Source organism: Notamacropus eugenii, chromosome 7 (assembly GCF_028372415.1).
Source record: "Notamacropus eugenii isolate mMacEug1 chromosome 7, mMacEug1.pri_v2, whole genome shotgun sequence".
NCBI lineage: Eukaryota > Metazoa > Chordata > Mammalia > Diprotodontia > Macropodidae > Notamacropus > Notamacropus eugenii.
Genome location: NC_092878.1, coordinates 1,308,443 through 1,596,800, shown reverse-complemented (window position 1 = coordinate 1,596,800; position 288,358 = coordinate 1,308,443). Strand labels below are relative to the sequence as shown.

The following is a 288,358-nucleotide window of genomic DNA, read 5'->3' as shown; positions in this document are numbered from 1 at the left end:
AAACACATTTTAATTTTCCCCCCAAATAACTTAAAAGTGCAACGTCTCTGTCTAACTACAAGGTTTTGAACACAAACTAATGTCTATCTTAATTCGAATCTGATGAGCAAACATTAGCATACTAGCTACCCTTTTTTTAAAAAATAAAAAGGAAATCACAGATCACAGGTGGGTAGTAGATATGTCTCGCTCAGAAAATGAGCTCTGAGAATGAGAGAAAAACAACCTCATGCAAAAAAAAAATAACACCCTGTGGCAGAATGATTGGATCTCATTACCAGCTGGCAGGCTCTACTGCTTAGCAGGAGCCCTCTGTGAAAATGTGGTGCACAGAAATAAGGCAGAGTTCCCAGGTCAGTTCAGTCCAAGAAATGACAACCACAAATTATTCAGGATTAACTAACACTTATGTTTATTATAATAATTATCAAAGAATATCATCACAGAATAATGATGATGGTGCCTTTATAGACCATTTGGCTTTTTCCAAGAAACCACTAGACATGTAAATCAGATTTGCTTCCTAGATGGATGAAATGTCATTGCGCAGCATTCAGTCAATTTGAGCAACTTGTCTCCTCTACGCCTAGCCCTGTGCTAGTGCTGAGATGAGGAGGACAAAAGAAGTAGAAGATGTGTCCTTGCCCTTGAAAACACTGCAACAAAGACTAGTTAGGAAATCTGGCCAAAAATGAAATAACAGAACTTGTGGCGGGGTCGGGGGGAGGTGAATACTCTTCCTAGAGTTCTAGATTGACATCAACCCTTTGGTTTCCTGGTGATAAGAAAGGAATAGGAAAACCATTGAGCATTCAAGGAATTATGGAATTAGGAATTCTTTCCTATAGAAACTTTCCATCTCAGGGAAGAGAGAGAAACTGTAGAGAACAAGGAAATGTTTGGAGCTGGATAGAAAGATGACAGAACTTTAAAGAACCATAGAATATTGAAGCTAGAAGGGACTTTAGAAATCATCTGGTCCAGTGGTATCCAACTAGACTACATGTAAGGATTTCTATGGGCCACAAATTGATTTACTTTTAAAATGTAATGTTATCTATGTTTTATTGTATTTTATTATTCATGTTATGCTACTTAATAGTCTATTAAAAATGATTTTATTTTAAACAAATTATTTATTTTAATCATAGCTAATATAATTATATTGCCACATTTCCTATCAAAATTATTTAAATTCTTTTTCTGTTATTGAAATAATAATTTTTTTATTTATTGAATAACATATTTATATTTCTTTGTCATCCACTTATTAATTACTTTTTAATCTGGTACAAGGGCATGCAGCCCAATATTTGACATCTCTTCATCTAATCCAAATCCCCTCATTTTCCACATGAGGAAATGAAGGCCCAGAGAGGTGAAGTCACTTGTCTAGGGTCACCCAGCAAATTAGTGAAAAAGCTTTTATAATCATATGTCCCAACATCAAACCTATCTCAAAGTTGAAAAATTATTCTTTAATTAAAGTGACCAAATCTTATCAATTACCAGCTTCAGGGAGGGAAGTTTTTAGAAACTTTAGAAATGTCCACAGAAATGTTAACCCAGGCTGAGTCCCTGTCCTTGTCCTACTACAAACAAAATCCCAGAGAACCAAACTGTTCAAAAAGAAGAGGAAAAAGCATTTGTGACCAAACTTTCAGACTCCTGAGGACATGAAACTTCTGTCAGAGTCCCACTTCCAGCTGGAAAATGTGGTCTTCCTCTCTGACATACCATATTTTCCTGTGAAATGAAGATAATTTCCCAATCTCAAGAAATTATGCACATCATAATTTAGGATCAGCATAGGACAATGTAAAGAACAGTCACTTGGAGTCCCCAGAACGGGGGTTAAATCCCATCTCTGGCACAGATGTTGGCCAAATCACTTCATATTGTCTCTGTTTCCTTACAGATGAGGGGGTTGGACCCCAATTCAGAAACTATATAAACAAAAGTTTAAAAAATTTTTTATACAGTTAAAATCAGATTTAAGTAATTAGGGAACTATTCATTGTTCATGAGTAGGTCGGGTCTATATAATAAAAATGACAATTTTACCTAATCACAGTTTTACCTAAACTAATTTATATATTCAATCCTGTCAAAATTAAATTTTAAAAATTTTACTGAATTAGAAAAATAATAAGAAAACTCACTTGGAAGAATAAAAGTCAAGAATATCAAAGGAAATAATGAAAAAAATGAAAAGGAAAGAGATTTCACAGAACCAGATCTTAAACTAGATTAGAAGGCAGTAATTATCAAAACTATCCAATGTCCTTTCCAGCTCTAAATACATGATCCTATGCATTAGGAAATATTCCTTTAATAATCACAGTTCTGCCTGGGAGGTATGGTTAACTGAGTAGCCCATAGACTACAAGAGCAAAAGTCCATAGTTCTCTGACTGATTCTCCAAGTCAGAGACCCTTCTTTCATAATGTTAGCTGGCTTGAGTCTCAATTGTTTCTGATAAAGTGGCCCAGACCTTTCTGTCTTCAGCTTATGTTGAACCTTGCCCCAATTTGTCTGGTCTAACTTCAACAGCTGACTTGTGTCTGCTGCTTTACCCCAGCTCTATCCCCCATTGACTTCAGCAGTCATCTTCTTTTATTTTAATAAATTTATTTATATCCAGTTTTCAACATTCACTTTCACAAAATTTAGAATTTCAAATTTTCTCCTCATCTCTCCCCTACATCCACCCCAGGACAGTGTGTATTCTGATTGCTCTTTCCTCTGATCTTCCCTCCCTTCTATCACCACCCTCCCTCTTATCCCCTTCCCTTCTATTTTTCTGTAGGTTAAGATACATTTCTATACCCTATTGCCTATATATCTTATTTCCTAGTTGCATGTAAAAACAACCTCTAACATTCATTTAAACATAAAACTTTGAGTTCCATATTCTTTCCCTTCCTCCCTCCCCACACACTCTCATTGAGAAGGCTAGAAATTCAATATAGGTTATGCACGTGTGGTCATGCAAAAGACCTCTATAACAGTCATGTTGTGAAAGACTAACTATATTTCCTTCTATCCTGTCCTGCCCTTATTCAGTTCTCTACTTTGACCTGTCCTTCTGCAAAAGTGTTTGCTTCTGATTACCCCCTCCCCAATCTGCCACCCCTCCACTGTCCCCCCTCTCCTACCCCCACCCCCAACCTCCAGTAGGGTAAGATAAATCAACAGTCATCTGCTCCACATCACCACCATGGCCTATATGGAGGGCCCTGAATATCCTCAGGATTGGCAGCTCAGTTTTCCAACCTAATTCTCAATATTAGGTACATCTTTATCATTATCTATACCCTCTTTTTAGAGGTATTAATTTCTGGAGCGATTTCTGCAGTGATAGGTACCTCTAATCTCTAGGACCTGAAATTTCTTCAACTCATCTCAGGGTTGTGTCCAGAAATGGGAGCCTAGTGATGGGGTGATGCCCTTTAAGAGTCCTCTACTATTTCCTCTGGAAATGGAGGGGGGCCTCCTTGATCAAACTTCATTGTTTCTAATGTTTCTAATTGTTTCTAAGAGGGAATTCCCTCTTCTCTATAACTTGATTCCTCTAATCATATAATTGTGGATTTAAAGCTACCAGTCTTAAAGATTATCTATTTCAATCTACTCATTTTACAGTTGAGGAAACAGAAACAAACAGAAGTTAAGTGACTGGTACAAGGACATGCATCTAGTAAATGTCTGAGGCTGGATTTGAATTCAGATCTTCCTGACTTCAGGCCACTGCCCACTGTACCATCTATCTGTTAAATGGTTAAGATGGAATTTGAACCCAAATTCTCTGCCTCCAAATCTAGTAAATTTTCCATTATAACTTACCATCTGATCTGACCTCAGTCATCTTGCCTGTGTAACTGGAGGCACTAGAATGCTCAAACAATCCCATGATGTGAGACATGATCTTAACACATTGATTTATATGGAACAAGAGGTTAAATTGACCTAATAAAATCATCAAACTGTATTGTCACCAACAGGATGCAGTAAAGTAGAAAGCTGTGTTACAGATATTAGGGGCAATGTCCCGTTCTTAACTAGGTACCTGTCCAAGAACTTTTTTCTTTTTTAATTTGCAACTAACAAAAGGGGAAGGATATGCCAAAGTTCAGAGAGGGGAGAGGTGGAGGAGGTTGAAGTCACATCCCTTGGTGCTAATACAGTTCAGGGGATTTCCCAGAAGAAATAAAACTGTTGAAGTCAGAACTCTATCTCTCTGGCCAAGGAAAGTTGAGAGGGTACTAAATCCTGAAGGCTGTTGAAAGTTCAAGAATGCTTTTAGAAAATTTTAAAGCATGTAAGTCTGGCTGAGGAAAGCCAGATTTTGGAGAATCTTGAAAACTAGACCTACGTAATGAATGCAGTAGATAACAGGAAGTCTTTGTAGGGTTTTTATTTATAGGATTACAAGTTTAGAGCAAGAATGGCCCTTAGAGAATTTTTGACCAACCCTGTGATTTCACAAATAAATAAACTGAAGCCCAAAGAGTGAAGTCACAGACTCTCCAAGTGAAAGGAGACTTCAGAGGTCATTTAACCTGGCTTCAGCCAGGACAATGAAATAATAAACCTCTCTGGGACTCAGTTTCCTCAATTGTAAGATAAGGGAATTGAACTCAATTACTTCTAAAGTTCCTTTTAGCTCTTCCTAATGTTTTAATTATTTAGCATTTCTCTGGGTACCTTGACTCCCTCTAAAATTTTAGAGCATCATCCGCTCGTCTAACCCCTGCTTATTTGAGATTGATCTACAAGGGTGCTCTGAACAAGAACAGTAACTGATATTTATTTAATGTTTTAAATTACATATATCATTTAATCATTTGATTGACAATTTATCCATATTCCAATGCTAGGCTGAGTCTTGGGACAGCTAGTTGGCTCAATGGATAGAGTCAGGAAGACTCAGCATCATGAGTTCAAATCCAACCTCAGACACTCACTAACTCAGTGACCCTAGGTGAGTCACTTAACCTTGGTTGCCTCAGTTTCCTCATCTGTAAAATGAGCTAGAGAAGGAAATGAGAAACCACTCCAGTATCTTTGCCAAGAAAACCCCAAATGGGGTCTGGAAAAGTCAGACACAACTGAAAAACGACAGAACAAGGTTCAGTCTTAACCCATCAAGAAACCTCTTGCTCTAAATTTTGTGTTCTGTATCTATAAGAACAGATTAAAGAATGAACTAAAAGGAGGACACACGGGGAACAGAAAGCTCAGTTTGGAAGCAGATTTAGTAATTCATGCATTATTAAATGAGGGAAAGCAGCCAGAAATAAAGAGTGTAAGTACCAAGAATCTACAATCAGATTCACACAAGACCTGACAGCTATCACTTTAAAGGAGAGGAGAACTTCACCTCAGACAATTTCAGAAAAATTAAGTATTTCCCCACTTCCAGAGGAAGGAAATGGAATTGTCCTAAAGCCCAGAGAATTATAGGACTATCCCAAGTAAGCTAAAAAATAAAATAACAACATAGGTAGAAATATCCTCCATGAATGCAGATCACAGACAACTCATGAGTAAGGCACTGAGATATTAAATGAACTGCCCAGGGTCACACAACCAGCATGTGTCAGAGGCAAGACTGGAAGCGAGGCCTTCCTAACTCTAAAATCACCTCTCTCTCCACGGACTTTCTCCCCAAACACTCATGCTAATAGAACTACAAAGAGTGGGCAGAAAAGAAAAAAAGCCAAAGCTCTAGCACTTGCACCAGACAAACAAATCTTGCTGCTTTCTTTTCCCTCAAAAACATGGTCACTACAGTAGCCACAAGTCATAGGGCCAAACAATGCAGGGCATTCATTGGTGACCATTATATCAAACTTGCAGACTTCACTTTCTCTAAGTAGCGTGGAGGCAAAATGACTGAGCCACAGTAGGAAATTTTACTGGGAAATGAAGACTGGACTTTGTTGTACTTCGGACATTCCATTCTTCTAGCTCTGTGACAAATAAAATTTTCCCAAGAAATGAGAGTGGACATTTTGCTTGAGGAAAGATTTTTCTTGCATTCCATCATCCACACAAAAATAGGAATAAACAAAATCATTGCCATGCTTTGAGGGTTGTGCTTTTTATGTTACCACTCTCTAAGCAGCAATTTCTTCATCCACATAATAAGGATAGTAATAGCTAGCATTTACCCTGTAGTATTGTGAGAATCATATACATATACATATATGTAAGGACTTTACAAATCTGAAATCAATACATAAATGATGGTTTTGATGGTTTTTATATAATTATTATACAGTATGTAGCTGTACAAAACATTATATATATGTATATAATCATGTAATAATAACACTTGTCTCCTTCTCCCACCTTAGACTTTTTCCAGAAAAAGATTAAGAGGCCAGAGGTAGGCGAAATCAGATGAAAGAATGAACTGGAAGGAGGAGACACAGTGAACAGAAAGCTCTGTTCGGAAGCAGATTTAGTAATTCAGGCGTTATTACATGAGGTGGCAAAGATGGCAAAATCCTTTCACTCTTATGAAACCTTTAAAATGCGAGTCCCCAGTATGGTATGTACACACACGCACACACACACACATTTTAAAAAGCTGTATTGTTTTTTATTTTAATATAATAGTCATTTGGAGTATACCTCCAACTCAGTCTCTTTGACCACTTGTAACAAAGCAAAAAAGATTCAGTAAAACCACCTGAGACAGTGACCCCATCTGACAGTGCAGCCCACATTCCACACCCATAGTCCCCCACCTCTCCATCAAAAGGAGACACTTTTTACTCACTCTCCTCAAGGTTGCTCAGTATGCTCAGGGTTGTTGTCTGGGATTTTTAAAAATCTTCTCAGGGTTTTTTCCATCTTTACTCTGTATCTGTTAATCTAAGTCTTCCTGCCTGTAATGATATATACTGAAACATATCGATAAAAAATAGTCTTTAATCCTAGACATCTTGGCTTCTTAGCTATTCAAAAAATTTTGGATTAAGAAAATAATTAACTTTTAATAGCTGAATTCAAGCATGATGCTTTGTAGTTACATATTCAAACTTTTTAAGAAGCAAAAGGCAAAAGATGAAAGCACATAGTCAGAAATCAGGCACTGAGGAGGAAAAGGTCTTTGTGAGGCCAGTGAATATCTTGCACATAATATAATGAAGTAACCACCAGCGAATTTTCCCCAGCTCTGTCATATCTAGGTCTTATAAAATCTTCCTCCTTACACATATGGCCATAAGGGCCTTTGCCAAACAAGTGAGCCCCTGGGTAGGTGGAACTTGGTGATTTCGAAGGTCCCTCCCAGCTCGAACATTTCATGAGTCCATTCTCAATTGTCCAGCTATACTGTATATGGGGCAGCTAGGTGGAACGGTGGACAGAAGTTAGACCTAGAGTCAGGAAGACCTAAATTCAAATCTAGCTTCAGCACTTACTAGTTGTGTGACCCTGGGCAAGGCATTTAACCTCTCTCAGCCTCAGTTGCCTCCTCTGTAAAAATCAAACTAATACCTCACAGGGTTGTTGCGAGGATCAGTAAGATAACATGTATAAAGAGCTTTGTAAACCTTGAAACTCTATAGAAATGCTAGGTATTATTTTAGTATGACCCTTTTGTAACTCTAGTGTCAATGGATAAGAGTAATCCATTACCAAGTTGTAAGAGCTTCAAGGCAAACACAAATTGAGTGACTCTGGGCTTGTTGTCCAAAGACTAAGCTGAGCTAGGTCCCACAGAATGATACCATGATGGATGAAAGGGGATGGATTTTCTCTAGTACAACAATCACCTACTAAGTTATAGAGGGGCTCCACTTATGCTGCCTAAGAGACTGCAATTATTTGAAGCACCAAAATAACTACGGTTTAAGGATGAATTATATTTTAGTTCAGTATAAATTATCTGAATGCAATTTGCCAAATTCTCCAAGTAATGGTCTTCTTGACACTGGAGGTAGTCATAGGCTAATTAATCAGTTTTAGAACTAGTGGGGGACTTAGCGATCATTAAGCCAAACCCCTTAATTTTAGAGATAAGGAAACTGAGGCTCGGAAAGGTTAAGTGACTTGCCCAGGGTTACTCAGCCAGCCAGTGTTCAAGTCATGATTTAAAAGTATGATGTCCAGATTCTTTTCTGGTCATGGCTTTCAAGTAAACTAATGATATGATCTGTTTGCTAGTTCAATTATTTTTTTATATTAGATACCTTACATTCTCTTCTGTTTTTTAGTCCTTTGCATTTGTTTTAATATTTCTTGTCTCATAGAGTCATTAGCTTCAATTTGGTTCATTCCAATTTTGTTGTTTGGGTAAGGTTTTGTACCTCTTACACTAATCTGTTCGTTCTGTTTCCAAGTCTTTCTTTCCTCTAGCATTCTTATTTCATTTACAAAATCATTTTTTAAAACTCTCTTCAAAGCTCCTGCTTAAATTCTCTCAGGAAACCTGTATTTTTCTTTGAGATTCTGTAGATGTTTTGAAGCCACTCATTCTCTTTCAGGGGTATTGTGTCTTGGGTATCACTACCGTCTTAATTCCTCTTTATGGTAAGAGCCTTATTTTACTCATTCTCGTAGCCTTACTTCCTGAATTAAGCACTACTGAGATGTCTGGACCTTGCTTGTTTTGTATTTTCTTGGTCCTGTCTACTTGTCTAACTGTTCCTCCTTAGTCTCCTTACCTGGATCTTTGTTAAGGAAAAGTGGGTGTTCCCCAGGGCTCTGTGCTGGACCCTCTTCTCCTCCTCCTTTATACTATGTCACTTGGCGATCTCATTAGCCCCTGTGGTTTTAATTGTCATCTCTATGCTGATGATTCTCATATCTACCTACCCAGCCCCTAACTTCCAGACTCTTATCTCCATTTGTTTATTAGACATCTCAGGCTAGATGTCACATAGACTCTTAAACTCACTGTTTCCAAAACTGGACTTATTATCTTCCCCCTAATATTATCCCCACTTTCAAAATTCCCTGTTATTGTCAAGGATACCACCATCCTCTTAGTCACCCAGGCTCACAACTTGTGTGTCATGCTCAATGCCTCCCTCTTTCACTTCCTATATCCAGTCTGTTGCTAAGTCCTGTCAGTTTTGCCTTCACAATGGTTTTCTCATATATCCCCTTCTCTTGTCCAACACCACCACCACCTTAGTATGGGCTCTTATCATCTTCGACCTAAACCACTGAATAGACCACTGATTAGTCTCCCACTTCAAGTCTTCCCCTACTCCAATCCATCCTCCACTCAGCTGTCAAACCAGTCTTCCTAGAGCCCAAAGAAAGGCAGAGGGAAAAAAAGACTAAAAACTTATTTCTTGAGATAACTGAGTTTATCCTTGTCTGGCAAAGAAGCATGTAGAAAACTTGTAAAAAGAGACTGGAATCCTAAAAGCAGTGAATGGTAGAGCTGTGTTTCTAGAATTTAGAAGTCATTAGTCGTAGTGATGCCTAAAGGGAGATCTGGACGATGATCTTTCTCACAGCTGAATCTATTGGAAATCAATAGTGTTTTGGTATTACTAATGATTACCCTATTCATAAGTAGTATACTATAGTCAGTAACCTGGATGCTTATGTAAACCTAGGAGATTAAGAGTTTTGATATATAGATAGTTATCTCTAGATATCTACAGATATATATATATATATATATATATATATATATATATATATATATATATATATATAGAGAGAGAGAGAGAGAGAGAGAGAGAGAGAGAGAGAGAGAGAGGAACAAAAACAGGAGAAAAAACCCTCATTTAATTAATTAAATAATATTGAACAAACTAGGGTGGAGGCTCAAAGATAATTGATTAATGAGAAGTGTTGTCATTTTAATAATTAAGAAGAAAATATGAAAACATACCTTTTGATTGTCTTAGAACCCAGAAAGAAAAAAATGAATAAGTAAAATGCGTTAGTCCCCATGATTTTGATAGGGCCCAAGGAAGCAGGCAGGCCAGGATTTGCTGGTTCCTGTTAATGCTCACTTCTAAGCTTTCTCTTTTTAAAAACAGATTTTTAGGGATGCATTTTATTTTTATGGGGCCTTTCTATTCCTAGAGAGCTATCTCTGAAAACAAATAATTTTTAAAAAAGAAGAGAAAAATCAGCAAAAGTGATGAACAAAAAGAATTATGACATTATACGACTTTATATTATATTATGACAAATATGACATTATACTTCCATGAACTATGATTTCTGCAAAGTGGGCCAACGGACCACTCGTGTCTCTTCTTTGGGGCCAAACTTAGTCTTTAGGATTTTGCAACATTCAGTTTCCAGTGTTTTATGGGTATTGCTTGCTCTGTGAACACTGCTGGAGTTACTGTATAGAGTGTTCTCCTGACTGCTCACTCCACCTTGCATCCGTTCATATACATTTTCCCATGCTTCTCTGTGTTCATTATTTGTCATTTCTTGCAGAACAGTGATATTCCATCAATAATAATAGTTAACATTGTATAGCATTTATTCCATGACAGGATCCACACTAAGCACTTTATAATTATTATCACAATCGATCTTGACAACAAGTAGTATCATTATCTCCTTTTTACAGATGAGGAAACAGGCTCAAGTGACTTGTCTAAGGTCACACATGTAGTAGGAGTCTAGGGCCAGATTTGAACTCAGGTTTTCTTGACTTAGGCCTAACATTCTATCTATTGTGCCACTTAACTGACCATCACATTCATCTACCATAATTCATTTAACCAATTTCCAGCCGATGGGTACCTATCTTATTTTCTGTACTTTTCTAACACAAAAAGTGCCATATAAACATTTTGGCTATCTGGAGTCTTTCTTTTTGTTCATGGCCTCCTTGAGGGCTGGTGGAGCAATGGAAGTAGCTCTTCTCTGGTTGGTGCTTGCCCTTGACAATGACTCACCATTTCCTCTAAATGTTTTGGGTTTCCTTGATCTTGGGGGCAGTGAGGAAGCATACTGGATAGAGTTCTGGGTCTGAAGTCAGTTCCTGAGTTCAAATCCAGCCTCAGACACTTACTAGCTGTGTGACCCTGGACAAGTCACTTAACTTTGCATGCCTCAGTTTCCCTATCTGTAAAATGAACTGCAGAAGGAAATGGCAAACTATTCCAGTATTTTTGCTAAGAAAACCCCAAATGGCCGTGTGACTCTGGATAAAAAACTACTAAACGACAACAAATTTCCTGACTTCAGGCCCTGTACTCTATCCACAGCACCACTTACCTACTTACCTTGTTTACAGACGTGTTTTTGCAAGCCCTATTGTATTTAACCTTGTAGTAACTGCATTATCCTTGCTCTTTCCTGTTGCCAAAAATCTGACCCACTATAAGATCATTTCTCATCCCTTCCTCTTTCTTCCCAGTTTGCCTGAACATCACATCTATTCGACTTTTCCCACCTTTTTTTTTATTCTAGTTTGTTCTGTTTTCTAAGACCTCCTCAGGAGATACTTAAGCTTCTTTTTTGGTAAAAACCATTAAAAGTTTGCTCAAAGGAGACCCATCTTGGTTGCAAATTCAGTGTCATTTATTACCTACATGTGACAATATATTTCCTGTTGAAATGGATTCTGATTTTTTTTAGTCTATGTCTGTTATATAGGTTCAATCAAAATATTCTGGGGAAACTGAGTCAATTAGAAATCTAATAGAAATCAAATTCTTTCAAGTCAAACTTTGCTAGCCTTGCCATACGTTATACTCCTAATACTTGGTACTGCTATATGTCATTATAATTTGTTGGAGGAGGAGGCTTTCCCAAACAGAGGTTGGGTTTTTCTTTAGGGTGGACAGGAACTTTTTGGTGATTCTTTACACTATATGACTAATGTATCATTTGTTCTTAGGACTTCCTGGGGCCATAGGACATCAAGGGGAGAAAGGAGAAAGGGGAGACCCTGGTGAATTAGGCTTGCCTGGAAATGATGGTCCCCCAGGAGAGAAAGGTGAAAGAGGAGAGAAAGGAGACAAAGGTGACCCATCCAATGATGTGCTTCCTACAGGTAAGGGTACAACCACTTTGGCTCATGTGATTAGGATCCCTTCTGTTCAGCTAAGAGGCATGGTAGCTAAAGAGCTGGCCTCCACCCTGCGCAGAGAAGGCAAGGTCTGCAAGTTTGCTGCAATGGTCACTAGTCAACTGTTCAATGACCAGCACTTGGCCTGATGACCTGTAGTTATTGTGGACAGTGAGGGTTTTTTTTGTTTGTTTTGCCAAGTGGGCACCAAGGTCATCCTCTGCATCCCAGGCTGTTGCCAGCCATCCTGATCTTTGCTAGTCACCGGATTTTGATGACTCTGGAAGACAGAGTGAGGCTGAAGACTTTATACAGCTCTGCCTCACTTAGATTCCATTCATAAGCAAATCAAGACATTATCCACAATGCTATTGGCCTTCTCCAAAATGAAGGATGAACAATTTCTTTTGCTCAGTTTATGTGCTACAACTTTGACTTGGTCATGCCCACTCAGTGCAGAAGGTTTTACTGGCCTGAGAGTTTGGAGAGCAGAGCAGTCTGTCACAGAAAGTTGGGGAAACTTTGGTTTAAGGCCTGCCTCTGATACATGCTGGCCATGTGACCCTGGACAAGTTACCTAACCTCTCAGAGTCCTTGGAAACCCTTTAAAACTATAAATGGTGGGGAAGGTTCCAGCCTGCATTGACAGAGGGAGCTTCCTTATCCCTCAGGTCCCTGTATTAATAAAATCACAGGTTCAGTCACTGTCTTCTATGTTTGAATAGCTGGAGCTTTAGCATTATAACCCACATAAGTATCCTCCAAATCAGTCTGTGAAGTAGGTAGTGGGAGTGCTCCATTGCCATTTCACAGATGAAGAGGCTGAGATCCATGGAAGTGAAGTGAATTGTCCAAGGTCACGCAGATACTAAGGTGTAGAGCTAGAATTGGAATCCAATTGAGTTGAGTGCTTTTTTTTCCTTTACAGTAATATCTCAATAAATGCAAATGCAGTGTGAGCAGGAAAAGCTTCCCTAAATATAAGATCATGTCATTTAATCAGCATTTTGTCAGTTCAGCAAGCATTTATTTATTAAGGGCCTACTATGTGCCAGACATTAGGCTAAGTATAGGGTATACAAAGGTTAAAAACCATCTTTGCTCTCAAAGATCTCATAATCTAATGGAGAAGTCAATGTGTAAACAGCTATGAGACAGGGTAACTGGAGGAAATCTCAGAGGGAAGCAACTGGCACCAAGGGTGATCAGGAAAGGCTTTTTGCAGAAGGAGGGATTTTATTTGAAATTTGAAGGAAGCCAGGGAAACCAGGAGGGCAGCTACGTTGTGTAGTGGTTAAAGCATGGGACCTGGAATCAGGAAGACTCATCTTCCTGAGTTCAAATCTGGCCTCAGACACTTACTAGCTGTGTGAACCTGGGCAAGTTACTTCACCCCATTTGCCTCAGTTTCCTCATCTGTAAAATGAGCTGGAGAAGGAAATGGAAGCTCCTCCAGTGTCTTTGCCAAGAAAACTCTGAATGGGATCATGAAAATCTGGACATGATTGAAACAATTGAACCCAAGAAAAAGTTGGTTGGATACTATTATCCTCATTTTGTAGATGAGAAAACTAGTTGTCTGGATTTCCTGCCTGGTTTGGAGGCACAGATTAGAGGAGATGGGATAGACACAGATAGAGGGAGAGAAAAAAATGATAGCTGATAGTGAAGAAGGAGACATCTGTATAAAAAAGCATAGTCATGTAGACCATCTTGTGTGGGAGTGCAAAGCCCTATAATGTCTCAAGTAACTTGAATTCTAGTACAGTACAATGCTTGGTGCTAATAATGGTAGCCCTGAGTCATCACAGAAAGGTTACATGATGTGCAATATACTGTTTTGGAAGGCAGGAAAGTATGCAACACATTCTAGAAAGACTGCTATCTAAAATACCTTAAAAAGTAAGGCTTGGGAGAACAAAGTATTCCTTTGAAAAGGATGAAGCAATACATAAAAATGGAATTTTGGAGAGGCAGTGTGGTACAGTGGTAGAGTAGTAGGTTTGAAGGGAGGGGACCTATTTTCAAATCCTGGTCCTACAACTTCCTACCTGGGTGGCCTTAGGAAAATCACTTAACCTTTGGCTGCTTCACTTTCCTCATATAGAAAAAGGGACTGGACTAGTTTGCCTCTCTGGTCTCTTACAGCTCTATATCTATCTGATCCTATCTTGGCTGTGCTGTTTGCTTGCCATGTGACTTTGGGCAGGAGGGAGGGAAGGAAGGAAAGAATGAGGGAAAGAAGGAAAGGAGGAAGGAAGAAAGGAAGGGAGGAAGGAAGGAAGAAAGGAAGGGAGGAAGGAAGGGAGGAAGGGAGGAAGGAAGGAAGAAAGAAAAAAAGCATTTATATATCAGCCATTATATTCCAGACACTGTGCTAAGCACTTTACAAATATTACCTAAGATTCTCTATGATTTTCACAATAATCCTGAGAGGTAGAGGCCACTATTATACCCATTTTACAGACTAGAAAACTGAGGCACAGAACAGTTAAGTGACTCGTCCAAGCTTACTCAGCTAGTCAGTGAAAGAGCCAAGATACACCTTCAGCCCTTCCGACCTCAAGGCCGGCGCTCTTTTCCACTGTACACCTTTGCCCCTTAAAAAGAGATTTCAATAATTAGATTCCTAATAGAAATCCTTTAGAACGTACCTCCCCACTCCACAAAGAACTTCCTGGAGGCCCAGCGCCCAGCGGGCAGGTACTGGTTTAGCCTTTAATGGAATATCTATTTAGGATTAAATAGATTGATCCTTTACCTAAATCCTTCATCAGTGTCTCATCATGACAAGGATGTAACTCAGAGTGTTTAAAAATGTATGGAAAAGAGAGGCTGGCAGGGTCTCCCTTAGGAGGCAGAATGGAGGATGAAACTTGGAATTGAGAAGCCCTGGGTTCTGACCCCACCTCAGACTCTTAGTAACTGTGTGGCCCTGAGTAAGTCATTCAGGCTTTCTGGGGCTCAGTTTCCTCACTTTATAGCAAAGGGTCAAAATCATTAACATCTCAGGTTCCTTCCCAGGCTATATCTATGATCCATGGAGAAAAAGCTTCCCAACATCCTTCTACTGCATGGAATTAAAGCTCCATCCATGGCAATACTGTCTCTCACTCTCTTTCTTTCTCTGTTTCTCTCTAGGTGCCAAAGGTGACCCAGGTCCCCCAGGCCTCCCTGGCCCTCCTGGACCTCCTGGCCCTCAAGGTCCGCCTGGCCCACCTGGAAGTAGAAAGGCCAAAGCCCAGCGCCAGTCACATATGTTTAATGGCCAATGCACAGGTCACTATAGCCCCTGGCCTCAGCTTGCCCTTCTCTGTTTCTTGGGATTTCAGTACTGTGTAATTAAATACGCATTATTAACCCCATTTTGCAGATGAGAAAACTGAGGGACACAAGCCTTGCCCAGGCTTGTCCAGATTGCTAATGAAAGACCCAAGATACAAACCCAGGTCTTCTCACTGAAGTCAGTTCTCTTTCTACAGCCCCACACTGCTCCTTGATGGCCAATAGCAGTAGCTGGAGGGCTAAAAGCTGACTCCCCCCTCCACATTACTCCCCCAAATCCTACTTAATGCCCAGTAGGTATTCCTTCAGCTTACCCTCAGGCTTTGTAGGTAAATTCAGAAAAAGTCAAACTGAAAAGATTTTTGTCCAAAGGTCTCCCCCATAAATAAAGACGTTTTATCTGAGACTGAGGCAGGAACAGTCACGGACAAATCACAGTTCAGTTCAAATTTATACCTAAGCCCTCTTCTTTCTGTTTCCTACGGTCTTTCTTTCTTTGCCCAAATGCCAGTCAAACTGAGGCCAGTTAAAGACTTCAGTTTGAAAAGGCCAAGGTCCTCCATTGCACCCTGGGCCATCTCCAGTCCTGATCTATGTCTGGCCACTGGACCCAGATGGTTCTGGAGGAGAAAATGAGACTGCTTGATGACTTTGCACAGCCACCCCTCACTTAAACCCAATTCAGTTACATGTGAGGAATCACCTCCCTGGTGCTACGGTCTTCTTGAAGAAGGAAGCACAAACAACACCACCCTTCTTTGCCCAAATACACCTCTCCTGTCCCCCCCACCCCAACCCATCCAAATCTCTCCATTTATGGATCTTTCAGAAACGCTGTGCTTTCAAAAGAAGGAAAAGACCTGACAATAGGACTGGGTGAATCTATTATCTCTCATCTGCATACGCTATTGTTAACAAAGATATTAGTGCTGGCGACATAAATCCATATTTAGAGATGAAAGACTGTTCATATCGAGGGACTGTTCAAACTCAGATCGAGGCCAATTTGAAAAGCAAGGTTTTTTTAAATTGATTAGGAAGAAAGAGGCTACTTTGATTTAAAAAAAAACTCTTAAGGAAGATAAGGAGATTTTCTACAGCATGAGATGGTGTAGAAATATGTGCCTCAACCCTACTTCCCACAGGCTAGGGACCATCTTAGATAAAGCTGGGAAGATGAAAGCTTATTAGCGTGTGTGAACTGAAAATTCTCTGGGATGCCTAAAAAAGGACTTTTTAGGTCAACCTACTGAAAGAATAATGATCCTAGAAACATAGAATCCTATGCTTGGATCCCAGACAGACCCATAGAATGTCTGCTCTCTTCCTTTGCCTCCACATTCCCACTGATTTCAGAATCTCCCTATGGAGTTATCTTCCATTTGACCCAGTGTGCAGTTCTGGTACTCAGGGAGCTGCGCCTCACTCGTCGTTCTGGAAGACACATTAAGGCAACACTCAGCTGTTGTTGAATGTGTGTTTTAAAAGACTCCCTTCCTCAGTGCAGCTGGATCACAACGTTCATCACCAGTTAGGAATGATTTTCTCTCACTGCATAACTGCACCTTTTCTGGTATTCAGCACCATCCTGTCCATTAACATTATCCCCTTTTGTCAAGGCTTCTTTCAGAGAATGAACCGAAGCAATCAACTCTGGGAGAATGAGGGACTTTGCCAAAGCATTCGTGGAGTTTTAATTTGCCAAACGCATCACTAGCCAGTGACGGTTGATTCTTGGAGAAGCTCTTTATGCCTCTTAGCTTATTGACAAAGAAGCAGGGCCAGTTGTGTCGACCCAAGTATTGTGGGGGGAAACTGCTTTCAGTGAGTCGCTATTATCTCCCCTTCATCTTCAAGATAAATGCACTCTATTCTCCTCACCAAGTCTCCTTCATTTGAATTTCTCTCTTCCTCTCTCTGTCTCTCTCTGTCTCTCTCTGTCTCTCTCTATCTCTCTCTGTCTCTCTCCCTCTTTCTTTCTCTCTGTCTCTCTCTCTCTGTCTATGTCTGTCTCTCTCCTTCCCTCCCTCTTTCTTTCTGTCTGCCTCTGTCTGTCTGTCTTTGTTTCTCTGTCTCTCTTTGTCTCTCTGTCTATCTGTCTGTCTCTGTCTCTCTTTGTCTCTCTCTGTCTCCATCTCTCTCTGTCTGTCTCTCTGTCTCTCTCTCTCCTCCTCCTCCTCCTCTTCCTCCTCTTCTCTCCCCCTCTCTCCCCACATTCCTATTCCCTCCAACTTCAGAATGGAGATTGGTGATGGTTCAGATTCTTCACTGTGACAGAAAAGGATCTAATCTGCCCCCTTGCCTTATGCCCAAGGCTAAGGTCAAAGCTACTGAGGGTAGCCCCAGTGGCAGTGATAGGAGGCTCTAGATAAAGGCTGACAAGAACATGGTAACCACGGGATAGTCACAACAAAGCCCCCAGGGAGCCATCTTCAAGGAGAGAAGTACTTCACAAAGAATTTTGTCCCTGGAAGGGACCTTAGATACCATTTAGCCCAACCCCCACTTTATGTGGATAAGAAAATGGCTTAATTTTGCTATGAATTACCTCTTGGCATCTTCGGCTCATGGTTCTTATTGGTAAAAGGAGCCTTAGAGATCATCTGAATCTCTTACTTTACAAATGAGGAAATTGAGGCCTAGAAAGGTTAAGTCACAAGCCTGGGATCTCACAGGTAGTAAGTGACAGAGCAGAGACTTGAACCCCGGTTCAACTCTTTCAAACGCTACACAATTTTGCCTTCCTAGTTTTCAGTGGTTTTGATATGGAACTTCTCAAAATATTGGGAGGTACTCCAGAGTGAACAGAAATATTAATTGATGAAACCTAGAGCCTGAGACCACTTTCTTTGGCTGGGATTCTCCAGCATATCAGCCGCTCGGCCTGAGCAGTAGGTTCCTCACCTGTTCCACATCACTCCTGTGTCCCAGACCTATCCATTCGTCACTTAGAGGATGGTCAGAGGCACAATTATTTGGGGAGATGGCATCCCTCTTTCCACCATGACTCAAGTACCAAGAAAGCTTTATTAAGTCCTCTGAGGACTTCACTCCCATGTTTTCTGGCATTGGTGAGTTATGTAGACAGTGAGGAGAAAAGTGCTTCAATGTAGAGCGTGTAAAGGGGAGTAATGTGAAAGAAAGCTAGAAAGGTAGGTAGTCAAATTATGTAGTGGGTTAAATGACAGGAATTTATGTTGAGTGCTAGGGTTGACAGGGAGCCACTCAAGGCATTTGAGCAGGAGGGCAAAATCCTATGCATTTCCACACTGGGGCACACAGTCAGTACAGAAGCAAGAGGTCAGAGGTGTCATGTGTGAGGAACAGCAGGGCCAAGGCATGTATGTATTGAAAATTCTCTGGGATGCCTGAAAAGGGCCAGTGTGCCTAGATTGTAGGGCATGTAGAAGCAAGTAAAAGTTAAGGAAATTGAAAAGGAAGAAAGGGGCTGGGCTGGGAAGAGCTCTAAAGGCTAAATAGGGGATTTGATATATCACAAAGATCATTGCGCATAGGTCTAGCTAATTCCCTTGTCCTCCCCAGCCTGAGTCATTCCAAATAAACATTTGATTGGGAAAAGAGAGCCTACAATAGGGAAATAGCATGAAAAGGTTGGAAACAGAGCCTCTTTCTTGTTAGGAAATGAAAAGCATTGAAGCCCAGCTTCAGAGATGGATTTGCACACTTTGAGCTAATTCATCTGTTTCTAGGATAAGACCTAGAACCTGGGGAAGGAGGAGGAAGGGATAGGGGAGAGGAAGAAATGGAGGGAGGGGAAAGCTCAGGTTTGAAGGTGGGGTTTAACCCTTTTATGTAGCATAGGTGCTAAAAGGTATTAGGATCTCATTTTATTCCACTCCGAAGGAAGGCTGTCTTTCTCTCCCTCTCCCTCTCCTCCCAATCTTTCTCTCTCTCTCCCTCTCTCTCTGTCTCTCTCTTTCTCTGTCTCTCTCTGTCTCTCTCTCCTTCTGTCTCTGTCTCTCTCTGTGTCTCTCTCTGTCTCTCTTTCTCTCTCTGTCTCTCTCTGTCTCTATCTCTCTCTCTTTCTCTCCCCGTCTCTCTCTGTCTCTCTTTGTCTCTCTCTGTCTCTCTTTCTCTGTGTCTCTGTCTCTCTCTGTCTCTCTCTCTCTCTCTATCTCTCTCTGTCTCTCTCTGTCTCTGTCTCTGTCTCTCTCTCTCTCTATTTCTCTCTCTGTCTCTCTCTTTCTCTCTCTGTCTCTCTCTCTTTCTCTCTGTCATCATCGTCATCATCATCATCATCATCTACCTACCTACCTACTTACCTCCTATTTCCTCTGTCTCTCTGACTGTCTCTTTCTGTCTATCTTTCTCCTTCTAGCTGCCTCTGTCTCTGTCTTTTTCTGATTATTTTAAACCTTGGTGATCAGGGATACTCCGCTTCCCCAGTAACACACCAAGCAGTGTTAGACAATAGAAACTTGACTGGCTCATTGGATGACCCCAGTGCTCAGGATGCTGGGCAAGTCTAACTAATCGGGGGCTTAGAAGAACACCACCTTCCTTCCATTCAGCAATGATTTATGGAACAGCTACTGTGGGTGAGGCACTCTGCAAAGTGCTGGGGATGCAAAAATAAGTGCAACTCAAGCTTTGCCTTCAAGAAGTCTCCAGTCTGATAGAAAGGGGAAGAAAGACAAGACCATCGCTATGATAGTAGGAAGAGTGAGAGAAATGGGAGGAAAAGTGCTACCGGAAATTTTCAGAGCAAGCTCAGTAAGCATATAAATTGAATTGAAGGTGAGATGACTTTCCCTTGGTTCTAAGGAGGAAACTAAAGAGAAGGCTTCATGAAGGGGGTGACATCCTTTTGCGATCACACATCAAGACCTTTCCCCTTGTTTAGCTAAAATTAAGAGAGCTCATGCTCCAATAAAATTAGTATTATAAGATATTAAAGTTCAAAAGACATTAGGCACCATCCAACCCAACCTCCTCCTTTTATGGACGAGGAAGCCAAAACCCAGAGCAGTGACATGATTTTTCCAGAGTCCCAGTGGGAGTGAATGTCAGAGACAGGCTCAGAACCTTCAGTCTTCTAACTGCAATATGGAGCTTTTCCCTGGGAGTCTGAATCTTAGAGAATATAGAACTGAATCTCATTGGCTCATTGCCCAGATTCATATCCCACCATTGAAATCAAGCCCATGTAATGCAGCCCAACAGCTTCATTCCCCCAAGGACCAATGTGCTGTGGTTAGCCTATAATGAAGGTGCTAATCTGATTCCCCAAAGACTATATTATAACAGAAACCTACTACATTAGCTGGATTTGTTTTGTTTTGTTTAACTCTTTAGGTGACACGTGTGCAGTACCAAATGATGACACACTGGCAGGAAAACCAGATGAGAAAGCCAGTGAACACCATTCTCCACAAACTGGTAACAGATTCTGTGTGCCCTGTTCTGAAATTCAGAAAGATAATGACTCAAGTTCACAGATGATGGTGACAGGTGACCCTCTTGCTTTTTTGGCAGAATGCATCATTGCCTCTATTGGAAGCCCAACCCAGGTGATGAAATTTAAGAACACATTTGGAACGTGGATGAAAGAATCAATGAATAAGAGTGATGAACGAATTTGGGTGACTGAACATTTCTCAGGTATCTATGGCTGCTAGATGGATAAACATCTGTCTTCCACCTATACTGTTAAACTACTTTCTATGTCTGTTTAAAACTCTGACTGAGTTTTATTGAACAGTTACTTAATTAAGAGAGGGAATTGGTTTTTAAAACCATAACTGACTAGAAAAGAAGGTCGACTTTGACTTGCAATGGCTATCTTAAAGGGTTGCTGTGAGGAAAGCATTCTGTAAACCTTAAAGCACTATATGGACAGGAGTTTTTATTATATTTCTCCATGGAGGTGTTATGGAAGGACTTGGAAAAGAATCTCACAGCTGGAGAAAGCATAGATTAGTAGCAATCTTCAGTGGTGAAGGGAGACTTTACTCCAATGAGATAACAGATATATTTCAATCAATAAACTGATCAATTAATAAGCATTTATTGAGCACCTATGATGTGCCCTAGTATACTGTGCTGTTAGATTATAAGTTATTTGAGGACATGGATTATCTTTTGTCTCTTTTTGTATCCCTAGAACTTAGTACAATGCCTGACACATTGTAGATGCTTAATAAATGTTTATTGATTGGTTGATTGATTGTGCTATCCACTAAGGATAAAAATTAAGAAGCAATCCTTGCCTTTAAGGAACTACATTCTCTTGGGGGAGTTAAGTATATATGGAGTTAGGCTCTGAACTTATTCTCCCAACCCTCATGTGTACTAGTAGGTCAAATCCTTGGGAACAAAGTTGATAATATCTCCTCATCAAGGTTCTAGGGGTACACTCGAGAGGCAGTGGGGTTCTTCCAATGCTATCAGCGCAAGTCCCCATCTGATATATTCCCCCACTATCATTACCGGTGATTAGTGCTCTAATGTCATTTAACCCTCATCTCCTTGGTATCACTGATAACCAAAGACATCAACTAATATTGACAAAAGCATATTTACTAACAAGATAGAAGAAGTATAAACACACCCTTCCAAACCAAGGGAGGGTCCCCTTTCCCTCCTCAATCTCTGAGGAGAGTAGACTCAAATTTAAAGTAACCACTACAAATATTCTTCCCATCATCAAGTTCATTTCCAGGTACAATAGATGAGTGACTCCCTTGTTTGGGGAACATGGCATCTTGGCTACCAGGTTTCTCTACCTCTGGGTTAGGTTAAATGGGTCACCCATCAGGGCTTGCTCCTCAGTGGGCTTGTTGGTAAACTCTGCCGGTTCTTCCAACATTGGAAGTCCACAAGATCATTCTGTGTCTGAAAATCCTTCACCTAAGATCAAGAAAGAAAAACACAACACAGAAAGAGAAGAGAGTTAAGTATTTGTATAGAACCTACTATGTTCCAAGGACTATGCTAAGTGATTTTTTCAAATGCCATCTCATTTTATCCTCACAACAGCCCTGCTAGGTAGGTAATATTATTCCCCCCCGCCCCCCCGCTGCCATTTTACAGTCAAGAAAACTGTGATAAACAGCAGTTAAGTGGCTTGTCTAGGGTCACTAGTAAATTTCTGAGACCAGATTTGAACTCAGATCTTCCTGACTTCAGACCCAGCAGTCTATCCACTGGTCCACCAGCTACTTCATAGAAGAAACAGAAGAGTTGTGCATGTATGGCCCATGTAGCAGTTCAGATGTAGAGATAAGGGCTGTAGGCTTATGGTGTTTCTCCATTTGATTGCCACCAGGACAGAGAGAATTCCTTCACTGGAGCCTTTTGTGTGAATATTCAGTTCTGCTGCCACAACCAATTAAAAATGCTTGTTATTACCATTCAGTAAACAGACAGGAAAGTCACAGAATACCTACAAATGTTCTGAAGTCGAGGCAGGGCCTTCACTCATGTGCTATCACAAATTTCTGGAAGCAGGCACTCCAAGCAGCTACATGGGTTCACACCAGGCAGCACAGATCGCACAAGCTCAAAAGACTGGACTGCTATTGATCAGCCCACCATTATATGTGTTCATATAAGCATATAGAAAATAATTATAAATATAAGATAGCTACAAAGTAGTTAGGGAAAGAAGGCATTAGGAATTGGGGGAATCGGGAAAACCTTTATATGACAGGTAGCACTTGAATTTTGTCTTGGAGGGAGTGATGCAATGGGGCAGAAGTGAGGAGGGAGTGCATTCCAGGCATGGGAAACATGCAATACAGAGACACAGATGGGAACTGTGCTCTGTAGGAGAAACATAGAGAAGGCCAGTTTGACTGGACCATAGAGTATGGGAAAAGGAACAATGTATAATGAGGTTAGAAAGATAGGTTGGGGATAGATTCTGAAAGGCTTTAAAATGGGGGAAACTCATGTTTTATCCTAGGGACAATACAGACACTTTGGAGTTTGTTAGGAAAATAACAAAGTCACATCTATGCTTAAGAAAAATCATTTTGGGAGCCATGGGAAGGCTGAACTGGAGTATGGAGAGACTTGAGGCAGGAAGACCAATTAGGAAGTCATTGCAGCAGTTTAGGTGAAAGGTTATGAGGGCTTAGATGAAGGTGGTGGCTATGAAGTGGATAGAAGGGGTCAGATGCAAAGAAACTGTAGTGGTAGAAACAGCAAGAGTTATTCATTAATTGGTTATGTGGAGCAAAGAAGTTTGAGGGGTCAAGGAGTATGCATTTAAGGGATTAGAAGAATGGTGGAAGAATTAAAGAAGTTTGGTATATATTGGATCTTGTTTTGGATATGCTGAGATGGAGATGTCTTTGGAACACCTAGTCTGAGATGTCCTGTAAGCAGCTGGTGATACTAGGCTGGAGCTCAAGAGAGACCAGGGCTGCAAGTGTAGTTCTGTGAGCCATCTAAATATCAAACCAAGCCTATATATATTTTCTCCCCCAAGTAAACTGTAAATCTCTAAGTGTATGCCTTTGTCTTCTTTATCTTAGTCTTTTTTGTAGCACACCCCCTCCCACTGACAAGACCTTGAATTGTGCTCTGCACAAAGTAAGAACTCAAAAATATTGTTGATTGATTGATTGAATGAATGAATGAAAGTCCTATTGGTTCTTCTTTGGTAAGGTCTTTCTAACTTGTCCCTTCCTTTTCATTTCCACTGTTAACATCCCAGTTGGGACCCATAGACTGAGAACTTAAAGAGTCTTCAGTAATACCAAACCTTCATTTTTACTTATAAGGATCTGAATCTCAAAGATCCCAAAGATGTAAAGAGATTAGTCTTTCATTACACGGACTGTTAAGTAGCAGAGTCAAGATTCAGACTAAGGTCCTTTGGTTCCAAGCTCAGGGTTCTTTCCTTGGCATTACACTATGTCTCCATGTCTTATGCAATATTTTCCTAACTGATCTTCCTATTTTTACATTTACTCATTTCAGTTCATACCACAGGCTGTTGCCAGATTAATCTTCTTAAAATGCTCCTTAATCATATCACTTTGGTACCCCAAAATCTCTAATAATTTTGTCCCAAGGATAAAGTAAAAATTCCTTAGCCCTGACTCCAAGGACCTCCATAATCTGACCCCCAAATCTGCTTTCAAACTTATTTGTGACTTCTTTAAAGGTACTCCCTGCCTCAGTCAGACTTCTCTACTCATTGTTCCCTGAATGAACCTATAACTGTGATTTTTCCTCAACTTTGCTCATACTCTTTAACTTGATCAGAATCCTTCCCCCGTCTCTCCATGTGATTTCCACCTATTCTTCAAAGATGAGCTTACTCCTGCTTACTTAATTCCCTGAGCATTTCAACTCACAATCATCCTTTTCTAAACCACCACCACCAAGGGCAAGCCTGTCACTTTTATCACTTATGTATCAGGAATGCTACTAGCAGCTGCTATGGGGGTGTAAGACCAGCAACACCAGCACATAGGAGGGCTGCTAACATAGGTTCTTGATGTGCTTTTCTAAAGGAAAGACAGTTTCAAAGGGGTTAGTAATCTTAATTTAATTAAACAATGAGAAAGATATATAAGTAGAGAGAACTGAGCAACCAAGAAAGAATCCAATAGACAGGGCTCCAACTATCTAAACAAGGTAAAGGTATATGTATCACCAGGTCAGGGAGCATCAGCATCTGGGTTCACAAAGCCATACGAGGTCTTACCAATGGCTACCCAGAGGTTTGTCTGGCCAGATCACAAAGAAACACTCTTCCCATGAGTGAGCCCCAAAGTAAAACACCAGCTTCCCAGTACATATAATTTTCAACTAATAGGCTTAGAGCCAGAAGGTATCACACAACCCACATGACTCAGTGCCTATGTAACTCAGCATAGAATGTATCATAGCTGTGAACTGGGCTGGAGTTCAAAGCGGCAAGGCATCTGTGATTGAAATACCTGTGTACCTTTAGACCTGGGAACACAGTCCATGTTCCAAGGGGAAAAAATAAAGGAACACTTATAGTCACATAGGCCTATTAACGGACAGAGAAGATCTTATATTCCCTTAACCTTTCAACTTATCACACACTTGTACTGTTAGTTGCTTCTCTCCCTATGTAGATAGTGAGCCCCTTGAGATTAGGGACTATGTATCATCGTATAGTTCTTAGTTTCCCTCATAGTACAGTACCTAGTCTAGCACAGTGTTCTGAACAAAATAGGTGTTCAGCAAAGCTCGATTGATTGATTGATTGATTTGAGCCAGTGCTTCCCAATCTCAGGTGCATCTTCAATATGAAGATGACCTGCAGTGAAATGGGTTCATCAAATTTTATACTCTTAGATGAGCTTCTATGTGTGTATAGCCACAAGCAGGGTTCCGGTTTCTGTGTGTCTTTGTCATTAGCAGAAATTGGAAGGGATGAAAGATCCCTGGAAGAGAATAAATGGATGGGATCAGATGAGGTATGAAGGCTTGAGGTTCTTTTGCCAGTCAAATAGACATTTTTGGTAATAATATTCTTTTCTCAATTACATCAGGTAAACTTTCAGGAATGCTAGTGGGTTAAAAAAAAGTTACCTGATAGACTGACTTAAAATAAGTCATAGGTACACTCATTCATTGTTAGTGAAATTATAAATTTTTACAATAATTTTGGAAAGAAATCTGACAGCATACAATAAAAGTTATAAAAATAATCATGTTCTTTGTCCAACAATGGAATTATGGGGGATATACCCTAAAAGAGAATAGAAAAAGAGTTACCTGTTAAAGATTTTCATGGTTAAATAAATTGTGGCATATTAATGTAATAGAATACAATAAAGCTATTAAGAATGACAAGAATGAGAAATATAAATCAATCTAGGAAGAATTTTATGAAAAAATGAAAAAAGAGAACACATGTTGTGGGTGACCCTTTTTGCTGTTGCCACTGAGATCTATTATTTCATCAGTGCAAGGAATTTCTGGTGAGAAAAATTTTCCACTAGCAATGGAGGTCAGTAACTCTTCTACAACTTGTAGTCTTAGAGAGGTGCCTGAGCAGCTAAGTGGCTTACCTAGCGTCACAAAGTCAGTAAATATCAGGGATGGGGCTCAAACTCACATTCTTCTGACTGTGGAGAGAACCATCTGCCCACTGTGCCACTTAAGAAGGAAAATGAGTAAGAGTAAATAATGAATCCTGATGGGATCAAATGAGAGAAAGCCCTTCAAAAACTTTACAATCCTAGCTAATGTAAGTTCCCAGCTAACAGGAACTTACACAGAGTGACCAAAAAGTTTTTGTTGTCTTTCAAACACTGAAATGTAAAATTACGAAACAAGTTGTTGGAAGTTTCATATTCAGTTTTTAATAAAATATTTAATCTTCAAAAAAAAGAATTCAGCAAATCTCACAGCTCCAGGGTGGGAAGGGACCTCATAGGCCGTTGATTGGTCAATCCATTCAAGATTTCAACTCCTTTGATCACAAATTAGACCTGGAAGAGAGTTTAGAGATCCCCTACTGCAATCCGCTCATGTAACAGAAATATGAAACTGAGGTATGTAGTGGCTTTAGATGCCTCTAGAGGTAGTAAATGAGAGAGCTGAGATTTGAACCCAGGCTCCCTCTGCTGTACCACTCTGACTCTGTCCAGAGGAAATGACCTAAGCTTTCTACATCTAAACAAATGCAATGGTTTTCATGATTTTCTAGATGACATAGTGCATAGACCACTGGGTTTGAAGTCAAATTTGACCTCGAATATTTATTAGCTGTGTGGCTCTGGGCAAGTCACTTAACCTCTATTTGCCTCGATTTCCCCATCTATAAAATGGGCATTATAATAGTACTTGGCTCTTAGGGTTGTCGTGAGAATGAGATGAGATTGTAATTGTACAGCAATTAGCTGGAATACAGTAAGTACTACAAAAGTATTCATTATTGTCCCTCTCTGATTTTCTTTATTAATCTCAGTCTTCTAATTGAACCACCCATGTGTTCAGTTGCAGGGAACGTGGATAAATACCTTGGCTTCCTTTTCTGTGCATTCTCTCTTCACAGGCTTCAATGTGAAAGAATTTAAGGATCAAGTCTCCCTTCTGAACAGCAGTTCCAGACTAATCAACCTCAAGCACCTTTTCTATGGCTGTGGGCATGCTGTCTATAACAACCACCTCTACTATAACAAAGGAGGCTCCGATATCATTCTGAGGTAAGTGCCATTTAATCATCAGATGATGAAATCTGAGAGATGCCCTGGCAGGTCATCCAGCCCGGTGGTGCTCGGTACTTTTCATTATTTTTGTAATTCCATGATCCCCTTTTAATAGCAACAATTTAATACACCACTCATCATATTCCTTATGGGTTTTTATTGCTTAAGGCACCATTAAAGAATGTTTAGCACCAACTCCTTTGAACATTGTCTAGAACTTCCAAAGCGTTAGCAGACCACCAAATGGAAATCACTGATTCAGGCTATTCTCCTCCTCTTAAAGATAAAGAAATTGTGCCCAAGAGAAGTGTCAGAATGCTAACAGCTGACACTCATTTAGCTCTTTAAGACTTTATTTATTTGTTCTTATCTTTGACCTCTGAGGCAAGCACTGCAAGTATTATTAACCCCATTTTATTGATAAAAAAAATCTGAGTTCCATAAAGGTTAAGTGACTTGCCCAGGGTCACACAGATACTAGGGGTGAGAAGTAGTGTTTGAAACCACACCTTCCAGACCCCACATCCAGTACATTAGCCCCTTATACGCAAGGGTGAAGGAGCCTGTAATAACTTTGTTACCCTTGAGGGTTGGATTTATTGCTTTGTTGATTGTCCAGACTTAGGAAAGTGATGAAGGCAATTTAATAATGCTGATTAAATTTAGAAGTGGGTCATGTGTACATGGTTGGGGAAGTCGATTGTTAAACATTTACTAGCACCCCCCTTATCTACCAATTGCCTCTCAGTGACTTGCCTATAGTCCCATGACAACTGAGAGAGAGAGCCAGGACCGGGATCCAAGTCTCTTATGTCCCAATCTTGTCCTCTTTCCACTAACATGCTCTGTGCTCATGAGAGTTCACAATACTTTGAAGGTGCCATATCCTCAGCAGGTGCTTTGGTGCTGCAGCTTTGAATGGCTGCTTAGAGGGCTGATATCCCTAGATGGAGTATCCAAACAGGAGAGCAACAATCCCAATGAGAAGCTAGCCTTTGAGAGAGGAAGCTTTTCCTGGTGTTAGGAAGACACGGCTCCTTTTCAATTTTGCTTTTTTGGAATTCCTAACATCCCTTGACGTCACTGGAGATCAAAAGGTACAGACCCCACAGTCTGAGCTGGAAGATCGGTCTCTCCTTGACCTGACACTCACTCAGTCACTCTGGCTTAAAGGTTAACTGAGGGGAAGTAAAGTGAAATCAATAAGGAAAGATAGGTAGGAGCCACATTGTATTTAAATGCCAGACAGTCATTCAGTCAATTATTATAGAGGCAATTAAAACTGCTTAATTAAGAGAGTTAGGGATGGGGGCAGGGGTGGGCTTGTGGCTATAGATATGGAATGTTGCATGAACTTTCAGATGAAGTCACTATATTATAAATTTTACCTAACTGCTTTATTTTGTGACAGGAGTGAGAGCAATCTGTAAATGTTTGTAGTATAAAAACAAAGCAATCGATAAAATTGAAAAAAAAAAGTACAATAAAAAACTGCTTAATCAGGGAATAACATGGTAACACCTGTGTTTTAGGAATATCACTTTGTTGTCTATCCTTTAATATCTATGTGAATAATATCTGTATTGGAAAGGAGAGTCTTGAGGCAGAGACACCAAGTAAGAGGTTCTTGCAATGGTGCAGGTGAGAGCTGATGAGGATCTGAAGTCAGATGGTGGCACTGTGAATGGAGAGAAAAGGATGGTTTTGATAGATATTTTGGATGTAGAATCCATAAGACTTGAGAGTGAAGAATTGATGATGATCCAAAGTGGTAAATCCAGGTGGCCGAACAGATATGGGAATGTTAGGAAGAGGGCTGGGTTTGAGAGGAAAGACAGTAAGTTCTGTTACGGACAAGTTGAGTTTGAGGGGTATTTGGAGCCTCTGGGTGGAGATGTCCAGTAGGAAGTTGGTGATGTAGGACTTGAGCTCGGGAGAAAAACAAGGACTGAATATGTAGCTTTGGAAGTCATTGCCATTGGGATGATACTTGAACCCATGGGAATTGATGAGATTATCAAGAGAGTAATGCTTCTAGAATAGTGCCTTGTGCATAGGGAGGAGGATGATCCAGCAAAAGATACCAAGGTATGGTCAGAAAGGAGGGAGGACTATCGGAAGTGGAGCATCACCAACATCCAAGAAGTCATTAGTTCCTAGAAGGAAGGGATAGTCAACATGGTCAATGATGCAGAGAAGTCAAGAAGGATGAGGACTGGATAAAGACCGGAAAGAAGTAGAGGCAGGATATAAAGGACTTCTTTCTAGGAAGTTGGCTATAAAAGGGAGGAGGGGTATCAGACAATGCTTCATCCAATGACCATTGAGGTAAAATAAAAAGCACAGATCATGGAATTTGGGAAAGTAGATAAACTGAGAGGCTGGAGTGTTCACATCAATGTGTATAGTGAATTTCCCTAGTATGAGAGAAGGAGTTTGGAGATGGGGAAGAAGACATGAGTCAGGTACTGAACTCGAGAAAAGAAGGGAGAACGATGTGGAGGAAAGTAGGTATAGCAACTCGGACCCAGGCAAAGTGATGTAAATGAATGGAGTGAACCGAGAAGGAGGAATGTTGGTCTGGGACCGGTCATGAGGAGCAAGGAGTATGCCTCCTCCTCCGGGGCAAGTTGGGGACATGAGGGAAGATGCATCCAAGACTGAAGAGAGCAGAGGTGCCCTGACTTTCTGGGTCCTTTGTGCCACTAGAACCCACTGCTGTAATTGGGTGGAAGCCAGGCCATATCTCTGCCTGACCCCAAACCCTGGATTTCACTAGAAATTCAAGAAAGGATCCCAGGGCAGAAACGGAGCTCTCAAGCAACCATTAGTGCTTCAACTCAAAATCAAACCGGACCAGGGCTCAAAGAACTCTTGTCCTGACTTTTCAGGAGCAAAGGCAGCCTACTGTTTGCCTGTGCAGCTGAGAGACAGACAGACAGAAATAGAGACAGGGAGAGACAGAGAGTGATGGAAAAAGACAGAGACGTAGATAGAAAGAGAGAGAAGAGAGACAATGACCAAGATAGAGACAGTGATGAAAATGACAGACACTTGCGTACTGGTTGTATGCACTCTCCCATCTGAGTATGACAACCACCAAGCCAGACAGCTAGGATGGGAATTATTGATTATCACTGTTTTCAGGGATGAGGAAACTGAGACTCAGATGAGTTCAAGAAGCTGCCTGTTGTGACACAGTCAGTATCAGAGGAAGATTCAAACCTGACCAAGGTCAGATCCCTAATGCTTCCTAAAAGGTGAATCCCTCATGTCCCCCTGGAACACAGGCAGCTACATTAGAAATGCATCCTTGTGCTCAGCACATGGTAGTGAATAAATGGAGATTCCTCCTTACACACACACATACACACACACACACACACACACACACCTCCCTCTTTTGGAGACAGCCTCTTTGGAATCATCAAGTCATAGGAATATAGAGATGGAAGGGGCTTCAGAGAGCATCTAGTATGTTGTTGGCTGTGTTCGTCCTTCATTTTCAAAGAACACCATGACATCAGAGAAATGATGAAAAGACTTGCACTTGACTTTATTTTGAGTGAGGGAGGCTGTATAAGGTCAGCAACATCACTTTCTCCTCCTGAGCCATCTGGGTCCACTGACCAGATATTCATCAGGATAACTGGAAATGGCCCAGGATGCAATGGGAGACTTTGGCCTTTCTAGGCTGGCCTTTTCAGGTACTCACTTAGAAGGAGGTAGGTGGCATCTAGTACATAGCTTTTTTGTGTTATAGATAAGGAAACTGAGCCCCAGAGAAGAAACTGGTCAAAAGGGATGGGGCTACTATTCCAATGGAACTTCTCTTCTTTCCCTGTTCTCTCTCTCTCTCTCTCCCTCTCTTTCTTTCTTTCTCTCCAAATATGGACCTGCAGCCTTTCCTGACTCATTCAGTGCTATTATTCCAACAAGGGCTGCTGCATACGGGACTGAAGGAGAGCTGGAAGGGTGGAAGAGAGTTCCATTGCAGACAATTATCTCTGGAGGAGACTAGTCCATTCAAGAAGCCATGGGAGTAATTCTACTACATACGTAGTAATTAGCTGAGCCAGAATTCAAACCTAGGCCCTTTATAAAGGCCATAAAAAGTGTGAGAAAAAAAGAAAAAGAAATCATGGGTGTGTGTGTGTGTGTGTGTGTGTATGTGTGCTTTGTTTTCTTTTTGTTTCTGTCTCTCTGTCTCTGTCTCTCTGTCTCTGTTCTCTCTGTCTGTCTGTCTCTGTTCTCTCTCTCTCTCTCTCTCTCTCTCTCTCTCTCTCTCTCTCTCTCTCTCTCTCTCTCTCTCTCTCTCGATGTAGAAAGGACTTCAGAAGTAGAAGAGGTCACCTTGGGCTGGGTCAAAGAAAGCTTCACAAAGGCATCCCTTTCATCTGCCGCCTTCTCACTACTATCTTTCAAGGATTCATTCTCAGCTTAAAAACAGTTCTTTTCCAAATCCATGGAAAGGCAGTCTGGTGCATGGGAATGAGCCCTAGCTTGGAGTCAGAGACATAGTTTCTTATCCCATCTGTTCCTAGTGCTTCCTAGAGGTATGACCACACACGAATCGTAACATCATTGAATTAGAGCTGAAAGGATCCTCGGAGGCTCTCTAGCCCAATGCCCTCATTTTCTAGAAAAAGAACTGAACTCCAAAGAGGTGAAATGACTTTCCCAAGGCCTATGTAGCTGAAAATGTCTGATGCACGATTTGAACCCAAGACTTTCTGTCTCTAAGTCTAGTACCAAATCCATCACACAGGAGATGTCAAACTCTCTGCCTTGATCCTCCTACAAAATTCCTGAATGCAGCCACATCAGATAAAAATGTGGTTTGGAAATATTTAACAAAAAATAATACAACATAGGTAATGTTAACTGGTGGCTTTCTGAGTCACGACACAGCTTTCAAGGTCCCTCATGTTCAGGTCAGTGGCCTCCTGGCACCACTCTTACTACAACACCTTGTTATCTTGCTTCTGAACATGAAGCCTCTTTGAACCTCAGCTTCCTCATCTGTGAAATGGGGATACCAATGTCTGCACCGTCTACATGACAGGGTTGTTACGAGGGACAGGGCTTTGTAATTCATAAAGCCCTGGACAATTTTCTCAAATTTATACACAGTGATTCCTGAGTTTCTTTTGCTGCTCAATGGCTCCCTCTGGTGTTCATTTTATGATTACAGTCCATCTATCCAGCTAGCTAATAAGCTGGGACTATAACTCACCTTCATCAAAGGGTGGCTCAGACAGCTCTTAGATCCTCAAAAAGGGAAGGGAATAAGCATTCATACAGCACCTCCTGTGTGCTAGGCCTGGTGCTAAGAGCTTTATAAACATCGTCTCTTTTGACCCTCACAACAATGCAGAGAGGTGGGTGCTATAATATTATCCCCATTTTGTGGCTGAGGAAACTGAGGCAAATTAAGTGAACTGCCCAGGGTGACACATCCTACTACGTATCTGAGGCTCAGTTTGGAAGGAAGCTTTCCTGACTCTAGGCCCAGCACGTGATCCACCATACTGCCAGTTACCTCTTTTCTTATTAAATGGCTCTTAGTGTCTTACATTATAATGATTTGTCAAAGAGGCAGCATGGCATGGTTGATACAGAATGCCCTTTGGAGTCATGAAGACTTGAGTTCAACTCCCATCTATGACGGACTGAGGGGCTGTGGGAACCTTAGGCAAGTCACTTAATTTCTAAGTCCTACTAGATTATACATGGCACAACAGATGCTGATCTGTGTTGGTAGAGGGAGTTCCCTTCACCAGTGCGATCAGAGGTCTGGATTATTTTTTTAAGATCTGGTGGTGTTGCTCAATTGTGTTCAACTCTCCATGAGTCTATGCACCATGCTGTGTATGGGATTTTCTTGATGAGAATACTGGAGTAGCTTACCATCTCTTTCTCCAGTGGATTAAGGCAAACAGAGGTAAAATGACTTACCTAGGGTCATACAGTCAGTAAGGGTCTGAGTCTGGATTCAAACTTAGGTTTTTCTAACTCCAAGCCCAGGGCTCTATCCATTGAACCACTGAGATGCCTTTTTTTCAGGATAGAGTAAGAGTGGTAGAAAAAGCACTGGATTGAGTCTAGCTGTGTTTCTGCTGCTAATTTGATGTTAAAGTCACTTGGTTCCTTCGAGATTACATCCTTATGTTCATATCAATATTTTCATATAAATAGTCAGAATATTAATAATCTTTACGCTTATATGGAGTAAGAGTTCTCTGGACAGAGAAGGACCAGGGTATATTTTAACAAGACCTGGATTTCAGAGAATTGGGTTTGAGCCCTGTCTCTGCCCCAATTCACTATATCTCTTGTTTTCCTTGTTTTCCTCATCTGTAAAAGGAGAGATTTGGGTCAGATGATCCCTATGGTCCCTTTCCGATCTAGACTGATGATCTTTAACCATGCTCTTCCCCTGCCAATCTCCTGACCAGTGTCTCAGGCGCCATACCTGGAGGAAGAAAAACCAAACTGAAAAAAGGCCTAATGTCATCCCTGGGCTTTCAGACAACAGGAAGGGCAGAGAGCTAGATACATGATCTCCATGAGTGTTCTTCTCTGGGTGTACCTTATCTTCCACCATTCAGGGATTGTGTCTCATAAATCATGTGTCACCATCTGTCAAGTTTTGATCTTTTACTATAATGCATCGGATTTGTAATATTATGAAATAATGGAGCATTCTAGTGTTCAAAATATGTGCATTTACAAAAAAAAGTAATTTTTAAAGTACCCATCATTGTATTCCCACACATGTTTAAATACTGCATTATACCCTATGTGACTGAGTACCTTGCCAAGCCCAAATCATAGTACAGCTTTCAACCAATTATCATATCACAGAACTTAATAAAAATTGTGTTCCTGGATCCTAATTGAAGTCAATGGATAGAGCCCTGGATCTGCAGTCAGAAAGATTCATCTTCCTAAGTTCAAATCTGGATTCAGACATTTTTTAGCTAATCACTTTACCCTGTTTGCCTCAGTTTCCTCATCTGTAAAATAAGATGAAGAAGGAAATGGCAAACTACTCCAGTATCTCTGCCAAGAAAACCCCAAATGGGGTCACAAAGAGTTGGACACAGTTGAAATGACTAACAACAGACAGCTAGTAAGTGTCTTAGTTTAGATACGAACTCAGGTCTTCTAGCATTTATATGGTACTTCAATATTAACAAAAAAAATTTACTTCACAAATAATATCCCACTTGATCCTGGCAACAACCCTGGAAGGTAAGTGCTATTATGACCCCCATTTTATTTTATTTTATTTTTTAAATTAATTAATTAATTAATTGTTAGTTTTCAACATTCATTTCCACAAGATTTTGAGTCCTAAATTTTCTTCCCATCTCTCCCCTCACCCCACCACAAGACACCATGTATTCTGATTACCCCTTCCCACAATCTGTTCACACCCCTCCCTTCCCTTATCTCCATCTTCTCTCTTTTCTTGTAGGGCAAGATAGATTTCTATACCCCATTACCTGTATTTCTTATTTCCCAGTCGTATGCAAAAGCAACTCTCAACATTCGTTCCTCAAACTTTGAGTTCCAACTTCTCTCCCTTCCTCCCTCCCCACCCATCCCCACTGAGAAGGCAAGTAATTCAATATAGGCTATATATGTGTAGTTTTGCAGAAGACTTCCTTAATAGTCACATTGTGTAAGACTAACTATATTTTCCTCCATCCTGTCCTGCCCCCCATTTATTCTATTCTCTCTAGACCTTGTCCCTCCCCACAAGAGATTACTTCTAATTACTCCCTTCTCCCATTTGCTCCCCCTTCTATCATCCCCCTTACCCCACTTGTGTCCTTCTCCCCTACTTTCCTGTAGTGTAAGATAGATTTTTATACCCAATAGAATGAGCATGTTATTCCCTCCTTAAGCTAAATGCGAAGAGAGCAAGCTTCACTTTCCCCCCTCCTCTCCTACCTTTTCTCCTCCATTGAAAAACTTTTTCTTGCCTATTTCATGAGAGATGATCTGCCCCATTCCATTTCCCCCTTTCTCCTCCCAATATATTCCTCTCTTACCCTATAATTTTATTTTTTTTAGATATCATCCCTTTCTATTCAACTCACCCTGGGCCCTCTGTCTATATATATCCCTCCAACTACCCCTAGTACTGAGAAAAGTTTCAAGAATTACAAATATTATCTTTCCATGTATGAATGTAAACAGTTCAACTTTAGAAAGTCCCTGATGTCCCTTAGAAAGTCCTCTTTCCTGTTTACCTTTTCATGCTTCTCTTGATTCTTGTGTTTGAAAGTCAAATTTTCTATTCAGCTCTGGTCTTTTCATCAAGAATGCTTGAAAGTCCTCTATATCATTGAATAACCACTTTTTCCCCTGAAATATTATACTCCATTTTGCTGGTTAGGTGATTCTTGGTTTTAATTCCTTTGACTTCTGGAATATTATATTCTAAGCCCTTCGATCCTTTAATGTGGAACTGCTAGCTCTTGTGTTATCCTGATTCTATTTTTACAATACTCAAATTGTTTCTTTCTAGCTGTTTGCAATATTTTCTCCTTGACCTGGAAACTCTGGAATTTGGCTACAATATTCCTAGGAGTTTCTCTTTTTGGATCTCTTTCAGGAGGTGATCTGTGGATTCTTTCAATATTTATTTTGCCCCCTGATTCTAGAATATCAGGGCAGTTTTCCTTGATAATTTCATGAAAGATGATGTCTAGGCTCTTTTTTTGATCATGTCTTTCAGGTAGTCCAAAAATTTTTTAATTGCCTCTTCTGGATCTATTTTCCAGGTCAGTTGTTTTTCCAATGAGATATTTCACAGCATCTTCCATTTTTCCATTCTTTTGGTTTTGTTTGGTAATTTCTTCATTTCTCATAAAGTCGTTAGCTTATATCTGCTCCATTCTAATTTTTAAAAAACTATTTTTTTCAGTGAACTTTTGAACCTTCTTTTCCATTTGCTAATTCTGGCTTTTTAAAGCATTCTTTTCCTCATTGGCTTTTTGGACCTCTTTTGCCAATTGAGTTAGCCTATTTTTAAAGGTGCTATTTTCTTCAGCATTTTTTTGGGTCTCCTTTAGCAAGATATTGACTTGCTTTTCATGATTTTCTTGCATCTCTCTCATTTCTCTTCCCAATTGTTCCTCCACCTGTCCTACTTGATTTTCAAAATCCTTTTTGAGCTCTTCCATGGTCTGAGCCCATTGAATATTTATTTTGCATGTTTGGGATACAGAAGCCTTGACTTTTATGTCTTTCCCTGATGGTAAGCATTGTTCTTCCTCATCCAAAAGGATGGAAAAAAATACTTGTTCACCAAGAAAGTAACCTTCTATATAGTCTTATTTTTTTCCCCTTTTTTGGGCATTTCCCCAGCCAGTTACTTGACTTTTGAGTCCTTTGTCAAGTGGAGGGTATACTTTAGGAACCTATAAGTTCTCAGTTCCTTCAAGGTGGCTCAATCAAGGGAGAGGAGTCTATTGCTCTCCTGGCCTGTGCTCTGGTCTGGAAGCAACCACAAGCTTTTCTGCCCAGGATCTGCAAGTAGAATTCTCTCTCTAGAGCCTCCCCCAGCTCCACCAGGCCAGCTCTCTTCCTCTGCCCAGGACCACCACTGAGATCCAGATTGGCTCCTTGATTCTCCCAGAGTCTTTAGGCCATTGCTACCTCAATGGCTGCTGCCACCTTGGGGCCAGGGCTTAGACTGGACCCACAGCACCTCCTCTCACCCAGGTGAAAGAGCATTTTCATTGACCTCTGAAGCTGTCTTTGGTGTTTGTGGGTTGAGAAATCTGGAAACTGCAGCTGCTGTCCATAATTCCATGCCCTGAAGCCTGCTCCAGTCCTGTCCGTGCTGCACATGTGGCCACGGCTGGGTTGTGCTCCAATCTGAGTCCAGTGTGATAGACCTTTTCTGTGGGCCTTCCAGGCTACCTTAGGCTGAAAATCTCTTTAACTCTGCCATTTTGTGGCTTCTGCTGCTCTAGAATTTCTTTAGAGTCATTTTTACAAGTATTTTATCAGTTGTGGGGGTAGAGTTAGAGCAGGTCCATCCTTCTACTCTGCCCCCATGACTCCCATCTTAAAGATGAGGAAACTGAAGCAAACAGAGGTTAACTAACTTGTCTAGGGTCACATAGTTACTAAGTGCTTGAGGCTGGATTGAAACTCAGTTCTTCCTGATTGTAGGCTCACTGCTTCACATGTATGCAATAGTGGCCATGTCACAGACCACATGTGAGTATGGGTTGGTACCGTGGTCACTTCTGGTGATAGGACCAATAAAGAAGATTGTGTCTACATAGAAAATAAAAAAAAAGAAATACTGAACCTGTGCCCTTGCCAAATAGGGCCTTCCTTCAAGGAGTTTACATTCTATTTAGCAAATGAATGAGATATGTTATGGATTCTGGATAAAGGCCATGTTGGAACCAGAGTGACTGGGTCAGAACTGTGCTTCAGAATCACTATTATCAGCCAGTCCTTCATGTAGCTCTGTCAGGATGATGGAAATATAATACACTTGAGTTTCACTGGGGGTTCTCCCTCTCTGCATGAAAATACCGACATTTCTTTAAAAAAATTTTTTCAGATATGAATTTGCAATGGAAACATATGAAACACTGAAGATTGAAAATGCCTTGCATGATGGTCGAAATTATCTCTTTGTAAACTCAAAGACATACTTCAATTTAGCAGTGGATGAAAAGGGCCTTTGGATTATCTATGCTTCAAGTTTGGATGAGTCCAGTATCTTTGTGGCCCAACTAGAAGAAAGTACCTTCTCAGCCATCCGGCACATCAACACCACGTACCCCAGATCCAAAGCAGGCAATGCCTTTGTGGCCTGTGGTGTCCTCTACGTCACCGACACCAAAGACATAAAGATAACCTTTGCTTTTGATTTGTTAAAGGGGAAACAGATCAATGTCAGTTTTGACCTAAGAACTTCACAGTCTACTCTTGCCATGTTAGCTTACAATTGGAGAGACCAGCATCTATACACATGGGAAGATGGCGACTTAATGCTATATCCTGTTCAATTTTTGTCAGCCATGGGAAACAAGTGATGGTTCTTTCAGAATGTCCCAGGATCTCTTTACCCCCTACCCCAATCTAAAATGTGTCACATAAGGTGAATAGAAAAGAATCCAGTGATCTAAACATATAAGTGTATATATATATACACACACATACACACACACACAAACATATATGTATGTGTATGATAAAAATCCAACAATATATATATAAATATGTAGTAAGAGTTGGATAATTACTTGTTGATTGTTTGACTTCCCAAATAATTATAGTTTATATAGAGAGAGATCTCTACACTCCTTACATATTAGCTACAATGCTTTGTTGATTGGGAAATCAATCAATCAACAAGCAATTATTAAACTCTTACTATGTGCCAAGTACTATAAACTTTTGGGTTACAAGGTCAGAAGTGGAATAGTGCCTGCCCTCAAGGAGATCATCTTCTATTTAGCAAATAAACCAATCTCCTTTAAAATTTGATTCCTTAGTGATGAAACATTGGACTAAGTCAAAAGACCAAGATGATAGTCCCAGGTCTGGCTCTTAACTATCTCTGTGATGTTGGAGAGATTATGTCGCTATTGTGACCCTCAGTTTCCTCATCTTATCCCCTGAGGGGTTTCTGTGTAGGGTCCTTTCCAGCTCTAACAGTCTATGAGTTTCAGCTCCCTGGATGGAGGTGATATTGATAACTTGGTTGTTATCTCCAGCTTTTCCATGAATTTGCCAAATTGCAAGTGAAATAATTGAAATTGATTAAAATTTTACATGAATTAATGAAACTGATTGTTTGAGTAATGAATTCTCAAGTGCCTGGTTACCTTTGGAAGTTGACTGAATTCTCTGAGGCGGCTACAGTCCACCTTGGAGCTGATTGAGCATTCTATGAGGAATTTGTGCAGGTGGCAGAGAAACGGAATCAGCTCTACTTTTCTGTCATGCTTAATTTACTCACCTCCATGAATATCAGAAACCCAGAAGGAATTATATTTGCTCCTTGCTCAACAGTCAATTCAGCAGGCAGATGTTTCTAGATTTCTACTGATTTAGGTATTCTGCAGGTTTGTGGTAGCAAATGATTATGACTGAAGCCTTGGGTCATTCAGTTCTGTGGCCATATCGACAGACCTCTCCTCAGAGTTTCTAAAATGGGACCATAGGGAAGTGAAATCTGGTCCGGTGGACTCATGGAAACACTTTTGTATGCATCAGAGGAAAGGTATTCTGTATTATGATTAAGCCTGATTCTCTGACATTAATCAGCCTAGGATTTCCTAACCCTAAGGAGGGGAGCCTTTGAAGGTTTTGTGGTATAATTTTTTTGGTGTTTTTTTGGGGGAGGGTGTTTGGAGGAAGATAGGGGAGTGGACAGGATGGATAAAAAGGGTTTGCCTTCTCTTACAACAAGAGCAGCCTGTGGAGGTGGTTTTCTCCCTTTAGTGCTGTGCCCTACAGAGATGAGAAAAAATAATTAGACTAAAGAGAATTGCCATTATCTCTACCTTCTGCTACTCAGATAGACATTCTCTAGATTTGCACTATCACATACCCAAAAAGAAGGAAAAAGGTGACTTTGAATCAACATAATTTCTTTATATTTCTTGGCATAGAGACATCTAAACCTCATTTGTTCCAGACCTCAAGCTCTGAATAACAGGAATACTCTACCCTTTAGGTGACTTAAAGCTAACTATTCATGTTCCTTTGCCCAGACCCAAAACCTAAGCAACCAGCGGATTCTCTGAAAAAGCTGATCAGATTAGTTGTGAGAGATACTATGTCAGTAGAACATTCAGTTGGATTGGCTAATTTTATTTTCACCTTACAATCAGTTGGATTAATGTCACGTTGACACAGCTCAAAGTCATTCTTTCCAGCAGCACACTGTGTAACCTTGAACAATGCTGTCCTGTGTCTAAGATCACTGTATCTAGTATTTGAATTTTCATATCATGTAATTTTTCTCATTTCCAATTAGTATTGGTGTTATTTTAAAATATTTTAAGAGATTCCTTGCTGTTGAAATTCTTACGTGGAGATGTGAATCCTGTATGTTAATGAGCAGTTATTTCTGTTTTAAAACAGATGACATATAAATCAAAGGAATGAGTTCAATGAACACAAATTCATTTCTTAAAAAAAAAAAGGCACTAGATTCTATTTCTTAAACATAAAAGGATCTTCCAGTCCAACAAACACTTAGCTTATTAAGTACTTATTCTATGACTGACGGTGGAGATGAATGACCAAACATAAACTCCACTCTCATTCTCAGGGGGGTTGTGTTCTATTGGGACAATAAAATACATATGCAAATAATATTGTTACGTGATAATTTGAGATAAAGGGAAAAAACACGATGAGGTTTCCAGATGATGCTTCCAACATGTGAATTGAGTCTTGAAAGTAATAGGGTTCTAAGAAACAGATTGAGAAAGGAGCTCACCATAAACATGAGGAGGCAGAAAATGTTCAGGAAACAGCAAATAGGCCAGTGCTGTCCCCTTAGCTGTGGAAAGAGTATCTGCATTCCTTTCTGTACAGTTCATCATTTGAGACTAGAGTTTTGTTGACTCAGTTTACTAATGATACCTTTTCTCCCTATGACAAAATAATAGGAGGTCAATTGAGTCTGACCATGGCTGAAAAGTAAGAGTTGATCACTTTATAATCTGATTGACTAAGAAAGCTTATGTTTTCACACATTGGAGGGGAGGGGAAGTAATTATGTTCTTATTTTCCTACATTGGCTATAAAATTCTTAGGTTTCCTATTAAGGAAAAATAAAAAAACAAGCAGTCTAATTTTGAAAATTCAAGGAAGAACTTTAATATAGTTTCAAATGATTTCCATCATTCCAACTTTTTCTGTGGACTTCTTTGGTGGCCCAGTGATGTCTATGATCCTTTAAAATAGTATTTTTAAATTAATTAAAAAATACCTAATATTACAAAAGAAACCGGTTATATCGAAATGCAATTATTATAATATTTTTTTAAAACAAGTTCACCAGCACACACTCCTTAAAAACTCTTGGCTTAGAGATCTGATTAACTTTAAGACACATCTGCAATTTATAAGTTTTTTGGAACAGCAGAGTCAAGCCAAAGAATTTCACAATATTGGATTAATCTAAAGCAGAGTGTCACATTTAAAAATAAATAAAATACTCCCTCAACACCTAAAAATTATATGAAGTTCAGTCTTCAAAAGTCATTTCTGTTTATCCATGAAAAGCCTCCTACTCAAGAAAGGTGACTCTGCTATCTACTTATCCACTGAGTACCAGGTGGTTGTAGCTACAAAGGGTTTCTGGGCCCAAACAGCTCATGGAGAAGGTTATATATATATATATACCACCACCACCTGCAGTCTTCTGACCTTCATAAAAAGTGTCTGGGGAAGAGGGCAATCCAGACTAAGGCTGCAAGTGAGACATACTGATCCTTTAAGAGTTAGTTGGCATTTTACTATCATTTTCTGGGTTAACTTCACTAAGTCCATTTTAGTCATATCTCCATGATGACAGAATATTCAAGTGAGAAGTGATGGATGGCATTCTCACTTCTCAGTCAGATGCCTCGTTCCTATGCATCATGCAAAGCCGTAGGCTTCCATCTATGATCAAGGATTATGCATAACAAGAGGAGTAATGGTGAATGCATTGTCTTGGCTGTATTTCATGTAAACATTAACCAAATTATTTAATAAGATTTTGATGGATGGGCACAGTCTTATTTTAAGATAACTGTTGTTTTTACCTTCTCACCTTTTAGCACATAACTTTCAGAAAAAAAGAAACTCATTTCCTACCACGGTGTTTTGGGTGTAGTTTAAGTTCATTGTTCTTCATAAGATCCTAGATTTAGAGCTGAAAATGACCTTTGAGACTCTCCAGTCTATCCCCTCATTTTACAGATGAAGTGAGGTGTCTGAGGCACAGAGAAGTGAATACTTGCCAGGTTCACACAACTGAGAATTGCCTGAGGTGGGATTTGACTCCCCATCCTTTCCACTACACCACAGTGGTTCTAAGTCTGTAAGAACTGTCATCCTTTCCAACAGTGAGAAAGCTGTGTTAAATAAAGTGTGTTTCCTATGGCCCCAAAGGAGAAAAACACAAACACTGGAAGACTGTATCTACCCAGTATAAAATGAAGGGGAAAGCTGGCAATCAATCAGTGTAGACAGCCACCCTTTTTACTCAATCAGTATAGACAGCCACCAGACTACTCTATCTGACCAATTGTTACCTAATTGATCAATTCTATTGGGATGATAAAATCAAAGACTTAGACTTGGAAGAGACCCTTAGAGGTCACATAGTCCAATTATTTCATTTTACATTGGCTTACCCAAGGTAACATAGATAATAAGAAGCAGAGAGTTAATTGGATCATGGAAACAACTGGTCTCCTCACTACAAAAACAAAACAAATTGTCTCCACCTTCCAAGGCATTTAAAGGGGAAGTGAGGATGAAGAAACAAATGAAGAAAATGGTCCCATAGAGGCATGATATGATCTACTACATGTCTCCCCACCATCCCACCTGACAAACTCCTTATTAAACCACAGACATGCCCTGATAATGTCATTTGTATTTATAATATTTTTAAATATCATATAGAAAGTGGCAGAGAAAGCAAATGGAGAGAATGAATAATCCTTTGGTTAAGTCTGACCATGCCCATATTACTCATCCCAGTGTTGATTTTAAGAATATTCAACATCACTACAGTGAAAAAACAATCTGGTACGACCCTCCTCCAGGATCAGCACATTTAATAACAGGTGGGTGAAATCCAACAGCGACAGCATTGGTTTCCAAAGCCAGTTTGCCTAGTCTCCTTGATGTAGTAACCTTCTTGTCTTTGAATTGTGGCCACATCCTAATGTTTCTTCCTTAGTCTATGAACTCTGAATCACGGAACTGAAAAAAAAAGCCTAGTCCAGTGTAATTTTACCTTTGAGTCTAAGTCAAGTGACTAGAACTCAGGTCTCCTAACTTCGAGCTCCCTTCAATTGTAACACCCTACTTCTCATAAGTCTCCCCTTTTAGCACCAACCTCCTCCATCTGGGTGCAACCTCATAAATGGGAACTCTTGAGAAGACAGCAAAAAGGAAATTCTGGCAAAATGAGGAAGCCTTCTTCCAAGTCATTAGTGGTAATTAGCAAGCAGGGAGATTTAGGAGACAAATCCTGAACTCTAAAACTCCCTTCTTACCTATAGCAGCGTATGTTAGGCAGTTTGCAATCCTGCTTCTTATCCATTTGGCATAAATTCAGTTCAATCAATAAAAGGTCTTAAAAAGTGCCCATATGAACTGAAAATATACCGTTTAAAAATCTGTGGCCTCATCAACAAAATGAGCTCACCAAAGTTAGCAATACTAAGAGAAATGAATTGATTATATAGGTGCCCCCTTCGTTATTTTTAAAGCATTTGACAAGGCTCATCCTATTGTGGCAAAAACCTTTACAAAAAATTATTCTGTAGAATTGTTTTCATTTCTCTGTGGATTTCCTAAAAACAATGCTTTGTCAATCCAGTTACAGTAAATTGTAGAGATCAAATAGTCTTGTATATTAAGCTCTGATAAACTCATCTATTTGATCTTAAACAACTTCTGATCATGTCTTCCCCATATTTTTATTCCCTACAAACTTAGCATAGTGTACCACCCATGGCTGGAAATACATATTTACCGAATCAATATTTAACAGTATGTAAGAAACTGATAGTGCTCATCTTGAGGGGCCCAGCAAGAAGCAATCGTTATCTCTTAAGTCCTCTTAATCCTTCCTACACAAACATCCCAATCACCTAGAGTTGTGTTGGTAAATGTTTAACAACCAGCTTTCCAGGGGGGGAAAGTGCTCACAATACACTTTTTAGTTTAGTCTGCATTTTTAACATTTGATGTTAAAATGCTGATCTGGAGTCAGAAAGCTTCATTTGGCCTCGGACACTTAGGGTTAGGGTTAGGGTATGACCCTAGACAAGTCACTTAACCCTGCTTGCCTCAATTTCCTCATCTGTAAAATAAGCTAAAGAAGGAAATGGCAAACCACTCCAGTATCTTTGCCAAGAAAACCCCAAATAGACTCAAAAAGGCAGGATATGACTGAACAACAACCATTACTTTCTTAAGTCTATATAATCAATAACAATCAAGATCAGTTTGTCATTTCCCAGGTATATACACTGAATATACTATATACACTGAGTTACACGTATTATTACACTGAAGCTTCCAACACAACCCTGAAACTACCTAAATAAAACAACCCTTTAACACCCCACTAAAACACACCATGTCCTTCATTAGATTGGAAGCTCCTTGAGAGTAGGAAGTTTTGCTTCCTTTCTTTGTATCTCTCCTGAGCTAAGTAGAGTCCATGGCAGTGAAGGTGTTCAATGAATGTTTCTCAATTGATTGACAATCAAAAAAGATTCAAGATAGAAGAGGAAAGGGATGGGGATGGTATAAACGTCCCTTCTTCTCTACTACATTCAGAACACTTCTTACTGACCTGGTAGAATCAGCTCTTCAAGGATGCTCCATCTCTTAGATGAGACTGAAAATTTGACTATTAACAATGTACTCACTGAAAAATTTTAGTGGTATCTTTTGTCTCTATATGCATTCATTCATTTCTGACTATAATCCCTCCCTCACTCTTACAACAAATAATAAAAAATATTCTGCAAAACTAAGTCATCAAGAATCTCACAGTAAATGCCATGGTCCGCCTCTCAAGTCTCTCACCTCTCCCAGGAGAAGGAGGTATATTTTCTCATGTCTCCTCAGGGGCCAGGATTAATCATTATAATTACGTTGTACTCAGTTTCACTTTTCTCCATCCATTTCATTTTTGCAGTCAGTGTGTATGTATAGTTTCCCTGGTTGCTGAATTCATTCCCCATCAATTTATATGACTTTGAATTCTTCCTAACCAGTTTTTCCCTAATCATCCTTTAGGTATTGGAATTTGGTCATTCTGCAGTCATCTACCTTTTTTCCAGTTCTGTCACCACAAAAAGTGTCATTATCAATACCTGGATCTGTTATTTCATTTGTATAAGGAACTCCCAAATAAGGAAATGCCTTTTTCTACAACTCATAGTGGTGAGTTGCCTGGAGCACTGAAGGAATGAGTGAGGGCTGCTAACCATGTTTTGCTGACTGAGGCCAAATCTCTACTGACTATGCCATGTTGCCTTTCTGCTTTGCTGTCTTTGACTTCCTTGGAGTATGTACCCAGTAAGAAAATGTCTGTCAAAGGGCAGGGACATTTTAGCTACTTAACCTCAAAATGATTTCCAGAATTGAACCAATCCCATAATCCCTTCAACATTTACTCCTTATTTTTTTGATTATCATGTCTAAACATCAGAGTTTTTGGTTTGCATTTCTCCCATGACTGAAGATTTGAAACAATTTCTTATGTGGTTCATAGTGTTACAATATTTTTTGAGAACTATTGGCTTATTCTATTGGGAAATGACTCTTGGTGTCATATATTTGTTAGTTCCCTACATATGTTAGATATTAGATTCTCATCAGAGATAAAGTATCCCCTTGGTATTTAATAAAATTTTAACCTAACAGTTTAGAACTCCTTCATGGTTTGATTCTCCCCAAATTCCTGGATGTGTCCTGGGGAGATCTTTTTCTACATTCAATTCTATTTCAAATTGGCAAGGACAAGATGCACTCCACAGTTTGGCTTTGATAGCTTAAGTGGACTACTAATCCCTTCAATCACCATTAAAGGTCTATATTTACTCAAATTTTAATGATATCCTGTAGTTCTAAAGTTGTTTTTCCTTAATGATTAAAAAACTTGGGCTGAGCAGGCAGATTCAGGGTGTTATCTTAGAAGTACCTTGTCTTCTTAATATCCTTGGACCTGAGAGTTAACTAGAGGATCATGAGCCAGATAAGAAAGGATCTCCTGAGGAAGCTTTAAGCTAGATAAATCCGGACCCCAAATTCAAAGGGCTCACCTTAAAGGGTCACAAGATGGGCCAAAGAGAAATCAGAGTAAACCTGTTCGGGTTGTGAGGCAGAGGTTCTCATTGAAATCTTGAGTGTTATCTTGTTTCCCATGACACAGCTGTTCTTGAGGTTGACTACAGTTCAACTGAAGCAAAATAAATAAGCACCTCAATTCATGGTATAGCATAGACTACCAGCTCTAGGGTCAAAAGCACTGGATTCAAATCCAACCTCTGACGCTTACAGCCTATGTGATCTTGGGTGAATCATAGCCTCACTTTCCTCCTCTGTAAAATAAAGAGAACGGAGGTCTTCTATGGGTGGAACCAAGATGGTGGAGCAAAGAAGCGCTCATGTGAGCTCTGCTAATGTTCCCCTCCAAACAATGTTAAAATAACACCTCAAATTAAATTCTAGAATGGCAAAACCAACACAAGATCAGAGTGAGACATTCTTCTAAGACAACAAAGGCAGTTGGAAAGAGGGATCTGTGACACAGGGGCAGGGGCAAAGGAGGTTGGCTCAGAACTCATGTGGATCCTAACTTTTGGAACAAAAATTCATTATTTTACAAAAACTGCTGGGAAAACTGAAAAACAGCATGGCAGAAACTGGTTATAGACCAGCCTCTCACACCATATACCAAGTTAAGTTCAAAATGGGTACATGATCTACACACAAAGGATGATACCATAAGCAAATTACAAGAGCATGAAATAGTTTATCTATATATAAGTAAGAATTTAGGATTAAAGAAAATATAGAGAGCATTACAAAATGTAAAATAAATTGATCATATAAAATTAAAAAGTGCAATGCAACAAAAATTAAAAGGAAAAGCAGAAAACTGGGGGGAATTTTTGCAACACGTATCTCTGATAAAAGTCTCACTTTTCAAATAGAGAACTGAGTCAAATTTATAAAGATGCAAATCATCCCCCAATTGATAAATGGTCAATGGATATGAACAGGCAGTTTCTGACCAAAAAATCAAAGCTATCTATAGGCATATGAAGAAGTGCTCTAAATCAATTTGGATTAGAGAAATATAAACTAAAACAATTCTGAGATACCACCTCACACCTATCAGATTGGCTAACATGACAGAAAAGGAAAATGACAAATGCCGGAGGGAATGTGGAAAAAGCGGAACACCATGGCACTGTGGATGATGTCCAACCATTTAGAACTATACCCAAAAGGCTATAATAATGTGCATACCCTTTTGACCCAACAACAGCACTTAAAGATTAGTATCCTAAAGAGGCAAAAAAATGGAAAAGGACCTATTTATACAAAAATATTTGTAGCAGTTCTTTTTTGTGGTGGCTAAGAAATGAAAATTGAGGGGATACCTAACAAACAATTAGGGAATGGCTGAAAAAATTGTGGTACATGACCGTAATGGAATACTATTGCGCTATAAGAAATGACAAGCAGGATGCTTTCAAGAAAATCAGGAAAGTCATATGTGAACTGATACAAAATGAGCAGAACCAGAACAATGTACACAGCAATGCAATACCGTAAGGGTGATCAAAACTGTGAAAGACTTAGGTACACTGATAAAGACAATGATCCAAAACAATTCCAAGGGACTCATGATGGAAAAATGCTTTCTACCTCCAGAGAGAGTACCGAAAAACTCTGCAAGCAGAATAAAGCAGATTTTTTTTTTACCATTTTCTTTGTAATATGGCTAATATGGAAATATGTTTCACATGACTTCACATGTACAATGTGAAACGATGGTTTTATAAATCAACAGAAGCCCACAGAGATGCTTCCGTACAATTCAGTGGTACCTGTTGCTCACTTGAGTTTGACACAACTGATGTAGAACACTCCTAGGTTCAGGTAGAAGGCAGTAAAAACTGAACAAAAGGGAACGGGGAAATTGACCAGCTTTTTTCATGATTTCCTTGATCTTCTCTCCCGTGGTTTCATTCCTTTGTTAGAGTTGGTAGAAATTCCCCAGTTACTATGGACCCATATTCAAATATTAAAAACTCATTCCATAGCCACATTTAAAAAATCTGCTTGATAATTCAGACTTTGAATTTCCCTTTTTGAAATTTGAAATTCCCTTCTATTTCTATAAACTAAGTTGGTGATAATTCTTTCTTCTAAAAATGTTAAGAATGAAAAATGATGGGAATTTTGAAAATAAAGTGTGCTATTAAAGTTACAAATGCCTTCTCCCTTGAAATTGTCAAAGGCCTATTTGCAACAAGAAGATTCCCAGTCTCCCCTTTTTTTCCAAGTTCTATTGGGTCCAAATTTCACCAACGTTCAGAGTAAAGGATTAAAAAGAGATAGGGCTGGCCACCTCCAAGATCAGTTTCTTTTAAATCCAAGAAGTAGGTTTCAGTGACTATTTTTGGGTCAAAGGTCCATGGTCACTGGGAGACAAAGCAATCTCATTTTCTTACAAATGTTCGAAACTGTTCTCCCCCCTCCCCACCCCCAATGTCAGGCACCTAAAACAGTAACCACACAGCAGATTTCTCACTTGTTTAAGTCTAGTAGCAGTAGATACTAAAGGAAACTAATGAGCTCAGCCTTCATTCATTCGAAGCTCAAGAAAAACGAAAAGTTGTCCCAGTTTTTAAAGTGGTTGCAGCCAAAAGGTGGTAAAACGGGTCTGCTTGAATTTAATAAACTTACCAAGGTGAAACTTGAACAAACAACATTTAATTTTCTTTTACATATGTATTTCACAGTTGGTACTTCACATCGCTTTCAAAGAAAGATGCTGCTATGCCATTATATTTTACTATTACTGAGCAAGCATTGACATTCTCATTAACATAATAAGACAATTTTTTGGTTAACATTTAAATACATAAGACACCAGTTCCAATATCTCAAGAACATTTTTTGGTCATACCCAAGAAATTACATCAAAATATGACAACATTTGCAAATATATTACAAGCAAATAATATTTAACTCTGCATAGTTTACACAATATGTGGTGGCAATAAATAATATCACCAGTCTCATCAACTATTTGTTAACTGGCCACAAAAAAGCCCAACATTCATTTAAAGTGGGGCATTGGACGCTCCATTGGTGTGATTTTAATATAGCTTTAAAAATGGTGTCTTCTTTTTCTTGGATACAAGAAAAAAGTACTAAACTGGCCTAAGAAACAAGTCTTGGTTCACTTACAAATATTCCATGTTCACATGTTACATTCCTAATGTGAAGGCAAGTATTTAAATAGAAAATCTAGCAGTCAAAAAAATGTGAATGTACTAGGAAGAAAACATGGCATTGAAGTTTGAGTTCATGTGCAGGTTACAGTACTAACCCAGCAGAAACACTAACTGGAAAACAATTTCAGCAGAAAAGAACAGATGGGTCTCTCTGCAGTACATGGGTCTACTCAGTTCCAAACTTCAATGTTTTTCGGTTTTTGTGTGGTGACCTGGAACTTCTAACGCCTTCATTAACAAGGTCCTACCCTTCATGAAGACAAATAAGAAAACTGCAGGCATGCTTCAATCAGTGGCAAGAAACTGGAAGAGAAACCTGAACCAGCATCAGCGTTTTGGAATTTCATTTGATCACAGCGCTTCTCACCACGGTGGCCTGTGACTATCTACTGCTTTCTGAATCAGGTTGCTAAATGCCATAAAGAATGCTAACCCTTCACTACACTAGGTATAATTTTTCAATACATTAAGTCGTTACAATACAGGGCATGCACAGTCACCACACCTGCCTATAGAGACAGGCAGGCAATGCTCAAAATAAGTCAGCTGCTTTAATCAAATCTGATGTGAACAAAGATTTGCAATAGTTTATACTGTTTTCAATTTGTCAAAAACAGCTCAGAAAGCACAACTAGTTCTCTTACTGGATACTACTGCAGCTTTCTAAAAATTGAAAGGTATATATAAAAATAATGCCCAAAATCCTTAAGTTTACAGAATGTCAAAAATGCTATTGGGGACATTAAAAGCACTGGGTAAAACCCTCATCTTCAGTGTGCCATCTGCTCCACAGGAGAAGAGTCGCCTGCCCGGAACTATTTCAATCTTCATGACTCCAGCCCCAATATTTCTGAATATGGATTGTTTGGCATGTTCATTTTTAAATGAATGAATTAAGCCATGGCCTGTCAATCTCCACACCTATTTGAAAAGAAAGAGGGCATCATAAAGTTAGCTGAAGAAACTTTTAGTTATTGAGAACTTAATTTAAGAAATGCAAAACTAGAGACTGTTAATGTTCCAATCAAGGTTCCCTTCCCCACTTTCCCAACTTCTCCAATTACACTTTCCCATCCCCACACAGGGCAGCCTCTCTAACACTGACATGCCTCTTTCCCAAACAGCTTTCCTTAGCAACATCAAAAGTCTCAGTCACTATCTCAGGAAGTTTAAGCTCTTTCATTCACATTTAAAATTACACAGAAATTACCAGGTTTTTTTGATTCAGAGATCAGCCCACTTGATTTATTCTTAGATATTTTCTCTCCTCTGACAATGTAAGATACAGATAAGCAAAAGAAAACATTTCAGACAGAAGAAAGAACCTAATAAATCAATCAATGCATATTTATTATAAGCCTACAATGTGCCAGGTGCTATGTATGAGGACAGGAAGATGAATGGAAAGTGTGGAGACTAATTTGACTAAAACCCACCAAATTGCTACTGTTCACTCGTCACTGATCTCCCACTCTCTACGCTAAGGCGACAGTGGTAGGGAAAGGAGAAGTCTGACTAAGTCGCTCTTATGCATCCACTCTGGAGGCCAAGGCAAAGTCAGCAGCATCCACTACTTGGGAGAAGCAGCATCCACTACTTGCCTAGTTCCCTCTGCCCTTAATGGTGAATGCCACAGCCTCAGGCAAGGACAAAAAAACAAATTTCCTAACAATTCTTCTTTACCCAGAGCAACTGATACATGTTTATTTCTTTGTTTGGGGGGAAGAGTGAGGGGTGTGTATTTGAAAGAGACCTTCTGACTATTGTCTGCCTCTCAGATGACAACACAGGCTCATCGACAGTCAGGAGCAATTAAAGCAGCACCTAGAAATATACTACTAAGGATAACACTCTATGTGTTTATAAATGATTATAAATCCTGAACAATTATGTAGAATTCTTAAATATTAGTCCAGTGAATTGGCGTTGGCATAGATGATGGGTCCCACCAAGACGAATTAAAATCAGAGGATCATGTGGTCAGTAGATTCCACTTTCCAGATTCTTGTTCTGGAACTTCTCTTGCCCTCGAACTCTCTGGAACCATAGCTCTACTCAGTGACAAGACTCCTTTACTGAGACATGACATGGGGAAAGAAAATGAGGGGCTGCATATAATAGGTTAGGGCATCCCAAGAGTCAAGGAGGCCAAAGAGAAAGTCTAGAGGTCAGCTAAGGCAGGGATAAGGAATCCAGAGGAAACTGAAGAACAAATGGTCAGGGACTCAGGACAGAGATGGGGCATGAAGGGTATAACAAGCCAAAGGCACAAGCAGCAAAATCTGAGTATGCTCTAAAGTAAAGGCTTTGTGAGTGAAGAGCTCCTTACATATAGCTCCTGCTCAGAACCAAAACTGGTCTCCAAGCATCAGCAGGCCCAGCTGGAATGAGTGAGTCTCATGGTGTCAAGCAACTCTTGACCCTGAGTTTCTCTCCCCCAACCTCTACTAAAAGAGTCTTTTAGGAAAATCTGTCCACAAATACATGGAATGTTGTACTAACTCACAAATTGGTTTGGAAATTACAAACACATTTAACAGATGAAATCAAATAAACATTCAAGTATCTTTTTAAAATGACTAACTGTGGAAAACAGTTAAGAGGCAAACTTGTCAACATCACCACAAATAATCTAAAGGAAACTAATTTTGCAACTTAAACATTTTAAACATATGGCCACAAATTAGTGCTTTCTGTAGCAAGTCACTATATTTTGAAAGCATTAAGTTTTCCCCAAGACTACGTACAGCATTACAAAATCCAGTGATTTGTGTTTTCTAAATTATTAATAATAGTTCAAAATTATATATCACTTTAAGGTTTACAAAACACTTTCCAAGCATTAGCTCCTTTGATTTTTACAATGAACTTGAACCATATGGAATTACCTTTATGTTCCCCTCTGCTGATCCTGTAGTAAAATATTCCTCACAGGGGTCCAGAGCCATAGCCTTAATAGCTGAGTCATGGGCCTGGAATGTATGAATCATCTGCCTCTGCCTGATGTCAAATATACACACCCATCCTTTCCTGCCTCCAGAGATTAAAAGTTGCTGCTTAGGTGCGTACTGCAGCACTGTGGCACCGTGATCATGGCAGGTGAAGCCTGAGGAAGAGCGGGAACAAACATTTCAGACACTAAACATTTCTACTGTGGTAAATCTGATGAAGCCTAATATCTATTATTCACATTTCATAGTAGCCACTGAATCTTTTTCTTTTCCAATTCAAAAGGATATCTTTTTTTTAAATGAAATTTTATTCTTTTAAATAAGAAAAATTAAAAAAAAATAGGATGTTGTGAAATGTTATGAAAAGCAAAAGATATTTTAAACCCAAAAGTACAAACTGAAGGCCTTCTCAATTCTGAACTACTGCCTCAGATATGCCCACTGTCAATTTCAAAACAACCAGTTGCAAACAATGGATCCTGACCTTTTTCAGAAATAGTAGCAGATCTATAATGAATTAATACCTGGCAAAGAAAAAACAAGTGAAAGTACGCATATCTGAACTCCTTGGTGTCCCCCAAAAAAGCAAGGGAGAAACTGTAAGGACCAATTAAGATACAAGCAAGTCATCCATCCCACCTTGGGAGAGAAGGAGAAAAGGCCATCTTTCATTATAAATGAAATTACAAGATGTAAGTTGCAACAAAAGAAAGGTCCTCCTTGGAGGGTCAAATAATGGAGCTGGAAGAGTTGGCTTCGACCTCTTATCCAAAGGCAACCAGAAACCTAAGTGCATGGAACACTTGGCCTTCTTTCCTTGCTCATTGTGTGCGTCCTTCGTTGCCGTAGAAGATCATGACATCAGAGAAATGACTTGCACTCGACTTTGTTTTGAATGAGGGAGGCCTGTGCAGGTCACTGGCCTCACTTCTCCTCCACAGCCATCTGAATCCAGTGACCAGATATTCATCTGGATCACTGCAGATGACCCAGGATGCACTGGGAGACCGTGGGCCTTTTAGGCCAAGGTCTTTGGAGGCACTCACTTATGGTAAGGCAATGCCCATTCATTGAATAGGCCTGTGGGAAACAGAAACAGCTGTTTCCCTCGTTCATAAGGAGCATAAGCAAAAAGACCATTGGAAAGATGACTGAACCTGACACACAAACACCTGCAAATCAATGGAAAGGTAAATACATGAAAACAACAAAAATGTTGGAAAATATGGTTCAGAATTAAGAAACAAACATGAAAGGTTGAACGTTTATAAGACTACACCAAAGCCTCACACTTCTTTTATCCTATTCATGAATACTTTTTACCAATAGGAGAGTTGAAAGATGCTAGAAATGGAAAAGGCAATATCACCAAAATTAAATATAACTTAATAAGGAGGAAATGACAAGTTGTTGATGTGTGAATAACTTCTGAATCAGACAGCTGTGGTATCAAAAGCATCAATTTAATAAAGCAAAGATCAAAATTAACATTAAATTAGAAAATAAACATGAGATTATAGGGATGAGATTACCACAGATATTCACTGTTGTTTTTTTTAATTAGATGCAACTTCTAGCAGTAAGTTTATGACAAAATATAAAGTTACAAATTTTTTTAAAATTATAAAATAGCGGCAAACTACATGTATTATCTGTTGAAGCCATTGAGTGAAATGTTGGCTCACACCACTCCCCATATAATAACCATTCCATTAACTAAAAAATATCTAATAGTGATAAACAATTCAACTTATCTGGCACTAAGTATTTAAAAAAAAAACTTTTTTCACAACAATACTGTGGCACAGTATAAGCACTATTATCTTTTTTCTCTTGAGGCCCTGCTCATGCTTGGATCTCTACCTTTGACACAGGATTTTAAATCAGGTCTCCAGACTCCACTACTCTTTCTACTACTCCAGACTAATTCCCAACTCTAAAAAAGGTCCACTTTTCCATAGTTTTTGATAAGCACAAAAGTACATTATCTCATTTTATCTGATTTTCTGTGGCAATACCTACGTACCACAACAAGGCAGTCATTTTAATAAGTCCCTACTAGGTTCACATTTTCAGTCATGCAGTGGAAACATTTTACCTTCAACAAATGAAAACACTTTCCAACTTGATTTCCTAATCAAAATTCAAATGAAGAAAGTGGTTTTCAGTGTATCATTAAAGTTCAAGTCTTAACTCACTTACCATGAATGAGATTGTTTGCAGGGGATATCAGCGTATCCCAGAGGCATACATTTCTTGTAAAAACAAACAAAGAAAAACATAAGCATCGTCATGGGTAAACACTGTCTTAAAAAGTATCCTTTTGTTTGCAGAAGTTTCCAAAGAAACATCTGAATTACTGAATTGCATTGACATCTATATATGCAAAGTAATATGATGATAACTGTAGTAGTAACAGAAGGAAACAAAATCTGAAAAACTTTGACAGGTCATTTTTTTCTCACATGGGAAAAATCTCTGTGGTGAGACATTTCCCAAGAGGCAAAGATATGGTGGCTGTAAGACAAGTCTTTCTTTTTTGTTGCTGATAATTACTCTAGTGGAGGGAAAGCCCTTCACTGAAGGAGACTATCAACTCCTCTACAACCTTTAGTCTCAGAAAGCTGTCCATGGTACAGAAAGGTAGGCAACTTGCCCACTTTCATACAGCCTATATGCATCAGAGGTAAGACTTGAGCCCAAGACTCCAAGACCAACCCTCCAAGAGCTTACACCATACTGCCACTAAGACACAGACTGCTTTTTCATAAACTCTACTTACTTCCTATTGCGTTTGTGGGATGGGGGGGAGATGGGGAAGGAGGATGTGGGATGGCTGACTAACATACCTGCTGTCATTTGACTGTCCAGATGTGGCAACTAGACTTGAAGAGGTAATAAATGCAAAGTCACTTGTGGTTTTACTGTGGCACTGCCAACTCTGCAGGAAACAAGTGGGATCTGTCTTAGCTATACATCTAAAATATCACAAATATCCAAATTCTTTAAAACAGAATCGTATACATTTCTACTGATGACACATCAAGCACAATGGCTACAATATCTTTTTGTGAAGTCACTATTACACAAAGGAGGAAGTGGCATAAAGATATCTCGCAGTGTTTGAGAAATGTGCAATAATCCAGGATGTGCTAGGGGATTATTCCAGTCCAGCGTCACACAATACAGGAACAGGGACCAGGTCATTCTTTCTTTCTGCATGCTCGCTTTAAGTTACAGATGTTTTAAACAGGATGCAAAGCATTAATTAATCCCATGGTTAGTCTGGTTTGGCCGTTTATTATTATTCTGGTAAGACTTGGGGTAGGGGGAATGCCAGTTGTTTATGATTTAAGCTATCACAGGTTTCTTCATTCCTGCAGACTAATCAAGACCTCCTCTATGCACCTGGTAACTGCCCTATCTAGTCCTCAAGGATGGACATGTCCTAGTCAGCCATTCTTATGACTGCTTATGGCTGGGAGGACTTAAATGCCTTAAGGAATCCTTCAATCTTAGCGTTGATAAGGAACCTTACAAGTCACTTAGAGACCATCTCCTACTCAATATCTGTAATATACTTGACATATGATTAAACAGCCTTTGAATACTTATCCTGACAGAGAATCCAGTACCTTACAAAGCAACCTGTTCCATTTTTTGATAATTTTAACTAATGGAATTCACTCATTCAACAAACATTTGTCTTTACAGAACCATTTGTACGAGGCACTGACATAAGGCATAGTTTAGAACTTCATGAGGTGTACCAATCTAGGAAGAAGATAAGACATAAAGGGAAATTAAAATAAGGCATTACAAGAATTTTTAAAGAAAAGAGGAATGTGAAGAAGTTCAACGGGGAAGGAAATGGCATCAGGGTAAGTTTCATGAAATAAACAGCATTTGATTTGAATGAGAGAGACACAAACAGAGATAGGAGGGAAGGAAAGGGAAAGGAAGAGAAGAAAGAGAAAGAGAGAGAGAAAGAGGGAGAATTTCAAATTTAATTTGAAAACTAATAGAGGTTAAAGATTTCTTTAATGGAAAAGTGACATGAGTAGATCTATGTGTTTAAAAACAAATTAATCTCAAAGTAGTATGAAGGATGAATTAGAAAGGAGACAGTGAAGGTGGACAGACCTATTAGAAACTATTACTGTAGTGCCATGACAGTAGCAGTGAGAGGCTGTAATGGGTAATGAGGACAGAATGGAGGGGGAATGAGACATGTTACAGAGATTGGATCAATAAGCATCTAACTGGGTATGAAATATGAAAGACGGAAAGGATCAAATAACTCCAGGGTTTCAAAAATGGGACACAGGGTAAATGGTGATATCACAGAGAAAAGCAATCCAGTCAGAAAACTAAAGAAAGAAACTGGGAATTTATCACCTGCAAAAGATGATATTTAAAGGCACGGGAATAACCAATGGCAAGAAAGAGAATGTATCTATATAAAAGAGGGCCAAAAGCAGACCTCTGGGGGAACATCTACATTAATAATGGGTCAGTAAAGAAAAAAGACAGCAAAGATAACATTTGAGGAGTCGGAAGAAGAACCTGGAAAAGGTAGTGTCTCTAAAACCCAGGAAAAAGCATATCTGGTCAAAGAGGGTAACCCACAGCGTCAGAAGCTGCAGAAAGCTGAAAAGGAGGACAACTAAATGTGGGATGTTGCAGTTAGAGATGAGGGTCATTACTGACCTCTGAGAGAACAGACTGAATGGGGCAGGAGTGAAAACACTAGAGTAGAAGCTGAAGAATGAGTAGGGAAGAAGAAGAAACATTAAGTTTAGACAATTTTTAAAATTTTAAGAGGTCAGGGGACACTGTCAAATGCAGTAGAAATCCAGACGACTGAAAGGTTCTTGGATTTGAAAAGGTCTCTGATGAGTCTGGACAAAACCATTTCCATATTACAATAGGGACAAAAGCCAGATAGACCGCAGAAGGTTATAAAAGGAAATGGAATGCTGAGATAATATGGACAGAACAACGGGCACAGGCTAGCAAATCTGGCGGTAAGAGAGGCAAAAAAATCATTAGAAATATTTAACTAGGGGCTAGATGACACTAGTCAGACTATTGGTAAAGGGGACTATTGCTTAGGTACTGATCAAACTATAAGACTTTGGCAATTCCTTTCAAGCTCCGAGATTCTAGGATACCTATCTATATGTACTCTTAACATGGAAAACTCAAATCCCTAGACAACTACATGATCAAAAGTAGGAAACCAAAACTTTCTAATACAGATAAAGCCTGAACAAAAGTTTATCAAAGCAGAACACAGAATCATGGAATGTTAGAACTAGAGGGGACCTCAGTTATTAATCTGGTCCAACAACAGCTTTCCTTTTAATGTACACTACAACTTTCAAAGGCAAATTTAAGCAAAGATCTAGCCTTTTAAGGTTAACAAGTACTTTCTTCCCAGTAACTCTGTGGGGCAGAATCCTAATATGATCTTAGTAAGGCTCAAAGAGCTAAGGAATATGTGAGACAGAATCAAGGACAAGACAGAAGAGCACAGAAGGATGCCGCTGACTTAATTTAATCATACTAGTCACCTATCAAGCTTTGAAAAAGAGATCCACAGATGTGATCAGCAACTGTATCCAGGACAATGTTTCCAAGTAACATTTGTAGGCAGCTCCATGGCTCCCGAATTAGGTTATTCTCTTACTACAAGTGCTTAAGAAACAAAATGTCCTGAGGATATGCCATGGGGATATTTCACTCTACTTACCAGATAAGGTTTGGGATTGGATGCAGTTTGATTTACTTGCCAAATACTTAGAAAGCCCTCTCCATCTGCAACACCACACTGCAAGAAGGATAAAACAGTAAAAGATCCACGTTCTCCAATCCTTTATTCCACTGAATGAAATATGTACGGGGAAAGTTAAGACATACATATTCAACTTTAATAACATTTTCCTTCATAATTCCATTTTGCTGTCATCTATCCTCCCAAATATCTAAGTATATAATAAGGCTCTATCATTCCTAATTGCTGTCCCTCACCCATTAAAGTTGTCCCTCCATTCTGGGGCAACTGAAACTTTAGACTAAGATCTCTTTCAAAAATCTGACCCTACCTCAGAGTAGATACAGTAACACCACCCACCACATTGCCCAGGAGCAGAGATGTTTTTTAAATAAAAAGTATTTTAATTCTTCTTAATTGGTTATCTAATTAAAAAACCCTATCAGTCACCATGGATTTACACACAGTTCTACTGAAACAGCACATGTGGAATGTGAGCTCCCTGGAGGCAATCATTACTTCATTTTTGCCACTGTACCCAAAAGGAAGGCCCTTACTCAATGCTGGTCAGTTGCCATCTCAAGGGCCACAGCATTCCTTTTCAAATCTGATCCTTACTTAGTGCCACCTGGGTGCAATTTTTAGGAAGATTTAGACACTGATCACCAAGAACTGACCTTGTTCCCTTGTGCATTAAAATACATTCTAGTAACTCTTGCGTTGCCTGCTTGGCGGAAGCACACCAGCTGCTGGGGTCGAGACCATTCAAACATACGTACGCTGCCATCCTGAGCTCCCGTCAGATCTGAAACACAGAGAAGGAAATCACTCATGTTGAGACAAAGGGTATTTCCACAGCTCCTAGTCATAGGGTGCGTTACAGTTTACAGTTCCCCCAGGTCCACAGGCCCAGCCCCACTTATAGATAGGGCAATGAGAACTCACAAACGTCTCTGTAAGACTCACTCCAGGAACTGCAGCTACTAAGTGGCAAAGCAAGGTCCCACGAGCCCATACCTTTTGACTTGGCTCTAGGACTTGTGAGTGCACCAAAGATCTTCCATTCTGTCTTTGTCAAGGTGAAGAAGATAGTTTTACTTGTATTGACTAGATGATAAATAAGAGACTTACAGTATTGGTGGACAGGATGTGACGTCATTCTCTTGACGTTATGAAGATTTCTTTTCATAAGCTTTAAAGAGAACGTATTAAAGAAATAAATTTGACTCATGCTCCTCATGAAAAGATTAGCACAAGCTTCTGGACAAATTTTAATCTTGGGAGATGAGCTTCCTCACAATTTACAGAGAACATAAAGATCATACGTGTAAAAAAGTGTTGGCTAGCATGTGATTTAACCCACACAATTTAAAGACATGGTTTTCATGTGACTCAAAAGCCACTCCCTCCAGGCTGCAGGCTTGGCCTGAATAATGAAGAAAGCCCTGAGGTCACGGGACAGATCTACATCAGACCCACAGCCCCCTGCCTACCTTGTTCACTTTCAAAACTTCTCCTTTCACCCTAATTGCTACCTGGACTAAATGAAGAGGAAGAAAAGGCTCCTGAATCATGGAATTTCAAGACTTAGATGGGACCTCAGAAGCCATCTTGTTCAGCTTCCTACTCAGCACAGGCACCTCCACTACAACATTTTGCCCGTACCTGAACACTTCCGGTGACAGGGATCTTATCTTACTAGCTTAAAAGCAAACCATTTCATTTCAGGACAAATGTTTAAGAATTGTTCCTTTGTAGTGAATGAAAATATGCCTCCTAATCACAAGGTGGAAGGCTGGCAGCTACAAAGAAGGAGCTGTCTTTTCCACAAGTCCTTCAAATATTTGAAGACAGTGATCAGGGTCCTAAAAAATTTTTTTCCTTTACAGAGCTGGTCTTCTTTCTTCCAGGATAAATATACACCAAGTAACAGGTTTAGAAACTTGTCCAGTAAATCAAATAACCACTGATCAAATACCTCTCAATTTGAGATTATGGAACTTCATAATTGGCATACTGTCAACTATGTAGAGTTTCAGGGTTTTGTTTTGTTTTTTTAAATAAAGAAAAGCCATAAATTGTACAAATCTTCACTCATACGAAGTCTTCATATTGTGAGTTATTATTTTCCTTTATGATAGACTGCTCAAGTACAGTCTCCTTACAGTCAATATTAGTAAGTTTTGCTAAGGATAAACAACATATGGTAATATTCTTTAATATTATATATAATACTTTTAGTTTCATTAATGACTTTCTGGTTATAAAAAAGAGATTAATGATAGATTTAGTGAGCATGTTTTACCGCAGCTAAATTCACGTGTGTCAAGATAATGTTTTCACATGATGTTTTTGAATGCAGAATCATTAAAGGACATTAAAGGCTATGTGTCATAAATGGCTTTTGAGGAACCCTACATGAGAACTTTGCAAATGATGTGAGGTCTCTTTGAACTGACTTAGCACCATTAAGCTAATTAAATATCAGGGTGGCAGGGTTACATTGTATGGTCACACAAATGACAAAAACATGGTAATCTGAAAAGGCTATCAGCCATAAGAAAAGTGTTAGCCCCGTTAAGCAATAAGAAAGGGTTAGCTAATCATAGTAGGAGAAGTGTGAAAAAAGGGGGGAAGGGGAGAGGAGAAGAGAGGGAGGATCATTTGACATGATTCTGACAGGGCTGGCTGAGTCAAAAGTATAAATGATCATCTACATGGTACTGATTCTACAGAACCCTATATACACCTGATTACAAACTCCTACCATTAACATGAATGACACAGGCAGATTATCTTCTCACAGGCTCTGGAAGCAAGGTACTCTTTAAAATATTATAAAAGTAAAGCAGCTGAATACTTTCTAATTGCAAAAGATAATTATGGGGAACACACTGCTGATAGAATGATGCACCTAAGGGTCTGTTCCTTCTTAGTGAAAAAGATAAGAAGTGAGAAGGAAGAAGCAGGGCCTTTCAAGCTACAAAAAGGCAAAACTAAGGACTTAGCAAAATCAGACTAAGAGAAACAGTGACTATAAGAAATAAATATACTAATGGTTGTGTTTAATTATGTTTTGGTAGTTTTATTTTTTAAAGGGAGTAGAAAATTATGCTATCTATCTGTTGATTCAACATGCCTATGCCTAAAATCTGGTTGTTCGAACCCCAAGGAAATAACGAAGGCACAGTGCTTAGGAAATACATTAATAACCTTATGAGGACATTAATAACCTTTAATCTTAGGAAAAACATTAATAACCTTTTGAGGACTGAACTTATAAATTAAATTATAATGGACAATTACAATTCAGAAACACTTTGAAAGTAGGTGTTGATTCACTTTTGTTTTAATACTGACTGTGCCTGGCACATAGCAGCTACTTAATAAGTGGTTTGTGATCGATTATTCCTCACAGAGCGGCAGAGAGAAATCAGAGGTTGTGAAAAAGGACACTTAAATTGCCACTGAGGGTTGGGAAATGTTATAAACAGAGTAGTGATATAACCCATTTAGAAGCAAACAGTCTTCTAAGGCCAGAATGGTCAGTATGAAGGCTGTCCATTGGAAGGAAGTCTTCTGGCTGGGAGAGAGAGATGGTAACAAAACAAACTAGGTAATAACATCCCCTCCCAAAAGAACCTAGAAGGCAAAGGAGTCACTTTGTCTCTACCCCATTGCCCTTTATTATAAAATTCCTCCTTTTTTTCTAACTTTCCCATCCTACCCCATTTCAAGAGGAATTACCGTTCACAACCTAAGGTATTATCTAAAAGGGCTACATCTCAAAGCTGGGCCAAGCTGTGCTTGTGCTAAAATTACACTGGAAGAAATTAATTGAATCAAGTGGTCATCTAAAAAGACTTCGACAAACTCTACACACAAAAGGGCTTTGGATCCAAAGAACAAATCTTCTTCACATGAAATTAATGGAAAATTATTTCCAGCAATTATAAACATTCCTATATCATAATGGTGATACAGCACAAATTACAAATTTTAATAACTTTTTTTTTAATTTGTGGTGTCAAAACATTATAGATTGATTTAAGCTTATTTGTCAAGAGGAAGCCCATGGCCTTAAATAACTATTAATTTATTTCATAATTAACAGATTTCTATAGAATTTCATAGTTTTCTCGGCATTTTCATATATACTAATCTCACTTGATTCTCATTACAAACTGGCGATGTGCTACAGATAGGGAAGATTAGCCTCCCCTGACAGACAAGAGCCAAGGAAGGTTAAGTGATTCACATGAGATTTCATAGCTAGTTAATGGCATAACCAGAACTCAAATTTGGGGGTTGGGGTTTGGGTTTTTTTTTTTTTAATCCCCAGGTTTGACACTTGCCATTATAGGAGACTTACTTTTTACTACATCACATTAAAAAAGATGCTTGTATTTCAAGTGGACATTTGATATGGAAACTATTATCAGATCTCAAGTGAAAAATAGAGTTCATTTTTACAAGTTTAATCTTAAGTCTCATAAAATGTTAAAAAAATAAAATAAAAAGCATGGCTTTGCAACTAGCCACCAGACTGTTGTGGACATTCTGCTTTGACTAGCTCAGTGATAAACTGCAGGGGGTTCATTCTAAGATCTGCAAGGCAAAAAAAAAAAAAAAAAAAAAAAAAGGACCACAAGAAATCCTTGGTGGACAGCAACGAGTACAGCCAAAGAGCTGGTCCTGCCCTTCACTGACAAAGATCTCTCTCTGAGAGCACAGGATGGTAAAAGTAAAGACAATAAATTCAAGCAAAGTAAAAAAAGTCTGTTCATTTTAAAATGCTGAATTACCCACAAAATCTCCCAGGTAGACTCAGATAAAATTCCATGGGTGTTAATCATTTCTACTTTATTTTATTTTTCAGCATTCTTAACCGGAGCATTATGGGGCTCCTAGAGACTCTACACTTAGGATCCAATCTACCACTTGTCAATCCTCCACCATTCGTCTCTTTCCTGGGCAGCTATGTGCTCTCCCCACACCTGATTACCACCTAGAGCAGGGTCTAAAGTATTTCTGCTAATCAAGTTGTCCCTCCTTCAACACTACCACAATTACAACCTAAAGATTCTTTAGAATAAAATGGGAGAATAGGGGAAAATTCCCCTTGTCCAATGAAGCAATTACATTTCACATTTCTAATTAGTAACACTAAACACTAAATTTTCTCGAGCACTAATAGTAAACATCAGTTTCTTAAGCTGACACTTCTACTAGTAAGCACAATTTTCACCCACTAAACCAACTGCAGATTATTTTTAAAGGAAAACTATGTTCAGAAACAGCACCCATAGTAAACATATACATACCACACCAGCTCCAGTGCTTGTTTGCCCACTGCCTAACCATGGCAAAGAGGAAGATGGATGCACCTGACTCACTGTAAAGGATGCTGTTGGGGCCTGAGAAAGAGTTGTAGTAGAACCACGGTAATCAATGTCATCAGAACTGTGGGGGGAGGGAGAAAGAAAGAGAGAGAGGCGCATTATTACTCTGAAGTCCCATTTCCCAATTACAAAGCTACTTAAATCAAATATAGCACCACCCATTGGGAAAAAAATAAATTCTACTGGGAAAAATCTGAGATTTATAGATCCCTCACTAATAGTTTGGAGACACTCATGTGGGTCATGTTTATGTAGCCAGGAGTTAGATATATGCTCAATACACTCAGGGCTGTCCCATCTGCTTATATAAACAATTAAAACATGGGTAGGATTTTTCTTGGCATGAATCAGCTAGAAAAACCATTAAGATAAAAGCAAGTTTGAGTCAGCATGTAAGTTTCCTCATGAATACTCAAATGGTTCATGCTTTATGGAACATGTAAATAAAAAATACTTTACTAATGTGCTCTAAAAAAGTTGCTGAATGAATTTCTGTAAATATAGTTTTCCCATTACAAAGTAGTAGATAAGGGGAAATTCCCCATGGGGAAAAATCTCCAAAGATTGGGTTGAAAATTTTTTTAAAACAAGAATTAAGTTTGTTTTCATGTCTGTGGCATGCTGGGTGTTACCGTATTACAAGCATTTTCTACAGAATTTAAAACCATTTTCTTAACAGTAAGATCTCCTTTTCATATGCCAGAGATTATAAGATAATATTGCTTTTTCCTTAAGTTCCATGGATTTTTCCCCCATGTTTGGAAATTCTCTTGATGCCATACTTGAAACTCTCAGAACTTTGCTATCCTCTGTTAGATATCAAGTCCCTCCCACTCAATTCTCTGATTTTTTTGTTAGTAGCTGATAGAGCCAAGCTACAAATATCACATTTGTGTCAGTAGGTGCTGTCAACTATGTGACAAACCCCATATTCATGGTCCCAGATTTAAATAAAGGCTTGAGGTTAATATAAAATTGGTCATAGTATTAATTAAGTATATAAGTTTGAAATTCGGTAAAATAGCTCTTTGACAGAAGAGGCATCTGCACTATGAAAAAAATACATAATGTTACATATTTAAAAAGGATGGAATGTACATAGTTTACATATTTGTACATATACATAACACATATAGCCAAACTGATAACAAATATAATGAAAGAAGAAATCTATATTAAGGATGACAAGCCATACATATTTCCTCAAGCTTATCGAGCCATAAGACTAAGTGAACCTGAATTCTGCCTGATAATCTCACAAGATGAGATAAAAAGATCTAGATCAAGAACAGAAACCAAAGCTTAAAGGAAAATAAGGAAAACAAAATCACGAAACTTTGGCACTCTAACATCTTAGAAATCATGAAATCCAACTTTCATTTTACAGATGGAGAGTGTGGGGCTCAGAGAAGTGAAAATACTTCTGGAAATGCATTAACTTCCCAAGGGAGTTATTTAAGAGGCTAATTCAAATAATTTCTATACAGATTATTTTATTAATATTATGGAACTAAAAATAGGGCTCAGAATAGTTCCTTTTTTTTAAATACTAAAACTTAAATACTGTTTTGTGGATTAAAGCCATGCCCACAAAAGTTATCTGTGTTTCTTAGGATATTTTGTTGCTTTACTTGGCCAACTAGTATAGAAACTCAGTGTTTCATCAATGATCACTCATTTTAAAAAATCTAGCGCCTACTACTGGTAAAGCACTGAGAAACACTATGGCACTCTGTAATCAAAGACACTTTCTGCACTTGAGGTATTTCAAATCAAGTAAGGGTTATGTCCAAAAATGTATATAAATTACCATGATATAAAAATAAATTCAATCAATCTACTAACTTTGACCAACAAAATTAGGAATATTCTGTTGATATCTTAAAATAAGATGAAAATAGCAAACTGAAAAATCACTCAGGGTCCTGCAGAAGAGATAAGGAAAGTCTCATGGCAGAGAGAATGGGGGATGGACTACTAAGACAGATTTGTATTCACTGTCAAACAAAATTTCTCCATTTGCACAAAAATAAACATGCAAAAGAGTTTGTTGAATTGGATTCTTTTCTTTCCCATTCACCTATCTATTCTCTAGCTTTACAGATTTCCTCAAAAGGTAAATTCAAAGAATTGATTAATTATACAAACTGTGTATACAGGTAGTATCCTACACTCCTCAAAACCAACTAAGAAGATGCTCTAGGCCTAGATACCTTTATTAGGGTAAGAACATCTCTTTGACTGATTTATAGAATCAAAAATATAAACTAGACATGAATATAAGGCCCATAAATCTCTACCACATAAATCAAAGGTGCCGACTAGGTAGAACTGAATGAAAATAAACGTCACACAGGAAATATGCTGTGGCTAGTTGGTTGGAAAGACTCCATCATGTCCTGGGGGCCTTGGATAAAACAGCAACCCAGTTCAGAATCCAACATTATGCTAGAAGTTCCAGCCCAGCTTTAGTGTAAGGTAAGGGTAAGAACCTTTCTCCTCCCTAACCCCTGACTGGTGAATGACCTTGTGAACTTTTAAAGATCAAAAAATGTGGATTTCCTTTTTGAATTGGTAGTGGAAACTCCAAAACATCAGTAGCTGGTGAAAAGGTTTCAATCAAAACGGATAAACTCACTGGGCATCCTGAGGAAAAAACAGCTTCAAGACTCTCCAAAGACACTAAATCATCAGAGCCCAGCAGAGAACTATACAGAGCAAAATGGAAATTCATGAGAATTCCACAAAGGGAGAAGATGACTTCCAATAACTTCGAGATTGCAAGATACCTCTTGGCCACATGTGCTATCTGAGCTCACTGTCCGTTGCCCTTTGTATGTACTTGTGAGCAAGTATATCCCAGAATTCTGTGGAGACAGTTTTATGACAAATGTTCTTACTATAACAAACTAGTAAACACCCCTTTCCAAAATCTAATTAAATCTGTCTGGTTAATAATCAATTGGGGGGCTCATAAATGATAACACTATAAACACCTCAATTCCTCAGAGAGGTCAGCTGCTCTCTGGGGACCGAACCTATCACTGGAGGTTGGGAAAATGAGTTCTACAATGAACAAATATTTGAATAAAATCAGTTGTTTTACTGAAAAGGCAGGGAGCTAGGAAATAAGACACTGAGACTCTTCTACGATTGGAGATGATAATTTACTTACTTAAGGATGAAGTTCCAAGATGGCTGATAGGAAAATGAGAACAAAGTTTGGCCTATGATGCAAACAATGACTTTGATGAAGGTATAAGGTAGCTGATTCACCCGCTAAAATAAGTAAGCCAATCAACATTTCCCCTACTGTATAAACAGACAAACGCAGCTATACTTTTCAAGATGACACAAATCTTTTTCATAATTATTTAGTGTGTTTTCTGACTTTAAATAAACAGCACAAGAAAAACAAACCTTTTTGATTCTCTGTCATACTCTTCTCCAATCCATATATATGACTGACAAGCCAACAAAGAAGTAACATCAAGTTCTTGTACATCATGAGTTGATGCCAGGACAATTTCATTATTGTTTGCCTATAGAGCAGAAATAATTCTGAGTAAAAAACCTGAATGACATATATATTGTAATGTTTAAATTTTAAATGAAGTATATTTTTCTTACCTTATTAACTGCAAATGCCATAATCATGTCAGATTCTTTGTGGATGATTTTTGCTTTCCCCCCTGGGTAGCCAAGATCCGCTTCAACCTACAAAACGTGTGCCACCAAGCTTTAATTGCAGGTGTGTGAAAAAATATGCACATACTAACAAGGAGAAACATAAATACATGCAAGAAAAGGTCAAATGGCCTTAAGATTAATCTTGGAAAATTTGTTTAATTTTCCCAGTGCCTTAAAAGCACCCAAATTGCAAAGGCTTCTCTTTGTGATTACAGGTGATGATGCTCAGGTGACTGCCACAAAAGACCTCAAACATATCTTTTGTTGCTGGTAGTCTATTACAATAATAGATCCCTTCAGTCTATTCCAAGAGTGTGCACAACAACTTCATGTGGGAAGCGGGGAACCTCAAGGAACCCCATGTGAGAAAAGGGGCATGAGCAATAAAGAAAGAAGCTATGGCAAAGAGAAACCCTTGGAAAGTGAGGAGAGGTAAAGAAGGAGAAGAAGAGGAAAAGGATAAAAGAATCAGGGCTGAAAAACGTTAATAGGAAAGGAAATAAAAGAGAGGTGTTACAGAAAAAAAAGACAATGGGAGGTGAAAAGGGATCAAGGAGGGGGAAAAGAATAAAACTCTGTTTGGGAGCAGACTGAAAACCAAAGGTGATGTTAACAAGGAAAAGAGAAAGGAGGAGAGAAGATACAGAATCGAGGCACTTGAATGTAACTGATTCATTAGACTTGAGTAAGAATTATAAAGTAAAAAATAAAGTATGTGACTAAGTTGAGAGGGAGGGAGCAATAACCACCGTGCTTCTGATTAGTCTGCCCAAGTTTTGTGGGTCTCTGTTAGTATTTCAGAATAAAGGATAGTAACGGAGGAGTTCTGAACAGACACTACCTTGCTTAGGCAATCTTCCACTACGAAGTTTTGTTTGACATGTTCTTCAAAATCTTCTACAGACTACACAACATCACACCGTCACAAACACAAAACACATGCATGAAATAAATTTTTAAAAAGAATGAAAACATTACAAAGGAAATGACCACCCCATCACTAAAAGAAAAATAGTTATAAATTCTTCTTTTAGAAAAACAAAAATAAAAAGGAAAGCTTAACTTGAAATGTGATGTCAACACAAAATGTAGTGAGGGTGGCAAAATAAGAAATCTAAGAACACAACACAAACCAGTTCAAAGACAGTTTCTTTTAAAAGTCCCTGTACTCTTATTTTCTGTTTTCTTGCATCATTTATATTTATGATTGGAACTACAATTTTTGAAAAGAAAACTTCTCAGACCAGGTCAGGGTAGAAATAGTACAATACAAATAAGTTTTACACCTATAAGTTTCACTTCCTTCATGAAGTTAAGTGCTCAACATTTTGATAATTTGAAATAGATTTGTATTTTAAACATCCCTAAAACCTTTTCTTGTAAATGGAATTCAATGGTGAAATTTCTGTGCAGCCAAGTTAAAGTAAACATATTCTTTGACTTTGCTATAATAATTCTACTCTTTAAACTAATTAAATTAAAATTAAATCATAGGGACTTTAGTTTTGACAGTTGCTGTGAGTCTCAGATGTCTATGTGTTTCAGTAATTAGCTAAAGTAATTATTAGTAATTAGCCTAAAGATTTTTTTAATTTAACTACAATGAAAATTTAAAATGTAGTAAATAAGAGAAGTAAAAGAAAAACTGGCTATAAAATATCATATAAAAGTATTTCTTTTATCCAATTACCTCACTCTGTTTTCTTTTCTTAGTAAATATATATCTAATAAATGTCTCCTGAAGGATTTCTTGTTTAACAAGGAAGTGCCAGAGTCGTTTAGCTGGAAATGCAGAGGAATCTCTTGATCTAGAAAAAAAAACAAAAACCAAAAACCAAAAGTATAGTTATTTTAGTTGAAAGAACACACTGTCCATTCAGCAGTAACTTGCTACATCTGGAGAATTCTGAGGATGATGGCGGAATGGTCCTACTCAATTATTATAGGTTGGTAGTTAGACACATTCATAGACTTTTATTAGTAAATAATAATAACTTGTCATTTGGAAGATCCAGCCCCAGATCAGGGCCAGTAACTCATGACCGTGAGGTGAGGAAATGAATGGATCCCTAAATATTTTCTTTGACACTGAGACAGTTAAGATGGCCAGTCACATCACATAGTGCAAAGTGAGGAGCAAAAAGTCCTTTAAGAGCTGATATGGGCTTCTGCTTCAGAAATGGCAGCCTCCCTGATCTTCTGCTGGCTCTTAGCCTCCTGGTGCTCCAGAGCCACAGGCCCCAGATGGTGTTGTGGGTGGCCACCAAGGTATTGGGAAGTTCTGGATATTTGAACAACCAAGTCTTCCAGCTACAGCATCAGCAGCAGAGGAAACTGTCATTACATGAATACTTGAGCATGGAATTGTTGCAAAAAGCTGGCATCCCTGTTCTTAAGGGACAAGTGGCAAAATCACCAGATGAAGTTCATGCAGTTGTCAAAAAATTAGGTTCTAATGACATCATGATAAAGGTACAAGTTTTAGCTGGTGGTAGAGGAAAAGGAACATATGAGAGTGGCCTCAAAGGTGGAGCGAAGACAGTTTTTTCTCCAGAAAAAGCAAAAGCTGTTTGTGCCCAGATGATTGGAAAGAAGCTATTTATCAAGCAAACAGGAGAAAAGCAGAGGATAAGCAGTAACAATGGTCTGTAAGCACAGATATCCCAGGAGACAATACAACTTTGCAATAACAATGGAAAGGACTTTTTAAGGTCCTGTGTTGATTGGAAGCTCTCAAGGTGGTGTCAACATTGAGGACGTTGCAGCAGAGAATCTTGAAGCAGTATGGAAGGAAGCTACGGATTATTACAGAAGGCATCAAAAAGGAACAAGCCACCAGGCTTGTGCGTAATATGGGATTTCCTTCAAGTCTTGCGGATTCAGTAGCATAGAACAAGATCAAGTTGTATGAACTATTTTTGAAATATGATCCAACCATGGTAGAAATAAATGCAATGGTAGAGGATGCAGATGGAGGTGTGCTGTGTACGGATGTAAAGATCAATTTTGATTCTAACTCATATTATTGTCAAAAGAAGACCTTTGACCTTCAAGACTGGACTCAGGAAGATGAGAGAGAAGGCAAATATCAACCATATAGGCTTAGTTAGAAACATAGGTTGTTTAGTAAATGGTGCTGGTTTGGCTATGGCCACAATGGATATAAAAAAACTTCATGGAGGGACTCCAGCCAATTTTCTTGATACTGGAGGTGGTGCTACAGTTGACCAAGTGACACAAGCATTTAAACTTATAACTTCAGATAAAAAGGTACTGGATATTCTAGTTACTGTTTTTGGAGGAATCACGCAGTGTGATGTTATTGCACAAGGTATGGTCATAGCAGTAAGGGATTTGGAAATTAAAGTACCTATTGTGGAATGGTTGTAAGGTACATGAGCTGATGATGCCAAGGCATTTACAGCAGATAGTGGACTTAAAATTCTAGTTTGCAATGACTTGGATGAAGCTACTAAAGTGGTGGTCGAGCTTTCAGAAATAGTCACCTTAGCCAAACAAGCTCAGGAGGATGTGAAGTTTCAGTTGCCCATCTGATTCGGGACTGCTATGACTTACTGAAGGAGTTCATCGTTCTATATTCTTTGAAATGCTGTGTTCCATGTTTTTTTTTCCTTTTGTGTAGCTGCAGGCTTGAATTACCTTCTTGAGCACACAAACTTTAAAATATCTACCTTACTTTTACCATCCAGAATGGTCAGTTCATGTGAAGAAAGTGCAACGCAGCAATCTGGTTTCTTTTGTTGCAGCCTCCTTCAGCTTCTGCTACAAAATGGCACTTGCAATATGCCTGCCTGTTATCATCAGATACAAAGCTTTTTATTCCTACGAATGCAATCTGAAGATAAACTTTTATTTCTTCTAGTCTTAGTGATAGGTCCAAAAAGTAGTCTCATTAATGGAAAAATGTATTGAAACAATGTTTTATAACAGAGTTGTTTATCTTCAATACCTGTCAAAAGACTTACCAATCATTATTTATAAACAGAGCTTTCAAACACTCCCCAGAGTACTCCTTATGTATTTCAGTGAAGTGACTGATTATGTGGACATTATATTTTAATCACTACAAAATACTGGAGCACTGAAAATCTCATGATTTTGTGGTGCTATTAATAAGTACTATGTAGTTTTGTATATAAACAAATAAAGTATATTTACTGAGGGCTTAGCAAACAACAGAATGCTGATTTAAGTTAATAAAAGTCTCCCAAACTGAAAAAAGAAAAAAAAGAGCTGATATGGCTTGCAGTCTGCTTCAAAAAGGCAGCCAAAATCATCTGGCAAGGTGAAAAGCAAATTTTGATGAGGTCAGGAAATACAGCCCTCTAAGAGAGGGTGAGGAAGCATCAAGGCCGGACACTCAAGGCAAGGAGAGGGGTGGGGAGAAGGTAAGGCATCAAAGGTAGCTTTAGGGCACAGAAAGGAAAGAATTGCTTCTCTCAAGGAGAAGGGGATGCAGGATAGCTTTTTCTGAATCACCGTTCAATGAGCAGATGAAGTGACCCAAAAGGACCATACTAAGGGATTATATAAGGGAAGCTGTTGCCGAGGGTCAGAAGCCCAGGTGCCATAATGAGAGCTGGGGAAGTAGACTTAAAAAGGCTGTAAATTCTGGCCAGTGAAATCCTTAATCATGGTACGAGAACTCAGTTAATATTAAACTCAAACTGAGAATTTTAGATGAAAAAAGGCAAATAAATTCAGAGCAGGAGGGTAACTGGGATTAAAACTATAAGAACATTGGTAAACTTTTCATCTCAAATGCCTCCTGGCAAAATCGCCTTTAAATACTTAAAAGTCCATACTATTCCAGAAGCAGGGGTACAGAAGAGGGAGGAAACATTTTGTCTTCTCCTACCGGGTAGGAAATCTCAATAAACAAGAAGAAGTATAAACTGGAAACCAGAAGGGAATATCCTACAAGTCTGATCAGAGAACTGATCAATATCAGAGCTGCGCTTGCCTCTGGCACTCTGAAACTCCCTAAATTACAGAGAAATAGATTTAGAGGATATAGCACCAGATTCAGGAAAGTGTAATAGGGTTCCCCCCACACATATCTTTCCCTCCCTCACCCCCCCCCCCCCCCACTTAAAGAAAAATTATCTTGGAAACCGTGTCCTTTCAACAGAATACCTGTTGTAATTCAAGTGCATAATTAAATTATGCTACAGTGATTACGTTGTAGGTCAACAGATGTCATGCTCTTCTGTTTCCTTATAATTCCACTTTGCTTTGTTGGCTAGAATATAATTCAAATGAAAGAAATCTGGACACAAGCTAATTAGTTTTGTTCTTTTTAAGGTATCGGCTGCCCTCTGAACCCCAGCCAACGGTCTGGACTGTTACATACTGGGTCCACACAATGACGGGGTGTAGACTGACCAGCACAAAATATATTAACCACTACTGAAAAGATGATTCCAAATGACTGTACTAACAATAGGTTTGCAACAAGTCTACATATATAAGGAGAATATTCCTTCAAAAACAATTCTCTACGAGCTTTCTTACTTGAATGGAGTATTTTCAGGGTCTAACATTGCTTTATTGCGGAGGGCAGCTGGTCCTGCTCCTACTGAAGTGTCGCTAGGACAGGTATTGATGTAGTTTGGAGGTGGCCCCTCAAACTGGTCCATTTTCTCCTGCAGGATCTGTTCCCAGTTTTCTAAATTTTTTATCACAGCAATGCCCAGTGGGGAAGTTACAGGAAGATCTAAAAAGTGACCAAAAAAAAATCAATATTATTTTAGCATCAATGAAAATTATAACAATGTCTATCACCAAATATATTTATAAAACCATAATTTAGCTAATCTGCTAAAGCTAATGTGAAACAAAAACAAGGAAAAAATCTCTATCAGGTTGACTATTCAAGAAACTATAACCATTACATTGCTATTAATACTATTTTGTGGGTTAGGATCACGAATGGGCCTGGGATTTCTTTGGTCAAGAAACTCCTAGGTGAGGAAGTCCCCTTTATTGATGCAGGTTGGAGCCTTCTCTGCAACGTATAGTCACAGAGAATTGACTAGAGCACTGAGAAATTAAGGAACTTGCTCAGGGTCACATGACCACTATATGCTAAGAGAAACTTGAACCTAAGTTCTTTTTGGCTTCTATACACAATGCTACACTGTGTGTTGATATTACTACTAATTTTCTTCTTCAAAATAACCACGAATAATGTTCTTTTTCAGTAAATAACCTACACTTCTATCATAATAAAAAGATTTTAGTACCACTTTTTCCAAGAGTTGGAAGTACTTTTTTGTTTTCTCATTTTCCTCTTAATATCCTTAGCTACAGAGATCTTTCTATAAGTTACCTCAGACTAACCCAGGGTCAACTCAGTGAATTCTGAAAGCACCAGATACAGAACCCAGGTCTCCAAGACTCCTAGTTTGGTATTCTACATAGAGGGGTTTACTAACAAAAAAAAAAAAAAAAAATGGAAGCACCAGATGAAGCTAAATATATCACAAACTGCTTCATAAAATAAGCTATTTTCATTGCCTTCAGCAATTAGAATGTGTACTGATATATAAATTTTGATCAACAGTTAATTCTTATTTATAGGTGTCTATGCATCAATTATTCTTATTGGTTACAGTTCCCTGTCACTTACCCAGTTTTCCTTGACATACATTTGCTGATTTTAGGCTATGGACCTAATTTCCTAGGAGATAGCTTCCTGTTGCCTAGGCCCATGCACAAGATCCAAGAATATTGGATTATTAGTGTCAGGGGTGCTCTCCAATGGCTTGGACACATGACTTATGTGCAGGTTAAAATAAAAACTTTCCAAATTATAGCCACAGATATGATAATGCACTTCTATACTCATTAACTGAAAACAGTAACACATAATATAAAAAGTGCATAATTTTAGAAGGCATTCATTTTATTTTGAAGTGTGCTTTTATTTATAGACAGTTCCCACTTTACATAACTGGACTGTTCTGCAGACTTCTACATAAAGGAATTTTTACATACTGCACATTTGCCCAAGGATGTGGGGGAAGGGAAAGAGCAGGGGGGCTGTGTGCCCCTGGAGAGAGATAGACACCATATGGTTCAAGGACACATGAGGGCCAGGGATAGAGAAGCAACAGCAGGAGGAGGACCACGCAGGAGCTAGGACCAGCCATCTGTGGGCCTGGCAGGAAGTAAGAGGAAGAACACACAGAAGGCAGACTGTGAGAAATGGACATGGACACAGAGAGAGAGAAGATTCAGCATGTAGGAGCCAGGGACAGACAGGTGGTTTCCAAGTGCTGATGGATGGAAGATAGACACACAGGGGCCAGACACATGGTGGGAGTGGGGGGTGGGCAGAACAGAGCAAAGGTCTCCTCTCTTTTGCTACCAGAGGTCTCAAACCAAGCCCCAGTCTGGCAGTGGCAGTCTCTCCGTGGATCCGTTCTACTGCTTTTACTAGCTGGGGTTTTTTTAAGGTGTTTTTTTTTTTGGGGGGGGGGGGGGGAGTAGCCACAGAGCTCTGAATCAAGAGACAGAAAGAAAGAGAGAGAGAGAGACAGCAAACCACTGATTAAGGTCAGTTTACTTATGGTATATGAAAATGTTATTAATATTAGTAATTATTAGTTATTATTAGTAGTAATAGCATTCTTAAAATTTACCATTAGTAAGGTAGTGTGAAAGAAAGGTTGGGGCTGAGTTGTGTATGATGAGGTGATTCTAAAAAACAAAATTTGGTAGGAAAAGATAAAAGGGAGGAATTATCTCATAAAATAGGGTGTGAAAAGAAGAACTAATACAAAGGAAGCAGGTAGGGGCGGAGAGCTGGTAACATTGGAACCTTACTCTCATTTGGGTTGAAGAGGAAACAAAGGATACATACGGGAAGAGGTCTAGACGTCTTCTGAACTTCTAAAGAAGTGAGAAAACGGGGGACACGATGGAGGGGAGACTTTAAAAAAGAGGGTATAGATTAAGGTTAGGAGGGTAGGGTGAATAAGGGAAGGGATTTTGGAGCAGTGGGTAAAATAAGGAATACTCCATGAATTAAAAAAAATTTAGGTTAACATAGATGTTTTTTGGAAAGCAGATTCCTTTCAGAATTCTTTATGTAGAGTCAAATTTGTGTAATGCAATTTTACATAAAGCAAGAGCTGTCTACATATTTGAATGTGCTTGTCTAATAATATATGGATTCACAATATTTCAGATAAAATTATGAAACCCACACTGGGGATTCCAGAATAAACAATGACACTATCCAACTTCCCCTAGAGTGCCTTTGCACACGTCCAGTGAAAAGTTACTTTTGCTAAGAAAGGAAAATAGATAACTAAAGTTTAAAAATAAGCAGTGGTTCATTCAATCTTAAATCCAAAACTTTTTTCTTTAAATCAAAAAAATTTTAAGAACTTTGAAGAGGCCAATAATTCCTGAAAAATAATTAAGGTAAGTGACTCAAATACAAACTCACAACTCACCTGAGAATTCCAGACCAGCAATAGGAAAGAAATTTCGGACATTGTAAAGTGCGAGTTTAACCATTGCCAAATGTATAAGGGCCCAGCTGTATAAAGAGAATGATCTTCATTAACTCAAAAATAAAAGTTAGTTCTTGCTGCGTGCTTCTGCTGCTTGGTTTCCCCTTTAAGGAAATTACAAAGCAAAGTTCCTAAACAGACTGTTACAATCACACCCAAACTCTCTCCATGCTCCCAGGTCAAATTCCAGTTTCAAATATTGTTCAAAAATTGTTTCAAGTATTTCATATATTCAAATAGTTTGTGTACACTGTGTCAGTCCAGCATTCCCTCCAGAGATTTACTTTAATGGGGTTCAGGGAATGCACAGTCCCTTGAAAACATAAGGAAAGGGAGGAAAATGTGATATTGTTCATATAAAATGTGATTAATAATGCTTTCTTTAAAGTCTTTTACTTTTTATTGACTTATACCTATCAATCATTCACAACATGGTATGAATTAATCAAACTAACTTCTGAACAGCAAAACTCACTCTCCTTCCTTCCACTCCAGAGGAAAAGAAATTAATCTCAGCTCCTCCCATCTCCTTCAACACTTGGCTTCCCCATCCATCCTCGCTGTCTCTCTTTTTCATTACCAAACTTTTTTACAAAGTTGCCTAACTTTCATCATCTACTTTCTCTTCAATTTCTAGCAGTCTCATTTCCATCCACGTTTCTAATCTCTCGGCTATCATTCTCTGCTCCTCATTCTCCCCAATAATTGCCAGATCTTGCTATTTTTGCCTCCACATCTATCACGGACTTATCACTTAATGATGTCCTATCTTCTCTCACCTAGATTACTTCAACAGCTTCCTAACTGGTCTCCCTATCTATCTCAAGTTTCTCCCCAACTTCAATCTGTTTTCCCCATAGCTGACAAAGTAATTTTCTTTGAATGTAAGTGTGACCAGCCCTCCCAAGCCTCCACCCCTGCCCCCCCCAACTCTAACTCAAGAAGCACTCTATTACCCATAGGCGAAATAGAAAGTCTCTCTAACTAGCTTTTAAAGCTCCTTACCTACGTTTTCAGAATCACATGTGTCTCGCTCCCCTCTCCTACTCTACTCTCCAGCCAAACTGGCCTTTGTGTGTGCTGTCGCTCACTCCTGGCATGCACTTGCTCATCACCTGCACCTTCAAGAATTCCTCTGTCTTCCTTCAAGATGAAACTCAAGCACCACCTTTATGTGAAGCTTTTCCTGACTGTCAACTGCTGCTGCTCTCCCAGCCTACCTTATTTATAAATAGCTTATTCTATTTGTACATGCACGCACGCACACACATACACTATTCCCCCACTAGAATGAAAGATTCTTACAAACAGACAATGCTTTGTTCCTTATATTTGTATCAATTACTTTCATATACTCTCACTGGTTCATACATTTCCCAAATGATGGGAACTACCTTAGTTTTCTTTGCCACTACAAAAAGAACTAATATGATTTTGTACATATGGATCCCTTTGATCTCTCTGGGATGTCAGCCTAATAACCATACTATTTCTCTATGCCTGGAATCTACCCATCCTTCCACCCCCCCACCTCCCACCACTCACCTGTAGAATACCTGTTCAATTCACACATCACATTCATTATGAATCCTTTCTTAATTCTTTCTAATGGCAAGGACTTATTGGCTTCAGGACTCCCAATATACTGTGTTTCCTCTTCTTTAATTCATTTGTCATGTTATTTTGTGTTACAGCTACCTGTCTATATCACATATTCCCAACAGCAGACTGCAAGCTCTGTAAGTGCAAGCAACACACCTGCTCTAAGCTCTATCTCCCTCAGCTGCAGAGGGATCAAGATCTAGATCTGTAGACTGCATTCTTCGCTCACCTGTAGGAGTTTGGATCTCTGTGCTCCTGGATTTGTGTGTCAGAAAAAAAAGCATCATCGTCCTCTTCATCACTATGAATACTTTCGTCTGAATCATATATAAGGCCACTATCAGATAAAGGTAGAAATGGCTGCAATGAAAAGTAAAATTATTTTTTAAATACAAAAGGAGCCCACTTTCTAATTCAGAAGTGACATTTAAATAAAACCAATCTCAGACTGAAAACTCAAAATGGAGTTTACTGCCATTTGGGTTCTTGATACTAATAAGACTCTCATTAATAATGGACTGAAAATATAAGAATCCTCAACGACCAAAATGTCATCCTGACTGTAGTCAATAGGGAAAATAATTAGAAACTTAGAGGTCAGAATACAATAGGAACAGGAATGGAGCAGACACTTATGGCAGAAAATTCCCAACAAATCCCTAAAAGTATTTTTTTAATTCCTGGTTTACGATTCTTTTTGGAGGGAGCGGGGCAGGGGGGATAAGGAGGCATTCAAAGTTAAGTGATTTGCCCAGTCATACAGCTATTAAGTGTCTGGAGTCACATTTGAGCTCAGGTCCTCCTGACTTCAGGGCCTGTACTCTCTTCACTGGAACACCTTGCTGCCCAGAATCCCTGTTTATTATTCTACAAAACTTTAAAAGACAAGTCTCCAGGAGGAGATGACACAACCTCCCTCAAATAAAGTATTTCAGTATCAGATAAATGAGGCAGACAATCAATGCCCTGAAATTATCAAAGTAAACCCAAAATACAAACTAGAATACAAAGAGAGATTAAGCCTAAACATTTGGATTAAAAAGCTGTCTTTTTGCAGCACTGAGATAAAAAAAAAAAAGCTTCAGGAGTCACTTAAGTATTCTTAGCAAAGGGCTTAAAAAACTAAGTGGGACTTTTAAATAGAATGCAGTCCGATGCCTTCATCTAGCAGGTAAGGAGAAGGCCCAAGGTCACAAAAGTGGTTAGCACAGAAGTCAGGTCTTCCAACTCCCAGGAGGCCACTGCTACTCTACCGCTGCTGCAGCCAGTCAATACATTTGATTCAACAAACATTTATTAAACGTTTAATATGCACAATGCTAGACAGTAGAGAAACAAAAAAGCAGAAACAGGGTTTGTGCCTTCGGAGAGTTTACAATCTAGTTGAGGAAGACAGAGATAAACAACCATAATATAAATTGGTAGATGCTCAGTATCAGATAAGCAGAACAGATAGTAAGTAAAATAGAGGAAGAGTTTATGTGCAGTTTAATAGAGAAGAGGACACCTTAACTGAATTTTAAAGGAAAGACAGAATTCCGAGAAGTGGTCAGAAAAGAGAAGAGGGCACAACAGTGTGAGCATATGTCTGGCATGTTCAGGAGACACCAGCCTGAGCTAGAAAGAACAGATGTCCTAATACCTGACTGAATACAGAGACGACAGAAGTGGAAAGGAATCAAAGACGGCTCTTTACAAGAACAATATACACAGTGGTGACAGTCAAGTAAGTGAAAGAATCAACGCACAGATTATACATCAAGCATAACTACCGCTTCTCAAGAAAGAAATAAGGACTATGAGGGAAGATACATTCCACATACATTTTACAGTCAGGAACTTTATCAATTGTTTTCATTTAACTGTTTTTCTATGTTATAAGGGAATGGGGGGAGGGAAGGGAGCAGGGGTTCAAGTCCAGGGCTGGGATAAGATCCAGAAACAAATGTGATCTAAAAGAAAGGGCATTCAGAATAAAGCATGCAGAGGTGATAAATATGGAGAGAAAGAAAGAGGGACAAAGACAGAATAGAGGAGGGAGGAAGGTAAGCTACAGACATGCAGTTTGGCATTAAAATCCAAGGAATTTGTTAAATACGTGGATATTTATATTTCCAGTGTCAGATTTGCCTGGGTATGTAGTAGTATAAGAAGCTTTCATTAAATACTTAAATGCATTAAAATAACCCATACTTTCAATCATATCCAAGACTGCACTGCAAGTACTTAAGTATCTTACCTTAGGGGATATAACACCCCAGAGCAGTTGAACACATTCTGACTTTTAAAATGTAGGAATATAAATTTTTGTTACTTGGCTGAAATAATATTTTAAGAGTGAAAATTTGTATTCTTCCTATACCTTACCTTTGCAACAAAATAATCCCACATACTAAGTTCTGGAGGGATGAACTTTTCTCTGTAAGATGGTCTTTCTGCAGGCACCGGTGGTGGTGTTGCATCTTTCACAGGCCTTCCAGGTACAAGCATTCTCATGTTAAAACGTCTTCGATGTTTATCTATTTCTTCAGAAGGAACAGGAGGTGCTGATTGGGAAGGAAGCAGAGATCACTGTCTACTGTTTGTTTAAACAGTTCGTAATTCTCTTCACCTTACGGTCAAAAAATTGTAGTTTGGCCGAAATTAATTAGAATAGCATTTGATGGAGACTTGCAATTTTCCCAGTGAAATACCAACCTGTCAGCGGCCATTACAAGGGCTTCTTGCCCCAACACTGCCTGCACTTTTGCAGTGGAAAGAAGCTGAATTAAGAAATACTTAGATATGCAAATACTGCTGTCAGTCCTACAAGTATCACAAAGAAACATGATGCCTGTCTATTAGAGTTTGCACAGTCCGGCTGAGGAGATAAGATGTCAGTATAAATACTAAATTCAAAAGCAATGTAAATTGAATAAATGAATGGTGCCATTTTTGTGCCTCTTCTCCAATTTCCATGTTTCAAATGTTACTGACCGTGGCTTAGGAATCACACGTACCAGTTCTTTAATAACCCAAGGATGCGACTTCTCTGGCTCAGGCAATTTAAATGTATGCAGAACAATCAGATGCTCTCCTGCCAAATATCCTTACTTATCTCTGGTACTGTCCACTAGTCACTTGGTTTCTATCCCTCTTAGGGTAGTTAATGGTCAGTGTGGGTTTAGAACTCCCAAAGAAATAAAACGGACTTGGAAATATAGTGGTTCTAAGTAGTAGGTAGGGATTGCTTAGTACAAGAAGCATCATCAATGAGGTACTGTGACACAAATACGGCATTCTGTACGGGGGAGTGACCACAATGCTCCATCACACAGTGACTCAATTTTAGAAAAAAAAGGAACACTAACAAAACATGAACATTAAAGAAACAAGCATGGTGGATGCTGCTTAAAAACTTGGATGTGGGTTTAAATTTTTGATATACTCTCAGGAACCTGTTATAATTCTACCAGTAAAACATTCCTTTTCTCTTGAACATTATACTTGAACCTATCTGCTTCCTTCTTTGCATCAAACACGTGCACATTTTCCCAACCTCAGAACAGACTACAAATAACAGACATTTCAGAAAATTGTATTACTCATGATTGTAAGGGATCAGTTGTTCATCCTGGTACTAAAGATAGTCAATGTAAACTAAATATCTAGGATTTTCATAAGACAATCATTTTCTAAGTTCCTAAAAATAGGAAACCGAAACTCTTTTCCTCTAAAACTCAAATTATGTACGTTCATATGCAAATGCTAATGACATCAAAGTTAACTCACCTGAAATATTTTCTGATTGTCTTCGAGGCTTCACTACAAGTTTCACTCCACCTCCAAACACAGCAGCCCACATCCGATTGTTTAATGGGTGGGCTGCCAGTCTAAATAATTCATTGAAAGAGTTTGTGGCAAGGGCATGTATCAATAAACTTAAGTAGACAGCAACAACAGCTTCACACAACAAGATGTTCAGTTTTGGTTGGTCCTCATCTCGAGCAGAGCTTAACAGATTGATAAGGGAGCTCACACCTGTAACATTGTAGAACAATCAGTTTACTGTATGGAAAGAAAAAAATCTACAAACGATCTCCTGGGTATATGCATCTATAACAGACAATGTATATACTTTTCTTGAAAAACTGTGCCATATATATTGGTATCATTTCTTGCTTAATGGCTGAAACTGTCACTCTAAAAAGCAGAGATTGTGTTATAAAAGTATTTAGGTTCTAGGCCAAAAACACCCTCCCACACTTTCATTAAGATTTAATTCATTAAGATTCATTAATTCATGTAGAACCCACATAAGATTGCATGCCATCTCAGGGAGGGAAGGGGGAGGGAGAGGGAGAAAATCTAAGACTTGTGGAAGTGATTGTAGAAAACTGAAAACAAATAAGTTATTAATAAAAAAAGGAAAAAAGATTCATTAATTCAGCATCTAGAATATGGATTCTTAATCTTTTTTTGTTGTCATGGACTCTTTTGGCAATTCCTTCTCAGAATGTTTTAATTTTTAATTTTTTTAATTAAATTCTTTTATTTCCAATGTTCCACAATCACTTCCATATACTTTAGATTATTTTCCTCTCCTTTCCCGCTCCCTCCCTGAGACGGCATACAATTTTATATAGGTTCTACACAGACATTCCTATTGAATATATTTTCACCTTAGTCAATGTTTTTAAATGCATAAAATACACAGGATTATAAAGAGTTATCAAAATATTTAAAAAGCTAAGTTCATAGACTATAGGTAAAGAATTCCTGATAGAGTTACACAGGAAGTGGTGGCAAAATTAATTTTTATCTACTATATTTTCTTCACCAATCAACACTTAGAGTAAATTCTTAGCGTGAAACTGCTTCAAGTGATTTAGAGCATTTCTCCACAAGCCTGCTGAATGCTTGGATTTCTTACCCTGAATGCTGACTCTTCATAGAAAATTTAGCTATTGTGGAACGGCTCTTATTCTTACACATCTGAATTAGTTCCTAACCTATCCTGGCTAGAAGACCTTTATCAGAAAAACTTCGGATACAGATTTTTTCCCAGTTACCTGCTTCTAACTTTTATTACATTAGATTTGTTTAGGCAAAAGCTTTTGAATTTTAAATTGGTCTATTTTTCTCTTATCTTCTCTATCACTGGTTTAGTCCGGTCTTCCCTTATCTATGGATCCGAAAGGTATTTTCTTCCTTGGTCCTCTCATTTGTTTATAATATGACCTTTTCTATCTAGGTTATGTATGTATTTGGGGCTTATCTCGGTGCATGATGTAAAGTACTGGCCCAAACCTAATTTCGGTCAGATGGCTGTCCAATTTAAAAGTAGTTTTTGTCAGATGTTGAGCACTTCCCTCAGCAACTGGGGACAAAAAAAAAGAAGCTGCCTATAAGAAGACACTGATGTAGAAAAGAAACATTTGTCTGACAAAAAGCTATGAATTATATTTAGGATTTTCTTTCCTTTCAAGGTCTCAAATTTGGAGCTTCAGTACTTTTGGTCTGGGAGAAAAGATGTAGGCTGATAATAGTATCAGAGAGAGAAGAAAAGGAGAAAGCTGGTAAAAATATATATATATATATATATCTAGACCAGGAATATTAGATTTCCCATTCCTGGACTCTATCCTAGGGAGAAAAAAGCATATTCCTTAGATAAGTTTCAGCTGTTAGTTCATAGGATCACAGATTGCAAACTGGAAAGGACCTCAGAAGGCATCCAGTCGGCTCAGAGCAGTTAAAGGACTTGCTCGAAGCCACACAGACAGTGAATGGCAGAGATGAGATGCAAACTCAGACCCAGTGACTCCAGGGAAGATCAGCACTCCTCCTTCTACACAAGACTGTCTCTCTAGATCCTTTTGCTTTCAAAGGAGACACAAAATGGATATAATTTAGGTCATTTTTTTTCCTTTTATTTTCTTCTTTAATAGGGTTAAGTGTGAAATAAAAGAAATTCTTTCTCTCTTCCCCCTTGACTCTCATACTTTTTGCACCCCAACAATTCTGAGAAAATGTGAAGGGTTTTTTTTCCCTCCATGTTACTCTTCCTGATGCATTATTTTGGTTGTAAGCAACAGTAGAACCCTGAAGACTTAGTAGTTGAAATGTATTAATTACCCTGTTTGCGAAAATAAAAATACAAGATATAAACAGTAGTTACCTGCTCTGAGTAGGAACTAAGTAAGTTTATTTTGGGTTCAGACTTGTGAAGAATTCCCACTATAGAAACTCCCTCAGCTGATAGAGATTGACCACTTATCTCTGTAACTTGTAATCTTAAGGAGCTATGACAGTGTAAGAGACTTGTCCAGGATCTCAACAGCGGAATTTCAAACTAGGTCTTCTTGGTTCTAAGATTAACCTTCCTGTCTGCGCTCAGACTTGTTTCACCAATAACTGTGTTGACGAGGATAGCTGAGCTCCATTACCCAGAAAGTTCTGGAGTTAAGTAAACGAATTCTATTCATAGCTAACTTCCTACAAAGACGCAGATGAAACCGCTTCATGCTTCCAGTCAGAGAAAACAGAGAATTAAGGTTTTAGTACTTTTCGTGAATGAAAACAGAATTGAACTAGGGAAAATGAATAAAAATTCAAATATTCAGAAAATAATTTTCATTTTTCCAAAGGTCAAGATTCATAACTTCCTCATGCTGTGGAGATCCCCAAACCAGAGGCAAAAAGGAACAGTTGGCCTCAAAACAGATCCTACAGGATGGTAAGACAATAACACCTGAAGGAAAATAAGAAGTGAAAACTAGAGATAGTCTCAGCTAGAAGGAAGCCCCTCAGGGCAACTGCAGAAGTCGATCTTACCCATAAAAAAAAAAAAATGACACTGGGAATGACATTCTCAGAGCCCTTTTCCAGAAGGGTTACCTTATGTACTAAGAACTGAATCGGAATCATGGCTGGGCACACTAAGATTTGGGTTCTTGTCCTTTGTCTAGATAAAGATTTTTCAGACCACTTCTTCTACCCTATGGAGCACTTAGAAAAGTTTCCACTTCGGTATGGAGAAACAATAGGGCTCAAGAGGGAAAAGCTAAAAGGTTCACAGGATAAACCCTAGTTGGGAAGGATCCTCAAAGCAAGAACAGGGAACTTCAGTAATTAAAAGTCCTCACCAAGAATTCAGTTACATGAATGGATATGAGGGAGAGGAAAAGCCAAAGAGTCTGAATAGCTGGGTGTCAGTCACTGAGATCAGAACTCCAATACTTAGTCTGAAATACTGTTTAGCCAAAGGGAGATGAGATCTAGCTTTAATGCCCTACGTAACACTTTGAGTAGGTGGCACTTTAGAGTCTTGAACCCAGGGCTGGGAGGAAAGGAATATAACATTTGATTTTGGAGGCACATTTATGAGCACTGAAAGAAAGACATAGTTTTGGAAAAACTGGCTAAATTCAGTGAGAGGGTTGGATTACATGACCCTTCCAGCTCTATATCCTCTAATCAAAGAAAATAACCCATTGTGCCAATATATCAAAGAGGATTGCATTTGTCTGAGGGGCCTGGGTACTCTCCAGTTAGAAAGAACTTAATAGGGTAAATGCAGAATCCTACAATTAGGTTTAAAAAAAAAGTAACTGAACAAGTACAGGGTAGGGCAAACAAAATTAGATAATTCATACTGAAAAAGACTCATGAATGACATAGCAGACAAAAAAGTTAATTCAATTTTAGGCTGTATTAATAGAAGCAGAGTATCCGGAAGAAGAGAAGCACTGTATTTTCCCACTGTGCCCTGGTAAGAACAAATTTCTAACACCACATGCAACTCAGTTCTAAGTGCCACATTTAAAGAACACTGATAAGTTGTAAAGTTGTTAAAAGAGTTTTCAACGCAGGGAGAGGTAGAGAACAAGGATGCTGAGGGGACTCAGAACCATGCCATAAAAAAATGTGTTTAGGTTGGAGAAGACTAGAGGGGAAAATGGTAACTGTCTTCAATTATTTAAAAGTTATGTATAAGAGGGATAACTTGTTCTTCTTGGTCCTAGAGGGCAAAACTAGAAGAACAAAAGATGCAAGGATGCTGATTTTGGTTCAATATGATAAAAAAAAATACTAACAGCCAGACCTGTCCAAAAGTAGACAGGGGTGATTCAGGATGCAGAGAATTACCCATCAGTAAATATCCTCAAATAAAAAGGCTAGACAGTTTGTTAAAAGGTCAAAAATATTTACGTTTTCTTTTGAATTTTCATAAAACCCACCTACCAATCCCATATGGAACTCTTTCCTGAAATGTAAATGCAGAAAACCTGAGGATAAATAGCAACCCATATATAAATGGACATATCACCTTTTTTTGTGCTTTTTTTTCTATGCAGGTCACAATAGTATAACTTGCAACTTCAGAGTTCTAATTCTCTGTATTTGGTGTCACTGAAAATCACTCTCTTATTTTTTTAAAAAGAAATTGTCACATTACAGGCAAAAAGACAAAACCAAACCCAACAACCTACTCCATGAATTCCTCTCACCTGGCCACTGAGCAGGAGATGAATTTGGTGTCGCATGCTCATCAATACTTTCTGTTCTTAGTCTTCGACGATCACTTAAAAGAAGCCCTTGGTAAGCCATGCCAGTAAACTGATTTGCCTCAGTTTGGCTACTAAAAATAAATGAATCATTCTTAGTGGGAATCTGAGAACACTCCTGAAATGAAATTCATTACTAATGTCTAATTATTTGTATTTTTCAAAACTAAGGCACAGAGGATGTAAAGCTATACTGTTATTATGGGAGGTCATCTTAAGACTTTAAAATTCTGTACACTGCTTGTTCTTAACAAAGAAAATAAGGGTGGTAAGCAAATCACTGTCCCATTCTGTTACATTTCTAAGCCAATAATCTGTTTTGGCAGTGATATAGGGCAGTAAGTTTATCTTTAAGGTGAAAATGGAGAGGACCTTCACAGAGCTGTGTTTTAAAAATACTTAATCCTCAGATAAAATGTTTCCGAATAATTTCTTCTCTGTGGCAGCTATATTTTAGTGCTAGAAGTAAGAAATCATCAGTAACGTAATTCAGCAGGAGTCAATCCAAACCTTCTAAAAACTGAACTCTATCAGTTGACTTGTTAATGGGCATCCTTTTGGCCAGTGGAGGAAATCAGTCAATATGCTTTTATACGTTAAGATGTTCCAGAGCCATATGAATCAACATTCTTTTTTGCATTTTCAAATGTTTATTTAATCTTGCTCTGAAATGGCCTAATTAAATTACTATTAATGTATAGCCCATTCTGAATTAGCAATTCTTCACATATTACTTAACAACAACAACAAAAAAAACCCCCAACAAAAAGCCCTTAAGTAAAACTGCTATATTGAGGAGTAAATTCTATAAATGTAAATTTCTTATATTTTATCTAATGTATTGAGATTTTCAAAAATTATTGCTTCTAGAACTCAGTTATTCATACTTTAAATTGGGGAGTTACAACCTCAGGGCCAAATGCAGCCCACTGTGTTTTTATACAGTCTCACAAGCAAAGAATGGTTTTTTATATTTTTTGAATGATAATTTTTTAAAATGTAAAAATCATTCTTAGCTCTGGATGGCACAAAAACAGAAGGTCTGGATTTGGTCCAAGGGCTCCTGTAGTTTGTCAGCCTCTGTCTTAAATCATGCACAGAATCTCAAAGTTGGGAGAAATCAAAGAGGCTAAATGTCCCAACCCATACCTAATTATGAATCATCTCACAATATCCTCCAGGCTTCACTCAAAGAGTTCCAGCAATGAGGGACTCATTTATGAATATTTCTAAATGAAATCTGGGTCATTTAGTCATGTGATTTAATTTCTCTAAAATTATTATATCCCAACCATCAGAATTCAAAGTATACAAGTTAAAACGAACACCATTTGGCACTGAAAAAATGAAATTTTTAAATCATTTCTTCTCATTGATATGTCCAAAGGCATACAAATTATGATTGTGTCCCATGAAAATAAATTGTATTCTTTAAGACAAATTTAAAGAATATCATTTTCCCATTTTTTCAAAAGGATCTTCCATTTAAAATCAGAACATGAGATAAGAAGCTCTGATAAAATAAAATGAGAAAGTCTGATAATTTTCCATGTGAGTGAAATCCAATCTACTCTATTTATTTATAAGTTTCTTTCTAGATGCCAAAAACTGATTGATTAATGTGGAACTCAATTTCAGTCATGCCATTTTGTCATCCTTTACACCATATGCTCTTGGCACTTTTTCAATAAAAGGGACTGGCTCTGAAAGGAATCTTTTTTGGTTACTTGGTTGTTTTTTTTAAAGCTACCTATTTAAAATGTCAATTTAAAAAATAAAAGCATACGAAACACTTCCAGATTATTAATCATATTTAGAGAATAAATATTGTATCAAATATCTACACCAGTTTCTAATGGGAGAAATCTAAAGTAAAATAAATGAGGATACAAAACCATGAAAGGATGCCTCTCCCCTAATTCTCTACCCTTATTAAAAATACACATAAGGACACAGAACCTTATTAAAAACAACGACAGTAACATAATGGTGGAACAATTTCAATCAGTTTGCTTTTTGTGTGTCTGAACGAATGCTATTTGTTTAGGGTTTTTTACCTGTAGCTATGACTGTCACATAACGCTTGGTAAATAGATGCAGAAAGTGAAGCTGCTAGTGAATGAAGTGTGTGCACCTAAAACCAAAACAGTCAAAATTACGTTTCGTACTAACATTTTTATACAACGGTATAATACTCAGAGATCAGAAATTAACCGGATTCCAAATGTCATAAATATGGTTTGGTCAGTAACACAGGTATGAATTTAAGTAAGATAACCAGCCTCCCCAAAACTTTGGACTGATTTAATCAATCTATGTTGATACTACTGGGCATTTCTCACTAATGCTAAAGATCAGCTGAAGTACTAACAAATAACTTTCACCAGATTCTAAAGGCAACAAAGTAAAAGTGAATATTAACCTGGAAATAAATGATTGGTTTAGCAAAGGCTTGCCCCTGAAGTTTAGCAAAGGCTTGCCCCTGAAGATGCCCCAAGCTGAAAATTACAGTAATAACACCAACGAAAATGGAAAAAAAAAAAAACCTTCACTTTTAGATCAGGAGGATTAAATCCATTTGGCAAATTATATTTATATCAAACTGTATTCAAATGGTACTCATGGTCCAAAGGAGATTTTAAAGCATTTCCAAAAGTAGAACAATCTATTCCAATGAAAACAGCCTATCCTAATGTTTTAAGGGTATAAAGTTTCAAAGCCACCAGAATCAGTACACCAATTTTAAACCTCTTACTCAACTGAATCAGTTTCCCTAGAATTACAGAACATTAGTGCTTTAGAGATCCTCAGAAGTCTAATTCCATGATATTTTTTGAAAGTTACATTCAAATTGTTAAGAACCAAGAATGTTTGCTATATTTTCATATATCACGTCAAACTTTCTTCTTTTCCATATTTACCTAACCAGTACAATTATAATCAAGTAGTCTATGCTACCTAGGATTAGAATATCATTAGACTCACTAGATTTCATTAGATTTCACTGGTATAGGTAACTCTCTGGGGAGGAAGCTCTCTCTACCAATTAGAGGTCTGCGTCTTCTCTACAATTTGTATTCTTAAAAAGATGATTAGAGTATTGAGAGGTTGAGGACCTTCATCAAGATAACACAGCGAGGATATGTCAAAGGCATGACCTGAACCCAGGTTCTCCTGGCTCCCAGGCCAGGTCTCTATCTACTATTTCATAGTTCATCTAACTATACTAAATCTTAATGTCAATTAATTCATTTTATAACTTTTCCGTATACACTCATAGCTAGATGAGGGGTCCGCAATATATAAATTGTAATCAATGACAGATCATTTTTATCTTACTCCTATTCCCTAGGGTCTCCCTTGCTGACCACCATTTTCAGCTTATGCATGTGGCATGAAGTCTTCCATCAGAGGCACTCCCCTTCCCTCCACCATCTTCACTACAGTTTGTAGATAAACATTCTCCTCCCAGGAACTTTATCAGCAGATGCATATAGGGGATCCCCGCATATGAAAAGAGAACTCAGTACTCTAAGTAAAGAATGGTATAGGGGAATCCTGGTACCCAGCCCCCTGTTCATTCTTGACATTATTCAATTGTTTAATTCCTCAAAGTGAGAAATCAAGGTTATGTTTTGGTGGTGCTATGGGCAACTGACTCCCTTCTTCCTTAGCTACTGTACATGACATCCAGGACCAGAAGGTAACTGCAGATAAATACCCAAGGAAGTTTCCTCCTTTCCCAGACACCAGAAAGGCTTGTCATTTTCGATATACTGATCATCAGTCACTCATTAACTTTTATTTGCCTGGGAGGTGTAAAGAAGCAACCACACTTGCTTACTGAATTAGCGCATCACTTCAAAGAACAGTCCAGGTCAAATATATACAATGAAGGAAGAAGAAACTGGCTAATAAGTGACAAAGGAGACTGCCACATTTGTTAGTACTAGCCAACTGTTTTCTCTGTCTTAAAAGAGAGAATACTATTTTTCCAGAAATATTCAGAGGCAAACAGAACCCTTCATCCTAAAATTTAAGTTTAACAGACAAGCAATCTTGAAGCAACAGAGTAAAGAAGTAGTGAAAGCTACAAATGACAGATCAGACAAAAATCCCTACTGGCTATTTCCTCTAACATTAGCTGGAAATACATACACACACACACTGTCTCTCTCTCTCTCTCTCTCTCTCTCTCTCTCTCTCTCTCTCTCTCTCTCTCACACACACACATACACACACACACACACACACACACACACACACACACACACTCTCTCTCTCTCTCTCTCTCTCCACAGGGTGTCCCAAAAGTTGTAGTAGTTTTAAGGTATTGAATATTAAGTTACTTTTATTTAAATTAAATTAATTGAATTTTAATTATTATAAATTAAATTTCATCATTAATTTAGATCATTAAATTATTTTTTAAGATACTAAAAGTTTAAACCACACTAAGGCTTTCGGAATACCCTGTATAATACACATACATGTAATATATATGTATATTTGCATAACTTATCAGATCAAATGATAATAAACTTTACATTACCTTCACATCTTCCACATCGGGATGTGGTGGCACTTTCATCTGAACAATGGTATAAAGGATATCATGGATATGATTATTTAGATATAATACAGGATTAGCTATAACTGTTTTTGTTGAAGCAATACTTGCTGAAAGCAGAGGTAGTGTTGTAGGTAATGGTAGTGGAGACTGGAGCTGCTTCACTGTAGTTTCCTATTATAGTTTTTTAAAAAAAGTAATAATTAAAATTGAAGAAAACCAACAAAAGTATCTGCTACCTGACAAAAAAATTCTAGTGATGGTTGAGATTTAATTATAATCAAGTTTTAAACTGATTGGTTAAAATACTAATACTTTTGGCATGAGTGTCTTGACTTCTTAATACTATAAAACAGATTTGTTTCTAGCCTAGACAAGTACTAAAATTTTCAAACTGAGAAATTGGAAATTTAAGAAATGGTCATACCTGTTGTGATTCTTGAAGCAAAAATTTGAGTTCCATTCTTACTGAGGCTAGGCCACCACCCTGTGCCCCATGAAGGCTGCAGTAGCTAAGAAATACTCTTAAAAGATCTTGGTTTTTCTGTAGCCACAACTTGCGCCTCTCAGCGTGTTCTCGTTTGGCTTGCAATCTTCGTCTTTCTAACTGGTGGCGCTCGTATGAGCCAACTTCTGGCTTGTCTATCACTTCTTCAAAATCAAGGACATCACCATCTATTTTAGAGTACGTTTTGCTGGAGTATTCTTTACCACTCGATTCGTGATTACATATTTCATGCATGGCAGCAATTTCTTTTTCCAGCCAGTTGTAGAGCTGAAATCTGAGTTTTCCTCCATCTACTTCGTAGCCTGTAGCCAATGTCCTAAGTTCAGTCATGAGGATTTTTAAACATGCTCTGAATTTTAGCTGTTCAGCAATCACATCAACTTCAGAGTCACCTTCTGGAGAATCCTCTTCCTGGGGGGTAAGTACCATATTGGAGTCTGAACCTTTCTGAGGTTGTTTTCCATCTCTCTTTTCCAAATCTGAACTTTTCATTACTAAACCAGCATTATCTTCCTCTTCTAAAGCGCTATCTTGGTCGTCACCCCAATCAAGAGTGAGTGGCTCCTCATCAAGCTTTAATGTTGTTTGACCCCAGTTGAACTCAGATGACTGCACATCGGCTGAACTGAAGGGAACGCTTTCACTACTTTCACTCCATGCTTTGGATTCAGAAGCCCCAAGGAGGTCTTTGTTTACAGAAAAGCTTGACTTTTTAGTTACTTTTGGAATTTTGGAAAGCACCTCAAGAGCTAACACAGGACATCCAACTTTAAAGTGAGCATTTGCAGTGGTAAAGAACAGTTTTCTCTCTATAAGGTTAATATTACCAACAAAACCTTTCTCACTCTTGAGACCTAAAGTTGCTAAAGTCCCTTCAGGCGAGCCAAAGTTTCTTCGCAGAAGTAAAGGGTGAGTCCGGAGGTAGTTGTAGAAACTAAATACTGCAGGATTGCAAGATTTAACAATAACTATGGAAATAAAAAAATATATATATATATCATTTTCCTATTCAATAGCTGCATATCATGTACAATACTGTTTAAAAGTATAGAGCATTGTATCCATTTGTGCTTATCTAAATTAACAGAATATGCCTGATATTCTTCCAATATAAAGACATATCAAAATGAACAGAAAGCTTTTCCAACTAATAAAAGGATACAGCATACTACAGAATGTGTATGTTAGGCTGCTAATTGCTCTTCCTTGCAACAGTTTTTAAAACTTAAATTACCTACTCTATAAGAGATTTATGACAGCACTGCTGACATTTTCAAGGCCATTCTATCAAGTTAACACATAACTCATTCAGGGTCAGTCACTCCCACAAACATTTTTATTTTTGTCAGTGAACAGCTGTATGATCAAAGAGAATTTAGATAATATAGAACCTAAGCTTTATTTACATCCAAGAAATGAGTAACAATATTTGTCTTATCTGACTTTAAAGAATTATTGTAAAAATACAATACTTCACATATATATATATGAGAAGATGTTTTACTTGGAATATTTTAGAAGTCAGACTACACATTAACTTCCATAGTGGTTTTGCATAAATTTAGCACAAGAATGGCTATCTGGAATTCAGATAGCATGACAAACAGGTTTAGTCCAATAAGATACTGACGTCCTCAGTCAGGACAGTAAGAAGATTCATCACTCAAGCCACTTGTATATTTAGCTTACATTCTGCAAACTGCCATGCAATTATGGAATTCTCAAAACTATATTAGGGCCCCAGTTTGGTGTAGGAATTCCCAAAATGGTGTAGGAATTCTATTCAGCTATGTCAGTTTTCCAAGGAGAATGGGCTAAAGAAAATGTAGGAAACTATCATGGGTCCTGGAAAGTGATATTACTCCCATATGCAGCAGATTCTAACTGACTCTAGGCTGTCTGACTAAACAATGATCTGTATCCTGTGCTCCCCCCGCCCCCTCCAAAACCCAGATCCACCAGGAAAATGCTAATCCTAATTTCTAAGAGATCTCTATCTCATATTTTAGAGATTTCCCAGGGCTACCTCAAATCCTAAGAACCTCAAGAGCCATTTATAGATAGGATTTGGAACACAAGATGGAGAATACAGCAAGGTCAATAAACCTGAGGAATATCTTTTTCGTGGAAATGAAGAGCTACTACAAGTTAGCTTCCCCTACCTCTCTCCCTTTATCATGAACGCCATGCTCTTCCCTCTATCACTTAGAGTTCATGGACCCTACGGCGCTCTGCCTGTGTATACAAAGATCTAAGTGTTGGAACCAGGCTATACAACTGACATTTTCACTAAGATATCAATGGATCTTACTTAAACCTTTATAAATTAAACTACTCATTATTACAGGACACCTTTCTGTACTAAATTCTAAAGGGAAGAATATCCTAAGGATCTAAGATGTAAGAAATTGATTGTAGAAGAGGTAGATAAAGCTAATTCTCAAGAGTTAAGAAGTAGGGAACTAAGGAAAGTTAAGGGAATTATATGCCCTAGTCTCATTCACAATGTAATGTAAATGGAATATATAATTGGTTTACTGAAATTTCTTGTAATTTTCTCTCTTTTTTCCTTTAAAACCTCTACTTTCCTGTATTGTTGGCAACAAATATTTGTAAGTGTTTTCCTTTTGGGGGTGTAAGAGTCCACAGGTGTGGAAAATACTTATAACAACAAATATTTTTCATGTACTAATTAGTTTTGTTGGGTTTAAATTGTTTTTCTTTATTTAAAAAATTCTTTGTTACAAGAGATAGTTAGTGAGAGAAGGACAAGGGGAAATTTAGGCAACATAAAAACAAAAGAAATCTATTTTTTAAAATGTCACTAGTGAGTTAACCAATCCTCTAAGACATTCTCTCTTGTACATCTACTAGCACTATTGGTTGCTTTACACGACCTCTTTAAGAAATTGCCACTTAGAAGTTTTTTTAAAAGTTAACCAAAAAATTTAGTTTAAAAATTAAAAAAAACAAAAGAAATACTGTATTGATCTTCTAATCCATTTTCATTTTTAAGACAAATATTTTGAAAATAAATTATTTTTAAAGTGAGATCTTTCTTTGTCTTTACTAACTAAAGCTACAAAAAGAACATGTAGAATTTTCACTGTTTTATTATTAGGAAAAGCAATGATTTCAGTAAAAACTTTAAAATTCCAAAGTAATTCAATTAACAATTTTTTAAGGTTCCTTATCTTATATACATTCATGTACCTGCATTTTAAAGGCAATATGCAACCACAGTATTTTAAGAGATAAAAGAAACTTCAAGGATCATGTTAAGTGCAACCCCTTCAATTGACAAGGTGAGAAAACTGAGACCAAGAGAGATGAAGAAATTTTCTCAACAACACAGAGATAAGAACCTAAGTCTCCTGACTCCTGGGTCAGGGTTCTTTCTATTGCCACCATGTTTACCTAAGACTTCGTCCAATTTCTCAATATCTGGTGGTGCAACAAATATTTTTAATTTATCTACCTTTAACATCTGCCAAATATTGCAGCAATATTGTTCATAAAAGCTGTCCACAGCTTTTTATATAAGATATATTAAAATTATATTTATATAAAACATTTTTATATAAAAAAAAAACTCATTTACTTTAGAAATGATAGCAAAGAAGATTTGCTTTGCAAAATGCAGCTAAAAAAAATGGTCCCTACAGCATCATAGGGAGCCAGAGAGGGATGGGGGCCATATGTCAAAATTTCTCTAAGATGGAAAATAAGTTTGGGCATAATTTACTTTTTAGTCTTAAAATTTATGTGTAATTTTAAAATACAATATATTTTTAAAAACTTCTCACCTTGATTCTCATCTTCTTCCTTTGGTGTTTGCTCCAAGAGTGTATCCAAAGCCCTTGTGTAGTCTTTCATTACCCAATAAGCAAGACTACGCAGGAAGGGATCGGGATGTAATCTACGACAATTGAATCCTGAGCTATCTTTCTGACAACCTAAAATCTTCTCATACAGAATGGATATGTAGGTGGATGAAGTCTCAAATTCAGATTCATACAAACGAGCAATTATCATGGCTAGCTGAATGTCTTCCATTTTTTCAAGACACACCTGTAAATAATAATTTTTAAAATTCCTAAACATTGGTTTTTAAAGAATTTATATATCTTACTTATATAGAGAATGCAAACTTTCTGATGGCAGGGACTATTTTTGGATTTTCTTCACTTTACCAAAACTTTGCCCAGTGTTTGACACACAGTAAGCATGACACACAGTAAACAATAAATTCTTCATTGATTGATATTAAAACGATCAAAAAGCAAATTGGAATAGTTACATAACTGATTAGAGCAAAACAGCGGACACTGTTATCTGGCAGTCTACAAATTTAACAAGTCTGAGTCAAAGAAGAGAAAGTTTATTTTTAAAAACCCAGGCTAATGCAAATTAACAATATAAATTAATGTAACTTTAATTTAAAAACGTTTCTAAATTTCCAAGGAGTTCCCAACATAATCATTATCATTAACTATTAAAAATATATTAACACAAACAAAAAAAGGAGAGATCCCTTACCAAGCAACTAACAAAAATATCCTGCTCCCAAAGAGAGCTTCCTGTCTAAAATTCTTTTATCTTTTCTTTTTTTTTTTGTGACAAACTTTGCTCACTTCAGTATCTACAGGACAAGTGGACCTCACCAACGTGAGAGTTTTAGCATTTGTGAATTTGGTGTTCTCTGGAATATGAAATTTTAAGAACCCCTCCCCTATTTAGAAACAGACCAATAATTAAGTGACTGTGTACTACTCAAACTATTACAAGATGAACCAGGAAACCAATAATATCATGTCATTACTTGGCCTATATTTATTTACAAATAATAAGCTGGAAAGAAACTCAGAAGTCCCATACCCCAACACTGACTTGCCAATAGTCTACAAAGGTATGAAGGGGCAAAGTCAGAAGGTGAGCCCAGGGCCTCAGATTCTAAATCCAGAACTCTTCCCCCTCAACAACACTGCCTCAGGCTTATGTTCTCTAATTCATCTTTCAAAATATATCATTCATACCTCTATGGCATCTTTCAAAGAACCAGCCAACAGGAAAAAGGCCGCAGACTGTTCAAAACGTTGTTTTCCTAATAAGGAAAAGGCATTTTTCAAAGCAGCCTTACGCCACCTATCTTCACTAAAATTGTGGCTGAAAAATGCAGTCATTTTTTCATCATGTTGTGACCTACAAACCAAAAGAGAGTTTAAACCAAACTTATGTATATCGTTTCATTCATACAACACTGCTTTAAGACAACAACACAATTTGGGGAGGAAAAACGGGGAAACAAATCTCTACAAGTAAATAACTACTTCAGTAAGAAGTATCTATCCTCAGGCTTTTTAGATTTCTTGCTTCCTGAATTCTTCTGACCCAGAAAACTAATATTTTACACTCTTCTAGCACTTGTTACCTTTCAGAGCATTTGTACAAGACTATCTCATTATCTTTGCACAAAACAGGCAAAAACTCAATCCAAAGATGAGAAAACTGAGACACAACCAAGTGAAATGATCGTTCAAGTTCACATAGCTAGGTAACTGACAAAATTAAATCCCAAACTTCCAACTCTCACACTCAAAGAAATCTTCTTTTCATAGGTCACGTTACCGTAACTTACCTAAATAGACCCCACACCACTGCTTTCTTCTTCATAGCAAGGTAAAATAATGCAGCATCCAAGGCATCATTGTTCCTCTGAAAAGATGCTTTAGCAACCTAATGAGTAAATAAAATAAAAATATTCAATTCTGAGAAAATTTAAGCTTGCAGAATAGTCAGACACAGGGAAAGAAAGGGTACAATTTTTCATTGAAGTTCCAAATGGCTAGCCTTTGTAGTGCGTTATAAAATATTGGTGCCCATTTTTGTAATTCATGCAACTGCACATTAACTTTTTTATATGAATAGCGGCTTACATGTAAGGGGCACCCAAATGCTTCTAGAATGAATAAATTTTACAGATATAGGTTGCAGACTTATTGTATTAAAATTTTAATTTACTTTGAAAAAAGCAACTACCATGAAATAAAGGAAAATATTTCTAATTATTTGTTTAAAACACGTCTTGCTCTTCTCTAGCACATTTCAGTCATGAATTACATTTTATAACACCCATTGAAGTCTCATTGAACAAGTAACCTCAAACAACTAAGTATGCCTCCATCACATTTTGCAGGACTTATAAATTCAATCTGGAGGTACTGCATGAGTCCAAGATACTGCAAATACACAATTCCCCATGATATTCCAGGATTTTGCTTCTAATAATACTATGTAACTAAATTACACAATATTCAAGTCAACTCAAAATACTGAATAAAAGTCATTAGTGATTCCCCATTTTTTTTAAGATAACTTATTACATACACAAAAATACTGGAATGATTTGCAAATTATTTGGAAATGAGTAAAGACTTTATTAATAACCTATGGGAGAACACAGAAAAGAACAGCATAGAAAGGAAAGATGGTTTGCAATCTGTATCTCTGGCAGGCATTCCCACATCTATTGGATCACAGACCCCACAGTAGCATGAAAATAAATGCCTTGTTTAATATAACACATATATGTTCCTGAAACATTTTTGTAAATTTATTAATTTAAATGCACAAGAAAACTTATTTTAAAGATCTTCCTTTGAAGTGAAAAACTGTAATACAAATAACTGCTACCTAGTTTATACATTGCAGGTTTATAGTTTCAGACAGGTTTTCTTAAAGGGAGACATGCCTGTCTTTATTAAAAAAAAAACAAAAAACTGTGCTGATCGACATATAAAAGATGTTCCAAATGTCTTAGTGAAGTTTAAACTTTAACAGCTACATACACTCTTTCTCTCGCTCTCTCCCTCCCTCCCTTCTTCCCCTCCCCCCCCCAAAAGTAAGTAGCACAGACATGAATAATGGAATCAAGTCAGAAAAGTCTTTGTTCAAAAAAAAAGTCAAGTACTTCTCTTGTAACATTCGTTTCACAACCTCTAACAGCTTGGCGATAAAGTTCTGGACCTCCCCAAGACGTTAAAATTCTCAGTGATATCAATGGAATTTGCATTTCTCTCAGAAATGTGGATTTTCACTCCAAAACAGGCAATGTATTCAGTGCTACATTTATTTACTCCTTAACGCAAACAAATTACCTTTTCAATGCACCTTCGGAGTGTGTTAATATTCCTGACCCACCAACCTATCCCCATAGCTCTTAATTCAGACCACTGAGGGTCTCCTCGCTGAATAGCAGGAATCATATTAATTAGTTCTTCCTCAGCCTCAGAATGAAATGCCCAGGCAAAGTGACATGTGGACACACCTGAAGAGGCATCAGACAACATATATTCAAAATTACCATAGGTCAAAACCACCATAAAATAAGTATTTTATTACTTTAGGGTTCCTCTTCATTTATTCAATCATTTCAAAACTAGTTCAAAGGGGAAGGGAAAACAGTAGGTTCAAAGTATAAACTCTCTTAATATAAAAGTCAAGGAGTAAAGAATCTGGTGGAAAAACACCTAGCTTTTCCAAATCCAGAAGAAATCTGTTGGGTCTTCAAAAGCACACACACTAATCACTTGGAAGAGAAAATATTTGAATAAGGAGATTAAGAGCTATAATAAACACATAGAAAACTTGGCAACGGTAAAAAACTAAACTAAGTTAAAAAGTCACTTACTATGCACATATGACCTGGAATTATTCTAACAATGTCACCTGGGCAAGTACTATTACACTATGCTGTCCTATACAAATACTGAGCACTCAACTACTCCCATCTTCAGCCCCTTCTAAACATGCAGCATTTATCACTGGTAGAATAAGGGTCTGGAAGGGAAACAGAGACAAAGGATACATCAATCTCATCGTAATTCAATGCTGACAGCCTTTAATTTAACAAATCATCAATAATGAGCAAGAGTGTTACAGGTTCAATAATTTACCATCCCTGTTTTGCTTTCATTTTCACATTTGTTTAATTATATATTTGAATACTTTCAATTTTAGAAAGGAAAATAAAATGTATTATAATCAAAAGTCAGAAGTAAACCCCTAATTCTGGTTCGAAGTTATGAATCTAAGTCTTCCGGTAGTGCTTGAGCTGGGAAAGTTTTAGCTCTGGAAGGCTGAGGCTACTGTTTAAAGGCTTTAGCTGGGAAAGTTTTAGCTCTGGAAGGCTGAGGCTACTGTTTAAAGGCTTTAGCTGGAAAAAACAGAATAGGGCCTAATAGTTATTCACACAGAAAGGATAATTAAAAGAAAGAGCTTAGGAGCAAAGCAAAATCAGGACCAGTCTGACAATCATCCACGAAAATTCATTCTAGAGGCAAAGAAAGGGTCTATGACAACTAAGAGCAATCTTTCCAATCTGACAGTCATTAATAAGATTCATTTACAAAACTGTTCTCCAATATGGCAGAATTCACATGCAGTTAAAAATATTCCGACCAACTATCATTTCATGTTTTCATTTAAAAAGTTTTAAAATGATCTTATGGTTGGCATTACAAATAACAGTAACTTTTACATTTTAAAATATTTTATTCGTATTTTCCATGCTAAATAGTGAGACACAGTTCGTTGAATGAAAATATTCATTCAATATAGATTGTTTTTTCTTGAAACTGGGTGGTACTGGATGCACCAGAACAGTGACACAATGGACTCTGCTTTGATATTACCAGCTTAGAAAAAGACAGAAAGGACCCAGTTTTGTAGTGTTTTTTTTAAAACTTAGAAGACAATGCATACAACATGTTAGATTTTTTTCAGTATTTTGGTTAGTTTCGCTGATCTTTTTTTTTTCCTTTTCTTGTTCTTCATTATAAAGGCCAGATCTCTGGTTGGACAGAGTGAAGGATCCACTGGAAAATTTAGATAATATAAAAACAAGAGATGATCGATAAAATGTAGTCTTTAAAAAGATTAATTCATCAATTTTTATACTCCTTAAAACTCTGGCTTAATTTGATTTAAACAATTCTCTATACCTTTATTTATGCACAGGAAATTACAAATAGCCTTCATTATAGCAATATTCCAATATATAAAGTATTCTGATATTTTAAAAATTATAAATTTAAGGAGCAAAATTAATCGATATTATTTTAAGTTCTCCTTAGTCAAATATTAAATTTCTAAACTTCTCGTTTTTAAGTTGGAAGAGATTACTTAAATCCAGGTCTCTGGGCTCAAAATCTAACATTTGATTCCATTACAAAAAAGGCTCCTCCTCAAATAAAATCATCACATATGAGTACTGATAAAGTAATGCTGAAAACTGCCCACTTACGTTAAATACTCATTTTGTGACATGAGAATGCAGTTAACTGCTTATTACTAAGACACCACACGAACCACGAAAAGGAATACAGCTCATATGATCTGAGGATGGAATGATGGTGAAATCTGAAAATGAAGGATTTTGCCATACTTCAAGCCCTCTGATGAGATACTAGCTAAGTTATTTAATCTCTTTAAGTATAGGACTAGGTACTACCAAGCTCCAGGTCTATTAATAGCCCCTAAGACTTTAAGGTCAACAAGAGGTATGCACAGACAACTGCACAACTATAACTATCTTTACATGAATATTAAAATGACTTCAACACTAACCATTACACAAAAGTTAAAATATTTCCAGTCACAAAGGAATACCTTGATGAAGTAGTTGTACTCGATATAAAGGAGGTAATGATGTCAAAAGGCATGTGTGTAACCTCATTGCCAATAAATATCTCAATCCACATTCATCTAATGTATCTCTTCCTATAGGAGAGGAGAAAAATATATTTGCAGAAATGAGCCCAAATTATTGTAAATGTTAATAAATATAAAAATTATCATCCATCATTAATTTTAAATGGGATAACTGATAACAAAACTTTTGAAAACATCATTTGGCAAACACTTGAGAATATATTCCCCAAAATTCTTCATACTCTCTGATAAAACTAGATAAGAAAAATGAAAAAATTATGTCTTTCAACTCCAGACAATTAAGGCATATAGTAAGTGAAAATAAAGGATGCAATCTTTAAAATCCATGATGATAACAAATAAACTATAATATTTCTGTTACTACTAATGTTTTCTCCAAGAAGTTTTTAGATGAGCTTGAAATGATACAGTTCAAGTTGATGATTTTCCTCATCTGTCATATCTTCTTTAGTAACATAAACACCTAAGCTGCTTACATCAGTTAACAACATGGGGCCACTGAAGTCAAGATTTGAGATTTGAACACAGGAAAATTAGCTTTACACAGAGAAATATTCTTCATCATGGTCAAAGAATTAACAAAAAGTAAACCCATAAATGGCATACCACTAGTCACAGGAGCAAGTAGGCAAGAAGTATGGTTGCCAGAACATACTCATCAGCTAGAAAGACAAAGCTCAGGCATGTTTTAGGGATGATGCCAACAGCTTTTGTTTTTCTTGAAAACAAAACAAAACAAAACTGAAAATAAGAGGAAAATATATCACTGTTATGTGAAAATGGTGAGACTGATATTTGATCAGTCTTCTTTACAATACAGGATGCTCCAAAAGTCTTATTCTATTTTTAAGCTATTAAAGCTTAACTATTTTAAAGGTATTAAAACTTTAAAATGCATTAGGACTTTTGGGACACCCTGTACACTATTTGTGGGCTGGCTATTTGACCAATACATAATTCTGTATCAAAACTTAAAACACTTAAAGATTTCAGTATGCCTAATTTCTTTAGGAATAATAAAAAGGAAAAAAACTGTATGTAGCAAAAAAAAGCATAACACAGTTTGGGTGAGTTTTATTCCATTAAACATTTCTTTGCACTGAATTAATGAAAAAAAAAATAGTGTCCTAGGATACCCTATAACATGAAAAAGAGAAGGCAATAGAAAACTAAATGACAGTATTCATTTATATTCTGAAAAGCTTAGTATGGATGGCACAGGTAAATTGTTTACCTTTATATCCATATTTTAAACAAGAAGCAACAAAGTTTATTATGGAATGAAAAGATTAAGTGTAATGAAGAACTTTCTAAATTATGAGGCACTGAAACTTCCAATTTACAGTGGAAAAATCAATTTCTCTTGTCATTTCGAGAATCATATTAAGCTTAGGCATACCTAGAAGCAAAGTGAATAACTTAACTGATCTCACAAGGTTCTTTTTTTCAGCTTTATGAATCTATGATAAAATTCAAAATTGGGCTATTATTGTAGAAATAACATTTATACAAAAAGAACCAGAACAGGTAAATGAAGGGGAAAGTACAGTTTGTCCTTGAAGAACTATGAATCACAAACTGTTTTAAGTTTGTCAAAGTATTCCTTCAAACAATTCTTTTTTTCTCTTATGTAACTTCTTTTTTAATTCAATTTCTTGTCAATGATCAGAATCGTTTTAGAGGATAATCACTGAACCAAAACTACTCAGTCTTAATATAAAAACAACCTATAATATACATGAAAACCAGATTTCTAAAGCACATTCTGATTAAAGGCTCAGAATATAGTAGAACACAGAAAAGAGACACCTAAGCTATGACCCCCGATGCCTTTCTTCCCCTTTCAGATATAGCACATTCCAGAAGACTAAATATTTAGTAACGAAGCCTGAGATTTTTGGTTTCTTTCTGGGGGAACCAGAGTAGTTGAACTCCTGCACTAAAGTAGATTAATATTTACCATACTAATATATAGTCTTATAGTGGCCTGGGTCACTTGTCCAGGATCATAAAGTCACTATGTTAGAGTTAAAGCTTCCTTAACCCAGAGGGGAACTCTTGATAACTACACCATGCTGCCTCTTCTACTAATGAAATGCTAAGTTTATATATACAGTAATTCAATGATGATGTTGGAATTCTACAGTTGGAATGTACAACTCAGTATTTAATTTACATTTCATAATTATGTATTTCTAATAGGTAAGACTTTATATTTAACAGAAACACTAACCTGAGTGACTCTTGTCCCTATGTTCATCAAGTTCAGTGCTAGTGGTAGCCACGGTATCAGCCAACGCTACAAGGAACATCTGCTCCAAACGGGTAAGGCCTGGAAGACTTGAATGCATCAGATGGCTTGAAAGTACACTGGCATGTTCTTGACCAAAGTAAGCTGGCCCATACTGAGAAAGATTAATTACTTTGGATTTGCTTTCTCTCTTTTCTGGCTCTAAGTCAATAAAATCATCTGTTGTTATGGCCTGGATCTGGAATAGGTCTGAATACTGGTCTTCTTTTGTGCTCTTGGTAGAATCTTCATAGTCCTGCGATATTTTAGTACTTTCTTCAGAAATTCTGTAAGATATATCTTGATCTGCCGCAAGCAGTGCATACAATGGCAGTGGAGGGATGGAATCAATCTCAGTATAATCTCGAGTACCATCTTTACCTATTGTGACTGTATCCTTGGCAGTACTGCCGCTTACACTAATGGTTCGAGAAAGATGTCTCTTAGCTCCTTCTCCAGTCTCAGCATCCCTAACTATTGCAACCTCTCCTGCGATACATTTAACTAAATGAGAGAGGATGGCTTTAGCCCTACGAACTTTCCCTAAATCCATCAATTCCAATAACTGGGTTGGATGATACTGTGGAAGAGTTGGGGAAAGTACATGAGCAGCTTCAAATAAGCCACCATCTTGAACTACAGTGGGTGTGCCAAACACATCATCCGTAATAGCTGTTCCTTCAATTATACTTTTCCTCATCCCCATGCTAGATTTAAAAGATGCAGGAGGTTCCACTGTAGACTCTTCAGCAGTAGGAGTATCAGTTTCATTGTCACCAAATCTGATAGCATGTTTCCACTGTGCATAAACATGCATTTCACAGTCCATTCCCACCACCAGTATACCATCTCTTACCCAAGAGAGAGAAACTGGTAGTGAAGGCGTACCATCAACAGAAGACACTAAGTCTATTGATCTCAGAAGAACCCACCTTGACTTTATTCCTTGTTTGATACTACCACCTAATGGCAAAGTAATAACAGCTATGCCATCTTTGCTATTTGTCTGCTCCGTCACAATTCCAGAAAGTCGCCCATACATGAAAATGTTAGCACCAACTCCCACTGTGAGTATATGAGAGCCATCTTCTTTTGATACCCAGTCCAAATGTACTAAATGCTTGATGTTAGGCATAAGATATCGATCTTTACTCAAAATGGCTTCTGATTTACTATATACAAAGAGATTACTATCAACACTAACCCTTGAATCAAGGACACTACCAACCTTAATTAAATCATCAAGATGAACTGTTTGCTCTAAAACCCATTCTGATCCTCCAGTGGATTCACATTCAAATATACACACATGCATAGAGAATTCTTTAGAAACAAAGCCATTGTGCTGAATAGGCTGTTTGTAGGCCACTGCAAGCCGACCTGTATAAGAACAACTAACAGCAACTGGTCTTCCTACGATGCTCACTGTACTGCTGCTGTCTTCTCCTTCATCATTCATCAAAGGCCATTTACTCCAATGATAGGTTTCTTTCCCATTACTTCTACCATGCTGTTCTCCTTCTACATGACATTTCCAGAATCGTACTCGGTTATCAGAACAAGTTGTAACCACTAAATAAGGTGCAAGGCAGACAGGGTAAATTGAAGAGGAACTCAGATGGCCTAAAAGGGAAATCAAAGTTATAATATTAATACCATAAAGTAGTACACAAAGTTAATTCTGATTTGTGTGGGAAAGACTAAAGTCACTACAAGTATCTTTTGGACAACAGCTTCACACTGCCCTCTCCTGGTGTCCCATAATCTTTTTTTAACACCAAATGCAAGCAAGTGAATTGTCTGCTTATAGAAAACGGAAATGTTATTTATCTTCAAAAATGGGAATTTTCAGAATCATTTTAGTCTATTTTTAGATAGTAAATAAAAAGTAAAGCTGGCATTCTACTTCTAGATTATAAAAGCAATGAGGCAAAAATAACTGTCAAACTTAATTATTCTCAGCAATACAGTGATCTAAGACAATTCCAAAGGACTCATGAGAGTCCTCATCTCCAGAGAAAGAACTGATGGAGTCTGAATGCAAATTGAAGAATGCATGATATTTTTCACTTCATGTATTTGTGGTTTTTTGATCAGTGTTTTTTTTTATAATATGACTATTACGGAAATGTTTCCCATCATTGTACATGTATAACCTACATCAAATTGCTTTCTATTTCAGGAATGGGGATGGGAGGAAGGGAAAGAATTTGGAATTCATAATTATAAAAAAAAATGTAAAACATTGTTTTTACATGCAATTAGAAAAACAATTATTTAAAAAACAGAATCAAATTATTCCCTTTCCCAAATATGTCCTTAATATGAATTGCTTTACCCCAGACCTGTAGTCAGATCTACTCTAGACAACTTCAGTCAAAGAGACTTGAAGTAAGATCACAGAAAATAAAATCATTTAGAACTGGAAGGCACTCTTTATAGTAACCTAGTCTAACCTCTCTTTTTGAAGATAAGGAAATTAAGATCCAAAATGGTCAAATAACTTAGCCAAGGTCATAGAGGTTATGACAGGGGCAGGATTTGAACCCAGGTCCTTTGACTTCAAAGTCAGTTCTCTCCACTGTGCTATGCTGGCTACTCTTGCTCCTACGCCATCCTAAAATTTATACCAATTTGTATTCATCTACTAAACTATCTTCAGATACACAGGTCTACTCCCATACATTCAAACTACCTTTTTTCCCATTCCAAAACTCCCTTTAACATTTAGGAATAGCTTTCTTTCTATCGATAGATAACCTATTTGAATCGATCTAAAAATATTCATTATCTCCTTGTTCTTGTCCGTTTTTGAAGACCATGACATCAGAGAAATGATGACATGACTTGCACTTGACTTTGTTGTGAGGGAGGGCTGTGCAAGGTTACCAACCTCACTTTCTCCTCCTGAGCCATATGGGCCCAGTGATTAGATATTCACCAGGATGACTGGCGATGGCCCAGGATGCAATGGCCTTCTTAGGTTGGCCTTTTCAGGTACTCACTTAGAGGGAGGTAATGCCCACTGAGTGAATAGGCTCTAAATCACTATCAATTAGAGATAATCAGATTATCTAACATGACAGAAAAGGAATATGATAAGTGCTGCAGATAATGAGGGAAAAATAAGAATAATTATGCTGTTGGTGGAGCTATAAACTGGTTCAACCATTCTGGAGAGCAATTTAAAACTATGTCCAAAGGCCTATAAAATGGTGACTATCCTTTAACTGAGAAATACTACTACTAGATCTGTATCTCAAAGAGATTGAAGACAAAAGAAACCATACGTACAAAAATATTTATAGCATCCCTTTCTGAGGGAGGAAAGAATTGGAAATTGAGGGAATGCTTATCAACTGGGGAAAGCTGAAAAACTGTAGCATACAATTGTGATGGAAGACTACTGTGCTGTGGGAAATGGTGAGGGGAGGAGCTTCAGAAAAACATGGCAAGACTATATAAAATGAGACAAAGTAAAGTGAAAAGAACTAGAACATCATTGTGCACAGTAATAGCAACGTTGTAATAAAGATCAACTGTTAAACACTTGGCTACTCTGATCATTACAATGATGCAAGACAATTCCAAAGGACTCATGATGAAAAAATGCTATACAACTCCAAAGAAAGAAATGAAGAACTTTGAGGGCAAACAAGTATAATTTTCTTCATTTAAAAATTTTTTTTTGCAATATGGCTAATATGTAAATATATTTTACATGATGTCACATGGATCATATTGTTTTAGTTCTCTCAGTGGGTGATGGAGTGGGTGGGTGGGAAGGAAATAATTTGGAATTCAAAATTTAAAAAGAATGTCTAAAATAAATGAAAAATTTTTGAAGAGAAAGAAGAGTAAAAAATAAATTAGATGTACCATGCAGGGAGATTAGAGCAAAAAAACACAGACTAAGAATGACAATAGCCTGAGAGATCAAGAGAGTACAGGAGGGAGACACATTGTGGCAAGGAAAAATGAGAAGGATCCTATCATGAATTTATTAACTATAAATTCAGCATTAAGCTAGAACAGATTAATAAGGGGCAATTTATCTAATCAAACTTTTTCATATATTGCATATTTCTAAGTTCAAAGTCTTAACTCTGGCAAAATAGCAGACATGAGACAAATTTGGTGTTCACACTTTTTAATCAAAAAATATCCTGTATTATCATGGTCATCCTAACATAAAAAACTAAAATAAGGTAAGAGGCTCTCACCTTAATCAACTGATTTCAGTTAAGCTAATACAATTTATTTTAGAGAATTATTTTTAAGAGGTAGAAAATATTATCTGGCAGGAGAAAAATACTTCTTTCAGTAGACCATGAGATTTTGTAACAGTAAAACATGTCATGTATTAAGAAACACAAAATAATTCCATCACAATCACCAAAAATCACTACCAAGCGTATCAGGTAACAAAAGCTAAGATACCTGCTGAAGGTGTTGCTCTAATTACTTCAACTCCATCTGGGAGGTCAAGTGGTTGACTATAGACAAGACTAGAACTCAGAATCAGTTTGCTAGCAGTCTGAAGATTAGCAATGGATGAAGAATGTGGCATAGAACTTATACTAGGAGAAGTTTCTGGAGAAGAATCTATGTTCTTTTGCCCGGGCACTGTAAGTAGACTCTCTGATGAAGAAATTTCAGTTTTAGCTTTGAGGGATTAAAAAAAAAAAATACACATTTTAATTAGATTCACCAAACACATGAGGCACAGAAACACTTACTACTCTACCCCCTTTAAAGTATTTTGGAAATATTGAAAACTTTCAACTATTCCAAGGCTCATGATACAATCTCTGGATTTCCACTTTGATTCAATAATCTGATACTCACCTCTTAGTCACTTCCCTTTTGCCTTTCTTTTCTGCTTCATTTTTTTAAAGCAGCAGCATGGCATGGAGTCAGGGGCACTGAATTGGATGTCAGAGGATCAGGACATCAAATCCCAGTAATGCTACTTCCTACAAAAGTATGGCAAGCTGGAAAGTTCTTCAGCTCTCTGGACCTCCTCCTTATTAGCTAGGCCAGTTTCTTCTTTTAAAAAATGATGGTGTTGGGCTAAGTAACCTTTTAAGTTTACTTCCAAATCTAAAGAGTCACACCCTCATAGGGATGGTGTCAGGATACAACAACAAAACTACAAAGTGTCAAAACAGGGAAATATCTTAAAAGTTTAAGTCCTCATTCTGTAGACCATAAAACTGAAACACAGAGAGGTTAAAAATAATACTGGTAAAAGGAGGAGTAAAGGCTGAGCTTTCTCCAAAACCCCTCCAAATACCTTTAAATAATGATTCTAAACAAATTCTAGGGCAACAGAACCCACAAAAAGATGGAGTGAAATAATATTCTAGCCAAGACAACTTAGAAGGTTGGTAGGAAAGGTCTGTTGCACCAGGGTGAGAAAAAAGTACAGTCCAGTGCAAGCCATACCAAGTCACACCAGTTCTAGCAAACCAGGAGCAAGCTTCAGGGTAACTAAATCAGGGGCAGCACTGGCCCTTTCAAGACCTCTCAGCCCACAGATAGTCAGGGGATCAGTGGACCAGACAGAGACTTACAAGGGTCTCTTTGCTGACACCAGGGACAGGACTCTACTGTATTGTTTACACTTGGCTCTGGGTCACAGTCCAGACTCTAGGTCCCATTGGAAGGAGGAATGTGAGCACAGAAGAACTTTGGGCCAGCTACAAAGGAGCAGGTACCCTGGTCATGGTTCCAGGCTGAAAAGAGTGTTTGTGGTTGCTCACAAACCAGTGCATAATACAGGACAGTAGGAAACACACTTCTCCCTAGATCATAACACCTTAAAATAGCCAAAAACTTACAGGTCCCCAGAATTACTTCTGAAAACTCTAAGGAAATTCTGGAGCAGCAAAAGCCACAGAACAACGGAGCAGACAAGATTTCTGTTCCAGAGAGCCCTGAAAACCTGACGCAAAAGGTCCATCACACCGGACCTGGAGGAGAGCCCAGCCCTGTCTTGGCCGCACTGGACCAAGAGGAGCAGATCCGAGCAGGCTTCAGGGACAGAATCTCCAGCAGCCAAGCAGGTCCCTCCATCCGCAGGTGACAAGGGTCGGTGAGAGAGTCTTTTTGGGTGGCTGAGAGGGGAGTGGGGTGTCCCTGTGGCTTGGGCCCCCTCGGGAGGCAGCTGCGGGGGTGGCAGCAGACAGGGGCTCCCAGAGCAGGCAGGAGCTCGGATCCATTGTTGAAGGTCTCTGCATAAACCCCCTGAGGGAACTGAGCCCCATGAGGCAGCCCTGCCCCCACCTGACCACTAGAACTTAATCTCACACTAAATAGCAGCCCCACCCCCACCCAAAACCCTGAGGCTGGGAAGCAGCATTTGAATCTCAGACCCCAAACACTGGCTGGGTGGATCTGGAGGCAAGGTGGGGGTGGAAAGAAAACTCATAAGTCAAGTCACTGGCTGGGAAAATGCCCAGAAAAGGGGAAAAAAATAAGACCATAGAAGGCTACTTTCTTGGTGAACAGATATCTCCTCCCATCCTTTCAGATGAGGAAGAACAACGCTTACCATCAGGGAAAGACACAGAAGTCAAGGCTTCTGTATCCCACAAATCCAAAATAAATATACCATGGGCTCAGGCCATGGAAGAGCTCAAAAAGGATTTTGAAAATCAAGTTAGAGAGGTGGAGGAAAAACTGGGAAGAGAAATGAGAGAGATGAAAGAAAAGCATGAAAAGCAGGTCCACACCTTGCTAAAGAAGACCCAAAAAAATGCTGAAGAAAATAACACCTTGAAAAATAGGCTAACTCAATTGGCAAAAGAGGTTCAAAAAGCCAATGAGGAGAAGAATGCTTTCAAAAGCAGAATTAGCCAAATGGAAAAGGAGGTTCAAAAGATCACTGAAGAAAATAGTTCTTTCAAAATTAGAATGGAACAGATGGAAGCTAATGACTTTGTGAGAAACCAAGAAATCACAAAACAAAACCAAAAGAATGAAAAAATGGAAGATAATGTGAAATATCTCATTGGAAAAACAACTGACCTGGAAAATAGATCCAGGAAAGACAATTTAAAAATTATAGGACTACCTGAAAGCCATGAACAAAAAAAGAGCCTAGACATCATCTTTCATGAAATTATCAAGGAAAACTGCCCTGAGATTCTAGAACCAGAGGGCAAAATAAGTATTCAAGGAATCCACCAATCACTTCCTGAAAGAGATCCAAAAAGAGAAACACCTAGGAACACTGTGGCCAAATTCCAGAGTTCCCTGGTCAAGGAGAAAATATTGCAAGCAGCTAGAAAGAAACAATTCAAGTATTGTGGAAATCCAATCAGGATAACACAAGATCTAGCAGCTTCTACACTAAGGGATCGAAGGGCGTGGAATAGGATATTCCAGAAGTCAAAGGAACTAGGACTAAAACCAAGATTCACCTACAGAGCAAAACTAAGTATAATACTTCAGGGAAAAAATGGTCTTTCAATGAAATTGGGGACTTTTAAGCATTCTTGATGAAAAGACCAGAGCTGAAAAGAAAATTTGACTTTCAAACACAAGAATGAAGAGAAGCATGAAAAGGTAAACAGTAAAGAGAAGTCATAAGGGACTTTACTAAAGTTGAACTGTTTACATTCCTACATGGAAAGACAATATTTGTAACTCTTGAAACTTTTGAGTATCTCGGTAGCTGGTGGGATTACATACATACATGCACACACACATGCACACACACAGAGACAGAGAGCACAGAGTGAATGAAATATGATGGGATCATATCTTAAAAAAATGAAATTAAGTGGTGAGAGAGAAATATATTGGGAGGAGAAAGGGAGAAATGGAATGGGGCAAATTATCTCTCACAAAAGAGGCAAGCAAAAGACTTTTTAGTGGAGGGAAAAAGAAGGGAGGTGAGAGAAAAACACGAAGTTTACTCTCATCACATTCCACTAAAGGAAGGAACAAAATGCACACTCATTTTGGTGTGAAAGCCTATCTTACAATACAGGAAAGTGGGGGAGAAGGGGATAAGCAGAGTGGGGGGATCATGGAAGGGAGAGCAATGGGAGGAGGGAGCAATTTGAAGTCAACATTTGGGGAGGGACAGGATCAAAAGAGAGAAAAGAAGCAATGGGGGGCAGGATAGGATGGAGGGAAATATAGTTAGTCTTACACAACACGACTATTATGGAAGTCACTGGCAAAACTACACAGATATGGCCTATATTGAATTGCTTGCCTTCCAAAGGGAATGGGTGGGGAGGGAGGGATGAAGAGAAGTTGGAACTCAAAGTTTTAGGAACAACTGTCAAGTACTGTTCTTGCTACTAGGAAATAAGAAACACAGGTAAAGGGGTATAGAAAGTTATCTGGCCCTACAGGACAAAAGAGAAGATGGGGACAAGGGAAGGGAGGGATGATAGAAGAGAGGGCAGATTGGTGATAGGGGCAATTAGAATGCTCAGTGTTTTGGGGTGGGGGGAGGGGACAAATGGGGAGAAAATTTGTAACCCAAAATTTTGTGAAAATGAATGTTAAAAGTTAAATAAATTAATAAAAAAAAAAAGAAAAAGAAAAGAAAATCAAGTAAGAGAGGTGGAGGAAAAACTGGGAAGAGAAATGAGAACGATGCAAGAAAGTCATGAAAAGTGAGTCAAGAGCTTGCTAAAAGTGACCCAAAAAAATGCTAAAGAAAATAACACCTTGAAAAATAGGCTAACTTAATTGGGAAAAGAGGTTCAAAAAGCCAATGAGGAGAAGAATGCTTTCAAAAGCAGAATTAGCCAAATGGAAAAGGAAGTTCAAAAGCTCACTGAAGAAAACAGTTCTTTAAAAATTAGAATGGAGCAGATGGAAGCTAATGACTTTATGAGAAACCAAGAAATTATAAAACAAAACCAAAAGAATGAAAAAATAGAAGATAATGTGAAATATCTCACTGGAAAAACAACTGACCTGGAAAACAGAACCAGGAGAGACAATTTAAAAATTATGGGACTACTTGAAAGCCATGATCAAAAAAAGAGCCTAGACATCTTCTTTCATGAAATTATCAAGGAAAACTGCCCCGATATTCTAGAACCAGAGGGCAGAATTAATACTGACAGAATCCACCAATCACCTCCTGAAAGAGATGCAAAAAGAAAAACTCCTAGGAATATTGTAGCCAAATTCCAGAGTTCCCAGGTCAAGGAGAAAATATTGCAAGCAGCAAGAAATAATTCAAGTATTATGGAAAAACAATCAGGATAACACTAGATCTAGCAGCTTCTACATTAAGGGATCAAAGGGCTTGGAATATGACATTCCAGAAGTCAAAGGAACTACAATTAAAACCAAGAAAACTGAGTATAATACTTCAGGGGAAAAAATGGTTCATTCAATGAAACAGAGGATTTTCAAGCATTCTTGATGAAAAGACCAGAACTAAATAGAAAATCTGATTTTCAAACACAAGAATCAAGAGAAGCATGAAAAAGTAAACAGGAAAGAGAAATCATAAGGGACTTACTAAAGTTGAACTGTTTACATTCCTACATGGAAGGATAGTATTTGAAACTCTTGAGACTTTTCTTAGTATTTGGGTAGTTGGAGGGATTATACACACATACACACATACACACATACACACACACATACAGACAGAGAGCACAGGGTGAGTTGAATAGGAAGGGATGAAATCTAAAAAAATAAAGTTAAGGGGTGAAAAGAGGAATATATTGGGAGGAGAAAGGGAGAAATGGAATGTGGCAAATTATCTCTCATAAAAGAGGCAAGAAAAAGCTTTTTCAATGGAGGGGAAAAAGGGGAAGTTGAGAAGGAAAAAGTGAAGCTTACTCTCATCACATTTAACTTAAGAGGGAATAACATGCACATTCAATTTGGTATGAAAATCTATCTTACACTATAGGAAAGTAGGGGAGAAGAGGATAAGTGGGGTGGGGATGGTGACAGAAGGGAGGGCAAATGGGAGGAGGGAGTAAGTAGAAGTGAATATTTTGGGGAGGGACAAGGTCAAAAGAGAGAACAGAATAAATGGGGGGCAGGACAAGATGGAGGGAAATATAGTTAGTTTTTCACAACATGACTATTATGGAAATCTTTTGCAAAACTACACATATATAGCCTATTCTGAATTATTTGCCTTCTCAGTGGGGATGAGTGGGGAGGGAGGGAGAGAAGTTGGAACTCAAAGTTTGAGGAATGAATGTTGAGAATTGCTTTTGCATGCAATTGGGAAATAAGAAACACAGGTAATGGGGTATAGAAATCTATCTTGCCCTACAAGAAAAGAGAGAAGATGGAGATAAGGGAAGGGAGGGGTGTGATAGAAGAGAGGGCAGATTGGGGGAATGGGTAATCAGAATGCAAAGCGTTTTGGGGTGGGGGGGGAGGAGAGAGATGGGGAGAAAATTTGGAACTCAAAATTTTGTGGAAAAGAATGTTGAAAACTAAAAATAAATAAATAAGCAAAAAAATCAAATAAGAGGGGTAGAGGAAAAATTAGGAAAAGAAATGAGTGTAATGTAAGAAAATCATGAAAAAGAGCCAATAGCTTAGTAAAGGAGGTACAAAAAATATGAAGCAAATAACACCTTAAAAAACAGAATAAGCCAAATGTTAAAAGAGGCACATAATTCCAATGAAGAGAATGCCTTGAAAAGCAGAACTGGCCAAATGGAAAATGATACACAAAAATTCACTGAAGAGAACTCCTTAAAAAGTAGAACTGGACAAATAGAAAAGGAGTTACAAAAGCTCACTGAAGAAAATAATTCCTTTGGTTAGAATTGGGCAAGTGGAAGCTAATGACTTTGAGACATCAAGAAACAATGGAACAAAATCAAAAGAATGAAAAAAATGGAAGAGAGTGTGAAATATTTCATTAGAAAAACAGTGAGTTGGAAAACAGATCCAGGAGACATCATTTAGGAATTACCGGACTACCTGAAAGTAATGATCAATAAAAAGGGCCTAGACATTATCTTTCAAGAAATTATCAAGGGAAAGTGCCCTGATGTTTTAGAACTAGAAGGTAAAATATATAATATCTCCTGAAAGAGATCCCAAAATGAAAGCTTTCAGGAATATTAGAGCCAAGTTCCAGACCTCCAGACTAAAGAGAAAATATTGCAGGTAGTCAAAAAGAAATGATTCAAATATTGTGGAGCCACTGTCAGGATAACACATGATTTAGCAGCTTCTACATTAAAGGATCAGAGGGTTTGGAATATGTTATTCCAGAGGGCAAAGGAGCTAAAATTACAACCAAAAATCACCTACCCAGCAAAGCTGAGCATAATCCTTCAGGAGGGAAAACAGACATTCAATTAAATAGAGGACTTTCAAGCATTCCTGATGAAAAGACCAGAGCTGAATAGAAAATCTGACTTTCAAATATAAGCAGCAAAAATTAAGCAAAAAAGAAAAAAGAAAACAGGAAAGAGAAATTGTAAGAGATGTGTTTATATTCCTACATGGAAAAATGGTATTAGGAGTTATAAAACTCCTAAGAACTTTCTCATTATTGGGAGAGTTAGGAGTATACATAGACAGAAAGCAGAGGTGTAAGTTAAATGATAATATTATTATCTAAAAAATAAAATTAAGGAATGAGAAAGAAGAATGCTCTTGGAGAAGGGAAAAGAGAGAGATAGAATGGGATAAATCATCTGGCATAAAACAGGTCTGAAAGAGATTTGGTGGTGGAGGGGAAAATGGGGGAAGCAAGGAGGGGAGGACATGAAACCTTACTTGCATCAGAATCGGCTCAAAGAAAGGATAAATCATTCCCTCAAAGGAAGGAATAAAATATTCAGTTGGGTACAGAAATCTTTCTTACCATGCAGGAAAGTAGGAAAGGAAGGGGATAAGAGAAGAGGGTGGGGAGAGATCTGATAGAAGGGAGGGCTATTTGGGGAAGGTAAAAGTTAGAAGCAAAATACTTTTGAGAATGGACAGGGTAAACTGAGAGAACAGGAAAAACAGGAACAACAGGATGGAGGGAAATATGTAGTTGGTAATCATTACTGTGAAAAAAAATTTACAGTGAGTTTTTCTGAAAAAGATTTCATTTCTCAAACATAGAAAACAAGAGTCAAATTTATAGAAATAAGAACCATTCATTCCTCAAGTGATAAATGGTAGAAGGATATGAATAGGCACTTTCCAGACAATGTAATCAAAGCTATCTGTAGTCTTAAAATATAAATATATATAAATATAAATAAATAATGCTCTAAATCACTATTGATGAAGAAAGCAAATTAAAATGACTTTGAGCTACTACCTCACACCTGTCAAATTGGTTAATAAGACAAAAGAAAAATGACAATTGTGGGGGGATGTGGGAAAATTAAAATAGTACTGTAGTATTCATGAAGTTGTATACTGATTCAACCATTCTGGAGAGCAATTTGGAACTATGCCCAAAGGGCGATAAAACCACGTATACCCTTTGACCAAGCAATACCATTACTAGGTTTGTATCCTAAAGAGATAAAAAAATAAAAAGGAAAAGGACCTATGGATACAAAAATATTTATAGCAGCCCTTTTGGTGGTGGCAAAAAATTAGAAATTGAGGGGATGTCCATCAATTGGGGAATGGCTGAATAAAGAGCTATGTATGATTGTGTGATGGAATACTATTATGCTTTAAGAAGTGATGAGCAGGATGCTCTCAGAAAAAGATGGGAAGACATACAAAGTGATGCAAAGTGACATGAACAGAACCAGGAGAACACTGTACACAGTAACAGCAATATTGTATGACAATCTACTATGAATAACTCAGCTCTTCTCAGCAATACAATGATTCCCCAAGACAATTTTGTTGGACTTATGATGAAAGGTGCTGTCCATCTCCAGAGAAAAAAATGGTAGAGTCTGAATGCAAATCAAAGATACTTTTTCTTTATTTTTCTTGGGGGTGCTTTTGTCTGTGTTTTCTTTCACAGAATGACTTACATGGAAATACATTTACCATGACTACACATGTATTACCTATACCAAATTTCTTGCCTTCTCAATGGGGATAGGGAGGTAGAGAATTTGGAACTCAAAATTTGAAAAAATGTTAAAATTCTTTTTACATAAGATTGTGAAAATTAAAATATTAAATAAGAAAAAATGATACTGATAGAAAGGCACTCTGAAAAAGAAAAATCGGTTCCACAGCTCTAAGGGATAGCTATTGTTGCTGTGTTAAAGAAGGTGAAATTAATGCCTTGGTAAATTACACGTGTGCAACGTCAAAGTCAGTGTCAGAGCCAGAAGGAAAACCCCGGTCTCCTAATTTCATGATATGGAATGTGAACAAGACTTCCTTGAAATGTATGAGACTTGGTGAGAGGCCCAGCTGGACCGTGAGCTACATTTATAACCTGAAACACATCACTTAAGCATTCCATGACTCTGTTTCTTTATATAATAAAAAGGTTGGAATACATGATCTTTACAGTCTATTCCTAGGTGACACATCCTGCAGTTCAATAATTTAACCAAGAAATTTCAGATGATTCTCAGGATATGAATTTCATATAATATAGAATTTGCTAACATTGATCTTACAAAACAAATAAATAAAATAATAAAATAAATAAATGAATAAGGCCAGAGATAAATAAATAAAGCCAGAAAACTTTTGCATTTTCAAATAAAAAGCTCATTTTCAAACCTTAAACTTCACAGAAATATGAGATGACATTATTCCAGCTTCTTTGTGGAAGCCTGTCTTTGTGTTACAAAAATTAAGAATTACTATTCTAACAACGTCCCTTGAAATCACTAACTAGATAACAATTTCCATCTCTAGATGACTTTCTACACTTCAACACCACCTCAACCGAAATCTTATCCTGGAAACTCCCTCAAAGTCCGGGGCCTGCTCATTCTGGAACATCCATCAACCATTATGTCTTTGTCATAGTGAACTATCTGTCCATCACACTCATACTTCTTTCCCATTAGTGAATTCATCTAGGAGGTTCCAGTCTTATAGCAATGGTTCTGAATTTCCAGATTTCAATACCATGCTCCACACAGGTCCACCTCCATATGTCCTGTCTCCAAACCCAAACGCCCTCCCTAACCTTTGCAGCTCTTTTTAGCATTGCCTCCTTTCTATTAGAATGTTAAGCCCCATGAGGGAAAAAATGTCTTTCTTTTGACTTGTATTGGTATCCCTAGCACTTAGCACAGTATCTGGTACATACTAAGTGCTTAACAAACATTTGGTGCCTTGCATTGCTTTGTCTTTCCCAGAGAAATCAGGACCAGATCTTCCCATAAATGTTCCTACTACTGTTTCTTTTAGGATAAATATCAGAAAAAAACACAAATGAGACCTCTGTATTCTTAACCTTTCCTATCTATCTCACAGTTACTTTTAAAAAAGCGAGTTAAAAATTGCTTGAATATGAGAGTTTCCTGTTTAGGATGGGGACCACTTACCAGAATCTCTCACCAAACAAAATCTGCTTATAAAATAATGTTTCTGAGCTAAAATAAAGAGTATAGATTTTTTTCTACATACCTTATAAAGGTAGCTTGAGGCGTTTTTAGATGTTGGTGGCAATCTAAAGGAGTAAATCCCCAGCAGGCTCTCAAAACAGAGGAAGCCAGAACCAATGAAGTGCTTTCTGACAGAGGTTTCAGGAAACTTGTTATTGTGACAAGTTGGTTCCCCTGGACCTCCTAACACTGCCATCATGATTGGGCTCCTCTAAGAGCACAAAAGGCAGAAAATAGTGTGGCCTTCGGCAGTATTCATCACTTAACTACGACTCACTCTCTCTAACCACCATCATCCTTTTTCTCCTTCTAGATCTTTGTACCACCAAGCCTACACAGATGGCATGATCTGTTAAATCCTACAATGCCACAGGACTCTTCACTATAGCTATCATAACTGCAGTTATAAATGCTATGGCCATTTTTTAGGTGCCAAAGTAGAAATTTCAAGTGAATCCAGTAATCTAGGTAATTCTAACTTCACAGATACCAACATTCAAGTCATTGGTCTAAGAGAGACAGCCAAATGACCATCCTTTTATTAATAACCTGCTAGCCTTATTAATAAAATGATTAAATTAACCCAAAATTATGTCTCTCAAAATTTTTTAATCATCCCAATTTCTTGCACATATTGTCTCACTGAAATGGAAGACATGCTTCCTCCTGGCAAAGCAGTTTTGTATACTTGGAGGCATCCCAGAGGCTCTAGATAACTGACCTGGAAATGTGGAAAGAGCCATGAACTAATGTAAAAAGATGACATGATGACATCAATAAATTTGGATGGGAAAAAGACCATTTATTTAGTTTCATTCTTTGAAGGCTTGCAATGCATTATTTTAGTCACTGGAGATTCTAAAGTATTTAAAGCGACATATGGAAGTGAAAAAGCAAAGTTGGCACAACAAGAGATTATGCTGTCATTCCAAGATGTTGGGATTTCATCAGTTAATAACCATACAAAACAAGAAGTAGCCGATATTGACATTACAAGCTCAGAGGTAGTTTGGGAGACAAAACCAAAGAAAGCAAAATGGAGATCACTGAGAGGAAAGAAAACTGAAAAATTAGAGAATTTGAAGAATACTTTGAGATCTCACCTTTAGAAGATGAGATTATAAAGTTGGAACCTAATGTTTTGGTTTGTTCAACACCTAATGGTAGTAACATGAAAATTCTACAATCATGTATAACTATATTTTACTGCCAGCAGTAAAATAAGAATACAGTACATCTGCACATCAGACATCTTTCAGAGTCCAAATTTATAGGATACAAGTAAACGTTCCTGAAGAACACCAGCCTCTCCCCTTTCCCTGCCAAAATATCAGGCACAAAGAAATAGGACTAACCAGAAATACTGCCCAGTATTAATTTTATTTTATATTAGGGGATAGGAATACCATGGATAATCCTCAACCTTTTTATGATTCATCTTAATCTCATAAACAAATTATACCAAGATTTCTTAAATATAATAAAACCAATTCTTTGATTAAAAAAAGCTTCAAGGAGTTAATACAGTGGACTCCTTGAAAGCTGGGATCATATCTTCTTTATCTTCATATCTTCTCTAAAGACTAACCAGGTACCTTGCACAATAGGTGCTTTAATATTTCATGAGGATTTCTTTCCTACTGAGGTGCTACACAGGATCATTTATCATAAAGAAAGAGTGAGGAGAAACCTTACACACCTGTGGAGGTTGCATGACTTGCCCAAGGTCACTCGGAGAGTTATGGGGCAGAAGCAAGATTTGAACTCAGATACTTGACTCCAAATCTAGTGCTCTTTTTACTGTGCCACACTGCATCAGTAATCCTGAATCACCTAACAAGAATCTCCATCTCCCTTCTTTCTGTGAAGTCAATATCACTCAAAAGCCCAAAATCCAATGCTGGGAATTCAGGCAGAATTAGAAGATTTGCATTGTCTCACAAAGAAAAAATCAAGGAGGCAGGCTTCTCTTAGCTACAAGGCAGGAGGCAGAGAGGAAGGAAGGCAGGCCACAAAAGGTGACTTGTTTTTTAAATCTAGCATCTGAGAAAGAATGTCACTAATTCCATTCATGATCATGTTGCTCTTAAAAACTGAGACATGAAATAATATGCACCCATAAAGGAAACCTACAAAATATGTTATCTGATTTAAAATGCCAAATATGGTCAAAACTGAATTCTGAATATTAATGATGATGAATGTCTCCCCACTTTACTCAGCACCCAAATTATAAGCATAACTGTATCACTCCCTTATTCAAAAAACTCCAGTGGTTCCCTATTACCTCCAGAATCAGATAAAAAATCCTTCATTCTGGCTCTGAAAGCTCTTCATAACCGGACCCCTTCCTATCTTTTCAGTATTTTGATACCCGACCCCTCTCCAATGACATGGGCTTCCTTGTTATTCTTGGACAAGATAGTCTGTGTCCTAACTGTGCATTTTCACTGGCTATCCCCATGCCCAGAATTCCCTCTTTTCTTGTCAATGATTCCTTGAATATATATGTAATATATATCATATGCATATGACACAGTTTGTGCACAGCTGTTTGCTATATGATATATGTAATGTATATCATATGCACATGACACATTTTGTGCATAGTTGTTTGCATGCTGCGTCACTCACTCAATTGTTAGGTCCATGGGGGCAGACACTGCTTTTGTCTTAACTGAAATCCAGAATCTAACACGGTGCCTGGTCCATAGTTGGTGCCTGATAATTGCTTATTGACTTGATTTGATAGCATGTATTATTTCACAATAATCCTGTAAGACATGTACTCCAGGTCCCATTGCATTCACTTAACAGATAAAGAACCGAAGGTGCAGGGTGACTGGCTGACTCTCCCAAGACTTCCAAGCTAGTAAGTACCAGACGTAGGATACGAAGCCTCTTCTTCCTGACTGTAGTCTTGTCACCATTACATTATTTCTGCCCCTTTTTAAGTAATATCAAAAATAATGCTGAAATATTAATAGTTTAAAGTTGAACTTAATTCTTGAATGAATCAATTAACCAAACACTTATTAAGCACCTACTATGTACCAGGCACTGTTTTAGGTCCTGAGGATAAAAAGACAAAAATGAAACAGCTGATTGACTTAATCAAGTTGACTGTGATAGCTACATAATTCTTAATTTGTCTCCCAAAGAAAAGTGTATTCAGAAGAAAATGTATGTGCCAATTTCTATGAGCTCTAAATTATAGACTTGAATTATTAATGCTTTAATCCTGGTGTCCTGTAGATAATCACTGTTAATTTTTGTTAATATTTGTAGACATACCTATTTTATCTATAGAAATTATTACAGTTATACTAGATTTGTTATAAAAAAGTTTAGACAACTTTGCTATTCACTTAGTGATTCCACTGACGATGCATTAATAACCTCAAAAAGCATAGTATTAATTCTACTAAATTTTCATTAAAATTATTATAAGTACATGGAATGAGGTCCTTTTAGGCATAGTCTAATTTCTTTCATCAATGGATTCAGTCTCTTATTTTCATATTTAAAAGTGTGATACAAACAATTTGCAATTTACACTTCTTAAGATCTCTTAATGCAGGAATTCTTAACACTTTTTTAAGTCCTGAACCCCCTTGGCAGGCTGGTGAGGTCTACGAACTCCTCAAAATGACATTTTTAATGGATAAAATAAAATACATAGGACTACAAAAGAAACTAATTGTAATAAAATATAATTATAAGGATATTTAAAAAACAAAACAAAACAGCTCATGGACACCAGGTAAAGAATTTCTGCTTAAAGAATAATCTGACAAAGTACACTCACAACATAAATTCACTCCATCTATAGAATTATAGCTACTTACCTAAACACGCTTGTACAGACTTAAGATGAAGATGCCACATGTGAAGAATCGAATAATTATTACTGTCTTTTTCAATAACTACAAGAAAGAACTTTTCTGAAAAAGGTGGAGGACGATATCCTAAGAGTAAAATACAGAGATGCTTCATTAATATGTTTTCAAAACTTAAAAAACAAACACCAGTGACATTATACACCAGAGGACAATGAATGGCCTTTTAGAAACAAACTGATATAATCTCATGAAAGAACATTATCTGTGGACATAACTATTTATTTTGCTAAATCTCAAAAAACTAAAGTTTTTTCAAAAAGAATGACTGCCACACAGGAGGGTGAATAAAAAAACCTCCTTGGTTGTCAGACTCTTGCCCAAGTGCGTTTGGTGTGAGGTCAAACTATCACTCAAATCAATTATGTGCGAGGTACTGCGCTGGGTACCAAAGATACAAAGATGGAAAATGATACAGTCTCTGCAAGCAAAAAAATACAATAGATACAGAAATTAATATAATTAATAAAACATGGGATGTGGCAGGAACAAAAGGAAACCTGGTCAAAAAACTCTAGAAAATGTGAAGAGGTAGAAACCAGAGAAGGTTTTATGGAGGAGATGATTCTGGAGATGAGCCTCCAAAACAATGGATTTCAACAGGAAACGATAGGAAGGAGTATGTTTGAGGATTTCAACGCCATATGAAGGAGTGTACATGCTAGACTGTGAGAATGAAGAGAACCAGGAGACAGCAAGGCAAGATTGAGGAATCGCTAGCAATCAATTCCTCCTATAATGGAAAAATGTAGAAAGGGGAGTAATGTGAAACAAGCCTAGAAAAGTAGGATCGTACATTTAGAGCAGGAAAGGATCTCGGAGGCCATCAAGTCCAATCCTTTCAGTAAGGAAATGAAGGCAGAGAAAGATAAAAGTGTAGGAGGCATGATTTGAAACCCAGTTCCTTCCTGACTCCAAGGTCCTGCTTTCTATCCATTACTCTATGTTACCTCCCATAAGGATGAAGCCTGTAGAAGGCCTTAAACACCAAGCTGAATTTGTATTTTAACTAAAATGCAACAGTGGCCACTAAAAGCTTCTGAGAACAAAAAAAATCAGACCTGTATATTAGGAGAGATTATTCTGGCAGACAGATAAAGGATGAACTAGAATGGAGAGAAGCTAGAGAGAGGGTAACATATAGGCTTTTAGAATAATTCAATGAGTGGAGAAAAGGCAACAAATGTGAAAAACTTTTGGAATGTAAACTGAAAGGACCTCCACAAAATGTCTTCTAAGATAAGTGTTGTGTAAACCTTAAAGTATAAACCATGAAAGTAAGATGTTATTTGGGGCAAGGACAATACTGCTTGTCATCTTTGTACACAAATACTTCACATATACCAGAATAGGCACTAAATAAATATTGGTTGCATTAAACTAAACAGGCCCAAAGCAAAAACTTAAAAACTTAGGAAGGAGACAAGAACTTGGAACTTTTGTCTCTTAGGTAATAATCTCTCCACTATTCCATGCTTTATTACTTTTAATTTTACTTTAAAAAAACATAATTTTCCTTGATACAGAGGCAGTACTGATACAAATCTGCTTACTGGCCAAAACTGAAGTCATTTTAACTAAATTGTTTAGTTGTATATGTCACAAATTATTTCAGGGATTTCTAGCATATTATAAAAGCCATTCATAGAAACTGAACTTTTTTTCAATTTAATCCAGACTAAGTTTAAAGGTACCTTGAGATGGTTGGAAAAATATCTCTTTTTCCTTCTGCTCCATGTCCAACTTAAGTGGCTTATAGCCTAAAATGAAATCTTCTTGAAAAACATGAAGTAACTGTGTATTTGAGCCACACTACAAACACCAAAAAAAGAAAAGTTAATATTTTTGTACTTCAGAACTACCTATCCTCCTCTGTAAACACACTTGCTCACTCTTGCTCTCTCTCAACATAAAAAGACAAGATTGCTACCGACTAGAAAAAAAATAGACACTGGATATCAAATCATCTCTTATATTTAAAGGAAAACAATTCCATATATATTTAAAAATTTAACAAATTTCTCGTCAGGGAAAAAAAAAGGCTCTATCCCAGAAGCTGAGACTAAATGAGAGTTTAAAGATTTCTAAGACAGAAGGCAGGTGGCTCATTGTCTCCCTTAGAAGTAAAGACATATTTTCAGATACCCCTCACTGACTGAACATATTGAATGCAGTCAGTAGAAATTTAAGAATCACTGATGAAGGTCTATAGTGGTCCTGACATTCAAATATCTGTTGCATTTCCCACTGTGCTAAATTAGCACACTGCTTTTGCCCAGGGATAGCTAATAAATTGCTCAGTTCTAGATTTCAATTTTCTCCATGAAAAAGGGAGGAAATTTTACCTCCTGACTTGCTGATTTGCTAAGCAGCAAAAGTAAGATGGTAATGAACTTGGTTTCCTAGAGTCTCTAGCAGGACTAAGGAAATATTGATTCCCTTTTCATTAAGTAGACACTGAGGCCAAAGACAGGCCAGCTTGTGCCTGGCCTAAAGGGAAAACCGTTCTGTATAGCTGCTTCTGCACCTCCCCTGAGTTGTAACAATGAATGTAGTAATGGCTTTTTTGATGTTTCTGAAGATTAGTCATTTGAAATTGGTTGCCTCCAGTCCCTGTTAGTTCTAGCTCATGATTTCTACTGTCCTGACTTGGGATCTGGGTTCCCTTCCTCCTGTTACAGAAAAATGGCCGTATCTGTCTAAGGCACCTTAAACAAATGATGAGGCATAGCAGAGCCTGGTTGAAGGGTACCCTAAGGAAACCAAGATCCTATTGGGTTTGTTTTGGGTTTTTTTGCACAAAATGTTCTCAACTCCTTTGTCAAATAAGTATTTCCAATTTGGGAAATCATTTTGTAGGTCTTAGTTTAGAATTCAATTTCTAGTTCTGCTATTTACTACCTTTGTGACTCTGGGTAAGTCACTTAATCTCTGGGCCTCAGTTTCCTTATCTCTAAAATGAAGGGTATGCATCAGGTCCCTTGCAGCACTTACTTTCTAGGGATCACCTAGACAAAGTCAAACATGGCACCTAGTATCTCTGGGCATCTCTGTATTTCTAACTTCAAGTACAAAGCATTTCTCATGATTTACAGCAAGATATCTATTATTTCTTGAGCTATGTTTAGGAGGGTCTTTTGAGTCATTTAGTTTCTCAAGGACAGAAAAGAGGCCTGCACACTCTCTGCCACTGACTGACATACATGCATATTCAGTTATCTTCGGGTGTCTTGGTGAAGAGAGCCTGGTACGTCTAACCACAGAAATCTAATTGCTTGAAGACTAAGTCTTAAAACTTAGGTATATAATAGCCCTGACAGATCCAAACATCTGTGTTGCATTTTCCACTGTGCTAAATTAGTACACTGCTTTTGTCCGGGGATAGTTAATAAATTGTTCAGTTCTAGATTTCAATTTTCTCCATGAAGAAGGGATGAACTTTTACCTCCTAACTTGCTGACCTGCTAAGCAGCAAAAGTGAGATGGTAAAGAATTTGCTTTTTTTCTTTGTTCTTCTTCATCCTAAAAGCTTTCGAAGTCTCATCCTACCCACTGCTCTGCTCTCAGGCTGGTTATAGAAAGGAAAGGATGCACCTACCTTGGGTACAATCTATATAATACACCAAAGATCAGTTTGCCAAGTGAACAGTAAACCTGATTCAGTAGATCTTTTAAGACTGAGGACACAAAAGTCATCTTGTAGAGTGAAGGAACCTGGATCCAACTAATGTCTGTCAAGGATCATCTACAATGTGTCAAGGAAGAAAATGACAATTCGCTGCATCTTAAGTAACAATCTGAAAAATTCCTTTGTGTTCCAGATTCTCTTGAGTTATTAATCCCAAAATGAGAGATTGCTATTCTCCAATGGAAAGATGTGGGAGTATTTCCTGGGGCAACTGAGATAGTGGCCTAAGTTAACTAAGGATATTGAAATATCTCTAAATCTTGAGGGGTTGCATAAGGTGAAAAAGAATAAAGGTGAAGGTTCTTTCAGCACCAAGCATATCGATATTTCCCTAACCTACTTAGGTTCCCCAAAATTCATAGAAAGGGCATAAGACAGGTGAAGCCTGAGACTTCTGAGGTGGCAAGATCTATTCTCATGAGGCTGCTCTCTTCTAGGACATGTGCTGGCAGGAATCTTGATGAAGTCTTCCGTTTTTTAGAAACATTCTCATATATAACCCCCCAAAAGGGGAGTAGGAGGTGGGAGCATAAGGAAATTTTCAAACTCCCATGGAGTTCTTGCTAGCTCTCCTTTTCAGCAAGGAATTCCTTATAAAAATCATAAGGGCCAATAAAAGCACTGTAAAGGAGTCCTGCTTGAAGGACAAAAATCTGTTCCTTCCCCCATGATGAGCCCAGAGCCTTATGGCAGTGAATCTCTTTCCTCAGTAACATCACAAGCCAGATGTGGGATAGAAGGACCAAACAGCAACTAAATTTTCCTTGGTGTCAGGACCATTAGGCCTTAACCCAATTATTCCTTTATCACTTGACAAGCATTATTAGCATCTATTATGTAATGAAAGTTTTGATAAAGTCTACAAAGCACATTATTTGCATTATCTCTTTTCACCCTCAAGAGCAACAGCTCTGGTTGACTCCCTGAGGAATCTGACTGATCAAGCTTCTAAGTTCCTCAGAACCTCAGCTTCTTTACCTATAAAACAAAAGAATTTACTGTCCAACTCCAGGTTTACAAACACTGCAAAGGATTACAAGGCATTATCTCTATTTTACAGTTGCAAAACTTGAGGCTCAAAAAGGTAAGAGTCTTGCCCAAGGTCAGATAGCTAGTAAATGTCAGAGGCAGAATTTGAACTCAGCTATTCCTGAATAGGTAGCCCCTGGGACTGAGCTTTCAGATGATTTTAGTCTTTAGGAATCCTATATTTGCATACTGATTAGGAAAATGCACTTGTCCACACATAATTCTGTAGGTCTGCTTTGATCTTTTATCACGTTCCAAGTTTCACAACTCTGCTTTTGTTTTTTATGCCTTCCTGTTTTGATAGGTCAGAGCTCTGTCTTTAAGGCTGATCAATAGTCATGTGATTAATACTAAAGAACTTATTTTCAAATTAATCCCTATCCTACCTGCATTTGTAGACATTTCTTCCTAAAAACCTTTCAAGTGATTTAAGTCAAAACACTGTAAGCCAGGGTTTCTTCCCACTAAAGTGAGAACATTCCTCAAATTAGTTTCCTTTCCATAGAAAAAGACTACACAGTCCAAACCTAAATGGAGTCTCAACACAGAAGGACTTGAGTCACAGCTATTCTGTTCCCAGAAGCCAAATTCCTTTACAATAGGAACAGTCTCACAGCCCCAACCTAAAAAAAGAATAATCCCTGAGCCAGTCACAGATTATACTCTGTTGCTAATCAGGATCTGACAGGACTTGGGATAAAAGAAGATTGTTGTGAAGGCAAAATTCAATAGCAGTTATAGAAGCAATTTTTAAGTATATTTCTACCATCATTTCATTAGCATTTATTTACTTGGTTAGTTATTGCATCGAGCTCAATAATGCATCCAGGTCGAGCAGTAGACTGTTGGCTCACAATGTTAAACACTTCTCCAATAAGTTTCTGAAAAGAGATGACATTGAAAAAGCTTGTCATTATACTGTTATACCACTGATAATCCAATTACCTTACACACAATAGGCATTTACTATCTCTTCATTGAATAATAATGGTTATTGTGCAAGGAAGTCACTACCTATTAGTAATAGTAATAAAATTTGCAACATTCTTGTTAATAGAACCAACAAATATTTTCCTTTTCCATAATAATAAGTTAATAAAACAGCAGCAAGCAATACCTTTTACATATTAGATATAGAACAAAAGGTATCTTTTCCATAAATGAATTACCCAGCCATTAACTTTTGTGCCACACAATGTTTCACTCATATCAGCCAGAAGAATTCGTGAAGTGCTTACTATGTGCTGAACACTATGCTAAGCCCTAGGAATACAAAGAAAAATAAAAAGCTAACCATCTGCTCTGGAGGAGCTCCTAGTCTAAAGGAGGAGAGACAGCATATAAGCAAGGCATACGGTAGGATAAATCACACATGAGAGGGAAGGCACCGAGATCAAGGAGGATTAGAACAGTTTCTTGCAGGTGAGTCTTTGTGAAATGAATCTCATTCTCTTCTTGCTGAGGTATACACCTGGCCTTCCCAATTAGATTCTGAGTGACTCCAGGGCAAGAACTAGGGCTTCTATTTCTTCTTCATTGCCCTCTGTACCAAGTACAGCAGACTAAGAACAAAATGGCAGCAAATGAATGTTTGCTGAAACTAACTGAACAATACGTGGGAAGCAGCACTACTAAAAGTCTAGATGTCCTTCTTTCAAATTCAAAAGCCATGCAAGGGGCTAGACAGGATGCCACAGGCAACGGGCAATGGTAGGACCCCATAGGGAATGGGCAATGGGAGGACCCCACAGGCAGTGGGAGATGGCAGAGGCTGGTGATACACAGGAGCAAGGGCTCATCACGAAGGCCTGAAGAATCTGATTGGAATCATGAGACTTGGGTTCATGGGTCGGGTTCATTTTAAGACACTTGTGATCTGTACAACCCTGGGGATGTTACTTTACCAGACACGTTCTCTATGAAATAGGAATAACAATAACACTGCGCTGTCTCTCAAAAATGAATTATTAATAAAATAGCATGATCATAGTTTGGGCAATAGGTAAATCTTTAGCAAAATAAATCAAGCCTACAAGTGATCTGAGTAATTTATGAGACATAAATCATGGTACTTTGGAGAAAAAAACCAGTTTCCTCTATCCTCCTTTATTTAAAATATTCATGGTATTTGTTTAAGACTGCTACATCTATTCTGTATAAGCTTCTGGAAAGAAGGAACAGTGACATTTTGTCTTGTTTTTCTTTCCCTCACTGAATGGCATGGGACGTTGTGTATGTCAGTTTCTGAATAAATGTTTGTGGAATCAATGCTCAATAAATGTTACGTATGAATATTATTTCTATAAATGTCCCTTGGTGCCTCTGAATGGACATTGTGAGAAATAATGAACCGTGACATACATATGTTCATGAAATACAAAGCACATAAAGGTTATTCACTCAAATACAGACTAAACAAAGGAAGGATTTTAGAGATATAATTAGGGAATCTACATACCACCTCTCCTCATGCCCCTCTCCACCAAAAATAATGAAAACTTACTGAGGATTCTGGGTCTGAAAGTTCATCGAGCAACTTTCTTGCATCTACTACAGCTTGATATAACCTCAATTTTTTTCCATCAGAAGCAACAAAGCAAGCGCTAGCAGAATTGCAGTATGTACCTAAAAAGAAGAATTGTGGGGGGGAAAGATATTTGCAATATCAAATGGTTTCTTTTTAACTCCTGGGATAAGTACTACTGCATAACTCTCTTAAAATAATTATATCACACTGCATATTAATATTAGGACAAACATAAGAAATTCTAAAACAATAAAAAGAATAATAAGTGTAAAATAATTCATGAGAAACTGATAACATTTTTAAAAACTGAATGAAATATTGACAAATAGCTAAAAATGTATGCATTTTTTAAGTTTTCCTACCACTTAAACTTGGGATAGTGTCCTTTTAACACTTATCAATATATAAAAACTATTTTATTAACTACTAAAAGGGCTTTTATTAAAAACATTAACAAATATAATTGTCATAAAAATTCATATTTTAAACAAAAACAGTTACTGTAAAATAATCACCCCAAAACAAATATTTTAAGATAGCACCTACCTAGACAATAGCTGGGAATAAGAGTTGGAAGCCAAGCTACATTAGAAAAGGCGGAAGTGTGGAGTGAATTGATTCGTGCCAATTCAGATACTCCCCCAGTATATGACAAAGGTCCTATTGGGTCCACACGCCACAGAATTAGCTCACTGTAGATTGCATTTGGGTCATGAAATGTACGAGTGGCTGCATTTCTAAGGGGTTCTTTAGATGAGCTTTTAATATGCTTTACAAGATCTGTGACTCTACTTGATTTCGTGTCTGACTCCCAAAGACTATCTGATTCAGGGGTCAGTACAGCATTATGATGAGAAGATGTTAATAATAATGGCAAAACGGAATGACAAGCCAGATCATTGAGGTGAAACCGGTGACCACAATATCTGAATTTGTGAGATACAGTTAGCACAGTGGTAAAAGCAGATTTATCAGCAAAAGTAACAGCCCACTGATTTAAAGATCCATCAACATGTTTGGAGACCATCATGACTACAGGAGCTGCAATGTTCCCATTCATGCTATCAAGTCTGGAGCTTGGTTGGGATCCAAGAACATCATCAGTACTCTTCTCCTGATGCCACAGGGTGTTAGTCACATCTTTAGCAGCATACATCATAATATTCTTGCTGAGAGAACTGGCATCCCCGGAGGGAAATGCAACAGGGATCCGAGAAGAAAATGAAACCTAAAAAACACAATTATACCAACTTATAAAATGGTTTATAAAAGCAATTACAAGGTTGCTATAAACCAAAAGACCATGTCAGGCAATAGTAAATGAAAGAGTCGGCACTGAAACCCATAGCTTCAGATAACTATACATAAATGCACAAAATAAGGGTAAGAGAGTGAACGAGAGAGCCTAATGAAATAAATCATAAGGAACAATATCAAAATGGAGAGCCAGAAATAAAAATACATGGATTCCAATATTTATTTTAAAAAATATACTGTTTGACAAAGATTCGAAGAGACAGATTTCATAGATCCTGGGAAGATTCATCACACTCAAAAAGGAATGGAACATAATTTGTTTATGGGAAGGGCTCAGGATAGAGTAACTCTGAAGGCACACACCCTACACAGGTTGACAGGAAGATGAGAGAATGATGTCAATAATGTGAACTATTCAACTCTTATTTTGACCCTGTTTCCTATTTTAAGGGGGATGAGCTTTTGACTATGAAGAAAATAACAAAAAAAATAGTGATCGCAGGAGTAGAAATCCAAGATAACATTGAGCTGCCCTCAAAAAGTCCAAGTCACCAGGGCCAGATGAACTACATCTCAGAGAACTCTGACAGATGTGACTGTTCAAGCACTGGCAGCAAATGTGTATCAAGAATAGACAAGAAAAATGCCCTAATATTAACAGAAGGGAAATGTCAGTAGGGCATGCCTAGTCCAATTTTTGGCACATAGTAGGCACTTAATCAATGTTTGCTGACTGACTGACTTTCATTAGTTAGCAATATTCTAGAACACATTATTAAAGGAATAATTGGTGAGCTCTTAGAAAAGACAGTAAAGAACACTAAAATCCATCCCGATTTAACCCAAAACAGATGATGTCACACTAACCTCATTCCCTTTTTTGACAGAGTAACTGAACTGGTAGATATGGAAAACACTACAGAATAGTATAGTTAGATCTAAGCCAAGAATGTGACAAAGTGCCTCATGATACCTTGCAAGCAAGATGGAAGTCCATGGGCTGGATGATAGCACCATTATGGACTTAGAATTGGCTGAAAAATGGACTCAAAAGAGAAATGGATAGCATCAACTTGGAAAGAGGACTCTAGCAGAGTACCCTAGGAAATGATCCAAGGGTCACAATTCAAAAATGCTATCCTCGATCCCAGGAATGAAAATGGGATGTTGGTCACATGAGACAAAGAGAGGAAAGACAGCTTCACACACAAATGAGAGAGAAAGAATAGCCAACGATTCTGACAAGCTAGAACAATGTGACAGGGGAAAAAGAATAAGACTAAATTTAAATAAACATAATAAACTCCATTTTAGTTTAAAAGATTAATTAACTCCACGAGGTCTGCAGGTAGAATGTGATCAGTCAACACTTCCTATGGAAAAAGACCTGAAGGTTTTAGTAGACTATTAGATTAACCACAGTCAACAGTGTAACATGGCAGCTGATAAATTTAATACCATCCTAAGTATGCTGAAGAGAGCCACAGTACCCAGAACAAAGGACTTAATAGCTGCCCCATACTCTGTCCTAGTTAGACTACATGAGGCATACTATGTTCTTGACTGGGTATACTTTTAACAAGATATAAATAAGCTGGTACACATGCAGAAAAAGGTGACCAGCACAATAAAAGAATGGGAAAATATGCTGCATAAAGATCCATCAAAGAAAATGGAAATATTCTGCCTAAGGAGAAGATATAAGGGTGAGGATAAAAAAGCAAGGTTAAAGTATATGAAGGAATTAAAACTGGTTCTGCTTGGCACCAAAAGCAATGGATGCAATGTAAAGAAGTTTCTAAGAAGCAGAATGAAAACTTAATGGAAAAATAAACTGTAAAAAAATGAAGGGAGAAGCTTTCAGAATTGGTAGGTTTTCCTTTAGTAGTTGTTTTCAAGCTGAAGCAGGATAACTTCTGTTGAAAATACATAAGAGTCTTAGTGCATCTGAGGGTGAACTAGGATAGCCTCTGAGGTCCCTTGTAAAGCTGAAATTCAGTGTTAAGACAGTAAAAATACTTTATTTTTTCATGAGTCTTCCAAAATTGGTCTTTTACAATGTTCCCTTGATAAATCAATTGTTGATTACTCAGAAATTATCAGCATCTCTAGCTACAGCTCGGCAGGAGCTAGAAGGGAAAGAAGCTTGAGGTTTATACCTTCCAAAAACACATGGAACCAGGAAAAAAACAAGTTCTAATCTTGTTAGGAGAAGAAGGGAAATATCTACCAAAGATGGGTGTCAGATGGACAGTTCTCTGGTTTTTCAAGAGTGAGGTTTTCAGAGTAGTTTATTTTACTTAAAGAGTTGAGAATCACAACCAGACAAATATATTCAAAGTTATTTACACAAAAGTATGCCAAAGTAAAAAAAAAAAAAAAAAAAAAAAAAAAAAAAAAAAAAAAGGAAAGAAAGAAAGAAGTGATCAAGGCTTATAGTTTTGTTTTATGTGAGCCAATATTTACCTTTAAGTAGTCTGGAAAATTAAGACCTAATGATATAGTTTTATGCGGTTTGTAAACCTGTTAATGGCTACAAATGAAATATTTTGTTAGTTTTGAAAAACAGCTCATATACATATTTTAGGGGTTTCTTGTTTTTAAAAGAAATACAATATTTGCTTCTTTGGGAAAATATACCTGAACTTGTCTAAATATTCCTGGGTTGTATTCATCCAAATACTTTACATGCCACACCAGGAAAGTGCCATCAATGGGGTGAATTGTAAAAAGCATATCTGGATTCCTGTTCCATTCAGTAAGTAGCATTTCAATCTTCCGATCTAATAAGACCGTAGGAAGTGGCATTGGCATACTGGCTCGGGCGTAAGTTCTAGGACTCCCCTCTCGGTCTCCATCTTCATGTTCCGATGATCCTGTACCAGTTTCAGATTCTCTATCCAAGGATAATTCTGAAGACAAAGAAATAAAAAGGCACACAGTGTAACTCTGATGCCAACAAACAATGAGGAAATATTACACTAAAAGGAAAAGTTCACTCTCTTGAATATCCCTCATCTTGGTTATAATCTGGAAATAAGAAATGGTAATAACATTCTCCATACTTTCAGCATGTAAATGAGCTATTTCCCACCTAACACTAAATATTTCACCCAAGATATCATCAACAGTAATAGTTTCACAAGACAATACATAACTTTCTAAGTCATTAAAATAATTTAATGAGGTATTAAAATTCACTGTAAGTTCCAAGTGCGTATTTTGTTCACTTAGTACTTTCATGCAATATAGACTAGCAATCTTAGTACTACCAAAAAAAATGAGGACACCAACCATGATCTAGCTTCATATGCAAACCCCTCTCTCTCTCGTCTTGTAGCTCCTCCTCATCTCTATCTCCATAATCATTTTCATGTTCTACTTGCAGGTCAGAAAGCTTTCTTAACTGTTGCATAAATATTTCAGTAGAGGATGTAAAGTGGAATTCCTTGTTGTTTAGCCAATGAACCACAAACCCCCCGCTTCCTTCATCGAAGTTAAATGCTGTTCCAGCTAGAACTGATGGGATATCTGTGGAAATAAATGTGAGACTTAAATATACATTTTATTCTTTTTAATATAAATACCCTATATCTAAAGGAGAAAGAACTGTCAATTATACAGATAAGTGAGTAAATAATTACTATGACTAGGTTATTGTTTAAACTGGCAATATAGGGCTTCACTTAATATAATGGTGAATATAATTTTGAAAACTAATCATTTAAGTCATAGTAAATTTCAAAGAAAATGTAAACTTCCAAACATGGCTGAATTTTCTCCTTTGGGTTAACTGGAAAGGATTATCTGAAATGGTTCACATATTAAATGCATTTTAAAGTTAATTTTAGTTAATCTCAGGTTGCATGCTAAATATTAGCAAAAAAAAAAATATCACTAACCAAATACCATTAAAACATCCATTTACATACAGCAAATATACATCCATGTCCTGACCCACAGGTCATGCTAACACTGCTTTGATAATAAGAATAAAACAATAAACCAACTGGCCTTCACAGATAAAATTCTCAATAGGTTCAGAATAACATGAGTCCCATTTTCCAGACTTCTAACAAAATTTTCACAACACTAGGCACAAAGACAAATACTTTTCTTGATGAAACTGAACATCTAAATAAATCTATCCTGAAAAATTAGGAGCATGATAATAAAATAAAATCAATAAAACCAAATATATTTGCAAGTGATTTTCTACTGAGCAGTTAAGCTGTTTAGTAAAAATGTTATCCTTTTGGTCACAAAGTATGTGGAGAAGAGAGTGGGGGAGATGACTCCAGACTCATCAGGTAGCTAAGTTAGACCACTTAGTGAAGCAAGATAGATTCAGGGGTTAAAAAGATCTGAGTTCAAGTCCTGCTTTTTATCAAGTCCTGATGTTTAATAGCAAGTAAGTCACTTAACTACTAACATCCTCAGTTTCCTTACTGGTAAAATGGGAATGGTAATTGCACCTACCTCACAATGTTATATCAATCAAAATGAGAAAATACACAAAAACAGTTTTGCAAACTATATAAATATTTGCTATTACCTCTTTATCCATAACAACAAGCTACCATATGTCTGTGTTTGCATACATATGTGTGCAATATTAAATATTCTTAATAAATTCTGACATTCCTTCCAAAATGTTATGTTGCTGATTTGAGGTAAGGGACTTGTTGAATTATAGATGGATGGATAGATGGATGGATGGATGGATGGATGGATGGATGGATGGATGGATGGATGGATGTAAGGGACTAGTAATGAATCATGGAATACTGCTGAGAACAAAAGCCTAGCAGCTAGGATGAAGGATCTTTCAGGAGCCCTGTCCACAATCCTGAAGCTATAGGACTTTTGACAACGCCATTCTTTAAGAAGCCCTCTCTTTGCCAAACTGGCCTTTCATTCAGTGAGGGCATAAGGTTAAAAGTCCCTTCTTTCTAATAAGATTTCTCTAGTCTTCAGCTAACACCCAACGGAAGTTTCTAGATCACTATAATTATGTCTGAGATTGGGATGTCCACCACAGTCACTACAAGCGTTTATGCTGCCCCTTCCCCCATAAAAAACCAAATATCTGAGTAGAAGGGAGTCTGCTCTACCCTCATTTTTTAAAGTGAAATATCAAAAGGGATGGGGCAAGGGAGAGAGGACAGAAACCTTCCTAGAGTAGTAGAAGAGAAATAAAGAGATACTACCAACTAAATAAAATAAATTTGAAAACAAATACTACCACTGGAAACACTAACACTCTTGGCACCACAGTACTAGATTAGAAATGGTAACAATAAAGAAAAGAAAGCAAGAAAAATGAAAAGTAGGGGAAGTGTTAGGGGAGAAAGTTGTATTAGTCAAGCAGTGTGCCAGGGGAAAGCAGAAGCGCCAAAAGCCACAGCATTCTAAGGACTTACCTGAGCTTCCAAAGAGACCAGACCATCCTCATTTAAGAAACAAAACCTTAAGATAATATGCATCAATCTTAATTAGGAAGTATTTCAAGAAGCAACACAAAAACATAAGCAGAAAAATGAAATGTGCCATATCCTAAACAGTATTGTTTCTGGAAAAAGCTATTGTATGCCAGTGTATAGAAAAGACATGACACCACTTTTTACCTGTGACAGGGTTGATACTGGCTGCAATATGAAAGTGACACAGTGCATTAGCGTGATGGGAAATATGTCTTTGAACTTCATGGATTCCCATCTGGTCAGGCATTAATTCAGTGTGAGTTACAAGAACAGAAGATCTTCTTTGACCTTTCCTTAAATTTTTCAAATGATGAATGGTCTGAAACAGTTTTTAAAAAAAAGTAATCTGTTAAGTAATTCTGGAAAGTCAGATACACAGATTTTTGCAATTCTCTCAGTTTTTCGCAGCAAACCTTGGGACCACACCAACTGGGCTTTGACAGATAAGACTCTCAATAAGTTCAGAACAACACAGGCCTCATTTTCCAGGCTTCTATAAAATCTACATGTTAGGCACAAGACAAATGATAACTGAACTTCTTCTCAAATCTCTTTTGTGTAAAGATTAAGAGCACCACGATTTGCAGTATGTGGGATCCCTTGGGTGGTGGTGCAGTGGATAGAGCACCAGTGCAGGAGCCAAGAGAATCTGAGTTCAAATCTCAGGTCTTCCTGACTCCAGGCTATTCTATCTACTGCACTGTATGGCTCCAACAAAGATATTCCAAAGGAATGGAATGAATGATGACAACAGATGGCTAAAACATGTAGGAAAGGCCCAATAGTGTGTTGACACAAGCTCTAGGAAGATTTTAAAAACTTAGTTCCATGACAGTAGAGGAAAGCCATTTCATCAAAATAGCTGATGTCTCTACCATACCACATATAAAACCTTACCAATACAAAGGTTACTACTGTACCTCCAGAGACAAGGAGTCTGTGGAAGCTGCTCAGAAATTCCAACTGAGTATTATCCCAAGAGACCATCAGTTTGGATTAGGAAGGACTTTTGGTGCTACATGAGAGGTCAATAGTTCTTCAATACTGCATTGGAAATATCCCTGTTCAAATGATATGATTTTTCAAACTCATAAAATAAATTCTAGGAAAAAGTCAAGTTAACTCATTATTTTCAATATTAGAAGCTTAAATATGAGCTAGTGAGCTAATTAAATGAAACAAATATAAAGAGGAAAAGTTTCTGACTTACATGGCATGAAATGACTTTCAGAATGAATTTTACTGGGGTCTAAATTATAACCTTTATCCCTAAAAATCCTAAGGAAAAACAGATCGAATTACTCATTCATTTTTCAATACAACATAAACAAGTACCTTCCTAGAAAAGAGTATGAACCCACAGAATCGCAATGGTTCAACAGACCTTGAGTGAGATATGCCCATCCTTTATTTATGCTCCAAACTAGAAAGAGAACCCAGAAAGGAGGCTCCAATTTGAAAAATCTTCATAAAAATGAAGTAGTTAACAGGAAGACAAATGCAGAAAATTAGACATACTAAGTAGATTATTTATTGACCACAATACAACAAAAAATGTATTCAAGGACCTTTGAAAAAAGAATTACTTCATTGGAGACTAAATAATGTAATTTTAAATTGGTGGATCAAAGAACAAATTATAGAAACAAAGAATTTCATCAAAGAAAATGACAATAATGACACTATATGCAAAAAATAAGGGATGCAGTTAAATTTAAATCACAAAACAAAGAGAAAGAGCAAATCAATACAACTGGACATGCAACTAGGAAAATTTAAAAAGCAACAAATCAACCCCCAACAAAATGAAAATTCTGAAAATCGAATTAGCTATTTTTTAAAACAAAAGCTACATATGTATATGTGTGTATATATATAAATAACTCTAGGAATTATTTTTTGGTAGAAAAGAAACTAACAAAATAGCTACTTTTTTTAAAAAGACAAAAAATCAAACTTTTCATATTAAATATGAAAAAGGGAAAATTATTTTGTGTAATCATATATTAACAAAATTAAAAACTTAGATGAAATGGATGAACACTTAAAAACTATAAAATACCCTGATTTACAGAAGAAATTGGATAGTTAAATTATCTGATATAAGGAAGAGATTAAGTGGGCCTTAATTTAACCCCTAAGGAGGACAGAAGAGGGGGAAAAGGGGAAGAAGAGAGAGAGGGGAAGCAGAGGAAGAGAAGGAGGAGAAAGCTGATCAGTGTAACAGATTAGGCAACCAGCGCACAGAAGAAAAAGAAAATAGTGTTCAATACATCTAAAGATCCCAGTAAAAGGCTTACCACTTGGCAAGAACTACTGGGAAAACTGGAAAGCAGTCTGGCAAAATTAGGCATAGATCAGTCCCACACCATAAAGAAAGATAAATTCCAAATGGGTATGTGACTTGGACATAAAAGATGATGTCATAAGGAAATTGCAGAAGCAATGAAGAATTACCTATTACATCCACGGATAAAGGACATGTTCGTAACCAAACAATAAACAGAGAAGATCACAGAACCAAGCAGAAAAGAACTTTTGTACAACAAAAGCCATTCCCCAAGAAATAAATGTCCAAAGGATGTGAAAAGGCAGTTTTCAAAGTGAGAAACTCAAGTTGTCAATAGTCATATGAAAAAAATATTCCAATTTACTAATAATTAATGAAAGGCAAATTGAAAATAACTCTGAGGTTTTAGCTCCCTCCCACCAGGCAAAGATGACAAAAAGGCAAATGTGGCAGTTGTCAGAGGAGCGCAGGGAAAACAGATACCCTATTGGTCTGGTCATTCGCGATCTGCTGAAATATTTACCTATGTCCCTTAAGACACACAGAAGCCACAATGCATATGCTTGAGACACCTGAAAATCTAATGAACCAGAGAGCCTAGAACATAACTAATTTGCCCTCATTTAAAACTTCATCTGATAACATTTTTTATCACATTTCCTAAGCAATAAGTCATTCAAACTCAATTTTTCCTTGAATACAAACACAATAGGACGCTCATCGTGTCAATGAAACTGGGCCTCTCCTATCCTCCCCTTAAAAAACCACAACCATTTATCAGTTTATAACACTAACCTTAACTACCCAGTCAAAGGACAATTTCCTCTCAGCTGATAATTAGGCACTCAAGTTGGTTATTACCTTAATCTACCTAATCATATACAGTCAATCCTCAACTTCTGCTGGGGTAACCCTCCTAGAAAACAGCAGTAGGAAAGTAAAAATCATGAATGATACATTGAACTTATGGGAAATAGGGAGTTATGGTTCCCTCAACCACCAAAAACTTCAATCTTTCACTAAAGAAAGCTGAAAACACAGTTTTCTGCACATAATCATTTATAACAAAACATTCATTCTGATAACATGCACTTTTCCTAACTATGAAATAGCTTATAAAGGAGGGGCACAGTTATGTCAGAAGAACCCCAAGGTAAAAAATGGGGAGATAGGGCAACACTTGCCATCTCTCATCTCCCTTTCTGCCACTAAACTGTTCCTGGAAGAAAAAATCTCATGTGAGGGGTGAGTGCCTAGCTCAGTCTGACTTTCACAGACTATCAGCTGCACGAGCAGTGGGGGAAACAAAAGGGTGAGAGTAACTCCTAACTTTATTTACACACAAAACTCCATTTTGTGAATTCCCTCATTGAACACTAGAGAGGGGCTCCAGCACTTTCAGGAGAGGATTCACAAACACTTTTACAAATACTTTCCTCCTTTTTTTGGAAATAAACATGCACATCACCTCTTTTTCTCTATTGCTCATACCCAAGAATGTACGTGGTTGCCAATGTGAAAGTAAAAATGAGGTTACTGATAAAATTACATTTGAAGTCACAAATGCTAAAAGCAAGAATGTCGAGGATTGAGTATATAACCACCCATAACTATAAACACCCTCTTTATCTCACAGGAGGGGCTAGACCAGGAAGTTCTTACCTTTCCCATAGTGAAGAATTAAACTATGTTAAGCCCAACAATAGTACAATTCCAGGTTTATTATTAGTAACTATCTGATTTTTGGAATCAGATATACATTTTAAAGCCTTGAAGGAGTTTCCAACTACATTCACCAACAACTAAAATAGTATCCTAGAATCTGACAGGACAGAAAGAAAAAAACGCCTTACCTAACCTTCCTCTCTCTGCCTTTAATATCTATTCATAAGAGATCTAACTTTCAAAAATTTAATTTCCTCATGCCCAAAGCTGCAAATCGTTTTTTCTCATCCAGCCACCTGGCAAAGCAGTTTTGATATTTTATCTAGTAACAATGACCTCCGTAACTACTGAGCAGAGCCAACACAAGGCAGGTTTGAAAATGGCATCTGCTGGGTATGACTGTCTACCAAGGACTCTGACCCTTCACTGTAAAACATGTAACTTGGTTCATTACAGATGCCAGGGAAAGCAGAATGTCCTAGAATTCCAAACAGGTGCAATCATAAAGAAGAGTATCAGAAAATGTCTTTCGTTGCTCTGCGGCTTCCCTTGTGACTAGATTAGAGGAAAATGGGAGATGGAATCAAGGAAAGGAACCATCTCCCCTAAAAGTTAGGAAGCTATTATAATAGTCCAGGAAAAAGGGGATAGAGGTTATAAAATAATAATAATTTGCATGAAGAAAAGGTGACATGACAGAGATGTAGGTGGGAAAACAACAGTACTTCACAAGCAAAGTAACAAAGCAGATAAAGGGAAAATATTTCTGAAAAGTTATACACCTTGGAATGCTGAACGTATCTGAACCCAGCAGCTTCCTCCTCAATAAAACACTTGGGCAGGTCTCTCATCTAATGTCCCGGATGAAGAGCAAGGACGGATCAGTCGATTATTCCTCTGCTGATCATAAACAAGAGCCTGCCACAGCTCGACAATAAACAATCTACAACTTTTTGTAGTGTGTACCAATTATACTCCCTTAACCATAAAGCTCACCTTTGTTCTCCAAATGATGGTAAATTACTATGAATCATATAACCAATAATTTTGCCCATTACCTCTCACTTTTTTTCTCTACTGCCCATACCCAAGAATATATGAGGTTGCCAATGTAAAACTAAAAATGAGGTTACTAATAAAATAATGGAATACCAGAATCTCAGGAGATTCAGAATTGTAAGTGACCCACAATCAACTGATAAACATTTAAGTGCCTACTACACTCCAGGCACCATGCTAAGGGCTGGAGATACTAAGACAAAAACAAAAGTTTTTGTCATGGGGGAGAGGGGAGAAAAATACAATAAAAAACATATACAAAATAGATACAAGGTGACCTGAGGGGAGAGGCCATGAGGAAAGACTTCACAGAAAAGGCAGTGCTTGAGCTGTTTAGGACTAAACAGTAACAAATTGGAAGGTGTCAGTCTCCCTTTCCATTTACAAATAAACCACCGGAGCAGCTGATGGATGATGTGGTTTTTAATATATCTTAATTAGAAGTAAATAATATGAGGTTCTATCTCACACCCATCAAGTTGAAAAAGGTGACAAAAAATGAAAATGGCAATTGGTGGAGGGTCTATAAGGACAGAGACACTAATGAAGTGCTGAGGGAACTGTGAATTGGTCCAACCATTCTGACAAGAAAACTGGAACTCCTCCCAGCTAGGCAGTACAGTAGAGGGAGCACCACGCCTAGAATGAGAAGAAGCAAGGTCCAATCCAACCTCAGGTACTGGCTAGCTGACACTCATGGGCCACAGTTTGCTCATCTGCAAAATGGAGATAACAAGCCATCCTGGGTTGTAGTGAGGACAAAAATGAGGTAACATCTGTAAAGTGTTCTATATCTTAAAGACCTATGTAAATGCAAACGACTATCATTATTATTACCCCTAAGTCACTGAATTGTGCATACCATTTTACCCAGTAATATCAATACCAGTCACATACTTCAAGGAGGTCAAAGAAGGAAAGGACTCAACTGTACAATAACATTTATATCAGTATTTTTTATAGCAGCAAAGAGAATAATAAGAAATAGGGGAATAACTAACCAAACTGTGGTAAATGAATGTAATAAATAACAAATAAGATTGACAGAAACCCAGGCAGATTAATATGAAGTGATGCAAAAGTGAACCAAAGCAGGAGAACAACCACACGATGATCACAAAAATGTACGCGCAAACAACTTAGAAACATCTCAAAACTGACACATCCAGTGACTAATCATGACATAAGAAGCCTGATAAATGAAGCAGTCCTGCTACCCCTTTGGTTGAACAGCCATGGACTACAGTCGCAGAATAAAGCCAATATTTTCAAACATGAAAAATGTGGTGAATTTGGGTTGTTTTTTTTACTATAGTTATTTGCTAAAAGAAAGGTTTCTATGGGAGGAAGGGGTCTAAGAGATAGTGAAAGAGATGCCAAGAAAGACACATATAAAAACTATCAAACATAAGCTTACAACTTCACAGACAATCTTCTTCTGTTCTCCATGTATACTGAAATGTTCAAGTTTACTGTTTAAGTTAATAAAAAAGAAAACCTGAAAAAACTAGAAAAAAACAAGAAACAACTCAACTGTTGGCAGTTTATTATAAACTATATTAAAACTATTTGTTAAATCTTTTTTCCACCAATTAAATTAAAAATCTAAATAGCCCATCCAACAAGTATAATTCATTTAACTCTCTGAGGATGCACTTTGCAGATCATTTATCTTGGCAAGTCCAATCAGCTTCCAACAGCCTTGTTCAAAATTAGATGATCAAGAAGATCCAAACTGAGGTTCTTTTGTCACTAAAACATGTGTCTTTGAAATTTTTCAGGATAAAACAGTCTTGTGATATACCATGGTACAAAACTCCTGTGTCATAAACAAGCGTTTGTCCAAACGCTCACATGAAAAATTTCTTTTTGAGAAAAATTCTGGTTCAAACTTTAACTTATCAACTTTCCTGTAGAAGTGGGCTGGTCTTTCATCTGAATGAAAAGACAAACCAGGTTCTTAAATTTTCCCAATAAAATATCAACTTTAGCTCCCCCACATCTGGTATTTAAAATACATGGGCACTTTCTTAATCAATACGCAGGAAGAATAATACAACATCAGGCTCCAGAGAATGAAATCACAAATGAAGATAGAGGCGAAATGGCCCTACAGGGCCTGTCAACTTCTCTAAATGTGTCTCATTGAGCCTCTCCTTTTAAGAGGCAGCTCATGTACTATCGTCTTCTAGTCAGTGAGTCTGGAGCAAGGATTTATTAAACACCTCCTATGTGCCAGGTACTGTGCACATGATACACTGGGGTCACTCACAAGTCTAGAGGGGAAGACAACATGTAAATAACTTGTACAAATGAGATAAATTAGAGATAAACAGGGGAAAGGTACCAGCATTAAAAGAGATTGGGAGAGATTTTTGCAGAAGGTGAGACATCAGCTGAGACTTGAAGGGAAATTAGGAGACAGGGATGAGGAGGAAAAGAGCTCCAGTCATGGGAGACAGCAAGTGAAAATCCCAAGACTTAGGAGATAGAGTATCTTGTTTGAGGAACTGCAGAGACCAGTGTCACTTAATCACAAGGCTCCCACCTCCACACAAAGAGTAAGAAGACTGGACCACTAAGAAAGGGGAAGATTATAGATTAGGAGAAACTATCTTTTACCTCTCTTTGAATTCCTTAGTACAGTGCCAGGCACACATTAGGCACTTAATAAATGCTTACTGACTAAGTAGCTTTAAAAGTCAAACAGATTTTTATCTTCGGCATCTAATATGTAATAGGCACTTAATAAATACTTATTGACTGATTCATCAAGTACAAATACCAGAAAGTATTATACTTGGACCACATAGCCTCAGGACCACAAAAACATTTTCTATCTTCAGTTTTTATGGAAGGTCAGGTAAGAAAACATCCATCTGAACAATGTTTTGGTGCGTAATGAAGATATCCATTGAAATATCCAGTGAATCCCCTATTCTAATGCAACAAGCTTTTATTCCACTCCTACATGCAAGTTCACTGAGGATCCAGAAGCAAATTCTCAAAGTCTCTTCCTTCTAACTTTCAAAGAAGGGAGTTGGGTAAGACACCTAAGCCAATACATGTATATCTAAGCTAATTTGCAGACAAAAAAGTATTAAAAAAGAGGAGGAAGAATCAGGAAAAAATTCCCATAGAGACCACGTTTAAGGTGCATCTTCTAACAGGCAGAGGAGAAGAATGAGAGCATTCCAGGCATGGGGAACACCTGACGCTAAGTTAAAAGGCAGTGAGGTCAGTTTTGTGCGCACCAGAAGGGGAAAAAATGTTGACCCTTGAGCCAGACTGTGAAGGGCATTGTTCATTTGCATTTTATCCTAAAGGTAATAGGAAGCCACCAAAGGTTTCTGAGCAGGTAAATAACAAGGCCAGACTTGGATATCAGGAAGATTATTTTGATGCTCTTGTAGAGGATGGATTGGAAAGGGAAGAATGTTGGAATCCAATACGGCTGCTGAAATCGCTGGATGGAAAAGTCAAGGAGGGCCAGAAGTAGCATGCCAACCATACAAGTGGGGAAAAAGGGTCAGGTCAGCGATATATTTCAGAGGCAGCAACTCAGTGGATATAAGAAGAAAGGGGGAAGGGAAGAGTTGATAATAATTCTAAAGTTACAAAGCTAGAAGTATTATGGTACCCTCAACAAAAATAAAGAAGATGGAAGAAAAAGTAGGTAAAAAGAAACATAATAAAAATAAATTTCCAGACAAACTTTGAGCCTGTAAAAAAGCAAAAACAAAAAATAAGCAATGAACACTATAATACAAATGCCTCTGGGAAATTCAGAGCTAAATTCCGTATTCAATCACAGTAATGAACTTATGTCAGGCACATGGCAAAATCTCTTTCTCTCTCTTTGTTCCTTTCAGATGGTTTTGTACTATTTTTATTACCATTATTTTATACTGTATTAAGTAAACCACTTCAAATTAATTTTTTTTTTATTTAGGCAGTGGTAAAAATCCTCAAAAAATAATTTCCCTTGACACCTGTGAAATGAAGACAACAGGTACTCAATAAATATTACTGGCTTACAATTAAATAGAACAGAAACATTATAATTATTAGTTATAAAATTTAAAAATATTAAAATTATTCTGTTGTTAGCTCTGTCCTTTACCATTAATGCAAAATTCATTTTTGTATCATTTTAGACTATGTTGCCCTATTTTCTTTTTTAAGGATAAATAATTAATATGAGTAACCTTACAGAAAAGAAAAAGCTCCCAGCAATATCGCTACTAGGACTGTATCCCCAAGAGATCATAAAAATGGGAAAGGGTCCCACATGTACAAAAATATTTATAGCAGCACTCTTTGTAGTTGCCAAAAACTGGAAATCAAGGGGATGCCCATCAATTGGGGAATGGCTGAATAAATTATGGTATATGAATGTAATGGAGTACTATTGTGCCATAAGAAATGATGAACAAGAAGACTTCAGAGAGGCCTGGAAGGACTTATGTGATCTAATGCTGAGTGAAAGGAGCAGAACCAGGAGAACTTTGTGCACAGCAACGGCCACAATGTGCAAGAGTTTTTTCTGGTAGACTTGGAATTTCATAATAACACAAGAACTTATTAAAAAAAAAAAAATCCCAATGGTGGTTTTCTAAGGCAAAATGCCTTCCACACTCAGAGTAAGAAATATGGAAGTCATTCGCAGAATGTAGCAGATCATGTTTGTGTGTGTGTGTGTTTTTGTGTATCATGTTTTGATTTGTTATATGATTTCTTCCATTTATTTTAGTTTCACTACATAGCATGACTATAGTGAAAATGTACTCAATAGGAAAGTATATATAGAACCTATGCAGAATTGTATGCGGTCATGGGGAAGGAGGGGGAGGGAGGGGGGTATTGGGGGGTAGGGGTGGGGGGGGATAAAATCTTAATTTTATGGCAGTGATTGTAAAACATTAAAAAATAATAATAATAAAAAGAAAAGAAAAGAAAAGAAAAAAAGAAAAGAAAACACTAAGTTTTCTATTTTATCTTTATAATTAGTAGAATACACAAATGAACTTTAACAACCTCTCTTCACATACATATACAATCATCCAACTCCATTAACCCTATAGTTGAAAAACAAATACAATCTACTTCAAAAGTTAATTTTAAGCCCATATAGCCAAGGAATCATAAAGGTAAACAAAGCCTAAATAATTCAGATATAACATATGGTCATTTCTTAAAAAAAAAAAAAAAAGCAAATACCAAACATTTGTGTTAAATAAGAAAATAAAATAATCCAAAACAGACAGATGGATCTTGAGAATTTCAGTTCCTTGACAATAGGAATTATTTTATTCTTTTTACTTGCATCTCTAGAATCAAGCACAGTACCTGGTACATAGTAGCCAATTAATAAATACTTATTGAATGATTTCTAATCACCACTGCAAAATACTATTAGAAGGTCTATTTCCCAAAGAGATCATGGAACGGGAAAAGGACGTATACATACAAAAATATTTATAGCAGCTTTTTGGCGATGGCAAAGAATTGGAAATTTAGGGAATGCCCATCCATCGAGGAACGGCTAAACAAGTTGTGGTTTCCCAAAGTAACGGAATGCTGTTGTGCTGTAAGAAAATATAATAAGCAGGCAGACTTCAGAAAAACCTGGAAAGACTTACATAAACTGACGCTGAGCGAAGTGAGCAGAACCAGGGAAACATTGTACACAGTAACAGCAACATTGTAACAATCATCAGCTAGGAGAGACTCAGCTCTTCTCAGCAATACAATTCAATACAATCCAAGACAATTCCAAAACGCATCCAGAGAAAGAACCACGGAGTCTGAATGCAGATCAGAGCACACATTTTCACTTTTGGGGGTTTTTTTCATGGTTTTTTTTTCCTTTTGTTCTGTTTCTTCTTTCACAACATGAGTAATGTGGGAATATGTTTAACATGATTGCACATGTATAACCTGTATCAGATTGCTTGCCCTCTTGGGAGATGGGAAGAGAGAGAGAAAAAAAAATTGGAACTCAAAATCTTATAAAAAAGGAATGCTGAAAATTATCTTTACCTGTAATTGGAAAAAATAAAATACTACTTGCAAAAATAAAATAAAATACTGCTAGGAATTATCTGAAGGTTTTTCTAGTCTGAGGATTCAGGTGAAAACTGACCTATTTCAATTCTGCTTTATGATGTCAGTGAAAAACAGTTATAACCAAAAAAATACTTCAAAATAAACACATTCACATATATTTACTTTCTGGAAAGAAGGCAAACTAAACAAGGTAAAGGTAGGGTAGATTTCTACCAAGTTTTCAAATGTCTCTCTTCACAGCAATTCTTGGCTATCCATGAAGAAAAATGAGGCAGAAGACATGTAAAAAGCATTAAATAGTGCTAGAGCTAAACAACGAAATTTTACAGTTTGGATATATACAAAACACACACTCCCTCTCCCACCTCTTTGCCCTGAGCTGGTCTCTCTGTTCTTTCTTTATCTGGTACCTAAAATGGATGATGCAATTAATCTCCAGTGAATGTGTAAACGATTTACAGGTGTTTATTAACAATTAGCTTAACAATTCCAATGAAGTGCCAAGGACCTCCAATAAATGTATAACAGAATCTTATTAGTCATATCTGCTTTCAAATATGAGTAATGACATTTAAAAATATATGCCATCCAAAAAGTAATGTCTAAAAATTGAGCAATAGTACTTATAAGCATGACAAAACAAGGTAAGTAAGTAGTATCATATAAAGGCAGAATAATATATCTTAAGAACACTTTAATTTCTTTCAAATAAAAGTAATGAATTTTAAAATTTGCTTTCTTTACAGGACAATTGAATCTATGCATTTACTTTTGTCATCAGCAGAAAAACAGCTAACATTCTGTTAATATGTGAATTCCTAACACTTCACCACATCTAAAGTTCAGTAATGGCAGATGTAATAAAGTTGGCCCACAGGCCAACTTAAAGTAATATCAATCGTCAAAGCCAGATTAAGCTAGGTTTAACATATTTTTAATGCAGGATGTTCTATATTAATAGCTAATTCTTTGATAATTGTTACAAGTTAACTGTCAAACTAGAACACCTAATTAATCTCAACATCCCATTCCCCAATCCTAGTGGATAACAGAGTACAATGAGCTATAATTAAATTAAACTAAACCATAATGAAACCTTATTGCTCAATCACCAACACAGCAGCTCTGTTCTCATGCATTTGTCATAAGTTAGAAAACATAGCTGATTTATAAAAAAAATAGTAAACCATGGAAATGTTAAAAGTAGTCCTCAAAAGTGGACTAAACATGTTAATGTCTCCTTTAGGATGAAAAACTAAAATACAAAGTTTCAGTTCCCAAATCCTTGAAACAATAAGAAAGGAATTTTATTTTCATAAATCATACTATTTTTAAAATGACCCGAATTTCAGAAACACATTTACATCTTATTCTTAAAAACAATTTATAACTATGAGCGTTTTAAATCTAAGAGACAAAGTCATAGAATTTAAATTGTGATTAAAAACAAAGATCTGTGATTTTGCTGGTGTGAGTATTCCCTCTACCAACAAAAACAGCAACCACTCTATGATTTATCAAATGATCTTTGAAGAATGCAGTGTCAAAAAGTTCATCACTCTCTAGTCAATGGCTACGGTCTCTCCAAACTTAGCAGGGCTGTTCCTCAGATGAAAGAAATACAGCCGATCAGTAGAAAGTAGAAGCCTTTCCAAATGGTAGGACCTTCCAGGCTTAGGCTTTCCTGGTACAGCCTCCAAGACCTAAAGACCACCTCCATGATACAAGACATCAGAGCAGTGTTATATAATTATATTTTCCCCACAATGATTCAGCGAGATAGATGTCTATATATACACCCATTTTATAGATGAAGAAACTAACGTTCGGAGAGTTATATGACTTATCCCACGCACAAAGCAAACAAACAATGGAAGTGTACTACATATTTAATCTATGTTTCAGAGTGATGTGTGAGTCCTTGTATTGCTAATAAGCACTCTTTAGTCAACAAGTCAAGAATATGCAAAAGAAGGGGATGTGCTCTTAGAGGAAAGAAAAAGATTCAAGTCCATGACTGCTTTAATTTTATACATACCAGGTCCTGTATACACCGTTGTTAGTGAGCTTCTGGTCAGATCATTATATCCCTATTAAACAGTGTACACACACACAACGTTAAGTATTGAGGTCAACATAAACATCACAGTACCTCAAGAGCATGTTGGATTCTGTCTTTCTGTCTTCCAGAATGAGAAAGATTGCTGCCAATGCTGGAAGTGCTCGTCTCACAAATCTGTTCACCCAGAAGACAGTCTTCTGGTAATAAGGTCTCTGCCCACAGACGGCAGATGCCATCCTGGCATGAGGTTAATAATACATTACAAACAGAACCCCTGAAGACAAAGAGAAATAGACCAGGATTACCATATACAGAGATTGTGTGTGTGTGTGTGTGTGTGTGTGTGTGTGTGTGTGTGTCCTAACTCTCCTCAGTTTAGTCATTGTTAGTTAAATACCTAATGTGCTACCCTTCACTTACAAATGCAATAACACTACCAGAAAAGAGGTTTTTTTCAGCCATGGTGATGAATTTACACTGATTCATTCAGGTTCTTTCACCCCCATTCTCTCTTGTGAAGATAATAACACATACCTCTATAAAGACAGGAGGACAAGTTTGGGGATACAAACAGAGTTAAGTTAACTGGCCATTTAAGAAAGAATAATCCAGGTAGGAAGGTCCTCTTGTCACAGTCAATTTCAACTTCTGACTATCCCAAGATAATCCAAGACAAGGCTTTCAACCTTTGTCATTCCACTGAAACTGTTCTCTGAAAAATTAAAAATGATCCCATAGCTGCCAAATCCAATGGCCTTTTTCTTCATTCTCCTTGACTTCCCTGCAGCCTCTGACACTGCTAATTGCTGTCTCCTTGATACCCTCTTCTCTCCAGGTTTATTCTAGGGTCTTTCTAGGATCACTCTTTCCTAGTTCTCCTCCTACCTCTCTGGTGACACCTTTGCTGGAACCTCCTTCAGATCATGTTAACTTACTAGGTATCCCTCAGGGTTCTGTCCTGAGGCCTCTTCTCTTCTCTCTCCATACTTCACTTATTGATTTCATCATTTCCTATGGACTGCATTACAACTCTGTGTTGATGATTGTTAAGCCTCCCTTTTCTGTCTCAAACTCTCTGCTGACCTCCATCTTACAATTTCAATTAACTCCCAGACATCTGGAACTGGATGTCCAGTAGACACCTTAAACTCAACATGTCCAAAATGGAACTCATTATCTTTCCTCCTAAGCCTTCCCCTACTTCCTCCCTTCCTTATTACTGCCGAGGTTTGTAAGTGAGAAATCATCTTAGATTCCTCACTCTCTCTCACCAAATTCAAGATGTTGCCAAGGTCTATTGACTTCACCTTTGCAAGATCCCTCACACCTTCTCTCCTCCAACATTGCCACCACTGTACTGTAGAGCCTCATTACCTCACACCTGGATGATAACAATAGTATGAAGGTGGGTGTTTCTCTACCCTAATCTGTCCTCCATTTATCCATTAAAGTAATTTTCCTAAAGCACATGGCACCTTCCACAACAAACTCCAATTGCTTCCTATTGCCTCCAGGAGCAAATACCAAATGGTCTGTGTGCCATTCAAAGTGCTTCATAACCTAGCCCATTCCAACCTTTCCAGTCTTCTTACACCTGACCTACATACTTCAATCTAGCAGCACTAGCTCCCTGCCTCTGTCTCTTGGCTCTGACTATCCCTCAAGCCTGGAACAATCTCCCCTCCTCTACTCTGAGTACTGGCCTCTTCAGCTTCCTTTAAATCCCAATTACAATCCCACCTTCTACAGGAAGCATTCCCTAGCCTCTCTTAATTCCAGTACCTTCCCCCAGTTAATTAGCTCCTATTTAGCCTATACATATAGCTTGCTTTGTACATATTTGTTTGCATGTGGTAAGTTCCTCGAGGGTGGAGACTGTATTTTACCTCTTTTTGTATTTCTGGTGCTTAGCTCAGTGACTGACATATTGTATGTACTTAACAAATATTGATTGACTGATTTCACCCATCAACCCCAAACCCAGATTCAACCTAGACATTAGAAAATATCTAGTGCCACCACCTAACCATAAATCAAGAAAGTCAAGTAAGATAGTCCCTAGAGCACAACTATGGACATCAAATAAAACTAGGAGGTTCTCCTGTTCTGGGAAATGGCAAATGAAAGTGCTTTTTTCATGCTGCCCTAACACTCCTCTAAGTCATTTCACTACTTTATGAAAAGAAAATATTTTCCCACTCCAAAAAGTTTTTGAATAAAACCTGACACAATTTACAAAAAAAATAATTAGCAAATATACTTTCAATTCAGAAACATGCTGTTAATTTCATATTCGAAAACCAATGAAAAATAAGTAGAAAATCAAGTCTCCTGACATCTGGTTTTTCGGTTTTTTTTTTTCACCATACCCTTTTTGTTTGGATTCTCAAAATGGAGCCCTCCTCTTCTCTGCCTAATTTTCTGTGCTGCTAATTAATTTTCATTCACATAATTTATGCCCTTTTTCTTATCATTTGCACTAATTTCTCAAGAATGGTTGGTGAAAAGGTTCCCAGATAAACTTTTAAGGCATATGTTAGCTGCTCCTTAAAAATCCTTATGGTATTCTTAAGCAAGTTTAACTAATACCTTTAAAAATATCAGACCAGCAGAATAATCTCTTCTTTTGAAAAGATCCTATAACTTATCTAGGATAAGAAAGTACATGATGAATACTTTTCCCTATTCCTCTGTATTTATTCAATGCTTTATTACTGTTGCTAGCCTTATATATCACACTCACTTCTCATAATTTGTGCTTTCCTGTTATTTAAAACTTTACCCTTCAAGGTCCTAGAGAAAAGAGAAGTCACCATTTCTTTTACATTCAAAAGTAAACAGTCTTCTAACCTGGGCATGAATTTGCTAGTGTTACGCCATGAAAAACCTGTCACAGCTCGAGGATGTGCCAAATAAACAAAGGAAAAGTTAGTAAATGTCTGTCTTTTTTTCAATTCTTGATGTTCTTGAGGTATAATAGACTTCCAACCAGTCATAGGATACCAAACTTTCAAAAGACAATCATCCTGCAGAAAAAGACAAACCAATATAAAATTTAACATTTTTATTGTTGATCAGTCATTTCAGTCATGTCTTATTCTTTGTAACCCTATTGGGAGTTCCTGGCAAAGATACCAGAATGGTCTGCCATATCTTTCTCCAAAATGTGCATATGCACAAATCAGAAATCTGCTAGTAAAGCAGAATACTTAAAAATTAACTGAATAAGACTATGTGATCTACATAGTATAAACAAACAGATCTAAGAAGACTCTAAAAGGTTGGAAGAACCCTACAAGCAAATACGGGGCTTGAAGAATTCTCAGAGGAAGAGCCCATATGTTGCAACACTGAGGTTGCAAAACACTATTAGATTACTCTGAACTCCTTCTAACCCATTACTCTCTGTTAAAAAAAAAATTATACATAACTATTTGCTAAGATTAATGTTTTGCCACTTCTAGTTTTTCAAGGAATGAGGAGGGAAAAAGTTATCTAAGCGAAGAATAAATTTAAGAAAACGATAAACATACAAGTTTAAGACAGACAACTGAAGAGACAAACGTATATGTTTAAGCTTAGGGAAACAGATAAGATATGCAAATATGAAAGACCAAGATTTAGGGTGAAGACAAATGTTGAACTAGGGTATGTCTCATGGGGCAAAAAAAAAATACAGACACACACACACACATAAAATTTAAAAATCTTCTCCCAAGACTCCCTTGTTTCAAGGACCAAAATAAATCTGAAACGCAAAGAAAATAATCCTAAAATACCAAGTTAAAAAAACCAGTCCTTAAAAGCAAATCTAATCAAAGTACTTAATGAACTGTGGTTTTTAAAGTCATGAAAGAAGAAGCTATGAGTTTGAGTCATGTGTAATTTTAGTGAAGGATATTTTATCATCTGAAACACAGGCAGAAAATACCTCTTGGCTACAGATCACAATAGTACCATCTGCTGTAATCAGACCATCTTGGTTCCTCTAACATAAGCAGAGCAGAGGCAGACTGTGCAAGAAACCAGTCCAACACTCCAGAGTTGATTTTCAGTTCTTTCTTAACCAACAAGATCTTAATTAATTCAAGATCTTCAGTCCCACAATATGCTTGCTCAACTCTCAAAGTATCTCTATTCATCCTCAAACTGCTAAGGGATCCCCACTATTGATAATAATGGAGCAAGAATAGCTCTCTGAAGCCCCAAGAAATTAATTCAGAAGCAGTATATTCAATAAAAAATCATTTACTGCACAACTGTATATGCCCACACAGCACTACAGTAAGAGATTACAGTCCCTGAATTCAACAAGAATATAATGTACGTGCAGTCAGTAAGATTTATAGAAATAAAACAATAAAAAGACACAATTCTCCCACCTCACCAAGGGACAGATTTGACTTTAAGTTTTTAAAGGCCATCCTAATGCAAGTTCTTTAAGGATCAACCAAGCTGTACATACTTTGAATGTGGTCCCAATAGATTCTATCTATCATGGAAGGGATCATCAATCAGTTAGTCAATAAACATTTATTAAGCCTATTACATGCCACTTCAAAGCATAAAGATCGTAAATCACTTAACCATGGCCATCCATGAAGGAAATGAAATTTACAAATAGTTTTCAGTCTCCTGTGACCCCTTTCACCCTATTATATATCCATACTCTGGTAAGCTAACAGAAAATAAGGAAAGAGGGTACTCAGAATCATAGATTTGTTTAATCCTACAGGAGTAGGCAAATAACATCATAATGAAATTCTTAGTATAACAACGCCAGAAGACAACAATCAGTTGTAGAAAAATAGGCAGAGGAACAGAAGAACAGTTTATATTGTCTAAGGAGACACAGAGAGGAAAAGTACTTAATAGAACTGACAATCTTGTGTCCAAAGGGAAAAAAAATATATCAATAGGGCACTGGGTCACATTCTTGAAGTTTCTGAAAAGCATACACAAAAAGATCACATCACTGTGAAAATTATAGCAATTCTTCAGCTTTCCTACTTCTACAAAGATGGCAGAGTAAAAAGTCAAAAGGGATCCTTGATTCTAGCATCCCTTTCAAACTCAGCATCAGAACAAGTTGCATATAATAAAGATCCAGTTTCATAGATAATCAGAAATATTCATGTTTGTTGATGCAACTATCAAATTTACAAGGTTTTTTTGGTGGTGGTGGTTCTGTTACCCAGGGCACTGATTTGTAAATGATTGTAAATGATTTACAAGACTTGAATTCAGATATCTATCTCCATGGCCAGCAGCTACTTAGAAATTCATTGTATATATTATATATTATAATTATATGCAATATGTCCTCTTATCAGTAAGGTCCATGAGATTGTCTTAACCAAATTTTCATATTTATCCTCAATGTCTAAGTGGATACTTGTGCATAGCAGGTGATTAATAAAAGTGTTTCTTCAATGAAAAAATAGAAAAGAAAAAATAAATCACAATTAGTTTTCAAAAGAAAACTGGGTTTAGAAAAAAAATGCTCAAAAAAAAGAATTTTAACAAGATTTTTTAAAATTATAGATTTTAAAAAACTAAGTAAAAACACCAAAAGAAAAACTGATTCAAAAATACCAAGACCTCAAAGTGAAACTAAAATTTACTCACCAATATTATGACTAATAAACACATTGGAGGAATTATGGGAGAAATAAAATTAGGAAAGTTTCAAGAGATGAAATAAAGAAGGAACTAAATACAAAAGAAGAAATATCTGAACAAAAATGAAAATAAAACATCATGATTTATCCACAAAAAAATACAACCAAAACAGAAAACTTAGCTGAAAAAAATAATTTCCGTGAAGGACAAAAAGGCAGAAAAAATTGGAAGAAGCAAAATATATCCAGGAATTACAAACCAGAAAAAAAGCTCTAGTATCTATGCTAATGAAGAAGACAGACTTGAAGAACAAAGTGAGATGAGAAATTTTTAAACTGGGCAACCAGACAGAACTGTCAAGAAAAGAATGTAATCTAATACCAGGAAATGATAAGAAAATTTTTCAGAAACATTGAAAAAGAGGGACAGATTACAAACTGACACTATTCATGACACCAAAATACAGGTAAGCCTCAGATTCAACACTGCCAGTCACTTTATCTTCCAGATTTAACACTATAATGACAAGGAAATAACATTAGTCAACAACAATTTTTAAAACTCAAATTACACAAAGTTTTCTACAACAAAGCAGAAATGAGAGCAGTAGTTAGTATTATACTAGTAGTAGTTAGTATTATACCAAAAATATTACATTATTTATCATCTCAAAAGATGAAAACCAACAAAATTAAATATTCTTTTACAAGAACACATTTTGATGAGTGCTTTGTAATATAGTTTGTAATAGTAAAGTGGTTCTCCTAGGCCCTCTCCCTTTCTACTTTTTAAAATTATTTCCTTTTAAATCCTTCACTTTGTGTTCCTGTGCATAAATTTAGGTATTATTTTTCTAGCTCTGTAAAGTAACCCTTTCGCAATTTGACTGATAAAACATTGAATAATTTAAGCAGTATTGTCATTTTTATTACATTGGCTCAGCCTATCCATGAGTAACTAATATTTCTCCAATTATTTAGGACTATTCTTTTATTTCTATAAAGAATCTTTTGCAGTTGTATTCTTACAAATCTTATGTGGTCCCATTGAGTAGGCTCCCAGGGACTTTATACATTCTGTAGTTATTTCGAATGGAATTTCTGTTTCTGTCTCTTCCTGTCAGAGTTTTGGGTGTGTGTGTGTGTGTGTGTGTGTGTGTGTGTGTGTGTGTGTGTGTGTGTGTGTGTGTGTGTGTGTGTGTCTATGTGTGTGTGTGTGTCTGTGTGTGTGTGTGTGTCTGTGTGTGTCTGTGTCTGTGTGTCTGTGTGTGTGTGTGTCTCTGTGTGTGTGTGTCTGTGTGTGTGTGTCTCTGTGTGTGTGTGTCTCTGTGTGTGTGTGTGTCTGTGTGTGTGTGTGTGTGTGTGTGTGTGTGTGAATATAGAGAAATGCTGATGATTTCTGTAGAGTTATTTTATGCCCTACAACTTTGCTGAAGTTACTGTTTCAATCATATTTTACTTTAGGGTTGTCTTAAATAAACTATCACCTTATCTGAAAAGAAGTGTTAATTTTGTTTTCCCTTTACATAAACCTACTCCTTCAATTGTTAAGAAAAGCTTATGGCCATCACTAGCATTTCTAATAAGTAAAAGTGGTGACAATGGATAGCCTTCCTTTTCCCTGATCTTACTGGCAAGTACTCTAGTACCCACTGCATATAATGCAGGCTCTTGGTTTCAGAAGCTACTACTTATTATATTAAGGCAAGAACCTTTTATTCCTATGCTTTTTAGCATTCTTACTAGAAATGGGTATTGTATTTTAACAAAAGCTTTTTTTGTATGTATATTGATGTAATTTTTACTTTCTTACTATTAATTTAGTGTACTATGATCAGTTTTTCTTATATCAAACCAACCTTACATCTTAGTATTAAGCCAACCTGGTCAGAGTGTATCATCTTTCTGTTAAACTGCTATAGTCTCTTTGCTAATTTGTTTAAAACTGTTACATCAGTGCTTATTCCACACACTGATTTAGTTTTCTTTCTCTGTTTTGACTTTCCTTGGTTTACGTATCAAGACCACATTTCTATGACAGAAGAAATGTAGTAGGACACCATTTTTTCCATTTGTGTAAACAGTTAATAAAAAACTGAAATTATAAAATACTTTTAAAGAAGTATTTGGACCTCTTATCACTTTCCCTAAAGCTCTATATGTAATTAGGTACCAAAATATAATATTTCAGTTGATACAGAAAATCAATTTTTGGACTCATATACCCACACTGAGGATTTAGCTCACTTGGGGTTCTATGTAAAGTTCCCAGCACAAATGGTATAAATTACTGGATATGGAAACAGATTTCTAGTAATACACTAATAAGGCATTCCTAGAGAAACACTCCAGACGTAGTTCTTAGTGATCATACCATATTAGCATTCTTTTCCCTGCCACCTTCATCTTCATCTACTTGCAGCTCCTTCAGTCATTACTGCTGTGAAGATCTGTTAAGTCAATATTTATTAAACTTCAACTATGTTGTTTGAGAATCAGGGTGGATAGACTAAACAAACAGGTTAATCTTAGATTCTCAGTTTTATTTCCATTTAAACAAATCAGAATTTTGTACTTATCCAAATTTCTAATCAATGTATGTGATGTGGATACAGCATACAGTACCCTAGGGGTTAAAGAGAATATTAAAAGCTGCTTTTCTAGTACTTTGTGAGGCCCGGGGGGGGCCTCATTCTGTAGCACATCCTAAAGTCCTTTTGTCCTTATCCTGAAATACTGTAAAACTTCTCCATATCTTGTACCATAAAATTCTTCTGTCTTCTTTATCTTCTTCTGTCTCCCTTATCCTGGACCTCCTTGTCTTGAGCTACCATAAAACCGCACCCTCACCTGGAACATCCAGAGGCTTTATGACTTTCTGTCAGAATTTTGATATATAAGCCTAGCTCCCCCAAATACCAATTGCCTCAATTAGCTTTATTGCTTAAAAGTCCATGTGCTTTCACATCCATACAAGTTCCTGGTGGCCAAAGAGAATGTCTAAGTGAATTCTTTCACACCTGGAATATGACCTCAATATATGGACATGGCTAAAAGAGAAAAATAGTCTATATACCAGCTCTTCCTAGCCATTTTTTTTACTGATTTTTCAAAATGACCAACCGCTAAAAGTAAAAATCACTTAAAAGAATAAAGTCAGGCACACTATACCCTAAAATCCAAGTATCATTATTGGGGGAGGAGGGGTAAAGACAACAGTAAAGGATGACCACGGACAAGGAAAAGCAAAGCACTTAGAATTCTTACACATGCTTTTGTCTGTCAATTAGGAAATTCTTACAGTTTTAACATTTTCATGTTTCCTTTAGTTTTGTTTTTATCTTACCTTTCCAGCTGTAGCAAAATATTCACCATCAGGGGACCATTCCATCAAATGTACAGACACTGAAGTCCTAAGAAATGAAGATAAAGTATTTTTACATACACATATGATCCAAAACAGTGTTTTACAGTTGCATAGTATTTCATTTTTCACTTCTCTTAAAGTGATTTTTTTATAAAAATATTTCTTAAAATAAAGCAATAATGAAAATTTAACTCTACCTATCAAGAAGCAAACATCATGCTTACATAGAAAAGCTCCACTCAGATCTCACAACCACTGAAACCTATCAAGAACTGACCTAATAATCTCTCCCTAACCTGGTCCCATTCTTGACTTTCTCATTACTGTCAATAGCCCTGAAACCATCCCAACACCTCATGATTAAAACTAGACTCACATAACCCCATCTATTAATAAAAACTATAGAGAGGCCTCCCACTGCCCAGCTAAGTACTAGGGATACTGATATCATTAGCTATAAAGAACAATCAAGTACAGCATAGATTGAAAGATTATATTATATATGGTTTCTTCTTCCAGAAATGGTACACTGTGAATTAACATGTCTAAATGAAATGCAGCACAGAATTACAAAAGTCACATTAAGGAGAACATCTCTATTAAGAAACATCAATAAACTCATGAATCCACTGTTAAATCCCAGAATCTCAGTAGAAACCTTGGTTATTTAGTCCAATCACACAGGAAGCAGAATTGGTAACTTACCTGCATTGCCAGATGCACTTCCAATCATTTAAAACAGGAGGAATTTTATTTTCTTTGACCTGATCAATTTCCTCTTCTTCTTCTAGAATGTCACTCTCTGGAGGAGCCCATAACTGTACCAAATCAGTTGCTGTTAGCAATCTGTTACCTTAAAATTGAAAAGTTATTTAATGAATATACAATGTGATTACATGCTGACATACCTTCCTTTTAGGAAAAAAAAAAAAAGGAGAGTACACTAGGAAAAAAAGACACTATTCTGGAAGTCATTTTGTTACTCCAACCAAGAAAAATACATTTTGATTATAATTAACACTAGGAAATTAGTTGAGGCGGTATTATCTGTGGCAGGAAGTTTTTTTCAGAAGATTTACCCTTCCAATCCAAGTTTGTAAAAATGTTGTTACCAGGGAGGAATCCAGTAGGTGAAAGAAATTAGGAGTATATTTTATTTCCCTGAGACTCACCAAAGTTTGGTCAAAAAAAAAAAAATCATGGAGAGTCAGATATCCAACTATATATATATATGTCTTGAGAACATAATAAAGTATAAACACAAAACAACGGGACTGATTTTATGTGTGGCTTATAAAACCAGCCAAGCCAGCTTCCTAGTCAGAGCTTATGGGCTTGAATAAGAAGTCATTTACTTAATGTTTTATTGCTTACAAAACACACTATGTTCTCACTTGATCTTCACAACAGCCTCTATAATCCCAACATTACAGATAGGACATAAAGCTCAAGGAAAAACTAAGTGATTTACCCAGGGTCACTCAATCAGCAAGTAGTAAAAGACAGAATTCAAAAGCTGGTCTTTTGCCTCACCTCCAAGTTCAGGGATCCTTTCAGCAGACAAAATCTGCCTCTAAGACCCCCTCACTGTTCTCCAGTTACTAAAGCCTTAGTAACGATAGGAGTTTCAAATATTTCTAAACTAAAGATGCTGATTTCCTGAAATAGGAAACGTGAAAACCAAAGAGGGGAATTTTCTTCCCATTCTGTAAAATGTTTTTAATTCTGTCTCACAGAGAATACATTAACAATAATATATGGTAGAAGTCAGCTGGAGAAATACTTATCTAATATTTTTCATTCTTTTCTGGAACATATATTTCATAATGACTAGTACCCATTACAATTATATAGAGAAATGCATACAGTATTAGAAAGCATAAATATTTGTTTACTGTCCCCCAGAAAAAAAACTAGATTCTGTTGACAATATTCATTATCTACATTACTGACTATTAATTTCAACCAAATAACCAAACATTTAAAGCAATGTGTGACTACAAATTGATATTTCCTCATTTCTAATTACCTTGGGGATCCCATGCTAAGTTGTAAGTCACAGAACTCAGAAAAAACTGTCCCGTTTTAAGCCACTGACACTTGACTTGCTAGAATACAAAAGGAAAAAAAATCATTTAAATCCTAAAAACCAAGAAAATAGAATAACTATTTAGCTGCATTAGCACATTTTTCCCCCTTGAAAACAAGGTAAAAGAAAACTAGACCAGAAATCAATGTCATTTTATAAGGTTTCCTAATTCTCTTTCAATTCCATAAATAGAAACGCTTAATGTTTACATCTCACTATTATTCTGCAAAAACAAATTTAAAATATTATGTGAAAGGTAGATTGCTTAGCTTTTAAATACCATTGTGAACTTTCAATAGCTTCCCTTGGTATATGTTTGCTACAATGGAAATGAACACAAGTCTCTAGGTCTAACACCTAAACTGAAATTGAACTTGAAGTCACAAGAGTAATAACAAACACTTACACTAAAATATGTTTACTTGAATAAGTTGTTGGTTTGGTCTTTGACATTTTCATTTTCAAAGACAGAGGTGGGGAACAATAACGGAAGAAGGGAAGAATTACCACACACCTTCAGTCTTTCCAAAAATAAGTTATTTTAATGCCTTTTTTAAAATATTGTCACCATTTCCAGATATAACACTCTACCCTGAAAGTGAATGCTCCCTGATAATACAGAACAAATGTGTGCCACATCATGTCCACATCTTTCAAGGAGTCTGCTCCCACTCTTAACCTTCATTCCTATATCTCATTAATTTTCATAGGTTCACTTGTAGCTCCCCAAAATTAACTTCCAAATCTACATATCCAGCCCCATTTTTCTACTGAATTCCTACACAACATCTCCATTTAACTGCTAGATATCTTAACTGCATGACCTACTCGTAGCTCAACTCCAAACCTAGACAGCAAAGGAAGGGAAAATGAATGAAATTGTTCAAGATGACACAAAATAGAGAAAAATTAGGAATATAACAGTACTATATTTCACGCCAAGGATCTGTGACTTTATTCGTGGGGACAGTCCCTGCACTGATACATAGCACCACTCATCTAGATCATGGGCAGTTGATCTACACTTGGAACACTTCACTACTTCACAAGGTATCCTATTCTATTTTGGGACAATTCTAATTATTACTTTATACTGAGTCAAAATCTGCCTCCCACTGACCCTCCTTTTGCCCCTACTGATCCTCATTCTGCCCTCCAGAGCTACAAAAAAGACTCATCCCCTTTCCAAATGATGGTACTAGAAGAGAGTCATCATTATTTCTATATACAGTATTAAAACTTCTTTCACTTCTAAAACTAAAAACCCCATAATTTGGCTGTTTATAAGACCATCAGTTATCAAGAATTAAGCAACTTCTCCAGGAAGTTGACTGAAGTTCAGATACTATAAAACCAAGGACTTACGCTGCATTAATTACTTACACAATTTCTTTTGTGAGAATTGATACCCAAGGGTTCAAAAATGCAAACCGCATTTCCATACGAAGCTCCAATCTGAAAAAAGAATAAATTAATATTTAATTTTTAAAGCAATAAAATTATCTTCTAGATGGACATATAAACTAACTGTACATAATCACAAAACTACATGAATGTCCAAAAAACTAACTATTGAACCATTTCTTACAACACCCCAAAATCCCTTCTGTAACAGGAAGAACAAAGCCAGATTTTCCATTCTGAATTTACAACTGCCTTATTCAACAAGAATATTATTCTGGCCTTCAAGAAATATTTCCATTTTCCAAATCCTAATACAGTAATATCTTTATTACTTACAACTGTATTTATAACACACTGCTTTGTTAGAAACCATTACAACATAGGCATAATTGTGGGCCTTCTAGGACATTACATAAATCATCAACTGTTCACTAAAAATAAGGTATGCCACAAGTGCACCGAAAATAGAAAAATTTTTATCTGGAAGTCTTTGAATAAACAGAGAGGAGGGAAACAAAGGAAGGAAAGGGACTAGGTTGAGGTAAAAGCCTGCGGCAGATGAAGAAGAGCTAAGTTCCTCTATAACCAGCAGCTCCCAGACTGACTGCTTTTGGTTTATTCTCAGAGGAAAGAGGTAGCTAGGAGTCAGGTATACCTTCAGGGCCAGTTGGAAAGACTCAAAAAGTAATTTCAGCTCCCCTTAAAAAAAAACAAAAAAACCCACCATCTCTTGCTTACTGAATAATGAAAATATTTTAGTGTAGAAAAAAGGTTTCTCTTCATTGAAGCATAAATTCAGAGCTGGGAAGAGGCATTTAGAAGGACATCAAGTCTAGCCCCCTGTTTTACAGATGAGGAAACAAAGGCTTAAAGATGAGTGACTTGTCCAGGACTCATAAACTAGTAAGGGTCTGAGTTAAGATTTTTTCCACAGGGGAATTTAAAATGTAAAGGATATTTAAGTAACACCTTAATGTGGATGAATTTCAAAGTACAAATAGTCAATTAACAAAGGTAGAAGACTTACACAGGAGGAATCTGAATAACCATTTATTTTTTCAGTGGAAAAATATGAGTAGCTGCCATTTAGAGTGAAATGGAAAAAAGGAGACAAACTGCTCAAATTTCAGGAGTTTTCCTGGGTTTTTTGTTTTTGTTTTGTTGTGGGTTTTCTGAGGGAGCAAGGAGGGTATATGTTAGTATATTTTAATAAAGGTGACTATGTATTTAAAAAACTGTATTCCCAAGTTATCTGTCAATATTGGTTTAGACACACAGCTTTAGAAACACGGCCTATTAATAATCTACTGAAACTTCTTTGTTGAATGTCATACAATGAACTCGTTTTTCTAAGAGTCTCTAAGGCAACCTTACTTACAGGCAAAAGTAGAACACTGCAAAATGAATGAGAGAAATCTGAAACCCTCCATACTTCCCTGCAACAGGCTGATAAAATATATAAAGATCGAGACAGGCCAAAAGAACAAGAGTTATCAAAGAAAGCTGAATGATAATTAGTCATATGCTAAAATATTAGGTCTGTTTTCAATTCTGCAGATTTTGAATTATGCATACATAATTTCTCATTGGGCATTTCCAATTTTTAAGAGGTTGCTTAGTCACAATTATTTCGAGAAGACTCAAAATTTAACAAAATCTGAAGTAATTATGGAACAATAAGCAGTTTCTTAGAAACTGAATGTCCAAACATTTACTGAAGGTAAAAAACCTATTTCAATGATCCAGAAGGGCCATCTAATTGTAATTTTATCAAAATCACTAAAATGTAATTTCATCTATCCCTGATTTTTTTTCCATTAAATCAACGTTTAATATGTGCTGAATTTATAAAAATCAAATTTGGGTCCAAGATGCAAATGAGGATATGAATCCATTGCAGAACAGTCCCTTCTGGTATAGATACAATGTTACAAAATATTCTTCATGAATTATAAAGTGATTTTTAAAATGTGTTAGCAATTCTTCAGAGGTTTAGAAACTGAAGTTTGGTCCAGGGTTCCCTGAATCTGCCCGGCGTTGATGCTGCAGTTCTTTGAAGGGCAGGGGAGAAGTCTGAAAGGGGGAAGAGAAATGGAAGGGCAGGGCAAAAATCAGGATACATTTTAGATTTGAAAGGGGCTATAAAAATGATATAGGAAAAAAGATGGGATGATTTCAAGTTCCATCCAGCAGAAAAGTGCCAGAAGCCCTCTGAATTTCTTTCTAAATCACCATATGAACAGTGGCTTAGCAGCATTTAGCAGTTTATCTCCACTCACAGAATAAAGGGTTAGTTCTTTCTCTGTTCCAGCAAAGTGTTCAACAGCAGATTATCTTTTACAGTTTGCTGAGGTTATCTGCAGTTTTGGTTGTTTTTTTAAACAAAGTTACTAAATTCCTTACTCTTCCATGCTGGTTAGAGCACTCCACACAGCTGACTTGGATGTTTCCATGTTTAGCACCAGGGATGATCTGCACACATTCAAAGTCATTGGCCAAAATAACAATATCACAGCCCGATCCATATGCCTAGAAAGAAACATTCTGGATTATATAATCCATACACTTTACATACTGGCATAATACTTTAAAGAATTTCTTCCAAAAGACTTAGTTCAATGCATATTTTATTACATATAAAACACAGTGATACTGTCAATTACAAAATGAGAATTTTAAAAGTTACATAACAAAACAAACATCTGCAAAAGCATTTAGGATCCGCAGTCTTCCTAACGCACAGACATGGCGACAAATATATTGAATGTGACACAGAATTAAACTCCTGGGGAAAGTCCCTTTCCAATACAGTTATAAAGAACAAACCACAGAAATGGGCTTGAGCATCTCTAAGGTCCCTTCCAGCTCTAAGATTCTGAGTTTGCTCCTTCCTGTTTCCACATTTCTCAGCACCCCCTCTTCCTCTTTCACAACTGTATGAATCTGTATGGTAAGAACACTCACAAAAACATTTCTTTCAAAGGTTACCCACTACCTCTGACGTAATCCTCTGAACAAGTCTCTTTTTTAAAAAATGCTTGAACTCGAAACTCACAAATATCATTTAAAGTACATGAATTTGAAAATAACGTGGGGAATCTTTCAAGAGGGCCTACATTCTTCAGGACCTGAGCCGTGACAAAACAGAGATCTCTTGCCCAATAACTACCATTCCTGGAAAATACCCAAGATATGCCCACAAGTAGCAGCTAACAACAAAATAAAGCCTGGGCATCCATACAAGTAGTGTCACCACAACAGAATTGTTACAAACTTGATATTTTTGCAATCTTGCAATTGATATTCCACAACTTCAAACCAAATAGAGGAGAAATGAACCACAGCATCATAGAATCACAACTGGAAAGTACCTGAAAGGCCATGGGGTCTGGGCCAGGATGGTTAAGTAATTTCCCCTGGGTTACACTACTCACAGGTGTCTGAGGTACAGTTTGAACTAAGATCTTCCTGACTCTATGTCTAGTATCCTTTCCACTATATCACGTTGCCTGTGTGTACAGGCATTTATAAAAGACTACCTTATGACTGGATACCAATAGTAGGTAAATTAATGCACAAAAAAATTAATGTAGAAAAGTCCCCATAAATTGGGGAATAGATGAACAAACTGTGGTATATGAACATAATGGAATATGATTGAACCATGAGAAATAACAAATGGAAATGGATTCAAAGAAACCTGGAAAGACTTGTCTGAACTAATGCACAGTGCAGTGAGCACAAGCAGGATAATAATTTATACAATGAATATAAAACATTGTAAAGGAAATAATTTTCAAAGAACTCCAATCAATACAACGACCAATCACCTCTCCAGGAGACTACGAAGAGACAGAGAGATAACAGGCCTTATGCACAGAAATGAGACATGCAATTTTCAGATATGTCCTATATGTGGATTTGTTTTACTTGACTACACCTGTTAAAATGGAGGCTGAGTTGTGGGAGAAAAGAAAGACCCCCAAAAAAGTAGCAATGAAATATTTTTTAAATGTACAGAAGAGAAGAAAGCTGAAAAGGACAAAAATATTGGCAAGATGATGTTAAATTTAATAAGTATTTATACTCACAACAACCCCAGGAGATAGGTGCTTTATTATCCCCATTTAACTGATGAGGAAACTGAAGCAGAGAAAGGAAAGTGACCCAGCCAGGGGCATACATCCAGGAAAGATATGAATTCAATCTTCCTGACTCCAAGTTCACTGTCTTACCCACTGTGCCATTTAGCTGCCTATTCCATGTTCATGTGTGTCCATGTTTATCAAGATGATTTGTCAAAAAAGAAACCAAAACATTTCACCGATTTAGAACTGGAAGAAAATTTGTAGAACATCTACCCAGACAACTTCATTTTACAGATGAGGAGTCTGAAGCAGGAATTATGGTATGTGAAAGATCAGTCCAGGACCTCTGATTCAAAATGCTCTGCTCTTTCCACTTTATCATGGTAGCTCTTAATCCAAATTCATTTTTTTCTCCCAGTACTTGCATCACTGCTACAAACCAAGGAAGCAAAATTGGAAAAAGAAATGGTTAAAGAGTGCTATTAGAACATCACCATATTTATAGAGCACCACCTGTGCTCAAGCACTGCTAAGCATTTTACAAATATTATCTCATTTGATAAGATGGTAATCTTCCCTAGGAAGTCACATTGATATAACCATCCCTAGTATCTTAGGGCCTAAGTTAATAAGTCAAGAGAAGTCTACCATTTGACCTAATTTAAAGGCCAGATAAAGCCAAAAGATTTTGTCCCCATTTTCTAGATTTCTAAATCAATCATCAAGCATTGGGCAGACACTGTGCTAAGTGCTGAAGTGACAAAGAAAAGCAAAAACTATCCCTGCCCTCAAGGAACTTACATAGGAAAGGCAACATCAGAATGTATAAGATAAAGTGACCTTGCATAGCATGGGGGGATAGGAGGGAGTGAGACAGAAAGACCAGGAAAAAAAAGACTCCTGGAAGAAGGGGTGGGTACTTGAGCTAAGTCTCAAGAGAAGTCAGGATTTCTAAGACTCAAAAGATTGGAAGAGAGAGCAGCCAGTCCAAAGGCACTGAAATAGAAAATGGAATGGTATCTGAAAAAAGCAGTAGATCATAGAGTAAAGGGGAGGGGGAGAGAAGAGGAGGAAGCAGAATGTAATTAGACTGAAGGGGTAGAAAAGGTCCAGGTTATAAAAAGCTTTAAATGCCAAACAGAGGATTTCATATTTGATCCCCAAGGTAACAGGGAACTGCTCAAGTTTATTAAGCACGGAACTCTATAACTGAGTGGAGGATGGATTGGAATGGGGAAAGATGTAAGACTTGAGACAGGGAGAACAATTAGAAGGCTACTTCAATAATACAAATGAGATGTGAAGAAGATAAGAGGTATGTATGGCTGTGTGAGTGGAGAGAAAAAGATACTGTAGAGAAATATTGGTGCTGTTACTGTTCAGTCATGTCCCGTGGAGGGTTTTCTTAGCAAAGATACAGGAGTGACTTGCCATTTCCTTCTCCAATTATATTAAAATACAAACAAACCAGCAATTAGATATGTGAGGTGACTCTATAGAGAGAAATCAAGGATGACACTGAGATTGTGAAACTGGGAGACCAAGAAGATGCCTTCAATAACAGGAAATTTTGGAAGGGGGAGGGCTTAATTGGGAAAGATAATAAGTTTTGGATATGTTGAGTCTGAGATTCCTACAGTCCAAAATGCCAACAAGCAGTTGGTGATGTAGAAATGGAGCTAAGGATAGAGACCAGGACTGGATATATAAATCTGGGAATCATCTACATAGAGGTAATAATTAGAACAGAGCTGATAAGATCACCAGCTGAGAGTTTAGAGAGAAAATACAAGGGCACCCAAAAGAGATCTTTGGGGGCAGTCATAAGTAGAGAGAGTGACTGATATAGATGAAAAACAAACAAAAGAAACTGAAAAGAAGCAATCACAAGTATGAGAACCAAAAGAAAAGTCATGAAAACCCAGGGCAGAAAGAACATCCAGGAGCAGACAGCAGCATGGTCCAGCAGAAATAGCCCTGCCTCTGGAGTCAGAAGACGTCTATTTGGCTTTCAAAGCCCTTCATAACCTAGTTCCCTCCAACCTTTCCATTCTTTTTATATCATACTATCCAAAACCTACTCTTGAATGAAGTTACCTGCTAGCTTCCCCACAAACAAAACACTCTACATCTTGGCTCTGGTTGGTCCCATCCCTGAATGCTCTCCCTCTTCCACTCCAACTATTGCCCACTCTGGCTGCCTCCTATAAAAAGCCTTTGCCTCTTAATTCCAGTGCCTTCCTCTGTGTCCTGTGTACAGCAGATTTTTTTTTTTACATGCTCCCTCCTCAATTAGATTGTAAACTCCTTGAGGGCAGGAACTGTCTTTTGCCTTTTTTTATCCCTAGTACTTAGTATAGTGCTTTGCTCATAGAAGGCACTTAATAAATGGTTTCTGAATTTAACTGAATCCATAAAATGAAAAGATTGCACTAGATGACCTCTGTATTCCCTTCCAGCTCTGAGTCTATAATCCAGATCTAGGTTTATAACCCTATAAAGAAAGTCAAAAGCATCAAAGGCTGCAAATGATTGAGAAAAAGCCATCAAATCTGGCAATTAAGAGACCACTGGAAACTTTGGCAATTTCATTCAAACAATGAGGTCAGAAGTCAGACTACAGAAGGTTTAGAAGAGAATGAATGAGAGAGAGGAAAGAAGAATTGGTTGCAGAAGACTTTTTCAAGGAGTTTATATGAAAAGAGGAAAGAAGATACAGGAAAATAGCAGGCAGACATGGTAGGATCTAATGAAAAGTTTTTTGTTTTTTGTTTTTAAGAATAAGGGAGATTTGGCTGTGATTACAGGCAACAGTGGAGGAGATACTGAAAGTAGATACTGAAAGTCTGAAGATTCAAGAAAATAACAGCGCTTAGTAGCAGTGTGGAGATAAATACAGTCCTTTCCCTCATGGAACTTACAATTTAACAGTAAGACATAACATACAAATAATTATAATACAAAACAGAAGATATGTACATGGGAGAAATTCAGAGTTCTTTGAGAGAGCAGATGAAAAATGGTTTCTGAGGGAGTCAGAAAAGGTTTCACGGAAACAATGGCATTTGATAAGGTATCAAAAGATGGGCAAAACTTCATTACACACAAGTAATATGGGAAGGTAGGAAGAAAGAGGCAGACTCCTGTCTTTCCCAAGGAATCCTGGGGATAATATATCCTATATTATCCCTAGGTCAGCATATATACCTGCCTCAGTTGCTTCTGATTGCTAACTCCTGATATGTCAAGTGAAAAAGAAGGAAGTCATCTTTAACCTGAACGATAAATTAACTTAATATTAGGGAAAGGAAAAGAACCACTGTTGGGGGTCATTAGCAGTGACCACAAGAGCTAAACACAATTATCTGAAGGGACAGAATCCATTTATGATGTCCATTCTTTCATGCTTATTAGGTCTCATCTTACTAACATGCTTCTTGTATAGACCCGTTAATATCTTCCATCTCCAAGCTTCACTGGATTCCTTCAATCACACAGAAAAAAATTTCCCCTTTCTCCAAGAAGCCTTTCCAGATTCCCATTAAATGACAGTAACTTCTCCAATTTATCCTGTACATACCTTGTTTGATTGTAGTTTATATTCTGTATCCCTCATTACAACGTGAGTCTTTTAACAAGAACAGAGACTATTTTTTGTCTTTGTTTGTATCCCTAGCACTTCACAGTGCCTAGCTCATAACAGGGCTGAATAAATACTTGCTGACTTGACTGTCAAAAAATTGTGTTTTTTATTCCTTCATCTTCTTTCCTCTCTACTCCAAAACTCCCTCTTGCGGTAATCCTCATTTAAGAGAGCAAATCTTATTAGATTAGGCAGAAATCTGCTGCTGTAAAGAAAACTAGGTTGTAGAAAAACATCCAGGAAAACAATTTGGAATTATGCCAGAAAAATAACTACACTGTTCATACTCTTTGAGTCAAATATGAGGTCAAAGGGAAATACACACACACACACACACACACACACACACACACACACCCTACATACTAACACTTTTTTGTAACAGCAAAACAATAATAACAATAATTCAATGGGTGGTCATAAACTGAGGAATTGCTAAATGGATCATCAAATATAAATGGAATATTACTGTGGAGTATAAATCCAGAGAAACTGGGGAAGCCTTTACTTTGATGTCAAGTGAAGTGAACAGAAGAGAGAACACAAAATGACTTCAATAATGCAAAAGAAAACAACAGTAAAAACAGCAATACTCAAATCACACAGGAACTGGCCATCAACCATCAAACAGTGATGATGAGCTACTTGTAGGAAATGAGGGATAAACTGTCAATCAGTTGGTCTGCTTTGATTAACTGGAACTTCTCTGCTCCACAGTACTCTGCTAGGAATGAAGCAGACCATGTTCTCTTGTGTTGTGTTATGTTTTGTTTTGTTTTTCTCATGGTTTCTCCCATTCATTTTAATTCTTCTATGCAATTCTTCTATTTCACTAAGGTGAAAATGTATTTAATAAGAATGTATGTATAGAACCTATATAGGATCACACGTATTCTAGGGGACAGAGCGGGGAGGGAAGGGGGAAGAAAGGAAGGGGAGGGAATCTAAGATATATGCAAATGATTGTAGAAAACTGAAAACAAATTAATTTTAAAAAAAAGAAAAAAAAAGACCTAGAGAAAGTCCTTAGGAATGTTAGGTAGATTTCTTCTGGAGGAGTTATGAAGGAGAATGGGCAAAAAAACTGCATAGGACAAGATGTGGAGGGGATATAATACCTACTGCCACAAGACATATCTCCATTGATGGGGTCATGGATCCATAAATATATAAAACTATAAAAAAAAAAAAAAAAAGAAACAAAAAAACCCAAGTATTCTGCCAGGAGAGGGTTATTGTTAGGAAAAGAGAACTATGGTGGGGAGGTAGGGGGGAAGCACCAACAAAACAGGACCCACTACACTGGAGATGTTATTTTTACTATGCACATATGTAGGCACTGCTCACAAAGCAAGACGCTGACAGAGAAAAAGAAGAAAAACTCTGGGAGAATTGAAGCATTAGGCAGAATGTTATCCTAACGAAAGAATAGAGAGGGGATAGAGAAAGGGAAGGAATCTAGTGGATCTATCAAGTTAAGGGTACCAAAAATTACAACTAAGAAAGAGGAAAAAGTGACAGAAAATTTATTAATAAGCACTTCATAAATACTAGAAAATAAGACAGTCTCTACCAACAGTCAGAAATAGCATAGAGGCCTGGGCCCTGTAAAGATAAGGAGAAAATTCAGCTATCTGGGATAGGGGAGCCAGGGCTGGAGTCCAAAGTTCTGGAGAGAAGGGCATGAGTATAATAGCTGAAAATCAGATGACATGGATAAGTAGTAGCTGAGAAATACAAAGGTGACCTAGCACCAAAACGAAAATCTTTAATCAGTGGGCTGAGACACACTTGATTTCTGCACTTTATTAGGAGACCAACAACTAAACAAAAAACTAGACCCAAACTAAAAAGTGTGGACCCTGGCTAAACATTGGAGAAGAGTAAGCGGTAAATATATCTTCTCTCTGTCTTTGGAGAAAGCATGCAATATAAAAATCTCTACTGTGAAAGAAAACAAAAAATTTAAGTTGGATGTATAATAATCGTAAGTATGGATACCATACAAATTATCCTTACAAATTTTGAGAGTTCAAAGAGTAAAGAAGTTATAAGAAACCAAAATAGAAATCTGTTTTACTGACACAATACAGAATATTGATACAGTGTTATCAGGGTTCTTTAAAGTCCCATAAAACAATGTATTCACATTCAGTAATCACTTCAACTAAACCTTCCAACTTACAAGCTTTACCCCCTAACAGCTGTTCTTACTAACAGTTACTCTATAGCTCTAGGCCCCATTAGAAATTTCTAAGTGTTAAATTTCCTGGTGCCAGGCACTGAATCCTACTCTCCTTTATTTCCCTCACCTGGCATTCTACATAATAGGTATTCAATAAATATTTACAGAACAAACGGAGAACAAGCTAAGTTCCTACTTCCACAATCAAACTGCACACACAAACAGTAATTACAACTAAGGCAAACAATTCAGTTCAACAAATATCAGATGCTACCTCTTCTCTCCCTGGAAGCTCTCCCTAATCTCCTCACAGTTGGCAGTGCTCTTGCCTCCTCAGAGAACCTTACCTTTAAGGCTCCTAGAGAATAAGGTTTTCTTAGCTACCAATCACAGCGCTGTGTATATAGGTATTTAAGAAGCAAATGAAAAGGTATTCGTTAAACTCTAAACACACCAAATACAAAGATGAAAATACAAAAGCAGGGCATTCCCTGCTCTCAAAATTCTAACGAGGAGACAACATAGAGAAGAGGATTCAATTGAAAGAAGGACAGAAAGGTCCAGTGGTCTTCAAAGGCATTAGCAAGGCATTTGGATGGCTGAGAGACTGGAGCTCCTTGAGAAGAGGCACTATTTTCAATATTTTATTTTATTTTATTAAGCACAGCTTGTGCTTATTAATAAAGTGTCACTCATTTATTTAAATACCTAACTGCAAGGCACTGTGGTAGGTGCTAGGAAGTCCCCTAGACTCAAGGAGTTTATAACCTACTAAAAGGATACAAAGTGTAGAAAAGTAAACCAACATGTGGCTGTTTGAAAAAGAGAGGGCCCTGAGGAAAAGAGGGCACAACTGTAGCTAGAAGTACCTCTGGGAATCTAAGAAGCAGAGATAAAAAAGAAATGGGTAGGCAAGGGAACATTCGAGCTGATGTACAGTAATGAGATGGCCTATCAAATATAGGAAACAATAACACAGTGTGGCTGGAATGGAGAATGCATGAATAGTGGGCTCAAGCTAGATGATGGAGGCTGAGGAATTGGTGTGTGACCCTAGAGGCACAGGGAGCCACGGATGACTTTGGAGCAATGAGGTGACAAAATCAGACCTGTCTGTACCTTAGGAAGAGAGTTTTAGCAACCACTCATTTGAGGGATTAGAGAGGGAACCCAGTAAGAAAGCACTAACCCAGGTGAGAGGTAGTGAGAGCAGTTCTCTGGCATCCATGCCTGTCCCTTACTTCACAAAGTCTAGAATGAAAGTGGAAATAAGAGGATGAAAAGTGATGCTGAGAAAGGATCCTCCACAAGACCTGACAAATGACCGGAAATGGGGGATAAAAGTGAGTAAAGAATCAAGGATGACTCGAGAATCTTCAAACTTGGGAAAATGGAAGTAGGTTCCCTCAACAAAAAGTGGGAAGTTTATAGGAGGGGAGGCTTTAATTGCAAGAAAATGAATATGATGAATTCAGTTTTAGACATGTTGAATTTAAGATGCCAACATGACATTCTGGTGGAAATGTCTAACAGGCAGTTAGCATAGAGAACTGGAGCTCAGGACGGAAATTAGAACTACACTTAAAAACACAGTAATCCTTAGAGAGCAGATCATCATGAGAGATTGTAGTGAAAGCAGGCAAGAAGGTTCAGCCTTCCACTTGGAATTCCACAACTGGGGCAAAATATGGATGACAATGCAACAAAGGAAATTAAAAATAAGGCGTACAGGTAGGAAAATCAGCAAAGTGTCATGGAAGCCACAATAGCATCCAAGAGAGAAAGGAGAAAAATAAAACCTGAGATAAGGTTACTTAATTTATCAGTTAAGAGATCAGAGCAATTTGGAACTATATCCAGCCATTAAACTGCTCATATTCTGACCCTGCCGTGTCTCTGACATACGGTCACTCCCAACTCTCCAGATTTTTCCATCATTTCTCAGTAGCCTTCTCAGCCTGAAAGACACCCTTGCCCCTGTGGCCTTCTCATTCTGGAATTTGTTCTACCCTAGTGGCCTCCTCCTCCTATTATTAAGTTTATCTTGGAACCTTCATTCTGAAGAAGTACCTTGGCCAACCATGCTCACTCCTTCACTTGTCTCCCAGCTACAGTCATGATTGTCTGGAATCTCCACCATATCCTCTCAGTACCATATCTCTCTCTCTCTCTCTCTCTCTCTCTGTCACACACACACACACACACACACACACACACACACACACACACACACACACGCACACACGCACACACACACACTTTCTGCCTTCCTTTATTTTTAGAATTTAAGCTCCTTGATGGAGGGGGTCTATCTTTCTTTTTCCTTGTATTTGAATTCTCTGCACTTAGCAGTATCTGGGACGTGCTAAGTACTTAATAACAGAAGGAAGTTTAAAGCAGATAAGAAGGGAAGTTTTGTTACCACTACTTTCATAATGCCCAAAAAGTGCCTCCAGAATGTACCCTCTACAGTGAGCTTTCGACAGAATATAGATAAGAGCAGGCATAGATAAGCTATAATTCACAACATCAGAGTGAACTTTCAAATCATATAACCATGAATATTTTTAACTAAACGTAAGTTCAAAGTTTTATATACAATTCTTTTTTATGCTGATCTACTCATGTTCGCTGATATTTTAAAATTCATAATAAAAAATTTTAAAGATCACCAGTAACCTCTATGACACTGGCTTTTCACAGTGGTTCAGATGAAAGCCACGGTGCAGGAAATTAATAAGTAAATGGGAAGGCAATGTTAGCAAGGAGCGTAAACTACTCTTTTAAGTAGTTTATCAATGAAGGGGAAAGAAGAAGGGCTGCCATTTTCTCAAAAACTACAGTAAAGGAAGAGATGTGAAGACGTAAACGGGTTTTGAGATCAAAGTTTTTAAATGGAGAAGCTGGAACTCATGGCAGTAAGGACATCTGATCAGATGGAGTGCAGGGATGAGGTGGCCCAAGAGAGGTGGGTAGCAAAATGGCTAGAGTGCTGGCCCAGAGTCAGGAAGAACTAAGCTCAAATGTGACCTTGGATAAACTAGCTGTGTTATCTTGGGCAAGTTATTTGGCCACTGTCTGACTCAGTTTCCCAAACTGTAAAATAACAGCACCTACCTCATATGATTGTAAGGATCAAATGAGATATTTGTAAAGTACCTAGAAGAGCTTGCAGCACACTGGAGGTGCTTAATAAACATTTGCACTTTCCCCAATGCTTCCCTTTAGAAATGTTTCAAAAATGTAATTTTATTATATTAATCTTTCCAATAGTTGCAGCCTAAAAAAGCATGACGCTCCTAACGCTTTGACATCAGGAAAAATTTCAGAATATCAAGTTCACAACTCAACACTGTTCCAGGTGCTGAAGACACAAAGTACAAAACCAGGCAGTAAATGCTCTCAAAAACTTCTATTCTATGTGTAAAAATTTTTTTAAATAAAAACTTCACTAAATTCATAGATATCTTTGAATGGGAAGGCTGTAATCACAAAAACAATGTTATTATTCTACATCAGTTTGGGAATTTTAATATGTAAATAAATACACTGATCCTTGCTGGAGTACACTTCTGAATAACCATTAATACTTCTACCCAGTCTTCTCTATTTGCAATGAATATTTAAATCTTGACAACATTATAATTACTTTTCCCATCCTTATCCTGAAAATATTAGTTTTCTGATTTTTAAGACTTTTTAAATCTTAAGGTGCCAAAGATGGAAATACACCACACAGAACAATCTTCCGTGTCTTTTCTTACAGCTACACAAAAGGATGAGTTACATCATCCTTTTCCTTCATTTAAAGGAATTTGATGCAGAGTCAAATTCTAAAGATCACTCAAATCTGTGGTTTCCAAAGTTACTGCTAAAGAAAATCATGAAGCTACTGGAATTCAAAGGGAAAAAAAGTTCACTTGATAAAAAGCCCAGTAAAAATGATGTTAACTAAGAACCTTAAAGAAAGGCCTTGTTCCATTCAATGAGGCTCAATACAGCCTACTAAATCAAACTGAGTTAAACTCTAAATTCCACTCCTAGAAGAAAAGTCTGACTGCTCTAAATTTGTTCTCCCAGATCTTCTTACACCACCAAAGCACTCATGAGCTAGAATTTAAGGAAGAAAAAGAAAAGCCAAGTCCATTCTACCAACAGTCTCCAACTTTTTCAAGTATTAGGTTCCCTTTTTAAAGTTTAAAAAAATTCACATTCGCCCCCATTAGGGTAATATGTATGCCATAAGTTTCCACTAACTAAGAAAACATATAATGACAAAACTAACTAGGGATTTAGTTAGAATCTCTTCTAACCTCCAGACTGCATGTCCAACTACCTATGAGACATCTCAAAATGGTTATCTCAGACATCTCAAATGCAGAATGCCCAAAACTAAACTCATCTTTCCCCTTCAACTCCACTCCTTGTGAACTTCCCTAGTACTATTGAGGGGACTGCAATTCTCCCGGTCCTCAGGCTCATAAAGGTTCCCTTCCATACATTTTTACTTACTTTCTGTTACCCTAATGTTTCTCTTTCCTCATTCCCATTTAGGCAATGGGGTACCATGTAACTGATTTACAGCTTTCTTAAGTTCTAGACGTTATACAGGAACAGGTACAAACAGCATGTTTATTTAAAAACTCCACTAATATTATGTTCAAGAAAGGATATCATTCTTAATACTTCAACAAACTGTGAGCTCACTGCTGTAGTTTCTCCTGTTACAGAAAATGGTGCAAATCACAACCCAATTGTACTTTCCCATTCTATGCAATTACTGTCCATGTCCTCCTAGAAATCAAGAGATCTGGAACCTAGAGACCATCTAGTCCAAGACCCTCATTTTACCAAAAAAGAAAATGAGATTCAGGAAGCTAAATGATTTGCCCAAAATCATATAGGTAGCTAGGGGCACAAAACAAGGAAATGAATGCAGGTCCCCAGCACTATGCTTCCTCCCTTCATAAAGAATCTTTTTCTAAATCTCTGACCTTTCCACGGGTACCAGAACAGCTCTCTGGCCATCCCTCTCACTACATAATCAACCTACTGCCCTCTCTTGTTTCAATGGTACATTTTCTAGATGTTGTTTAATGGCACTTCATGAGTGTTTGTCTTTGATAATATTCTACAATCCATATAACTTCACAAAAATTCTGCTGCCATCTTACTGTGCCATGGAGGTAAGGCTCTGGGTTCCTGAAAACTAGGCCAGTAGAACACAAGAATCTCTGGCAAGTTTTACCAAACTAGAAATGCACTGAGCTGGTTCCCAGCAAGTGACAGCTGCCCAAAGACTAACCAAAATATAAAGCCATTCATCACCAGTAGAGTGGTCACTTAGTGATAAATTCTTTAACATGATAGCCCATTTTATTCTCAGTACTTAAGAAATGACCCTATTTTTACAGTATCTGTCTATACCATATGTACCCCCTTTCCTGCCCATCCCTGTTGGTGATCTACCAACATCCAGGTCACCATCCCACCTATTTTAATAACATTAGAACCTGGTTCATTATCTTCCTCTACAGTCCATTCCCAAACATGATCTTTAGGGACTTCAAATATTCATACCACAAATCCTTCTAATAACCCAGCCTCTCACTCTAATTCCTCAACTCCAACTTCTTATCATTCTCTCCTTTACCCAACCTCAATATACACTAACACAGTCTCACGAGACCTCATTTCTCAGAATTGTACACCACTGAACTTAGACCATAAGCTCAAACAATCAAATACCTAAATACCTACAACTTGGCTGGACACTGTGCCAAGTAGTGGGGTTACAAAGACAAAAATGGAACAGTGTATATAAGGGAGTTTACATTCATTTTATTAGAGAAACCCAGATCCTTCCATCTATCCCTACTTTCTCACTCATGCTAAAACTACTCTTTGCCTTTACTATGAGTTCAAATTCCTTGGTTCATTGCCTATTTTCCCATTCCATCTTACCCATTCTCCTGTCATTTGCCTCCCTATCAGAAAGTCTTGACTCCATAGGACAGCTACTTAAATCTATCATTAGCTAATAATACCCTCAAAACATCCCTGCCCTCCTGCCCTTCTGCCACTGAAGACCTGCAATTCCTCACACCTGGGTAACTACCATCAAATTTCTCAACTACTGCTCCAGGGTTGCTGAGTATCAATGGGAAAAGCCACTAAGCCATATTGACTTTATCCACTACATATATAATGAGCTTGGCTCTGACTGGTTGCTTAACAATTCCTCTAGTCAATCTTTTTTCAACTCTCAAGTCCCCAGAGTACTCCAAATGTTTCCTTCTCTCTTCTCTACCCCTCCCTGAACTCATTTTACCAACCCCCCATTTTCATTGATTCAAATAAGTGCCCAATACTATGAGAGTATTAGAGGCAAAGATAAAAACAAAGACAGAACACTGGCTTCACATTTCACAAAAAACACTCAGACCACTAAGACAGTTGAAAGTCTCAGACCTCCTCCTCCATCATGGATACTTTTTGGCCATTATTTTCCTTTGGGTCGAGAAAAGGTACACAATCCATGTTGTGATTCCTCCCTCGAATTTGTCTTTGATTCTAGTTCTCTCCCATATCCCCTAAAACTGAGCTCTGGGTAGTCATCTAATCTGATCCCTCCTCTACTGCTCTGCCCTCTCTTCCTACAAACACACATAGATCCATCACACTGGAGACACCTCACCTCAGCCCGTGATTAGTTAGTTCCTCCCCAAGACCACTATTTCAAGAAATACCCAGGCCATCCATGCTCACTTCTCTCCTGGCTTGCCTCTTGACTCTCAGGCCTTCCAGTTCCCTTTCATGTGTACTCACCACTCATCAGAAGATTAAGCTCCTTGAGAAGAGGGAGGTTTTTTTTCTTTGTATTTCTATTTCTAGCACTTAGCACGGTGTTGGTCACATAAGCACTTACTATAATGACTTATCTATCTATATTTATATCAGGTCTCCTATTTCTTAAAAAAGGCAAGAGGAGAAGCTTTCTTTGTCACTTCTAATCATGAGTGTCTCCTACCCCATGTATCCCTTCCATACATACTCTTTATTGCTGAACTGCTTGAAAAAAACCAATTACTCCATTTCCTCAATATTCATGCCCTCTCCCTGATCCTTTGTAATTAAGCTTCTTTCCCCACCTTTCTACTGAAAATTTCTCCAAAAAGTCACCAACATTTCTTCTGACTTCACAATATCTGATATTCTCTATCCAGCTTTCCATGTCTGAAAACTAATTATCTTTGACTCTCCTCTGTCCACCTCTCATGTCCAAGAAGTAATAAAAACACAGACTCTCAGAGTCAAAACGGAATTGAAAAGCCCTTTAGTCCACCTGCATTCCTGAACAAGAACTATTTCTATAACAAAGGCCAAAAAAGAAAAAAAAAGTCTTCCAGTCTTCACATATAAACCTCTTCTGAGAGGAAAACCAATTCTCCCTCCTCCAAGGAATTGCATTCCCTTAGTGACTGTGTCTAATTCTTCAGTGCTTTTTTCCCCTCAATCACATCCAAATCTGCCTCTATAATACCTTTATCTATTACTATGTTCTTCGGGCCAAGCAGAATAAGTCTAATCTCTGTTCCACAAGACAGACCCTCAAAAACTTGGAAAGCAAGAATCATGTCTTCTTCTCCTCCCTCTCCACTCTATCCCCCACTCAAACACACACACCTTAAGAGTTTTGTTCGCCTGGGCTGAGGTAGGATTCTCCTGACTCAATTTCCCCACTGACACCTGGCAGATTTCAAGCCTGACTGAATGCAAGTAGACAATCTAATCCTGCCTGGAACTAACATGAAATTAGGGAGATATTGTATCCCTGCAATGTCCCTATTCTTGGTGGCAATTTCCTATAGTCAAAAAGTTTGTAAGCTTAATACCAGATCTATTAAATCATAGATTATTGGTAGGGGAACATCTGAGGTTAAGTCTAAAATTAAGCTATTAGGCACAGGACTTTAGACCAACAACAATAAGTTAGGGTCCTTTAATTCTTAGTAATACTGTGGAGACAATTAGGTCAAGAGCTTGTGAAGTTAGCAACATAAATATTATTTATGTCTCAGTTGGTTAATGTTTAAAAAAAAAATTCTTTTTTGGTCCATATTGTAAATGCTTTAAAAAGAAGTATCACCTGACCAAAGTTTGAATTGTTTTATCTGTTATAAACTGTGTTAAAAAATGAAAAATAAAATAAAAAAATTTTTGAAAATAGTAAAATAAAAAAATAAAGACTTTTGTTCAAGCTGAACAACCCACAATTTCTTCAACTGGCCCATCCCCACATGACATGGCTTCTTCACCATTCTGATCACTATTCTTCAGATACTTCTCAGTTTATCAATGTCATTCCTAAAATCTGGTGCCCAGAACTGAACAGAGAACATCAAGTGTGCTCTAACCAGGGTAGAGTACAATAAAACTACTGAATTTGGCCAAGATGGTTGCCTGAACAGAGTCAAGCAGCTCAGTATACCCCATACTTTCACTATAGCAACCCACCCCCACAAAAAATAAACAAATCGTACCACACACATAATAAATCCAATAAAAAAAATCTACAGTAACTCCATCTATCTCAGAACTTCATAAGGCTGAGAGCTCAATTATAGTAGGAAAGGAACTTTGAGGCAAACAACCTGAGTCTGTCAGTCAATAAACATTTATTAAGCATGTATGTCAGGCACTGTACTACCACTGAAAATACAAAGGTATAAGAGAGGAAGACAACACAAACAGAAACTGAAAAGCAAGAGGTAGCAGAGAAGTTATTCGACATAGGGGCATGATGAAGTCCTGCAGCCAGGATGGGAAACGAACTAAGGAGGTGAGTTTCTGAGTTGCTTTCACTCACAGAATGATGAGTTTCTGGAGATCATGAAATCCAGGAAAGCAGCCAGATAGGAAATGATGAGGTTAAGTTCCCTGGATCCCCTTCCTTAATGGTGGAGTATCAGAGAGGCCTCCAAGGACCACCCTCCATTCCTCCAATCAGAGGCCAAGGGTAGCTGAGGAAGCGTTAATTTCATCTTGCATAGTAATGCATTTCTGGAGATGAAGTTCAGATCACAGGAGAACTCAGTCATGGACATTATCTATAATGTCTTTAGCATTGTCCTGCGATGTCTTAGAGGTCCCTAAAGATCCAGCTCTCTGAACGTTAAAGTTTAAAGGGGTTCTAACCCAGGGAGACAGAGGTCAATGAAAGAATCCAGTGTCTCAGGTAGCAACCAAGGGGAACAATCACTGCACCCAGAAGCACAGCAGGGGCCAGAATCTGGCCCTGGCACAAAGCTCCAAGTCCAAAACTGAAAGCTGGAGAGAATAGTAAATAGTACTTGATAGCAGAAGCTTGGTGTTTTTGGCATTTGTTTTTGCTTTCTGTCTTTGTATCCCCAGCACTTAGCACAGTGCCTGGAGCATGGCAGATGCTTAATAAACGGTTGTTGACTTGCTGATTTACCCAAGTAATGCACCAGGGAAAATCAGAACAGATCAAAAAGAAATTAATGACTCCATGTGACAGGAGGATACATTAAAATAAAATCAAAATATTGGGGGGATAGGAAGAAACTATACAGTATCTGGTATCAAAAACAATTGACCTAGGAAAACATCAAGGAGATATCTAAGAATCATCAGAATACTGAAAAAATATGACTTTTTAAAAGATCCTGAAAACCATATTTCAATAAATCAAATTTAAACTAGCAGATCTATTAAAGAGGTCAAAGTAAAAACAGAAAGAATCCAGCAATGATGTCCTGAAAGAACTCTCAAGACAAAAAGTCCGAGTAATATCCTGGTCAAAATCCAGTGCTGCAGTATCAAATGAAAAAAACAGTACTGGTAGAAGTCAGAAAGAAAGAGTCCAAGTACCAAAAGGACAACAGTTAGTATACACAAGACCTTCAACTTCTACTATGAACAAAGGAATTTTAAAATCTAATATTCCACAAAAGATATAGGCTTAAATGACTTGCCCAGGGTCACACAGCTAGTAAGTGTCTAAGACCAGATTAGACCTCAGGTCTATCCTGGGCAAGTCATTTAACTTCTCTTTGCCTCAGTTTCCTCAACTGTAAAACAGGGATGATAATAACAGTAGCTACTTTGTAAGGTTGATGTAAGGATCAAATGAAGCAATAATGGTTAAAAGAAAAAGTAAAAGAAGTAACATTTGTACAACAGTGCTTGGCAGACAGTAGGCACTATACAAATCCTATCTGCCCACCCCTACCCCCAAGGACAAAAACACAACTCAAGGGAAAGCTAGAAAGGTAAATTGATTTGAGTAATTGGAAAGGACTGAATGATGATGAAGGGCTAACACTACTACTAGGAGAAGAAACATCCCTTCCAGACTTTAGTATCTTCAAAAGATGTTGAGAGAGTTAAATAAGAAAAAGAGGTCCTGGAGATGAACAGATTCCGTTCTGAAAGTTTTAAAAAGGAAAAGAAAAAGAGGGTAAAAGAAAATACACTTATATAAAAAGGAAGAAGAATGGTGTAGGACTTGCGATTTTTCATAAAGAAGGGTACGAGAAAAATATACAAACACTGAGAAAGAGGTAAGGAGTGCAGGTATCAGATAAACCTCTTACCTAAACTGGACAAAAAAAAAGGTTAAACACAGAGATTTAGCATAGAAATACATCAAACTCAAGGATAAAGGCAGGGATAGGAAGGTGGGATTAAAAAGGAGAATCATACAGAGGAAAGAACAATCACAAACAAAACACACTTTCTAATCCAAAGAAGGATTTTCAAAAACGAACAGGAAACTAAGGGGGTGTCTATCAAATGGGAAATGGTTGAATAAATTGTGGTATATAACTGTAACTGCACCAGAAGAAATGATTAGGGATCATTTTAGAGAAACTGGAGAAGCAGAAAATGATGCAGAATGAAGTGAGACAAAGCAAGCATCTAATTTATACAATGATAACACTGTGAAGAAAAAACTCTCAAGGACTTAAAAACTCTGATCAAATCAATGACTAACCATATCTCCAGGTGATTTATAACAGAGCATGTTACTTACTTCCTATGTTATAGGAGACTTCAGATTTTCAGAAATGGACACTATATTGATTTGTTTTGCTTGACTTTGCTTATTTGGTTTTTTGTTTGTTTTTTTGCCAAGAGACATGAAGAAGGGTGGTGAAAAAGTGGTAGAAAAACTAAAAGAGTCACTGAAACATTTTTAAATCCACAGAGTGCAGGAGGTAGTTCAAAAGATAGCACAGAAGCCGTGCTAATAGAATAAAAATGACAATTCTACCTAAATTAATTTACTTATTTAGTGCCATACCAATTAAACTATCAGACAATTATTTTCTAGAGCTGGATAAAATAATATCAAAATTCATTTGGAAAAGATAGCACAGAAAAGGACAGCTTTGAGGAGAGATCTGAAAGTATTATATATTTTTAATTTAAACAAGCAGCACTGGATAAAGATTCAATTTTCTACATACTCCTCTTTTGAGTTTCTTTCTTTGCATGTGGAAATGTTTGTGCTTTGTTCTATTTTGTTTTAGTGTTTGTCAAGCTCAGAATTTTTTAAAATTTTAAGAAAAAAATGTTTTTAAACGCAAGACTATTACATCCCTAGTACTGAACACCAGCACTCTGAAAATATGCCCAGGACTGATTTAATTAATCTGCAAACATAAGCAGTTAGAAAATTTCACCAGTTATACGGGAATCTCTCTTCAATCCTCCCTATTGGATCTACTTTACGATGATCTTTGCTGAGAATGTCTATTTTATACATGAATTGGTGTTAATGATCAGAGGGTCAGCCAGAACACAGTATCTCTGGTATCTTTAAAGCAATTTTGCATAGCAAACTTGTTGGAGGGGGGGTCTTTCAGTCAATATTTGGCTCTACTAAATTAAATGCTTTTTTTATAGTCAATAAACACAATGGAATCTTATATTCAATAGTTTTCATTGATATACCATGGAATATCGTTTTCAAAATCCCACCTGTTTCCTACCAAAACAGTCAACCAGGAATTCCCTCAATGAGAATATAAACTATTCTATCATTCAATCAGAACATCAAGCAGCTACTATGCAAAAGGCACAGGGAATATAAAGACAACAAAACAGATTAGACAGAAGGATAGATAGATGGATACAATGGAAGCTTACTCAGCCAAGGCCTCCACTGAATTATGAAAATTAGGAATTAAGGTTGCAATAGTGTTGTTGGTCTGCTACTCTCTATATGTCTCCTGAATTAGGGACCTTATCAAAAGTAAGGAATGTGCTAAATTCCCCAAGAAGTCAGAATGGTGATAACCTCAAGAGAATGCCCTTTTATCTAAAGAGAGAGGCATCCTTCTTTGTTTACCGCGACCAGAACCAAAAGCCTCATTAGTTATCTGGGAGAAAGACCTTCTCTAAGGGTATGTGCCATAGAAGAGCTCCACATGAATGGCTCCTTGAATTTGTAATGAACATCCAGAGTCCAAAACCTCTAAGTATGTAAATAACTTAACTGTGTAGATCTGATAACCAGATCTAAATGTGTTTGGTTAGCTAATCCATCGTGCTCATTTCAGCCCTGGTGGGATGGTTAAGACTGTTTTGGATAGTTTTTTTATTCTCTTTAGCACCATTTTTTTTAGCCTCTCTATAAATCCATCCAGGAAAATGACATTAGAACTTTAATGTAGCAGATCCACTGTTCTAGTGAAAAGTTTATTATAAAAATCTTTACAGATCATTCCCATCCTTTGTGTGTTTGCCACTTTCCCTCCAATTTCATTCTTATCACGTGCCTGTGGTGACTTTGTTCAACTGGGTCTCTACCAAGGTTTCTTTAAAATGGTTTACTACCTACTTCGGTTTTAGATGTTACTGCTCATAATCTTATACCGTCCTCAATTAAGTTTTTACAAAGCATATTCTAAACTAGTATTGCCTTTGGTTGCTGTGGAAAATAAGTATTTGTGGACTAAATGTACTCTTTTTAGGCTCTTTAGGTCTCCTCATTATGACCACTGATTTATATTGGTTAAATTTCTAAATGAAAATATTGTAATTTGTTCTTCTTTCTTCCATTTATTTCATTTTTCTATATCAATAACTTATTTAATAAGCCAGATTGGATCTGTTTTAATTGAACTTTCCATTTTTAAAAATTCTTCGTTTTATATTTACTTTGATCTTTGCTCTAAAAAGTTGGTGTTCTCACTAAACGGACAACTGATTCAGGAATGATATTTATATTAATAATAAGCTGTTTCATAAGTTAAAGTACAATCATTTTTTGTTTTTGTTATCCTATTCATGTCAGGGACATGGTCTTGCAAAGTACCTTGTAACTATTATTGCATTTGAATATTAAAAATAAGTAGATCTGAAGCTTCTGCTTAATCTACAAGTCTTTCACCTCTCACTTGTATTCCTGATCCATATTTTCCAAATTTTTTTTTTCTGCTACCTTCACCTATTCTTACCTTTATACAGAGATCATTAGTAGTTTGGAGACAGATTATGAAGGACTTTAAACTTATCATTAAGGTATGACCTGGGGTAAATTTGCATATCCATTCAGGAGAATCATTGACTAGTAGAACTAGAAGGAACCCTTGAAATCATCTGGTCTAACTTCCATTTTACAGATAGGAAATTAAGTCCAAGAAAGGCTTCTTGCCCAAAAAACACAAAGAGAGTTCATCACAGGTAGCTAGCTAGGGGCTAGCTAAAAGACGTCCCTCCTAAAACTACTTGGGACTAGAATCTAACTCTCCTGATCCCCACTCCCATGTGCTTTCCACTACAGGAAGATAGACCACAAAGATCCTAAAAGGAATTGTTAGGGGATCACAAAAATTAATGATGGGTTTCTGGGACAGCACCATTGTGGAATTCATTCATTCAGCCTCAGGAAAAATTCTACCTTGGGTCAAATTGTGAAGTGACAGAATTCTGTGCTCTCTTTCAAGGGTCCCCAAGAGTTCTTATGTTTTAATGACCAGGATCATTCTGATCAACTTAGAAAGAATCTGACAAAATGCTAACACCTTGTGCAAATTCATTTAATAAGGTCTCCTTTCCAGGACATAAGCACATTTCTGAAAGAGGACTGCAAGGTAAGTAACCTAAAGAATGAAATTTCCAGTTGTAGATTCCATACAATCAAATCTCAGTGAAGGAGAATATGTTCAAATACTTGTTTTAGAACCCTTCAAATTACAGCACTAGGTTACTCCCTATTCTGACTGTATGGAATTTCTGTCCCCACCCCACTATTGGGTTTTTTTATAACCTGAAGATAAAGTTTTAGAACCACTAATGTAGACAAATAGTCTTTGGAATTCCAGGGTTCCATGAGGTATATCCCCAGTATACAGTAATGGTGGAATGTAATTTGTTCCTGCTCCAGATGCTATCCTTAATACATGATAAAGTGAGGTCCCAAAATATGAAAATAATACAAAAACAATCTCAAAAACTCAGAGAAACTTGCAGATTCCATGAAAATTACTTGCTAAAAAAATCTGCAATAGAATTCATTTATCATTTATCAAATACCACAAGCCAAGGCAATGTGTCAGACACTGAAATGAAAAAATTAAACATCCCTTGTCCCCAAGGAGCTCATATTCTACTGGAAGAAAAAAAACACGTGAATACCCTTTGATCCAGCAATACCGCTTCTAGGACAGTACCCCCAAGAGATCATAAAAATGGGAAAGGGTCGCACATGCACAAAAAAATTTATAGTAGCTCTCTTTGTGGTGGCCAAAAACTGGACATCAAGGGGATGCCCATCAATTGGGGAATGGCTGAATAAACTGTGGTGTATGAATGTAATGGAATGCTATTGTGCTATAAGAAATGATGAACAGGAAGATGGCAGATAGGCCTGGAAAGACTTATATGAACTGATGCTGAGTGAAAGGTGCAGAACCAGGAGAACTTTATACACAGCAACAACCACCGTGTGCCGAGGATTTTTTCTAGTAGACTTAGTACTTCATTGCAATGCAAGGACTTAAATAATTCCCAATGGTCTCTTAAGGCAAAATGCCTTCCACATTCAGGGAAAGAACTATGGAATTCGACAGCAGAATGAAGCAGATTATTTTCTTTCATATTATATTTTGGTTTGTTTTATGATTTCTCCCATTCATTTTAATTCTTCTATGCAACATGACTAAGGTGAAAAGGTATTTAATAGGAATGTATGTGTAAAATCCATATATAAAACTGTATGCCATCTCAGGGAGGGGGTGGAGTGGTGGGGGGAAGAGGGGGAGAAAGGAGAAAAAATCTAAGATATATGGAAATGATTACAGAACACTGAAAACAAATAAATTAATAATAAAAAAGAGTTAAAAAAGAAAAAACGCATTACAAAAACAAAATACAGAAAAAGGGAGTGCAAAGGAATTTGGGGTCAAAGACAAATGACATTACATCTGGAAGGATCAGAAAAGTGACATCATATAGGAGGCGGTCCTTGGGACTCAAAGGGGCAAAAATGAAAAGAATGTACCTCAGAGATAGGAGACCATGCAAAAGCACAGAAATGGAATGCCAGGTAGGGGAACGGTTTGACTAGAATACAGAGCATATGAAAAAGAAGAAGATGGATCAGTCTAAAAATATAGGTTGGAGCCAAATTATGAAGGGCTTTATATTTTATTCCTGAAATAGGGAGTGATATAGTTAGATCTCTGCTTTACAAATATCAATGTGACACCCATGTAGATGCTGGATTAAAGAAGGAATAGACTTGAAGCAGAATACTATGAGCGTTTTTGCATAATCCAGGAATAGAGGGAATGGGGACTGCAGAAGGGCGGTGGCCATGTGAGTGAAGAGAAGGGACCAAGTCAAGAGATTCACAGAATAAGAATCAACAAGATTTAGCAAACAATTAAACTCTGTGATATTATACCTCAGTCAACAAGGCTCTATTAAGAACCTACTATGTACCAGACATTGTGCCAGGTACAATAAGAAAGCAGTGCAGTAGTTCAAGCAAGAGATGTAAAGGATCTAGCTTAAGGTCCTGCCATGATGAATTATCAAGACCAAGTTGAGGAGATAGAAATGACAACATCTGGCAGTGGCTCAGATCAGGGGTCAACAATTTCTTTTCTGTAGATGTTCAAATAGTAAACATTTTAGATTCTGTGTGCCAAAAGACAAAACTGAGAATATTATTGAGGAACTCATATAACAGGAAAAAACTAATTTTCACAATTTTTATTTATGAAATTCAAAATATAAGATTTCATAATATATTCACAATTGAGTACTTTTTTTGTAACAAAGGCCTACCGATAAGAACTGAATTCTTGAAGGGAGGGATAACCTTTCACTTAAGTGCGCTCAAAGTTAGTATTTCTCTATCCTTAAAATCAACTGCAAATTTTCATCTATAATCTATAATGAGATTTTAGGTATTTCATCTTTGAAAATGTCTTTTCCTCATCGATAGGTACTGCCAAATACTAATATTCAATCCATAAGCATATGATTTTAATTGAGCCAAAAGACTACTAGTCTAAAAAAAAAAAGTTTTTCTTCTCTGGACACATTTCTTTAGCTGTCTGCAATCAAACACAATTTAATTAATTCACCATCTGGTCAATGGCTTTCCTTGATTGGCTAACAAATGAGCTAGTTGGAAGCTTACTTTGCCTACTGTCTCATTTGCATCTTTCATTTCTGTCAAGAAATTCTGTTAGAATGAGTTTTACATTTTCTAATTTTTCTGATCATTGATTTCCGATGAGTTAAGAAGACTGTGATGAGTGCTTAGTCTGGTACGATCAACATACATTGTATTCTTTTTAGGGCAGCTATGGTATCACTGCATAATAAGTACAATGCTTTGCCATCTAATTAGATAAAACAATCCATACTCCAATGTGCCTGAAGAGCATGACATTCCAAGTCCACTTTTTTCCTCTTTTCTTTTTTTGGAAATGATAGGTATGCATGGGTCATAGAAAAATATAAAATGTCACAGTAGAGAAATACTCGTGAGACTCAAAACACTGTTAAATTATAACTATGTCACTGCAAATTTGTACCATGCCAAGCAGCAGCAATGCAAAGCTATGAGAGTGCCATATATGGTCTCTTGCAAATGCTTAACTTTACCAATAAAGCACGGAAGCACCCATCAACAATACAGAAACAAATGAGCCTGGTTGGACTCCAATAAAACCTTATTTATGAACAATGAAATTGAAGTTTCATATAATTTTCACGTGATGAAATAATCTTCTTTTGATTTTTTTCAACAATTTAAAAATGTAAAAACTAACATAAAGCTAAAAATATTTAGCTTGTAGGCCATGCAAAAACCAAAAATACAGAATTAAGGTCCAAGCTAGAACTTTTATTAGACTGAAAGGTAAACTGATAGATACTGATAGGAAAAAAAAAGTAGCAGAATCAATAAAGATGCTCCCAGACGGAGTAAATTTTGAGTCACATTTTATAAAAAGTGATTGACAGAGACTAACAGAAAAGGTCAGAAAACATTTCAGGAAGGCAAAATGGAGAAATGGAAGGTACACGTAATCAGAAAGATCTAAATATAAGATTAGCTGGAGAGACAGGGTGAAAAAAAAATGGTTAGCTGGTTAGAACAGAGAAGCTAAGCTGGAGAGGATCCAAACATGGAACAGATATAAGGATATGGAAAGTAGAAAGTAATGGAGAAGGAACTGTTCATGGAGGCTTCAACACTGATAATCAAATTTGAAGCTTGCTAGGATGGACATTATTAATTAAGAAGACATTACATATTTCTTATGGAAATGAAAATGCTTCAGGAAAATTCTAGAAATTATGCTGAGGGATAGTAGATAGAGGCTGGTATGAGGAAGAGCAGGTAGAAAGCTCTTTCAGAAATCCACAGGAAACACACAAAAGCTAGTAAACTGTCAAAATGGAGAAAGGGGGAGGTGGGACAAATCTAAATAAAACACACTGCAGAGAGTCAACTGGACTTGGTGTCAGACTAGACTGGGGGAGGAAAGGGAGGAATAAACACTCATATAGCACCTACTATGTGCCTATCATGTGCCACGCTGAACAAGCGCTTTACTGATATCTCATCTGATCCTCACAATAACCCTGGGAGGTAGGTGCTGTTATTATCCCCATTTTGTAGTTGAGGAAACTGAGGCAAACAGAGTTAAGTGATTTGTCCAGGTGGCCAGTCACACAGGTGCTAAGTGTCAGAGGTCAGATTTGAACTTGGGTCTTCCAGACTCCAGACTCGGCACTCTATCCACTTTGCTAACTTAGCAGCATCTAAAGGAGGATTAGAGGTGGAATCCAAGCAAAGAGTTGAAAACTCTTACAGTTCAGTGCAGGATTATAAGCACACTTGAAAATTCAAACACTGTCTTCACTAGAATTAAATGTTAAATAACTATTGATTTTATAACAGCAGTGGGATAAACATAGTCTGGGATGTATATGAGGGGCTAAAACTGGTTAGGTACATCTGAAAAGAAAGGGATGATTTGAAAGATAAGTTTTTACAATACAAATTTAGGCTAATTAGAAAGAAAAACTTCCTAGTAAATAGTCATCCAAAAGCAAAATGGGCTTCTTTTGGAAGCAGTAGGTTCCCTTTAACTAGCAGTCTTTAAGCAAAGGTTGTAAGTTGGTCCAGTGAGGGTTATCAGAGAATAAGAAATAGCCCCACATTCCTTTCATCCAACTTCATCTTTCATAAAACCACCCATGAGGCACCTCACAGGGAAAAGAGGATATAAGAAGCCACTTCTGTCACTTCGTTGCCACCCAAGGTCTCAATCTTGTTCTGGTCCTGAGAAAAGAAGTCATGTATACATATATATGACCACAACCCAAGAAACCAGTACTGCCGGGAACTGTCAGCTGATACTTCATGGCCAGATGAGGTCAGGACTAACACTGCTTTATACTGAGAACAAAGACAACTACAGCCTTTTACAAAAGGATATAAACACCTTTGAATAAAAAAATGAAAAAGCTGTTTCTTTTAGTATGTACCTGTGATTTCACTGGTACAGGGAAGAATCTCCTTCTACCAGAGAAGATTTACAATTTATAATCTTAGAAAGTTGCTGTGGGAGAGTTAAGTGTAACCCAGAGTCCACCTGAACCCGCATCTTTCTTGACTTAAAGGCCAGCTCTCAATTCACTAGATCAAACAGATTCCAGCGAGAGAGGTCTGGAGAATTCCTTTGGGTCAGAGGCTCCAGGCATGGACTTATCAGTCATTATAGTTCTTTAAATCTATCTGATTCTCTTGGAGAAAAAAGGAGCCTACAGAGGAAATCATGATGGCCAAGTACACTAGAGAAGGGATTTTTTTTGCCAGGTACAGTTTAGACTATATGGCCTCTTCTTTGTTGTTGCTATTTAGTCATTAATTGGGTCAGACTCTTCATGACCTCATTTGGAATTTTCTTGGTAGAGATATTGGAGTGCCATTTCCTTCTCAAACTCATTTTACAGATGAGGAAACTGAGGCAAATAGCATTAAGTGACTTGCTCAAGGTCACTCAGCTAGTAAGCGTGAGACCAGATTGGAACTCAAGAAGATAAGTCTTCCTGATTCACAGCCCAGCGCTCTTATCAACTGCACTGCCTAGCTACCCATGGCCTCCTCCAAGTTTCCTTAATATTCCTTTCTTTAATATTCTGAGATCCTATAAGATCAAAAGAGGAAAAGAAATCTCCAGAGTACAATGTCTGATGTAGTTGAGACTGTGGCTATTTTACATTTAGAAATCAACATGACAGGATACAGTTACTATTTGATGAGAACTGGACTTAAGGAGAAAAAATCAGGAAGAAGTCTGTCAGCTATAAATAATTATTGACCACTGGTAAGACAATGGGTAGAACAGGCACAGAGAAAGAAAAGAGTGGAATCAAAGAAGGAAGCAGAACAGCCTAAAAACAAAGTGAGTTTGCAGTCAAACCTGAGCTTGAATCTTGGCTGTGACACTTTCTGGGTTGCCAAAACTTAGTCACTTAACATTTATGCCTCAGTTTCCTCATCTGTAAAATGAGGGAAAAGGCCTAGATGACCTACAAGTTCCCTTCCAATTCTGTGTCTATGATCCTAAAATCCTACTGACAGGGCAAGAACAAGGGGGAAAGTTGCCTGAAGGATGCTGCTGACTAAGGAAAGAATATCAAGAGGCAGAACTGGACCCAGATCCCTGAAACAGACATACTTGTTTTTAAGGGCGTAGAGGGTTGGAGGTAGGCTATGTTGGCTAACTTGTGACAGTGCCATGAAAAAGGCTCAAATTGAAAATGGAAAGAACTTTCTGGAAGCAGAAAAAAAGTGATCTAAATTAAATAAAACTAAACAAACAAGCAAGACCTCGGAAGCTTTCTACTCAGAACTACAACTCAAGCCACAGTCATGCTGTTTCAGCCCTAATTCATATGACACTTCAAGTCACAAGACCAGACCTCTTAAGTAAGCTCACCATTAACATACTAGATAACAAAATAAGACTGCAACTTTACGTGTAATAGTTGTAAATTAAAGATCGGAATTCCAAGTCCTAGGGTTATCTGTTCATTCAATTATTATTAGGCACTTACTATGCTCAAGCCACTGTGCCAGGTACTAGGGTCAAAAAAAATGAAATAGTCCCTGCCATCACAGAGTTTACATTCTACTGAGTTGTCCTCAATTATCCTTCCTTTGGTCTCCCATTAAAATCAGTGGAGAAATGAAAATGGCAGGCATGGACAACAGATCCAATCTGAAAAGGGAAGTACAAGAATTGGGTTTGTGAGCCAACCCAGAAGTCAAACATTGGCTCACCACCCACTTTTTTGAGGCAGCTAGGTGGCACAGCGGATAGGCCTACGTTCAAATCTGGCCTCAGACACTCGCTAGCTGTGTGATCCTGGGCAAGTGACATAATCGCTATTTGCCTCAGTTTCCTCATCTGAAAAAACAGAGATAATAATAGAGCCTAGCTTTCAGAGTTGTCACGAGTCTCAAATGAGATAACAGGGCTAGGCACATACTGTTAGCTATTATTATTATATTGTTATTTTTTGCTTTCTTGGTCATTACTACTGTGATAGTGAAAGAACGTTCCTGAATGGCAGAACTGGAGTAATAATTTTCCATCACACTTTGCATACTGATGGTGGGTGGAGTTTGAGATTTCCTCTCCACAGCTCCAGTGGGAAGAATTCCTTTCTCAACTGATCTCTGACACCTGATGGACGGTGTACAGAAAACCTTAATATTAAATACTAGTCTTCAGTCATGTGTATTTCTGCACAAAGCCTCCCTACACAAGGGAAGGGTGATGTTACTAGAGATGAGAGCTCTTTTAAGTAAACAGTAGTCATGTAGATACCATTTTCATAAATATTTCTTCCAATTCGGAATCAGTCTATCAAACATGAAAGACGGCCAAAATAGATGCAACTGTTCAAAAATTATCAACTTCAAAAACCTAGATGCAGTCCTGTGAAAGCCATCTCACATAATGATTCTGCAGTTTTTACATCCATCCGGTTTTAAAGTGAGCACCAGATCAGAAGGCTTCTCCTTGCCTGGAGAGAGAGCATCCCTGTGATTTCCGATTTTGTTCAAACTCATAACAGGCATTGGCTGAAAAAATGGTTTCCCACAGAAGGCAGTTCACTTATTTTCTTACATTAATCGAAGGTGAAGTCGGCCCATGGGTAAAGCGCCCTGATAGTTTCGGGTGCCCATGTTACACAACAAGACCCTGTTCCTACAATTTACTGGACAGGAGCGCCCTCCTGAGATCGGAACAAACGCGGGGTCCCCAAGTCTTGGGGCAGGCTTCAGCCTGGCCTCCAGCAGGACGGCAAGCTTCAGCAGCTTAGCACTGCACCAAGACTTTTAGGACATGCTGGATCCAGGGGGTTTCATCCAATTGTGAAGCAAAACTCCCCAAAAAGGAAGGAAGGAAGGAAAGAGGAAGGAAGGAGAGAAGGAAAGGAGGGAAGGAAGGAAGGAGAGAAGGAAAGGAGGGAAGGAAGGAGAGAAGGAAAGGAGGGAAGGAAGGAAGGAAGGAGAGAAGGAAAGGAGGGAAGGACAAAAGGAAGGAAGGAAGGAAGGAAGGAAGGAAGGAAGGAAGGAAGGAAGGAAGGAAGGAAGGAAGGAAGGAGGGAGGGAGGGAGGGAAGGAGGGATGGAAGGAAGGAAGGACAGAAGGAGAGAAGGAAAGGAGGGAAGGAAAGAAGGAAGGAAGGAGAGAAGGAAAGGAGGGAAGGAAGGAAGGAAGGAAGGAGAGAAGGAAAGGAGGGAAGGAAGGAAGGAAGGAGAGAAGGAAAGGAGGGAAGGACAAAGGGAAGGAAGGAAGGAAGGAAGGAAGGAAGGAAGGAAGGAAGGAGGGAGGGAAGGAGGGATGGAAGGAAGGAAGGAGAGAAGGAAAGGAGGGAAGGACAAAAGGAAGGAAGGAAGGAAGGAGGGAGGGAGGGAAGGAGGGATGGAAGGAAGGAAGGACAGAAGGAGAGAAGGAAAGGAGGGAAGGAAAGAAGGAAGGAAGGAGAGAAGGAAAGGAGGGAAGGACAAAAGGAAGGAAGGGAGGGAGGGAGGGAAGGAAGAAAGGAGGGAAGGAGGGAAGGAAGGAAGGAGGGAAGGAGGAAGGAAGGAGGGAAGGAGGAAGGAAGGAAGGAGAGAAGGAAAGGAGGGAAGGACAAAAGGAAGGAAGGAAGGAACAAAGGAAAGGAGGGAAGGACAGAAGGAAGGAAGGAACGAAGGAAGGAAGGAGGAAGGAAGGAAGGAAGGAAGGAAGGAAGGAAGGAAGGAAGGAAGGAAGGAAGGAAGGAAGGAGGGAAGGAAGGAAGAAAGGAAGGAAGGAAGGAAGGAAGGAAGGAAGGAAGGAAGGAAGGAAGGAAGGAAGGAAGGAAGGAAGAAGGACGGACCGACGCAGGGCGAGCGTTTCTGAAGACTGCCCTTTCCCTCTCAGTTATCCGGGCCCGCAGCGGGGCGCTCGTTCCTCCATCAGTTACTGAAGAAGGTCCTGTGCACCGCAGGGAGGCTCCCAGAACCGAGCCCCGGGGCTGGCATCCCAGCCCAACCCCGTCCTGTCCCCGTGAGGGAGGCCCGGGGCCGACAGGTGGTCGAGTCAAGGCCAAGATTCGAACCCGGGCCCGCACCGCCCGGCCCCGCACAGCCCCGCACAGCCCCGCACACCCGCGGCACCTCCGCAGCCCGGAGCCGCCAAGGGGGTGTTCTCCCACACGACGCCCGGGGGAGGCGGAGAAGGGAGGGGACGCCGCCCCGCCGCCCCCCGCCCCCAGCCTCCCGGGGCGCCCCCGGCCTCGCTCACCGTGAAGGGGACACCCCCGACGCTGCCCACGGAGTAGCAGTTGTCCCCGGGATTGACAGCCCCGGTGAGGACCTGGTGCAGATGCATGTCGGACCCCGAGCCGAGCCGAGCCGAGCCGAGCCGGGCCGGGCCGGGCCGGGCCGAGCCGGGGCTCCGAGGGCGGCTCCGCCGGGCACCGAGGGCACGGACGGCCTCCCCCACCGGGGGCGGGCTCCTCCTCACGGCCTCGCCCCCTCCCCCTCGCCCCCGCCGAGGAGCGCGCCTCCGGGACGGCCGCTGGGCTTCGGGAATGCCCGGATGCGCCCGACGCCTGCCGCACCGGCGCAGCAGACCCGGCGGCGGGGCGGGGGGCAGCGTGCGCCCGTCCGGAGCGCGCGACCGCAGAGGGGGCGGGGGAAGGCAGGCCTCGGGCGCGCGCGCCGCCGCCGGGAGCGCCGGGCGACCCCCTCCCCTTTCCTCGCGGGCACGCGCTTCAGGCACCCGCTAGTCCTCCCTCCCTCGGCCCGGCGACTGCGCGCGCATCCATGCGGGAGTTCCCTGGGATCTGCGGGCCGGGGCGTGGGCGGGGCGACGTTACGTCATCGGCCCTTCCCGGCCTCGGGCCGAGCTTATCTCGCCCTGCGCTTAATCCTCTCTGACAGCCCGGCGGGGGAGGGGCGGGGCGGGGGGACCGCGACCTTCTGAACTCCCCCCGAAGAGCCGAGCTCCGAGTGAGGGGACGTTAGGTCCATTTGTTTAACCGAAGCTGAGAGGGCCGGGCCGGGCAGAGGCGAACGGACGGTTCCGCTCGCCAGGCCCGGGAGGTCCGCCCTCGGTCCCGAATTCGAACTCAGGTCCAAGGCCTCCTCATCCGGCCCGCCTCGGGCTCGGATTAGAGCTGTCCCCGCAGTGACGTCCCAGGCTGTGACCGGCCACCTAGGACAGCGCTCCCCGGCTTCCTCGTCTCCACCACCCTCCCCCCGATCCCTTTGTCTACACCCTCGTCCGCGCTAAGGAGCCGCATTGGCTTGTGTGTGGCCGGGTGCGGGGCGGGCGGCTGACCCGCACAGACCGACCTCAGAAGCGGGCATTCTCTCCATCGTGATAACGATCTGGTCCTGAATGCCTGGAGCAGCACGAAGGCCCCGGCCCGCTGAGCCTAAGGCAGAAAACGAACCTTCCGCTGGTCCCACAACCGAGTCATTAACGGCTCAGATCGCTGTGTTCTTCCTAGGAAGGCAGGGAGAGGGATTAGAGAACTGGGCCCTCCAGCTCAGTCCCTGAAGGCAGCAGCTCCCTGGGACGAAGGAATGATCGCCCCTAGGGCAGGGACGGCCCGGAGGACTCCTAGCCGTTCCTCATATCGCATTCTACTTACTACTCTGCGCTTCTCCAAATGCCTGGAATGCTCTCCTGCCTCACCTTTGCCTTCCTAGAATCCCTGGATCCCTCCAAAACTCATCTCGAGGGACCTGTCCTTCAAGAGACCTTAGCTTCCCAAATTGCTGTGTTTATTCTGTATGGAGCCTGTGCTTGTTTAACTGTGAATATTTTTTATCCCCCAATGAAATTGTTGTTGAGTTTGTCCTTCATTCTCAAAGAGGACCACGACATCAAGATGATGACGACTTGAAGTTGACTTTGATTTGAGTGAGCGAGGGCTGGGCAAGGTCACCAGCCTCACTTTCTTCTGAGCCATCTGGGTCCAGGGGCCTAATCAGGCTTAATCAGGACTGGAAATGACCCTGGAGGCAATGTGAGATCCTGGCCCTTTCCGGCTTAGATCTTATCACAATCTTTGTTTGAGTGAGATACACCCATTCGATGAATAGGCTTCTTTAAGTTACTCAAGGGAGGGTCCCTTTAATAAAAAAAAAAAAATCCCTAATGGAATGGAAACTCTTTGAAGGTAGAAACTCTCACTTTTGGCTTTGTGTAGCCAAAGAGTGGTCACCTTGCAGGTACTTAGCAAATGTGATTAACTAGTGATTAACTTATCAGAACAGTTCCCCCAGGAAAATCAAGGGCTACCCAACAAATCGTAGATTGTCAGTGAGTAAGAATAAGAGAAACAAATCTGGCCACCTTAGTGAGGGTGTTTTCTGAGGCCGAGATCTACTCTTGATAACCCAGAACACAAAGAGAAAGCACAGCCCTTCAAGGTCATCGGGAATTGCGCGTGAATAGATTTAAGTGAGGCAGAGTTACATAAAGTCATCAGCCTCACTGTCTCCTCCAGTCATCTAAGTCCAAAGGCAAAGACAAAATTCAGGATGACTGTCAATGGCCTGGGAGGGAGTAGATGACCTTGGTGTCTTTTGTGTCTGACAGACGCCTTCACTGCCCTTGGAACAAGTGGTTCTCATCAGTAGGGGTATCAGTAGGGGTATCATATGTGACTGGACCTGCATTTTAGGAAGATCACTTTGACAGGAAAGTCAACAATGGACTAAAGTGGGGAGAGACAAGTCAGGGAGACCAAGAGGCAGGTTATTTCAATCAGTGTTCCAAGCCTAAGTTGATGAGCTTGGAGACTAGAGGGGTAGCAGTGTCAGAGAGAAGGGGGCAAGGATAGAGCCCTCAAAGTAACCCACATCTATTAAAGTCTCTGTTTCTTGGAATCTATTGAAAAGTTACCATAACAAAAAGAAAACATGAAAGAGGAAGAACTATTACATAATTATGGTTTAAAATTTCAACTATTCAGCAATTTTGTCCTCATGGTGGGGTGGGCTAATACAGAGGCAAATCACAGACTAAAAAATAAATATCCTTCATCTTTCCGTTTTGTCTATAAGCTATACAACATTTTTGGAGACACAGAAGGTTTCCATGGAATTCGAGGAAGAACCCCAAAGAATTCAGTTGGTTTCTATATTTACACCACCACCCCAGCTCCACTTGACCTTTCCTATTCTTCTAGCAAGAGCATTGGACTAGTAGTCAGGAGATTTGACTTGACTCAGCTCAAGTTTAGACTACTTCTGTAAACTTGGGTTAAATAGGTGCATGATCTCTTTGTGCCTCAGTTTCCTCATCTGTAAAATATGTATTTCACAATGTGTCTGTAAAGACTAAATGGAGTAATTACAGAAAAGTGCTTTCAATTCAATTTAACAAATATTTTTAAGCACCAGTAACATATTAGGCAAAAAGAGACAGTATGGCATAGTAGTTAGAAAGCTTACTATGAAGTCAAGAAAACCTGGGTTCAACATGCCACATTTTACATTTACTCATGGTGTAACTTTGTACAAATCACTTAAAATGGTGAGGGGGGAAGGCAGCCAAGATGGCAGAGTAAAGGCAGACACGGTCCTGAGCTCTCCTCCAAATCCCTTTAAATAATCACTCTAAACAAATTCTGGAGCAGTAGAATCCACAAAAAAACAGAGTGAAACAATTTTCCAGTCAAAGACAACTTAGAAGCTCAACAGGAAAGGTCTATTGTACCAGGGTGAGAGAGGACCACAGGCCACACCAGGGCAGACCAACTCCCAGCAAACCAAGAGCAGGCCATGTAGCAAATGAATCTGTGGCAGCACTGCCAGTTTCCAGACCTCAAAGAAAAGTATGAATTGGTCTCAGACCACTGAAGAACTCAAAAAGTATTTTAAAAATAAAATAAGAGAAGTAGAGGAAAAAGTGGGAAAAGAAATGAGAGTGACATAAGAAAATAATGAAAAAAGTCAATAGTTTGATAAAGGAGGCACAAAAAAATGAAGAAAAATAACACCTTAAAAAAGCCAGAATAAACCCAATATTAAAACAGGCACACAAATGCCTTGAAAAACAGAACTGGCCAAATGGAAAAAGATATACAAAAATTCACTGAAGAGAATTCCTTAAAAAGTAGAATTGACCAAATGGAAAAGGAGGTAAAAAAAAAAACTCACTGAAGAGAATAATTTCTTAAAATTAGAATTCAGCAAGTGAAAACTAATGACTTTATGAGACATCAAAAAAAAACAACAAACCAAAATTTAAAAAATGAAAAAAATAGAAGAAAATGTGAATTATCTCATTAGAAGAATAATGATCTAGAAAATAGATCCAGGAGAGATCATTTAAGAATTATTGGACTAACTAATTCATTGTTGGTAGAGCTGTGAGCTCATCCAACCATTCTGAAGAGTGGTTTGGAACTATGCCAAAAGGACTACAAAAATGTGCATGCCCTTTGACCCAGCAATATCACTTCTAGGACTGTATCCTCAAGAGATCATAAAAATGGGAAAGGGTCCCACATGTACAAAAATATTTATAGCAGCACTCTTTGTAGTGGCCAAAAACGGGAAATCAAGGGGATGCCCATCCATTGGGGAATGGCTGAATAAACTATGGTATATGAATGTAATGGAGTACTATTGCGCCATAAGAAATGATGAACAAGAAGACTTCAGAGAGGCCTGGAAGGACTTATATGATCTGATGCTGAGTGAAAGGAGCAGAACCAGGAGAACTTTGTGCACAGCAACAACCACAGTGTGCAAGAGTTTTTTCTGGTAGACTTGGAATTTCATAATAATGCAAGAACTTATTAAAAAAAAAAAATCCCAGTGGTGGATTTCTAAGGCAAAATGCCTTCCACATTCAGTGAAAGAACTATGGAATTCAGTCACAGAATGTAGCAGATCATTTGTGTGTGTGTGTGTGTGTGTGTGTGTGTGTGTGTGTGTGTGCGCGCACGCACCTTATGTTTTGGTTTGTTATATGATTTCTCCCATTTATTTTAGTTCTTCTACACAGCATGACTATAGTGAAAATGTATTCAATAGGAATGTATGTGTAGGTACTATATAGAATTGTATGCTGTCTTGGGGAGGGGAATGGGGGGGTAGGTAGGGGGAAAAATCTAAGTTTTATGGGAGTGATTGTAGAGCATTAAAAAGAAATAAAATGAATATATTTTAAAAATACATATAATTTCAAGAGAAAAAAGAATTATTGGACTACTCAAAAGTCATGATCAAAAAAAGAGCCTAGATATCATCTTTCAAGAAATTATCAAGGAAAATTACCCTGATATTCTATAACCAGAAGATGATATAGAAATTGAAAGACTCTTCCCATTACCTCCTGAAAGAGATCCCAAAAAGAAAACTCCCAGGAGTATTGTAGCCAAATTCCAGACCTCTCAGATCAAAGAGAAAATCCTGAAAGCAGCCAAAAAGAAACAATTCAAATATCATGGAACTACAGTCAAGATAATACAAGATTTAGCAGCTTGTACATTAAAGGATCAGAGGGCTTAGAATATGATATTCTAGAGGGGAAAAGAGCTAGGATTATAATCAAAACTGACCTACCCAGCAAAACTGAATATAATCCTTCAGGGGGAAGAAATGGACATTCAGTGAAACAGAGGAGTTTCAAATTTTCCTGATGAATAGACCAGGCTGCATAGAAAATTTTACCTTCAGATACGAGATATCAAAGAAGTACAAAAAGGTAAACAGGAAAGAGAAATCATAATAGATGTGTTTATATTCCTACATGGGAAAATGATATTCATAACTCTTAGAAACTTCCTCATTACTAGAGCAGTTAGAAGGAGTACACATAGAAAGCAGAGGTGTAAATTGAATGTGATGGTATGATAAGAAATTAAGGATGAGAAAGAAGAACACTCTTGGAGAAGGGGAAAGGGAGAGGTAGAATGAGATAAATTATCTGACATAAAACAGGCCTGAAAGAGATTTGACAGTGGAGGGGGAAATTGAGGAAGTGGTGAGGGGAGCACATGAAACTTGTTTTCATCAAGATTAGCTCAAAGAGGGAACTATATGCACACTCAGTTGGGTGTAGACATCTATCTTGCAATACAGGAAAATAGGAAGGGAAAGGGATAAGAAAAGAAGGGAGGGTGGAAGAGGGCAGATAGAAGGGAGGGCAGTTGGGGGGGGTAAAAGTCAGAAGTAAAACATTTTTGAGAATGAATAGGGTAAAAGAAGAGAGAGTAGGATAAACAATGGAGAAATAGGATGAAAAGAAATATATAGTTAACAATCATTACTGTGAAAAAATTTTTACAATGAGTTTCTCTGATAAAGACTTCACTTCTCAAACATAAAAAAACTGAGTCAAATTTATAGAAATAAGAGTCATTCCTCAATTGATAAATGACCAAAGGATATGAACAGGTACTTTTCAGACAAAATGATCAAAGCTATCTATGCTCTAAATCACCACTGATGAGAGAAATGAAAATTAAAATAACTCTGAGTTATTACCTCACACTTGTCAGATTGGCTAATATGACAGAAAAGGAAAATGACAAATGTGAGAAGATTAAAACACTAATGTACTAGTGGTCAAGTTGTATCCTGGTTCAGGCATTCTGGAGAGCAGTTTGGAACTATGTCTAAAGGGATAAAAAACCATGAATACCCTTTGACCAAGCAATACCACTACTAGGTTTGTATCCTAAAGAGATTTAAAAACAAAAAGGAAAAGGATCGATGTGTACAAAAATATTTATAGCAGTTCTTTTAATGCTAGCAAAGAATTGGACATTGAGGCGATGTCCATCAATTGGGAAATGGTTAAACAAGTTGTTGTCTATATGATTGTCATGGAGTACTATTGCGTTTTAAGAAATGATGAGCAGGATGCTCTCAGAAAAAATATGGAAAGACTTACATGAACCGATGCAAAGTGAAATGAGCAGAACCAGAACATTGTGCACAGCAGCAGCAATATTGTGTGATGATCTACTACGAATAATTTAGCTATTCTCCAAAATACAACGATCCAAGACCATTCTGTAGGACTTATTATGATAGGTATCCATCTCCAGAGAAAGAACTGGTAGAGCCTGAATAGAGAGCATTTTTCTTTCTTTATTTTTCTTGTATGTGTTTTTGTCTGTGTTTTCTTTCATAGGAAGACTTACATAGAAACGTTTTGCATTACTACACATGTATAACCTATGTCAAATTGCTTGCCTTCCCGAAGAGGGGAGGAAGGAGCGAATTTGGAACTCAGAATTTGAGGGTAGAAAGAATGTTAAAGTTATTTTTACATGTACTTGGGGGAAAAATTAAGAAAAAAATCACTTAACATCTCAGTGCCCTGAGCAACCCTCTAAGACTGTATAAATTACAGAGAAAATTATGACCTGCACTGTTACAGGAAGTTCCCTCATCTGGAAGTTCTCTATCCTAATGAAATTGAAGGTTCAGTTCCTATCCATACCCATGTGCTAGGCACTATACTAGACTCAAAAACACAAAGACAAAAGCCCCTGCCTTGAAGAAGTTTGCCTTCTGGAGGAAGCAACATACACACAAATAAAGTAATCTCTCTCTCTTTCTCCCCTTCCAAATACACATATGTGTGTGTGTGTATACACACACACATATATACGTATATATAATTTATGCATTATTTACTATATATAGTTATATAAACATATTTACTATTTGTATATACAATATATAGTATTTACTTATCTGTGTGCATGCATGTGTGTATAGACACATATACATTTGAAGTAAATAGAAAATAGCAGGGATGGGGTAGAGTAGGGGAAGAAGCATCAGATGTTTCAAAAAATAGAAATCAACCTATAAATAAAATATTTTATTATTGTGAACTTAGAGTCAAAAGACCTGAACTGTGTCCAGGCTCTGCCCTTTTAAAATCATGTGACCTTGGGCAAGCTATTTAACATCTCGGTGCCCAACATTCCTCATCTGTAAAATTAAGAAGTAGGATTACATGATCTCCTAATCTTCATGTTCTTTTGTGCCTTTTTTGCACCATCTTGTGGTCAGCCCTTAGAAACTGCGTCTTCTCTAGTTCCTCCCTCAGAAGCAGGAGCAGTCCTACTTCTCACCCCTTCCAAAGTTTTCCATGTGAATGTAGGGTATCCTGTGTGATGATCAACTGTGAAATACAATGGTCCAAAACAATTCCAAAGAACTCAAGATGAAAAATGCTATCTACTTCCAAAGAGACAACTGAGGAACTTGAATACAGATTGAAATATATTGTTTTTCACTTTATTTTTACTTATGAAGACTCAATTTTAAAATTATCCATTATGAACCCTGTTGTATCAGACACTTCCCCTCCCCCCAAATCACGGGAATTCCTGCTGCTGCTACTGTTAACACTTAGGGTTTCTGAAACTTTGCCCTATAGCCCCTATCCTGCCTCAGTGTGGTCCCCAAAGACTGATATAAGGTAGATTCAGTCATTACTATCTTGGGTGTCCCCTTATCTCTCCAAACTTACAAGAGTCCTGAACCCCTGGAAGCCACAGCCCCATTCCCCTAGAAGATACTGTCTCTGAAACCCCAACCCCTGAATGAGTCTTCAATGGAGCCACAGGGAAGATGGGTAACTATGAATGTGCAACATTGTATATACTATGCAGTTAAAATTACTATGTTGGTTAATTTTGCAACAGCTTACCCTTTTTTTTTCTTGTTCTTTGTTGCAACATATGACTCACTGGGTAGGGAGGGGGCAAAGAGTACATTAAGAAATGAAGATGAAAAAAATTTAAGATATAAATAATTATATATTTTTAAAAAAATAGTGCCAGTGGAAACCAGGAGATTCTGCTTGTTGCCCACTTGCTCCCCTCTAAGAACAAGAAGAATCCCTATTGCCGTTTGTGGAAGGGAAGTCTTTCACATCTGGAAACTATTGAAGGTATAAAGTACTGCACAGTTCATGCCCCAAGAGAAATTCAGAAAATATTTTTTCACAGAAACAATTTTACATTTGGTGGTAGGACCTAGAGAAATAGCAATACTACAGTTTACCTGCCTCAAAACTTTAGATGTGGTTTTTCTGCTGCCTCTCCCTCCAATTATATAGACGCCAACCCCTCCACTCTGGCCGATGGTCTTTGTGAATTACTATTGCATGTAGGACACTGTGTGATGTTTTCAGCAATCCCAAGCGGCTCCCTTAAACAAAAACTCATTTTCAGACCAATATTTTCTAGTGATGCTAGAAGTCTATGAATCACAGTACATTACAGTCTCTGAAAAATCAAAATTATGGGTGCCCCAAAGAATAATAGGTGTAATAGTATATGGCATGATCATCTGTATATAAAAAGTGGCAAATAAATCTTCCTGAAGGTATATGATTGGAAAGGAAGTCAGGCGTTTAGACAAAGTAAAGGATGGCAGAAAGAATGGTGTCCAGGATTGTTAAAACAAACTCCCAACAACATAAAACCTTTAGAGGAAGGAATCCAGCAGCTTCACTGGACGTTCAATGGAGGCCATTTTTCAGAGAATTTCCCTTTATCCTTTCTTCTTCATCTCATATCACTTGGAAATTCTCCCCTACTATCTTCTTTACCTCTATATGATATGAAGAAGTGGCCTTTTGCCAAGGAAAGTCTCCACATGCACTGTGGATCCCTTCTTGTCCCATTTTCTCCAACAGATTGCCCCCATTGCTACCATTTTCTAATCTTCAATCCCACTCTTCCTTTGGGCTCCTTCCTTGCTATGTACAAACATCCCCGCTTCCCTAGTCTCTAAAAACCCTTCACCTGATGCAACCATCCATCCTAACTAGTGTATCTTCCCTCCCTTTTTGATTAAATCCCTTAAGAAAGCCATCTAAACCACTTGCCTCTACTTCCTCTTTATTGACTCACTTCTAAACCCTCTATAATCTGGCTTCCAAAGTCATTATACAATTGAAACTACTCTCTCCAAAGTTACCAATGACCTCTTAATCACCAAATCTAATGTTCTTTTCCCATTCCTCATCCTTCCTGAATACTCTGTACCATTTAACACTGCCAATCACTCTCTCTTTTCTTCTCTTCTCTCTACTATTTAAGTTTTTGTGATACTTCTCTCTTGGTTTTCCTCCTACCTGTCTGACAGCTCCTTCTCAATATCTTTATCCAGATCATAGCCACTAATCATGGGTTCTGTAATGGACCTTAATGGACCTTCTTCTCTTCTCCCTATATGTCCTAATTCTTGGCAATATCCTCAGCTCCCATGAGTTCAATTATCAACTCTATGAAAATTATTCCCAGGTGTTCTATAGTTCTCATTTCTTTTCCATTTTTTTCCTCTAATGTTCTAATTTCCTTTATAAGAGACATTTTAACTCTTTTTTAAAGTCTTGCTTCATCTTTTCTGGGAATTCTATTTGCATTTGTGCCCAAGCTGTGTTTTTCTCTAAGACTTTGCTTTGGAATCATTCTCTTCTGTACCTTGAACATCATAATTGTGTTATATGGTGGGACTCTTTTTCACTGTTTGTTTGCTCATTCTTCCAGCCTACTTCCTGACCTTGAATGTGGTATTAGTGCAAAGCACTGCACAGTTCTTCTGGGAATGTCTGGGATGGTCCTATTGATGCTCTTAGGACGTTGAGTGCTGTGTTATTTCAGGATCTCAGAAACAGCTCAGTCTGGGAGCCTGAAATCTTTCAGTTCTCTCAGAGTGGTCTGATCCAGAGCAAAGTCTGATTGCTGCCTCCCTTGTCTGGGCTCTGCAGGTTGCTGAGTCTGAGCAACAGGCCTATGCTTGTCTCCTTTGGAGTTTCATTAGTCTACTGTTGAATTTAATCTGTCTAAACCAGTTGGAAAACTCTGCTGTTTCAGAGTAACTGGATTATAAACTTCCCTTTGGTCTGGGATTCCTGCTTTAGTCATTCCTCTGGAGTCTTCAGACTAAGCTAAAAGTTGGAACTGAGACCATGCTTCACCCCTGGGGATGGAGCAGCCTAGGGTCTGCTCCATCACCCCCAAATGGTTGCAGGTTCTCTCTTCTGTCTATCCTCGATCTGTGACCCCAGATTGGGTAATTAGCAACAAAGATGCCAGCTGGCATCTCTTCCTGCATCCACCATAGGTCTGGGACTTTGTTTTGCCCAGTCATATCTCTTTCTGTCTTCTTTCATTCCCTGGGTGCTAGAATGCTCCAATCAGTCACCTCTGGACAGATCCCATCCCCAGTGACTATAGACCTCTGTGTTTGCCCTCCTATGCAAACCCGAGCTGGAAAAATGATTCACTATAACTTTTTCTTGGATCCAGTTCTATCAAGATTTAGAATATCACATTTTCTAGATGTGTCTGGAGGAGTTTGGGAGAGGCGGAGTGTGCTGTACTTCTTTTAATCTGCCATCTTTACTCCACCCTGCCTTCCATTATCATGGAAGCCACTATCCTCCTTTTCACATAGGCATGCAGCCTAGGAGTCACCCTGAACCCAATCCCACATGTCCAATTCACTGCTAATTCTCGTTGTTTCTATCATCATAACATCTCTTGTATGTGTTCTTTTCTCTCCACTCAGAAAGCTACCACCCTAGTAGAGGTCCTCAGAACCTCATGACTGCATTATGATAGCAACCAATCTCCTGCCTCAAATGTCTTCTGTCCAATCAGCTGCCAAAGTAATTTTCCCAAAGTGCAATCTGACCATATGACACACCCATACTCCCTCTCAATAAACTCTAAAGGTGCTCTGCTGTGTCCAGGATTAAGTATAATATCCTTTGTCTTGCATTTAAAGGTCTTCACATCTCGGACCCTTCCTGTCTTTCCAATCTTCTTACAATTTGTTCCAATTCTCTTACATTTTATACAGTGTTTAACACAGTGCTGGCACACAGTAAGCATTTAATAAATGTTTGTTCTATCTTTATGCACTCTACCATCCATCAGTATCAGCCTGCTTGCTCTTCCTTATACTTGATACTCTTATCTCCAGAATCTGTGCAATTCTGTGGACTTTCCTCCACCCTGTAATGTTCTCCCTCCCTCTGCCTCCTAGCTTCCCTGACTTTCTTCAGGACTCAGCTCAAAGTCCACCTTCTCCACAATTTCTTTCCTCAGTCCATGCCGTCCTCAAATGCCTTCCCTCTAAGATTACTTTCCATTTTACTGTATGTATCTTATATGTACATATACACTACCTATATTGTACATTGTGTCTATGTGTATATTGTATGTCTATTATATATAGTATGTGTCAATGTATATATTGTACATATGCTGTACATATTGTATGTATATAGATTGTACATATGCTAAATTGTATAAGTGTATCTATGTATAGATATACAGTATATATAATATATATACAGTATGTATGCATACTGTATATATAGTGTGTATATGCTGAACATATATTGTATACATTGTTTATGTGTGTCTATTATATATATGTGTGTGTATTTATCTTATATGTATATGCAGTTAATATTTGCATGTTGTCTCTTCCATTTAGATGTCAGTTCCTTGAGGGCAAAGACCCTAATTTTGCCGTCCTCTTTATCCCCAGTCTTAGCTCAGTGCTTGGCACATGGTAAGAGCTTAAAAGTGGTTGTTGACTAACTCTTGGGGCATTTATTGGAAAGGATGGGAGGATACAGAATTGCACAGAAGAAACAGAAATAAATGAGTTGAAATCAGCATCTTTAAAGGAAGTGCCAATAACAATGAAATAACAGATCCATTGAAGTATATCTTCCCCTCTAAAAGAAAGAAGTGTGCTAGTAAACGTTCAGCAACTAAATCATCAAGCAGTGTATCTGCAGGAAATTCTTTTAAGTCTAATCTGCATTATTAACATTTTCTCTGTCACTTTTTTTTAATCTAGGCAATCCACAAAACAATCAAGCCTGATTTGCGGTATTTGCCAGTTTCCAAGGTGTAAGTATTCGCACTGAAATCTAACAATAGGATCTCAGGAGCTGTTTCAAACTGTCTCCAACACATCCCTGAATAGACATAGTAGAAAACTGCTTCTAAGCAGAACTCTGAAAAACATTGTATGATGGGTTTTTTAGGGGAACTGAGGACAAAGGAATGAGGGATGGAACTGTGTCTTTCCCTGTGGCCTGTTAGCAACAAGAAATCCAGCAAAGGTGGTAGAGGCTTTAAACCTAAAGGAGGAATCAGTGACTGGAGATCTGAGGAAAAACAGAAGTACTATTAATGCTTGAACTGTGAATCACCACCACAGCAGGAGAAAGAGATATCTCCTGCTCCAGATAGCTCCTGGGGCAAAGCTCTGGCTGCCGCGTCCTACTTAGTCCTCTGGATTCAAGCAAAGATAAAGTTTAAATCCAGTCTCTGACCCTGACTGGCCAAATCACCTAATATAACTGAGCCTCAATTTACTCATCTGTAAAATGACAAAAAAAAAAATACCTGGTATATGTCCCTCAGAGGGTACAGTGAATGAGACTATAAAAGTGCTATATAAATGTCAGCTACTCTTCTTTATTAATCAGCCACCACAGCAGTCGCATCATCTTCAATATCATTATTTTCACAGTGTACCTACTGTATAGTAGAAGAGACATTAGCAAAGGCTTATGAAGCCACCAGATGGCATAGGCAAATTCTGCTGGCAGAGCTATCAATCAGCCACCAAGCTGGGGACCAACTGGGACTGGCTCATGCCACTCTCTCCCAATTCCATTTAGACCCTCTTCAAGCCCAGTGTAGATTTCAGGGAAAAGAAGCCAAATGAAGGCTACCTTGTGGTTTATTCACCCTCTTTGGTGTCCTTGGTGTCTGGGCTTACTTTTACTATGTGTATCAGGTTTCAGGAATTGTTTCCTTTGTCTCAAATAAAATATTGTCTCTCTCGGGGGTCGGTTCCTTGAACCACCCCGTCCCCTGTCCTCTCAGCTAGAATTCTCATTCTGGCAGTGTTAATTTGGGTTCCACAGGGAAAAACCCAGTACTTGAAATCCACTTCTCTCCCAGGGTTTTGTCTTCCCTCAGTTTCCAAAATTGTTACTAACAGTGAAGTAAGCAGAAGAGGCACAGATCTGAATGGCCAATCAGATTTTAATACATAGACATAATGAGAAAATATCTAAAACCATTCATTTGGCAAGGGGAGGAGAAATGGCACCTTTCAAAGCAGCTGTGGTCTGCTGCCCCAAGTGCAAGGAGGATGGGTGTAAACCACAGGGTGACTAGTTTCTGCACCAGTTCCCACAAGAGAATGTATAAAGCTAGAGAATCATGAGACCATATCAAGCATTCCCTTAATCCAGGTCAGAGCTTCATTATAAAAAAAATCTTAATCAGTCTTAAGTGTCCCTTGCAAATTATCCAAATGTTCAGTCATTAGCAAAATGGAGGGTGGGATAAAGAAACATTAAAGGAAGAATTTTAAAGGTAAATTTAGAGTTTTGTCCTATGGTTTATCTTATTATAGGATTTTAAAATTCAATTCAACAACCATTTTAATAAGATCTATTAAGAAATCAAAGGTGTATATAGTCATTTAAAATGCTCTAAATCATCACTGATTAGAGAAATGCAAATTAAAACAACTTTGAGATATCATCTCACACCTACTGGAATGGCTAAAATATAAAAAGGGAAAATGACAAAGGTTGGAGGGGATATGGAAAAACTGGGACATTAATGCCTTATTGGCTGAACTGTGAACTGATTCAACCATTTTGGAGAGCATTCTGGAATTATGGTTAAAGAGTTATAAAACTGTGTATGCCCTTGGACTCAACAACACCACTATTGGGTCTATCAGACAAAAAGGAAAAGACTTTATGTTCTAAAATAATTATGACAACTCTCTTTGTGGTAGCAAAGAACTGGAAATTGAGGGGATGCCCATCGACTAGGAAAGGGCTAAGAAGTTCTGGTATATGACTGATGGAATTTTACTGTGTTATAAGAAATGATGAGCAGATTGGTTTTAGAAAAACATGAAAAGACTTACATGAAATAACGAAGAGGGAAATGAACAGAACCAGGAGAACATTGTATACAGTAGCAACAAAATTGTTCTAAGAATAACTATGACTAAGTTATTTTGAGTATTACAAATACTCATATCAACTACAAAGGACCTATGAAAGAAGATGCTATCCCCCTCCGAGAAAGAACCGATAAATGAGGGGAGTAGTCTAGTTAAGAATGACATAGTGAATGTTAACCCAAAACTTTAGTTTAACATATTATGATCATTATTTCCTTGTTCAAGATTCTGATAAATGTTGTTTGAAATTATCTTGGAGTAGAGCTTGGCACAGTGCCTGGCATATAGTAGGTACTTAATAAATGGTTTTTTTTTTTTTTTACTAACTCACTGGCTAACTAGATAGATGTATCTTTTTTTTTATCTTTAAGTGCTTCAGCTTATTTTGAACTCTAGCAGTATATAGAGACCTCCTCTTTACAAGTTATATAGAAATATCATCACTAAGATTTCATCAACTTTGGTACTTAAACCTCATCAGTAACCTCAGCTGCCTCTGCTTTTACTGGAGAGCTGGAGGGTGGAATAAAAAGCTCCTCCCAAAGAAGGAAGGGCTCTGAAGCCCAGACAGCTCTCCCTTTCTCATTAGCTACACTCCATCAGCATCATGCCCCTTTCATCTGGGTACCTTCTTCATATAGCATGCATTTAACACATATTTATTGTATTGTACTGTATTACTATAGACGAAATAAAACCAACATTTATTTAGGATTCCTTAATCTTAATTCCTTCCCTGTGAGAGTGTGTCCAATTCTTATATATCTCACTTTTTGCATATCTCCTCTATCAGATTATGAGGAGCTCCTTAAGAGCAGGGACTGTTTTCTACCTCTTTTTGTAACCCTAGCATTTAGTACAGTGCCTAGAACACAATAGGCTCTTTTTGGGGGTGTGGAGGGAGGCAATTAGGGTTAAGTGACTTGTCCAAGGTCACATAATTAGTGTCAATTGCTCCTGACTCGAGGGCCAATGGTCTATCCACTGCACCACCTAGCTGCTCATACATCATTTGTCCTTCCTTCTCGAAGAGGACCATGATGTCACTAAGATGATGCCACGACTTGCAAATGAATTGTATTTAAGAGAGGGAGAGCTGTGCAAGGCCTCACTTTTTCCTCTGGAGCCATCAGGGTCCAGTGGCAACATATAGATCAGTACTGGGCATGGCCCCCAGCTGTCCCTAAAATAAACTCTGAATAAATGCTAGGTGACTGCCTTGACTGACTGACTGTAAGTTTTGCAAAGCACTTTATGTGTATTATCTCAGCTGAGTCTCACAACACTATGAAGTAGATATCATTATTATCCCCATTTTACAGATGTGAAAATTGAAGCTGAGGGAAGTTAAGTTACTTGCCTAAGGTCACACAGCTTGTATCTGAGCCTGGATTCAAACTTTGGTCTCTGACTCCAAGTTCACTGCTCTCTCCACTCTGCCAAGTTGCCTCTCACAAAGACCTTTTGTTGAAGTCCTTGTTCAGTCGTTTTCAGCTATGTCCAAGTCTTCATGACCTCATTTGGGGTTTTGTTGCCAAAGATACTGGAATAGTTTGCCATTTCCTTCTCCAGCTCATTTTAAAGATGAGAAAACTGAGGCAAACAGGGTTAAGTGACTTGCCCAGGGTCACATAGTTAGTAAGTGTCTGAGACCAGATTTGAACTCAGGAAAATGAATCTTCCTGACTCCAGGCCCAGAATTCTATCCACTGAGTAACCTACTTGCCCTTAAAGTTCATTTAATTAATTAGTCCCCATATTTTACATATGAGAATAATGAGACGGAGACAACATGACTTATCCAAAGTTACAGTCATCTACCTATAGAGCTAGGCTCAAAAATTTGTCTGTCTGGAGAACCCAAAGAGAGAGAGGAAGAGAAAGTGATTTTTCTAGGGAGAGGATAGTATCAGACAAAGAGAGAAAATGGGAGGCTTGCTAGAGGGTGGTAAAGTACCCTCGAAGTACTCAGCCATCACAATGAGGGCTAGAGAGGCTACTGCTTCCTTACCCAATCCCTAGCTCTGCAGCCTCTGGCCCTGACAGCTCCAACTAAGGGCAACCAAAGGCTAAAGGGAAAATAAAGGCACAGCTCCTGGATAATAGCTGCCATCCCTGCCGCCTCTGCTGTTACCATAACTGGGGGAGGAGGTATGGGGGGGGGGGGGGGCAGCAGAACTAAACTATTTGGAAGCAGCCCCGGACACAGCTGTTTATGTTTGCTGAGAATGACAATGGTGATGCTGCCTCACCCACCCAGAGAGAGCATTGCGTCTCTAATGCAATGACATTATAACTGTGCTAGAAGAATACAATATATGAGACACTACCAGACTAAGCCCTCCTCACTGTTCCTAACTCACAGGAAAGCAGCAGCAAGAAAAATTAGAAAATTAGAGCTAAATATCTGAGGATTTCTTGACAAAAATAAAAAATGAAAATAAGACTACAACCCAAGTAAGTTTCTAAGTGGCCCATTTGTTGGATCAGTAAGGAAAGTCACTTACTAATAATAATGAATCAGTTCAGTCATGTTGGATTGTAGTAGCTAAAGAAATACATCCGGAGAAAATAAATTTATTTAAGACTATTATCTATTTGAGCAGGGGCAGTAGATACAGTACCAGTCCTGGAGTCAGGAAGACTCATTTTCCTGAGTTCAAATCCATCCTCAAATACTTAGTAGCTGTGCGACCTTGGGCAAATGGGGGCACTTAACCCCATTTGCCTCCATTTCCTCATCTGTAAAATGGAACTGGGGAAGGAAATGACAAACTACTCCAATACCTTTGCCAAGAAAACCCCAAATGGGGTCACAAAGAATCTAACTAAACTGAAAAATGACTGTACAGCAATAACGACATTATCCATTTGACTCAAGTAAAATCATATGCTCATAGATTAAAATGAGCATTTGGCAGTACTTGTTTGCATGAAAAAACATTTTCAAAGATGAATATCATTACAGATCAACATTAACATATAGACATTTACAAGAAATTTTGATGATAGGGAACCCCAACTTTAACTCCTATTACGTGAAATATCCCCCCAAAAGAACTCCAGTTTTCTCATTAGTTGCTCTATATTACCAAATATATATATATGTATGTATGTATAAGAATACTGCTACAATTCAAGTAGATTTTTCAAGAAGTTTTGAGGACAACTGTGTCAATATTGTGTTATCAATGACCATTGCCTTCTATCTAACTAACTGAATGAGTAGTTGATGGGGTTGTGATTAAATAGGGCTCCTATTTATCTTTGAGATAGTATGAATATTGATTTGAACTAAAATTTCCTGATTTTTTAAATTTCTGCATACTGCTTGTATTACACACACAAAACTGGCAAAGGCAAAGCTCTGGTGTGTGATTTAACCACATTTTCTGCTCCAAATTTTATGACCCAAATTCATCATGCAAAGATTTCCAAGCTAGTAACCAAATAACAATTAATAACCAATAACTAACTTTCATACTGCACTTCAAAATTTACAAAGCTCTTTCCATATATCATCTCATCTGACTTGGACAACATGTTTGTAAGTTAAACACTAGAGATATCATCCCCATTTTATAGAAAAAGAAACTGAGGCTCCGAGAAGGAGGGTGACCTGACTATAGTGTCACAGTGGAGATCAGAATCCAGGCCTTTCGTCTCTGTTTGCAACTCTTTCCATCCTGCTTTGATCCAGTAAGAACTCAACTCTTCCAGCTCTAAATCCAGAATCATGTCTCTTCTGCCAGATTACTTCTAAGCATTGTCCACTTCAACTTGTGTGTTATTCAAATATCCCATAGTCAGAAAATAAATAACTGGCGTATCTTCCACAAATCACCAATCCAAAGCAAGAAGGGGCCTCAGAACCCATTCAGTCTAAACTTCTCATTTTACAAATGAGGAAACCAAGGCATAGAGAGATCAAATGACTTGCCCAAGGTCACACTGGCATTAAAAGTCAAAGGAGAGATTTGAACAGATGATTTCTGGGAGCTGGAGCTTTTCTGCTGTATCACTCTGCTTCTCCTCAACCTACTTTCTGCTTCCAGCAAGTCCACCCACTCAGCCATCAGTTCAGGACAGTACAAATGACAGCCTGAGAAGTAAACATCACAGAACATCAATGCTATGAAGTAGAAATGCATGTGAGTAGAGTGCTTTCTATTTCATTTCTAATTGAAAAGACAAGTGAAAACATAAAGAACTTTCATAGAAGCCACTACTCAGTTCCATATCTTAAAAAAACAACTATCCACATGAGAGAAAGAGTTTCTTAATTTGTTTTATGCAAATGGCCAGAGGTAGCGTGGGCTACGTTCTCAGTCTATGATAAGCAGTAGGACATGTGCCCTGAGTAACCTTTGTTCCAAAGTGAATTAGCCAAATTTAGCACAAAAGGATCTCACAGAAATAAATCCCCACGGGAGGTCCGCATTTCAGAAAGCTGTTCTCCGCTTTACAGAAAGTCTAACATGAAAGCTGTAACAGATCCCAGCTTCCTTTTCACCAAAGGAGGGAGATCTCACCATGAAGTTCAACTCTTTCTGTTCTGTGGGAAATACAGAATAGAGCCAATGTTAGCCAAGCTGGTGTAAATCAAATGGTTACGACCATTGTCGTCATAACGCATCAGCTTCATGCAGCACACGTAGGGAACCTGAGTGTTGCCTGTGGCGCACGCTGAGATATGTCAAAGGCAAAGCAGTGGAACGTGATTGAACCACATTTTCTGCTCTAAATAGTACAAGCCAAGCTCGACATGCAGAGATTTCGCTGAAGTCCTCCAGGGAGGAGGTCTACACTTGAAAAATTTGTGTTCTTGCTTACAAATAAGTCATGTAGAAAAGGAGAAAATTTAAAACTGTTTTAGACGAGCAGAGTGATAGGTCACACAAAGCTATGGAACTTTCTAGGTGATCTGGAAATAGCTGTAAAGGGAAAGATTTATAGCAACATTTTGTTGAATCATTGTTTGCATTACTCCAATTAACAGGATGCTTACCAGTACAAGTGAGAATTCTGGGAAGAGCCTGGGTGTTGGCTAAAGAGAATATTACAAAAATTTCACACTGAGGATTTTCCCTGCGTAATAGAATGTTTTTCAGTGGGGATGGTTGAGAGAGAGACTTGGTGACTTCCCAGACATAGTGCTGAATATTTTTTTTTTTTTGAAGAGGTGAGAAGGAATATAATTGTCTCTGTATACCACCTAATATTATTTGCATATTTAAAATAAACTTGAAAGAAATTGCAGAAATCTGATTTGTTGATCATCACCTCCAAACAGGAACTTGGACCTTGGACCTTGGATGCCATTGGTTTGAATGGACCTATTGGTATAGTTAATAAGATGCAGTGAAATATAGTGTTTAATATATAAAGTGTTAATAAGATGTAGTGAAGTGTAATATTGCAAATGAGATAATATATGTAAAGTGGTATGCAAATCTTAGAGTACCAGATAAATATTAATTATTGTTATTATTTTTTAGTTGGGCGTTAATCAAGAAACCTTGACCAACTGAATCCCTCCAAGCCACTTAATGGAATTGAATTATATAAGAATCACTGTCAGAGAGAATGAAATGTTAAAGTTTTGTCTCTTGAGGCTGGGGGTAATAGCATTAAGACTTTGTGAAAGATGTAAGACCATGAATAGGTCAGAAGATTGCAGGGGTTAGGTACCTCAGAATGACCCATTCACAATGTATAAAGGCAGTGTAAAGAAATTGATGATGTATAAGGAAATGCTTCAATCAACATGAAGGAATTTTGAAGTGGCTGCAGCTGGAAGGATCAGTCAGGCCCTTGGTGACCTTTTTTGCCATCTCTGGAGCTGGTCAGTATAACATAGTTCTGACGTTTGTGACAGTCATCTTTAGCAACTAAGAAGATTGTCAATTACAATCTTCTTAAGAGTAAGGACATAGTTCTTGAAAGAAAATTACTTTTCACCAGCTCTGTCATTCTTCTTCCAAAGTACAGTTAGAGAGGATGTCGTTTTCATTGCCCCTTCCTCACTGGCAATGGAGACTTGCAGAGGAGCAAAACTCGCTCATTAAGAGATATTACCTCCAGCAAGGCAGCTAGGTGGTGAGGTGGATAGAGCACTAGTGCAGGAGTCAGGAGGACCTGAGTTCAAATCTTACCTCAGACACTTTACACTCACTAGCTGTGTGACCTTGGGCAGATCACTTAGCCTCAATTGCTTCATCCTGGGTCATCTCCAGTCATCCTGAGGAATATCAGGTCACTGGATTCAGATAGCTCTGGAGCAGAAGTGAGGCTGGTGACCTGCACAGCCCTCCCTCACTCCAAACAAAGTCAAGTGCAAGTCATGTCATTATTTCTACGATGGCATGGTCTTCTTTGGCAATGAAGGACAAACACACACACTACCTCCAGCACAGAACAGGCCCAGAAAGCCCATTTATTGTGTTGAATTGTGCTGCAGAGATGAACCAGCAGAGGGAACTCAGTAAAGTGACCTGGCCAGCAGAGGCCCTGTGCCCAGAGGGAGCACGATAAGGATGCCACGAAAGAGAAAGGACATTAGGCCACCAAAGCCCTGTAGTTTCTTTCAGAGGTGTGAGCTAGTTGCCTTGGTCACAAGGCTTCCCTATGGGTGTGCCTCCCTACTAATGTTTTCTGCGTGAATGCTTCCTCCTCTTGCTAATGTTCTGTATATTTGCGGGCAAGTTTAATGGAAGGAACATTTACTTGGCTACTGTTCACGCTTTCCCATTTCAGCAAATGCCTTTGCTTTGAGCTCATTGTGTCCTCTGACTGATTGCTAAAGGCAAATGGCTTGGTGGGAGTTGTTGCTCACTTGTTTCAGTCATATGCAACTCTTCTTAACCCCATTTGGAGTTTTCTTGGCACCAGGTGGGTGGTTTACTGTTTCCTCCACCAGCTCATTTGACAAGATGAGAAAAGTGAGGCAAATAGAGTTAAGTGATGTGCCCAGGGTCACAGAACTATTAAGTGTCTGAGGCCTGATTTGAACTCAGGAAGATGAGTCTTCCTGACTCCAAGCCTGGCACTCTAATCACTGTACCACCTACCTGCCCTGGTAGAGGTTAGTTAACTACAGTTTTAGGACTTAGGATTCAGAGTACTTTGAATATATAATAGGGATTCTCCCAGGAGATGCACCCCATGAGCACTGAGACAGCCCCAGGGGAATAAGATTCACCACAGTTAGGCTTTGAGTAGCTGCTCAGAGTCTGATACTATTGTCCAGGTATGGATTACTGTACAAAACTATAACTAAGAATTCTGGCCTCTAAGTCAAGCCCCACAAAATGCACCTGGAGATGGCAGGACAAAAGATACCCTTTAATCAGCTTTGCAATATAAATTAAATTGGGTAAGGTGTAGACTTCAGGACACACCTTGTGAGAGAAGAAGAGAAAGATCCCAGATATCAAGACCACTGCTGGGAAAGATGGGGTGGGGCCACGTCTAAAGGGAAGAAAGAGGTGGAATTGGTTTGGGGAGGAAGCCATCTGGTAGCTTCCTATTGGAACTAATTATTCTTCTAAACTAGATGCTAAGCTCAGTTGTTTCTTCCTGATGAGCAAGTAAAAGTGCTATCACCACCCTCTAATTTCAGCAAAGTCCTGCTGTCCACACCCACCGTAGTTCTCCCAGGCCATCTGGATAATGGATAGAAAAATATGAGAAAGACTTTGACAAAGTAAAGAACTCATTTATACTTTTAAAAAACCTACCGAGTAGAAGCATAGAGAAATTTTTAAAATATTATAAAAAATTATTTTAAAACCAAAAGAAGGCATCGTATGCAATGGGCATATCCATGAAGCTTCCTCTTCCCATTATTATTTTTATATTTTTTAAGAAATGCTAGTAATAGCAATAAACCCAGATAAATTTTATAAAAGAAGGCAACGAGGAGACACAGCTATCTCTATTTGTTATTGACATGATGGCTTATTTAGAAAATCTCTGTGAATCTGCAAAGAAACTGCTTAATAGTGTTAATCACTTCAGTCAAGTTGCAGACCATAAATTAAATCCACAAAATCAACATTTTTATATAATAGCAATAGAATCCAAGAGGCAGCATCAGAAAGAGAAATCCTATCAAAAGTGCATAAAATTTGGGGAAGTCAGTCTAGCAAGGTACTCTCAGTACTTGTATAGATTTAATTACAAAATATTCCTTGAAGAAAGAACAATTAAATAGCTACAAGGATGTTCGGTGATCATAACTGGGTTACGCTAATATTTTTTAAAATTTACAGATTTAATATATAGATTTAATGCTACACCAATTTAACTATGAAGAGATACTTTGAAAACTCAACAAAATAAGAACAAAATTCATTTGGAGGAACAAAATCTATCTAGATTATCAAGAGAAATAATTGGGGAAAGGGTAGGAATGAAGAGGAAAGAGCAATTCCAGACCTCAGAATACATTCTAAAGCAGCAATCATCCAAACCGACTGGTACTGGAAATAGATACTGGAAGAGAAAAGCAGGTCAATACAACAGACAAAGGGAGAATCATAAACGATGGAATCCGATAACCCAGCATTTGATAAACCTGCTAAGTTACTTAGGGAAGAACTGCCTATGTAATAAAAACTTTTGGGAAAACTAGATAACAATCAGGCAGAAATGATGCTCAGACCTATACTGTACACCTTATTCCACAATGAATTTTAAAAGAATGTGACACCTGAATATTAAAGACCATATCCTTTAAAAATTAAGAGAAACAGATTGCATTCTTCTCATGGTTATAAACAGAAAATTAATTCTTAATCAACCAAGGAAGATGGGGGAATTGATTGAACCGCAATGACTCCATCTTGTAATTCAATTCTGGATCTAGCTCAGTTCCCTTTCTATTCAATTATGGGTCTAGTCCAATTTCTGTCTTGTGAAAAAAATGTATTCAATTGTGGGGATTGGGAGAAAATTTTATTGCAGGGTTTGAACCTAGTTCTGTGTGGCTGGGAATTGGAGCACCTCTGCCTGCCGCTTCTCATTGCTGAGTCACCGATTTGTGTCTGACTCTTTATGACCCTGTAGACCATCGCACACCAATACTGTCCATGGGGTTTTCTTGGCCAATATTACTGGATTGGTCTGCCCTTTCCCTTCCTGGTGGATTAAGGCTAACAGAAGTTAAGTGACTTGCCCAGAATCACATAACTAGTAAGTGTCTGAGGCTAGATGATTTGAACTCAGGTATTCCTGACTCCCCATCCAGTGTTCTATCCCCTGAATCTCATTATCAGTCACGAAGAGACCCTTACCTAAGGACCTAGGTTATGCTAACTGGAAATGCAATCAGATCTCAAGATTGACGCAAGGAGTTTTCTCACAATGAGATATCACATCCATATGTCTTATCAAGAAAACTAGCCACATACTGCTCTATCCCGATATGGAAAGTCCCTAATTTTTCCTCTAATTATAAATCAAATTACTTCATCTTATACCCTGATTTATGTCCTGTTAATTGTTTTCTTTTAAAGCATAAAAATCTATCTTCCCTTGTATTCAGGTTCCAATGCCATGCTGAAGAGGCCTGGTCCCAATTTGTTATACAATTGGCATGCATTGCTCAATAAATGGATATACTCAGAAGCTCAAACCTTTGTTTCCTCAGTTATTTCTGATTTCACTCATCACAGAGAGAAGCAACTACAAAAATAATAGATAATTTAAAGTATATTGAAATGAAAAGTTTTTGCACAAACAAAATTGGTGCATCAAGAATAAAAAGGGAAGAAATTTTTTAAATTTATTTATTTAACTTTTAACTTCATTTTCATAAAATTTGGGGTTCCAAATTTTCTCCCCTTTTGTCCCCTCTCCCCTCCCCCCACCCTAAAACACCGAGCATTCTAATTGCCTCTATCACCAATCTGCTCTCTCTTCTATCATCCCTCTCTGCCCTTGTCTCCATCTTCTCTTTTGTCCTATTAGGCCAAATAACTTTCTATACCCCTTTACCTGTATTTCTTATTTCCTAGTGGCAAGAACAGTACTCGACAGTTGTTCCTAAAACTTTGAGTTCCAACTTCTCTTCCTCCCTCCCTACCCCTTCCCTTTGGAAGTCAAGCAATTCAATATAGGCCAAATCTGTGTAGTTTTGCAAATGACTTCCATAACAGTAGTTTTGTGTAAGAACTGATTATATTTCCCTCCATCCTATCCTGCCCCCCATTACTTCTATTCTCTCTTTTGATCCTGTCCCTCCCCATGAGTGTTGACCTCATATTGCTCCCTCCTCCCCATGCCCTCCCTTCCAACATCCCCCCTACCCTGCTTATCCCCTTATCCCCCACTTTCCTGTATTGTAAGATAGGTTTTCATACCAAAATGAGTGTGCATTTTATTCCTTCCTTTAGTGGAATGTGATGAGAGTAAACTTCATGTTTTTCTCTCACCTCCCCTCTTTTTCCCTCTACTAATAAGTCTTTTGCTTGCCTCTTTTATGAGAGATAGTTTGCCCCATTCCATTTCTCCCTTTCTCCTCCCAATATATTTCTCTCTCACTGCTTGATTTCATTTTTTTAAGATATGATCCCATCCTCTTCAATTCACTCTGTGCACTCTGTCTCTATGTGTGTGTGCGTGTGTGTGTGCATGTGTGTGTGTGTAATCCCACCTAGTACCCAGATAATGAATAGTTTCAAGAGTTACAAATATTGTCTTTCCATGTAGGAATGTAAATAGTTCAACTTCAGCAAGTCCCTTAAGACTTCTCTTTGCTGTTTACCTTTTCATGCTTCTCTTCATTCCTGTGTTTGAAAGTCAAATTTTCTTCTCAGCTCTGGTCTTTTCATCAAGAATGCTTGAAAGTCCTCTATTTCATTGAAAGACCAATTTTTCCCCTGAAGTATTATACTCAGTTTTGCTGGGTAGGTGATTCTTGGTTTTAGTCCTAGTTCCTTTGACTTCTGGAATACCCTATTCCACGCCCTTCGATCCAAAAGGGAAGAAATTCAAAAGAGGGATGTGTGTGTAAATTTTTGTATCAAATGTTTCTGATAAAGGTTTGGTATCCAAAGTATGTAGACAATCTATAGAAATAACATAAAACCAAAAGCCATTCCCCAATACAAAAGTAGTCAAAGGACATAAACAAATAGTCCTGAAAAGAATTGCTAATAACCTTTTGAAAGAATGCTCCAAATCATTAATAAACAGTGAAGTTCAAATCAAAGTGACTCTGAGGTTTTGCTGCACACCCAGCAACTTGTCAAAGTGACAAAAAATGGGAATAATCAATCTGGAGGTGTTGTGGAAAGAGAAGCAGAGCAATGCACAAGCTGTAAATTATGGTGGTCATTCTAGAAAGCAATTTGGAATTATGCAAATAAAATGTTTAACTGTCATTTCTCAGAGATTCCACCACTAGACATATACTCCAATTAGGTCACTGATAAAAAGAAAGGTTCCATAAAACACCAAAATATTTATAGCAACACTTTTTGTGGAAACAAAGTAGATGACCATAGGTTGGAGAACTGGATAAACAAACTGTCATACGTGAATGTGAAGGAATATTACTGTACTATAAGAAATGAAGGACATAATGAATACAGAGAAGCATGGAAAGACTTAACTGATGATGGGTGAAGTAGGTAGTACCAGGAAAGCAAAATACTCAATGATTACTACAATATAAATAGAAAGAAAAGAACCACATAATAAATAAAAAAGAATGTTAAGAAATTAACAGGAACAACCTTGGACCCAAAGAAGAATTATTGGAAGACACTTTCTTCCCCTCCACTTTCTATTTCTGATGAGAGGAGTGAAACAAAGAATTCCTGTGAGCCAATGGGACAGTTTTTAGGATGCAGAAATTTCCGGGGGCAATTCCACTGCAGAATTTTGAATGAAGTGTTTGATTAATTCTCAAGTTATAATGCCTTTAAGATGTTGGTGCACAAAAGAAGAGTAGGATAAATGGAACTGCCAAATATGCCTCCTGAGAGTCCCCCTCACTACGGAATTCAGTCAATAGCAATAGGTTAAAAAAAAGATGGACCAGAAAATGGTTTTGAACTTACCACTTGGAATAAAGTAACCAGATTTATTTCTTCTTTTGAGGAACCCATTTGTATGTTTGGACTAAATCTGGGAGAACAGGGAAGGCCACATATTTCCTTTTAAAAGGTTTTTATTGATGCTTTTTTCTATTTTACATCAATTTCATACCTCCCAACCTCCCCCATCGAGCTGTTCCTTGTAATAATTACATACTATCAAACAAAATAAATCAATACGGAGGTCATGACTCCAAATGAACACCTGATTCCACACCTAAAGTGCCAGGAGGCAGGGGACATGGTTCACCATATTCTTCTGAAGTCATGATTGCTAACTGCATCAATCAGAGCTGAGAAGTCTTTCAGTATTATTTCATTGCTGTGGTTATCATGTAAATTGTGTTGGTTCTACTGGCCTTGCTCTGCATCAGTTCATACAAGTCATTCCAAATATCTCTGAAATGTTCATGCTCATCAATGATTACATGCAAGAATGACCCACTACACTTATGCCCATCAGTTTGTTTCACTATTCCCCAATCAATAAGCATACACTTGCTTCTATTGTTTTGCCACTACAAAAAGCATGACTATCATTTTTTCCACATGTGAGACGTTTCCTTCTGTATTCAACCTTCTTGGAGCATGTAACTAGTAGCAGCTTCATTGGGTCAAAAGACAAGTACAGTTTAGAGACTTTGGGAATAATACCACATTATTCTTGTGGTTTTTTAAAAACTTTCCACAAACATCTGTAGTTCAGCACACTCAAAAAAAGGATTGCATACAAAGCCATAAGCTCCAGTTGTATAGTTTGTCTTTTAAGTATATGTTAAATTAAACATAGTGATAATAAAATTAACCTTTTCTTTCCCCTTCTGAACATCTTTTTGTTTTCTTTTCTGTATTTTTAGTGCTTTATTGATGCCTTTTTCATCTTCTCTCTGTCCTTTCTTCTTTCTTTCCTTTTTTCTTTCTTTTCTTTCTTCCTATTTCTCTGTCTCCCTCCCTCTCTCCTTTTTTCCTTTCTTCTTTTCTCCCTTCTTTCCTTCCTTCCTTTCATTTGATTCTGGAGATAATAGGGAGGCACTGGTACTCATTAGGAAGGAATATGATATAGTAAGGCCAATGCTGTAAAGGAAGCACCTTAGTAGTTGAGTAGACAATGAATTAGAATGGGAAAGACTTGAGGCAGTAAAACTAGTTAGAGAGCTATTGTAATAAGAGAGATGAGAGTCTGAGTAAGTAATAAAGCACCAGGTTGTGTGAATGGAGAGAAGGTGACAAATATGAAAGATGTTGTAAAGGTAGAAACTATATGATTTCATAGTGAATTGGATGTGTGGGGTGAGTGCAAGTGAGGATTTGGGGACCATAATGAGGTTATGAGTCTATATGACTAGGAGGATGGTGATCCTCTCAATAGTAATCCAAAAGTTGGAAAGACAAGATAAATTCTTTTTAGGGAAAGATAAATTCTGTTTTGGGTTTGAGATGCTTATGAGACATCTAATTCAAGATGTCCCAAAGGCAGTTAGTGATACATTATTGGAGTTCCAGAGAGAAACTAAAGTTGAATATATGCGCTCCACATTCATATAAAAAGGAATCATATGCATAGAGATGATCATTTAATCCATGGGAGCTGATGAGGCCACCAAGTAAGAGAATTTAGAGAGAAAAGAGAGCCTAGGACAGAGCACTGGGGACTGCCCATTATTGGGGGGGCAGGGTTTGACATGGATGAAAAACAACAAAGGAGACTAAAGGGTTCCTCCAATGGAGTTTTGCAGCCTCCATGAAGTAGCAAAGAAGTTTGATGATGGGAATATTCCAGGGTTGGAGTTTGGAAAGGGATAGCAGCATTAAAGAATGGGTCAAGGGATCCAAGAGAGAGGACTGTAAAGTTGACCATTTAGGGCAAAAATTTTGAAGAGAGGGAAGCAAGATTAGAACAAGGATGACAGCTTGGGAGAGCAGGAAGTAACTGGAGGTTGTGGGGAGAATAAAGCATAGGTTTAGAAGGAATGAAGCCAGGACAGGATGTTATGATCACATACAGGAATTTCAGAGCTATGGATGGTGGAGGCAGAATTTGTCAAGTTAACACACATTTATCAAATGATTACTATGTACTAGGAACTGTGCTAAGACTTTGGAATGTAAAGAAAGGTGAAAATAGCCTTGTTCTCAAGGGACTCATAGTCTAAGGGGAGAGACAGTATGCAAACTATGTGCAATTAAGATGTATACAGGATAAACTGGAGATAATCACAGGGGGAAGAACCTAGCATTAAGGCTTACTGGGAATGGCTTGTTGCAGAAGGTGGAATTTTAGATGAGACCCAAAGAAAGTCGTGGAAGACAGGAGACAGAGACAAGGAGAGAGAATTCCAGATTGGCGTAACAGCCTGTGAAAATACATGGAGTCGGGAAATATAAGAAGACTGGAAAAGTAGGCAGGGTACCAAGTCATAAAGGGTAATTACTTGTAGGTAATAATGAGATCAAGGGTTTGACCATCCCCGGGTTTAGCTGAAGTAGAGTGAAGAATTCTCAACACTGAGAACAGAGTAAGATAATAAATGGGAAGCAAGGGTTTTTAAGGCCATAATCATCAAGGTAGTCAGTAACAACGTCAGGATTTGAATAGAGGTCCGACTTCAGATAGGTGCTCCTGCTAGTCAGCCCCTGGAGGGAGGAACATCTGTAGGAGATTTCAGTTATCTGCCTCCACCTCCAACAAAGCATGCAATTCAAAAATACAGAGAGATGTATTGTTTTATATAATGTTATTTTCCAAATAGATTTTTTTCCTCCATTCCTATCTAGGAAGCTATTACTTATAACAGATGATTTTAACAAAGGGAAAGAAAGCAGTTCATCGAAACTAACCAACACATCAGTTGAACCTGATAATATATGCAATAGTCTGTACTGTCTTCTAAAAAAGAAAGGAAGGAAATATGCAGTTTCTATATTACTTTTTTTATTTTTTACCAACTGTTGAATTTGATTTCACCCCTCAATATGAGTCATCATTTTTTTTTTACACACAGAGTACTGTTATAAGCCACGATGCTGAATGCAAAACCTTTGAAAAATCTGTTTTCCATCTTTCTTTGCCAAATATAAGGTAAGATCATAGGGGGAAATGTCACTTTCTTTATGAGAAGTACTAAGCCATAGACTTTCTAGAGAGTTTACAGGAAACATTAGATAATTTTTGCTAACAGCTTAATATTCTTGCACTGACTTTTTGACTTTGGGTTGAATTGATTGAAGTCTATGAGTGAGGATAATGTCTCTGCATCTGACAAAAAAGCCTTTGTGGCTATTTTGAGGGGTACCATATTCTACAGAGTTGATTTATGAAACTAGGGATTTGTCTTTTTTCTATATTTTAGTCATTTGTGAGGCAAAGAAGTAATGTCTATGCTATTGTATTTTCAAGTTCATTTTTCCTTAATATAGAGTGAGAATGTAAAGACCATTCAATTTTTTGTTATTGGAAATGCCAAATAATAGAATTGTTAGGGTGGAGGCAGGAAAAAAAAAACTCCAGCCAGCAGTTATTCATAATGCATTTACCTTCATGCACTTAAGTGCTATGCTATGAGATGAATTATCTGAAGTTTCTTGTGGGAACTTGGTTTGTATCCCATAACCTCACACTTTTTTTTTCTATTAGCAAGGTCTGCCATGTCTTTAACTGCTGCCACCTTTAGTTTCAGAACTGCTATTACCTTTCCCTAAATTCCTGGGGTCCTCTCACTCTTAGTTCACCATGGAAGAGATTACTTCTTTCTGATATCTCCCTCTGAAGCATCACACCATCCTTTCCAGGGTTTTGTGTGAAACGTTGTGTCTGAGAAGGAGTGTTCATACTAAGAAAATGACTATTTGATCCTTCAAAGAGTTCCATACTGATAAAATGACTATTTCATCTGTCAAATTGTCAAGTACTTTACTCTGTAATACATGCAAATACGCATAAGGAAATTATCAACAAAAGGAAAAATGACATCATTAAAGATGCATTTCAGTTAATCCTAGTTACAAACATATTGAGAATTTTACCTTATTCTCTATTAATTCCCTTTCTCTCATGTCTGATCACACTTCTTGTTCAGCAAGTAAGTCAGTGAACAGGAAAGACAAAAGAAATTCCCCACTCATGAGGAGCTTACAGTCTAGAGGGGATGGTAGACATTTAACTTAGATTGACATTTCTTCATCTGTTAAATGAAAGGGTTATACTCTATGAATTCTATGGTCCCTTTTACCTCTAAATCCTAAGACCTGCCCGTGACAACCATGCCCAGAGCGATCCACCCTTTTATCTTTTGAGTTGGATACTAGTAGATTTCTCCTACCACTTTCTCTGCCACAGGAAGTAGAAGCCAAAAGGTCCCTCCTTGTCCTTCAGCATACTGTAGGCTGACAGCCCCAATCCCAAGGTGAGAGAATGAGTAAAAAGGGACCCATGAAGGCCCATGCATAGTTCATCTATATCTCAGGGAGTCTTATAAACTGGCCATCTTCCTATTAAGCATCTCTTTCCTTCAAAAAAGGAGTATTCTAATTCCTATTTATAAGTAGCAATAATAATAATAGCAGATAACATTCATATAGCCCTTAGTGCCTAGCTAAATAAATAACTAATAAATGCCTATTGAATGTTTGGTGTATAATGGGTACTTAATAAATGCTTGTTTAATTGAACTGAAGGAAAAGAATGCTTCCTTCCAAACAAACAAAAAAAACCAAACCATGATGACTAGCCATATGAAGTAATATTCCATGGCATGGTTTTTGCAAAACTATTACATTTGTCCTTCTATATATAACTTTTTTGGAAACAGTTAAACTATTTCAAATTCTTGATATTCTTATGAAAACCCACTCATATACACATTAAGTAACCATCTCAGCATCAGTTCTGTTTTTCAAACCAAACAATAGCTTTCCACCCACTGCACAAGTATTTAATACTCTCACATGCCAATCACTAGCATACGCGGGTCTGCTTCCAGCCAATTATAACTCAGAAGGTGTGGTAATTCACAAGTATTGAGAGTTTTGAGCCCCCATCTCAGCTTACAGCAGCCACCTCTTCACAATCTATCACTTTTTTAGCTCAAAACTTTTGAGAAATCTGTTTCCTTGCCAAGTATTTTGCCTTCTCAATATATATGAACCCTAAGGAATAGGATCATTCAATTCATGTATCTGGGTCTCAGTTTCCTGATCTATAAAATGACACTAGATAACCTCTAATGTCCATTCTAGCTTTAAATCCTATGAAATCTGTGATATCAGATGAGGGTCCTATTTATTGCAGTTAATTTCTTTACAATCTCCTTTGCTGAATCTTCTTCTAGGGCATACCCCTCAATGGTAGGGATCCCCTAAGGCTCTGTCCGGGCACTCTTCTTTTTCTGCTTGTTCAATCATTTTTCCATCATGTCTGACACCTAGTGACCCCATTTGGGGTTTTCCAGGCAAAGACACTTTTCAGCTCATTTTACAGATGAGAAAACTGAGACAGAGTTAAGTGACTTGCCCAGGGTCACACAGCTATTAAGTATCTGAGGTCAGATTTGAATTCAGGACGATGAGTTCTCCTAACTCCAGGCCTATCACTCTATTCCCTGTACCACCTAGCTGCCCTCCTCCTCTTCTACCTCTATACTATTTAACTTGGTGATCTCTTCAGCTACTATCATCTCTATGCTGATAATTCTCAGATTTCTTTGTCCAGCCTTAGCTTCTTTCCCGACCTCCAGTCTGGTATTTCCAACTGCCAAATGGATGTTTTGAACTGGATGTCTCATAGATTTGGTTTTTTTTACTATGTCTTTATTTTTTAAATTATTTCTATTTCATTAAATATTTTCTAATTACATGTAAAAATTTAGCAACCATTTTTTAAAATTTTGGATTCCAAATTCTTTCTCCGCCTCCCAACCCTCTCCCCAATATGAGAAGACAAGCCATTGGATAGCAATTATACACGTGAAGCCATGCAAAACGTATTTCCATATTATCCAAGTTATAAAAGAAAACACAAAATAAAATGATAAAAATAAAGTAAGAGAATATGCTGAAACTTGTTCAGCCATTCTCCAATGGATGGACATCCTCTTAATTTCCAATTCTTTTCCACTACGATAAGGACTACTATAAATATTTTTGTACAAATTCTTTGATTTCTTTGGGATATAGACCTACTAGTAGTATTGCTGGGTCTACGGGTATGTACATTTTTATAGCCCTTTGGGTCTAGTTCCAAATTGTTCTCCAGAATGGTTGGACTTGTTCACAATTCCACCAACAGTATACTATTGTCTCAATGTTTTCACATTCCCTCCAGGACTTGTCATTTTCCTTTTCTGTCATGTTAGACTATCTGATAAGTATGAGGTGGCATCTTGGAGTTGTTTTAATTTGCATTTCTCTAATCAATAGTGGCATTTTTTCACGTGATTATTGAGACCTTTGATTTCTTCTTCTGAAAAATACCTTTTCATGTCCTTTGACCATTTATCAACTGGGGAATGGTTCTTATTTTTATAAATTTGGCTCAGTTCCCTATATATTTGATAAATGAGACTTTTATCAAAGAAACTATGTAAAATTTTCCTCACTTTCCTCTTTTCCCTCTAATTTTGGCTGCATTAGTTTTGTTTGTTCAAAAGACTTTTTAATTTCATGTAAGCAAAATTATTTATTTTACTTCCTGTAATCCTTTCTCTAGGGGCAACTAGGTTACTCAGGGGATAGAGCTCTAGGACTGGAGTCAGGAAGACCTGAGTTCAAATCCCACCTCAGACACTAGCTCTGTGACCCCAGGCAAGTCACTTAACTCTGTTTACCTCAGTTTCCTCATCTGTAAAATGAATTGGAGAAGAAACTGGCAAACCACTCTAGTATCTTTACCAAGAAAACCCCAAATGGGGTCACAATGAGTTGGACATGACTGAAACCACTGAACAACATAATCCTTTCTCTCTCATCTATTCATAAATTCTTCCCTTGTCCATAGATATGACAGGTACATTTTTTTCCATGTTCCATGATATCACCCTTTATATCTAAATCATGGTATATGTTGTAAGATATTTGTCTGTCCCTAGTTTCTACCAAACTGCTTTATGTTTTCCCCAGTAACTTTTGTCAGATGTTGAGTTCTTATCCCCAAAGCTTAGATCTTTGGGTTTATCAAACACTAGATTACTATAGTCACTTACTACTGTGTATTATGTATCTAACATAGACTTCTTAAACTGAGACAGGGAAGAGTTCATTTGTTTTGCAGAATAGCCAAAGGCTGGGGAGGAATGACATCTACTCAGAGCACTGGGTTCCAGGTGCTGCGACTTTCCAGAGGTATCACAAGACTTTCTCCAAAGGTGGGGTCAGTGAAGTTAAGGTACCCCCTTCTGATGGCTGCATTCAACAACAGTAAACTAAGATGCTACCATAAGAGAAAATTAATCAGGATGCTGTGTGTTCCAGTACTTGAACTGGTTGCTTTCTATTCTTTGTTGGAAAGTAGTCAGTGTCCTTGGCTAACCCTCATTTTAGACCTCTCTATAACTATAAATTAGATTTTCTCCCCTAGATATCTTGCAACATTTCCAATAGATGTACATGTTGGTCAGGTCATGAATACTTTCTTATCTGTGCCCATGAACCTCCTGAGGAAATTCAGAACAATGCCAAATAGATATACTACTATTTCGTTTGCTCATTGTACTAGCATTCATAAATAGATTAACCATACCAGAGCAGTAAGCCAAACACTCCAGCTGGATTTTGGTGGCAGGAAGGAAGTTGCAGGGGCTATTTCTTAAGTGAGTCTTTCAGTATTTCCACACTTAATGAGGGTAATAAATAGCTGCCTTTCTCACATCTTGAAACTCACCCACCAAAGGGGAAGGGAGAAAAAAAAACTTTGGTCCAGATGGATTTATAAGTAAATTCTGCCAAGCATTTAAGTGATTAAGTTTTATGCTACATAAACTGTTAGCAAAAATAAATGGATAAAAAGGCACCTTACCAAATATCTCCTACAGGACAATTGTATTGCTGATATCCAAACTAGGGATATGTAAAGCAGACAAAGAAAACAATAGATCAATATCACTAATGAATAATGGTGAATAAGTATCAAATAAAATGTTAACAAAGAGGCTACAAATATATATATACATACATACATACATATATACATATATACATATATATATATATATATATAAAATTCTTCACTAGGACCTTGTTGCATTTGTTCCAAAACTGCAAGGATATTGCAACTGTTGAAAAACTATAAATATGATCATATTAGTATCAAAAATATTTTTAAATTGAATCAATTTTATTACTAACAAATATCAAGAGGAAGAGAGAAATATGTCACTTAAGAAAACACAAAATAAATCAAGCATCTATGAATTAAACTACAAAGATACACGCATGACTTATATAAATAAAATCACAAAACAATTTTTACAAAAATAGAAGCCCTAAATAATTAGAAAAACATTCACTGTTCATGACTTTGCTATGCCAATATAATAAAAGAGACCTACTGCCTCAATTATTCCACAGATTTACTGCTATACTAAAAAAAATGACCATGGAGATACTTTAAAGAATTGGGAAAAAGTAACATAATTCATGTGAGGTAATAAGAGAACAAGAATGTTAAGGAATATAACAGAAATAAGTAGAAAAGAGGAAGATTTTATGTTACCAGACTCAATTTATGATACAAATTCAGAAGTTTTTTTTAAAGCTACCTGGTGCTGGATTAAAAGGGTAGCTAGGGGGTGCAGTTGATAGAGTATAGGACCTGAAGTCAGGAAAACTCTTCTTCCTGAGTTCAAATCTGGCCTCAGATACTTAATAACTGTGTGACCCCAGGCAAGTCACTTAACCCTGTTTGTCTCAGTTTCTTCATCTATAAAATAAACTGGAGAAGGAAATGGTAAACCACTTTAGTATCTTTACCAAGAAAACCCCAAATGGGGTCATGAAGACTTGGACACAACTGAAAAGTGACTAATCAACAACCAACAGAATTTTTTCTACTGGGAAAAAGACAAGAAGCACTGAGGAAACTGTAAAGTAGTCTGGGAAAGACTAGATTTAGATGAATATCCTATACCATGTGCCACAATAAATTCCAAATGGATATGCAATCTAAATACAAAGATTCATCTTATAAAAGAAAAGGAGAATTAAAGGCTATATATTTCACAGTTGTGGATGGGGGAAAAATTCGTAACTAGACATGAGATAGAAGAGTTCATAAAAGTCAAAACTTACAGTCTTGATTATGTAAAATATTTCAAACTTTTGCCCAAATACAGTCAACACCTTTGAAATTAGAACAAAGTACATGGATCAAGAAAATATTCATATTTTATATCTTTGATAAAAGTCTGAAATCCAGAATCTATAGAGAATTGACACATCTATAAGATTAAGCCATTCTTCAAGAGACAAGTGATTGAATGATAACATTTTCATTCCCTTTCAAATCAGAGATTCCACCACTGAGGTAACAATGGAACATATAAGGCAGTCAGATAGCAAAGGGGATAGAGTTCTGGAACAGGAGGTAGAGCAGGAAAAACTGAGTTCAAATCTAGCCTCATGTACTTACTAGATGTGTGTCCTTGGATGATGTAAAAAAAGGTATCACAATGGTACCTACCTCCCAGGGTTGCTGTGAGGATCAAAGGAGGTAATATTTGTAAAGCACTTATGACACATAGTAGGAACTATATAAATCCTACAATGATTATCACAGTGATGGTGGTGGTGGTGGTGATAATGGTGATGATGATGATGATTAATAGAGAATATAAAGAATTTATGATGCAGAGAGAAGAAATCAAACCCAATAGAACAATATACACAATTACTATAGTCATGTTAATTAAATCAACATTGAGAAGCAACCAAACTTGTCTTTTATTGCAGTTAATGTTAATACCATATTGTCCAAATTAAAGGACACCTTCCCTTGTTTTGTTAATAATAAAAAAAAACCCCTAGCTATTTGGGGGCAATGTTCTTTATGGGAAGAGGGGCTTGTTTGGGTATTTGTCTGAAAGTCCTGGATTTGTCAAAATGTATCAATAAATTTAAAAATAAAAATATTCCATAACACTTTGTTGTTTTGACTGAAAAGGCAAAAAACAGTGGATCCAGTTAGGACTCTGGCTGGGAAAAGAATCGTGACTCACAGTTGTCTTGGTTACCTGGAAGTGTTCCTTGTTTGTCTCTGTGTGCTTTGCTGTTCTGTGATCAAATTAGATGATATATTTAGAGTATTTATAAAAACCTTGAAGCATTATAGTAATGGTCTGTGACGATGTTGGCCATGATGATGATGTTGATTCTGATGGAGATGCCAATGATTATTTTGTGAACTTCTCTGGGAAGATGGCCAAGAGAGCTAATACACTGAATTCTCTTATTTCATACTCTCCCTTTTCCTCTCATATTATCCCTATCATAGTCCCAAGATATGGGTTTTTTTGAATATATTAATTCATTATCCTTGGAGTGGGATCATAGTTGAACCATAGGAGAGAGTATGTTGAAGCTATATCTCAGATTCATTGATAGCTAAATGTCTGCCTGAGGGATCTGAGATGATTTTCTCTTCTTTAGAAATGTGCCAGATCAGATCTTGGATGGAAAAGAGCAAACACGAAAAAAGTATGTCTTACTTTTTCTCACCATTTTTAGTGAACCTGAGAGATCAATTGCTTAGAATCAATTAAATTCAATAAATATTTTTATACAAGGCACTGTGTTAGATTCTGGCAACATAATGACATATAGAACATTCTCTCTTAGAGTTTACAATCTATTAGGGCAAAGAACATGTGTACAAATAATTCTGTTACAAGAGAAAGTGTGGTAGGTATTCAGAAGATGTCCTCAAAAAGTGCTATGAGGAAGGAGAGACTCTTCTTACATGTGAGAAAGTGTGGGAGTTGTGTTGTAGGAAAGCTTTGTGAGTGAGATAGCACCTGAGATGGCCCCTGAAGGAAAAAAATGAAAGAATTTCAACAGAAATTGTGGGACAGGGGCAATAAACCCATTACAGGCTTGAGGATGTTGTGAACAGAGGCAAAAACGAATATCAGAGAGAGCAAGACAAAAATAGGGGACAGAGAGTAGTTCTTTGCAGTTGTTGTTGTGTTCGTCTTTCATTTTCGAAGAAGACCATGACATCAGAGAAATGATAATATGACTTGCACTTGACTTTGTTTTGAGGGAAGCCTTGGAAATACAAATAGAAAAAAATAAGACTAGATTAGAGGTAGGATGTCCCATTAGGAAGACATTACCAGGCAAAAGGATATAAAAGTCTAAATTAAGGTGTCTGCAGGGAAAGTATTTTAAAATGACATTTCTTGATATTGTCCTTGGTACCCACAAACACCTAGGGCTAATCCCTTTTAATAACATGTCAAAGCTAAAAAGACCTTTTCGATAAGAAACAAAGAAAAATTGTGGAGGTAGGACTTGTTCATTGATTGGATATCTGGAGTGAGATAGAGGGAAAAAATGAAAATGGTTCCAAGATTATAAATCTGAAATACTAGGCAGATACTGGTCTCATTAACAAAATTAAGAGGTTGGTGGAAGGTAAATTTAGAGGGGAAGATAAAAATAATCACCCAAATTTATGTAATTCTTGCAGGTTTGCAAAGTCCCTTCCCCATAAAAACCATTTAAAGCAGGTTGTGTGAATAATAATTATACTCATTTTACATGAGTTACCCAGGATCACACAGCTAGGAAGTGTTAGAATCAAGGTTAAACTGCAGGTCTTCTGAGGGTGGAGCCAAGATGGCAGAGAAGAGGCAGGGACCTGCCTGAGTTCTCCTCTCAAATGCCTCAAAATACCTGTAAACAATGGCTCTAAACAAATTCTAGAGCAACAGAAGACACAAAATGAGAGAGTGAAACAGATTTCCAGCCCAAGACAATCTGAAAGGCCAACAGGAAGGGTCTATTGCACCAGGCTCAAAGTGGAGCACAGCCCAGCAAGGACTGCACAGACACAGATGGGCCTGGAGCAGGCCTTAGGACATTGAATCACTGGGAGCTGTAGTGATTTTCAGCCTTCTCAACCCACAAATGCCAAAGACAGCTTCAAAGGTCAGTGGGAAAGCTGTTTCACCTGGATGAGAGAGGAACAAGGTCTAGTCCCAGGCCCAGCCCTAGCCCCAGCCCCAGGATGGTGGCGGCTGCTTCTGGAGCTCTCTGTCTACAGACAGTGGGAGAATCAAGTGACTGATCTGGGTCACAGTCTGGGTGGCAGTCCTGGGAAAAGAAGGAGCACTGTCATGGCAGAGCTGGTGGCAGTTGTGGAGAGGGAATCCTGCTCACAGTCTGAGGGCAGAAAAGAATACTTGTGGTTGCTGACAGACTAGAATGCAGGCCAAGTGAGGGGCAAACACCTTTCCTTTGATCATGCCACTTTGAAGGAATGGAGAATTTACAGGTCCCTAGAGATATCTCTGAAAATGGCTACACAAAACCCCTGAAACTTGGGGCAGTACACACACCAACTTAACAAAGAACTCAAAATCCAAGTAATTGTCTGGGAAAATGACAAAAGGGGGGAAAAACAAGATTATAGAAGGCTACTTTTTTGGTGAAAAGGTATTTTCTTACAACAAGGAAGATTAAAGCATACAACTGGAGGAAGAAAGCAAGGTTAAGGTTCCTACATCCAAAGCCTCCAAGAAAAATATGAAATGGTCTCAGGTCAAGGAAATGATATATAGGAAGGGCTTTGCAGATCAGAAAGGCACTCTATAAATGTTGGCTTTTCCTATGATGTCATAGCTGTCTTCCTTAGATCTACAGATTGGCCCTCCTCTCAATTTAGATTTCCAAAATAGTCTATCAAAACTAACTTTGCTGAGACCATAAAAAATTGGGCCCCTAACTCAGAGGAAACACTTGTTTGCTTTTTGGTCAGATAAATTTTGAGGTTATGGTAGCAATTTGGAAGTGTAGAAACACATGTCCTTTTCTCAGAAGGCTTTTTGACTTTCTCTTGCTCCTCGCTTCAGAGAGGGCTGATGAAAGAACACTCACCAGTTTCTTAATTCAAAAGCTATCCCATAATATCTTGAAATATATAACAATGAAAGACAAGTTTTTGAATCCATAACCTGCTCCTTAAAAAAACAAGGATTCAGGTTGTTCACTTATTCAACAAGCATTTTTCTACAGGTACCTAAAATGTGCTAAATATACTGAAGATAGAGAAATAAAAATCAAAACCGCTATCCCCAGTGAACTTACATTCTATTGGAGGAAAACAATATGAATATAGAAAAGTAAATACAAGATACGTACATGATAAATACATAGTAATTTCTGGTGTGAGAGTACTAGCAACTGAGAGGATCGGGATAGGCTGCATATGAGAGATTGAGCCTGAATTGTGTCTAGGACAGGGTATCTTTTTTCCCGGATTTTATTATAGAAGTATTAATTTCAAAAGACATAGTTACAAATGTAAAATTGACTCCTCCAGCATAAGAGAGGAAAAATTCCCCCTTTTTGTACCACTTCAGTTTCTGGGGAATGGAAGGGGATGAGATTCATAGTTTAGCTCAGTTTCTGTAGAGTGTGAACCCAGTTCCAAATCCAAAACCTGCCTCAGGTTCAAGTCCTAGGCACTCTGGCTTCTCACGGCTTTCATGCTGATCTGCCTGGCTGTACCATCCCACCTGCAATTCTGGATCCAAGGTTGTCATGGCTCTAACTCCCTGGTCCTGTGGGAATGACCTCTAACAGCTGAAACTGAAGAGAATACACAACACAGAACAGAAACAACACTCCCAGGACCATTTTTCTGAGCCAGAGTAAAAAAAAAGGCCATGGTTTCCATGATGTGGGTTAACTCTGTACATAGCAGGAAAGAGTGGCAGTCTCTCCAGTTTTAAAGATGAAGGCAGCCAATCAAAGGAGACTATACCACCCATATGGTAGGAGAGATACCAAGCTCTCCATGGTAGGGAATCTGGATTGTTGGTACATTTGTCCTTTGTTCTCCAAGAGGACCATGACATCAAGATGATGACATGACTTGAACTTTGATTTGAGTGAAGGAGGACTTTGCAAGGTCACCAGCCTCACTTTCTCCTCCAGAGCCATCTAGGTCCAGTGGCCTGATACTCATCAGAACAACCGAAGATGGCCCAGGATGCAATGCAAGGCATTAAGGTCTTACCAGATTCACACTTTGAGTGAGATACACCCATTCAATGAATAGGCCTCTTTAAGTAGTTACTCATGGGATGGCCCCTTTTAATAAAGAAAAAAATAACAAAAAATCAAACTGGGAGGGGAAGACCCTCAGGGTCCCTGGGTAAAAGAGAAATAGTTACTATTTAGTAATTAATCTGTTAATCCCAGGTAATCCGGATATGTTCCAAAGGACCCTCAAGGTGTCTCCATGTTAGGAGGACCAGGCATGCCCAGACAAATCTGGATTACATATTTTCCCCTGTTTGAAATTTTCCAACCCCAGAAAATTAGCAGGAGTGAATTTTTTAAAAAGTAGTCCTCATCCCAAATTCAATTCAGTTCTCTGTGACCTCTAGGGGAGGAAGGGTGATGAGCAATATCCTTTCACTTGCCTCCTCAGTGCCACACAACAGAGTCCTAAATATCACATACAATCCCATGTGTATAGATGAAAATCACAATCTTCAAATACAAAATTTTACAGATTCACAGACCAAGGAACATTTCACAGTTTCCCAAATAAGCCAACAGTGCTTCTTAACCTTTTTATGTCAGGGACCTCTTTAGTGGTCAGATGAAGCCTGTGGACCTTTCCTCAGAATGATGTTCTGTTGCCTACATTTGATCTTGAAGGAAATAATAAATTTCATTTAGAGAACAGTGAAAATAAAGATGTAATTTTTTCCCATCCCCATTCATAAAACCTCCTGAAGTCTGTCTATGGATTCCTTGGAGATCTATAGACCTAGGTTTAGAACTCCTGGTTTAGAAGAAAGCTGTTAAGCCAAAGTCAGTACAATTTGTCATCCTTCTTTTACCAGGGACTAAAACTCTAAAAATCCAGTGGTCAATCAACTTGACCCTGGTCCTCATTGTAATCTGATTGCCTCTCTTTTGGGATTATTTGAAAGAGTTCTGTTTCTCACAGAGCTCCAAAAGGGTGGAGTTATTGTAATCATAATACTCATGACAAGTAATTTCTAAGAATGGTAGCTTGATTTATTCAGATATCCCCTAGTAGACACCTGGGAAGAAATCCAATAATACAGATTATCTTTTTGCCCCAACTACTGCACCCTTCCTTCTCATAGAATATTCCCTTTACAAGAATTTTCCCTCTTCATGGCTGGCCTCCAAAGAATTCAAGTCCTAGATCCCAGTAGAGCTCCTTGGAGGCATATCCCACAAAGACTTACATATTTATTCTCCTCTCAGAAGGTCTTCTGGCTTTCTCTTGCTATGCATACCTAAGGGGACTACTGACAAAATACTATTACTACATGGAAACAAAAAATTGTTTCAGGTTTTGCTTGGGTTAGATTGAAATTTTGCCATGACACTTTTCCTCTTTGAAAAAAAATATATCAGACTACTAAATGCAAAATTCTTTGTGGTACTGAAATGCAAAGATAGGAGTCAGGAGAAGGCTTAAAATTCAAATCCAGTCTTTTAAAAGGCAGAAATTTTCCAAGGGTGAGAAATTATATCGAATCTCAGGCCTGGGAAAGTGGCTCTTAAGCAGTATTCAGAAATTTATTGGGGGAAAGAGGGTAAGTGAGCAAGCAAAAGCTAAAAGCTCTTGGATGGATCTGGGACCTTAAAAGATGGTGTGTATGTTCCTCCCTCTATTACTGGGGATTTTGCAAAATGGTTTCTCAATAGGGTATTATGATAACTCAAATAAATGAGGCATAGGGAGAGGTCTCAAGGCCTGAGGAAATGTGGCATAATGGATAGAGTGCTGTACTTGGTGTCAGATAGAAGAGTTCAAATCCTACCTCTTCAAAACTAACTCCGACCTTGGGAAAAATTAACCTCTCTGAGTTTCAGTTTCCTCATCTATAAAATGGAGATATTAAAAACCTGCTGCTACCCACTTAACAGGTTTGCTATACGCCTCAAGTTAGAATACTTTATAAGAATCAATATCAGCCAGTATTACTAAGAAGTGGGAAATACGGCAGCCGTTGACTGAAGAACACCGACTCCGTCACCCCTCCTCCGTACATTCACTCGGAACGAAGCAGAGCCGGGGTCTGCTGACTCTTCCCTTTCCCGCCCCTAGCCTAGATGGAGCATGCGCCTCCTCTTCTCACATCCTCCGAGCTGCCGAATCTAAGTACGGACTACGCCCTAGGAAACTGATTGCAGTCTGGGGGCGTTCCGCCGGCTCCCGTTCTCAGAAACTTCAGCACCTCAAGGGGCGGACAGCGCTCCAGCAGCCCTTCCAGACAACTTCAGCATCGTGGAAAAGCCCTTCCTTCTCTTCAGCTTCCACGGCAGGTGCAGAACGGAACAGCCTCCTCTCAGTCTACTCTCCCTCCCTTTCCATTCCTTCTTCCTGTTTTTACTCCTCTCCATTCATAACAAAAGCATCGCTACCAGTGCGGGTGGGTCTCTCTGCAGCAACGCCAGTTGCCTGTAGCCCCTACGCCAAGCAGTTTTCGCAGGGATAAGAATGGGGCCTCTCCGGATGGGGGCAATGATTCAGGTGCTGGCGCTTGTCCTCAGTCAAATTCATGCTTTCCCTAAACCAGAGGGCAGCCAAGGTAGGTGTACATCCGCCCTTTCCTTTTTGTTTTCAACTATCAGATAAAGCTTTGAAATAAAATCCTCGATGTCTCACTTTCTGTTCAGACCAAATCCATGTATATTAAGCGGAAAACCAGAAAAAATCTTTTTGATATACACCTAAACCTGAAATTTTATTCAAATATCCTATTTTGAAAAGACAAAAATACCACCATCCACACACAGTATTGTTTTGTTTTGTTTTCTACTTGTGTTGCAATGTTTTCTAGATATTCCATCCATGTCATGTTCAGGACAGAGCTTTTAATCTCTTAATTTTGCCAATCCAATTATGTTTCTGCTATTTTAGAAAGGCTTTTAAGTCAAGTTTTTCACGTGTGTATTGGATTCAGAGAAGAGTGTAAATCTAGGAAAACCCAGAAAATAGAATCTCAGAAAAATTCTGACAATTTTTCTTAACATATAATTTGTCTCCACTAAAATCCTAAAGAGATGGTTTACCCTCGTCTGTAGATTTTATGAGCATTTAAAGTATCCTTTTTATGAGAAATGTGTAAAATCTTTTGCTTTCCATATTTGAGCTAAAATACATGTGACTTTTCAAAACACCATTAATTATATATAATGTGTGTGTTTATTCTAGACAAATCTCTACATAACAGAGAACTAAGTGTAGAAAGGCCTTTGAAAGAACAGGTAGGTCAAATGAAAAACTATAAACATTACCTTGTTTTTTTCTTTTTATCATTATTTCTTGTTATGCATTGTTATAGTCAATATAACATCAAAAAGTTTGGTAGCCCTTAGCACAAATTAAAATGAAATATCTTGCTGAGTGAAATTGATTTTGGCAATGTCTGGATATTGAACGATAGAAGCATGCAGACTCGTACTGAAATAAATGCTAAGGACATAATCTAGCATCGTCTGCATTTTGTGAACCCTATGTATAAATGTTTGAACTTCCCAGAGATTTTTTAAAGAGTATAGTAGTATATGTATAAACAATGACTGGAACTTCCTTTTTGTTTGCTTATTTTACAATTAGATTGCTGAAGCTGAAACAGATCAGATCTTGAAAACCGACCCTCCAGGTAAATGTATGTATGTATGTATGTATGTATGTATGTATGTATGTATGAATATGTATATATAATCATTTAACTAATCTGAATCCTGATGATCTTAACCTAAAAGATAATATGCTGGACTTGGGGGGTGTTTCTTCCAGAAAACAAGGCAGGGGAAAGAAATTATTCTTCTGATAACTTGAACCTACTAAAGGCAATAGGAGAAAAAGAAAAAAGGGAGAAAGAAAGGAAATCAGTACAAAACTCACCGCAAAATAAGAAACTGATCATGGAAGATGTAGACTCAACCAAGAATCGCAGATTGGTGGATGATTATGATTCTACTAAAAGTGAACTAGAGAATAAATCTCAAGGTATTTAAAAATACACTCTTTCCTTCCTATTTGCTTTACACCATACTACAATTTAACATGATTACAGGATTAAGGAAAATCAATATTTAAGAAAGACCCATTAAACACTCATAATCTTATAATGTTTAAACCAAAAATGGTGATAAAGTCACAATCACTGTACAAGGCTACAAGCTATATATATATAGCTCCAAGTTTTGATTGCCATGGCAAGCTTATTGATGGGGAAAAGAAATCATTTGTAATAGGCAGAGCTCTGGATTTTAGGTTAGGAAGACCTGAGTTCAAATTCTGCCTCAGACACTTACTACTGGACAAATCATTTAACCTCTCAGTCTCAGTTTTCTCATCTGGAAAATGAAGATAATACTAATAATAGCTAATTACTCATAATAAATAATATTAATTTGTATTAATATAAGTCACTCTTAATAATGTTAATGTGCTTATATAAATTATATTAATAAATATTAATAATTAATACTAATCGCACCTACTTCACAGAGTTGTATCAAATGAAATAATGTATAAAGTATTTTGCAAACCTTAAAGCACTGTACAATTTTCCATGTGATTTAGACTCTCAATACAAAGTAAAACTATAAAATTAACATCAAAATTAGTAATACAAAAGATGGGAAATTTTACAATGAAAGAAAATGGCCAGTGTTCATCATTTCATGTTTTAATCTTTCTTCCTGTGCCTTAGGTAGTGGTAGATATGTGCCTAGAGGAAGGGATTTGTTCTTCCATTCTCCATGGGTGCGTAAGAACGCCTAATGTTCTCTCGTGTCCTTGTTCTGGTCCCTGACCACAGGAGAATTAAGCTCATTATTTCTAGTTTGTAAATCTGTGACCCATTGCTGAAAGGCAGCTACTAATTAAATTTGCTTTTTAATAAAGCAACACAATCTGAAGGGTGGTCTAGATGAGGAAACTATATTTTGCTTTAACTTGAAATTGATGACTAATCTAAAAAATATGGTTGCTTTTCAAATTTCCTTTCTTAATTTGTGATTCCAAGAACTGGACTTGGAGTCAGTAGACTACAACTATGTCTACACATAACTGATTCAATCATTCTGATGAAATTGACTGACTCAGGCAGACTCAATTGACTGCTCACACATTGCCTGCCTGTATTGGCCTCTGATTTTTTATATAACTATGGACAATTTAATTTTAAATCACTTAACATTTTCTAAGTATATAGAAATAAGCTTAGTTTCAAAAGATTTACCATCTAGTATGATGATAATTGGAGATAGATATCTATATAATCGATATAAATAAATATCTGCATATATCTGTAGCTATATATGCAAATATAATCAATATGTAGAGCATATAACATATCTCTATTGATAGATATATTGTAGTCACAGAAATTTACAATTGGAAGAGACTTAAAGGGTTATCTGGTCTAAGCATATATGTGTGATTATCTCTATCTCTAATACTTGTTGAATTAGATTTTATACAGTCATATCTAGAATCACCTAAATGGGGCCTGAGGTGGGGGGGGGGGGGGGGCAAGGGATAGTTATATACTAGGGAAAGTCTCTAACTCTTAGTAATGTTTGAGGAGAATGAATTATGACAGTGATTCTGGTTCACTTTCACTGCTGGAGGAAGCAATGAACTTTTTTTCAAAGATCTTATTTTGAAGAGGAAAAATTATTACCCTGACCTTGACACAATCGAAATTACTAACAAATGACTATAGGACCCTGGAAGACTTGGGGATAGGGATATAATATTTTCCATTAAGTCATCATACCACTGTGTACTTGCTCAAAGCTAATAAGCGATGAGTCTGATTTTTCAGTTGAATCTTGTCTCCAACCCGTTTTACCAATGTGACCTTAGCCAAGTCACTTATCATGATAGGGTTCTCAATTTCCTAAACTATATATATAGGGGTTAAACTAAATAGCCTTTGAGTTCTCTTCTAGCTCTTAAGTTCTGATTATTTTAATCTGATGTCTTACACTTGTCTTCCCTCTGAGACCGTGTAAGACAAGAGAGAAGTAGCCACTTTTGCACATGTGGATGAATGATCCTATATATTGCTGCTCTGCTCAAAGTTTTGGTCAGAACGTCAAAGGTGGAACCACATATAAACAAACAGCAGTTCTTCTTTTCACACATCTGTTCCCAGCATACTTTCTGGCAAGGACTAGGCTAACAAAATTCTTCCAGTAGCTTTTGTTGCTGCTAATAAAAAGCTCAGGGGAATATTGAAAGGGGAAGGAGAATAGATATTTCTTCCCCTCTGTGTATTGCTAGCATCCTCCCTATTGGAAGGGGAAGAAGTAAGCAAACTAAAAACCAAAAATAATCATCCTGCTGTCTCCAGCTATAGATAACAACCTTTCTTCCATAGATCCTGAGGGACAGAGAAGAAAGCAAAATATTTTTTTCCATTCCTTGATTAAATCTATGCAGTACTCCTCTTCATATGTTTATAACAAGCCTACAGATAGAACACTTGAGGTTAAGCAAGAGTTAATTTGTGCACCTGTAAAAGGACTAAAAGGTGTAGAGCACTCGGTGGAAAGAGAACTCTCACCAAAAATATTAGGGATACTTTAAATTATTGAAAGATATGTAAGGGGGTAGCTGGGTGGTATACTGGATAGAGTACTGGTCCAGGAATCAGGAGGGCCTGAGTTCAAATCCAGCCTTAGACACTTACTAGCTGTGTGACCCTGGGCAAGTCACTTAATACCAATTGTCTCACACGCTCACACACACAAATTATGGTAAGCCTGAGTCATATTGGGTTTATGAAAATAACTCCAAAGGCTTTTTCTTAGGGGTCTGTAATCTATCCATTGCCCTGGTTCACAGTGCTGAACTAAACCATAAAAATGAATCTAAACGGTTGTACCTGGCTGCCTCCGGTACTTCTCACCTCATTTTTTCTTCATCTTTCTTTTGAAGCAGCACAAAGAAGTTTTGCCAGAGGCTAAAGAGGTCACTAGCTCTAGGGAATCCAGAAAGGGAACTAAGAGAAGAATTCCTCCTTTTGTTCCCCTAGAAGATATGAATGTAAAGTGCAGAATCAGAACAGTAATACTCCAACCTCCCAACCTTAGAAGAACATTAGGAAAGTTATTAGGACAGAACCAGCTGGGGAGCAAATTACCTGCGGGTTATTTAGTATCCTGGAACAGGAACTCCATTTCTTAGATTTCAGGCATAAAAACTGCCGCATGAGATTAGCCTTAGGGTAACATAAGAGCCAAGTGCCTCATAAGCTTGATCTATTTCACATGGCATGGAATAGAATGGAAATAAACGAGCGATGCCTGGCAGATCTCCAGGGAAGCTGGTGCAATGCCTCATTGACAGCAACCCTCCCCTTGCTATTAGAGCTCTGTTTCCCCAGCATTGGCCCTGAAGAAATGCAGTCAGATTCTCCTCAGTAAATCCAGGAGCACATATTTGCATTCCATGCTGCATAGATTTGCATACTAGGAGCTTAAAAGAGTGTAGATTTCAAGCTGGAAGCGACCTTAGAGACCACCTCATTCAGCATCATTTTATAGTTGAGGAGCTTGAGGCCCAGAGAGGTCGTGACTTTCCCAAGGTCACCCACATAGGTAATGACTGAGGTAAAATAACTAGGTCTTCCAACTGCAAAACCAGTGGAAATTTCTTCTACATATGCAAAGCATTAACCTTATTGGTATAGCCAGATCATCTAATCCAACCCCTTCATTTTACAGATAAGGAATCAGAGACCTAGAGAGGTGAAATGTCTTGTTCAACATCATACAGACAGCAAATAGTTAAGCTAGGATACAAATTCTAGTCTTCTTACAGGACTAGAGCCTAGCCTTAGAGAGCTGCCTTGGGTGGTAAGAGGGTTAAGTGACTTGCCAGTGGTCACATGGCCAATTTGAGTTTGAATCAGGACTTGACTTCTGGTCTTCCCTAGCTCCAAGGCTGACCCTCTATATGCTCTACTGCCGATCTCTACAGATTGTAAAAATGTTCAACAAAAATAGATGATTAGCAAGTAACCCAATTATGCTTATCCTAGATGATCCAGATGGCCTTCATCAACTGGATGGAACTCCTTTAACTGCTGAAGACATTGTTCAGAAGATTGCCACCAGAATTTATGAAGAAAATGACAGAGGAGTATTTGATAAAATTGTTTCTAAGCTTCTGAATCTTGGCTTGGTAAGTCAATTAAACGCTTAACTTGCTTGAAGTCAGCCACAACAGCAAGTCAAGTGGGTGATCTTTTATTTTCCATCACTTTCATCAGAATAATAGCCTCCACTGGTATTGACCTGTCTTCTTACCAGGACTCTGTCCTTGCTGGGTTACAAAATTCCCTTGCTGCTGTATGATGCTGAGCACTTGTGTGGTCCATGGTTGAAGGAAAGCCTCACAGTGTTTCTTTATGGAAATACTCTAAGCATAGTTGCCACAGGTGGGACCACAGGCTTTAGAGCTGGGAGACCTAAGGGATGGTCTAATCCAATGGTGTCAAAATCAGCTAGCAGCCCTGTGAGTCACATATTGGTTAGAAAACCAGAAAATGACCATATCTATGTTGTATTGCATTTTTATTTTTTTTTAATTCCCCAATTACATTTTGGTCTCATTCTGTCCCCTTGGAAGTTTTGTGGTTGCCTGCAAGTTTGTCATTTCTTATCTAGTTCAACTCCCTCATTTTATGATAATTGAGGCCCAGAAATGTTTACAGGAACCCTGCAAGGTCCCATAGCTGGAAGATGCATTTTGAACCCAGGGTGTTGTGGGGGGTTTTTTCATGTTAATTGAAATGCTTTTTAATCCTTTTTCTAAAAAATAAATATCTATGGATATTTTCTGTTTCATATGTTACCAGAGTATCCCATATCTCTGTCCCTTTCCCTTCCCCTCTCCCAGAGAGCCATCCCATATGACAAAGAGTATTTTTGAAGAGAAGAAAAAGTCAGCCCAACTAATTGCTATATTGAAAAAGCCCCAAAATGTGTGCATTGTATAACACCTGTGGACCTCCTGCCTCCATGAAGGGCTAGATTGGGAGTATCTCCCCATATCTCTTCAAGTGAATCCCACTGCTTCTTTATAGCTTTTTTATATTTGCTTTTGATTTTTGGTGTATCGGTCTTTCCATTTACTTTTTAGTTATGCGTATGTTTCTTATCTGTACTTACTTCATCAGTTCATGTAGTTCTTTGTGTTCATCACACACATCGTTTCTTACAGCACAGTAACATTGTGGCACTATCTTTTTAATGACTTCACTTCTCTAAAAGTGAATAGGATGGTTTCAGACCGTTTTGATACCACATTTCATCCTTCTTCCATGCTCTGGTATTTAGAAAATATGGACCATAGAAAGATGGGGAAACTGAGGCCCAGAATTGAAAAATAACTTCAACAAGGACACACAGTGACAGAGCCCAATTTTAAGAGCCAATGCTCTTTCTACTGAATGTACCTAGGGCCTACATATTAATCTGAATCTAACAGAAATTAGATAGTAAATAAAAATGTGGTGCTTGTACCACATGCAGTTTCAGTCACTTTTTTTGTGGGGATCAGAGGCTATGTTATAGTTAGCCACTATACTCTCTGATTCAGCCTCCTTGCATACATTGGCAGGGTTATATAACATGTTGGAGCTGAAAATCTGGAGGGAAGCAGATAGAATGGGGTTACCTGTATACTGTACATAACAGCTGTACGATTATGCCATTTAGCTCTGAGTACCCAGTTGTCGCTCTATAACTTTGTTACAAATGAATTGCTTAATTATCTACAAGAGCAGAGGAAATTTCCTTGATGGGAATTCCCTACACTAGTGAAACCATAGGTTGAGGGCAAAAAAAATGTTTAACAAAATGTTTTATGGTACATTTTAAAAATAAAATTTATATATTCATGGTTAGAAAGACAGTAAGTTATGGGTCTCCACCATATTTACCTCTCTGAGTCAAATTTAATTGGTGAAAAGAAATAAAACTTTTTAAAAACATCTTTTCTTTATAAATAAAGGTGAGGAAGGGAATAAACATTTTTAAGGTGCCTACTGTGTGCCAAGCACTGTCAAATATTATTTCATTTGATTCTTACAATAACCATGCAAACAGTGATTAAGTGACTTGCCCAGGGTCACATAGCTAATAAGGATCTGAGGCTGGATTTGAAATTGTTTTTTGTGACTCCAGACCCAATGTTCCATCCTCTTTGGCACCTGGCTGAAGGAGTGGAGGAAGGTAAAAACAAAGGATGTGGCAGGGGAGCGTGGCAAAGGACTCTCAGTGACAAACTTCAAATACTTTATTTTGTCAAAAGCTATTTCTGAATTGGAACATTTGACATCATTGAAACATAGTCCTGAAGGCTGAAGAAGTGACCTTCAATGGCAAGTAATGACTCACCAGGAAAACAGGGAGAGAACTTTCAGATGGAATCTGTCACATGTCCTGAGTTCTATTTTATCTGTGTTTTACATATTACTAAGCACATGATGTGTTCAATATATTTGTATTGTAATATTCAACTCCAGACTCCTGTTGAAGGAGAAATGTACTCTGAGGATTAGCATAGCTTTAGCATTATTTCAGCGTTAGAATATATCCTAATTATACCGGAATATGTAAGTGAAATAGCTCTAAAGTCTGCATCATCTGCGGCTCCCTCCCAGTTCAATCAATCAATGAACAAGGTATTTTTAAGTCCCTGAAAAGAGCTGGGGATACCGACACAAAAGTATACTAGTTCCTGCCCTCATGGAGATTACATTCTACAAGTTCACATATTAGTAGACACAAGATATATATGAAATAAACACAAAACAATTAGGGGAGGAGAGTACTGACAAGGGAGAACCAAGATGGTGTCCTCCCCCTTGAAGGAACATTTTACTCAAGGCTTAAAGGGAGCCAGGGGTTGAAAGCAGCAGAAATAAGGAGGGAAGGCATTCCAGGTATGGGGGATAGCCTAGGGAGAGACAGGAGTGGGAGATGGAATATTCTGTAGAAAAAAATAAAGCTGAGAAGTGGGCCAAGGGAAGTGAAGGATCACGTGTGGCGAGGGAGAGAAATGAGTGGCACCGACAGACCTGCAGCTGGCCAAGTGAGTGGGATTTCATTATAGAAAGCTCTGCTTTCCTGCCCTGCCATATGGTCTTAAGAATACATCTAACCCAACTGGAGGTATTCAAGCAGTGAAGTTAGATAAAGCTTAGACATAGCCAAAAGGGGCATCTCTGCTCTGGTTCTAATTGGAGTTAGAGCATCTTCTAGAGTTAGAGGATGGTCTGACTCAGACCTAGAAACCCAAAGCTAGTAGTGCAACAATTTCAGAACAGATTTCTAGGGTTAAATGTTGGAAAGCCCACCTGAGATATGGCAAAGACGCCAGACTTGAAGTCAGGAGAGAACCGAGCTTGACTCACACCTTCGATGCTCACTACTTATATGATTATAAAGAAATCACTGAATTGTTCAGGGTCTCAATCTCCTCATCTCTTAAATGGGGATAACATGTTAGTACCTACACCATCAGACAGCAGGCGATGCAGTGGCTAGAGTATAGAGTGTGGGGCCTGAAGTCAGGAAGACTCATCTTTCCGAGCTCAATCTGGCCTCAGATACTTACTTTCTTTTCTGTGTGGCTCTGGGCAAGTCATTGAACCCTGTTTGCATGAGCTCCTCTTATAAAATGAGCTAGAGGAGGAAAGAGCAAACCATTCCAGTGTCTTCACCAAGAAAACCCCAAATGGGGTCATAGTCAGACATGACCACACCATAACATTCTATACTGTTGAATGATTGTGAAGAACAGATGAGATGATTGATGTAAATTGCTATACAGGCCATTATAACCCAGCTTCTTCCCCTCATGTTGTCTTGAAAGGATGTGTCTACCTATGGGATAGTTGATAGGGATCTTTCTGCACAAAGATCTTTTCTTACACTTTGGGACAACTCCTGAGAGAAGAAAAACTTCTTGAGGATGACATTTACACCGGTCGTATGACCTAAAAGAAATGATTAATTTCTAGAATTTTTTTTCTCCTTAGTCCTCTGGAAGAGCTGATTGGAAAGGAGAATAAGATGTGAGATATGGGAGATCTGATCTCTCCTTTTCACACAAAAAGGGAAGAGGAGAAGCTACTATAAAAAACCCTTGACTTACGTTGGTGACCATGTTATTTAATCTACTTCATGGAATATTTTTACAATTTGTCCTAATAGTTTTGGCTGTAATTCTTCTTTTATGGCTCCCACAGGGTAGTCATAGTCCCTGGAACAACTGAGAGGATAAAAGGCTCTTTCCCTGCTTCCTGATGCATTCAGGTTTATGCCATATCCTAGTAACATTGCTACAAAACAAAAGCTGTTGTAGCCCCTAAAAATCAGTGTGCAGAAAAACCAGCTCAGAGGGGAAAGGGTAAGAACATATGAAGTCAGATGTATTCAGATGTAATTTCTTGAGCAGAGTTCCCTCTGGCTTTGCCCCCTCTCTGTCCTGGGCCCCTTGCCCAAAGAGATTTGGAAAACGTGCAGGTGGCGGTTTGCAAGCAGGGTAATTCTACTCTGTTTCAGGAAGTGAGCTTCCTTCCTTTCTTCATAAATCCATAAATCCCTCCAGGATTTGGGGGGATCAAGCTTACTATTTGCTGCAATCTTGATTCGCCATTTCCTTATTAGACTCATGGATTTGGAAATAGAAGGGCCCAAACAGATCTCCAACCCTCTCTCATTTTACAAATGAGGAGAGTGAAGCCCCAGAGAGGTTAAGTGACTTGAGTACGCAGCCAAAGTAGGATTTGAATTCATGTCTTTTGATTCCCAGTCCATTGATCTTTGCATGGCGCCATACTGCCTCCTACCCAAGTTTATGATTAACCTCTCTAGACTCAAGTTTACTCATCCATAAAATTATGGTGCTGCACTAAATCACTTCTAAGACCCTTCTCATCACTAAATTTATGATCCTTTCCCTAAATAATAATAAGATAATGATAATGGTAATGTGTTATTATGATGATGTAATATGGTGTAATAAGGTGCTGGGGTGTCTAATGTGCAGTTATGCAGGTTGGGAGGATGTTCCCTTTATCTATGCATAGGTAGCCTGATATTGTCTGGTCTCATTCTATCCACCTATTCCCTCTGCTGTGGAGTCTCCAAAAGGCATGAGATGGGATTCTAAGTCAGTGGTTGCCTATGAGTGATGATTGTGCTGCTTTCACAGTGGCTAACCACATACTCTGATGCAGTACATGTGATGTCAGGGCGGTGATTATAACAGGATTATTTTACCAGCTGCTGCACAATGAGGGTGAGAATAGTTAGTGACTGGGGAGTGTGTGGGAGTAGATTAGTGGGAGGATTTTTCCCTTCTACACTCAGGATTACCTCTAGTTGAAAAGAGAAAAATTAAGATAAATAGCTTCATTCTTCCTTTTTGGCTCCATAGCACACAATCATAATTAAGATAAAACAACCAGGGCCTTTGCTTAGGTGGCAACATGGCGCTTCCTTTCCATGGTAGAACTGGAAGTGTCAAGGAAAAGAGAACGACTACAGATTCCTGGCAGGTCAGTCTCATAATAAGAAGCAGATGGAGGAGAGGCTCTTCCAGAAAGATGTGCTCCTCCAGGCCAGGTATAGTCCCAGGCAGAGGGGCAGGTGAGGGCATAGCCTTTTTGATCACTTTCTGTCCTTAAAGAGGGAGCCTTCTGGGTCCACACTTTTCTGGGAAAGGGACGTACAGTGCTATAACTCATTCCCCCATGGGACAGAAGATGCTTTAATGGCTTTACAGAACATTTCACTCAGGAAGAGGAACAATCTAGGCTCTAGACTTCCAGATCAGGAAGTGGTTCCCTAAGCTGATTCATCCTTGGAGAAGGGAGATTTTCAGAGCCCAGGTCTTCTGGGGACAGGGCCCAGGATGCTCCTAGGAATGAAAAGAGCTCTTCTACACATATGTATCCTTGCAGAGAAGAGGCTTCTGAGAACATTTATTCCAAAGACAGAGGTGGCTAGATGGCTTAGTGGATAGAGTACCGAACTTAAAATTAGGAAGATTTGAATTCAAATCCTTCCTCAGACATTTATTAGCTGTGGAGCTCTGGGCAAGTCGCTTTGACTTCTGTCTGCCCTAATTTCTGTGTCTGTAAAATAAGAAGGTTGGATTTAATGGTCTCCAAGGTCCCTCCCAGTTCTAAATGGGGAGGGCATAATATGATAGCTCCAGAAAAAGTTGAGAATTATAATTCCCACTTTTCCCATTCAAATATATTTGCTTCAGAAGCGAGAATTCCTCTTTAAGATACTGCAATTGGTGCTAAGAGAAAATTTAGATACATAGGAAAGCAAGCATATGTCTCTGGGATTATTTTAGTCTTGTATAAATTCACAAGCAGCTTCTTCCCTTAATAGACTCAAGAGTAAAAGACCTTGAAGCTGTATCCATTTTTGGTATGGCTAAGAGACCTGACCAAACTTTATTCAGAAAGCCATTTTTTTTTTAACTTTTTAACCCCTTGGAAACAGATTACAGAAAGTCAAGCATACACACTGGAAGACGAAGTGGCCGAGGTCTTACAGAAGTTAATCTCTAAGGAAGCCAGAAATAATGAGGAGGAACCTGATTATCCTTCCAGCAGGACAGAGAACTATGCTGAAAACCTCCCAGAGGAAACGGTGAGTATTTTTAGCAGGATACATAGTGAAACAGCATGGACTTTAAAGATTTAAATAGAGTTTTTGCTTTAGAGAATAATTAAAAGCTATCTAAGGAAAGAGTGACAGACACGTTACAGTGATTTCCCCTCTCAGGAAGTATTATTACTATTTTATTACTATGTCCAATACTTAACACAATGCTTGGTGTGCATAAGGTATTTAATAAATGCTTGTTGACTTGTTGACCGACTGATTTGTCCACCTTCTCACAGTAAACATATCGCAAGCACAAAAACACAATGAATCTTCAATTTATCTCTCTTTTATGTGTGGCCTGATCTTCGCACACTTCCCGTGCCCGCCCCTTTCTCTCTGGACCCATGCCATCTCTTACAGGACCATTCCGTCTTCTTACCAGACTCCCAGCATTTAGAACCTCCTACAGATGGTAGTCAAGTTGTCTTCTCAGCACATTTTGGTCAGCACCACGCCCCTCTCCTTTGCTTTTTAAAACATTTTTATGTAAAGTTTTGAGTTCCAGATTCTGTCTCTCCCTCCCTTCCCTCACCCTTTCCTGAGATGGAAAGCAATTAGAGAGAAGTTATACATGTGAGATTATATAAAACATTTCCATATTAGTCATTTTATACAAAAAGACTCAAATGGAAGAAAAAAATGGAAGAAAGAAACTGAAAATAGCCGGTTTCAATCTGTATTCAATCAGTATCAGTTCCTTCTCTGGAAGCGGAAAGTACGCTTCATCATTAGTCCTTTGGGATTGTCTTGGATCATTGCATTGCTAGAATAGCGAAGTCATTCACACTTCTTCATCAGACAATATTGACGTTACCGTGTACAATGTTCTCTTAGTTCTGCTCACTTCCTTATGAATCAGTTCATGTAAGCCTTACCAGGTTTTTCTGAAATCCTCCTTGTCATTTCTTATAGCACAATAATATTCCATTACAATCATATACCACAGCTTGTTAGCCACTTCCCAGTTGATGGGCATCCCTTTAATTTCCAGTTCTTAGTGACCATTAAAAAGATCTGCTACAAATATTTTTATATAAATAGGTCCTTTTCCCTTTTTTTTGAATGTCTTTGGGATATAGTTCCGGCAGTAATATTTCTGGATCAAAGGGTATACACAGTTTTATAGCCCATTGGACATAGTTCCAAATTGCTCTCCAGTATGGTTGGATCAGTTCACAACTCCACCAGCAGTACATTAGTGTCCCAGTTTTCCCACATCCCCTCCAACACCCAACATTTTCCTTTTTTTTGTCATATTAGTCAACCTGATAGGTGTGAGTCAGTACCTCAGAGTTCTTTTAATTTGCATTTCTCTAATCAATAGTGATTTAGACCATCTTTTTATGACTATAAACAGCTTTGAATTCTTTGCCTGAAAACTGCCTGTTCATATCCTTTGACCTCTTATCAATTGAGGGATGGCTCTTATTTCTATAAATTTGACTTAGTTCTCTATGTATTTGAGAAATGAGGTCTTTATCAGAGATACTTGTTGCAAAACAAATTTCTCCCAGTTTTCTGCTTTCCTTATACTTTTCATTGCATTTGTTTCATTTGTGCAAAAACTTTAATTTTATATAACCAAAATTATACATTTTACATTTTGTAATGCTCTTTATATTGTCTTTGGTTCTAAATTCTTCCCTTGTCCATAAATCTGACAGATAAGCAATTCCATGCTCTCTTAATTTGCTTATGGTATCACTCTTTAGGTGTAAATCATATACTCATTTTGACCTTATTTTGGTTTATCATGTAAGATTTTGATCTATACTTGTTTCTGCCATACTGTTTTCTAGTTTTGCCAACAGTTTTTGTCAAATAATGTCCCAAAATTATTCCAAAATATTCCAAATAATTGTTCCAAAAGCTTGGATCTTTGGGTTTATCATAGACTAGATTACTATGGCAATTTACTATAATGTGGTTTGTCCCTAATCTGTTCCAATGATCCACCACTCTATTTCTCAGTCAGAACTAAATTGTTTTGATAATTACAGCTTTATAATACAGTTTGAGATCTAGTATGGCCAGACCACCTGCTTTTGCATTTCTTCTTTGATTCCCTTGATATCCTTGCACTTTTGTTCTTCCAGATGAATTTTGTTATTATTTTTTTCTAGTTCTATGAAATAATTTTTGATAGTTTGATTGGCATGACATGGAATAAATAGATCAATTTAGGTAGAATTGTCATTTAATTATATTGGCTCAGCCTACCCATGAGCAATTAATTTTTTTCCAGTTGTTTAGATCGGACTTTAGTTGTGTGAAAAAGTGTTTTATAGTTGTGTTCATATAGTTCCTTGGTTTCTCTTGGCAAGTAGACTCCCAAGTATTTTATATTGTCTACAATTATTCTAAATAGAATCTGTTGCTGCTGGATTTTGTTTGTAACATATAGAAATGCTGGGTTTATTTTTACCTTGCAAGTTTGCTAAACTTGTTAATAATTTCAAGTAGTTTTTTTCAGTTGATTCTCTAGGGTTTTCTAAGTAACATCATATCATCTATAAAGGGTGATAGTTTTGCTTCCTTATTCCCTATGCTAATTCCTTTAATTTCTTTTTCTTCTCTTATTGCTTTAACTAACATTTCTAATACAACATTAAATAGTAGATGTGATAATGAGCATCTTTGCTTCACTCTTGATTGTACCGGGAAGGCTTCTAGCTTATCCCCATTACAGATAATGCTTGCTGATGGTTTTAGAGAAATATTACTTATCATTTTAGGGAAAACTCCATTTATTCTTATACTCTCTAGTATTTCTAATAGGAATGGTTGCTATATTTTTTCTAAGGCTTTTTCTGCATATTTTGAGATAATCATATGATTTCTATTGGTCTTGTTGTATTGATATGGTCAACATTGCTGATAGCTCTCCTAATACTGAACCAGCCCTGCATTCCTGGCATAAATCCTATCTGGTCATAGTGTATGATCTTTGTGATATATTGCTATTATCTCTTTGCTAGTATTTTATTTAAAATTTTTGTATCAATTTTCATTAAGGAAATTGGTCCATAATTTTTTTTCTTTGTTTTGGCCCTTCCTGGTTTAGGTATCAGCACCATTTTCTGCTGTTATTTCCTATTGGAATCAGCTCCAAACTCCTCTCCTCTTCTTTTATGGTCCTTTACCAGTATCCCTTGATTGTCTCACTTCCAAGAAATCCTCCAATATTCTAGTTTGCCTCTCATGATCATGGCAAGCATATTTACTGAAAATCCCCTTCCTCTGTTCATCCTTCAACTGCCTCTGATCATCCCCCAAAACTGTGCCATTGGCCTAAATTGTCCCTTCTTTTTCGCTGTCCTTGCCACCTTCCCCCTATCTTTCAAATGGCACCTGAAAACCATTTCCAAGAAAGGCAGAGTGCATACTGCCATAGTGACTGAGAAAACCACAAATTCACATATCTATACTTTATCATATTTTTATTCATTTTGTTAAATATTTCCCAATTACATTTTAATCTGGTTCTGGACGCACTCCAGAATGTTTTGGACCTAATATTATAGACCCCTCTGGTGGAGTATCTAGAAAACTGGCCTCTGAGTCAGTTTAAGATCTACCTCTGTCACATACTGGTCATGTGAGGCCTGGGCAAATCACTTCCATCTCAGGGCTCCCAGGTCACTCTCTGGTACTTTCAATTGCAATGCAGATGCCAATCTATTTCAGTGGGAATTTCCTGTTGTTGTAATTCCATCATTTCAGTCTCTTTATGACCCCGTTTGAGCTTTGCTTGGCAGAGATGCTGGAGTAGTTTGCCATTTCCTTCTACAGTTCATTTTACAAATGAGGATACTGAGGCAAACAGGGTTAAGTGACTTGCCTGGGTTCACACAGCTAGTGTTTGAGGACAAATCTGAACTTGGGCATTCCTGTCTCCAAGACTGTACATGGATAAAATCTCAGACTCAGTTCTCTCCCTCCCGTATGTGTATATTAATTTTAACAAGGTAATAACTAAATTGCATTTTTCTCCCTTTCTAAACTTTTCTCTTCTTTGTATTTTTGTTTGTTTTATTGATGATCATTTCCTTTAAAAAAAAAAAGCTTTGCTTGTGATTTATGTACCTTATGTATTGTTTTATTCTGTCTGTTCTCTCTATTCTGTTAGATAGGCAGAACTTGTCTGAGCCAAAGCATTGTGGGACAGTGGATAAAGCATGGAACACGGAGTCAGTTAGGCCTGCATTTCAGTCCTGCCTCATCTACACTTACTAGCTGTGTAAATCTGTCCCAGTCGCTTGGCCTCCCTATGTCCTCATGTCCTCATTTGTAAAGCAGAGATAATAATAGCAACTCCCTCACAGGGCTGGTGGGAAGATTACATGAGTTAACATGTAAAGAGCTTCACAAACCTTGAAGCACCACATAAAATATTAATGATTATTTTTGTTACTATAGTTATGGTGAAAATGAAGAGACTTTCCCCTCCACACTGGAGACCCCAGTGAAAAGGGGAATCAAGCTGCACTTGCACTCATTCTAACAAAATGTATCTGAGGTTTGGTTTGGTTTTGTTTTGCAATGAAATTTCCCGTTGCCACCGGAGACTCTAAAACCAGTCATTCAAGATGGTCTTCCTAATGGAGAAAGTGATGATACAGTGCCTAAGACCTGGACCACACGTAACACCTTGGAAAGAAGAAACAAACTTCATACTGAAGACAATTTGGCTGACCTCCAGTATTTCCCAAACTTCTATGCACTACTGAAAAGCATTGACTCGGGTAAATATTCTGCTATATTACCATATTTGATGAAAAACCTTCTGTTTGGCTTCCAACTTTTTGCAGACACTTCCTATCAAGTAGCTGTTACACCGAGGGCTCAGAGAGAGCACGAGATTTGCCGATATTTAGTCTGTCGTGCCATAGGAATGGGCCAATAAGCATTTATTTAGCTCCTATGAGGTGTCAGGCACTGGGCTGGGTGCTGGTGATATAGAGACAAAAATGAAACAGTCCTTGACCTTGTGAACCTTTTAGTCTATGGGGTGAGAAAATGTACCTCAATAAACAGATGCAAAGCAAATGAAAAATAAGTGAAAGGTACATTTTTCAGAGAGAGGGCATTAGCTCTAGGGCATCAAGAAAGACTTCATGTAGAAGATGATTAATTTTCTCCTGGGTGACTCAGCATCTGGTGATTATCAACAAACATTTATCATGGGTCTCCTATGTCCTAGGGCAGCTGGCAAATCTAGCCTCAGATACCTCCTGAGTGACCCTGGGCAAGTCACTTAATCCTGTTTGCCTCAGTTTTCTCATCTATAAAATGAGCTGGAGAAGGAAATTAACCAACAGGTGAACACACCCAGGGGATGCGGTAACGACTCATTCTGAACATGTGCACGTAACTTCACTTCTGGAGAATACCCCTTTTCCTCCACCTCCAGGTTGGGGTGTAGGTGATACCGTGCAGACTGAGGCAGGCTTGCTGCAGTCTCCAGGACTTGGTCACCTTATTGATCCATTTCTGAGTCATTGTGTACCATTAGGAAGCTCATTCCCAGCTGAGAATCCTGTCCCTGTTTACCTGGTGAGTCACTACTTGCCAGTGAAGGTCACTCCTTCAGCCTCCAAGACTTGTTTCAGTGATATGAAATGTGACAATGCAGATGTAGCTAGAGACAGAATGATGAGGCAGCTGAAGTCTGTCCCTGACGGCCCTTTACCTTGCTCCCCTGCTGTACCTTGCCCTTACCTTCCCTCTTTATTCACCTTTTTCTATATATTTTAAAAAATTTTTTAAATTTAATCTATTTTCAACACTTGATTTGATTCAGAGGTAAATAATAAAACTCAGTAGTTCACTGACTTCCTTATCTTATCTTCAAATGAGATAATATCTGTAAAACACTTAGCACAGAGTCTGACTCCAAAGACACTGCATAAATGATTCTTCCTTTCCTGCTTCTTACCATGAATGAATAATTTTTATTCACATAACATAGTATAAAATATTTCTTCAGAATACTGTACCACATAGCACATCACACACCTTATACACATTGTGCTGTAATTTCTATTATATTTATCTATACACATGTTTTGGCTCCCTCTACTAGATTTTAGGCACATTATATTGGAATGTAAGCTTCTAGAGATCTGGGACTATTTCTTTTATTTTAACTCACACCTTCTGACATAATATATTATACACAATTGGCAACATTAACTATTAACTAATTAATTAAATATTTGTTGAATTAAAGTGAATCAATGGGTTCTAATTCTAGCTCTTCTACTTATTACCTGCACATGTATAACATTGGGTAAATCAATTAACCTTTTTGATCTCATCTGGAAGACTGGAAATTTGGACTAGATGAGCTAAGGTTCTTTGTAGACATAAATTATTTGATCTTATGTCTTATTTACTATTTTGGTCCAAATACAGTCTATCATCCCACCCTTAGAATGAGATCTCTTTGAATGGAAAATAGTCTACCATGAAAAATAACAATATAGGGCACATTCAAGTTTTATATAATCCAGCTGGGACAGAGGAAGAGGCAGACTATGACCAATATAGCATATTTTTGTATTTTCTCCAGCACTAATCATAGAGCATTAGACTTAGTAGGCATATAATAAAGATGTGCTTCAGAGAAAGAAATATGGAAGTCACTCACAAAATGTAGCAGATCATGTTTGTATATGTGTATGTGTTTGTGTATCATGTTCTGATTTATTATACGATTTCTTTCATTTATTTTAGTCTGACTACATAGCATGACTATAGTGAAAATATACTCAATAGGAAAGTATATGTAGAATCTATACAGAATTGTATGCAGTTGTGGGGAGGGAGGGGGGTAGTGGGGGGTAGGTGCAGGGGGGGGGATAAAATCTCAATTGTATGGCAGTGATTGTTAAACATTAAAAAATTAAAAAAAAAAAGATGTGTTAAATGAATAAGTGAATGAATGAGAGAGTTTTCAACGGTCGTCCCAGATGAAGGTACATTTCAATTGTTTGTACAATGATTTATGTCCTTTTCCTGTAGAGAAAGAGGCAAAAGAGAAAGAAACACTGATTACTATAATGAAGACGCTGATTGACTTTGTGAAGATGATGGTTAAGTACGGTACAATTTCTCCAGAAGAAGGTGTTTCATACCTTGGTAAGAATGCTATTTGTTGTAAGACTAAACGTGAATCTATAAAGCTGAATGTGTACGAAACATTGCATAGAGTTAGGTAGATCTGTAGCTAATCCAGTTTTGCCCAGAATACTGTTAAAGCCATAACTAGGACAAATAGATGGGACTTTATCCTCAGCACAACTGTCTGGCAGGGGGCAAAGTTGGGACGGGCCAACACTTTTTCCTTTCTGCAGGCCAGAGACTTTTGGGCCTATACTTCCTGGTTCTCCTCCAGCCCATGCCCCATCCAGGGGTGGTGGTGGGCAGGCAGACTGGAAGATGGCTTAGAAGTCAGGCTGTGGTCCAGCAGGTAGATTGGGAAGAATGATCTACTCCCTTTCCAGGTACAACTACACCCATGCTTCCTTCTCCTGGCTCAGAAGCTTATTAACTATATGTTTCTGGGTTACTCATTTAACCTATATATTTTCTATGAAAGAATGTCTACAATGCTTATTTGATTGACCCTGGGATACTGTATCATCAAGCCTGAAGACAAGAAGGTTTGGGAAGAAACAAAATTGCTGTTTTCAAGGTTTGAAAATCTGTCATATGAAAAAGGGATTAGACCTGTTCTTTCTAGCCCTGGCGAGAAGGGGAGAACGAGACACATTGCAGGGAGACAGATTTCAGCTCACTCACTATAAGGAAGAACTTCCTAAGAGTTGGATCTGTCCAAACATAGAAGACGATGCCTCAAGAAGCAATGACTTCTTTATCGCCGGCGGTCTTCAAGCAAAGGCTACATAGTATCTTTTCAGGGATATTGTAGAAAGGATTCCTGCTCAGGTATACCTGAATTAGATCAGATGACATCTCTTCGGTCCATTTCAATGTTAAGATTCTGTAATTCTGTGAACTGGAGCTATCAGAATTAATCTGCCAGCAAAAGCAACAGAAGATCTATATACAATCAGGCCCCATTTCTTACCCTCCAAGCAGTCATAATGTTGGCACCCAAAGATCAGAAGGGCTTCTGCACCCTCCCTTCACTCCTGTATTTATCTCCTGAGATTCTGGGAGATCAATGCTTTTCCTCTGCCACAAGGATCTGGCATGGGCCACAGAAGCCTCTTCCATTCAGGGGTCCATACTGTCATTTGTGGCTTCTGGTTGCTATAAGTATACCATAGCACTGGGAATTAGGTACAGTTACATGAAGTCTGTGCCAAAGCCAGGCATTCAATGTTATGTCCATCATGTTTATTGAGACCTGTGCCAGCTCCCCTCCACCCATGATAGTAATGTTAGATTTCTATACAGGCTTGTGGTGCTTATGGTGCTATCACAGTGGTAGATGACTTTTGGGGAGGGAGGCAATTGGGGTTAAGTGACTTGCCCAGGGTCACACAACTAGTAAGTGTCCGAGGTCAGATTTGGATGGGTCTTCCTGACCCCAGGATTGGTGTTCTATCCACTATGCCACAAAGCTGGTCCTGGTAGATGCCATCTTGACTAAGATGCTTCCCTGTGCCAGACTTCTCACCACAGCTAAGGTCACTGCTTTGTTCCTAAAAGGAAGTTTTCTAGCTTCATAGACTGCCATTTCATATCATCTCTAAACAAGAGTCCCAGTTAATCTCATGTCCTAGAAAATTTCTTCATGGAGCCATTGAGTGGAGTCAGAAGACCTGGGTTTCAAATCTTGATTTTCATGCTTGCTAACTGTGTGACCTTGTCATCCATTAACCTCAGTTTCCTCAGATGTCAAATGAGGAGGTTAGAGTAGATGGTCTTGGAGATTTTTTCTAACCCTAACTCTATGACCTTATGATGACCCTTTGAGTAAAGCTTCGCCTTTCCCCCAGATATCACTCCCCAGTCTGATGGACTGGCAGAACCATCCCTTGGAATCATGCCTTCAGTGCTATATTTTCGGACATCAGTACCATCATCATCATCATAGCCTACCTTTTTTGTTACTATGTGCCAAGCACTGGGCTAAGAGCTTTGCAATTATTATCTCACTTGATGCTCACAACAACTCTAATAAGAGTTAGGTGCTCTTATCATCCCCTTTTTTCAGATGAGGAAACTGAAGCAAATGGAGATGAAATGACTTGCCCTGGGTCACATAGCTAGTGTCAAAGGCCAAATTAGAACTTAGGTCTATTGTGACTTCCAGCCTGGGACTCTAACCACTATACCACCTGGCTTCCCCCACATTAAGATGACAGAGTCATCCTACTCTCTAATGTGGAATTCCATCATATTAACTCAGTCTGGCCACAACAACTTGTGAGTGTACACCAGTTCTAATTTTTATTCCATTTTTCCTGCCCTCCTAAATTCCCTTCAGATACCATATTCAGTGACTAATTAGGAAAGTTGTAGTACACGCACACTGCCCTACAGTGTACCTCTACATGGCCAAAGTGGCATACAAATGGTGCCACGTGAAGTGCAAATCACTGCACCCCAAAAGAACTCTTGAGCATAGGGCACTGGGCCTATCCTCCTTCACCGTCTCAACTAGTAAAATTCTTGGTAGAAAGGGCATTTAGTCCCTTCTCCATTCTTCAGGTAGTAAGCCAGTGACCTATCACTAAAAACAGCTGGTAGTACAGTGGAGAGTATACTGGGCCTGGAGTCAGGAAGATTTGAGTCCAAATCCAGATTCATACACTTCCTAGCTGTGTGACCCTAGCCAAGTCACTTAACTTGGGATAATAACAGCACCAATATTGCAGAGTTGTTATGAAGATCGAAGGAGATGTTTATAAAAAGTGCTTAGTGTAGTGCCTGGCACAGAGTAGGTGCTATATAAATGCTTTTTCCTTTCCTCCTTCTCTCCCAGTTGAAACCAGCTCCCTCACTCTATGTTCTATCCTCCTTTGCTGTACCTGGTTCAGTTTAACTCTTACACCCCACCCCCAAGTTGTCCAACTACTCTTCATTGTGGCTGAACTGGAAAAATATGTTGTCCAGGATATCTTTGAGATGTGGAATTCACAGTTTCAAGAACTGAGAGTGGTTAGATGACATAATGGATAGAGATTTGGGTTTGCAGTTAGGAAGACCAGAGTTCAAATTTGACCTCAAACACTTACTAGCTGTGTGACTCTGGGCAAGTCACAACTTCCATTTGCCTCAGTTTCCTCATCTATAAAATGGGAATAATAATAGCCCCTACCTCTCATGGTTGTGATGAGGATAAAATGAGATAATAATCATGAAGTGCTTTGCACAGTGTCTGTCTGGCACATAGTAAGCACTATAAGTGTTAGCTGCTATTATAAGTAGATCATCCTAATATGGGCTGATAGGGTATGTACATGGCCCCAAGCTAGGAGAGATCTTGCCATATCATCAAGTCACAGTCTGAATGAAGGTGGGGGAAGATGGCATCCATGCCTGTGGCCCAGCAGACCTGACTGAATCCTAAGAAGGCTTAGTGGATCCTACCCACAAGTGTACCACGTCATCGGCATATTCCAGAAACAGAAAATCCCAGCAGCAGCATTAAAAAGACCAAAGCTTTAGTGAACTGTGTTGAGTCAGGCAAATGGTTATCTTCTTAGCAGCCCATGAATTCTGACTTACTAAACACAAACAGACCATCTCACTGCCTCCTGCTTTAAAACTCTGCCCAGTAATCAGTCTCTCTTCCCATAACTCTTCATTCTGCAGAAACCTGGTATGAACCCAACCCTTCTTTCTGGTTTCCAACTGTTCTCCTTCCATGTTCAACTCCTTGCCCAAAGCAGGGATTGCCACTTCCCCTCCCTGCTTTATCACAGGTTATGCCAGCCTTACCCCAGGGAGGGTGATATAATCTGTTATGGGAAGACATAGTGGACAGTTTGCATAGCAATGAACATAGATATTAGATAGATGACCACATTAACAGATCAGATGCTCCAGGACCACAAAGGACCAATCGGATGACCAGATCCTTAATGGAATGAGGCAATGGGTGAGTTATTTGGACAAAGAAGAAAAAGGCATGAGTGACATAATTGAATCTGTTCTTCTGTGGGTCTGTGCTCATGCCTTGGTGAGCAATAACAGTTTTCAGTACAAACAAGCATTTCTATGAGGCATTATACTCTGATGATGTGCCCATCATGGTGCTAAAGAATAGGAGAGATGCAAAAGAGGAAGAAGACATGGTGTCCTGCCATTTGCACTGCACAGGGGGCATTGGATAAGCATCTTCTGGGATATTATCAGAACACCTGAAAAGAATTGGGTGGGAAGTTGGACTGGAAGATGTCTAAAATTCTTTTCAACTCTCAAATTATATAATGCTATGAAATACAATCTAGTTCAGATTCAACTTCTTCCCTCTCCAGTTTTATTAGGTTAAATTGTTTGCTTGCTTTTTGAAAGCTCTTTCAAACTTTTTCAAATCAAAACTTGGAATTTTTAAATGGGACTTTTTTCCCCCAGAAAACTTGGATGCAACAATAGCTCTACAGACCAAGAATAAGCTTGAAAAAAGTTCCACTGACAATAAAAACAGATTAATTCCAGGTATGTTTTTTATTATTTCCTTCACGGCTTTAAAAATGACAAATATCCTTTGGATTAGTTTAATAATGAGTAGCCACTAGAATGTAATTTTGAAAGACTTGGGGTAAGAGAGATGGATTTAAATTGACTTCCAGGGAATGCCTGCCTCTAGGTGACCTCTAAAATCCCTTGCAATTCCAAGATTCTCTGATACCATTATTATAGCATTTATTGCATAATTATCACCGTATGGCCTATTCCCAAGTGGTGTTCGTAGTGGTTGTGAATTTTTTCAGCCTCCTAGAAAAAATATGCTTGTATTTTTATCTGTTTTCAGTAGGTTTAACTGATGTTGAACATCAATGAACGATCCCTTTTAGTCTGTCACTTTTCCCCCTTCAATTCCTTGTGTAGAAAGAATTAAGGAACAGAGACAGTCTCAAAGAAATAAAGACCTGCCAAAAGTTCAAGAACTTGAAAGTTTGATTCTCTAGGATTGTTCAGTTTGGAATGAATGGCTGTGTCTATACAGTAGAGAATAATGTTTTTTCAAGTCTTTAAAAACATCCAAACCGGACAGTTTTAGTCCCCCCAAATTTACCATGGGCCTGATTTGCTCAGTCTGTGTTGCCTATATTAATTAAACTGAATAGAAAAATTGCCAGGTTTCCCCTTCATCCTATCCCATGTAATAACAGACAGCTACCATTTAAGTAGTTAATAACTGGTCTTGAATTATCGATATAACAGTATATATTTGTTTCCGGTTCTTCAGATAAGAGTCATGAGGAAGCAGACAGCACAAAGGAGGAAGCAGCTAAAATGGAAAAGGAATATGGAACACACAAAGATTCCACAAAAGATGGGTTGAACTCAGACAAAAACCAGGAGGAACCAAAAGGTAACCTTGGCTTATGATGAGACTCAGGTATCTACTTACCCGCACCAGAGAAAGGTTTGACAGTTCGTACATTGCCAAAACTTGTCTACAAAGGTCACCTGTGAGTAGACATGCTTTTAAAATTGTATTTCCATTAGTGGCTATTGACTACGCTATACTGCTCGCGTTCCTCCTAGCCCACTCCCATACTCCAATCTGGGGACCCATTGCCCAACTTTCAAGTCATCATCATGACCTAAATGTATGTGGTGTCTTAAGATTTACAAAATAGTTTCCTCACAACAAGCTTACGAGGAAGATAATGCAAACATAATTATACCCATTTCACAGATGAGGAGAATGAGACTTAGGGACGTTGTGGGACTTGCCCCCAAAATCACACAGCTAGGGGCACAGAAATGTAAACACCGTTCTAACGCTAAATCCATGGTTAGTTTCATTATGCCACAGTTGGTTAGGTTACTGTAGCATACGTAGTCTACAACTTATACTTAGTAATAAATGTGGTTTTAATAAAAACCCAGACAAATTTCTGAGAAAAATCAAGTGAAAGAAACTATCCTTGAAATCTATGGATGTTATGACATACACACATATGTATATGTATGTATTTTTACATATATACATGTTGTTATGGATGTTATGGCATATGTGTACACACATATATGCATATATTTGTATATTTGTATGTGTGCGCATCTGTGCACACATAGGTATGTAGGCATGCACACAGACACATACACGCACACATATGCACATGAATGTTTTGTGTTGCATGTATACATATATGTATCATGTACATGTACATGTGTGTTCTGTATATATGTATAAACAAATATATGCATATATTTAAATCAGTGACAACATTTCTACAAATTTATTTTATCCATTTTGTTTTGGCGCAATAACACTTCCCGACAAACACCCAGACAAATACATCCGGGCTCGAGGGCAGAGAGGAGAGAGGGGACACAGCTATTTCATCCTTACCACTGTGTAAAGATTGCAGCTGAGGGTCTTAATCTTCCGTAGCCCTCTAGGGACTGAGACAGAAGGCCATCTTTGGGGAGGATGAGGGAAATGGGTTGCTAGCCACAGAAATTGGTAGTAGAAGGGGAAAAAATAAGGTCCTCCCCTCCTAGTCCCACCTTGCTCCGTGGCAAGAGCTAAAGCAGCCCTGGTGTTGGGAGAGGAGAGGCAGACACTAGCAGGGAAGGCTGAAGTAGAGGGGGATGGGAACGATCACAACTGCATTTGTGATTGGACTGTCTCTTCCGTGGCCCCACCCCATCCTGCCCCACTTTGAAACCCTTTTCCCTTACTGCCTCTCTCTTCCTGCTGTAGTCTCCAACCAAGTCAGCCCCAGCCTTACCCAGGCTCTATCTAAGCTTTCTGCTCTGTCCACTGTAACATCTGGAACCCTCCTCTAGGGTTTAAAAAAGGTTTTTTAAATACTCCCCTTGATTCTAGATCTGTTGCTCTCACATTCCTTTCATTTTCTGCTGCTCATCAAAACCCAGCTTCCTCATGGAGACACATCTCTTGGCACCATCTCTAGGACTGATTTCTCTCACATCCTGTAGCTCAGAGGGTCAGGAAGAAGGGTTAACACGATCTTTGCTCCTGCCACTTTCAGATCCTCCCTCCCAGACTCTCTAAACCCAAGGAGGAATAACCTCTCCTTGTTTAAAGAACCTGTCCCAGATCCTTATTGCAGTCAGGTATGGGTTCTAGCTCACTTTCCCTCCTCTCACAAATTAAGTAGCTGACTCAGTCTTTTTCTGTCCTCTAAACCCTGCCTTCTTAAAAAAAACCCAAAAAACCAAACCTGGCATCCCAGTTCTGATTCCTGATCCTCCTCCACTCCTATGACTTCTGAATCCAATCTACAAAGGAATGGTGCTATGATCATCCCCTCTCCCTTACCAGTCCACTGCAGTTACCCCGGTACCCTCATTTCTACTTAACGAGCTGCCTTCAGTTTTGACACTGTGGTCCAAACACTGGGGCTGTACTAGAGCAGAATGTTCTTATTCCTCAGTGGTGGTCATTGTATACATTGTTACTTTGGTTCTGCTTTCTTCCCTCTACATACCTGCATCTTTATACCTGAATCTTCTTGTTTCTCTGAATTCTTCATATTTGTACAGTGGATAAAGGGTTAGGCTCGGACTCAGGATGCTGTTGTTTAGTCATTTCAGTTGTGTTTAACTCTTCATGATGGAACTGATGATTTTTTGGCAAAGATGCTGAAATGATTTGCCATTTCCTTCTCCAGCTCATTTTACAAATGAGGAAACTGAGGTGAACAGGTTTAAGGGACTTGCCTAGGGTCACATAGCTAGTAAGTGTCTTGAATTCAGGTCTTCCTGACTCTAGGCCCAGAGTTCTGTCCACTGTGCCACCTAGCTGCCCTGAACTCAGATCATACCTCAGGTAATTATTAACTCTGTGACCTTTAAACCTTTCATCCCCTGTTTTGTTGCCTTTAAAATTAGGAAATTGTACTCAATGGCCTCTAAGGTCCCTTTTGGCTCTGTGGTCTATGATCACTCCTCATGGCACAGGAATATTTCATTATGTTCATATAACATATGAACTAGCTGTTCTATGAACTAGTCTCTAGTTATTGGGTACTTCTTTTGTTTCCAGTTTTTTTCACATATATCATAAATAATGTTATGGTCAACATTTTCAAATTATGAGTTTTCATCTTTCTTAGAGTCGCTTCCTTGGAGCTGTCCCAAAGAATAGTCACAGAAGTAGGTAATTAGTTGGTGAAGTAGACAGAATATTGGGCAATTCATTCACCTCAACCTCAGTTTGGAAAATATATTTATTTTTAGCAAAAAGTTAGCTATTTTTTGAAAAGGGAGGTTTAAATTATATTATTGATTATTACTTACTCAGGAGTTGATTACTCGGGTATTGAAGATCAGCTTATTTCTTTTAACTTTTCATGAGAAGTCCTATTACAAGTAGGAGATAAAAAGAGTGAAACTCTTTTCATGCAATTTTATTGTTGTCAAATCTGGTGAAACATTCCATAGAGACTGAAGGTAAAATGGGTTTTGGAGTAAAATGAGATTTTTTTTGTCTTTAAAAATTATATATATTGGGGGCAGAGCCAAGATGGCAGAGGAGAAAGACACACATACCCAGGGTCTCCCCACACAGCCCATAAAATACCTATAGAGAGGGACTCTCAACAAATTTTGGAGCAGCAGAAGTGGAGAACAACAGAGTGAAGGAGATTTCCAGCCCAGGGTGACCTGAGAGGCCCATGGGAAACGTCTGTTGCACCAGATGCAGAGCGGAGCCCAGCTCAGCTTTGGCCATGTGGTGCCAGACTCTGGGAGGACGACACCTGGGGGTAGAATCTCCAGTCACAGCAGCAGCTGGTCCACAGATCCCTCAACCCACAGGGGCCAAAAGTCAGTGACGGGGTTTTTTCAGCTGGCCGGGAAGGGAGAAGGGCCTTCCCACAGCTCTGGCCTCAGGCAGTGGCTGCAGATGCCAGGGCAGGAGGCAACAGTTCCCACCTCAGCCCCCACAGCAGCCTGCATCTATTGTTGGAGCATAAAACCCCTGGGGGAACTGAGCACCTGATTCTTACCTCAACCCTGTGTAGAAGCCCTGAGGGAGCTGGTCTTTGTCTGGCACTGAATGGTGGCCCTGCCTCCACAACTAGACTGAATTCCAGCCCCTCAGTGCTGGCTTGGTGGAACTGGAGGCCAGATGGCTGTGGAGAGGAAACTCTAAGATTCTGGGCACAAAAATCTCTCCCTGATCCCAGACCAGTATACATGCTTGATTGTGCCATTTTGGAGGAACTGAGATCTTACAGATTCCCAGAGTATTCCCTACTCTTGACAAAGGACCCAAAAGTCAAGTAACTGGTTGGGAAAATGCCCAAAAAAGGGGAAAAAAAATAAGACCATAGGAGGTTACTTTCTTGGTGAACAGATATCTCCTCCCATCCTTTTGGATGATGAAAAACAATGTTTACCATCAGGGAAAGACAAAAAAGTCAAGGCTTCTGTATCCCAAACATCCAAAATAAATATTCCATGGGCTCAGGACATGGAAGAGCTCAACAAGGATTTTGAAAATCAAGTAAGAGAGGTGGAGGAAAAATTGGGAAGAAAAATGAGGGAAATGCAAGAAAAGCATGAAAAGCAGGTCAACATCTTGCTAAAGAAGACCCAAAAAAATGCTGAAGAAAATAACACCTTGAAAAATAGGCTAACTCAATTGGGAAATGAGGTCCAAAAAGCCAATGAGGAGAAGAATGCTTTCAAAAGCAGAATTAGCCAAATGGAAAAGGAGGTTCAAAAGCTCACTGAAGAAAATAGTTCTTTCAAAATTAGAATGGAACAGTTGGAGGCTAATGACTTTATGAGAAACCAAGAAATCACAAAACAAAACCAAAAGAATGAAAAAATGGAAGATAATGTGAAATATCTCATTGGAAAAACAACTGACCTGGAAAATAGATCCAGGAGAGACAGTTTAAAAATTATGGGCCTACTTGAAAGCCTTGATCAAACAAAGAGCCTAGACATCATCTTTCATGAAATTATCAAGGAAAACTGCCCGTGATATTCTAGAACCAAGGGGCAAAATAAATATTGGAAGAATCCACAGATCACCTCCTGAAAGAGATCCAAAAAGAGAAACTCCTAGGAACACTGTGGCCAAATTCCAGAGTTCCCAGGTCAAGGAGAAAATATTGCAAGCAGCTAGAAAGAAACAATTCAAGTGTTGTGGAAATCCAATCAGGATAACACAAGATCTAGCAGCTTCTACATTAAGGGATCAAAGGGCTTGGAATATGATATTCCAGAAGTCAAAGGGACTAGGACTAAAACCAAGAATCACCTACCCAGCAAAACTGAGTATAATACTTCAGGGGAAAAAATGGTCTTTCAATGAAATCGAGGACATTCAAGCATTCTTGATGAAAAGACCAGAGTTGAAAAGAAAATTTGACCTTCAAACACAAGAATCAAGAGCAGCATGAAAAGGTAAACAGCAAAGAGAAATCATAAGGGACTTACTAAAGTTGAACTATTTACATTCCTACATGGAAAGACAATATTTGTAACTCTTGAAACTTTTTTCAGCATCTGGGTAGTTGGTGGGATTACACACACATACACACATACACACACACACATACATAGAGAGAGAGATAGAGAGCACAGGGTGAATTGAATAGGATGGGATCATATCTTAAAAAAATGAAATTAAGGGGTGAGAGAAAAATATATTGGGAAGATAAAGGGAGAAATGGAATGGGGCAAATTATCTCTCATAAAAGAGGCAAATAAAAGACTTTTCAGTGGAGAGAAAAATGGGGGAGGTAAGAGAAAAAACATGAAGCTTACTCTGATCACATTCGACTAAAAGAAGGAATAAAATGCACACTCATTTTGGTATGAAAACCTATCTTACAATATAGAAAAGTGGGGGAGAAGGGGATAAGCTGGGTGCGGGGGATGATGGAAGGGAGGGTAATGGGAGAAGGGAGCAATTAGAAGTCAAAACTCTTGGTGAGGTACAGGGTCAAAAGAGAGAATAGAAGCAATGGGGGGCAGAATAGGATGGAGGAAAATATAGTTAATCTTACACGACAAGACTATTATGGAAGTCATTTGCAAAACTACACAGATATGGACTACATTGAATTGCTTGCCTTCCCAAAGGGAATGGGTGGGGAGGGAGGGATGAAGAGAAGTTGGAACTCAAAGTTTTAGGAACAACTGTTGAGTATTATTCTTGCAACTAGGAAATAAGAAATACAGGTAATGGGGTATAGAAAGTTATCTTGCCCTACAAGACAAAAGAGAAGATGGGGATAATGGAAGGGAGGGATGTTAGAAGGGAGGGCAGATTGGTGATAGGGGCAATTAGAATGCTTGGCGTTTTGTAGTGGGGGAGGGGAGAAATGGGGAGAAAATTTGGAACCCAAAATTTTGTGGAAATGAATGTTGAAAACTTAAATAAATAAATTTAAATATAAAAAACAAACAAACAAAAAACAAAAATAAATAAATGAATAAAAATTATGTTTATCTCTCTATATGTATATATATACAAATATATCCATACACATATATATGTAATTTTAAGATATTTGTGCTATCTCTGCCCCAACTCACTGCCACATAATACAAGAGATGGTTGTAATACATCAGCCAAAATTGGAATCAAAGATTAATGTCATTTACTGAATGAGTAGGATTATATTCCACAAGACAAAGTCACTAAGAAATATGTTCCTACATTTATGGTTAGTTCATTTACTTTAGCTTGAAAAAAACTGATCTGTTTTTCTAGTCCAAATGATTTGTAAATCCAGCTTTAATGACTGGAAAGGACAGTGGAAACTTCCATTCTGATTGAGGCCAAAGTTGTCTGGACTTCCTGTCTCTTTCATTTACCAAATGTTTCTGAGGTTTTGATGGTTTATGCAGCGATATGATGGGGAGTGGGAGGGAAAGACAGAGATCTGGCTTAAGGTCTAAATTAAAGGGAGTCAAACTAGAGAAGAATTCTTAAATAATATGAAAACAACTATGGCAAAAACTGGATATATAAGTGATCACCACTACATTCTCCTCAGGGCAGAAGGCACAGGATAGAGCTGTCATCAGTCATTGGAACAAGTGATAGAGTAAGATTATATCTCACAATAAAGATTAAGACAATGGCCTAGTAAAAAGTCACTCAGAGTTAAATGCATAGAGGAAAGATAGGAGCTCAGAAAGAGAATGGAAGGAAAAATGCCACTAGCAAGGAGACTGTTACAGTATAAGACAGGTAGAAGATCTCCAGCCCCAATCCTTTTCATCACTGAGAGGTTAAGGCATGAGCTCTCCAGTCACCCAGAGAGCTGTGGTATCTATATAGGATAGCCAGTTTTTCTGCCTTGTCTTTCACCAATCTGTGCTAATTTGTTCAAGTCTGGGAAAGATTTACAATTGCCTCCTGCCCTACTTGGGCAGGGGAACAGTAGGGGTAGAGTGTGGGCTAGGGAAGCTAGTTAGGCTCATAATCTCTTATTTGAAGGCATAAGTATATTGATTGCTGTAAGACATTTGACATGAATTTGCTGCCCAAGTTTGTATTGTATTGTCCCTAAATTGGGACAGTAGAGTGGGTGCCCATCTATCTTGTGAGCAGCCCTGACCATCCTATCCCCATGGGTTAATGATCATTTTTTAGTATATGTGATTTTTTGCCATAAAAATATATTTTATGATTACATGAAAAAATCTTCATTATACAGTGTACTACATGTTAAGTATCTTCTCAAAATGCTTATTAATAGCTCTGCATATATTCAATAAGATTTAATTTGCTAATCATAGTTCCAGGATTTAATCAATCTGTGATTGAATATTTTGTTAAAAATTTAAAACTTTCGTTAAAATCTTAACATTGAATTATCAATACAAACAACTCAACTAGTTTAGTAACTGTTTACATTGAGGTGAATTAATTTCAGTGAATAAATCAATTACAGTCATTCCCTTCAAGTCTTCATTTTTCCTAGTTAGCTCCCATTTTCTTTTTCTTTTTTTACTTTGCATTAATTTTATTAAGATCTTTCCAGATTTCTTCGTATTTCCCACTGGTTTCATGATTTCTGTAAGTGAGCCTTACTCTGTATCATTTTGGAAGCTATATATCACATTTATCCAGTCATTTAAGTATAGGGATTTCTGCCATCTGTACTCATAGTATAAAACAAAGCAATTTTCCTGGGTCAGGAAGAACAAATTGAGGTCAGAACAAATCTATATGACAAATTGATAATTCTGATGTTAAAAGCCCACATGGTTGCCCAATTCAGATGATACAGGATTGATTCTCTGGCATGCTTCCCCTCTGTTTCAGCTTGTTTCAAGGCCACATACAATCTTAACTATATCAAAAAAAAAAAGTAGTGGGAGGAAGGAGTGATAGAGTGACTCTTCGCTCTCTGTCATCTCCCAAATCCAATCTGTTGCCGAGTCCTGTCAATTTCACCTTTGCCACATTGTCCAAAACACCCCCTTCTCTCCTCTTATACTACTACCATCTTGGTGCAGTCCCATATCACCTCACCTCTGGACTTTTTCTTTTTTTTTCTTTAAGATTATAATTTATTTTTTTAATTTAAGTTTTCAACATTCATTTTCACAAAATTTTGAGTTCCAAATTTTCTTCCCATATCTCCCCTCCCCCTACCCCAAAATGCCCCATTCTAATTACTCCATCACCAACCTGCTCTCCCTTCTAACATCCCTCCCTTCCATTATCCCCACCTTCTCCTTTGTCCTGTAGGGCAAGATAAATTTCTATACCCCATTACCTGTATTTTTCATTTCCTAGTTGTATGTAAGAACAATAGTTGTTTCTAAAACTTTGAGTTCCAACTTCTCTTCCTCCCTCCCTTCCTACCCATCCTCACTGGGAAGGCAAATAATTCAATATAGGCCATATCTGTGTAGTTTTGCAAATGACTTCCATAATAGTCATGTTGTGTAAGACTAACTATATTTCCCTCCATCTTATCCTGCCCCCTATTTCTTCTACTCTCTCTTTTGACCCTGTCCCTCTCCAAGAGTTTTGACTTCTAATTGCTCCCTCCTCCCATTGCCCTCCCTTCCATCATCCCTCCCACCCTGCTTATCCCCTTCTCCCCTACTTTCCTGTATTGTAAGATAGGTTTTCATACCAAAATGAGTGTGCATTTTATTCCTTCCTTTAGTCGAATGTGATGAGAGTAAGCTTCATGTTTTTTCTCTCACCTGCCCCCTTTTTCCCTCCTCTGAAAAGTCTTTTACTTGCCTCTTTTATGAGAGATAATTTGCCCCATTCCATTTCTCCCTTTCTCCTCCCAATATATTTCTCTTTCACCCCTTAATTTCATTTTTTTAAAGATATTAACCCATCCTATTCGACTCACCTTGTGCTCTCCATCTCTTTCTCTATGTATGTATGTGTGTGTGTGTGAGTGTATGTAATCCTACCAACTACCCAGATGCTGAAAAAAGTTTCAAGAGTTACAAATATTGTCTTTCCATGTAGGAATGTAAATAGTTCAACTTTAGTAAGTCCCTTATGATTTCTCTTTGGTGAAGGTCAAATTTTCTTTTCAGCTCTGGTCTTTTCATCAAGAATGCTTGAATGTCCTTGATTTCATTGAAAGACCATTTTTTCCCCTGAAGTATTATACTCAGTTTTGCTGGGTAGGTGATTCTTGGTTTTAGTCCTAGTCCCTTTGACTTCTGGAATATCATATTCCAAGCCCTTTGATCCCTTAATGTAGAAGCTGCTAGATCTTGTGTTATCCTGATTGGATTTCCACAACACTTGAATTGTTTCTTTCTAGCTGCTTGCAATATTTTCTCCTTGACCTGGGAACTCTGGAATTTGGCTACAATATTCCTAGGAGTTTCTCTTTTTGGATCTCTTTCAGGAGGTGATTGGTAGATTCTTTCAATATTGATTTTGCCCTCTGGTTCTAGAATCTCAGGGCAGTTTTCCTTGATAATTTCATGAAAGATGATGTCTAGGCTCTTTGTTTGATCAAGGCTTTCAAGTAGGCCCATAATTTTTAAACTGTCTCTCCTGGATCTATTTTCCAGGTCAGTTGTTTTTCCAATGAGATATTTCACATTATCTTCCATTTTTTCATTCTTTTGGTTTTGTTTTGTGATTTCTTGGTTTCTCATAAGTCATTAGCCTCCAACTGTTCCATTCTAATTTTGAAAGAACTATTTTCTTCAGTGAGCTTTTGAACCTCCTTTTCCATTTGGCTAATTCTGCTTTTGAAAGCATTCTTCTCCTCATTGGCTTTTTGGACCTCATTTCCCAATTGAGTTAGCCTATTTTTCAAGGTGTTATTTTCTTCAGCATTTTTTTGGGTCTCCTTTAGCAAGGTATTGACCTGCTTTTCATGCTTTTCTTGCATTTCCCTCATTTTTCTTCCCAATTTTTCCTCCACCTCTCTTACTTGATTTTCAAAATCCTTGTTGAGCTCTTCTATGTCCTGAGCCCACTGAATATTTATTTTGGACGTTTGGGATACAGAAGCCTTGACTTTTATGTCTTTCCCTGATGGTGAGCATTGTTCTTCCTCATCTGAATGGATGGGAGAAGATACTGTTCACCAAGAAAGTAACTTTCTATAGTCTTATTTTTTTTCCCCTTTTTTGGGCATTTTCCCAACTAGTTACTTGACTTTTGAGTCCTTTGTCCAGAGTAGGGTATACTCTGAGGGTCTGTAAGATCTCAGTTCTTCCCAAGTTGCACAATGAAGTATGTACACTGGTCTGGGAGTAGGGAGAGATTTTGATGCCCAGAATCTTAGCAGAGTTTCCCCTTCACAACCACCTGGCCTCCAGTTCCACCAAGCTGGCATTGGGGCCTGAGATTCAGATAATTTGTGGGGGTGGGGCTGCCATTCAGTGTGAGATAAAGATCAGCTGCTACAGGCCCTCTACACAGGGCTGAGGTAAGAATCAGCTGCTCAGTGCCCCCAGGGGTTTTATACTCCAACAATGGATGCAGGCTGCTATAGAGGCTGCTATGGGGGCTGCATTGGGAACTGCTGCCACCTGCTGTGACCTCTGCAGCCACTGCCTGAGGCTGGAGCTATGGGAAGGCCCTTCTCCCTTCCCAGCTAGCTGAAAAAATCCCATCACTGACCTTTGGTGCCTGTGGGTTGAGGGATCTGCAAACCACTGCTACTGCAACTGAGAATTCTGTCTCCAAGCCCTGTTTGTATCCTCTCTCAGAGCCGAGGCACACTAGGCAACCAAGGCTGGGCTAGGCTCTGCTCCATGTCCTGTGCAACAGACTTTTCCCGTGGGCCTTTCAGGTCACCCTGGGCTGGAAATCTCCTCCACTCTGTTGTTCTGTGGCTTCTGCTGCTCTAGAATTTGTTGAGAGTCTTTCTTTACAGGTATTTTATGGGCTGTGGGGGAAGAGCTAGCAGTATGTAGGTCTTTCTACTCTGCCATCTTGGCTCTGCCCCTGGCCTTTTTCAAGAGACTGCTAGTTGATCTCCCTGACTTAAGTCTCTCCCTATTCCAGTCCATCTTCCACTGAGTTTTTAGATTATTCTTAGTCTAAATTTTCAAATTAATCCTAAAGTGAATATCTGACCATGTGACCATCTCCCATTCAATAAATTCCAATGGGTCCTAAACACCTCCAGGATCAAATATGAAATCCCGTTTAGAGTTCAAAGTACTTCACAACCTGGCCCCTTCCTACCTTTCCAGTCTTCCTGCAACTTTCGTATACTTTGTGAGCATGCACAAAACATTCATCTCTGGACTCTAGGCATTTTTCCTGGCTCAGTTTCCTCATACAAATGAGGATAATAATAGCGCTTCCCTTCCAGAATTGTGAGGATAAAATGAGATATTTGTAAAGTGCTTTTCAAACCTTAAGGTACCACACAAATAGATAAATATAAAGAATTGTATAAATACTAACGATTCTTATTATTCCTGCCTGTCTCCCATGTCTTGTATCCTCTCCCTTCTCACCTCCGCCTGTTGGCTTCCTTTCAAGTTCCAAATAAATTCCTACCTTCTACAGAAAACCTTTTCTAATCCCCCTTAATGCTACAGCCATCTTTCTATTGATTTGTCCGTACATATAATTCTGGGTTTGTTTTTGCCAAAATGGATAGGTCACCGTCATCTTATTTCCTTGAGAAACTTATTTAGCATCCCTTCCATTTCAAATTTTCATTCAAATCTTAAAGTTATAATAAAGGCCTTGCTCTTCATTCCCAATGGGTCATTACACTGCCTTTACTTGTCAGACTCCAGAAATTCAGAATTTTCATTAATGTGCCAAGGCCAGAATTAAGGTTTGTTTTGGTTTAAAGAAAACTCTTTTACTCCTCACCCCCAGGCAGTGAGAGTTAATGTTGCAAACACAGTGTGGGAGCAGTGTTTAAAATATTTCAGAGAAAGAACTGTTTTCCAGCACCCCTCAGGGACTTGGAAACATCATTTACATACAAACAACCTAAATGCTAATGACTAAATCTCCACTAAGCAAACTCCCTAAGGACCTTCACTGGGTGAGATTGCATTGGCCTCATTTCTAGAATCCTAGAATGTTTGGGCTGGAAAGTGGGCTTTGAGGTACATTTGGTTCCAGCCACTCATTTCACCTGGCAGGATGTCCTGTCAGGGAGGGGCTGGTTTTTGCTTCATCTCTTGTCTCCCTAGTGCCTTGCATGTGGCAGAGGCTTAATAAAATGTCAGTTAAAAACTCATTTGATGGATTGAGGAAACTGATCTCCCGAGACACAAACTGACTTTGCCAAGGTCATACAGCAAGTTTTCATTGTATTTTGTTTGGACTTCAGAGCAATCACATTCTGCTTTGTGTTGTCATAATATAGAGATTTTTTACAGTCTCTTCCCCCTCCCCATCTTATTATACTGTAATAAGAACAGCTAGCATCTATATGGCTGGTTCCCAAGTCACTTTACAAATATTATCTCAGCTGATCCTCACCATGACACTGGGTGGTAGGTGCCATTATCTCCATTTTACAGATGAGGCTACTTAAGGCTAAAAGAGATTGAGTGACTTACTCCGTGTCACCCAGTTCGTAAGTGTCTGAGGCCAGACTTGAGCGCTGGTCTGCCACCTTCCTGGCACAGCACTGGGTCCCCTGTACCACCTAGTAGCTCATACAGAGAGGTACCAAGCATACCAGAAAAAATACTAGATTCAGAATCAAGAGACTTGCACATGGCAATGAATGTCTGTTTTTTCTTTTCTTCTTTTGTAAATAAGTTTGTTTCTTTTTTCTTCTGTTTAAAATATAATATATTATATATTATAAAATATATATCATATAAAATATAATATATATAACAATATATATTATTTATATATTATAAAATATAAGTTTAAAATTAAAAAATTAAAAAAAAATTGAACAGGATCAAGAGGCTTGTGTGTGAATGTCTGCTCAGACAGCTTACTTATTAGCTGGGAAAATCATTTAATCTCTCTACACCTGTTTCCTCACCTATAAAAGGTAGATAACGGCATGCACTATGCAGCCCTCAGGGCTGGTGTGAGGAGCGTTCTCTGTAAACCATATCTGGATGCATATATTTTATCTTTTATTATGATTTCATCCTTGCATCCCCAGTGCCCAGCCCAGTGCCTTGACACAGCAGGCATTAAGGAACTGTTGAGTTGAATTGAGTCGGGTCTCCCAACTCTCAGTCCAGCCCCATACTAGTTACTATGAGTACTTAAAAGTAACCAAGTTATATTTCTTCAAAGATGTCCTCTAATTTAGATTTTTCATTAATTGAAGAATAGAAAAGGCCCTGGCTGGTCTTAGTCAGATGAGTGGGGTTTGAATCTTTACTCTGCAACTTACTCTCTGTGGGTTCTTGTGGCCAAGACACTCCTCTCTCAGTCTCAGTTTCCCCAGTCCATAAATGAGAAGGTTGAACTGGATGCTCTATAAGATCCCTTTCTCCACTGAATTTATTTGCATTAATGAACATTGTTTTTGCTGTACTAGATTTAGTTGACCTTCTCAGCCTCAGACAGCAGACGATGAAAATCTATATATTGATTCACATGTGAAGTTGAGGAACGAAAATCTGTAAGCCTTCTCTCTCTCAGGCAGGGTAATGTGGAGTCCAGGAAGCCTGGGGTTATCAAAAGAGGTAGAAGCAGATTTGGACAGTTTAAAGTCAGGGAAGATAAGAGGGCCATAGAACATACAGATTTAGCGAGATTCAAGGAAGCAGCATAACACCTCAGCCCTCCGTTGATATCTTCCTCAGCTTTTCTGTTGCGTTGTGCTCTCTGGAATTCCTATTCTATTAATAAACTCTTCTTCATTTTTAATGAGTTCATCTGATATTCTTTCCATCTTCTTGAACTTATGGAACTTGGTTTTCTCTAGAATCTCCAGAAGGTGTAAAATCCTTGCCACCCCTTTTCTAATACTAAGTACTCTTCCTACCATGCCTCCTTTCCCTTCTCTCCTCTATGACACACTGGACGAGACAAGGAGTAGGCTTTCTCCTTGGTCCTCACTTGGACTATCCCTTTGCCATGATCACTCAGCAGCTTCTCCTTTGAGAGCCACTCCATCCACTCATCCCTCTGTCCAAACCCTTGCTCTTGTCACCTACCAATCTCCAAGTCATTCACTAGTGTTCTCAGTAGTGTCTCTAGTGTCTCTCCAGTAACTGGATCCCAGTCCTTTCTCCACATCTACCCCTGCCTTATACTGAGAATCTTCAATGGACTTATTGGTGTTTCCTCAAATACCATGGTCTCCCAACTCAGCCTCCTCCTCAACTCCTATGACTTATTCTACCCCATCCTGCCACAGAGATGGTGACATTTTATCATGATATAATTATGCTACCTCCATGATCTTGAATTCTGAAATTCCTCTCTATGTCTTTCTCCTTCTGTGTATCTCTGTCTCTCTTTGTCTCTCTGTCTCTCTGATCCTGCTTCTTTAGATCCCCTCACTTTTCAGCCCCTTGCAATCTGGCTTCCAAGCCCACCTCATTACTGAAACTGCCCATCCGAGGCACCAATGATCTCTTAGCTGCTACATCTGATGACTTTTTCTTTGTCCTCGTCCTACCTGAACTCTGCTGTTTTTGATGCAGGTAATGGTTTCCAAGATTCCTCTCCTTCCCTTGGCCCCCATGGCATTTCTTCCTTCTGCTTCCTGTGGGGATTAAAAATTGTTCACGCTACCATAAGAGAGACTGAGAGACTGAACCAATGGCACTTTATTAAAGGGTCCATGGTCCCCTGTAATGAAATGGACTTCAGATCTTCCTCAAGATATGAGAGGCCCCCTCCCCTCCCTTGAGGGCCCTGTTTTTATAGGGTTAGATACCTAAACATTCAAGAACAGCTCTACCAAATACAGAATAATTCCATTGATTAATATAACATGATGCACAGGCTAAAATAAGCAAAACAACATATCAGCAGGGTCACAGGGTGGGCAAAGCAGGAAATATCTGCTGACTAGGTGGTCACAAAATGGATGGATGGGCTTCTCCTAGGTTAGACAGGAGCTATGCATACACTCTAAAAACATATAGGGGAGGGGGACTTTCCACACCATGCCACCACCCATGCTTGGCTTAGTCATGGAATTTGAACACAAGATGAGACTTCTTTGTCAGTATTTTTATGGTTGTGCAGCTGAACTCTACAACTGGTGAATAATAGGGCCCTTCTGCTAGGAAACGTATTCCTATGTGACTTACACAAAGGATGGATTAATATACTGCTTATTTTTGCCCAAATATGCAAAAGAGGCATGACAAAATACAGAATCTCTTTGGCTGATAGACCTTGCAAAAGTGACATATTAGTAGGGGGGGGTCACAGATTGGGTGAAGCATGGGGCCTCTCCACTAAGTGGTCATAAGGTAGTCACCTGTTCATGGTGGAAAAGAGAGAATGGTCCAGAGGCACAAAGATAAAATTGGGGGACTGTCCTTGCAGTTGAGTCATTTCCACCCATTGGCCCTGGTCACCGTGACAAGGAAAAACAAGGGTGGAGCGCCTCTAGTGAACTTCCTATGGTTAAGCAAGTGATCTTATAATCTGCAGCTCAGAGCTCTGTGGCCAAACATACAGAACTTATAATCACTCCCCCTATAGAATTAAATTGATTGATACTAATTGGCATAGAGCTGGGGTCCTCAGCGGACCAACTTTCTCATTCCCTTTTACCTACATGTCTAATTTTTGCTGGATCATCATTCATCTCCTGCCCACTAAGCAAAGGTTCCCGGTAACCCAGGATCCCGTATTGGGGCCTCTTCTCCACAAACTCTTATGGGAAGACTTGCCCCGACATTTTGTCTGATGCTACAGTGAGCGCCTTTGTGACTGTGGGCAAGTCACTTAATCTCTCTAAGTCTCAAGTTTTCATCTGTAGAATATGGATAATAATATCTGTGGTACCAATTGCACAAGTTTTTTTATGAGATTATTAATGTAAAGTGATTTACAAACTTTCAAGCAATGTATGTGCTTGGCCATGGTATTATTATCACTTGTGATCTCCTCAGCTCCCATGGTTTCAACTGCTTTATCGTCTCTACCAGGTGACTCCCAAATCTAGAGATCCATCTCTAATTCTTCTCTAGAATGCCAGTCCTGCGTCATCAATTGCCTACTGGAAATATCTTGGGTGTCCTCTAGACATCTTCCATTCAGCATCAATCAATCAACATTTATTAAGTGCCTACTATTTGCTTGTCTCTGTCTAAGCACTTGGGATACAAAAAAAGGCAAAAAAAAAATAGTTCCTACCCTCAAGGAGCTTATGATCCAACGGGGAGGCAACAGGCAAATATATACAAAACAAGGTAGATGCAGGATAAGTAGGAAATGATTAATGGAGAAAAGGCACTAGAATTAAGAGGACTTAAGGTGACAGTGGACACAGCATTGGTCTTAGAATTAGGTAGAGTCTTCTTTATGAGTTCAAATCTGGTTTCAGACACTTACTAGCTGCATGACCCTGGGTAAGTCCCTTAACCCTGTTTGTCTCAGTTTCCTCATCTGTAAAATGAACTGGAGAAAGAAATGGCAAATCATTCCAGTATGTTTGCTAAGAAAACCCCAAAATGGGGTCATGAAGACTAAATAACAAAAAAACAAAAAAGGCCCCTGTAGAAGATAGAATTTTAGCTGAGGCTTAAAGGAAGCCATGTCCAAAACAGAACTCGTTGTCTTTCCCCTGAAACCTGCCTCTCTCCCAAACTTTCCTGTTTTTGTTGTTTCATTGTCTATTGCTCCAATCACCCAAATTCCTTGGAATCATCCTCAAATACTTGTTCCTTACTCCCAATATCTAACCAGTTGCCAAATCTTATCTAGTCTTTCTCCACAATATCTCTTGCATTCATCCCTTCTCTGTACCCATTCTGCTACGACCATAGTTTAGTCCAGGGGTGGGGAACCTGCAGCCTCAAGGCCATACATGGCCTCTAGGTCCTCAAGTGCAGCCCTTTGACTGAATTCAAACTTCAAGGAACAAATCCCCTCAATAAAAGGATTTGTTCTGTAAAACTTCGACTCGTGCCCAAGGAGCTAGAAGGTCATATGTAACCTCGAAGCCTCAGGTTCCCCATGCCTGGTTAAGTTTCTTCCATTTCTCACTTGGACTATTGCAGTATTCCATTTGTTCTACCTTCTACCAGTTTCTCTCCTCGCCAATCCATCCTCCACCCAGCTGCCAAATCAATATTCATAAAGTTCAGGTCTGCCAATGTCATTCTCATGCTCAAAAATCTTCAGTAGCTCCCTATTGCCTCTAAGCAGCTTGGCATTAAAGTCCTACTTCTGGTTTGGTTCTAGTAAAATTTAGCTTCTGCCTAGAAAATGCTCATGTGCTTAGACAAAATACCCCTTGCCCAGAACTGGCCTCAATCAGCACATCAACCAGTCAAGGAAACCCTTGTTCACCTATGAATATGCCTATAGCTACCCTTATTTTTTCTATTGTGTTATATAGCCATAAGATTAGATTAAGAATAGGAAGGTACCTTCTAAGCCCTCTAGTCCAATACCTTCATTTTACAGATGAGGAAACTGAGACCCAGAGAAGTTAGGTAACTTGCTCAAGGTCATACAGATAGTATAAGCATCAGAAGGATGTAAATTCAAGTTCTCTGACTCTAGATAGGTGGCTCAGTGGATGGAGATCTGAGTTCAAATCAAGGCTCAGACACTTAGTAACTGTGTGACCTTGTGCAAGTCACTTTACCTCTGTTTGCCTTAATCCACTGGAGAAGGAAATGGCAAATCATTCCAGTATTTTTGCCAAGAAAGATCGAATGACTGCACAAAAGCAAATCTCTGACTCTTGGCCCAGGGCTTTTCCTGGCGCTCCATCCTTCCTTCTAGAGTTTTATATCTCACAGAGATGCTCAATAAGTATTTGAATAGATTCACTTTTTTGGAGGCAGTTGGGGTTAAATGACGTGAACTCAGGTCCTCAGGGCCCATGTGCTATCCACTGCACCACATAGCCCCAGATCAATTCATTTTAAACAAAGGAGCATTACAATGAATAAAACATGTTAACTTAGAATGATTTTTTAAATTTTGGTTTGCTTGGTTTTTACAGGGAAAACAGAGGCCTATTTGGAAGCCATCAGAAAGAACATTGAATGGCTGAAGAAACACAATAAACAAGGAAATAAAGAAGGTATGGAATGATCATTTTTTAAACCTGCTATATTCCATTGGGAGGGGGTACTTATATGTTATTTCATCCTTAAAAGGAACTCCTAGTATGGAGCCTTCCTCCACCGATACACATCATCAGCTCATCTCTCACTTCTAGTCTTAGAGAATCTCCAGACTTCAGAGGTTAAGTGACTTGCCCAGGGTCTCGAAACTAGTATGTGCCAGAGGTGGTACTTCAATTTGGGTCTTCCCAACTAATGCTGGCTCTCTAACCATCATGCTACCTAGCTAGGTATCCTTGTTATGTATAAAATCCCTAGATGAGATGAGTTGAACACAGATTTCTTCTTGGAAATCAGAAGACTCCTAAGACCTACCTAAGGAGGGAAAAGGAAAAACTGTTTCTACGTGGGGTCATCATAATATCCAAATCCATCTTTTGATCGATAGCATTTTCTTATAACACAGCTGGAAGACCATTGAGGGGGGAGGGAATGGGAGGGAAAAACCCACTGGATCTAGAATCAGAAGATGTAGGTTGAATTCCAGGTAAGTTGACCTTGAGCAAGTGATTTTGCTTTTTCGAACTTCAGGGACCTCATCTGTAAAAGGTGATTAATTATCCTTGCTAAGCTTACTCTACAGAGTTATTGTGGTGGTCTAAAGAAACATTGGCGAACTGTTTTGTAATAGTAAAAAGCATGGTATCAGCCAGCCATTACATGTTCAGAACTTTGTACTGGGTGCTATAGGGGATATCTTTTTAAGTGAGAAGAAAGGAAAAGGTATGGGCCCTGTTCTCAGGGAGCTCATCATTGATTTGATGAGAGCAAAAAGGGCAGATACAGGTGATAGACACAGACGCAGAGTCGGTTGTATTGAAAATGCCTGGAAATCAGTGTTACAGCTGGTTTTCTTCAGTCATTGTAGTCCTGGCCAACTCCTTATGACCCCATTTGGGGTTTTCTTGGCAAAAATACTGGAGTGGTTCACCATTTCCTTCTCTGGCTCATTTGACAGATGAGGAAACTGAGGCAAACGGGGTTAAGGGACTTGCCCAAGGTCCCCCAATTAGTAAGCGTCTGAGGCTAGATTTGAACTCATGAAGGTAAGTCTTCCTGACTCCAGGTCTGGCATTCCATCCACTGCCCACCTAGCTGTCCACAGCTGTTTTGAAGTAGCACAATAGCCATGAGATGTGGAATCTCTAAGGAAGAGCTTAAGTGTATCTAGGTCTAGGTAGTACAGCGATCACTGACTTTAGAACCAAGAGTCCTGAGTTCAGATCCTGCCTCTTTGGTGACCTTGATATAGTCACTCAACTTTCCAAGGCCTCAGTTTCCCCATCTGTAAAATGAGGGGGTTGGACTATTTGACCTCTGAGATCCCTTCTAGATCTGGACTTGTGATCCTATGAGGTACAGTTTAAGTGTGTGTGTGTGTGTGTGTGTGTGTGTGTGTGTGTGTGTGTGTGTGTGTATGTGTCCACTGGGAGGAGCATAATTATTGCCTTGGCCCTAATTTCTCCAACCCACCTTCTTGTTCACCCATGTCCCAAAATATGAAAATGTATACATGCCTGTAGACATATTTAGTTTCTTTCCTCAGTGTTCTGAAGAGCAAATCAGGATTATTGCATGGTAATGAATCTTAGATGATAAAATCCTAGAGATGGAAAGCACTACCACAGTAAGCTGTAAACACCACTGGCCTTTGAGTCAGAAAACCTGAGTTCAAATCCCATTTCTGATGCTTAGCACATGTGTGACATTGAGTTCAGTTTGTCTACAAAATGAAAGTGTGGGACCGAATGCCCCCAAGTCCCTTCCAGTTCTAAATCTACGATCCAATGGAAGATCTCCTCTCTGCACTCCTTTTATAGATGTGGAAACTGAGGTCCATGGAAATTAAATAACTTGCCCCAAAGTTAGCTTGTTAATGATTAAGCAAGAATTAGAATCCCAGGCTTCTAATTCCAAGATCAATACTTCCCATTGAACTGCTAATAGTTCATTCCTCTATAAAAGTGCACTGAGAAGAGATCTGGAACCTCGTCTGACACTTATTAGTAGCTGTGTAACTACAGGAAAAATAGCTGAACCCTTGAACCTCAGTTTCCTCAACTGTAAAATTGGGATAATAATATTCTGCTATGGATACCAAATGAGGTAGCGTACATAAAACACAAAATTAAACTTTGCTAGCTTAAAACTGCACTAAGACTTTTGGAATAAAGAGTATAAATTTGAGTTCCTGTTATCCCCACCAACATATGAAGCTGTAGGGTCAGAATTTTGTTCTGGGTGAATCTTATTAGCCTTCAAACCTTGATACTTCAGTGACCAGCTGCTAACATGAAATTAAAGGCAGCAGCAGCAATGGCCGTTTCTGAATGCAGGTAATCGTTGTCAGAAGGATATCTTTTAGCAAGATTTTCAATTTTTTTATTATTCTGAACTTGACAAACACCAGCAAACGTGAACATTTTGGTATAAGGGAAAAAAGACAGAAAAAGAGTATTGTATCCAAAAAAACTAGGAATCTCATTAGGTACAGCTATGTGTGTTTCTAGTATATACTCAATTTAGCACATTCACCTCAAGAGCTGTCCTTCTTGTGTGTGTCCCCTCTGAGGCTCGTTCTGTTCTCTTCTGCGCGTTTTCTTTTTCTTTTTTTGGCCTTGCTGTAACTGGCTTTACTTTTCTCCCTAGTTCTCCTGTGTAGGTGGTGCAGTGTCTAGAGAGGAGGGCCTGGAGTCAGGGAGACCTGAGTTCAAATCTAACCCCAGGCTCTTACTAGCTCTTCCACCCTCTCTCTGTTTCAATTTCCTCAGCTATAAAATGGAGCTAATTGTAGCCCCCATCTCACAGTAGTGTGACAATCAAATGAGATATTTGTGAAGTGCTTAGCATAGTGTCTGTGCACATAGTAGGTGATTAATAAGTGCTTGCTCCCTTCCTTGCTGTCAAAAAACCAAAAAACCCTTCCTAGTAGCAGTTAGTCACCCTGTACCCTTTTCCATAAATAGCGTCCAAACACAAGTTTATTCTCTTTCTGATTGAAAGGATCTCAGAAATGCTGTGTTCTGTCCATGGTACCACACTACCTCTCCTATGGTAAACGCTCCATGAGTGGTGATAGTTTGTAGCTTGATCGTTCATTTGATGCCCCTAAACATGCAACCAACTCACCTTCCTGGTTGTGGAAGGAAGCAAAGGCCACTTTTTACCTTACTGTAGTCAGGAAATAAACTGCCCACATCCCGGTGTCTGTCTCTGTACCTTCAGGTAGCTTCTAGCAAAAATGAATTACCTGAGTAGTCAACAGCTACGTGTAAGAAAGGTCCTGTAGAAGGGCATAGCAAAGTCTGAGACCAAAATAGGCAGACGTCTGGACTTGGCTTCAGGAGACTGGGGTTCAGATCTTGTTTTCACAACTTAACTGGCTATGTGACTCTGGACGCACAGCTTAACCTCTCAGAGCTTCAGCTTATCCATCTGCAGAATAGGGTTCCTGATAAGAAATTGAAATCTAGGTCTTATCTGATAAACAACCTAGATTTGGGAAGAGCTGAATTCAATGAGTTCAGAGGGAAAAAAAATAATAAATTCTCCCTATTGGGAAATTCATGGATCCTACCTCATAGGATTGCTATTCGCAAAACTTAAAGTACTGTATTAACATGAGTTATTTGTACTATCATGCTGAGAATACCAGAGGAATAGGTTAGGCAGTATATACATCCCTGACAACTCATAGTTCTGTGCCTTCCACTTTGGAATGGAGAGACTGCTTCTTGGTTCTGAAACCACTGCTTCCCATCCCCACTCCCTCTCCCCTCTCCTCCCTCCCTCACTCTCCCTCACCATCTTCCTGTCCCCCCTCCCTCTCTCTCCCTTTCTCTCTTTCTGCTCCTTCTCCTTCTCTCACCCTCCTCCTCTCTACTCTTCTTCCTTCCCTCTCTTCCTCTCTTTCCCTCCCTCTCTCTTTCTCCCTTTCTCTTTCTTTCCTTCTCTCCTGGTGGTTTTGGCGTTTCACTGGATTTAGTCTGGTTAATTAGGATATTTGGGGTGGGACCTGAAGGAAGATGACTATTGATATCAGACCAAAAAAACGTGAAAATTCACTTATAACTCGTCAGCTCTCCTCATCCTGACAATTCAATTCAATAAACATTATTAAATACTTACTCATTATATATACTCAAGTATGGTATTAAATGCTATGGATATAACAATAAAAACAATTCTACAATCCCTGCCTTCAAGGAGTTTACATTCTACCTGATGGGATACAACTTCTTTGTAGCACTTTACATTTAGCATCTTGTTTGATCCTCACAACTCCGTGAGATGAGCACTATCCTTAACCCCATTTTACAGAAAACTGAGACTGAGAGCCTGGATGATTTCTTGTCCACAGATCCAGTTAAGCGGCAGAAGTAGAATCTGAACGTTGGTCTCTACTGAGTCCAAATCCAGCACTACAATCCTTGTCTTTAGAACCATAATTTACATTTATATGCCACTCTATATAGCACATGACCTGTTTTCACATAAACTGTTTTATTTAAATTTTATGAAATAAAATATTAACCTGAGATAGGGAGTGGTTCCATTTTACAGACTGAGAAACTTGTCTGAAAACCAGATTACTTACCCTAATTTGCACACACATCTAGTCAGGCCTGGATTCAAGCCCAAATTATTCTGACTCCAAATATAATATTCCTTCCAAATCGTGTGTCTATTAATAGTCAGGAACCAAAGGAAGCTTTTGTTTATGAGAATATCCATTGTAAGTAATTTGTCTTAATCAGATCGACAGAGTCCTGTTTCCTAGAACCATCCACTTGCACTTGGAAATAGATTCATGGTTCTGGTTTTCATTATGATGTGTTCTGCTTTGCTCAGTTTCCACTCATTTTATTTTCCAGGTTATGACCTTTCAAAGATGAGGGACTTCATCAACCAACAGGCTGACATTTATGTGGAGAAAGGCATCCTTGACGAAGAAGATGCGGAGACTATCAAACGTATTTATAGCAGCCTATAGAAAAGACAAAGAATCCAGGAAGGATGCTAAAGTCCCCTAACTAGGGAATGCTTAGGAAAACATGCTCTAGCTTCAAGCAACTTCTAGTCCTGTTTAATAGAAAATGCTGAATTCACGTTGAAATGAATATTTAAAAGTGATGAAAAGTAGCTCTCTTGATATAAAGACTAACAATATATTAATATCCCTTGATTCACTAAAAAAAAAAGTAGCATTTTGGGGAAAACGTGTATAAATTAAAATTTCACATACTGAGTCCTTTTCCCTCCCTAATATATTATAAAATCAGAGATGTCTTTCTATGGTAAATAAAAATCCTCCAACGAATGGAATTAAAACTTTTTTCAAGGAAGGATTTAAAATAGTTTCCCACCCCAAGGCATGATGGATACTATAGTATCCCAATGGCAATATGTCCACTGCAAATTGTAGTTCCCACCAGCAGTTCACTTTGGGATATTAAAATAAATCTGATTTCTTTTCTTTCAAAGCCTCTTTAACATGACAAGGTTTTGAGCCATCTGCTCCTCTAGGTGCTATTTTTAACATTCTCTGAATTAGACCATGGGCTAGGCTCTTTGGGCGCCACACCAAAAAGATCTGGAAATTGTATATTTTAAGAAATTCATCCCCTGATTTGTAAATTTCGTAATAGTGCATTTTGAATCATTGGATTTACTTGGAATAAGGGATACCTGTGTACCTCCCAAGAGGCCAAATTAGGTCACTGAGTACACCTTAGAGCAAAAATAAGTCTTAAACCAAATCAGTAGTTACCTGAATTGGATGTGTTCCTAGAGCTAAAAATGTTTCCCAACAAGGAATACCAAAAGGTTCTGGCGATGAGATAGGAATAAATCAGGTGAAAATCATTCGCCTCATTCGGAAGCAAAGCTGACAGATCAGCTTCCCTAGAGGAAGGAAAAGTTAATGAGCTGAAAGTCCTTCCAAATCCTCTTCCCCACCCCCTTTCCACAAACATGCTGCTTAAAATAATCACTCAGAAATGTCCTGAGAACTCCATGAAATGTTATTAGGTTGATGCTCCCATTGCAATCCATGCTTTGAAAATTTATTCTTCAATGTAAATTAATTAAATGTAAAGATTTTTTTATCTGTTTCCATTTAAAAATAAAAATATTCTGCTTTATATGTGGACTGTCATTGCTTCTAATGGCTTTGCTGACATCTGTCCCTACATTCCAATGTAGAGGCCCTAGCGTTTCTTTTCATTTCTCAGTGGAACTCTGCCATCCTCATGAAACAGACTAGTGGAATTGTGAGGACAGTAGATTGTAAGTTCCTGAGGGCAGGGACAGTTTCATTTTTGTCTTCGTAACTCCAGAAACTACTATAATGCCTGGCACCCAGCAGGTGCTCAATAAATGCTTGTTGAATGGAATGGAATGGAATGACAGATAGCCAAGAGTGTTTTTAGGAATGGATTCCTCTGATATTCCATGCTACCCTCACTCTCCAAGGAACAAAAAGCAAAAAATTAAACTCACTAGCCCTCATTTGCCCTCCTGGATAGTCTTACCCTATTTGTGCCTGCTCATGAAATGCCTCCCCAAAACCCACTTCAAAACCAAAAAAACTCAAATGTGTCTGCCTTTAGTTGGTGGCCAAATGGTTTTAATAACTTCAGAAAGATGTTCAGGTTGTATATTCCCTATCTTCCCCTACTAGGGTTTAAACTCCTTTAGGTCAGAAATTATTTCCTATTTATCTATTGCCTTCCTCAGCATATGTGCATTGGACATAATAGGTGTGTGTAGTAGGTATATAGTAGGTGTACATACAAAGTATACACTAGGTGTTTGTTGAATGAATATATTTTACCTTTCTCTCTCCTCATCCCAACATGCCTTTCCTGTATTATTTGCTTACCTTCACATTCAGCTAAAATCAACTCATTTCAAATGCCTCTGAATTGCACCACATCCTTCCATCTAATGCCTCAAATTCTTTTTTTTAAATTAATTTATTTAACTTTTAACATTCATTTTCACAAAATTTTGGGTTCCAAATTTTCTCCCCATTTGTCCCCTCCCCCCACCCCAAAACACCGAGCATTCTAATTGCCCCTATCACCAATCTGCCCTCTCTTGTATCATCCCTCCCTTCCCTCGTCC

The 288,358-nt window shown here is 38.2% G+C and overlaps 3 protein-coding genes and 1 pseudogene across 9 annotated transcripts in view; 3 read left to right on the top strand and 1 right to left on the bottom strand.

The window, feature by feature from the left end:
- GLDN (gliomedin) overlaps positions 1-39,302 on the top strand; it is an 83,346-nt gene extending 44,044 nt beyond the window's left edge. The window contains exons 5-10 of the mRNA XM_072623262.1: positions 11,846-12,001; positions 15,158-15,295; positions 20,618-20,701; positions 20,798-20,923; positions 27,315-27,465; positions 38,069-39,302. Of these exons, the coding sequence (XP_072479363.1) occupies positions 11,846-12,001; positions 15,158-15,295; positions 20,618-20,701; positions 20,798-20,923; positions 27,315-27,465; positions 38,069-38,546 (1,133 nt within the window). The 3' untranslated portion in view covers positions 38,547-39,302. The remainder of the gene's footprint in view (positions 1-11,845; positions 12,002-15,157; positions 15,296-20,617; positions 20,702-20,797; positions 20,924-27,314; positions 27,466-38,068) is intronic.
- Positions 39,303-49,199: 9,897 nt separating this feature from the next.
- On the bottom strand, positions 49,200-194,949 carry DMXL2 (Dmx like 2). 6 transcript variants are annotated; one of them, XM_072622884.1, is made up of 44 exons: positions 194,641-194,941; positions 163,781-163,906; positions 161,357-161,428; positions 159,914-159,992; positions 158,590-158,737; positions 157,864-157,930; positions 151,747-151,922; positions 148,987-149,170; positions 135,896-136,070; positions 133,563-133,799; positions 132,909-133,180; positions 129,558-130,239; positions 128,988-129,109; positions 127,276-127,365; positions 123,462-123,579; positions 121,717-121,836; positions 107,805-108,029; positions 103,308-104,987; positions 101,012-101,122; positions 98,500-98,669; positions 96,981-97,078; positions 96,379-96,544; positions 95,149-95,413; positions 91,262-92,310; positions 90,817-91,008; positions 88,322-88,398; positions 86,208-86,338; positions 81,487-81,735; positions 80,083-80,261; positions 77,945-78,075; positions 76,054-76,139; positions 73,103-73,304; positions 69,258-69,375; positions 68,409-68,471; positions 67,508-67,594; positions 67,298-67,419; positions 63,800-63,938; positions 59,607-59,667; positions 59,153-59,280; positions 58,455-58,532; positions 55,549-55,640; positions 54,902-54,954; positions 52,637-52,854; positions 49,200-50,669 (listed from the first exon to the last, which is right to left on the bottom strand). In XM_072622884.1, the coding sequence occupies exons 1-44, from the start codon at positions 194,725-194,727 to the stop codon at positions 50,460-50,462; spliced, it is 9,135 nt and encodes a 3,044-aa protein (XP_072478985.1). In that variant the 5' UTR covers positions 194,728-194,941; the 3' UTR covers positions 49,200-50,459. The 6 variants fall into 6 exon arrangements, with proteins under 6 accessions (XP_072478985.1, XP_072478986.1, XP_072478987.1 ...); XM_072622885.1 differs by having other exon boundaries at positions 86,208-86,335; XM_072622886.1 differs by lacking the exons at positions 157,864-157,930; positions 158,590-158,737; positions 159,914-159,992; ... (1 more) ...; positions 163,781-163,906; positions 194,641-194,941 and adding an exon at positions 156,892-156,957.
- LOC140513300 (succinate--CoA ligase [ADP-forming] subunit beta, mitochondrial pseudogene) lies at positions 69,747-71,122 on the top strand (annotated as a pseudogene).
- A 42,809-nt stretch (positions 194,950-237,758) lies between the features above and the next one.
- SCG3 (secretogranin III) lies at positions 237,759-287,373 on the top strand. 2 transcript variants are annotated; one of them, XM_072622685.1, is made up of 12 exons: positions 237,759-238,266; positions 238,893-238,945; positions 239,298-239,343; positions 239,481-239,693; positions 243,745-243,887; positions 250,238-250,387; positions 254,973-255,150; positions 257,432-257,548; positions 261,962-262,045; positions 262,800-262,925; positions 281,107-281,187; positions 286,105-287,373. In XM_072622685.1, the coding sequence occupies exons 1-12, from the start codon at positions 238,176-238,178 to the stop codon at positions 286,221-286,223; spliced, it is 1,401 nt and encodes a 466-aa protein (XP_072478786.1). In that variant the 5' UTR covers positions 237,759-238,175; the 3' UTR covers positions 286,224-287,373. The 2 variants fall into 2 exon arrangements, with proteins under 2 accessions (XP_072478786.1, XP_072478787.1); XM_072622686.1 differs by lacking the exon at positions 239,481-239,693 and having other exon boundaries at positions 237,807-238,266.
- Positions 287,374-288,358: the final 985 nt, after the last annotated feature.

Bases quoted from the DNA above. Each gene is read 5' to 3' on its own strand.
- DMXL2 (XM_072622884.1), bottom strand. From the start codon at position 194,727: ATGCATCTGCACCAGGTCCTCACCGGGGCTGTCAATCCCGGGGACAAC. The intron at 133,181-133,562 runs GTTGGTGTCCTC...CTTTGTCTTCAG, and splicing joins GCATATGAAGCTAGATCATG to AATTATCCTTGGATAGAGAA. The intron at 78,076-80,082 runs GTAAGGTATAGG...TTTTCATTGCAG, and splicing joins GGGATTATTTTGTTGCAAAG to CCATTTCTACCTTTATCTGA.
- SCG3 (XM_072622685.1), top strand. From the start codon at position 238,176: ATGGGGCCTCTCCGGATGGGGGCAATGATTCAGGTGCTGGCGCTTGTC. The intron at 239,344-239,480 runs GTAAATGTATGT...TGTTTCTTCCAG, and splicing joins CTTGAAAACCGACCCTCCAG to AAAACAAGGCAGGGGAAAGA. The intron at 250,388-254,972 runs GTGAGTATTTTT...TTGCCACCGGAG, and splicing joins AAAACCTCCCAGAGGAAACG to ACTCTAAAACCAGTCATTCA.